The sequence below is a fragment of the Mercenaria mercenaria genome, chromosome 18 (genome assembly GCF_021730395.1).
Source record: "Mercenaria mercenaria strain notata chromosome 18, MADL_Memer_1, whole genome shotgun sequence".
Classification (NCBI taxonomy): Eukaryota; Metazoa; Mollusca; class Bivalvia; order Venerida; family Veneridae; genus Mercenaria; species Mercenaria mercenaria.
Genome location: NC_069378.1, coordinates 54,369,927 through 54,656,326, shown reverse-complemented (window position 1 = coordinate 54,656,326; position 286,400 = coordinate 54,369,927). Strand labels below are relative to the sequence as shown.

Below are 286,400 nucleotides of genomic sequence, written 5' to 3'. Positions count from 1 at the left end.
ATATTTATAAGTTTGCATGTCAATTTTCAATAAAAAATATTTATAGATCTATATAAGGTGGTTTTGAAACGAAAAACGTATACGGGTGATGATTTCGCCAGAGTTTATATGCGCAGAAATTTCAAGTGGCAGGCAAAATCTAGACATAAAATTTAAACTAATGAATATTTTTAAAAATCATTTTAAGCTTTTATTAAAAATATAAATTTACGTGTGCATGTCACACTGGTCGGCACATACAGTTGATTAGTTAATCAATTAAATTTAATCCAATTGTTAACGGGGGTAAACGATAATTTAATTAAAGGTGGTTTTCCACACTTTAAAGAGGTGCGAATGCAGCAGTATCATTCGTCAAAATTGTGCGATTTATATCTCCGACAATTATAGTTTATTATGTACAAACATAATTATTTAGATTGCAATTTATTTTTCATTAACACATTTTCCATATAAAACGTCTTTCTAAGAATAATTGAGTTAAATGTTTAGGATATGGCCCATTTTCTTAATGTATTCATATATGCATTCTTTCTCCAATCATTTGAATACAATCTCTTTCAGGTTAGTTAAAAAATTTAGTGATGATTGATAAATTGACACGTGCAAACATAATTATATTCTCAATAACGGCTCAACACGAATTTGATAAATAATTCAAACTTTTAATTTTTCGAGTTGATTTTTTTTTTTCGCGCAGAATAGACGAAATCAACACTCGCATAGGATATTCTTTTCAGAGCCTTGCCATAATAAATATTTTTTCTTGAAAACTGACATGCACACGTAGAAATGTATTCTTAATAAACGCTTAAAAGGATTTTAAAAAGTATTCATCATTTAGATTTTATTTTGATTTGCCTGTCACTTGAATTTCTTCGCATATAAAATCTGGCGAAATCAACACCGTATACGTTTTTCGCTTCAACACCACCCTAAATATAAATATTTTTTCTGAAAATTGACATGCAAATGTATATTTTTATTCCTGATAAAAGCTTAATAGGATTTTAAAAATTATTCACTACTTTAAATTTTATGACCTGATTTTGCATGTCACTGACCATCTGGCAAAATCAACATCCGTATATATTTTTCGTTTCTAATTAATACTAAGTGTAAAAAAAAATTCTTGAAAATTGACATGCACAGGTCGAAATATATTCTTAATAAAAGCTCAAAAGGATTTTAAAAAGTATTCATCACTTTAGATTTTATGTCTTGATTTTGCCTGTCATTTGAGATTTCTTCGCATATAAAATCTGGCGAAATCAACATCCCTATACGTTTTCGTTTTAAAACCAAACTTTATATAAATATTTTTTCTAGAAAATTGACATGCACACGTAGAAATAGATTCTGAATAAAAGCTTTAAAGGATTTTTTTTCTTTTTTTAAATCATCACTTTAAATTTCATGTCTTGATTTTACTTGTCACTTGAAATTCCTGCGCATGTAGAATCTGACGAAATCAACACCCGCATACGTTTTTCGTTTCGAAACCACCTTATATATAAATATTTTTTCTTGAAAACTGACATGCAAACTAAGAAATATATTCTAAATAAAAGCCTAAAATATAAAAATCACTTAATTTTTGATTTATGCATAATCGCATAAATGCAATCATACGTCGTTAAAAATAAATTAATATTTTCTTGAAATTGATGCAATATATTTAAAAAGCAAAGATTTAAAAAATTCATCATTTAATTTATGTCTATTCCTAATTTGAGATTTCGCGCATGATAAGAATTGGCGAAATAACCGTATACGTTTTCGTCTTCAAACCCTGATATAATATTTTTCTGAAATTGACATGTTATTTACTTTTATTAAAGATTTAGTGTCTGTTTGCTGATATTTCCTTCTATGTGTTTGTTTTAAATAATAATGTATGTTTAATACGAGTCGACTTAAATTTCATGCTTTTATTTTTATTTCAAAGAACTTGAATTCCCTGAAAACAGAAAAACAGCGTACATAAATTCGTTTTATCTAAGACTTTCGGAAAGCGGAACATTTTATTTTTAAAAATTATATATCTTTCAAGAAATAAGATAATAATTAATAATGTTTCTAGTAAAGAAACGAATTTCTCATAGATAGTACTATAATTGAAATCTTGATTATATAAACATGATTCATTTGCGCATGTCTTGATGGGAAATCTTTAAGTTTTAACCATATTATTTCTAAGTGCATAAAACTATCTTTTCTACCAGCCTAAGTAAATGTATTTTGTCGAGACCTTGTCAATATTTTGTATGAAAATCGCAGCCGTTGACACGTTATGAATTTGCATCGTTTGAATTTCCACTCTTTTTGTTATCTTTAATGTGTTTATTAATTTTATTATATCTGAAGTACGATTTTGTGGTTACCTCCCTTTGACCATTCTTATATCCCAGGAATTAGTATATTTGCGTGTGTCCTGGTGGGCGATCCTTAGTGAATAAAAGTTATTCTGTTTTTGGAGATGCAAGATATAAAAGATGTACCAGTTATAGAAGATTCCAATGCACGTGACTTTGATTTCAAGAATTTTATATTGGCATTCCAGCCTCCAACTGAGTTTCAATCTAAACCTTTCGCGGACCTCAGTTTGCTTTTGAGGGCAGTGCACACAAACTAATGAAATGTAGATTACACTTATTTCGCCATTAGACCACAGACACTTGGGGATTAAACAAGCTTATCGTAGCATATTATCATCACATAGACATATCTGACGAACATGACAGTTCGTAAGTATCTGGAATTATAAAATTATTACGAAAGCTGTCTAAAGTCCAAGTGTCTGTGCCAGTGACGACGTGGTCGTGTTCTCTTCTTACATCATTTATCTCCAAAACATTCCACTTGTGAAGTGAAGTCTGCACGCTATCGTAAGGATAAAACTGTGCATTTCTTTATAAATGAATTTATGAAAAAGTCTACGTTATTTTTTTTAGCAGTCCTTGTACTAGTAGCAGCGATGTTTGTATGTCAGCTCGACTATTCGAAGAACAGGTAAAGTTATTAAACATGTGCATTTGTTGGTGTCGGTTTTGGTATCTATATCGGCGTATATATTTGTATGTAAGCTGGTATCTCAGCAACCATATGTAGGAATAGGTTGGATGATCTGACTTGAAATGCGCGGGTTCCATAACTTTATTTTACCCTTTTTTTTCACAAAAATGAGCAATTTTTGGTAACGTTTTTGTTTGTAAGCTGGTATATCAATACCCACTGATGAGAATGGATTGAAACGCCACACACTTGTCTACTGTGATAATCTGACATGCACTGTACTCTTGCATCTTCACAACAATATGCCCGTTTTTCACTTAGCAATTTTTAGTTAAGCTGGTATCCCAGGAACCACTAAAGGCAATGGACTGAAAATTCACACACGTATGTATCATGATGGTCTAACATGCACTGCAAAGGTTTCAGAACTTTTTCTCGCACGTTTACAAAAGTATGCCCCTTTTCGACTTAGCAGTATGTGAGCTGGCATCTCAGTACCTACTTATGGGAACGGATTGAAACTTCACACACTTGTCCACTGTGATAAACTGACATGCACTATAAAGGTTCCATAACTCTGTTTTGCATGTTTAAAAACACAGTATCTATTGTTTTAGATTGAATGCATATTAGAATCGAAATAATGTATAGCAAAAACATGTTTTAACGCTATTTATACACTCCGGCGGTAATACGTCGCCCTCTTGGAATTATTACGCCCGACGTATAACCACCCATCGTGCACAAATAGATCTAGTGTTAAAACACTCTTTTCCATTAAATAATTTCTTAAATAAAGCACGACATTACGCACAAAGCTTTGGTCCCCAGCAAGAAATGTGTTGGTCCCCAGCAAAGGTTTGTTGAAAACGAAGGATAAGCAGATAAAGCGCACTCGCAGATCAGATTACATTTCACTGGACAAATGGTAGATAAAGCGCACTCGCAGATCAGATTACATTTCACTGGACAAATGGTAGATAAAGCGCACTCGCAGATCAGATTACATTTCACTGGATAAATGGTAGATAAAGCGCACTCGCTGATCAGATTACATTTCACTGGACAAATGGTAGATAAACGGCACTCGCAGATCACATTACATTTCACTGGACAAATGGTGGATAAAGTGTACTCGCAGATCACATTACATTTCACTGGACAAATGGTAGATAAAGCGCACTCGCTGATCAGATTACATTTCACTGGATAAATGGTAGATAAAGCGCACTCGCTGATCAGATTACATTTCACTGGACAAATGGTAGATAAAGCGCACTCGCAGATCACATTACATTTCACTGGACAAATGGTAGATAAAGTGCACTCGCAGATCACATTACATTTCACTGGACAAATGGTAGATAAACCTCACTCGCAGATCACATTACATTTCACTGGACAAATGGTAGATAAAGCGCACTCGCAGTCCAAAGGTGTGCAGTATTACGTCTGTCTGTCATCCATGATTGTAATGTACAGAACAGTGACAACTAGCAAAGTTATATGCAAGGTCTATTTATTTTTGCGGCTGTCCACCCGCGACTTCCTCGGCGCTTTCGTTCTACGCCGCTTTTAAAGTGCTATTGACGACACATAGCAAACAATTATACTTTATTCTATGATGTAAGACATGTTTAACTGTTTGTTCATCTCAAGACCAGTGTTGTAGACAGTTATAGTTTATTTAGTACGTTTTAAGGATCAGCAAACAGTTATTTTCAGCGACCTTGAAACTATGTACCAATTGCAGGACTGGCCTGTCGACAGTTAATACGTGAAAGCCATTCCAGGGCATTGTTCCATTAACCCCAGTGAATTAGATGATTTGTCAGTTTTAAAGGTCTAGCGTAACTAATTAATTAATGGGTTAGATTTATTTACAGCATACGCAACCGTTCACATAAACGCCAAAAAAATATGTGCATGGAATATATAATGCCACGGCGGCATTTAAAGTTGACTTTATAACTGTTTTGTTCCCATTTTTAGGGTTTTCCCTATTTAATAAACTTGTTTTGGGGATTTTTAGCAATGCTGCACATTTTTGTAAAGTCATCTGTGTAATCGGTAAAATAGATATACATAATGGATTAGGAAGGATTTGGAAAGGGAAAGGACCGTAACTCTAAAAATGACTGACTCCCAATAAAGTTTCTTTACTTACAAGTATATTCATACTCTGGAAAGTTAGCCATACAAGTAGTAAAGAAAGTTATCATAAAAAATGAATAAAATCGTGGTTTGGAGTTAAACAGATACTCCTCTATATGTTCCTATATGTTCAACTCTATAAACATAATGAAATAGCTCGATTCCAAACTAACACTGGCATAATCATGACTTCAAAGAAATATTGCATTATGTGAATGAAGCGTATGACTCACATTAATCCATATACAGCACGAATCAATGAAGCAGCACGACCATATGCAGCACGAATCCATATACAGCACGAATCCATATACAGCACGAATCTATATATGCAGCATGAATCCATATGCAGCACGAATCCATATGCAGCACGAACCCATATGCAGCACGAACCCATATGCAGCACGAATCCATATGCAGCACGAATCTATATGTAGCACAAATCTATATATGTAGCATGAATCCATATGCAGCACGAATCCATATATGCAGCACGAATCCATATGCAGCACGAACTTATGTAGTACGAATCTATATATAGCACGAATCTATATAATTATGAAGCACGAATCCATATGTAGCACGAATCCACAAATTAATAAACTCTCAATACCCGTTTTGAATACAAAGAAAACGTTAAAGAGTCATGAAGCTGGTATAAATGGCTAGATCAAAAATATGTACACACAATATGGATAGATTATTTGTACCCTTCATCCTCAATCCCACTCCAAAAAATCCCTCGAGGTATTAAATGTTGATTACACAATAAACCAATTATAGAAAATTATGAAAAGGAATAAAGCTAATATTTCTTTCATATTTTCTCACTTTCAGAGAAATGTACGTAACTACATTATCAAATAAACAAGTCAACATAAAGAAAACAGAATTTCTGATTTTTTCGAAGTCCACAAAAAGTCCTTACCAAGTAGAGCTACGTTAAAATACACCTAATATTGGATATACATCTATTTTTTTATACCATCTCGGTTTTCTCTTGACCTATTCATGGGCCATAACTCTGGAGATACTGCTCCAAACTGGCTAGCTATCAAACTCACCAAGATTTTGTAGTAATACATCTTCTGCATTTCTGCATAAGTATGGTTGACATTAAAGACAGATTACTCTAGTTGTCAAGTGCACACTGTGAATTTGGGCAAATCTGACCAGTTAAAGAGATACTGGCTAAAAGTAGCTGGTTATCGTTCTTGACCGAGATTTTCACGAGGAAGAATCGACCTCATGACCGATATTGCAGGAAATCGATATCAGTGGAGACAACAGCTATATAGTACTGGTACCAGGTGACAGGTATTGCGATGTCGAAAGAGATACACATCCTGTATAAGTTACGTTTACATGGTTTAGTTCTCATGCAAACTACTCTATAGATGATCGAGCGGACACTTTCAATTTTGACAGTTTTGATCAAATAAAGGGCTATTACTCAGGAGATACTAGTCCGAACTGGCTGGTTATCAAACTTGACGAATATGTTATAGAGATAAATACTTTGATGCATCTGGTTCAGTTCCGATATAAAATACTCTTAGTTATACAACGGGCACCGATGTTTTCCGCCGGCACAACCAACCACCCGCTTGCCCGCCCACCCGTTATAACTAGATACACTTGTTATTATAATACGCCAACATGTCTGGACTAGATGACAGATATCAGCCACAATATTTGTTATCACGGTAACAATTGATTAGTACTGATTTCGTTTCTCCTCCAACAACTCTCCACATGAAAAATTAGCCCCTAGTATCCTGTATTCCTGCTTATTCAACAGTCTCTCCTACAAAACAGTTTGTAGAACCCCCTCACCCTTTTTCTTCTATCCCTTCTAACCTTCTTTTCGCTTGATATGAAAAAAAATGCTTTGGTCTCCAGCTAGGGTTTGATAAAAACGGGGATAGACCGCACTCACAGATCAGGACAAATGGTAGATAATGCGCACTCACAGATCAGGACAAATGGTAGATAAAGCGCACTCACAGATCAGGACAAATGGTAGATAAAGCGCACTCACAGATCAGGACAAATGGTAGATAAAGCGCACTCGCAGCCCAAAGGTTTACAGTATAACCTCTAGCCGTCGGTCTAATGGAGGTCCGTGATTGTAATATACAGAACAGTGGCAACCAGCAATTTTTTTTCTCGAAACACATACTGTCATTTTATATATTGATAGTGATTGAATCATACTGTCTTGGTTTTTTATTTACTTGTATTATTTTACTGATCATTGTAAATGGCATATCTGGTGTCACGTGACAGTTTATTCTAAATATTGATATCTCACAGGAAACTGCCAACGACTCTTTGTACGTTTGCCCGTTGGATGTATCTGAACAAAAATGAAATTGTATTGCTGATCTCATTATTCAATTTAATACTTTATTAAAGCATATTATTAAGGCAAAATAGGCAATATCTTCGTCGGTAAATAAAGCCCGGCAGAGGTTAGCCCTTACTATGCTGGACACGATTGGTTCTGCCTTTGCAACCAGGGTAGATCATGATCAACCTGCACATCCGTGCAGTCTGATCATGATCTGCACTGTTCGGCTATTCAATCAGTATCTTTTTTCGTAAGCACCACTTTTAACAGTTAATGTTACTGTTCAAATTGAAAGATGGACAAGTTCATTATAGAATTTAGCAGGGAAAGGGTTAGGCATAATTTGCGGTTGCTAAAATTTATCTTGTGACATTCCTGTCTGGAAAGAATGTACTTTTCATTCGTTATGCCTCTTCTGGAGTACGGGGTGCTATATTGGACAATTGTTCTGTAGAATTAAAAAAAATGATATACATGTATGTCGATGCTGTTCAAAATAAGGCTGCGAGGATCGTTACTGGTGTTACTAAGTTACGCAATATTCAGACGTTGCTGTGGGTGCTTCGGTGGGAGACCCTTCCAACAGTGCGTAGGAAAAACAGGCTCATTCCATTCTACTCCTCATTATCTCAGCAGATCGATTCCTGAAAAGAACCAAAATCGACGTCTCGGATGCAGCTCTTTAAATTTTGACCTTCACAGAAAAAACATAACCGACACGCGGCGTCCTTGAAACTGTTTCCCATTTCTTGCTTCGATGTCCCCTTTACACTGTGCAAAGACAAGAACACCATAGCAATCTCCTATATGCAAATACAGTTAGCAATCTCCTTCGTGGAGACTCACGTTCAAGCAAAAACAGTCAGATGTTTCTATAAAAGTGCAAAGCGTTATATCTCCTTCTAAACGATTAGTTAATAACATAGCCGAATGATGTGGCAGATGTCAACAGCTGTGTGAGTCTTTTCTTTTCTATCGATTTCATTGTTCTAACTCTCCAGTACTATTAGATTCTTTTTTTTTCTCACATGCATTTCTTTTACTTGATATTCGTAACGTGATACACACACATATTTAGCAGTGTCCGTATTGTTTAGGTCACTTCTCATCACGGGTTACCCTAAACAATTTTCCAACTCTTGAAACATTGTTCTACGTGTTAATTAAATCTCGTTACACTGTTTAACAACGTCCTACTCTGATACAGATCGTTACCTTGTACACGTGATGCTGTAGATTTATCTATTGGAAAGGAATTTATATAAGCTACTAGCTTGTTTTCAAATCCATTTATTTGAACTGCATGTGCTCTCAAAATAAATGTCGTTTAAACTAAAGGATTGTTTTGCTGTCCACCCGCGATTTTCTCGGTGCTTCCTACTACGCCGCTGTTAAACGTGCTATTGACTTATAACTGTTTGTTCATCTCAAGGCCAGTGTTATTTTATCATTATGTCGTTTTTTACAGTATCAGGATCCGTAAATATTTATTTTCAGCGGCCTTGAAACTATCTACCAATCATAGGACAGGTCTGTCGATAGTTAGTACGTGAAAGGCATTCCAGATCATTGCTCCGTTTTAACGTTCTAGGGTAACTAATTATATTGTGCATGGAATGTATAATGCCGCTTTGTAGGACCACATTCGTATCAGATCGCATATGTAACAGGTGTTACGAATGAGATCGCATATGTATCAGAAATCAAGCACATCTGTAACAATTTTTGAGACGAATGTGATCGATGCCGATTTTTGATGTGACATCTTTTCACATTTGTTACATGTCATTTTCGATCGGAAAAATGAACAAAACAGTTCACATTTTCTTGTGAATACGATGGAGACAACATTTACTATCTGAATTTGACAAATCTTGCACAGAACTTATAAATATCTGTGATATCTCGGTTCCTTTCGAAAACTAGCCGTATCACCTTATACGTCTTGGAGTTATGGCCCCTGAGATGGCAATAATTACTGATTTCAGCCTTCTGAACGCGATAGACACCATATTTTTGTTTATTTTGACTAAACTAGCACACAACTTATATATCTATAAGATCTCGGTTCCTTTCAAAAACAACCGTAGACTTAAGTAGGTTTCGCGCTATTAATATCGTGTTTTCGCGTTTCCACCCTTGATCTCCCATCGTGTTTTCGCCTACGCGAAAACGCGATATTTTTGGCATCATGTTTTCGCTTTATCGCATCGTGTTTTCGCGTTATCACATCGTGTTTTCGCGTCAATGCATCGTGTTTTCACGATTTCGGCCTCAGGACAACAGCGCGAAACCACTATGGCCCTACCTGAACACCGTATAAATGTAGTCAACCACTGAAAACTCTGGACGTTTTGTAACAAACGACTAAGAGAGCATGAACAGATACACTGTTACTATATAGCCCGTCTTATAAATCCTAAAATATGGCCGAACTTTGCAAACTTTAGTAGAGACTTAAGATAATACATTTCTTAAAGAACAATACCAGATGACAATTTTTTGGATATGGAACACCATGAAAGCATGGGCTAACTGTTTTATGACGTCATCACTAGGACATTTGAATTCGTAAATATAATTTGGTTATGTTCAGTAAAGTATAAAATTTTATTGCCCTCTTCTAAATTCCAGGAAATTCTAACAATCTGGTGACAAATCAATTGGGTTATGTAGAGCTTCTCAAAGTTACATTATTCTAAGAAGTATTAAAGAAAGGTTACTTTGTGAATAATTTGTATGAAAAGGGATAAATTATCTAAAACGACGCATCACAAAATCGTAAACTTTACATTCTGTTTTCAAACAAAGACAAACTTTTAATAAAATTGTGTCATAAAAAAGAGGAAGCATGTGTTTATAATTAGATTATATCGATGTAGAATTCTTCCGACTATAAATGCCTATTCGGGTCATTTTAAATTTGTCTACACATACGGGAGGGATGCCTCATTTTTTCACATTCTTAATGTTGTACATTTCTTTCTTGTGGATACGAATGAAAGCTCGTATTTTGTAATAATAAATACATACGTAGATCTTAATTCGAATCAAATACTTCTCTATGCTTTTGCAGCGATATGTGACTTGATTTAACATAATGAAGAATAATGTAGAGTAGTTACTAGGGGATGACATATAAAATATTAAGAAAAGCAGACCCTTTCTAATTGTTAAAAAGTCAAAGAAGGTATATAAAACTGAAAGAAGAAATATTCCTTTAAAGAATATTTGTAGGGTTATGTCAGAGAGATTTTATTTGTACCGCGATGTTGCACACAGCAGTAAACTGTATGACAACATGCACTTAATACCAAATCTTCTAGCGTAATACTTAGACTTTTTCAAAATACATTTCAAAATACTACATGCACATTTTTTTTTACTCCTTTCGAAAAGTATATTGTTAATAAAATGTCAAAATTACAGTTAACTGAAATATGCAGTCTCATATACGTTTATTCCCATCAATGCCTCATTTAAGTATCTAGCTCATATTACACTCAGTTCCAAAAGAAAGTGTGCATTTAGATTTCTGTTATTTTTTCTCGGTTATTTTCATGAAAACTTATAATGTTTGGTACCAAAATTTAAATCAGTTCGTAAAGAAATTGGTGTGCATTTTAGATCATTTTGAGTTATATCTGAGAGTTAGTGTATGAAAAAAATGAAATAAAAACGTCGGGGAATTTTTTGAAATATTTAAACTTAAAAGTACACACTTTCTTTTGGAACTGAGTATATATTGTTTATTGGATTCATTTAAAACATTTGTTTAGAACTCCATTTTTAAAAGTGGCATGTGAGAGCTGAACATTTGCGTATTTTTGTAACGATTTCTTTACTAAATTTTATTGTTTGGGGGTGTTTTTACCTGTCAGAGATACATTATTTTATTATATAAATAATGAGAAAAACAGTATGATTGCTTAGATGTTTTTCTTATAATGTGTCTACTTGTATCTAACCTATTTATATCAAACTGCATTTTCCCGGTTAAATGATAATACTATGCTAGTCTGTCGTATGACTGTAGACAATATATTGACAAATGTACTTTAACATAGGTTTCAAAGTCAACAAAGTACATTACTATTTGACAGGCTACCTTATTAGTATATGTTAAAGTTTGCTTCTGCATTATAAACAATAAACCTATGTACCATTGCTTTGACGTTACGTAAAGGCGGAACAATTGCGGTATGGTAAATGTGTTTGTTACCGGATGTGACCAATGGGACAACTGCAACGACAGTAAAACGTAAATATACATCATCGTTGTGGTTTAGAAATTTATATTTTGGTGTGAAGACCGGCTTCTATAAACTAAACACGCCCATGTTTCATACACAAAATGTGAACTACTAAACCACAGTCTATTTTTTGAAGAAAGGGGATGTAAGGTGGACATAAGCATTTTTACACCACTTAGTACTCTTAAAAAGACAGAAGTTAATTGGCTTTTCCAAAACGGGGCTACAAATATCACAACGTTTGGATGTACGATTGCTTACAGATGTCGCGTCGTCATTCTAGATTACACTGGACATTAGTCATAAGACACTTTCATGATGATACATACTGCCATAAATATATGCCGTAAGTTGAAAAGTTTATCGTAAAAAAAAAAACAACGTTTAATTAATGCAAAACTGAATCGAATCAGTGTTAAGAATGTTAAAGAACGACCAAACAAAAATGTATTTATATGATATAAATAGCGGTTTAGTAGTTTCCATTTTAGTATGTAATTAAAAGCACAAAACATGCACGCAATTTATAAAATGGCCGCTCATAAGGGAAGTGCAATATTGCGACTCGCTACATGTAAGACCGTCCGTGCCCAAAATTTTCGCATCTATGTGTACCCTGCTACCTAAGTGCCTGGATACTTGTAACCCAATATAATAACACATTAATCACAGTAATGTGACAAATATGTAAAATCTATTTCCATGTACCGATTACCTCCCTTTTAATTGCGTTAACTGACGTTTATTCAGAAAAATGATATATTCGATCGCGGATAATGTAACAAAAGTGTAAAAAGTGTTGTTGTCTTACGGGTTTTGTATTGAAAATATGAATGTTACATTACACACATTTTACAATAATTTTGATAAAAAAGGAAGGATCGATAGCTGTATATAAACCACAATGAATATTTTTGTCTTCTTTCTGAAATATATTATTTACTTATATTATTTCAATTTTGCATTCCTATAAAGATAAATTATATAACAATTTTGTCAGATTTCATTAAAAAATGCTAAGAGCATTTTTATCAAAATAACGGAAGTCGTTGTGCATGAATAAACTTTAGAGCAAACCTGCTTTTGTTACTATAAATAGAAAGATATTAACACACTTAAATCCCAAAAATCTTAAAACTTTATTAAAAATTGAGCGAAATCTGACGACTTAAAAAGAAATTTGCTGAAAATATTCTTTATATTTGTTGTCTGCCCCTGTCAAGAGTAGGTGCGAAAAGTCAGTGTTCCATATGATTTGTATTTGACATAACCTTCAATCATTTTATGTTTCCACCCTTGTGTCTACTAAAAAGTACAAGATGGAATGACTTATGAGCCAAAGAAGTATAAAATTTTTTATAGCTCTTTGTATGAGCTTAGCTATTGACGACGTTGCAGAAAATCAGATTAGTAGGCCTACATATTTCATTTATCCTCCCACAATGTTCCTGTATTCCTGCTTATTCAACAGTTCAAAAGGATGTCAGATTAAACATGTCTCTCCCACAAAACAGTTTTTAGAACCCATTCACCTTTTTTTCCCCAAATATTTTTGCGGCAGTCCAGGTGCTTTCCTACTACGCCGCTGTTAAACTTGCTATTGAGGACACCTATCATATTACAAATGTACCTTTTTATGAAGTAAGATATTTGTAACTGTTTGTTAATCTCAATCAATAAGTGACCTTGAAACTATCGACCGGTCTCTCGGCAGTTAGTACGGAAAAGCCATTCTAGGGCATTGTTCCATTGGTTCCATTGTCAGTTTTAACGTTCTAGATAGCGTAACTAATTATAACACATAATCAATATACCCATGGAATGTATAATGAATGCCGTGGCGGTTTTCATAAGTTCATCTACATTTCATAAAATGTTTTGTGATTTTTTAACTTAGCAACTCCTTCTGTACATTTTTAAAGTGCTCCGATTATACGATAAATTAGATTGGTAGTAGAAAATGAATAAGGAATGATCCATACGGAAAGGGAAAGGGCCGTAACTCTGATAAAATTACTGACCCCAAGAATGTTTCTTTACGTGTATATTCATATTCTGGAAAGTCAGCCATATAAAAGGTTGAAAGAATGTTTCCATAAAATGAATAAAATCGTTGTTTGGGGTTGAACAGATACTTTTTTTATATCTTCAACACTATAAACAATTATGAAAATGTCACTGAGCAATAGCTCGATTTTCATAATCCTGACTTCAAAGAAATGACGCATTATATGAATCAAGTGTATGACTCACACGAATCCATATACATCACGAATCCATATACATCACGAATCCACATTATAGCACGAATGAATGCATCTAAAATACATGTGTTTGTTTCTTAGGCGATGATAGGCTGATAGCGTTATGGAATAACTTAGAAAACTTTCAATACCCGTTTTTGAATCCAATGAAATAGTTAAAGAGCCCGGCTAAAGCTATTGTAAAATAAAAAATATGTGTAAACACTATGGATAGATTATTTAGATATATAGTACCCTGCCTCCTCCGACCCAACCCCAACTAAAAATCCCTTGAGATGTTAATGTTGATTAAACAATAATCCCTGTACTACACCAGTTATAGAAAATTATGAAAAGGAATAAAGCTTATATTTCTTTCATATTTTCCCACTTTTAGACGGTAATGTACTACTCCCGCACGATAATTTAAACAACATGTTTATGTTATTGTTTGATTGTTATGGTTCTCATGCATCGTTGAACTCAAAAAAGGTTGTCAAAGATACAAGTTAAGTGCATACTGTAGTTTTATACAAAAATATTTTCAATATTGAAACTTTTAATGAAGAAAAACCATAATTATCAAACATGTTAACATTTGAGTTATCGTGCGGTATTTATACGTAACTGCATTATCGGATAAACAAGACACCATAAAAGAAAACGCAGAATCATATACTAAAAGTAAATGAAAATTAACAACTACACGTTTGGCAAAAAGAAGACAACAATGAGGTAGCTGAGACGTTCCATAACAAATAAAATTTTGGAAGCACAGAATGCAACCAAGCAAAATAATAGTAGACTCGGTTTGACTGAGTCTGTTCATGAGAGGTAATGGTGCAACACCCCTCACGCCCCCTAGCACCGGCATAAGCCGAACACTATATTACACTAACAAAGATATCACGATCTCAAAGGATAACGGTGAGACTTTTTACAGCCGCCACACAGCAAAATGTAGGCTATCTGGTGTCTAATGGTGAATTTGGAAAGTTAATCAACAACAGCTGCAACAACAACACAATAATGGATTGTAACACGGTAGTCCCTATCGATCCTTTTTTTTTGTCAAAGATTGGGACGAGCTAGGTTCGCCTCAATGAACAAGAAGTAATTGGTGAGGAGGACTGCAGTCAGACGCCCAGGGGCTCGGAGTCCCCGACCAATGTCGTCCACGAATCATTATGCATCTAAGGATAACATTTGATTTTCTACATTTTAGTAAATGTTACTCTTGTCGGCTGGTAACACAAGTATGGAAGGTCGGTGCGCATTGCTAATTGCCAAATGTTAATTACTTTATAGCCTACTAAATGTAAAATGCTTAATCCCAAATGATAATTTGCACTACTATCTGGCAATTAGCACGGCGTACCGGCCTTCCATAAATCTACTGATCCTGTTTAGTCATGTTACCTTACATGAACCGATGTCCTGATATATAACCTGTGTCAAATGACCTGATACTTCCAGATCAATAGAACTACATACTGGTTATTTTTTCGTTTTAAAATTAGTTTTTAAAATCAATCGAATTTTCCGGCCATTTAATCGTTGTTTTAAAATTAATGTCACAATCGTCAATTAACATATTTATCATTTTTTTGTCGCTTGTTTTGCGTTTAAAAGTCGTTTATTGCGCTGAAGACATATAAAATATAACATTGAGACGCCCCCTGATGTGCTCGGGTCACGATGATCTGTGAAGCGATGTCCTGTTAAACTCTGAATGAACTTGCCAATACGGCGACGTTCGCATTAGGTCGATAAACTTAAGCATTATATTGCGTAAAAAAAAAACAGTGAAAAATCAAGTAGTTCAAAATTTTAATGAAAAATACACTAAATCTTGTTTATCTTGAGCAAAAAAAAAAAAAAAAAAAAAAAAAAAAAAAAAAAAAAATCCGCTGAACAAAAAACATCAAAGTCAAGAAACAACATGTTTTGTAAACGGATCAGTTTGTCATTTAATCTACATAACCTCAAGCCAATATTTAGTATATCCGTATCAAAACGTCTTAGGCTATTCAAATTTTGTATATCGTAATGCCCCTTTTCTGCTTAAATCAAGGGTAAAGAGGAAGCAGATATCAAAAAATATATATTGTTTAAAGAGAACATTCGGCATGTTCTAATCTCTGGCCTGGCCTGGCTTGGCTGCAACACAAGAGCTGTGTACTGAAATATTTCCAAATACATTGCAGGATTGCCATTTTCATCTGTACAAGGTAGAGCAGATCATTCTCACCCCCCCCCCCCCCCCCCCCATACACACACCCGAAAAAAGAAATTCCAGGATTGTTTACATCTATACAAGTGAAGTCACCAAGGAGTAAGGAGAGGCAGTATTCAACAGTATCTAATTTCAGTGATTCGGGTAGCCGTGCTATTTATTTGTCATTTAGAATTTGGCAATTAGCATGGCGCATCGGCCTCCCGTAGATTATATCTTTAGCACTGAAATTTTGTATAGCATTAGGGTAGGTAGGTCGGAATTTTTTTTTCTGATTTTTTTTTATTAAGGGAGACTTTTCGGAAATTATTTTTGTGTCAAAAAATTAATACAAATAAGAGGGTTATGCCTTTAGAGCATCAGTAAGTTGATTTCTAACATCACTGGCCATGTTTAAAGCATAAAAAGTGCAGTTTTTGTTTAAAAGTTGAAAAAAAAAATCTCCAAGACCATAAAAACATTTAGGGTCGGGCCAAAAATTAAGGGTAGGTCGGGATACCGGAAACAAACATTTTTTACGCCTTATTGCCAAATGCTAATTGTTAGTGGCAAATGGATACGAATGTTATTGGTTATGGAGCTCAAAATGTCACTCGCTTGCGGACGTGGATTAACTAAACTTTTACTTTCTAAGATGTCGCAGTCTTATGAAGGGTTTTATTATTTTCTGTTATAGTACAATCTCTATTTCTTTTCAGAATTCTAGGGTCAGCTAGGGCAAGTGAATATTTCATAAGTAATTTCCATAAATCTCTAGAGCCCAGTTCTATAAAGCTGGTAGTGCTGGTTGGTTAGTATACCATATTTCAAGGGGTAGCATTTTAATGGTTTTGTTGCATATGGTTATGGGGTAGGGGAGGAAATAGTACAAAAATGTGTAGTCTACAGGGTAAATCCTTGTTGTTTTATTCCAATTTTAATAAGTTACGAAGGAATAAGAAAGTAATACTTGATTACATTTCAACTGCCGTAAGTAACCACCGTAAAGATTAAAGAGTTAAAATATTCAGTTTAAATTTTGTGTCGCGTGTTGGATAAGAGCGTATTTACATGTATCAAGGGACTAATATTAAAATGTAAAACATGGATGAGAATTTCTGTTCGATTTTGGTTAAAGCACTGACATCTTTTATAAGCAAAATTTCAACGAATTAAGGCCGTTTGCTAAAATGGAAACATGAAATGTCTATGTAAGATAAAAACACAACAAACACGGTATTTGGTCGACCATACACCATGCATTTATTTAACATTTGAAACATGTTTTTTGTTTGCTTTTGTCACAAAAAGACAAGTTTTGCTATATCTACATATACCTGCTGTATACGTTTTACAGCTGGGATTTCTCAAAGGCTTTAAGAATAAGTATAAGTTGCCGTAGGGTACTTGTTACACCGCCCATAGGACAGTGTGACAATCCACCGACAGCTGAATTGTTTCCCTGTCAGGAGGCTCTTGTTGAAAAACGTATGTTCGGGTGAGGGGGTTTATACTCCATTGATAAAATACACTTCAAATCCAGTTTTCAATGTTAGTTTATTATGAGATTTTGTCTAAGATGGAAATAAAGTCGTCATAATTATAATTCTCTCATTCCTCTGGTCTAAAGTCACTTAATATTATAACTGTAAAATATTTCATTTCTTGTTTCTATGATCTGTCATTTTCAAAGTCCGAGCCAAAAGTAAAGAAATCCCCCTCCCAAGTTCTGACCTAGGCTTATCTACAAAAGCAGGTACCCTCCCATATTTGGAGTGTATCATAGTGATGAAAGACAAAGATTACCCCTAATATTTATGAGGATAACCGTTGACTGATGGTACCATCCCAAATACGGAGCCACGGCAGCCTGGAAAACCTGGGATGGGCTCGTGGGATGGGCTCATGGGATGGGATGAGATGGGCTGAAGGTCATGGGATCGTGGGCCCAAGGTCAGAGAAATATGAAAAGACCATACATGAATTTATAAGTTCAACTGGGCAATTGAGAGGTCAGCTAAGGATAACAGGGACATTGCCTGTAATTACAATTCCCAGAGTGAGAATCACGCTGTATTGGCTGCCAAGAAGGGAAACAAAGAAAGAAAATACCAACACTTAGTCCTCTAACTTGTTAGAATGTACTTCTACGGTTCCAATATAAGTGACGAAAAATTTATGGACTGTATTTTTTATCATAAGTAAAGCAAAAAAGCAATTATTTTGAACAAAATATAATTATTTATTGTCCACTTGGTGTTAATGTAAACATCATTTTTTATTATTAAAGTAAAGCAAAAAAAAAAAAAAAAAAAAAAAGTGCAATTATTTTGAACAAAATATAATCATTTATTGTCCACTTGGTGTTTATGTAAACATCTTTTTTATGACAAGTAGAAATAAAAAGCAATTATTTGGAACAAAATATGGGTCATTTATTGTCCACTTTGTGTTAATGTAAACATCAAAGTATATTTCCAATAAATTGAAAATTGCGGTATGTTTGAGAATCTCCCTTTTCATATGTTATAATATTTCTAATATATTAAATTCATTTCTGTCATCTTTTTATATTGAAATTCGTCTATTATTGTTTTCTTTCTATTTTCAGTAACTTTTCTTCAGAACTGATTTTTCATAAGTTCCATTTCATATTTTCTCTCAACAAACTTAATGTTGTAGATTCATTCTCTGACTTGGGTTAGAGGTCAACTGCTGAATTCATCATTTTTCTCCCTGTGACATATATACATGTAATTCTACCCTTTATCTTCATAATTCTTCATTATACCTAATTGTTTTGTTTTGATAATATTCAAATACATTTCTTCCGCTATATAAGTCTACTTTTATTTCATAAAGGTATCACTTATAAATACACATGCAAGAAGTATATATTTTTTAATTTTCATAATACTACTTTAAAATTATTACTGTTCTACGTGTTTTTATTTTTCATAATATTACTTTAAAATTATTACTGTTTTATTAAGTGTACTACTGACTGGATCAAGAGAATTAACAACAATAATGATAACAATAATAAGAAAATGTAGTTACTGTTATTAGCCTATAGAATAAGACATTAACCCATTTTGTTACTCTCGACCGGCATGTTCTAATCTCTGGCCTGGCCTGGCCCGGCCTGGCCTGGCCTGGCCTGGCCCGATGAGCCCAATTTTCGACTGGGCCGGGCCAGGCCAGGCCAGGCCAGGCCAGATTTTATTGTACATAGAGAAATGAATGGCATGAAATCTAAATATACAATTACAATAGCAGGCAGTATTAACCTGCATTGTTTACTTGCTGCATGTCAAACAAAATGAGAAACCAGTCCCCTGGAGAATCATTAATTAGCCATCATTCATCTTATTTGAAATACAGATTTGCACTGAAGAAAATGGTGTAACTAAATGATAACTACCCATTTTTTTTCTGTGATCAAATTATTTAAAGTCAACTTTAACACTTAGTTTTAAAACTAATGGCTAATTTCATTGATAAGCTTACCTGCTGCAATATAACTGAATATTTGCATGCATCTCTTTGGGAATTGTAATTACAGGTTGTGTCCCTACTATCCTTAGCTGACCTTCTAACTGTTCAGTTGAACTTTTAATGTGTTTGGTTTAGTTAATCTGATGTTCAATTTATGGAAGAGTAATAAAAAATAATATTCATTGTGGGACCTCTAACTCATTGTCAGGGTGTTGGCATTTTAGATTATTGATATTTGTCTTGCACAAAAAAATAATGGTGCATTGTGTTTATGTAATTTCTAAGTGATATATTTAATGCTAAAATATGCTCTTGAGCCTGTTTCACAAAACTTTGTAGGATTTTTTTTCCACATACTTATATCAATATAAAAACAATTTTACAAAAATATTCAGTATATGTATAACCTAAACTACAAAATTTATATATTGCTTCCCCGCACCATACTATCCCAGATTCTAGAACGGAGATAGCATTATTTTAGAAATTGAAAGTTGTTGTCCGTTTGTATTGACAGGTGCCACTCTTTATTTTACACCATATTTGTAACCTGAAAATATCTAAATTGACCAAAATAACATGCAATTAAAGTTTACCAATGACACAGTGGCGTAGTGATAAGTTCTGCGGCTTTCACACATGTTACCATGGGTTCGATTTCAATTCAGATTGTTTTCATTAAATCAATATAATGTCATTTTATTGATACTGGTTTTGTTCTTACAACATTTTATGGTAATAACTTGTATGTAGAAGAATGTCAAATACTTGTGTATTTCATTCAATAAATGAACAATAAATCACGATAAGTGACAATTTTCCTGCATTCTAAGTTTACAGAGGAAATTTAAAAAAAATGATAATGAAAATGGTCAAACAGGTCACGGTTTCGAACTTACAGTCTCGAGATTGGTAGGGCCTAGCTGAACGTTTTGTCAGCACAACTTTATCTGCATGTACGACCTGGCAGTAAAGAAATGTAATTTGTTTATATTTTATTTGGTTTTTAATATTTATATTTTTATTTATGTTTGGGCACCGATTTTTTTACGGAAGCATATGGAATATTCTTGAGTGCTAGTTCAATAATTTCAGACAATACTAAATAATCCTCAATAGACAAAATAATAAACTTAGTTAACTTATTCAGTTTGGGGAAAACCAAGCCACCAGTCGAGAGTCAATTGAGGTGAAGATCCCCTGATAATAGTCATAACAATTAATCAGGCATCGCCATTAAATTAGACATAATAGTTATGTTAGCTACAGGCTTATTCCCAGGTGTATAATTTTACAGAGTGAGAGTTCAAAATGTATTTATATAATGTCTGAAATATCCAAACTTATTCCAAAAGTCAGATTTTAAAGTTGCTATAAAAATCACTTTCACCTTTTACGAAATTGAAATCTATGGCCTGGCCTGGCCTGGCCTGGCCTGGCCCGGCTCGGTCGAAAATTGGGCTCATCGGGCCAGGCCAGGCCAGGCCAGGCCGGGCCAGGCCAGGCCAGAGATTAGAACATGCCCTCTCGACCAGATCTTATTGACAGTATGGCATGAATTCCCAGAAGTATCATTTATTTTATAGAGAACTGTTCACCTTAAGAAACCTTCGAGAATCTGAGAAAATTTTAGGGGCAAATAAGTTCAGCCCATGTCCTTGAGCCCATCCCATCCCATCCCACGAGCCCATCCCATGAGCCCATCCCAGGTTTTCCAGGATCCCCGGAGCCACCTCTAAGTCTAACAAACCAGACATGTTTACGATGGTACATGATGACAACATACCTTGATAAAATGATACACACTCCAGTCCAAAGCAATTTATGAGGGTAACTGGTGAATGACATCTCTAGTAGCAGAGGCCAAAGTTTCTCATCAGTAGAATCAATTAATAAATCAGTTTTAATAAGACTGCTAAATTTACAACACTCTGATAAAAATGGATCTATTGCCTGAAATGTCATCATACAGAAAATTTACCATGTTTTTCGGCGTACAAATTCGCGAGATGGACTGACCCATGCCACGTGAGTGAAGTTTGCAAATCAGACTACTTGATAACGCATTATAGATAATTTATCAAAGTAAAAAAAAATATGCAACACGGGTGTCTTTTTTCCACTCTGCTGATTGTGCAACGCTAAGTGAAATGACAGACGAAGCGTTTGTCCTTAATGGCACTGTTTATAGTTTTAAAATCTACGTTTCGCTCAATATATTTAGAAAAATATTGATACATCTAATACCCCAGTCACACATACGGCGCGGATAGCTACGTCCAGCTACGGATAGAAACGTAGTTATCCGTATCGATCCGTACCTGGGCCGTACGGATTGATACGGATTACTACTTTAAGGATGACATCCCGTAATAGGCCTCAATTTCACCAAAGGCGTAAATACAACTTGATAATGTAAGCTTTGAAAATGTCAAACGATAGAAATAAGGTACATATAGACAAGTTATATAGTGACAGAAGTTCTCAAAAATTTCCTTTAGATTACCTCCCCTGACAATTTTGGTTTTTCATGAGTTATCTCCCCTGAAAACTAGAAAAAGACTAATTTTCTCCTTTTCCCTACGGGAAATTTTAGATTTCTTTTTGATATTTGTATCAGAATCATATAATGCAGCTTTCTACCACAAATTTTTCTCAAAACTCAATTTCAGATTCTTATAATCAAAGAAATTATATATTTCCCATAGGCATCAATGTTAACTTCAACACCGATTATCTCCCCCAAAAAATGATAAAATTTGAAAAATCTCTCGGTGAAACGTTTTTAATTTTGAATGTTTTTAAAGTGACCAAATTTCATTTAAATATTACCATCCAGTTACAAGAAATATGGCTATTACACCATGTTATCCTTAAGTTACGGCTTACGGATTACTACATTTATATCCGTGGCTAGACTAGCTATCCGCGCCGTATGTGTGACTGGGGTATAAAAATGATAAGTAAGTTTAATAAAAGCATGTTCAAATACCAGCATATATCAATTTACAGAAAAAAGCTGATATGGTCTGCGTCCTAGTATCACATTTGAGCCGCGCCATGGGAAAACCAACATAGTGGGTTTGCGACCAGCATGGATCCAGACCAGCCTGTGCATCCGCGCAGTCTGGTCAGGATCCATGCTGTTCGCTAATGGTTTCTCTCATTGCTATAGGCTTTGAAAGCGAACAGCATGGATCCTGACCAGACTGCGCGGATGCGCAGGCTGGTCTGGATCCATGCTGGTCGCAAACACACTATGTTGGTTTTCTCATGGCACGGCACATTTATAAGGGTGCGATTAGCCGATTGGTTAAGGTCTTCCAGGAAGAGAAGTGGCTTTAATTATTCGATGTACGATAGACGAAACAAAATTGCACCTCTACGAAACCTTTGCGAAAAAAATTAAGAAAGAACCATTTAAATTGTTTAAGTGTGGAGATTAGTTTTGCTATTTGAAAAATGTTGGATAGATGATACATTCAATGATACGAAAACCTCATAAACTTCTTGTCTTATTACAATTCGCCGGCCATCGTTTAAAAAAATTAGGGATATATATCTTGTACTTTTTTTTCGTGTTTTTTTTTTGTGTATAATTTTCTTGGTTTCTTGATAAGTGTCGTCTAGAATGTCAATTGAAAACATAACTTATTCTTCTTATCAGGGGCAGTGTATGGAAATTTGAAGTCGTATTTTCTCTTCCATTGTTTGGGAAAACAAGCATTTTTATACGCCCGTTTGAAAAACGGGACGTATTATGGGAACGCCCCTGGCGGGCGGGCGGGCGGGCGGCGTCCACAGACTTTGTCCGGAGCATATCTTCTACATGCATGAAGGGATTTTGATGAAAGTTGGCACAGTTGTTCATCATCATGAGACGGAGTGTCATGCACAAAAACCAGGTCCCTAGGTCTAAGGTCAAGGTCACACTTAGAGGTCAAAGGTCAAACTCAAGAATGACTCTGTCCGGAGCATATCTTCTTCATGCATGGAGGGATTTTGATGAAAGTTGGCACAATTGTTCATCATCAGGAGACGGAGTGTCATGCGCAAGAACCAGGTCCCTAGCTCTAAGGTCAAGGTCACACTTAGAGGTCAAAGGATACAAGAAAGAAAACTTTGTCCGGAGCATATCTTCTTCATGCATGGAGGGATTTTGATATAACTTGGCACAAATGTTCATCACCACGAGGCAAAGTGTCATGCGCAAGAACCAGGTCCCTAGGTCTAAGGTCAAGGTCACACTTAGAGGTCAAAGGATACAAGAATGAAAACCTTGTCCGGAGCATTTCTTCTTCATGCATAGAGGGATTTTGATATAACTTTGCACAAATGTTCACCACCACGAGGCGGAGTGTCATGCGCACGAACCAGGTCCCTAGGTCAAAGGTCAAGGTCACACTTAGAGGCCAAAGGTCAGATACAAGAATGACTTTGTCCGAAGCATTTCTTGTTCATGGATGGAGGGATTTTGATGTAACTTGGCACAATTATACACCATCATGAGACGAAGTGTCGTGCGCACTTCCCTTCTTTAGAATTACTTCCCTTTGTTGTTACTATAAATAGCTTATATTGTAACTTTTTCATTACTAGTCGTAGGGAAAAATCGAGACCACTTTTCTGTACTACAACATGCATGCTACATCCAATTTTGAGGTGTTTTTTGACTAATCTCTACCTGGTAAAGATTTTTGTGTGGACTTACAATTTTTTTTTTTGAATTTTATTTTTATTATTATTTTTTTTCAAGATTATCTTCCCTTAGTTGTTACTATAAATTACTTATATTGTAACTTTTTTATAATTGACCGTAGGGAAAAAATAAGACCACTTTTCTGTGGTACATGGATGTTACTTTCAAATTTTAGGTGTATTTTAAGGTATCTCTACCTGGTAAGGATTTTTTGTGGACTTAGAAAAACAAATGACTTACAATGATTACTAAACAACCACAAAATTAAAATTCCATTTGCAAATACAGGTGCTAGAGTAAAGAAATTTTCTGTGACGGGCGTATATTGTGACATTCTGGCACTCTTGTTACCATTTGACAATAACCATTTGGCAAATAGCATTTTGCACTAATTATTTGGCCATTAGCATAGCATCACGGTCTTCCATAAACCAGGTTCTTTTTACAGTCACGTTACCTTACATGAACCAAAATCGTCCCGATGTTCCGATATGACCCACATGTCCCGATATGACCCACATGTCAAGTTGTTTCGACCTGATATGACTAGATAAGTACATCGAGGTCAATACTTCTTGCCCAGCGTAAATACATGTATCAAGAGTGTAAACAGGGATGAGAGTTGGCCAAAGGATTAACGTTTTTCACAAGCCATATTTCAGTGAAGTTACGGCGGTTTAGTGAAAAGGAAACATAAAATGAGCCGCACCATGAGAAAACCAACATAGTGCGTTTGCGACCAGCATGGATCCAGACCAGCCTGCGCATCCGCGCAGTCTGGTCAGGATCCATGCTGTTCGTTTTCAAAGCCTATTGCAATTACAGAAACCGTTAGCGGACAGCATGGATCCTGACCAGACAGTTCGCAAATGCACTATGTTGGTTTTCACATGGTGCGGCTCATTTAATGTCTATGTAAGATAAAAACACAACAAACACGGTACTTGGCCGACCATACACCATTTATTTAACATTTGAAACATGGTTTTATTTTCTTTTGTAACAAAAATACATGATTGCTATATCTACATATACCAGATGTAGAAGTTACAGCCACACAATGAGCAAGTATTCTAAACTGGGATTTCGCAAACAGATGGGCCGCATCACGGTACAACGTACTTAATGGTTAAAATATAATATCAAAATGGCACGAAAAGGAATCCGTAGATATACGATGGTTATTCTTAGCTAGCTAGTATTCTCATAAGTTGCCGGTATTTAATAGACTAGTTTTTAAAGGCAAACTCTTTAACATAGTTGTTCATCTGGCATTATTCTGGGCGCCAGGAAAGACAACTTGTGAAAAAGCTGTAATGTTAATTTATTACACGAGTACCTATAAATAGTAACAAATTTGTGTTGAAAATTCTCCCATTATCGCATTGCGTCATGCATTATCACATTATCATAATAAGCCCCGGGGCCATTATCGATAATGGCTCTGGCGTTAGCGCGGGAAATTAACGTCTGTAAACAGAAATGACGTCATGGCGTTTCGTGGAGGTAAAACAGCGAATATTTCCGTTTTATTTTATCATCTTGAGCATAACATCGTGTATTCTTCGTGAAATATCGTATTTTATCCCTAAAATATGCAATAAGCAAGAAAGTACAACTATCCAGGTATTTGATTTTATACAGTAGATCTAAATAGACTCTTATACAAATAATATAGAAACTGAAAAGCTGAAATTTAGGCTATTGTGCCAGAAGATGCAAGTAGATCTATCTACCCATAAAAATGACACAAAAAAAACATTTCTTACTATATTATAGGTAAACATGTAATAAACAGGTAAATACATGGGAGAGCGGTGCCTTTGAGTGATAATGGCCCTGGAAGAAGATAATAGCCCTCGGGCTAAAGCCCTCGGGCTATTATCACCTTGCCAGGGCCATTATCACTCAAAGGCACCGCTCTCCCATTTATTAACCTATACATAATATATAAACTTTACAATATTTTAAGAAAATTCAAAATTATATAATTTTGATAGTATTTACATTCAGGGGGTACCATTTAACGTGATGCCGCTCATATTATACACTTATTAAACGGCAATGGCGGGCCTGAATTGGTTAGTAACACGATCAAACCTATATTGCACGTGGGCCCGGCCCAAGTGCAAATATAGTTTTATTAGGAGTGCCAATAACCATGTAAGGAACGTCATTGCTGTTTATTGTATACCTAAACACAATAACGGTTACTCGATTGCCTGAATTGGTTAATCATATAAAATATCGACGTTAATGTAGGGATAATACACGTTTTTTTGTGTATTAACGTCTGCAGAAGCCCGCGGGATTGTTTGTGACCGAGACCGAAGGTCGAGGTCACAAACATATCCCAAGGGCTTCTGCAGATGTTAATACACAAAACAAACGTGTATTGTCGCTATTCTTGCATAAAAATATATTTCACGGCGATTTATGTATTGTTTTCATACGTGATGACTTGACGATTCCGGTACATTTTTTATTTACCATTCCAGTTGTTCTTGGAAACGGTAAACATGTTTTAAATATCCGTATCCAGGGCCGGAAATAAACAACGCTATCAAAAGCACCTCCTGAAGGTTTTTAAGCGAGTTTTTATCTCTCATTATTACAAACATAAAATTACCAATAATTGTTCATATCATTTCACAATTTGGTGGACTCGATCACAATTTCAAGAATAATAACTTTGCATTCGAGTTATATTGAGTACGGACACGCAGTTGGAGTACGGATAAGTACGAACGTAGTGTCAAGTTTCCAAGCTGTTTATATAAATTCTTAGAGAAATTAGATAAAAACATACCGACTGATACTTACCAAAATCATAAATATAATACCTAAAAACGAACAATAGCACAAGTTACACGCGATACTTATTTATTCACAGTTATTTACAATAACTGAACAGACGCTTTGTAAAGGGAGTGAACTCTAAGAAAGCTAGGCGTACATTGATGGGGCAGTACGTGGGGTGGAAACAGATACAGCTAAACATACTTGGATACATTGTATTATATGCTACAAGATGAGGTTGTTAAGGAAGAAACAAGACGCAGATGCCAATATCAGTGTGCGTAAATACATACATATATCCCTGGCAGCATTTCAAAATAAAAATCGGGTATTAACGCACGTGATTGCTTGTTTGCACACGATTTTCTCCGTTAATACATGGGCGGATCCAGTGAAAAAAGTAGTTTTTATGCAAGAATGAGTCTTATCGCGACCACACAGGGTTAAATTACGTCAAAAATGACGTCTCTCATCCAAGGCGGACCAATACGGTTAAAGGTCAGTTATTCAAATTCTTCTTTGTTTATATAAAAACGACATTTTCAGGTGGTATACATTTACGTAGAACATCACTTTTTCTTTGTTTACCATTACAAACATGTTCTCTGTTACAAGTAATAAATGTCAACTTCCCCACATGAATCAGAGGTGGAGGGCGAATGATTTCAGACGCAATGTCTTTATCAAATCGTCACGGAGAACATATGCCCCGCCCAGGGATCGAGCAGTTTTGATACCTAAGGTATATAATAACAAGAAATAAACTACAGTTATATCAAAATCATGATACAATATGTATCACTACGAAAACAAGTATGGCACTGTTTAAATATGTGACATCTCATAGGGAAAAATATCGTTAAAATAATGGTATGAAAGTCAAAAACATATAATACGTGTATCAAAATCAAAAACATTTGTTAAAGGCACTGACTTCCAGATTTTGGCTAAATATGATCTTTCTTTTAATTGAAATTTGGTCACATTATGAACATAAGAATATGAGTTCTTGTTACTAAACTATTTAAAAAATGCCAAATCGAGAAAAAAAAAAGATGACCGCGTCGGGAATCGATCCCGGACCTCCGCGGCAATATAGAAGTTTTCCGCTATCGTTACCAATACCGCTATAGAGGATTTAGTGTTCAATGTGCGTAAAACAACTAATTCTCATGTATTTCCGTAACATAAAGTCTGTCAGTAATTAAGTTTTAAAGCATTTTTAAGAAATTCAGCATTATTTTCCAGATATCTAAAAAAATCTTCTTTTTTTTTGTTTTCGAACGATCTGGAGGCCAGTGCCTTTAAGGCCAAGCTACATCTAAAATGAAAAAGTTGTCGAAAAGGGCAACGCTTTCCTCCCTAAAACATAATTATTAAGAAGCCCCATCCACAACGCTTCCTCGCAACTATAACCGGTCTTTGTTCAAACGTTTTACTTTTTTGAAATGCCCTTATCTTTTGTTCTAAATCATATTACACCGCACGTAGTCTAAAACAATATTGTAAAAAACCTATAAACACGCCCTTGAAACTTGTAGTTTTGTTTAGTCGTCAAACTACCAACAAAATTTGACTAATCTTTGGTCGAATGCATGAATCCTTTAACAAAACATTTTTCCAAAAACGTTTATTACTTCACATAAAATATTAAAATACTTAACGCAAGGTCTACCCGAATGAACATGAAAGCGTTTATTTTATTACAATACATTAACCATGCTAAAAGCGGCACAAATTACATAAAATCGCAGGCGTGCTTGGTTGAAAATTTCACAAACGTGAAATTATGCAATTTTATTAGTATAAACAATTTATTTATGAGAAAATGCACCTAAAGTGACTGACGGGTGCAATAAGTTGCCTTGACGGGTGCAATAAGTTGCCTTTATTGCAGTTTAGTTTTGAGGCATATTTGTAAAAATGTTCTAAACTCATTTGGTGAACAGTCTCATTTACATATCAAATAAAGAAAAAAGTTTTTCTTTCATACTAGCCATTCAGCCAACAGAGAACATAAAAGTAAATAATTTTTTTATAAATAAAAATCTATAGTGTACTTGATGGCAGCAGAGTATTTATTCTGACCCGTATAATAGTTTGAATTAAAACAAAACCTGGTGGTTCAAGAGAAGATAACTCCTAACCAGTTCAGCGGCACTGGTCTCGCATCTTGTCAACTTAAAGGTTCTTTGATGACTTGGATACTAAAGTGGCTGCAACATTATTTGTGTTGAACATGAAATACATCAATTTCTTGTTAAACCTTCGATAATTTTTCTTCTATTATTTTTAGAAGGTTTGAATACTGATAAACGACGTGGAAATCATTATTGGATCCATTTTTCATTACCTCCCTTTATTGCTCAAAACTGTTTGCTATCAAGTATCAAGGTAGTGCTTCTCTAAGCATGTAGTTATGCATAACTTTTATTTGAACAGCTGTATCGTCTGTTTTTAAAATAGAATTAAAGCCTTGTGTAACTTTAATGTTCTAAATATATTACTTAAAAGGAGATCAGTGTCTCTCTACTGGTGTATGGAAATTGCAAAATTGTATAGATAAAAGATGATAAAATGGAAGATCTAAGAAAAGGTATAATTATTGATCACCTTTAATTTTTTATTTACTAATAAATGGAAGACGGAATAACGCCCTCCGATCTTTTTATGTGAATTTTCTATAATTTTATTCGTTTTATGTATAAGTGTCAAATCATCATTCTTTATCTATACTTTCGTAAACTATAATATCTACAAATACAAGACATGCAATGGATATGAAAGACAAAAAAATATATTAATTCATCGAGTTAGCACTAGCTAACTTGTTTTACGAATGGCACAGCCATAAGGAGTGAAAGAACACATACAAGAGTATTGTTATAAGCTTTCTAGAGAACAAATAATATTCTAATATTTCACTCAAAATAAACAAGGTTTTCTTTACACTTCATGCTTAGTTACCTTAAAAGTACACCCATGAATAATAATGGTGTACATTAACATAAGCAAATAATTCGTCATACTCAAACGTTAAAAACATAAGTAAATTGGGGGAAAAACAACGAGTTTCCAATTTCTGGTATACAAAAGAAATCAAAGCCTTGAAATGTCTGATGGTTGCGGGTTTTTGGTATATTTATTTTCTGTTTAAATGCAGTCTATTAATATATATGAATGAGAAACAAATACAAATTTAATGTGCCTCATATCTAAGATGAACTCTGCCTGGCCCAGCTTGTGGTGTAACTATGGGCTGGAATACCGTATCATTGATAGATCTTATATAATCTAAATGGTCAGTGAGAGTAGATACAGGTTGAATAAGTCCTGCTTGTTCATTGATAATTCATCCGCACTGTTCATGAATGGGACTATTTTGTGTAGCACATGAACATCCTTTGGATGTGATTCGGAATAGAATAAAGATGCTATGATTGTCAGAAATACACTTTAACTTTGATAGCGGGATAAACCCGCAACCAGAAAGGTACATATGATCGGCAAAAATCCATGAATCGCTAATCGCTAGCGATTCATGTTATTACATTTCCTATATTTACGTTATATTTCCTTTCCATCTGTAAACAAGTTTATATTATAAACTGCATACATTTTGTTGCGTTTAACAGTGAAATCAGCTTCGCGCAAATTCTGTTTATCAGATGGAACAACTGCTACGTCGGCGCCTTTCCTTTTGCTGTTCATATAAAATGAATGTCAGAATTTTCAATGGAAAAGAAGAGGGTGAATGTAAAGAGAATATTTAAACCTGCTTTATATACCAATAAACCAGTGAGGAGACTCTATCAACCGTACATCACTCTTTCCGCTAAATGCATCAAAACACATAACTAAGACAATTAACAAAATAATCTATTTTTTCTTTATGAATGTAAGAGTTAAATAAACAGACACATACTATAAGAAATGAATGGTTAGAAAAATGGTGAATCAAGCTTAAAATTATTCTTTTTGAAAACTATTGTAAAATGAAATAATATAATTTTATGTTACGACAATACTGATGACGTCATCATTTACGTCAAAAAGTGCCGTCATGCATTAACTATTAATTTTTCATTCATATAGAATTTTTTCATTCATTGAAATAAAATGTAACATAATATACATACATATAAATATGATATGATAGCTTCGGTAGAAAACCGCATACTAGTATTCCAATTTACACTTTGCGTAGGCCTACTGCAAATCAAATATATACAAATGAATATAAAACATACATTATATATGCGCGCATAAAACATAGATTCAAACATTCAAAACATAGATTCAAACATATAAGACATATATTCAAACACATAAGACATTTTTATGTTAAAGGTATTAATACTAAGTACTGTTGTTTTCGCAGTTTTGTAAACTTTTAACACATGTATAAACAATGGCACCGGGAAAATAAGTTCCACTAATATAATACATAGTTATAAGAAAACAAAAAAAGTCGCACCGGAAGGACATTTATTATCACATTATTCTAAGCGAGTACAGGCATCAACACACTAAATAGTTGACCTTCTTTACTATATTTACAATAAACAAACTTTCAAGAGACGATCATCTGACGTAGTTAATTTATGATGAAAGTGCTATCAAAATAACGAGCATATGAAGTACAAATGCTATACAGAGCAAAACAACCAACCAGAGAACTATTTTAATCCGCCATTACGAATGCACCATTCGACTATTTAGTTGGTGTGAACCTATACAAGAGGGCCATGATGGCCCTAGATCGCTCAGTTGAGTTACATTGCTTTCTTGAACAGTTTTTGTAGATGGTTATGCAAGGGAAATGTCTGCAAAATTATGCCAGTGTTTTCCGACAAGAATATTTTCGAAGTTTGTACTAAAAAAATACGTGCAGGTAATGGTGGGGAATGTGAGGTAAGACGTTGAGAGAAACAAGAAGATTTTTTAAGTTCCCACTACATACCTATAGGAAAACATACAGGGAAAAGTGGCCATGTTTCCTTGCGGCCATGGTTTTTAACGAACCAGAATAATTTGAACACTCTTGGTAGACGGTCAAACAAGCTTGGACCATTTGTGTGAAATGATTTTCAAATCCGGCTAGCAGCTTCAAACAAGAAAAAGATTTTTAAATTCTTCGCTATATACATAAAGGAAAAAGCGACAACGCCCTCCGGTCGGCATGTTTTGACGAATCAAAATAATTTGAAAAATCTTGATAGAGGGTCACACAAGAACTAATTGTGTAAAAGTTATCATGTAATCGGACCAGCTGTTTCATGCAAGAAGATTTTCAAAGTTTCCACTATATACATACAGGGAAAAGTGACCAAGGCCCTTAGCGGCACTGTTATTTTGACAAATCGGAATAATTTGGACAATCTCGGGTCACATAACGACCATTTGTGTTAAATTATTTTAAATATCGGACAAGCTATGTTGTTTGAAAAAATGTATTTTAGCTATGGCTACCCTTATGTGTAGCCAAGTGGAACCGTTTGAACACATTTGGAAGAGGACCATCAAGGCCAAGTAGTTTTATCAACGTTCACCAAACGGTTTCAGGGTGGGGGGATGCTGTTCGAAGAAAAGTGTCATGATCAACAATTAGGTTAAGTTCGCCGTCTTATCGGTAAAATTCGCCTGACTGGGCGATATCGAGACGGACGGACACTGGACGGTGTGCGATCACAATAGCTCACCCTGAGCATTTCGTGCTCAGATGAGGTAATAAAAACGTAGACGACAAAAAATAACACCAACTATGAGCATCTAGACATAGATTCAACAATGAAACTACAAGGAATGGACTGCGAAAGCGACAAGCGAGGTATAATTGGTTTCCGCTGAGACTAAACCATCTCCCCTGACTGAGTCTTTGTGAAGGGATGCGTTTGTGAAATAATGAATTTAGCGCGACTATTATTTATATGCATATTGAATGCTAATGTTTGGATATTCCTGAACGTATTGGTGATGTGGAAATTTTCACATTCGCAAAAATAACGTTGAAACAAGAGGGCCATGATGACCCTTGATCGCTCACCTGAATAATATGAGCCACATATTAAGTATTTTTCGGCGACGCCGTCTAAATTCGTTTTCGTTACCTATGCCACGTGACTTCAGTTAGCAAATCAAACTACTTGATAACGCATTATAGATAATTTATCAAGATGGAAGATTTATGCAACACTCTGCCTGATTGGACGAGAGTGTCAATTTCTTTCACTCTGTTGATTGTGCTACGCTGAGTGAAATGTAGACAAAGCGTTTATCCTAAACGACGCTGTTCACAGTTTTAAAGCTAACTTTGGCTCAGTATATTTAGAAAGAATATTAATATATCTCAAAATGATAAGTAAGTTTAATAAATATGATAAAAACCTGTTCAAATACCAACATATATCAAATTAAAGAAAGAGCTGAATACGGTCTGCGTATCACATGAATAAGGGTGTGATAAGAGTCTTTTATGTAGAGAAGTGCTTTTTAAAAGATTTTCCTTATTACAATTGTCGTCTGTATATGAAAAGGTTTCTTGCTTTTGTGACTTATTCAGATTGCATATTAAAATGAGTACTTGTTTGCTTTGATATATTTGTTATAAATTATTTAACTGATTTATTATATATGAATATCTTTCTTTAGTATGGTATGCAAATATTGAACTCAGTTGAAATCTGATTTATTATATATATGCTATATAATGACTGAATCTCATTACACTGAAATGAAGGTACGCTGCATACAGTTTATCTATGTGATATGACTACGGTCAAACTTAGCTTACGAAACAGAAATATTGAAATAATTACAATTGTATGTTTTGCTTGACCTTCACCTTTTTATAGGTGTGACGTTATTGTCCAAAGATTCATGAATATCGAATATGCATTTGTTAAAGCGGGGTCAGTTGGCCTATTTTAGAAATAAATAAAAATAATAAATAAAAAAATCCTTTAATTGATTTTTTCTCATGTATTCTAATCAAACTTGATTTGTAGCATCTTTATTAGGCCCGCAGCCAACTTTGTTCAGCTGGGACATTTAACCCCTTTTAGGGGCTGCTAGAGCTAAAACTAGAAATGTCTTTATACAGGGTCTCATGAACAGCTTGGTGGATCTTTGTCATACTTGGTCTGGAGCATCATTATAAGGTCCTCTTCCAAATTTATTTATATAGGAACTTGGGCCCTATTAGGGACCACTATAGCTAAAAGTAGATATGCCTTTCTTCGCATTGACCACTAAAATGTAATGGATTTTTATCAAACTCGATGTGTAACAATATCGTAAGGTCTCTTGTATTTTGTTACAAATGGGGATAGGGACCAATTTAGCTAAAAATATAAACACGTTTAATGACCTCTTCATGAATCTTCATCAAACTACTGCTGTAATTATTCGTCTAAGGATAAACGAAACAAAATTGCAACCCTACGAAACCTTTGCGAAAAATTAAAAGAGAACCATTTAAATTGTTAAAGTGCGGTGTTTAGTTTTGCAAAATGTTAGATGAAAGATGAATGTTAGATGAAAAATTCATAAACTTCTTTCCTTATTACAATTCGCCGACCATCATTTTTAAAGACATTTCTTGTTTTCTATATAACTCCTATAAGAAGTGACCCCAGGGAGGGTCCTCTTATCACCCGAGGGGCATACTTTGGACAATCTTGTTAGAGATCCACTAGGCAATGCTACATACCAAATATCAAAGGTCTAGGCCTTGAACTTTCAGACGAGAAGATTTTTTCTTCTTTTCACCCAGGGGCATAATTTGAAAATTTTTTGTAGAGGAACACAAGGCAATGCTGCATACCAAATATCAAAGGCCTATGTCTTGTTGTTTTAGACAAGAAGATTTTTAAAGTTTTTTCCTATATAAGTCTATGTAAAACCTGGGATCCCCGGGGTAGGGCATCTTTTCACCCCAGGGACACGATTTGAAAAATCTTAATAGAGTACTATTAGATGATGTCACATGCCAAATAACAAGGCTCTATGCCTTGCGGTTTTGGACAAGATTTTTAAAATTTTTTCTTTCGGTTGCTTTGGCAACCAGACATCTGCATGGAATTCAAGTCTTTGAACAACTTTGAAAGGGTCATTCCTATGAAGTTTGGTGTAGTTCTGCCCAGTGGTTTTCAAGAAGATTTTTTTTCAGAAAATGTTGACGGACGCACGACGTACGACGTACATAGAGCGATCACAAAAGCTCACCATGAGCCTTTGGCTCAGGTGAGCTAAAAAAGAATGATAGCGTCGTGATAACAGTTTAGTGTACAACCTGCGGCTTACTAAATGTGGATATATAAAAAAAATGTGTGTATAATTAACATATTAATTGCCATGGAAATTTCCACACTTTGTGTAAAAAAAATAGCAAAAAGAGCTTAAAATGCTAAAGTGGATTGTTGGTGCAGAATCCTCTTTCAAAAATCGTTAGTCTGCACTTACAGAATCTCCAGTCAAGTTTTTAAAGGAAACATGTGTTCTATATATGAGCCGCGCCATGAGAAAACCAACATAGTGGGTTTGCGACCAGCATGGATCCAGACCAGCCTGCGCATCCGCGCAGTCTGGTCAGGATCCATGCTGTTCGCTTTTAAAGCCTACTGCAATTAGAGAAACCGTTAGCGAACAGCATGTATCCTGACCAGACTGCGCGGATGCGCAGACTAGTCTGGATCCATGCTGGTCGCAAACCCACTATGTTGGTTTTTCCATGGCGCGGCTCAATTATAAAAATCGATGGTACAGTTACATTTTTGTAAATATACTTCACCCTCTGCGATAGATAATTCAAAAATGAAATTGAATATAAAAAATAAAATAGTTCTTATTGTTCAACAATTAATTAAACTATTTAAGGAGTATATAGTTAGACAAATTTGTGTCAATAACGAACTTTCATAATTTATGAAATTTCAGATAACAGCTATAACACTATGTATATGAGATGAAAATCTAAAATGTTTTAAAAATATGCTTATGGAAGCTCTATGAAATGGAGAATTTCCTATCCTTCCATATGAAAACTATATTCAACACAGTGGTTATAATTCAGTTAAATATTTTACAAAATGGTGACATTTTATTAAGATACAAAAAATGAAAACTTGAGCGCAATCCAGAAATAAAAAATCGATAATGTTATAGACAGTTTTCAAAATTAGCTTTAAAATCAGTGACTTTATATGAACAGATTTTGTCAGTTAAGAAAACTATTTCAATCGGCTTCATAATAAGCGTACGTATACAGTATGGGATAGGTTTTGATATTTTAATGAATCTTTTAAAAATTGTTAAAAACCGCCAGATTTCCGCTAATAGTCTTTCATAACGTCATTATGATGATGTCACGATTATTCATTGGCTCTAAAACATACTAATTTCCATGAGTATTTGTCACTATGACAACCTAATGTATTAATGTTTTTAACTTTACAAAATAGTGTTTTAGTCTAAAACAAACGAGACTTATAAATAACTCACTAGCTGTCAATCAATTAAGTAAGATATTAGAATTAAATTAAAACTTGTAAAAGTGAAAAAATTACAGAACTAAACTAATTTAGACAAACACTGAGAACGATATAGATATACTAAAATCACAGAAAAGCAGATCCAGTCATATCTGGTATTGATCATCCTGTTTTATTTATGTATGTTCCCATCCTGTTTTATTTATGTATTCACCTATCATATTTTATTAATGTATGTACCCATCATGTTTTTTATTAATGTATGTGCCAATCCTGTTCAAATTTTATAATTAGCCTATTACCAATGTATAAACTGAAAACTCATTTCTTGTGTGTTTCTGAAAATGATTCAAGTAAAAGTGTGAAAAAAATGTTTTGAAGATTGTTACTTTAATGTAAGTTTTGAGTGATATTTGTAAATACCAATCGAGAAAAAAAACAACAACTAGTTTGCTGTAACTAGTAACACGGCACCATAAGGTTAGCCTAAAATTCTAGTTTTGTACGCGAGAACAGTTTTTTTTTGTAAAAAATGGTGCGACTGGCTTGTCCTAAAATAGAATGACTGTGACTAAAAAAAGGATCTGGAGCGCCTGTGATAAATTACACACTCTGGTATATACCGGATTCAAGCGATTTGAAAATTTAGTATCTTTAAAATGTATACATTTTTGTAACCATGGTAACCCTAACCATAACCCTAACCTTTTGTCAGTAAATTATACATATTATACACTAAACGCATGCGGACATGCAATAATTTGCGAGCGCTCCAACTGATTATCATTTCCGAACATGCGCAGAAGACTGCTCCAAGTCTGCAGTGAGCAACAATGAAATAGAATTGTATAGTTATATGCGATATTACACTCAACCAAGATAACTCTCGCTGAAACTACCACAACACTACGAATTTTCTAAAACACTTCATCACCGGGAAATTCTGTCTTCACATACACGATTAAATATATCAATGAAGGTCAAATATTTCACATATCAGTTCATGGGTCTTCGAATATGTTTCCGATTCATCAAAAAGATGTCCTTTTAATCGACTTTTAAGCTCCTCGGTGACCTGTAAAAGCTGAGGAACCAGAACTAACAACTGTGGTAGAAGGTATTTATCTTTGGGGTGATTGTGTTTAAGTTCGAGTCTAAGTGAGTCCACGAGTTCCAGCTGAATTTCTTCAATTGCACTGCTTTCCGTTACACCGGGTGCTTCTAAAAATAGATTTTTTTTTGTTACATACTCGTTTCTAATCTTCGTTCAGTTATAATGGTACCGGAAACGTCAGCATTTTTCCATCTATACTGACGTCTGAATTTCATATTGGGTGCGTGAAGTAATTCATTGTGTGTCGTTGTGATAATTCTTCATTTAGTTCAGTATTGTCAATCTTTTTCAGGCTATTGAACAAATTCATAATAACATTACATTTATACGTGCAGATACGTATGTAATAAAATGAACCACGCCATGAGAAAACCAACATAGTGGTTTTTCGACCAGCATGGATCCAGACCAGCCTGCGCATCCGCACAGTCTGGTCAGGATCCATGCTGTTCGCTTTCACAGTCAATTGTAATTAGAGAAACCGTTAGCGAACAGCATGGATCCCGACCAGACTGCGCGGATGCGCAGGCTGTTCTGGATCCATGCTGGTCGCAAAGCCACTATGTTGGTTTTTTCATGGCGCGGCTCAAATGGTTTTTATCTTTGCATCAGGAAATAAGTACTCGTTCTTTAAGTTAGCAGAAGAATACTGAGCTCCTAAAGTCGCGCAATATTTCCGCTGCACGGAGCTCGTGCATATTTCCCGATACAAAGCTAATAACCTTTAAATATCATCTGACTTCGTCCTATCGCCCCAATTCAGTAATCATTCGATTTCAAAAATAGTATTATTGTGATTATAATGTGTCCAAAGCTGTAATGATTCTTAATTGATGATATTTAGTAAAATATATAGTCGATACCTCTCGGCGATAGATTAGCAAACAGACTGGTAATAAAGAATTTGTAACAAAATTTCAGATTTTTTGCAATTTTTCTTTTGTTTTACATTACAGTGGCAAATGCCAGTCTATTTTACACATTTCATCAGAGGACTGATATGAGACTGGACCGAGAGAATAGATTGCCTATATTCAGAACTTTAAACTTTAAAAGATATATATCATAGTCTAGGAGATAGTCTACTCTCGGCGATTTTCTGATAATTTACCAAAAGTTGACGGAAAAGACCGAGAAATCACGAATTCTTGAAATCTGATTTGCTTCAATCAGTCCTCTTTAAACAAGTAGACAAAGTCATTATTAGGATTTTTCACTGGTTAATACTAAAAAATAATTTTCAGAAAATACATATTTTAAAAGACATTCTGAAAAAATGTACACATTTATCTAGAAAAAAAAACAAAAACAATCAAAACAAAAAACAGAGCTATTACCTATGAGTAGAGCTATTGCACAGTATAAAGCCACTTCCACTGGCGTAAGCTGGAGCTTGCTAACTTTCCTTGCCACCTGAAATAATCCTTCGAATAGACACTGCGCCTCGAAGCAGACGTAATACTCATTAGCGGAAGTGAATGATATGCGCTTTAAATCTGACTCGAGACAAATTGTGTTGCCCTCGTACAAGATGTAACTCTGTAAGAAAGTAATAAAAACTGTTAAAACGCGAATATTTGAAAATGTTTTAAATTGAAGCAATACCAATACTCGGATTTCACGATTTTGGATATTACGTATGGATGCCGAACTATTTTCAGATCCATTTCTCTAAAACTTCATTTTTTACAACCAATAATAATAGTACCACGCCTATCTATTGGGGATACCTTTTAAATATTTCTTTTATAAATTTTGCAGATTTTAACCAATGTTTTCAGAAAGTGTGCGAACTACTTTTTTATACAGAGAATGTTAAACTTATCATTGAACATGGTCACTTACCAAGATAAGAGAGACACTGTAACAGTTTTGTTTCAACAGAGCGATTCTATCGACCATTTCCAGACTTGAAAATTTGGGTATCTTTTTAGTGAATTTCACCGTCCCCTCAATCACTGGAATGACTGCCTCTTGGAATGATTGGAAAATATTTTCTTCCGCAAACTGCTGAGCATTCATCGTATTGGCGCAGAACCGCTGATCCGGTTCAACCTACACAAGAAAATAATCCTATTAAGGATTGAAAAGACTGAAAGAACAATATTGCTCAACGTTGGGATACCTTCTAATCGCCCAAGAAAAGATTATTTGAAGGACGTGTTTTAAAAGGAGAACAGAATCGATCATGGTCAGTCATAGCTTTTTGCTGGGAAATAAATTATCGCATTAAAAATTGTCTCAAGTAGTAAAAATCTTCAAGGGAAGTTAACGAAACCGTCCAAAGAATGTTCTCGCAGATTTTATTATCATACATTCACAATACTAACGAAGTGAGAAATATTTGAGTCGCGCCATGCGAAACCAACATAGTGGCTTTGCGACCAGCATGGACCCAGACCAGCCTGCGCATCCGCGCAGTCTGATCAGGATCCATGCTGTTCGCTAACGGTTTCTCTAATTGCAATAGGCTTTGAAAGCGAACAGCATGGATCCTGACCAGACTGCGTAGACGCGCAGGCTGGTCTGGACCCATGCTGGTCGCAAACGCTCTATGTTGGTTTTCTTATGGCGTGGCTCATTTACATTATTTTCATACTGATTCCACATTACACGCTGATATTCACACACATGTACTTATGTTTAAGATTTTGAAGGTATAAAAGAATTATTTACCTTGATAGAATTTGGTTCCTTTTTCGAAAGACTGAAGAGGTAATTTGAGATGAATTTGCAGTTGCTGTATGAATCCTGAAATGCGCCTTTTATACAATCTGACAAAGTACGGAGTTCAAGAATTCGAGCAGAGTTAGAGGTAGATAACTCTTCCCTGTCTGCTAACAACTTTTCCCTTTCTGCTTTTGGCATTCTGCCAAACCGTACGGCTGAAAAACAGAAAAAAAGATTCAAACTTAGATCCTTAATATAGATGCTAGCCATGAAATGGCGGTGTTTAAACTTCAGTGATTCTCAACTTCGAATCACTGCAAAAGGCAAAATTATAACAATAATATTCATTAAATATTCGGATGCATCATTTATATATCATTAAACCCAAAACATACCTTTCCACTGACTTTGTAGCCTATGTGTTATTCATAATTTACAGATTTTCAACAGGAAATATAAGACATGATTTTAGTTCGAGCCTATATTTTCCACCAGCCGGAAAACGCTACTATCCGCAACGTTTCGGACAAAAGACGATATGAATAATTAAAGCGTCCATACCATTCGGAGACATCCCAGCATTGATACATTTCTGATACCGGCAGCTCTGACACTTGTTCCGCGACCCCGTATCGATACGACACTGGGACCCTTCCTTACACGGCTTGTACACCAGCTGTTTCTTTAAAGTACGTCTGAAGAAACCCTGTATTGTAATAACAAAAGTCATTAATGACTGTGAATTTGTCTTCAACTTTGGACGTTTTCGTATTTACAACATACTGTATTGCACATTATTGACAAACGCATTTTGTAAGATGCCTATTTTATTCACCAAGACTGCAGCCTGTCTGAATGTCGGGTGCATTTTGCGTGAAATGCCAGTCAGTAAAAAAAATGGCAACTGAAACTTTAATAATCTATTCTCACGTATACCGTATGTAGAGTTTTACCTTACATCCTTCGCAGGAATGGACACCGTAGTGATAGCCTGAAGCTCTATCGCCACATATTCTACACAGTACTTGGAGTTCGGTTGTATACAGTTGTTTAACATTATTTGTTGAACTAGCCTGTTAAAGGTAAGAAGAAACTGTAATTGAAAACTCCCTCACGCCTGTCACGGTAAAAAAAAAGAAATTCAAAACTCCCTCACGACAGCTCTCTTGAGGTCGGACATTTATTTGAATAGCGTTTAATTACAATATCAAAACAACAGTCACCATAGTCATGTCAATATGTACTTATAAGTGAATAAAGCCGTCCCTACATAATCACTCTCTTCCAATTTGCTATACAATAACTTCGTCTGGTACGGTTTGTGGACATATATAAAGTGTAAAGAAAGTAGAGGTAGGTGACCTGTGAAAATGTCAATTAGCGAAAAAAAAAAAAAAAAAAAAAAAAAAAAAAAAAAAAAAAACATGTCGAGACCTGTGAGAGCATAAACTGGAACACACTACATTTCTTATTTGCTACATAACTTTAAAACGGAGTCTTTTGTGCAATTATGATAACAATAAAATATGGAATTTACGCAAAATCTGAAAAATATACTGTTTGGTCAACATCTTTAACTAGAAATTTTAAACACTTGCAATGCGCATTTCTGTGTTACAAATACTAAAAATATTGTAGATAATATTATGGCTGTTAAAGACCTTAACTGAAATTACCTTGCTACAGCATATGCTAGAATTACCGGATGAATAATCTGGTACTGAAGGTGAATCTTGGCACGTGACTGTCGATCCGGTGGAGATTGTGCTGACATCATCACTAAGCTCTCTGTCCAAACATCTGAAATCGTACGGTAAGCTTGAATCCGCTATAGCTGTTTGTACCAAGAATTTGTCTGATCTCTCGAAGTCGTTCTGATCAGTTGATGACACAGATTCTGCAATGAAATGATAGCCAAGATCAGCTTTGCTGCAACAACATATGAGCCGCACCATCAGAAAACCAACGTAGTGCATTTTCGACCATTATGGATCCAGACCAGCCTGCGCATCCGCGCAGCCTGGTCAGGATCCATGCTGTTCGCTTTCAAAGCCTATTGCAATAAGAGAAACCGTTAGCGAACAGCATGGATCCTGATCAGACTGGGCGGATGCGCAGGCTGGTCTGGATCCATGCTGGTCGCAAAGCCACTATGTTGGTTTCGCATAGCACGCGCTGGCCGCAAATGCACTATGCTGGTTTTCTCTTTGTGCGGCTCAATTATTATTCAAGGTACGATCTGATGAAATTTATTTTAAGCATCGGCAAGGTAAGCCGGTTCACATAGCTGTACTCAGAATGTCAGCAAAGGTTAGCTTTCACAAAATAATTATGCCACGATGAACGTTTTCCAGAATTTGTAATAAAACAAAATAGCAAATATACCAGTGGCTTCTTGACACTCATTAAGATCCCCAAGTATGTTGACCTTTGACGAACTAATTTCAGTTTACGCGTTTGAAACTTAAGCGACTACACGGCAACACCACATTGCAAATTATAAGATCATTTTCTACCTCCGTTTTGTTGCTCGTGTCTCTGAATGTGCGTAAGAAGATCGTATGAGAGGGAGATGAGCTCCTCCGGCAAACAGCTGTCGCTATATCGTGCTTTCTTTTTACTCTCTGATTCTGCTAGCATCTTTCTCTTTGTAACATCTATGGACGAATTACAGCGCCTATATGCCGGTGTGTCGAACACATCGTTTCCTGAAGATACATCATAGAGTAATTTCAACTAAAGCCTTTAGTCTAATTAGACACAAGTCATCTAATAAATACCATACAAGTCATCTAATAAATACCATACAAGTCATCTAATAAATACCATACAAGTCATCTAATTAATACGATACAAGTCATCATATAAATACCATACAAGTCATCTAATAAATACCATACAAGTCATCTAATTAATACCATAGTCATAATTAATACCATACAAGTCATCTAATTAATACCATACAACGCCAAGGCCTCCCCCCTACCCCCAAGATTACACCACAAACCCCTTCCCAAAACAATCAACGAAAATTCATTATCTATGTTACTCCGTATTGTTGTTAGTTAACACCTCCGAAAGTCCCTCATTAAAATACACCCCAATCCTAAACAGTCCGCACCCCTTCCCCCAATTCCCTCATTATTTAAAATTTAGAAACTTCAAACTTGTTTTAACAAGTTAGACAAAAGTACTGCTACGGCCCTTCCTAGATTCCATACATTTAACAAATTAGACATAAATACTGCTACGACACTTCCTAGACTCCATACGTTTAACAAATTAGACATAAGTACAAATTTACTCGTTAGGCTTAAATCTGAAAGATCAAAGCTGTTTCAAACCAAAATATTTATGTGACAATAAATATCAGTTTAATGGACCTGAAATGAAAAATCTAAAATGGATATACCTGCATTTCGTTTCAGAATCATAATGCGATCAATCCTTTTGAATAATTTATAGACATATCTATGTGCATCACACTTCACTAGGCATGTTTTGCAACTAGAAAAAAGCGGCCATTCACCTAATGTACAGTAGGTCACAGTGAAACATGCAACAAATCTGTGTTTTTTGTTGTTTTTTTTTTTTGCGGCCCGTATAGAGATACATGTCTTGAGCCATAAATGAGCCGCGCCATGAGAAAACCAACATAGTGCTTCGCTACCAGCATAGATCTAGACCAGCCTGCGCACCCGCGCAGTCTGGTCAGGATCCATGCTATTCGTTTTCAAAGCATATTGCAATTAGAGAAACTATTAGCGGACAGCAAGGATCCTGACCAAACTGCGCGGATGCGCAAGCTGGTCTGGATCCATGCTGGTCGCAAATGCACCATGTTGGTTTTCTCATGGCGCGGCTTAATTGTATTGTTAGAAGAATAGGTTTCACCATTAATTTAAGATAAATACACAACCGAAGTGATACGAATATATCATGTAGTTTAAAGATATATAATGCATTATTGCCACCATCAATTTTTCATGCAAGATAGTCATTTTCATTGAATCATAGCAAAATAGTCTGCATGTAAACTGGACATACAGGGCCTCAGAATTGTGCACTGGCTTCATCTCATGTCAATAAGTAAATGTACTAGCATCATCAGAAAATAAGGTTATAGTTTGAATAGGTCGATAGAAGCCTTTAAGATTCGCCACGAGGTGTGCACCATGCATTAACTGAGTTATTTTGTTGTGCTTAACGTCGCACCGACACAATTATAGATCATATGGCGACTTGCCAGCTTTGGTGGTGGAAGAAGACCCCAGGTGCCCTTCCGTGCATTATTTCATAACAAACGGGCACCTAGGTAGAACCACCGGCTTTCCGTAAGCCAGCTGGATGGCTTTCTCACATGAATAATTCAACGCCCCGAGTGAGGCTCGAACCCACATTGATGAGGGGCAAGTGACCACGGAGCTCCCCCCTCCCCCTCAACCCAGCTGAGATTTCATCCATTAAATCTACAGCATAAATTTAGCGCAGCTGTAAAAACCAGTATTGACAAAAGCTATGACCTTATGTTAAAAATTACAAAATGAGTTTGTGCACGTGTATTAAAAGAAGTTAATAAGTCCCTTGCTTTCTTTTTAAAGGCACTGACCTCCGGATTTTTGGCTAAAATTATCTTTCTTTAAAATTGAAGTTTGGTCACATTATGAACATTAGAACGTGAGTTTCTGTTTCTAAACAATGTTAAAAATGCCAAATTAAGAAGAAAAAAACCCGAGGCGATAATCGAACCCGGGCCGCCGCGGTATTGAAACTTTTCTTGAAGAATTACGCACATAACGGTCGTTGAAATTAAGGCAGTTTACTTCCGGTACCCCGTTACAAACAACGCATGGAAAAACAGTCAATTCAACTAATACTTAGGCTATGTGTTTCCATAACATATAATCTGTCAGGATTATCTAAAACAATTTGTTTTTTGTTGTCATACGATCAGGAGGTGAGTACCTTTACTAACTTTATGACCTGAAAAATTTGATTTATTTCAGTCAACTGACTAAAACAATAATACGTCTTTTTGTAGACGTGTTATGCACTTTTAGGTTACGAAAATTAACCTACTTCTAGAGGACAACTTGCGGACAATGAACTCCAGAGAGTAGGATATCAAATTATTGCTATATTTCTTAAAGGTACTCGCCAAATATTAACACTTTTAAGTTTTTTTTCCCTAGAGAATGTAATACATAATGAAAACTATATGAAGATCCTTTGGAAGCACTAAATGCAACCACCCAGTCCCTAGATTCTTTTTTAAGACATATGAGCTGCACCATGAGAAAACCAACATAGTGCATTTGCGACCAGCATGGATCCAGACCAGCCTGTGCATCCGTGCAGTCTGGTCAGGATCCTTTCTGTTCGCTAATGGTTTCTCCAATTGCAACAGGCTTTGAAAGCGAACAGCATGGATCCTGACCAGCGTCTGGATCCATGCTGGTCGCAAACGCACTATGCTGGTTTTCTAAGGCGCGGCTCATATAAAGATGTAGATTTTTAATATCTCTGGGAAAGTCATTGAAGACTTGCAAGACATGAATGTACTTTAGACATACTTTAAATAATGTTCCATTTTAATGCTGATCTAAGCAAATATGATGAACTTTCTGAGGAATAGAAAAGAAGAGACGATTTCCTTTACTATATTTGCAATATGATGAGTACACCGGCTCTTAAATGATGTCCTGTTTAATTCTGAATAAAGAAGCAAAGATGGTGTTATGACTTTGCATTTACTACATTTGGTGATACGTGCAATCTAGCCAACTAACACAATCATTATTTTTTTTATTATTTCTTAAAAAAAAAAAAAGTACTGGCCAAAACATGTATATTCCTATGTATATGCTATACTTTCATTTATACACAAATCTGGCTGATCCCTTTGAACAACTGAAAAAAAGTCCCTATATGTTATAAGTTACAGGTTGTTTTGCGAATGAGTTTACTATATTTTAAAAGATATTTAATTTCCAGATGTTATGTACAAAAGGACTGTGTAGCGGTTCGCTGGCTCCTTTTTTTCAAATTCAAGTAAAAAAACTCTACCCTATAGAAATCTGTATTTGTATTAAGTATCATGAAGATCCATCAATGGATTACTTTTTTTTTTTTTTTTTTTTAGAACAATTAAAAGGTAGTAACTCTGAAGTAACTGAAAAGATCCTGGTAAAAGGTGAAAGATGTACATGCAACCACTGCCCTAAAATAAAGTGATCTATAAGTGTGCTAAATTTCATGAATATACATCACATGTTTACTTTGTTAAGTGGGAATTAATGGATTACAAGTTAATTAAGGGGCGATAACTCCAAGTTAATGACGTGACGAAACTGCGCATGCACCACTGTCCTACAGTAATCTAAGTTTGTAAAGTTTCATGAAGATCCATCAATACGTTACTTGGATACAGTCGGACGGACGGACGAACAGCCGGACGGACAACGCCAAAACAATATCCATTCGCCTTCGGCTTCAGCCTCCGAATGTGTTTTCACTTTGCCAGGTTAACAGTTTTAGAGAAAAAACAATGCAGCGGGAAAAGCATTTTTGAACTAACTTGTAGCTGGAACTAACATGAGCCGCGCCATGAGAAAACCAACATAGTGGCTTTTGCGACCAGCATGGATCCAGACCAGCCTGCGCATCCGCGCAGTCTGGTGAGTATCCATGCTGTTCGCTAACGGTTTCTATAATTGCAAGAGGCTTTAAAGCGAACAGCATGGATCTTGACCAGACTGTGCGGATGCGCAGGCTGGTCTGGATCCATGCTGGTCGCAAACGCACTATGTTGGTTTTCTCATGGCACGGCTCACATGTATTTCTAAACAGAAACTACCGATTTTTTTAACAATTCATGCATGAAATTTTATAACATTAGATCTATATGAAACAATGTTTTGTTGTTGCTCCTAAACTCCTCTCCATCCCACTCCATGTTTTAATATATGCCAAACCAGTGAAAAAAAAAAATTCAAAAAAAAAAGGACACAGAGCTACAATTACTTTTCTAAAGCAGAGACGGTCATTTTCAAAGTTGTGATTCCGACGACCGTAGACCGTATCTTTTTTTTTTTTTTTTTTTTTTTTTTTTTTTTTTTGCAAGCCGAGTTTAGTTGAAAAACGCAACTTTGAGAAGCTCCCGGAGATCTGTCTTACAATATTTTATAACGTGACCTCGCTCTCCCAGCGATAAAGAATGCTATTTTTACATGGTTCACACAGCGAACAAGTATAGTCTGTATCAAAATATATGTGAAATGGCGCGTACATCTGTGGTATAAAACCTACATCAACTGATTTGTTTATGCGAATTAACAAAAATTAATAAAAGGTAAAATATAAACAGGTGTCTTTTTTAAAAAATAAGTAAAAATAATAAAACAACAGCCGTTACAGAATTAAAAACCTAAGCATAAGCGTAAAAAGTAACCTGTAAAGAATGTTGCAAGATGTGTTTACATGAAGTGCATAAATGTGTTTCCTAGAAATACGTTCAATCACACTGAACTAAAAACCGGTAGCTGAACCGGGTAACGATAATCAGTTCAATATTGTAGAACGTGTGAATGTAGCTGAGATCTAAGTCGATCTACGCAAGCAGAAGATAGAACAAAAAACACGCCCTTAATTTTTAAGCACGTGAGGTAACAGCTCAACGGTATCGAAATATGTATAAATTGATGCCCCCACTCCCCTCCCCAACACACCCCTTAAGTATAATCAAACGAAATGCTGATGAATAAAAAAAAACGCTATCTAGCCGGGAGCCAGACTAGCAGAGCAACATTTTCGTTGACATCTAAGTAATACAAATGGTAGCTTGATCTGATGACCATTAAATACATGTTTATTTCTAATGTTGAAAAATATTTGAGCCGCGCCATGAGAAAACCAACATAGTGGGTATGCGACCAGCAAGGATCCAGACCAGCCTGCGCATCCGCGCAGTCTGGTCAGGATCCATGCTGTTCGCTAACGGTTTCTCTAATTGTAATAGGCTTTGAAAGCGAACAGCATGGATCCTGACCAGCCTGCGCGGATGCGCAAGCTGGTCTGGATCCATGCTGGTCGCAAACCCACTATGTTGATTTTCTCATGGCACGGCTCATTTTCCCATGTCAAGACTGAAAAATTAAATCATATAAAAAGACTGAGATGCTTTGATAGATACCAGTAAGAGGGTTCAAACCATAAGACACGCGTAAAATTCCACATCCCGACCCAAACTGGGAGTCCATTTTAAAGTGACTTAACTAAATAAATTAATAAATGCAGGAAAGAGCAAATTATTCAGAGTTTGTATATCCTACTTAGAAACAAACTTTAATAATAGAATAAGGTTATCTCAGGTAAACTTGATGAACATGTGAAACAAGCTATAGGTTAGGTCATTTCAGGTGAAAACTGACCAGTGGTCACTGTTACAATTATAGTCCGTTTCACTTTCGGCCGCTGGTTTTGATGTAGGAGAAATACATGAACAAATACTTATGAACTTAAATAGGGCAGCCTGGAAAACCTGGGATGGGCTCGTGGGATGGGCTCATTGGATGGGATGGGCTGGGCTGAAGGTCATGGGATCGTGGGCCCAATGTCAAAGAAATATACAGTAAGGAACATTAATTAAAAGTTCAACTGATCAATTAAGAGGTCAGCTAAGGATAACAGGGACACAACCTGTAATTACAATTCCCAGAGTGGGTATATTCTCTGCCAAGAAGTGAAATGAATAAAAAAAATACAAATACTTAGTCCTCTTCCTTGTTAGATTGTACTTCTACGGTTCTGATGCAAGTAATAAAGAATTAATGGACAGTATTTTTTATCATAAGTAAAGCAAAAAAAAGCAATTATTTGGAACAAAATATATTCATTTATTGTTCACTTTGTGTAAATGTTAACATCAAAATTTATTTATTTTATCTATATTCTATAAATTCAAAATTGACAAATGTTAGAGAATCCCCTTTTTCGTATATTATACATGTAATATGTCTGATATATCTATATTCATTTTTATAATCTTTTTATATTGAAATTTGTTAATTAATGTTTACTTTTTATTTTCAGTAACCTCTTTTGTTCCGAGAACTGAATTATTTCCATCTCGTATTTTCTCTCAAAAATGATTTTTATTTCCTAATAAATTAGTCTTACAGAAACTCAGTGTAGGTTCATTCTCTGACATGGGTTAGAAGTCAACTGCTGAATTCGTCATTTATCTCCCTGCGACATATATATATAATTCTAACATCATTATTACAAATTGTTTATTATTTTTATATTCAGATATATTTTTTACTACATAAGTCTATTGTTATTTCATTTATATATCATTTATAAATACGTATACAAGAATGATATTCTACGTGTTTTTTATTTTTCATCAATTCATTTATTACTTTAAAAGTATTACTGTTTTATTTAGTGTACTACTGACTGGATCAGGAGAACTTATTAGCAATAATAATGATAACAATAATAGGAAAATGTAATTACTGTTATTTGCCAAGAAAACATTAGCTCCTTTTGTTACTCTCGACCAGATCTTATTAGCACCATGACATGAATTCCCTGTGAGAATCTGAGCAAATTTTGGGGTCAAATGGGTTCAGCCCATGTCCTTGAGCCCATCCCATCCCACGAGCCCATCCCATGATCCCATCCCAGGTTTTCCAGGATCCCCTTAAATAGCTTGTTATCATTCTTTTTTAAAATGTATAGAAGCCCTGAAATAATAGATATCATACTTCCTTATGCAAATTTTCTATAGCATGTAACGTAACTTTTTTCAGCATAATGCACGTTATATTCCACGGGATTTCGTAACATAATGCAGACGGTATAATTGTAAATAAAAACGGACACCTGTGGTATATCAGGTCTTCCATAATTTGAATAAACATTTTCCTTGTCTCATTCTGACATCGTAAATTAATCGTTTCTCAGTAAAGACAGTCCGTAGTTTCTATGAAATAATTATTATGTCGAAGGAAACTATAATGATAAATTTTTTTTCCCCAAATTTAACGTAGTTGTTTATTTAGTAAGATCGCGGTTAGCTTACCTTCTAACCTTGAATTTGATATGCAAAACGTAGACTGTGACAACAAACAGATTTAAGGCCAACGTTTAAAATATACTTGTTTCCTTACCTGCCTACATAATTCTAAAAATTTATGACCTGCGCTCAGCCTGTTTTGGCTTATCAAGCAATATACAAAATGATACATATTTGTCAGAGGATTCTCAAGAAAATTAAAGTTTTCAAATTACATTTCAATGGAATTTTTAATGTAAGAAGCTGTGCTTAAAAGACTAAAAAAACCCAATAAATTATGAATAAAGAGCGTGCTTTGAAAAAATATCTAAAAAGATAATGTAACTTTCAAACGGCCAGTGAGTCGGGTGAACTATGTATGAAATAGGGATAGCCCTACAGGCCAAAGTCCTTCTCTAATATACTAAAACGCTTGGCGTAAACGTTATCAATTTGATTGAATTTTGCAACATCCCAAACAAATAAACTTGCTGTAATGTATTTGATATTCCGAAACAAGTTTTAAAATTCACAGTCTATTCCTGTGCAAGTTGTCTTTTCAACATTGTGTCATAACCTCTTGATTTTGAAATACAGAAGACACCATTCCGGTACCCTTGTTAGCAAATACCAGGTAAGTTATGCCCAGGGCCAATAGTGGATGATTTCCAAAGGAACTGACACGGGACGGAGATGTGGTAAAACATTTGTGCAACAGATATTTGAAATGTCTGTCACATGAAGAATTTTTAATAATAAGAATGACAAAGTACTCACATTTCTTAGTCAGGAATCTGTCAAGCTGTTGACAGTATTGCTTTTTTTCAGCAATAAGACTCGAGAGTGGTTCAAATTAGCTTAAATTTTCAATCTAGTGAAAACGGCGGACACAGGTTCGTCGGTCATTCACCCCATCTGCACTCAAAAACTAGCCAGCTTTAGGTCAATGACCTAGGACCATGGAATACAATTTTATCAATATCAGTCATTGACCTGATTATGTTAATACTGGGTCAAACTGATTAAAAAATAATGTGCTATACACATGTACCAGATATGCGGATGTCGGAGGATTTTGACAAATTTCTATTGACTTTTCTGTACAGATGCTATCAAAATAATATGTATATATTATTAAATCCTCTTTTGTTATTGTAAATTATTGCTAGTTGATTTTAAAACGCTTAATACAAACATATTCATATTTTTAGCCCCTCCCACCAAACCCCCAAGACCCATGGTACAACCCTGAAAAAAGATCGGACATTGTTTAGCACCCAGTACATAAAAGACGCATGATACAATCCTGGAAAACTTTTTGTGACCAACAGGTTTGCAAAATCGATTTTACCTTGAAAAAATAATACCAAGGCCATAATGCGACCGGCAGTTATAAATAATCACGGCCATTATACCCGATATGACAATGTCCTATCAAGGGCTCTTTCGCCTGAAAACATGTCTTTGAATACATTACTAAATTTCTTTTGCCGTTTTGAAAATAAATATTGCAAAAGACGGGACAAAAAATAATTATTACCGATTATAACCATTGTGTTGTCACGGGCCGACCAGGGTTAGTAATATGAAGTTTCAAGCACACAAAGTGTACGTAGTAATGGGTTCACTCGAAATAAAGCCAGCTTACTATCACTGCATGGTGCATTCAGGTGCATTTTTTTATGTATAAGTATCACATATAGAGGATATTTTCGTTTGTTAGTGTATTAGATTGAAATATCTTTCAGAAGTGGCATAGCCACGAGTGAAAATGTTGAACAAACAAAATTAATTTTCCTTTTATTTCATGATTTCACTAAATTTAATCCTTCATATTTCGATAATTCACTGAAAAAAAAAAACATGCAATAAAATAAGATAAATGAAAAATTCTTGTAAAAAAGAAGAAAAGTTCGTGTTTTATAATCAAAACATCTTACTGTATTGAAACAGCATAACATAAAATCTTTTTTTTTTGTCGTCACATCATAAGTAGCTATTTACTGTTTACAGTACAGACGTGTACTTAAAGTTTAATTACTTTTTATTTCATGACTTCCTATACTTTCTGGGGCTTGATAAAACTTGATTAAACACCAGGTGTTTTAAGTATTAATCGGATTAAAGGTCATCTCCTACACTAGTGAGGTCATGTACAACGGCATCTGTTTCAACATCATTACGATTTTCAAATAAAAAATGGCAAAAATAAATAAATAAAATAAAATAAATAAATAAATAAATAAATAAATAAAAGAAATTGGCTTTGTCTTAAATTTACAGATTTTTTTTGAATACTGCTTCCTAACGGTATTCAAGTTATTAAGTCACATTTCTTTTATTCATCAAATCAAAGTTATTTAACTGAAATGAGCCGTGCCATGAGAAAACCAACATAGTGGTTTTGCGACCAGCATGGATCCAGACCAGCCTGCGCATCCGCGCAGTCTGGTCAGGATCCATGCTGTTCGCTAACAGTTTCTCCAATTCCAAAAGGCTTTAAAAGAGAACAGTATGGATGCGCAGTCTGGTCTCGATCCATGCTGGTCGCAAAGCCACTATGTTGATTTTCTCATGGCGCGGCTCAAATAGTTAACTAGACAAGACTTCTCTCATGAAAAACCTTCTATATCAAAATTTCTACAACCTCATATAATTTTGTTGATTTAACATCTTTAAACTCTATACTAAAACGTCACAAAATGATTACAAAAACACACTAAAATAATTACGTTTCATAAAAAAGTTGTTGTGCATTTTACCGGAGATTTTTTTCTGGTACTCGTTGAACAGTGAATATTCTGACAAAGTTTAAAACATTAGATTTTTATAATTGTGTAGTTTGTTGTTCATAGTTAGGACGTTAAATGAATTTTTGTTGTTGCATGAGTCAAAATGTTTATCTTTCTTTTTTTTTTTAAAGATTGATATGATATAATTCTATGTACATAATTTTGGTGACAAAATCTTTAATATAAAGTTATAACCCACAATTTCAAGGGTTAAATGTCGAGTCATAAAAGCAACTGCGAAAGAAAGGCACATTGGCACTGACGTTGTTGCAAAAACAGTAAAACTAAGGTGTAATGATTCTTTCTGCAGGTATGCGTAATGCATCATTGCAGAGCAGCGCAGACAAAAAACTTAAAAACTGCCGACATTGTACATGTAGGCTGCGATACTATTTTTAGATACAGTATACCCAGAAAACCGTATTTGACAGTGGGCAACGCATTCACGTACAGAATTTATGTCAGTTCACGACCTAAATAGCTAAGGTTGCAAATTAATGAAAAAAAAATGTGAAAAAAAATGCTTGGGTAGGTTGTATTGGTCCCAAGTCCGCAGACCGCCGGTCTTTATTTACAACCAAGCCATTTAAAAAAAAAAAATATTACATAATATTTTTTTCATGGTTTGAATCAAACACTTGTCAGTTAGAAAAATATATAATTTCCTGGAAAGTTATTAATTTTTACTGATCCGTAAATATTAAACGTCGCGAGACATAAAATGCTGTAATGAAAACAGTCAAAAATGTCCAGGTAGATAAAAAAAAAAAAATCGCTGAATACAATGTTTTTATTCCAAGCATGTAAAAATTTTGAAAAATAAAAATAAAATATCTCTGCTAAATAATAAAATTAATTAATAACACTAAAAAACGAAATGTCATACCTTCAGTCTGTGTCTGCATCGTCCGTAAACGATGGAAAGTCTCCCCTTCAAACGAAGGCAGTGTCAACATAGACATTGATGTCAATTATTTTTGCTGGTTTCTTTTCATACACGGAATTTTCAAATAACGCACCACTTCAAGACCAAAGTAGACATGTACTACAAAAAAAGGGAGAAAGAGTCAAGAAATAGCATCCATTCTATCCATTAAAGCACGTTCTTTATTTAATAGTAAATTTGAATCTTAAGAGACTAAAGTACATTTACTTAAGGTGTAATTGACATCTTATCTAAAAGGCCTAAGGTCGGTAACCCACATATACTCTTTATCTAAAACATTGACACGGAGTCGACAAATGTTATAAGATCAAGGACATCAAAAAAAAAAAAAAAAAAAGGCCGACGTCAATACATTTTCTACTGGAATTTCAGCCCCTCCGTTACTATATATATACTGTATATAACAAAATTTTAATATTTAAATTTACAGTTGTCACTTCATAATTTTGTGAGAAGAAAAGAAAATTAACTTACACGTTATATTCCTAAATCGTATGATGTCCAAATCTTTCACGTTTTAAGACTATTTCATATTCCAAGAGATCCGGCTTTAATATATAAGACCGGTGCACAAATGTCATAATGATCTCAGAGCGGCGTGACTTTCTGAACCATACCGCGTTTACAACGAAACAGACTATAGAATACTCCAATTAGGTCAAACATAACACGCCTACTGCTGAATATTGATTGAGCGGCGTAGCCTGTCAGTCAAAGTAAAGGAAAGGGGGAACGTTCGCAGTACATTTCATGCTAAACAAACCTCGAAGGGATCATTAGGGAGTGTGCAAAGCGACTGTCCAACCTTGGCTATAGAAAGCGGCTCGCTTAGCCATGTTAGCTCTTGTTATGAGAGGGCAGTGATGTAGCTCAAAGTGATATGCCATTGAAAAGGGGAACAGTTCCGCCTTAGCTCAGTGGTAGAGCGTCCGCCCTGGGCGCGCAAGGTCGTGGGTTCAATCCCTGGTACCATAAATTCCCTTGTTTGGCGCTCAGCATTAAAAGGAAACAGGCTTCTCCTGTCTCATACACAAACAGCGATGAATGTGATCAGAAATGAGGTATCGAGAGTGATTTATCTAAGGTGATATGTGGACCCAAAATAAACTGAGCCGCACCATGAGAAAACCAACATAGTGCATTTGCGACCAGCATGGATCCATCCGCGAAGTCTAGTCAGGATCCATGCTGTTCGCTAACGGTTTCTCAAATTGCAATAGGCTTTGAAAGCGAACAGCATGGATCCTGACCAGACTGCGCGGATACACAGGCTGGTCTGGATCCATGCTGGTCGCAAAACCACTATGTTGGTTTTCTCATGGTTTCTCAATTACTGATACCTTAAAGCATCTTTTCTGCTTAGATCTTAGTAATTTAATCAGCAGTTGTTTGCATGCAAATGAAGGAAATAATATTAAGCCGTTTCATAAAATTGAGACGATAATTATGATATGCACTTGTTGATGAAAAATAATTTAAAAAAAATCTTAGTTGTTTCTTCGCATATTATAAGAGCACAATTATTAATCTCCCCTAGATGAACATTACCGTAACGGGAAATCACTTCGTGGGCTAAATTCAATCCATTGATATGCCTCTAACCAATCTATGTGATAACTTAATTTGATGAAAATTTTCCCCAACATGGATCGAAATCGCCAGGGGATCGAACTCGACATCTCTGTTTACGATCCGCTTTTTTAAACTAACATAAATAACCTCGGTTTTGAACATTTTGCAGATATGAAATACTTATCCATAATAACAACAAGTAACTTTAAAGGATTGCAGATACTGTTGACAGGTCCGGATAAAAATGATATTCTTGCAGGTACAGGCTCGGGGAAAAGGGGATACTCTTAGGGACAGGACTGGGGAAGAAGGGTATGTTTGCAGGGACAGACCGGCGAAAAGGGGAAAATAGCAGATACTGGCTCTGAGAAAAGGGGTATATGCAGGTACTGGACCGGGGAAAAAGGGATTCTTGCAAATAATGGCCCGAGTAAAGCGAAATTTGCAGTGACTGGCCTGGGTAAAAGGGGGATACTTGCAGGTACTGGCTTGGGTAAAATGGTATACTTGCAGTGACTGGACTGGGGAAAAAGGAATACTTACAATGACTGGCCCGGGAAAATGGGATACTTGCAGGTACTTGCTGGGGAAAAGGAGACATTTCAGGTACTGGCCGGGGAAAGGGATATGCTTGCAGCTACTGGCCCGGAGAAAAGGGTTTATTTGCTGGTACTGGCCAGGGGTAAAAGGGATACTTACAGTGGCTGCCCTGGGAAAAGTGTATACCCGTAGGTACTGGTTCGGGTTAAATGGTATATTTGCAGGTACTGGCACGGGGTAAAAGGGTAAACTTGGAGGGACAGGCCCGGCAAAAGGGGATTCTTGCAGGTGATGGCTAAGGCAAAAAGGGAATACTTGCAGGTACTGGCCCGGAAAATGGGATACATGCAGGTACTGGCCCGAAAAATGGGATACATGCATGTAATGGCTCGGGAAAATGGGATACTTGCAGGTGCTGGCCAGGAAAAAGGGGATACTTGCAGTGACTGGCCCGGGGAAAAAGGGGATACTTGCAGGTCCTGGTACAGGGGAAAAGGGGATACTTGCAGGTACTGGCACGAGGGAAAAGGGGATATTTGTAGGTACTGACCTGGGAAAAGGGGATACTTGCAGGTACTGGCTCGGGGAAAAGGGGATACTTGTAGGTACTGACTCAGCGAAAATGGGATACTTGAAGGTACCTACCCGGGGAAAATGGAATATTTGTAGTGACTGACCCGGGAAAAAGGGCATACATGTAGGCTGTAGGTACTTGCTGCGATTAAGTATTTTCAAATGGCGGCACTTGGCCTCTTTTAGAGCTAAAAATAGAAATCTCAGGAACCGCTCATAGATCTTCATCAAACTTAGTCTGTAGAATCGTAATAAGGGTTTCTTTCAATTTGTATTATATGGGGGCACATGACCCCTTTAAAGGACCGTTAGAGCTAAAAGTAGAAATACCTTTTAACGACTTCTTCTCATGGTTTGTAGCATCATTATAAAGTCCTGTCCCAATCTTGTTCAAATGGGAACGATTGGCTCCTTTTAGGGGCTAACAGTGTTAAAATTAGATATGCCTTTAAATGACTCTCAATAACCGCCCGATGGTTCTTCATCAAACTTTGTTTCTAGCATCATTAGAAGATCCTTCATCAATATCGAACAGTTGGGGACACTTGGCCCCTTTAAGCGGCTGCTAGAGTTAAAAATGGAAATTGTTTTAAACGACTTCTTCTCATGAACCGCTTTATTGATCTTCACCACAACCTGGTCTAGAGGAATATTATAATGTCTTTTCTAAAATTTGTTCGATTTAGGGCACTTGGCCTTTTTAAGGGACCACTAGAGCTAAAAATAGAAACACCTTTAAAAAGACTTCTTCTCATGAATTGCTCGTTGGATCTTCATCAAACTTGGCCTGTAGCATCACTAGAAGGTCATCTTCCAATTGTATTCAGCTGATCCCTTTTATTGGCCGCTAGGGCTAAAAATAGAAATACCCTTAAACGATTGCTATTTGGATTTTCATTAAACCTGGTCTGTAGCATCATTATAAGGTCCTCACCAAAATTTGTTCAATAGGTGTGTGTTTGGCCGGGGGGGGGGGGGATTGGCCCCTTGATTGGCCCCTTGTACGCCAAGTACTTCTTCTCATGAACGGCTTGATGGATCTTCATCAAACTTGGTCTGTAACACCATTATAAGGTCTTATGTCAAATTTGTTCAAATGCGGGGGCTCTTTAGCCAAATACCGTTAAACGATTTCTTCTTAAAACAAAATTGATCTGAATTTTATACGAAACAAAGAACAATTTTTCTTTTAAGTTGCAGTTTCTATTAGATAACGAGCAAGAAGAATAGATCAAGTACAACTAGTATGAAGTTTTAGTCCTCTATGATAATAGCAAAATGCGACCGACAATTAGAGCACTTTGGTTTGTTTAAATCACCTGTCAGTCAACGCAGTCTGCACAAGTACATTCTTCCTTTTCCCATGTCCTTATCAATGAGATCAGATTTTTTTTGATTTACATTTTAAAATTCTTTCGAAATCTGCATGATAAAGGTACTCGGCAGCGTAAGAATTTTAAGCGTAAAAGCTACAGTCTGTACAGTTCGTTTTTGTAAACATCAAGTTTGTAAACATTAATGATTGCGTTTTGTAACCTTAACTCCGGCTTCCATATTTTAGTATTTCTAGTATATGAAAAACATGAGCTCAAGCTAAAACAAAACATAATCAAAAATTAGAAAGGTCATTTTGTAAGTAGAGAATTTTTGGTTTGAAACGTGTAAACAAGTATGACCTAGTAATCGAACTGTAGAGATATATTTAATTATGGAAATAAAAAACATAAGTTGTTGTAGAAACATTTATAAGTAAGTGGATTGTATATGAAATGAAGAACAGACTAACTTAACATGTAAAGCTAGCATGTCTAGTTTAGTATTAGAGGACCAGGACAACATAATATTTATAATCGAAGAAAATATACGGAAGATCAGTATATATCGACTGAATATAATTTATGTTATTTGAAATTTCAAGACTGACTCTAGGTTCTGGAAGCTACCCTTTGAAACCAAAATAGGTAACCTGGGACGTTCTAGATATAGGTGACCGACTAGTGCTCGAACTCGAATATCTTCGGGCATTATTTTGACCATGCATTTAAGGTTTTCGATCTAGCTCGAGCCCAACTTCGACACGAACATACAAAACATGTAAATGTAGGTATATATTCTGGTATAGTTTGAAAACTGAAGTAGCTCTAGAGTTTAGTGACAGTCATAAATTGATGTACGGCAGTATATTGCTGAGTCCTTATATGGCACATTGTATACAAGCAAGGACGCTAAATAAGCGCACAGATAAGTCAAATGAGCCACGCCATGAGAAAACCAACATAGTTCATTTGCGACCAGCATGGATCCAGACCAGCCTGCGCATCTGCTTAGTCTGGTCAGGATCCATAATGTTCGCTAACGGTTTCTCTAACTGCAATAGACTTTGAAAGCGAACACAGTTTAGGGACAGTCATACACTGATGTACGGCAGTATATGTTTGAGTCCTTATATGGCACATTATACAAGCAAGGACGATAAAAAAGCGCACAGACAAGAAAAATGAGTCGCGCCATGTGAAAACCAGCATAGTGCGTTTGCGACCAGCATGGATCCAGAGCAGCTTGCGCGATGCGACATGAGAAAACCAACATAGTGCATTTGCGACCAGCGTGGATCTAGACCAGCCTGAAGTTACTTAAGTCCCATTTCCGAGTTGATAACTCAAATTTTCGAGTAAGTATCTTGCATTTTCAAGCTAGTATATCATAATTATGTATCTGGATGGTCTCCCGTACATGATACTGGACGTGAGATGCTTATTTTGAAAGATGATGAGTTTTTCGAAACTTTAACCGTCTGTTAAACTAACCGCTGGTTAAAATTTGATCCAAAATATTAGTCTTGGTGGAAAACACTAGTTTGATGTTTAGATTTTACTGTAGAGACTTTTTAGTGTTCAGTTAACTCGAATGTTTGAAGGAACTAGAGAATTACTGGCCAAAACCACATTACCGTAATGAGCGTGAATGATCTGTCGCTCGTACTGAATATATCGCTTCTTTAAACACGTTGAACTTCGATGAAAATAAGTAGTTTTTCTTACCTCACCATGCAGGATGTTTACAAAATCAACAGGAAATGCCGTTAATGGAACGTACAATATTCCGTGTATATAGCGTACCCGCCGTAAATGCGACGTATACGTTGGGCACGGTGTTTTATTGTATACCTTTATAAATTCTGTAAAAATATCGGCTTGTATTTCACAATCATTTAAATATGAACATGCAGAAAAAATTCCGTATTGTACCTTTTAAATTCCGTATTGTACCTTCCGTATTGTATGCTGCTGGACTATGACCTGACACAGTTCTTTAAATAGCGCACATAAAACTTCACTTAGTTCCATTTTAATAGATAACGTTGAAGATTTCGTTCAATAACAAAACAACAAACAAAAAGGTAGAGGTATATATTAAAAGGGTCATTAAAACTGCAGCTAGATCTGGGATATTGTATACGGCTCTCGTGGATTTTGCCAGGTCGGATCACACTGCGTGCCTCGTGAGATCCGATCTGGCAAAAATCCACTCGAGCCGAATACAGCATTCCAGATCGAGCTACTGTTATAATAACCCTATTATATAACGAGGAAAAACTACAGTTTAACAGCGTTTCGTTATCTACGGCGCCTACTTTTGTTGTTAATGCGGAATACAGAAACACAAAAACTGTATAGCAGTGGCATAGATGATTATATTATCTCATTAGAGCATGAACATTTTCAACACGTGAAGAAAAGAAATATATGTCATAACAGTGCAGAGATGTGGAGAGAGCTGTTTTTAGCTCGACTATACGAAGTAAATGGAAAGCTGTCCAACTCAACCCGGCGTCGGCGTCGGCACCTTGGTTAAAGTTTTTTTTTACACTTTCTCTTTTTCCTCCTTATCTCTGTAATTACTTGATGGATTTGTTTCAAACTTAAAATAGTATTTCCTCATCATTACCCACATCATATGGCACAAGTGCCATAACTCTCTCACACCATTTTTTAATGAATTATCCCCCACTTTTACTTAGAAGTTCAAGTTAAAGTTTTGATGCACTTTCACCCTATCTTAGTTATTACTAAATGGAGTTGATTCAAACTTAAAATAGTTGTTCAACATCATCACTCATGTCATATGACACAAGAGACATAACTCTTGCACCAATATTTGATTAATTATCTCCCCTTTTTACTTAGAATTTCGGGTTAAAGTTATGTGCACTTTCACTCTATCTCAGTTATTACTAAATGGATTTGATTCAAACTTAAAACAGTTGTTTCCACCTTATCACCCACATCATATGACACAAGGTGCATAACTCTGGTACCAATTTTCATGAATTATGCCCCCTTTTTACTTTGAATTTAAGGTTAATTTTGATACATTTTCACTATATATTAGTAATTAGTAAATGAATTTGATTCAGACTTGAAGTAATTGTTCCACATCATCACCCACATCATATGACACAAGGTGTATAACTCTTGTACCAATATTTTATGAATTATGCCCCCTTTTGCTTAGAATTATACTTATTTAGTGTTTTGATACACTTTATCTTTATCTCTATTATAACATAATATTTTTGACACAGACTCAAGCTATTGTCCATGGCAATATCTTCTTCCACCATTGGAGTCATTAAACACTCCAGTGACAGCTCCAGCTTCCTCAGATGTGCCCAGTTTCACTATCCAGCATCGAAATAGTCGAGCGCGCTGTCTCCTTTGACAGCTCTTGTTAAATATATATTCAGGACTGAGAAACCTTGTATAATATGGAGGCTATGTCTTGACCAACCATCACTAAAGCCTGTTTGCATAACAGCTATTAATTGTCTAAGTCGTTTGTGCTCAATGGGAGAACAGAAATATGTAACAAATGTAACTGCTGTACCGATAATATTGTACTTCTTAAAATACACCACTGCTTCAAAAAATAGAGCTCAGACAATCACTGTTCCGAAGTAGTATTCAATTCATGGGCTATGAAGTGTTTTTTTTTCAATACATGAAATTAAGTGAGACCCGACAAGTCTGTGAACTTGTATCTGGTTTGTTCTGTACAAAGGAAATGAGCATGATAGCTCTCAAGTTTTTGCATTATCTGTTCATTGTTCCTTCTCTTCAGAAGGAACATTATTGTTCGGTAAGTCACACTTGACTGATATCGAAAGCTGTTGTCATTACAAGCTGGTCAATCAAACTCCGTGACCTTAGAAATAACCTCTGACGTTCAAACTATTCTTTCCTAATTGAGGCGACTCTCTGACTGAACGCGTTCCGTGGATTACATACTACTAAACCCGAGGGTGGTTGATTGATTCTTTTATTTCCTCTATTCTTGAAGAACATAACATATGTACAAACAGATAGACATATATCAGCAAATTTACATGTAAACAATTAAATATTATCGTTACCTTCAAATGCATGGTTAAAATGTGAAAACAAACCCCATTCTCTTGAGAAGGAACATTATTGTTCGGTAAGTCACATTTGACTGATATCGAAAGCTGTGTCATTATAAGCTGGCCAATCAAACTCCGTGACCTTAGAAATAACCTCTGACGTTGAAACTATTCTTTCCTAATTGATACGACTCTTTGACTGAACGCGTTCCGTGGATTACATACTATTTAACCCGAGGATGGTTGATTGATTCTTTTATTTCCTCTATTCTTGAAGAACATAACATATGTACAAACAGATAGACATATATCAGCAAATTTACATGTAAATAATCAAATATTATCGTTACCTTTAAATGCATGGTTAAAATGTGAAAACAAACCCCATTGCGACCCTCTAATTATGCGCAACAAATTCACGCATCGAATCGTAATGGATTGACCGGGTCAATGTCTTATTACCGTATTTACTCAATTGAAAATGGTAACAGATTTGATTTGATCTTGTATTTATCATTTTATGTTAAATAACTAGCGTAAATACTTACTTGACATTTTTTGGCAGTATAAGACATTACAACCAAAATTTTACAAGATGATCATTATATAATTATATAGATGTGCCCTAGAAGGAACGTTTGCTATGCTTAAACTTGTATAATATTACTGTTTAATGAAAATGTTCAGCTGGAAATTTATCATAACTTGCTCCTGCTTTTCGTTTCGGTAAGATCTTGTTCTCATGATGATATTTCTATATATGTAAGTTAGTGCCACGTGACAGTGGCGTGTTGTCAGTATGGTCATTGCTACAATTGCATAGCACAATGATAATAATTGTATTATCCACCTGTTTATATAAAAGTAGGTACTGAAAATACAAATTTAAAGTAGGAGCTATCTATATTAAATATATGTGTAGCTAACTGCATCAAAATACAAGAACTGAAAAAATTATTAAAATATCATTTCCTGAATTATTTAAGCTGAAAAAAATGATCCCGGATGAAATATTTGGAAAAAAATGGAGACAACTCCGCAAAAACTTTATGATAGGCTTAGGTGACTATTGACCTAGAACCTTATGCAAACTATGCACTTTTTACCTCTAATCATGAAAAAAGCATGCATACTTGCCACATGGATTAGCAACCTGAATACAAAACTATGTAAAGATCAAATAATCGATTGCCTGCCCTGGGGAAAGTAGAACATATTTTTATGATGAAATTTGTCAACAAACAAACGATTTTTTACAAAGTCAAAATCCACAGAATTTTACAGGGTGAAATATGTTGAAAAGGCTTCTGCTGGAATGATGAACCTGTCAATATTTGCCCGCCAGTGGGCGGCGGCTACCAGGGAAAATTGACATTTCAAAAATAATTTAGTCTAATCCCACCTAGAGACAACCTTTTTTGTCTAAATCCCACTCTAGAGCCTTGTTGGTACATCAAATGTTTGTCTAATTCCCGCCTGTCGGGAATGGCCTTCTGTCTAAAGTCCCGTGTATGCCCGCCGCTCCCCCGGGCGGGCAAAATAATGACAGGTGCATGAGAACAATCTCAACTACCCATACATATGCGTCAAAGTATGGGAAAAAATCTAGAAATATGAGAAAATCGAAGAAATCAATTTCAAGACTGCTAGATGCATAACTGTGTAATCATACATGACATTTATCATAGATAGGTTACTTTTCCTTTGCACTGATATAACATGGGCAGGATTAGGATTAAGAAACGATGTTCACTCAACAATTTCACTATATAAACGGATTGTTTCCCTTGTGTAAAGAAGGCTTAGGGTAAGTTTCTAACAAAAGTATTTTAGTGAATATGTACCGCTTGACGTTAGTTATAACTTGCTCTTGCTTTTCTTTTCTGCAAGACCTTGTTCGTATTATCTCCATAGCGGTTATTAAAACATTTAGTAATGACAATATATTAGTTTTAAGCTATCTGTACACGTTTGGATAGTTACTGTAAACATCTTAAATAACTTCATATAGATACACGAGTGTTGCTTTTATCTGTATATTTTGTGCATGCTTGTTAAATTGTAATGAATTTGCTCATTGTGTATCTATATTATACATTTTGTAAATATGTTCTGCTCTGCCTCGAGGAGGAAATCTATCTGTCTGTCTGTTTGTCTATCTATCTATCTATCTATCTATCTATCTAAACGGTCGTTTTAATGCCACAATACGTCTGGTTTTGCACATTCAAAATATGATGACAAAGCAAGAATAAATGCACCGCATATAAGTTATAAGGTGTGTGTTTTCGGGTTTGTTTGGGTGATTATTTCAAGACAGTCTGACAAATCTGATAGAATTTCAAATACCTAGTGCCCTTTTCCACCAGCATTTAAAGTCTAAAACTTGGACGTCAAATACCGAGTTTATAACGTTGATAGCAGAGCTACCGGCGCCGCATTACGGTTAAATGTGTGGAAAACGAAATGAATAAAACTGTGTAAAGAATTACTATCGAGTTGAAAATTCGTGGTACTTTTTTGGAATCGGTGTTGTTCGGGTTCAAGTCTTCCAGCACACAATGCTCATAGTAAGTAATCAGTAAGACGTCAGTAGACGCTTGTTGTTTACGGTTGACAAAAGCGTTTCGATTACTGCTTTGAACGTTGAATGAAAATGTAAATGAGCGTCTGATAATAAGAATTTAGTGCTAAATTCATTTTCTATGAAGAAAAATAGGTAAAATACAATATTTTCAATGCGAAACGATTTTCGTCACCCTTCCATAACTGAAATTATTTTATATATATCATACTTATATTAGAGTTGATCACGTCATACTTACACATTGGTGCAGTGGTGAGCGAGTTCGCGTTGAAAACCAGATAGACTATGAGCCAGAAGGGGTTTTGCTCCCCCCAGGGGGAATTTTGTGGACCATATTTTTTTGAAACTCCAATGTGTGGTGAACATTTTGGCATAAAGTTTGCAACTGGCGAGTGGGGCTTTTCTCCGTAACAACACCTTAAAATACGTTACCCTCAAAACCAATTATTTTTTCATCAATTTTTTACAGACAAATGGTACCATTATGTTAGTAAATCATTTCAAGTTTGCATATTTTATTACAAGGTGTATACTAGATTCTGCAATTTGATTAAATTTCAATATCTAAAATGTGATGTTAAAGAAGAAAAATATCGGGAAAAGATACGTTACCCTAAAAAAAACAACATTTTTGACATGAAGCTTTTATTGCAAATTTAGATGACCAGGTGATTAGAAATTGAAGTTAATAATAAAAAGTTCAAAGTTCAGCAAAAACAATGATATATACATTGCTAGTATAAGTTAAGGGAAAGCATACTTTTAGCGATTCTTAAAATGTAACGTCACTCTTCCAAAATATGCTAATTTTCAATCATACCTACTTCAAACATGTTTTTCATTAAAATGTTCTATCAATTTTATATTGACATTCTTTAGTTACATGTAATACAACTATATACTTATTTATCAACAAACCTCTAACTTGTAAGATGTCTTACATTGAATTCTACATTACATTTTACGTTACCAAACATACAAATTATATTGTATGTCTTCATTTTCTTTTAAACACACTTTATCAGTTGAAAAAAAAACAAAACAATATAATTCTGTTCTCAACAGTATAGTTTTGCATTTCAAACTGAAGGTTTAATTTAAAACACGTATAAATATATCAAATTAAGTTACAATTTACGTTACCGAACAAACTAACTATATATCTTGTGTTCTGTTACCTTAAATATACTGTAGCACTTAGAAAAAGCATATCTACAATTCAATCAAAATATGTTTTAACATAGCTTTGCATTTTAACTTTAAACCCATGTATTTAAAAAAAAACAGTCTACGTTACAATTTACGTCGTACGTTACCTAACATATAAGCTATACATTTTCATGTATTCTGTATTGTGAACATATACTTTATCTTTGAAAAATAGCAAACTTACAATGATTTTTTTTGTTTTAAATATTTTGCTTTCAATTCTAAACACATTCTAGAACCTAATTTACATGGTCCATGATTACACCTTCACGAGAACACTACGCACCCAAACATTTTTTAAACATATATATATACAGCTATTTAAGCACATTGTAGTGACATACTTAAAATATATACAGACATTGCCCAACACATGTTCTATAAAGATGATAAATTTGAAACAGGCATATCACGATATTTAGAAATCTTGTGCATGTTTATGCACACAAATTTTACATTTTGTTAACTGCTGTATGTTGTAACTGTGATTGTTTTGAATGTACAGTAGATTCATTCATCAACATAGACTTCATCCAACATGTTGCCAATCTCAGCTGTATCCTTAACTAAATATACCATGTACATGTATCTTCTATGGAGCCGGTAATGGTCATGACTGAAATACTGTGACTTTCTTTAATACGGTATGTATATATTGATGGTAGTTCAATAAGACAATTATAGGAACTGCCTCAACATAGGATATTCTGCAAGTGAAATTAATGTAACTCTAGTAGGTAAAGTAAAGTGCATTTGATTGCCCAGTCTGAAGGCAAGTTCTTACAAGACTAACTCTTTTGATGGCAAATATGGGACTTTAAACTTTTATGGGTGAATTCCGTTACCAACTGACAAGTTTATGCCAGACAGAGGACCTATTTGATTTCCAGTCATTTGAACCTCAGCTGGTTTCTAGAGAACCTAAGGTCAGAGACAAATAACACTATTGGGGAATATTGTTACTAAAAGTCAAGCCACTTGTGTGAAGTTCGGAGGCAACTTCCTTCCAAAGGTTTGTGGACCTCATACCAGCAACCCTATTCAACATCAACATCAAAAGCCCGCTAGAGTACTGCCCTTCAATCACACTGGGCAGTTGCCTTTTAATAATGTTGGGTACCAACAGTCAATCTATCATTGTTTTGTCTAGGTCATGAGGGCATACAGGTCTGGTGGTTGCCACCACTAGAAACCTTATTGTATTCGGTACCACCTTCTCTAACAGGGTTCCACCTTCCTGCATTTAACCTAAGAGCACGTACATCAAGTCCATCTCCATGACAGCAACTATGGAACAAATATATGTTGAGCAATACTTGTCCTTTCGTTGCAAATTGCAGTGTCGTTGTTTGGGGATCAGTGTCCTTCATGTCTATTTTACTAATTCCTTCATTCCGAGGTTAGTAGTTTACACTACCCTTACTGTGTACTTTTCAGGGGAAAGGGTTGAGTTATGACAATAATTACTGTATGGACCTTGCTCCTGAAACTATGGCTTTACACAATTATGGAAATATCGACTTGGAGGGGCTGGGTCTATGGGATGTGTTCAGGTCTCTTGTTCTGATGGATAGACCAGTAGGGGCACGTTGTGCCAGAGTCTCACTTATTGGTCTGGTTTTGGCTTGCTTACCCTTACTCAGTAAGTGGACGTGCGGATTTGGTTAAGTGGCGGCAGGATCAACTTATCTCCAGTGTGAGACTGCAGTCTCTAAAACTGATGGTAGATATGGCTGTGCAGCCTTTATGTAACCACAACATCCTTTGTACTTGGGTTGAAACACGAGTCCCTTCCAGATAGGTATTGGTATTTCGGGACCTGTTGCGGGACCTGTCTGGTTTAAGCAATAGAGATTCTTGGGCTGGAGGCCTAGGAAAGGGAATTCGGGCCTTGGATCATTTACTTTAGATCCTCGTTTAGATATTTTGTCAGCAGAGGCAAAGCCCAGTCCAGCAATAGACGCAGAAACTGTGTCCATCTGTTTGAAGTATTCCCAGCTTCCTGGGTATCCCAGGTTTATCCTTGTGAAAGATGCAGAAGCTATGTCCATCCGTCCGCCAAACTTTCAAGAAAACCCAAGTTTCTCAGATGTGTATGTTTTGCTAGGTATCTTGACTGTGTTTTAGAAATTTAGGTCAGAATGAGTATCCCATAGTACACATTAGTATGGGTATTCCAGCATGGTAATAATTTGGTACATTTCTCCATGCAACCTAAGAGTTTATGAACTAATGCAGTATGTGTATCACCTGGCATACATTATTGTCAGTATTATGGTACTTGCTCTGGGTATCCCAGGGCCTTAATAATTTTGTATTTTTTTCCAGGCATTCCGGAGGTTTATGAACTTGGGTCAGGGTATCCCATGACCTTAAGTTTTATTATTATAAGATATATGTGGAATAACTGCTTCAGTATAGTAATTAACCATCCATTGGGGAATCTCGTCTGTTTTAAGAAGGAAGTACTTGTGGTCTGCTTTGCATTAGATGTATAATCGTTATTGGCAAAATCTCCATGTTAATTATCCTGCAGGGTATCCCTGTTATGTCTGATTCTGCAAGGAATCCATTTGTGGCCTCCCAAGCCCTTATGACCCACTTTATAGAACAGGGCTGGGGGAGTGTAGTGAGAATGCTGTTAATGGTTACCAAGGTCACTGTCAGAGGTCACTGGAGAAACAGCAAATCAGCGAGGAGGATCGACATCACATGGCTAGGAGGATCAATCGTTTACGAGGAGTATCTCCTCTCGACCAGACTCTATTGAATGCAGTTTTATTAAATACCTAAATAAATTCTGTAAAAAATCAGCTTGTATTTTACAATTAAATATGAACACACAGACAAAAATTCCGTATTGTACCTTTAGAATTCCGTATTGTACCTTCCGTATTGTATGCTGCCGGACTATTTTCATTAATATGCATGACACGACACACTTCTATAAATAGCGCACATAAAAACTTCACTAAGTTCCAATTAATATCGATAAAAATTGAAGATTTCGTTCAAGAACAAAACAAGAATCAAAATTGTAAAGGTATATAATAAAAGGGTCATTATAACAGTAGCTGGATCTGGGACTTTGTATTCGGCTCTCGTGGATTTTGCAAGTTCGGATCACACTCGGCGCTTGCGCGCCTCGTGAGATCCGATCTAGCAAAATCCACTCGAGTCGAATACTGCATCCCAGATCCAGCTACTGTTATAATAACTCTATTGTATTTATCATCAACAACCGAAATCTAAGGCCATCTGCCTTTTAGCATTAGAAACCTCTTCTGCCCCTAATAAGAGTGTTGACCCTGTTATAGTGAATACCATTTTCACTTCAAGCTCAATGTCACACTTAGTCGTCATACCTTAGGACTAATATTGCTTCGCATTGCGGAGTCTATGTTATTTAATTATACTAATGATAATTATGATATGCAGTCATACTGGTACATTCAAAGAGCTATATATTCACAATATACATTTAAATAATATTTGTAATGAATTATAAAATTTATAAACATTTATTTGATAATGTTGTTCATGTCTGGTGATGTTTATTTATAGTCCAATGTATAAATTTTTTAAAATCCTAACCATACAGGTAATACCAAAATTTTAAATATTTTTTCTTTAACACATATCTCGGAAAGGTAACGCATCATATGTGACGTATTGAATAAGTTAACTCTAGGGACAGTTTTATTATATATAAATTTAATTACTGAACTGAGTATTGGCCATTATTAGTATTTTACAACTTAAAAAAATCATCATTGTTGATATATTTCTATGTTCTAGTAATTTCAAAAAGAGTAACGTAAGTTACGGATAATACATAACATCTGTTCACCTAAAATGATATGAACATATGATAATTTCAATTTTAAATACATAAACATATCTAAATGTCTTGTTTATTACGATTAATTGTACAACAGGCATGTTTATAACATTAAATTCACATAAATGGTGAATTAAATGAAAATTTGCATGGTAACTTATTTTAAATCTCCGCAACTCGTTAAAGCCCCAACGGAAACTTGCAAACTTTTGTCTGTGAATGCCAACTACCATAAGGTTTAAGAAAATCATAGTGTTGAAAATTCCCCCCCCCCCCAGGGGAAGGGGGGTGGGGAGCAGGGTCAGTTGTCAGCTCAAGGTCTAAGAGGTCGGGAGTTCGATTCTCACCAAATGCATTTTTTTTATTTCAGTTTTTTTTTTCTTTGGATTTATTCATTTCTTATGAGTTCTGAAAGCATTGTAAAAAAAATAAAGTCATTCGTGTGAAATTTAACAAGTGTTTTGTTTAGTGGTGTCAGGTTCCAATGTACTGTCTGTAGATAAACCTTATTTTTAAAAAATGTTTTGGGATCAAAATATACAGGCATTGAACTATGAAACGCACATAATGCTCTTCTCCCCGTTCACATATATTTCATCCACAAGCTTAAAAATCACTGACCAGAGTTTATTACTAGGAAAAAACTATTGCCTATGAATTATCAATAAACATCAAAAAGGCTCCTACTACCATTCATATTCTATACCAGTAGTGCTAAAAGATTAATCATAAAATGTCACAGACAGTTAACTTAGCAGTTCAGTAAATAAAACAGGAGTTTTCGAGAATTTCGGCAAACAGTGATTTTCTCTGGGTAAAATTCTCATCACTAACTTTTAAAGATGGCTAGTCTTTTGGATTTTAAACAAGCTTTTTACATGTAGATGATTTTCATTTTCCCATACAAGACGTCAATCATAGCAGTATTTTTGCCTTAAAGTTTGGCACATTCTTCCTTCTAAAAAGAACCGTAACTTTGTTTAGTTCGTATATAGCATATATATAGAGTTTTCGCATGTCAAGATTTAATCTTAATGTATTCTAAGACATTCATTCAGAAATCATGAATTATCATCAATTCTTTAAATTTTAATAGATCTTAATGAACATAAACTTCTTAAAACGGATCCAGATAATTCCAGCAGCACTCCTTTAATTTTCAAGGGGCACTAGTGATTCTGCCTTCTAGGTAGCACCTAAGTTCATATTAGCATATTTCTAATACAGACGAATTTTCTCTGACATTCCTGTAGCTGCCAGTTCACGTTCTTGCAAGGTTTCACCAGTCATATACTGTAAACCTAGAATAGTTTTCGCGCTTTTTTAAATTTGCGCCTTTCGCGGAGATAGTAAATTCCATGAAATTAGCCGCGGAAAACTCTGATTCAACAAATACGCGAAATATTCTAGGACCGCTATAAAATGGTTCTGTACTTACACATGCCGGGACACGGGACGTAAATCCTTTCCACTCCTTTTGAATAATGTAATTTAATGCAGTTTACGTTTTTTTATTAGTGTTAACGTCGTATCAAAAATTACAGAGTCATTAAAATAATCCACTTTAATAACTCAAATTTTAATACCACAGTGATATACAATGAGTGATAGGCGACTTCTGTATGACGTAATAACAGCCTTTTCAATATCTGTCAGTCAGGGGATAAAAAACAGAAACAAGATGCATCTATCGAACGACATATAATTTGCAGTCGACACATATACGATACATTGTGTGTAAGTAAAATATTATGCCTATATTTCTTCTAAGTGTGGTTTAATCGCCTAACAAAAGATAATGCTATAAATCACAGTGTATAAACGAACTGAACCCCAACCGGATCTTGCGGGCGGACTTCAGTCTTAGCCATTTTGCGTCGAGACAGTTGAGTTAAAAAATCGTGTTCATGAGGATACTGTTGAACGGTAAGTAAGTCAATCTGTATGTAAATTGTAGCCAACAAACTTTATTGTTGACCTATGATACGCAACATATCATTTTTAGCATTAAAGTGGAATTATACGCATTTTTCAAGTATAAATCAAGCTTAAATAGATGTGCATGTAAAAAGGGGGAGGAAATTATAGCTTTTAACCCAACATACCAAACTCTTCCTGTTACCAGTACAAAGTAATAAGTTTCCAAATATGACTTTTCTTATTTTGACTGGGGCAGTCTTTTTAAAAAACGTCAAACTATAAGCAGGAGTTGCTTCCCTTCTACTTAAGAAATTTCTAGTTTCAGGTAAGGGAGATCATTGCGCATAAGATTGAAAAAATATCTATTATTTTATCCGTCCGATTTCTTTATTTTTAAAGCATCAACTTCAAATACTAATGCGGCATTATCGTTAATTTAACACATCTAATTGCACAGCAACCGAAAATTGCTTTTATAGAACTCTCACCCTAAACATACTATGTGCAGTTTTAGATTCGCATAATGCCACTTTAATTATCAGCTTCATATGTAAATATTTTTGTTTCCAGGTAGGGATGCATTTAGGCAATAACCAGTCATTCTACGTGCAGCTAATGCTTAACATTACTTATAGTACGTATAGTACCAGAAAACACTTTAGATGCGCCATATAATTGGTGTAGACACAGGAACTTCAGATTCGGTACGATACGATAAAAGACCAAAGGTGGATATAAAGGCAATGGAAATCCCCCTACGTGACTCGCAAGATATGGTTCAGTGAACTCGCAAGTGAGGTACAGATCATTAGATTTGTACACTTCTCAACGTGTTACGTTTATTTCAACACTCGCCGATTACACAAGGAATTTTATGCATAAAATCGTTTATCTATACCAATACTCGTGTTTAAGGTATTGTTTAATGTATTTCCTTTACTAAACAGGCGACATATACCTACCAGGCCATGTTTGTTATGTAGAAAATTATGGAAAGTAAACAAGGCAACTGTTTGAATACTGAACCCGTCTTGCAATTGGTCCGAGAACTCACGGGCTTTTATTGCAACAATTGAGGCCAAAAGAAGTTTATACATTTTTGGAAACAATATTTCATATCCTCCATGAAAACCCATTTCTTAAGTGTCAAAGCCGTGCCTATCTATATTTTGTTCACTTATGTTTGTGATAGGGGAGGTAAAACTCACTTGTAAAAATTTAGGGGGTAGGGTAAAGTTTACGTCTACCAGTTTATTCACTGTTTAATTACAGTAGCTATATGATTGTCAGTAAATGTATATATGTCAACCAATGTCAGCAAAAAGAAATTCATCAAAAGGAATGATGGGCAAACTTGATATTTAAGGTCAAGGTCAAATGTATGTACAAATCACAAAAATTGGCATATTTGAAATTTATTTTTATTCTTAAAAATTAGTTTGTTATCATAAGTCACTCAGCTTTATATATGTATGTGTATATATCAGTCAAAGTCAGAAATGCAAATCTTATTGCAAAACGTCAAGGTCAACCCTGATAATTGAAGGTCAAAGTTCATTTTCATGCAAACATATGAAAAATGTTACATTTACTTTTTCTAACGTTTTTAATGTGTATTCACATTGTTAGTCACTGAAGTTAATTCCTTTTAATGTCTGTATGTCAGGCAAAGTCAGCAGTACAAAGGTAACCCTAAAACTGCCAAGGGTAAAGCTTTTATCAAAGGTCAAAGGTCAGTGTTTTGTTAAAAATTGCATGAATAGTTTCCTGTTTGAAATATAACAGCTATTTCTGATCATTATTTGTAATTGCTCGTAATTTATTTTAATGTATATATGTCCGACAATGTCAGTAATAAAGATATCGTCTAAAATCAGACAAGTTCAAATGTGATATTAAGGGTCAAAGGTCATTTTCAAATAAAAGAATGAAAAAATAGCTCTTTAACTTTTCTTCTTTTTAAATGATATTTTGTTGATATTAATCAACAATATCAGTTCATTTTAATGTATGAAATGTAGGAGATGTCTGGTTTTGCATATATTATTTCAAAACATTCACGGTCAACCATAATTTTAAAGGTCAAAGGTAAAAAAAATGAGTAAAATGTTGCAAAAATATCACCAATTTGTAATAATTTTTGTTGTTTAAAAGTATTTGTTTTGTCATTTTAGTAATTGATCGTTGTTCATTTTACTTAATATATGTCAGACAATGTCATGGAAGAGAAAATAAGTCAAAGTCAAACCTGGTATTGGAGGTCAGGGGTCACTTTTGTATAAAAAATCACAACCTTTACCAAATACTCATTACTTTGATCAAAAATAACTTGTTGTTATAATTCACTGTTAGCAATTTACTTTAAGATATACATGTCAAGCAAGGTCAGCAATGTAGGTCAAAGGCAAACCTATTATCAAAGGTCAAAGGTCAAATTTGTGTAGAATTCGCAAAATAACAAGAATTTTGCAATGATTTTTGGTTGCGGGTTTATCCCGCTACCGAAGTTAAAAGTGTATTTCTGACAATCAAAGCATCTTTATCTTATTCCGAATCACATCCAAAGATGTTCATGTGCTGCACAAAATAGTCCCATTCATGAACAGTGCGGATGAATTATCAATGAACAAGCAGTTCTTATTCAACCTGTATCCACTCACACTAACCATTAGATAATATAAGATCTATCAATGATAAGGTATTCCAGCCCATGGTTACATCACAAGCTGAGTCAGGCAGAGTTCATCTAAGGTATGAGGCACATTAAATTTGTATTTGTTTCTCGTTCAGTTATATTCATTGACTGGCATTTAAACAGAAACTAAATCTACCAAAAACCGCAACCATCAGACATTTCAAGGCTTTGATTCTTTATTGCGTAGGTTATTTCTGTACATACTAGTAAAACTGATTAGTATTCATTTTAAAGTATATACCACTGACAATATCACTGTTGAAATAATAATGAAAAAAAAAGGTCAAGGTCAAACCTGACATTAAAGGTCAAATGTCATTTTCATGTAAAAATTCAAAATACAGCTTTTTTAATTTCTTCTTCGCTACAAATTTATTGTCATTTTATTCATTGAAAATAGTTCTGTCTTATGTTTATTTGTAAATCAATGTCAGCAATGCAGATCTAATTTCAAAAACAGTGATTGGTAAAGCTTATATCAAAGGTAAAAGGTGAAATTCGCGTGAAAGATCGCAAAAAATAGCATTTTGCAATACTTTTCATTGTTTTAAGGTATTTTGTCATTATCAATATCTTATGGTCATTCCTTGAGGTTTCATACATGTATATATATGGATCAATATCAACAATGGAGATATTATAAGACATGGATCTAGATCAGCCTGATAGTAAGTTTAAAATTCATTTTCGGGTAATAAATTCAAAAGATAGCACTGTTAATTTGTTTCTTTGTTCAAACATATCTTGTTGTAACTTGATGTTAATTCATTTTAATGTTAGCCTTTACTTACTTACTTCCTTACTGCCTTCCATCTTCTTATGGCCGTTTTATAGTTTATGATTAGATGCGGGAATGAACTGCACCGTATTCTGCAGGTCGCTTATATCTCCCCATGGCTTGGTCTCAAATGGGATGTCTGTTGGCCAAACTTTCTGGCGTGCTTCTTCCAGATAGGAACAGCTCTGAAGAATGTGAAACGGTGTTTGTTCCTCTGATCCGCACAGACATTTAGCTTTCTCTGCAACTCCCAGCTTCTTCTTATGTTTTCTCAGGCCACAGTCTTCAGTGCGCAGACACAAGACAAGACAGTTAATTGGCTGTTTAGCTTGTGTAGACAGTCCTGATTTGGCAGGTAACCTCCATTTATGTTCTTCCAGTCTGACGCAAAGCTGTCCTTCCACAGAGTCTGAGCTTCTCTGTATAAAGTTGGAGGGTGGTACTGTATTTGCCTGGTTGCTGTCTTTGCAAGTTTGTGCGCAGCTTCATTTCCAGCTATGCCCACATGTGCAGGAATCTATCGAAATGCTATATTGTTGTTCTCAGGCAGGAGATTGATGTTTTTCAACAGCTGTCTGATTAAGTTGTCTGACGAACCTGCTGAGAGAGCCTGAAGAGCTGATTTGGGGTCTGTTAAGAATATATTGTCCCTTTTCTCCTCGCTCATACTGTTTGAGTGTCGCCGATGTGAGGGCTTGCATCTGGATCTGTAGTTGGAGCATCTCTTGCCGACTATATGAGAGAGTATGAAGGAGGAGCTGTCTGAAATTTGATGTAGGCACCATCCCAAGCTTTCTGAACTGCCTTTTCCACTGATCCTTTGGTATATTCTTGGATCCAAGTGTGTGCTGGATAGCGATTATTGATCATTTCTAGCGTAAGCGATTGTTGGTAAGCCTGATGTTGCTTTCCCTTTTCCTCTACTCCTGGCACCTCCAATCTGATCTTGGGAGCACATTGTCTGGGAACCCATTCATTTGGCTCGAGCGGCTCTGCCTCTGTGTCCAGTGCTGCTGCTTTCCCTTTTTGCAGTTTTTCTGACGATGTGGTTAAGACTCTGTCTTTTCAGCCTGTTCATGGGTCTGCTCTCGAATTTTGAGTGGAGTGGGTGGGATGGTAGTCTCTTTGCCTTCTCTGCATGGGCAAAAGCTTTGTACTCTCGTCTTGTCTGTAATGGTTCAGGGGTTTGGGTGTCTTTTCGATTTATTTTATTTGAGTTGTTTTCCTTGCCCCGGGATGATCTCAGACCTGAAATTTAACCTTGCCAGTTTATCTTTATGGTTTTGGAAGCAGGTACCAATGAGGTTGTGCGTACTCTGCTATGTACCGTACGTTGTCTGTGTAGACTTGCAGAGGATCTTTGCATTTACTCCCCAACTTGTTCCAGCCAGTTTTTTTTCATAATGGCGAGTTTTTTGAAGGCCCTCTCCTTTGACCTTTAATGTCAGATTTGACCTTGACTAATTTTTTATTATTATTTCAAGAATGATATCATCTGTTATATATACTTTAAAATGAATAATAATTAGTTAATAGTTTTTAAATACCCTCAAAAATAACGAAAAATCATTGCAAAAATACTAGTTTTTTGGCTAATTTTCACGCAGATTTGACCTGTGACCTTTGATAATAGGCTTGGCTTCACCTTATCTGGATAAGACCTACATTCATGACCTTGCTTGATATGTATACATTAAAATAAATTGCTAACAGAAAATTCTAACAAGGCTATTACTTTTTAACAAAGTAATGAGTAAGTATGCTACATTTTGATGTTTTACACAAAAATGACCCTGACCTTTAATACCAGGTTCGACTTTGACTTATTTTCTCTTCCATGACATCGTCTGACATATATACAGTAAAATGAACAACGATCAGTTACTAACATGACAAAACAAATACTTTTAAACAATAAAAATATTACAAACAGGTGATATTATTGCACATTTTATTCACTTTTTTGACCTTTGACCTTTGAAATTATGGTTGTCCTTGAATGTTTTGAAAATATATCAGATATCACCTACTTTTTATACATAAAAATGAACTGATATTGTTGATTAATATCGACAAAATATCATAAACAAGAAGAAAAGTTAAAGAGCTATTTTTCCATTCTTTACTTGAAAATGACCTTTGACCCTTAATATCACATTTGAACTTGTCTAATTTTAGACCATATCTTTATTACTGACATTGTCGGACAAATATACATTAAAATAAATTACGAGCAATTACAAATAATGATCAAAAATAGCTGTTATATTTCAAACAGGAAACTATTCATGCAATTTTTAACAAAACATTGACCTTTGACCTTTGATTAAAAGCTTTACCCTTGGCAGATTTAGGGTTACCTTTGCACTGCTGACTTTGCCTGACATACAGACATTAAAGGAATTAACTTCAGTGACTAACAATGTGAATACATATTAAAACGTTAGAAAAAGTAAATGTAAATTTTCATAATTTTGCATGAAAATGAACTTTGACCTTCAATTATCAGGGTTGACCTTGACGTTTTGCAATAAGATTAACATTTCTGACTTTGACTGATATATACACATTACATATATAAAGCTGAGTGACTTATGATAACAAACTAATTTTTAAGAATAAAAATAAATTTCAAATATGCCAATTTTTGTGATTTGTACATACATTTTACCTTTGACCTTAAATATCAAGTTTGCCCATCATTCCTTTTTGATGAATTTCTTTTTGCTGACATTGGTTGACATATATACATTTACTGACAATCATATAGCTACTGTAATTAAACAGTGAATAAACTGGTAGACGTAAACTTTACCCTACCCCCTAAATTTTTACAAGTGAGTTTTACCTCCCCTATCACAAACATAAGTGAACAAAATATAGATAGGCACGGCTTTGACACTTAAGAAATGGGTTTTCATGGAGGATATGAAATATTGTTTCCAAAAATGTATAAACTTCTTTTGGCCTCAATTGTTGCAATAAAAGCCCGTGAGTTCTCGGACCAATTGCAAGACGGGTTCAGTATTCAAACAGTTGCCTTGTTTACTTTCCATAATTTTCTACATAACAAACATGGCCTGGTAGGTATATGTCGCCTGTTTAGTAAAGGAAATACATTAAACAATACCTTAAACACGAGTATTGGTATAGATAAACGATTTTATGCATAAAATTCCTTGTGTAATCGGCGAGTGTTGAAATAAACGTAACACGTTGAGAAGTGTACAGCGTTTTATCGGCAATTATAGGACGAAAGCTGGTAAAGACTGAATTTATCCGGAAGGATAAAGTATTTCTTGAAATGATAGTATTAGGTTATTTAACATTGTTCTGTACAATACGGAGATATATTTGGACTCGTACCCAGCTGAGAAAACCATATTGGACGAGCCGCTAGGCGAGTTCAATATGGTTTTCTCAGCTGGGTACGAGTACAAATATATCTCGTATTGTACAGTACAATGTTAAATAACCTTTTTATTCTACATATATTTTATCTTACTATAATAATAGTTTAAATTAAAAATGTTTCACTGAATATTGTATTCCTGCAGTTTCTAGTTTTCCACAGCTTGGTATGAGTGCAAATATATATTATACAGAACAATGTTAGACCTTAAATAAACTTTTTATTCTGTATTTATTTCACTACATACGTAATATACGTAATTCATTGAATGTTCTTTTTTCTGCTTATCAACATTAAAAAAAGTATATGGTGCAACTCCCTACAACAGCCATTTGGCGATTTGGGTGGTAATAATACTTGGAGATATTACGCCCACACACATTGTCAGCAAGTTTGGTGAAGATCGGATGAAAACTGTTCGACTTAAAAGAGAGGACAAGGTAAAAGTCCCCGTTTTTCGAGTAATTCAAGGACTATAATCAAAGAGTGCCTGGTACAATTTGGCTGGTTATCGAAATTGGCCGAGATGTTATGCCCACAAACATTGTCAGCAAGTTTGGTGAAGATTTGACGAAAACTGAATTATAGAGCAGACATGTTTTGGATGCTGACCGCCCGCCCGCTGCCATTCATAATCTTCTCCATTTTGTTTCTTAACCGTTAAATAAAAACTGCTGAGGTAGCTATTCAGACAGTCAGGGCTGATACCAATTTCTAGGTTTCGTCCGGAACGGCTTTTTTTAGCGACTTTTCAAATATTACAACATCTGATGATCCTTTTTACTGTATTTTGTTTAAGTTTATGATTATTAACGAACGTTTTATTATCTAAATCAGACAGCATTGTTATCCCTTGAATCTTTTTTGTGTGTTGTAAACAAAAACAAAAACTCAAATTAAATCCAGATTTCAAGACGCATATTCAAACTCTGTACATAGAGCGCCTACTTCATCCGATTTACATTCGGAACATTTTCACGCGTTTCGGGCTTTATCGTATGTTTATCATGGGACTGTTGAACCGTCCAAATACAGAAAATACGGGATTTTTTTTGTACGCGCGTGCGTCCAAATACAGAAAATACAGGATTTTTGTACGCACGTGCATCCAAATACCGTAATATATTGTATGGTCACGTGTTGCAAATGAACGTTCGCGATTGGATAGATAAAATAGGTATAGAATAAAATCGTTTACATACCGCCTCAGCATCATTGCAACAAGTAGTTTAGAATTATTTAGATAGTCCCACCTATTTTCGTCAATCGGATCCTGAAGTATGCTCGCAAGATCCGGTTGGGGTTCAGTTCGTTTATATACTGTGTAAATGTAACAACACTCGCCGACATCGCAATATGATTGATATCAATTGGTCACCTTTACCATATAGCTGTTGTCTCCCCTGATATCGATTTTCTGTCATATCGGCCCGGGGATCAATTATTTCTCATTCGTGGCCCGAGCGGTTTAGGTCTCTGACTTTAAATCGCTGGCCCCTCACCGCCTCGCTTTGGCTGAAGAGTTCTTTCATGTCGGCTTTCCGCCCAACTGGCTTACGGAAGGTCAGTAGTTCTACCTAGGTGCCCGTCCGCGAGTCTACAATAATACCAGAGTTGCATTCGAGGTCTTTCTCTACCTTCTAAAGCTGGAAAGTCGCTGCATATGGGTTGTAACTGTGTCGGTGTGACAATTAAATTCAACAAAAAACATAAACAAAAAAGAACTAGCAAAGGTTCATGCAAAGATTCATTACAATGTAATGTATTCAAATATAACAATGCGACGCAAGAAAAGATTTCATCATGTGTAAAACGTTGATGTATTTGATTATTATTCATGTAGGCATCATTTTAAGTAGGAAGTCTACTTTTTAGTTCGAAGTAATTAGGTTACTCATTTACTTGTCATTTTAGACAGATTGATAGTGTGAAACTACGTGCAAACTACGTGCACTTTCAACCTAATGATGACAAAAAAATAAATTTATCTTTTGACATTAAAGTAATTTCAACCAAAGGTGCTATGTAATGGTATTATTATTCAAATATCTCCAAACTGTATCAAATCATGCATAAATTATTCAAATTAGTGTATTTATTTATAACAGCATTGTCTCCTAAATTATTAGTTAAGTTCACAAATGGGTGCAGACCTATAAATAGGTTGACATAGACTAGCTATTTGAAATTCTTATCTTTCATACGGTTCTGTAATGCAGGATAAAGTTACACAAAGTCATCACAATCTGATCACCTCGGCTTTTATGCTACGCAATAGACCTCTGACATAATAGGGCGCCATATTGGACTACTTTCAGTCACATGACGTTAAAATGGCAGCCTCCATGCAATAGCTGCAATAACATACTTCTATTTATCGATAATTATATTTTTAACTTGATAAGCGTCAGCGTTTCCATTTCATTTTTTTTCTTTCTGGGAACATTTTGATTGAACGTAGAGGGAGATGTAAACAATAAATCATCTGAAATCTATTGATAAACAGATAGTTATTGAATTTATTTCTTTGAACTGCTGGATTAACCATTCTGCTGGATACATGTACATTAAAGGATATATTGTATGAATCATCACAGGTTATCATCATTTGATTAAAAAAGATTTTTTAATTAATCATTGTTAGGCTGTGAGTTATACTAGTCTTACATTGATTAGATTACTTGAGGATAACCTAAGACACTAGACAGAGAAGTTACTGTGTTTTGTGACCAATGACACATGCTTTCAGATGACCATGACACCTTATTCTGGGGAATTCATTACCTGAGAAAATTGAGGTGGATAAATAAACTGTAAAATCATTCAAATCAGTTAATGTATACACCATGAATTGTGAATAGGTAATAGTTTGTCTTAGAAGTTGCTGTATGTTAGTGTTTCAATTGCATACTTTATTTTGTCATTGATTGGCAATAATGCTTCTGATGTGTTGTTTTCATTAAAACATACACATCTCCTGTAAAGGGTTTTCTAAACTTTTAATTGTGAGTTTTACCATTTCAATAGAATTGTTAAGTTATTCAGTTTAAAATACAAAATTTCCTTTTAAATTATTAAAACAGAATTAATCACAGAGAGCTCCAAGTAAATGTAACCTAATTTACACATCTCTTTTTTTTTACTATATTTTAACATCAGATTCATATGTTTATTGCCTTCTTAGTATCTTTTATTAGATTAGCATGTACCCCATTGGAAATAAGGCTTTAGCTTAATGGGTTATCCATAGGTCTTTAGTTTTCTCTAAAGTATAACACCTGGCTTAGAATTTTCAGTTTTATTAAAAGTATGCATCTTACCCTAGTCAGAAATCAACTTTTAACTCATTTGAATATAAATCTGTTTTTGTAAGTTACTATGTAAAGAAATTGTTTTTTTATATGCTGTGAAAGTATATCTTATATTCTATTGCCTTGTGTTGTGTTTTATGCTGTTGATCTTAAATGTCAATAAATAAATAAATTAATAAATAAATAAATAAACAAATTAGTACTTTGCACTCTTAGTAAGACTAAGACGGTTCATGTCTTGAAATTGACATAGCAAAGTATGTGTTATTTGTCATAATTTTCAAACAGCACACAATCTGATTATGTATAATAAAATTGAAAGTCTTTGGTGGTAAAAGAAATAGTTCAGGTCATTAAGTTAACTAAAGATAAATCTATCAATTTTTATTTTGAAATAAATACCTTTGAAAACTTAAAGAGCCTTAGCAAAAATATAACTATAAGACATTAGGCTTAAATTTCATATAGCTTTATTGAAAAATGTCAGACTTGTTTAGATTATGACTTTTTAAGCAAATGAATACTCAGCAACAGCTGTCTGACAGCACACTTGACTATTCAAAGGATTGATGATAATATGGGATCAAAATATCAAAAAAAAAAAACACCAAAAAATCACAAATACATGCTTGTAGAGGATTTCAGCATGAAGCATGGCCTCTAGTTATCACTGGTTTTTCAGTGTGTAATGATAAACTGATAAAGGTTGCTCACTTCAGCTCTCCAAGATGCTTTAAACACTTTCTAAACCCTGCCCCCCTATGGAATTTATAAAATTGAAGGAGCAATATATATTTTTGAATATTTGTCAAAATATTTTTGACAAAACTGGAGTTTATAAATGTGAGAACAAGTGCCAGATCAGGATTTGAACCTGAAACCTCCCCATAACATTGTGCTTACATGTTTGGTGTGCTCTAACCAATTGAGCTACCTGACACATTGGAAAAAAATATTGGAATTTTCAATTTCCAAGCAAGCTAGGAGATCTTTAAGTCATACAGATTTGCAATATTATGGAATAACCACTTTAAATCAACATTACCTAAACATTACAGTATAAATTGACCACTCTAGCATCATAACATTTCCTGTGAACAGAACAGTCTATCTGAATTAAGAATAGAAAATGAAATGAGCCATGCCATGAGAAAACCAACATAGTGGCTTTAAGACCAGCTTGCCCATCCGCACAGTCTGGTCAGGATCCATGCTGTTCACTTTCAAAGTCTACTGCAATTAGAGAAACTGTTAACGAACATAGAATGATAGATCCTGACCAGACTGGTAGATGTACAGACTGGTCTGGATCCATGCTGGTCGCAAAGCCATAATGTTGATTTTCTCATGACGTGGCTCAAATAGTTTTCTACTAACTAACAAACATTTCATATACTGCTGCATTTTACATGTTATACATTAATAAAACTACTTAGGTAGTATGTTACAGACGTTTTTTTATTGATTATTGATGAATAGTTGATTCCTGTTTAGTTAATTTCTTTTCATGGCTCTTGTAACCTAGGCAAAGGTACAAAAACAACAACAAATTTATTTAATTTTAACAGTAAGTCAAGATATATTTAATGGTTGAAAAATATCAGTCTGTTTAAAGTAATATGTGCCTAGCACTACAAGACCAAAGAGGTCTGACCTTAAATTAATTATTGTATCTAGGCCATGGCCTTTTCTGACTACAGAAAATTATAGTGTTGTGGCACTTCACTTGTGCTGTATTTTCTGTCATAAATTTTAATTGAAGTAATAACTTGTATCTAAATGTAATGTCATGATGTTAATATTCACTAACAATACAATGTGATAATTCAGTTCTACATGCAATTCTTTGTCACACTTTTGATTTTACCTGTTGAGTTTCAGGTATGAACTTGTATTTGTATACAGTTAAATACTACCACCTACAGGCATACAAGATAAGATGAATAAAATAAATGGTTAACTGTTCATAAACAAATCAAGAACCAGCAGTCCTTGTGCTAAGCACTTCTTAATCAAAATATGTATATGTCTGATGATGAGAAAATGATTATGATTTTCAGTGAAGAAATATTGTATAATTATATATCTATCTGCCAAATCATATTTTCATATTTTACTTGAAAGGAGAAAGAAACTGTACAGAAGAACATGGTATTAGTAATTTTTAGTATAAATGACTATGTAAAGAAGGATCAGTAGTACATTTTAGTTAACATATTTTTTTATTTTTTGTCTTACTTTAATCTAGGGAGTAGTAGCTAATCAGTTCATTTACGAGAGGATTTTCAACTTTTTACAGACAGGGGATTTCAAAATAAACAAGAAATATCTTTAAAAATGATGGTCGGCGAATTGTAATAAGGAAAGAAGTTTATGAATTTTTCATCTAACATTCATCTTTCATCTAACATTTTTCAAATTGCAAAACTAAACACCGCACTTTAACAATTTAAATGGTTCTCTTTTAATTTTTCGCAAAGGTTTCGTAGTGTTGCAATTTTGTTTCGTTTATCCTTAGACGAATAATTACAGCAGTAGTTTGATGAAGATTCATGAAGCGGTTCATGAGAAGAGGTCATTAAACGTGTTTATATTTTTAGCTAAATTGGTCCCTATCCCCATTTGTAACAAAAAAGCAGGAGACCTTACGATATTGTTACACATCGAGTTTGATAAAAATCCATTACATTTTTGTGGTTAATGCGAAGAAAGGCATATCTACTTTTAGCTATAGTGGTCCCTAATAGGGCCCAAGTTCCTATATAAATAAATTTGGAAGAGGACCTTATAATGATGTTCCAGACCGAGTATGACAAAGATCCACCAAGCTGTTCATGAGACGCTGTATAAAGGCATTTCTAGTTTTAGCTCTAGCAGCCCCTAAAAGGGGTCAAATGTCCTAGCTGAACAAAGTCGGCTGCGGGCCTAATAAAGATGCTACAAATCAAATTGGTTAGAATACATGAGAACAAATCAATTAAAGGATTTTTTTATTTATTATTTTTATTTATTTCTAAAATAGGCCAACTGATCCCGCTTTAACAAATGCATATTCGCTATTCGTGAATCTTTGGACAATGACGTCACACCTATAAAAAGTGAAGGTCAAGCAAAACATACAATTGTAATTATTTCGATATTTCTGTTTCATAAGCAAAGTTTGACAGTAGTTATATCACATAGATAAACTGTATGCAACGTACCTTCGTTTCAGTGTAATCAGATTCAGTCATTATATAGCATATATATAATGAAACAGATTTCAACTGAGTTCAATATTTGCATACCATACTAAAAAAAAATATTCATATATAACAGATCAGTTAAATAATTTGTAACAAATATATCAAAGCAAACAAGTACTCATTTTAATATGCAAACTGAATAAGTCACAAAAGCAAGAAACCTTTTCATATACAGACGACAATTGTAACAAGGAAAATCTTTTAAAAAGCACTTCTCTACATAAAAGACTCTTATCACACCCTTATTCATGTGATACGCAGACCGTATTCAGCTCTTTCTTTAATTTGATATATGTTGGTATTTGAACAGGTTTTTATCATATTTATTAAACTTACTTATTATTTTGAGATATATCAATATTCTTGCTAAATATACTGAGCCAAAGTTAGCTTTAAAACTGTGAGCAGCGTCGTTAAGGATAAACGCTTTGTCTACATTTCACTCAGCGTAGCACAATCAACAGAGTGAAAGAAATTGACACTCTCGTCCAATCAGGCAGAGTGTTGCATAAATCTTCCATTTTGATAAATTATCTATAATGCGTTATCAAGTAGTTTGATTGGCAAACTGAAGTCACGTGGCATAGGTAAACGAAAACGAATTTAGACGGCGTCGCCGAAAAACAGCATTCTTATAAATGCACAAGTTATATATCTTATGTGTTCACTTTTGTTTTGTTATAGATGCTTAGATGCATCCTTTTAATCTTATTTTATGTCAGCATGATTGGCAACTGATCCTTAGTCATACTATGTGATTAGACAGTAGTAAATGTAAGAGATTACCCATACTTCATAATAATCAAGACAATATTTTGTTTTTACCATTTATCAGGTAAGCATTAAAGACTTATTTTTATCCAAGTGTTGAATTTATAAAAGCATCTTTGATATATTAGTTTAGTAGGCAGTTTTGCCCTAAAAGGCCTTTGGACAAATTGTTTCAAGAGTTCACCAAGGAGACCTGCTGCCTGGACAATAGATATGCTCATATCCTTTGAAATGGACCAAAAATTATGTAGTGATGGTAGATTAAGATCAGCCTTGCTGTTGGGTTTAAAATTTAGCGATGTGGTTAGAGTGCCCGCCTACGGATTATGAGGTCCGGGGTTCCAATCCGAGTAGGGACCTTGGTCTTTTCTTTCGCAGAATTTTCTTCCGTTTCGTTGGGGTCTGATAATAAAATTAAAAATCTAAAGAAATTGCCCAAATTTTGCATATCTAAAATTTTGCAAAGAGCTATAAAATAAAATCATTAAATGTATACTTCTTTGCCCATTGTCAAACCTTAGACATTTTATTATGCCTTCTGCATGTCAATATCTTAACAATTACCTATTATTAAGACCCGTTTGGTGATACAGTTAACGTATCTTAAAAAATCAAAGTTTACTTCCGTGTTTGAGATAACTGTCATCCGCCATTTTTGTTGTTTGTGTACATGTATTTTGTCTATATAAACTTTGGCTAGTCAGAGCTGATATTTTAAAATCCCTACAAAATTTGACAAAAGTTAAGTGTATAAATAAAAAATATCGATTGAATAACGTGATATATTCAAGTTTTTTCATGTAAGTAACGGATACAAAATTTGTTACTTTCACGCGAACGAACACAGACATTTAACACAGGCGAATAGCGTTGGTGTATTCTGGAGCTATACACGAGGCGTATTTACCGGAGAATACGGAAATGCCCGATGTTGCACGATTGAAAGTCGTCAGTTTCTCTTTTTATCACATGTTTGACGTCGCGGGAGTGTAATAAAGCCATTACATAAATTTGTTAATACACTAGTGTAATAAAGCTTTGACGTCGACGTCGTTTAAAGTATTCGAGACGCTGGTCAAATTGACTTGTTTATAATAGTAAAAAAGAGTTGATTTTTTATGTTTCGGCAGAAAAAGCTATAATGTGATAAAAAGAATATTATATTTGTGGCTTTCCACATTGAATTTATTAAACTTGTTTCAACTCGTTAAATAAATTCAATATGAAACAAGAAATATCTTTAAAAATGATGGTCGGCGAATTGTAATAAGGAAAGAAGTTTATGAATTTTTCATCTAACATTCATCTTTCATGTAACATTTTTCAAATTGCAAAACTAAACACCACATTTTAATAATTTAAATGGTTCTCTTTTAATTCTTCGCAAAAGTTTCGTAGGGTTGCAATTTTTGTTTCCTTTATTCTTAGACGAATAATTACAGCAGTAGTTTGATGAAGATTCATGAAGCGGTTCATGAGAAGAGGTCATTCAACGTTTTTATATTTTTAGCTAAATTGGTCCCTATCCCCATTTGTAACAAAATAGCAGGAGACCTTACGATATTGTTACACATCGAGTTTGATAAAAATCCATTATATTTTAGTGGTTAATGCGAAGAAAGGTATATCTACTTTTAGCTATAGTGGTCCATAATAGGGCCCAAGTTCCTATATAAATAAATCTGGAAGAGGACCTTATAATGATGCTCCAGACCAAGTATGACAAAGATCCACCAAGCTGTTCATGAGACGCTGTATAAAGGCATTTCTAGTTTTAGCTCTAGCAGCCCCTAAAAAGGGGTCAAATGTCCCAGCTGAACAAAGTTGGCTGCAGGCCTAATAAAGATGCTATAAATCAAGTTTGATTAGAATACATGAGAACAAATCAATTAAAGGATTTTTTTATTTATTATTTTTATTTATTTCTGAAATAGGCCAACTGATCCCGCTTCAATAAATGCATATTCGCTATTCGTGAATCTTTGGACAATGACGTCACACCTATAAAAAGTGAAGGTCAAGCAAAACATACAATTGTAATTATTTCAATATTTCATATATAATCTGTATGCAACGTACCTTCATTTCAGTGTAATGAGATTCAGTCATTATATAGCATATATATAATGAAACAGATTTCAACTGAGTTCAATATTTGCATACCATACTAAAGAAAAATCTTCATATATAACAGATCAGTTAAATAATTTGTAACAAATATATCAAAGCAAACAAGTACTCATTTTAATATGCAAACTGAATAAGTCACAAAAGCAAGAAACCTTTTCATATACAGACGACAATTGTAACAAGGAAAATCTTTTAAAAAGCACTTCTCTACATAAAAGACTCTTATCACACCCTTATTCATGTGATACGCAGACCGTATTCAGCTCTTTCTTTAATTTGATATATGTTGGTATTTGAACAGGTTTTTATCACATTTATTAAACTTACTTATTATTTTGAGATATATCAATATTCTTGCTAAATATACTGAGCCAAAGCTAATTTAAAACTGTGAGCAGCGTCGTTTAGGATAAACGCTTTGTCTACATTTCACTCAGCGTAGCACAATCAACAGAGTGAAAGAAATTGACACTCTCGTCCAATCAGGCAGAGTGTTGCATAAATCTTCCATTTTGATAAATCATCTATAATGCGTTTTCAAGTAGTTTGATTGGCAAACTGAAGTCACGTGGCATAGGTAAACGAAAACGAATTTAGACGGCGTCGCCGAAAAACACTCATATAATATCCTCAATGTACCGCGTATATACGAGTGTCTGCCTCGTTGTAGTGGTTGTCTACGCTATGATTTTCTGCGGTTTTCTCCAAAACAGGCGATACTGATTATTTTAATCTTTACCCTTCTAAAATTCTAAAATGTATTGGTCAATCATTCAATTATTTTTTGAATGAAAATTTACTGACTGAACAGTGCAGATCATGATCAGTTTGCACGGACGCTTAAAGAAAATTGCTTGACATTATGATATTAAGAAACTCAAAATATTGCGATTATAATTAAAGATAAAGTCACACCGTTTCTCGCATATTGGGACTTAGTCTACCTACTAGTTATTCTTTTCAATTTTTATTTTTTTTGTTTTTTAATTTCTAATTTATACAAGAAAAAGGGCATAATAACAAGACGTGAATAGATACAAAACGTGTGGTCTGATTTTTTGTTTTTGTTTTTGTTGGATTTAACGTCACGCCGACACAATTATAGGTCATGTGGGGACTTTTCAGCTTTCGATAGTGGAGTTCTTCTTTCATCACGGAAAACTAAAAGCATAGTAAAATGTATTTGGTAATAACTCTGCTTTTCGTAAAATGATAGTTAATTGAAATATATCATAAAATCTTTTAGAAGTATAGGAAACGCATCCAAACAAAATAATCGTAGCTGACACGAACGTAACCAACCAAAGGGGCACAACTTCGGGTGCATCTTCAGACAAATATATTAGATTTAAACTTCTTTTAAAGGCATGATTGTATGACAAAACATGACAAATCGACAAATTTTACACGTAATAGCGACAAAAAATGAAGTGAGTATTGCCGTTTAATCTTTAGCCTGCAGGTAGCAAGTGATTCTGCCTTTGCGACCAGTGCACAGCACGATGAGCTTGCACATCCATGCAGGCTCATCTTAGTCTTCACTGTTCTTTATTCAGTATGTAAATTTTCAGTGAACATCCCTTTCAATAATAGATGACACTGCACAAATTGAATGGTTGTCAGGATACGAGAAATATGACCCAGGGAAGTGCCTACGCCTTTAGTATCTTGAACAATGAAATGGATCCAATCGCTAAGGTGACTATGTCTTAGACTAGCTGACAAACGATGTAAAATGTCCTTTGTTAAAACGTATAGCTTGTGAGACCAAATATCTCGTATATAAAATTTTCCTCTTGCTACATTTTCTTTTTAACAATTTATTTGCCCTGACAGTGTAGTTACAATAACTTCCTCATCAAGGTACTGGGATAAATTATTAGCTGAATCCTCGATGTGTCTTCTTCGATCGCTGGATACCGAATGATCTCTCTGTCATCCATCTACCTATTTATACCTTAGCAGACGTGAACTTTGATTGGTGCTATTTATAGAACGCTATCTGACAATAGCCCTCTTCTCAAGAAAATACTTTCAGTTTTCAAAAACGTAAGGAATAATTTGTATTCAAAATCCCTTTTTCTTTTTACTATTTCTCAATCTTACAAATCATTTACAACTGTCATCAACAATACATTTAGTCATCCTCCTGGAAATATTATCAAATATATAGCAACTTTATGGTTCAACATAAAATGCGATATTCCAGAAGTATCATGCAACGTTCATTTCCTATTTATCATCATAAATGTTCTTCATTTGTTTCTTTCACAGCGAGGGTACTTATCATCCTTTCTGTTGACACAATTGTTATCTTCGAAACCTCTTTTTATATAACTCCTGTCGGCCCTACTTATAAATCTTTTACATAGATCATCTCCCATGTCATTTTGTCTCCACGACGTAATCAGATTTATTTGAGCCTTATAACCCTTGTCTTCTTGTCCGTTAACATATTCATTTTTACTCGTTCTGTTATGCCAACGTGGCCCCCTGTTCATGTAATTAATAGACAATCTCTCATGATTTCGGTTCCATTCTCTATCATCACAGTTGTGTGAATCTGGTCTGACATCAGATTGTCTCCAATTTCCTTTTGTTCTATCTGGACGTCTGTATTCTTTCGAACCATTTCTAATGTTATTACGTTTCGATGCCAGGTCAGTCTTAACTTTCTGACATACCTCACATGACCGGCAAAACCTTGTTACTTAATTTTTTATGCCTGGCCAGTGAAAACTCGTACTTATTTCATCAACTGTCTCTTTAGCTGATAAGTGTCCCCTGATTTTAGACTTATGAGCTAGTGTCATAACACTTCTCCTAAATTGTGTTGGGACTATTATTTGTTAAACAATTCTGGCATCCTTCTCCTCGAAGAGTCTATATAATAAGTTTTTTCCGCACTTCATACTGAAACTTGAAACCTCTTTTTAAGTTTCGCCTTATCTGTGGCATAAGTCCAAATTTTCTTCAATTCAGGATAGTCATTGGCTTGGTCTGGAGGCATGCTTGTATATACGTCCAGGCATTTTCCTGTGAGTAATGAGCTGAGACCCACAGCCCATGTCTCTTCTTTCCTTCCCTGCTTTTCTTTGCAAAACGCTCAAATCGTTCGAGGTATGCATCCATATCATCTTTAATCTCTTCGAACTTTGGGAGTCTCGGCCGTAGTGTCTTACTATCATAGTGCTCAGCACCTTTATCATTCCCCAAAACTCCGGCTTTAGCCTTAATTTTTATCATTTCCAACTCCTGTTCTTTCAAAAGTCGTTCTTCTTTTAAGCGTTCAAGCTCGTATAATCTTTTCTCAGCTTATTGAGCCTCAAACCTGCACTTGTCTTCATTACGTCTCAGCATACGTTCCTGACGTTCAGTATATTCCTTCTCTTTCCTACCCACAATTTATATGAAATCTGAACCCGACAAACCCACACGTTCGCCCATCTCAACCTATTAATCATAATTCATCTTGAAACATTAAGCTGGAACCAATTCTGGAACTGAAATATATGTAGCTCACGCTACCCTCAGTCACAGCGCCTTTTGGTACACCAGCAGAACGTTAAAACCACTTGTCTCTGTACCTCCTTGGATATTGATCCCGGACGAGCCCCCAAATTGTCAGGATACGAGCTATATGACCCAGGGAAGTGCCTTCGCCTTTAGTATCTTGAACGATGAAATGGGTCCAATCGCCAAGGCGACTATGTCTTAGACTAGCTGATTAACGATGTAGAATGTCCTTTGTTAAAACGTATAGCTGGTGAGACCAAATATCTCGTATATAAAATTTTCCTCCGGCTACCTTGCCTAAATGAATCGTGTACCAATGATTCGAAAATGATTTCAATTATGAGCTAGATAATTTCAGGGATCAGGCAAAAAGTCATTTAATGTTTCAACTATGAACCTTCAACTCAAAATCAACAGCTTAAACTCCTATAAGTTTATAAGTTGGAGATACTATACTTGACTGGTCTTTATGTCGAAGTTCCCTTCAGACAATGTCTTTGAACAACAACGTACGAGACCTATCGCATAGATGCTCAGCCTATATTCTTTTAATTAAAGCTGCAACTCACTAAGATTGCCCCAACTCCTGAATGCTCAGCGCCTATATCCTATCACTTAAAGCATTCATCTACCAACCCTGACGCATTGGCTGTACTTCGCTAATAACGCGTAACCTCGTCTATAAGCTGGAACTCTCCTACTTCCTCAGTAGATCACCAAAACCTATGTCTCTACCTCAGTATTCCGATGCTCAGCCTATATTGCTATCGTCTATAGCATTCAACTACCCTTAAGGTAAAACTCCTATGCGCTGGCCATATAGCTCGGCTCGAAACCTTGTTGAAATTTTGCAACTCTTTCTTTAGTCTTTGAACTTCAAACGTCTTCTTTTTAATAATTTATCCGCCCTGTCAGTGTAGTTGCAATAACTTCCTCATCAAGGTACTGGGATAAATTATTAGTTGAATGTGTCTTCTTCGATCGCTGGATACCGAATGATCTCTCATGCATCTACCTATTTATACCTTAGCAGCCGTGAGCTTTGATTGGTGCTATTTATAGAACGTATTCTGATTGGTGCAAATTTATACATAGTGTTTTACAACGAGAACTTGCTCTATCAAATATCTGGTTCCCTTTAACTATTATTTATGACATTATGGGCAGTTCACATCGGAACTCTAGAGAAGTGCAGGCTGTTGTGTAAATGATACTTGCTTCCACCAGTAAAGTAACAGACCAATCAAAAATTGGGCCCTGGAAATATCTTAAATTGTTTTCCCCCTGCACAATGAGCGCTGTGATGAAAAGCAAGGAACCAGTAAACCCTACCTCGCCGTGGTGTTTGCAGAGTTCAGCTCTCCAACAGGGAAGGTACGATTGGTGTACTCATTTATACCGTTCAAGTGGGTTATCGAGTATAGAGTCGGTCTATACTCTACCCTAGAGCTTCCATGTGAACTTTCCCAATGTGTGATGCTGGGATCCAGCTATCGAAATTATGAACCCAAATCAGCCACAAATGACCCAAATCTTATTATTAACAGCAATTCAACAATAATTATAGCAATGATAGCATGAAAAGGGAGTCAACTACTATCTGTGCTTACGTGTAACATTATCAATATATCAAACATATAAATCATTCTGACAATGATAGACCAGTCTATTTTAAAAATTTAGCAGGGTAAAGGTTAATTACATCAACTGCAGCATATCCTTACTATATAATATAGATCTGAATTTGCACGCCGGAAAAACAACAGTTGTTAATTGCTTTTGATTTAAATTTAAACATATTTATATAAAAAATATCGGATCTTTTTAACTGGTTAGAAAATAGAGAACATTTTAACAGGAAGTCATTCCAAAGAAAATACACCAACAGTTGTTTTAAGTGGGTCCTTATGACTTACATGTACATGTATCAGCCTTTTAGGTTGAATGTTTATGCCTGTTGAATTATTTGAAAACCCGACCACGTGAATATAACCGTCTGGACAAGAGAAAAAGCCTAAAAACCATTTAATCTAAATTTTCTGTACTATTTTCGTGTTGGCGGTTATGTAAATTTCATTCTGATACCCTTCCTTTGTCGTGGTGGTGGGGTGAAGACATTCGACAGAGCATGTTAGTCACCTTATGCAAACACTATCTCATCACAATAACATTATTTCTGATTGTCTGATTAGAAGAATAAACGAATATACATCACTGTCATTGATCATTATTTTCTTTTTCTATTTGATAAAATTTTCAATAAAAGTAAAAGAAATGCTGCTATTATAAATGCCACTCCGGCGACGACGAATGTGGCGTCATAATCAGCGGTCATGTCAAACAGCAAACCTGGAAAATAGCAGATAGAATTTAAAAAGCATCTCCACACAGTGTGTACAATAGCTATATAATGTCTCATGTCAATTTTCGGTGTCGTACCCCCTGAATTCTATTGTACCATGAATTATATCTATATATTCTAGTTGCGCGGTGTTTTTTTTTCCGCATCGACAAAATTAAAGGTTGTCTGGCGACTTTTCCAGCAAGACCCCTTCATGCATTACTTTATCAAGCGCGAGTACCTGAGTAGAACCTGAGTAGAACCACCGACCTTTTTGTTAGCCAGTTGGATGGCTTCCTTTACATCGGCGAGCGGCAAGTGATTCAAAGTCAGAGACCTAAACCGCTCGGGCAAGGATTCAGTATTTAATTTAAAGAGATCAGTATTTAAAGTATTGCACTTTAGTTCTTTTAATAAATAAGCGACAAATGACATTACTGCAGCTAAAATGAATGGCTACTTACAGAGCAAGTAAAAGAAATTACCTCCAAGTGGTGTAGAAATAAAGCCAGAAACTCCAACGAAAAACATTAGAAGTCCGTACGACTTTGCAATGACTTCAGTGCCGAACAGATCAGCCAGTACCACCGGGCGCAATGTCACATATCCGCCTGAAATTCAGTACATCAATCCATTAGACATTATCTATGTCGTCTTGTTATGGGTAAACTATAAAAAAATCTAAAAAATGCTGAAAAACAACATTATCGGCATTTTATAGTACCATAAATCTAGGTAATAAGAGTGATACATGGAAGACTAGTAAACCATCGTTTTGATGGCGATAAGAGTCTTGGCAAAGTAAAGTACTAGTATTAATTTTATGTCGATAAAAGACTGGGTATAGTAAAGCATCGATTTGATGTCGATAAAAGTCTGTGTATTTTAATGTATTCGTTTGATGTCGATAAAAGTCTGGGTACAGTAAAGTATTAATTCGCTGTCGATAAACGACTAGGTTTAGGAAAGTATCGGTTTGCTGTCGATTACAGTCTGGGTAAAGTAAAGTATCGGTTTGATGTCGATAAAAGTTTGGGTATTTTAATATATCAGTTTGATGTTGATAAAAACCTGGGTACAGTAAAGTACCGGTTTAATGTGGATAAAAGTCTGGTTTTGTGACGGCTGAGACGAGTATATCAGTTTGACTCTTCAAAGGCGCCAACACGCCAGGACGAGATGGCAGAAATCAACCACCATATATGAACTTATTATCTTACCGACTAGAAAACCAAACAAGCTCGTGTATATTATTTTTAGCTCGAATGATGTGAGCAGGATAGACAAGCCCGTGGATACCCCAGCCATCAACAGAATTATCTCTTTTAGCACCATTCTATTGATACATCGCATATCTCCTAAACAACCAAAACAGACACGACTGATGGTGTTTGATATACCTGCAAAATGGAAATTCATAAAATAAATATCACCTTTTTCATTTACTTAAAATGGAAATATGATATACAAAACATATATATTCTTTAACATGCCCTTGAAAACTAGAAGACAATACATGAAAATGCGATTCAGCTTGCTAAGGCCATACCAAATTGATATGTCGTCCGTCAGAACGACCGTATCAATACTGTAAAAAAAAAAATCACCCGCCCACATAAAAACGTACATAAAAATCTCTGATTACACGGTCCGGAATGATAACGGCAAAGCAGGTTTTATCGCTGTTTTAATGCGTCAAAGTGATATTGATCGGAATTCACGCGTCCATTATACATGTAGCTGATGACCCAAACTCAAAATGTCAGGAATTATGGTGTTGTTCATCATTTGTTTAAAATCCAGAATGTCTGTGCTAGTATCACACATGTGCCGGTAGATGATAAAGTAGGCACGTTCTGCGATTATTGTTCAGGTATAAATTTGTTAAGAAATTATTCCACTGGGATTCGGGCAATGTCAAAGCATTTTTTGTACTACTTTGTTTGGTCTCGTTGGTCAAGTGGTTTATCACTTTCCCCTCACCTCTTAGGGTTCGAGTTTCACTTAAGGCACAAAGTTGGTCATGTGTTGAAGCCATCTAACTGGGTTTCAGAAGATACGTGTTTCCACACAGGTACCCGTTTTTTCTTAAATATTTCTCATCCTCTGCCGTTAAAGGAGCACTCCTTCAGATTAATGTAGAAAAATCGAAATTAAAACAAATGCACTCATCCCTTAGTAATTATAAATAAAAGGTAAAAACAAAGTGTTTCAGTAATTTTTGGCAAGAATTTATTTGCAAAAGCACTCATATAGTCTTAAAGAATATGCAGAAAAGCTATCGCAAAAAATCAACATTCGTTCGTTCCATGTAAGATTTACCCGCCTCTGAAAAAGTGAAAATTGAGGGTAAAAAATTTCGCTGGCTCAATCCTATTTTTTTTTGAAAATTTTCCGAAGAGCTATTAACCAATTTGATATAGCCTAAAGTTGAAAATAATGTCAATTCTGTCTACAAAGACCATTTTTGGAGATTTGGAGAAATCATTGGTCTTTTGTACCAGAAGATCTCTGTTCAAACAGGCTTGACTGTATGTGTAGGAACACAAACATTATATTTCTTGAAAGCCTTTGTTAATCAAAATAATTAAGTACGTTTACTTAATTTCAAAAGAATTGATGTAAAACTACAAATGAAAAACATAACGTGACTTGCCTATTGAAGACGTTAACCAAGTGGCTTGGTGTTTTGTCATACCAATCTCCATGGCTTGGTCAGGTATAAGGCTGAAGGCTATTGTGAAGGCAAATTGAAATGTTGAAGCTGATAAAAGAAATAACCAGCACCTAAAATTTTTCAGAAGACTCACGTGTAACAACGAGTTTATCGTCATTTGTAGCTTAGACGAGCTTTTAGTTGACCGAGATGATGGCCTAGTTGATGCATCTTCTTCACAATTAATATCTGTGTCAATTTCAAAACATGTCTTTTCAATATCTGTTCCGAGTTCATCTTTGTGGATGGTAGTATAAGCTTTAGAGGAGTCACTTAAGCTATTACCACTAGTTGAAACTGAGTTCGAGTCACCTTTTAGTTTCTTGTTATTTTGGTCCTTCAGTCTCTTAGCCTTAGGAGGAAGCAAAAATAGCCCCAGCACTGCTCCTTGCAGCGTTATTCCTGCCTCCAACAAAATAGTTCCTCTCCAACTATATTGGTCTATCAAAGCTCGTGTCAACTGGTTGAATACGAATGTTCCTACGCCTGAAATGATTGAAATGTACGTGAAGATTGGAATGCAGGTTAAAATATAAAAGTTCCATACTATGGTTTTAAGTCTGCATACACGAATTTATCGCTGCAAAAATATTTTAGAAAACACTGTGGTAGTTGTTTTGAAGTTATCATGTTGATTATCTACGAAAGTTGTTTCATAAACAGGATGACGAATATCTCTTTGAAAAGGGATATTTTTCAGTTTCTCCGCCAAATATGGAGAAAATAAGCGATTTTATGGACGAAATATGATGCAAGCGGTAACGGATGGCACGTAAACTTTGATAGATCAGCCATAATATTAATCGGTTTACCTGATCCGCACGCAGCAATGCCATTGGCTAGAGATCGGCGCTTGTTGAAATGTTGTATTACACAGACACTTGCTGGTATATACATCGATCCGATTCCTAGACCTGAAAAAATATTTTGGAAAAGATTTTTCCACTTTTTTGTCCACTTATGTTGATTATTTATACGAAGTTTCATTTCATTTGGATAGGAACTGTACATGAATTGAGTACACAAGAATGTGTGACGGACGGACGGACGGACGGACTGAGGGACGGTTCAAACACTATATACCTCCGAGTCTTCGTTTTAAACGTGTCCGTCTTACCTGCTAAGATACCATACGACAAGCAGAGGTAAAGTATACTAGTTGCAAAAGAGCTGGCTACGAATCCGACACAGCTGATGACAGCTCCGGCAACAACAACAACACGACAACCGTATTTGTCCGTCAGTGCGCCAACAACAGGTCCTGAAAAAAAGATAGACTACAAAAATGATGAAATAACTTTAAACACGTAAATGTGAAATAATGTATAGAAAACCGTGTTTTAACGTTATTAATGCACGGAAAGAGGCTATATGTCTGCGGAATCCTAGTGAGATTATTCAGGCAACGTATAACCGATTTTGAGCGTATTAATTTAGGTTAAACTATTAACACGATTTTTCTATGCATCATATCGATTCTAATAAGCTATTAATCTAAAACAGTGGATAAAATATATTCTAATACGACCCGATTTGTTTTTCTATTAAATAAAGAAGGCTGACAACTGTGTGTTGTTATTCAACAATTCATATTTCTGACGTCACAATTATTACGTATGGCGTTAGGCGGCATAACTGCGCGCTGGAAAAGAAATCATCAGAAATCAGACTCATATTTGATAGACATCGTCAAGAATGTACATAATAATCCTTGATAACGTGTTAGAATCGAAATAATATATCTCAATCAGTGATTTTCTCATGAATAAAATCATTGTTTGTCGTTTAGATGCTTATTATTATATCATTCGGAGTGCGCCCTCGTGATATAGGCCTAAATCCTTTGCATCTAAACTCCAGACAATGATTTTATTCATTAGCAAATCACTGTTTGGAATATATTAGATCTATTTCATAAGTAGCGTTCTTTCTTTGTCACAACAAAAACATTGCCGTCAACGCACGTTAACGTGACGTCATTTTAGCGTAAGCGTGTTTAAACAGAAATAAGCCTATCAGAATAGTTTTTCAAAAGCAATATTGCTATTTTAGGTTCAGACACCAAAAGGTAACTACGGAAATATATGGAATATTCATTAGCGCCAGGTCAATACTTATGAACAATACCGTACTTTTCATTTCTTTATTTGATGATTTGTGTTTACATATATGTTTTTATAACGTATTTACATAATTCACCTTCTATCTAATGTTTATGAATACGTTTACTCATTTCACGAATGTGATCGTTTGACCTCTCGTCTGCTATGGGGGAAAAATAAGAAGAAATTTCAAAATAACTTCGTCGATGAGTTTCGAACATACGGTAAAAACGATCTGTTGAACATGATCATTATGCATCTATTTATAGATATCTGGAACGTTACCGTTGGGGCAATATACAATGATTATGCATATGCATTGACAGGATACAAAGTTGGAAACAAGTTATCATAAATTAAATAATGTACATTTACCAACATTTCATATATTTTATTCTGCACATGTCGTATTGGTTTTAACCTTTTAAACACAGACTAAAATTTACGAGGGGTGTTCAAACAATATCAGGAAAAGTTCATTTCAGACCCAATTTTGTTAAAATTTGAAATTATGGTAGATACGATTATATTAAATATGAATATTAAATAGTGCTGTAGCAAGTATCCGAATACTCTGATATCCATGAGTTAAACCTAAAGAACGTATTAATTAATTAAATATGAATATTCGTTATTGAAATATCAGATTCCACAACATGCATTATCGTCTCTAAGGCAACGTCACTACATTTGTTATACTTCGCTGTTATATCACACGAAATTAATCAACACAGCTCATAATTTAATGTGGTTCAATGTTTTTCCTTATTAAACGCTGTTATATCACACGAAATTAATCAACACAGCTCATAATTTAATGTGGTTCAATGTTTTTCCTTATTAAACGCATTTTGTTTTACCTTCCTACGAACAAATATCACATTCCTGTGTTACTGATGATCTATAATCAAGGAGCTCTGACACACCCTATATGGCTCCCTTCGGATATAGCTCCCATAAGAGCTATATTCGTTTTTAAGACTGAATCAGACTTCTAAATTAAAAAATATGAGTTGTAGCTTTATTACTTATAAACATGTACTTTTGTAACTTTGTATAGCTCTTCAAGGTAGCAAATGTTGTACACATGCCAAGTTTCATTAAAATATTTACTACATAAGCAAGTACAGCGCAAATAATTTTTTTAATTTTTTCTTCAAATTTGACGATAATGGACCCAGTCCTAGACAACCCAAGGATTTAACCCTTCAATCATGTCTGTACATTTCACAACAGGTTTTATTACACTTCAGTCTGTAATGACTGGAATAGATAACATACAGAATTTTCATTCCTAAATTGATTACACATAGTCATATGACAAGAGGAGTGTGCAGATGATTAAAATTTTACAATCTACACCACAACTGATACAGGTTTTTATCTCACATTTACCCCACACAATCAATCAATCTCTCTAGGAGAAAACCAAAGTGATCTATTTTGTCTCTTTGTACTAATGCCTGTAGAACAGTTTTACCTGTCTGGCCGCTGTTTGTATTCACAAATGCCTATGAATTTTAATAAATAATTTAGCTTTCAACTTTAAAAAATCCCAAAAGTACAGTAATAGTCATGTGAGTTAACATCGCCACAGTAGATATTTTTAACTATTACACTCAATGAGACTACCTTGTTTCAAGGTGTGTAATTTTCCTGTCATATGATGTTTGCCGATACACAATCATATGCTGGTTAGGCACACTTAAAATCACCATTACAGGGTAACTAAAGAATCTAGCCTCTTAAAAATAACATATTTTTCAATATGAAATAGACAGGATCTTTTTAGGTAAGGCATAAAAAAAAATTGTTTGTTTCCAGTATCCCGACATACCCTAAATTTTTGGCCCTACCCTAAATGGAGAATAATTTTTTCAACTTTTTGACAAAAAGTTGCAAAACTGCACTTTTTATGCTTTAAACATGGTCAGTGATGTTAGAAATCCACTTCCTGATGCTCTAAAGGCATAACCCCGTTATTTGTATTCATTTTTTGACACAAAAATAATTTCTGAAAAGTCTCCCTTAATAAAAAAAAATTCCAAAAAAAAAAAATTTTCCGACCTACCTAATTTTTTTGAGCATGTTACCGGAAACAAAGAATTTTTATTTTTAGACCTAACTTTGTTACAAGCTATTAGAATAACTGTTTCCGACAATAAAGCAGAGTTTTGTAACTAGAGCACAGGTTTGGCCAAATCCACACTCAGTCTTGAAACAACCTATTCATTCATAGACTGTCTTAACCTTCCTAAAATGGACTGGTCAATCATTCAATTTGGGCAGTACCACTTATTATTCAAATTTTAGGGATGTTCACTGAAAATTTACCTGACTGAAAAGCGAACAGTGCAGACCAGGGCCTGTATGAATGTGCAGGTGGATCTTGGTCTGCACTGGTCGCAAAGGCAGAATCGCTAGCCACCATTGGGCTAAAGGTTAATATCAATTTAATATGCAATACCAGATCTGTAGCTGAAATTATCAACATTGCCAAATCGTTTTTTGTTAATGTAGCGATAATGCATGTTTTTTCGTGTTATAACATCTGCAGAATCCCAAGGGATTGGTTGGTACCCGAGCCCGTTAGGGCAAGGGTACCAACGTATCACGAGGGATTCTGCAAATGTTATAACACGAAATGAACATGCGCCAACGCTATTCTAGCACAAAACGCGTAAAAACTGATAAATGGATACAATGTCTCTCAACGTCATTAATTTTTCAAGAAATGCGCGGGAATGTCTTGAGGTTTTTTTTTTATGTTGACGTCATTTCGTTTTGAATTATCCGTTTTGGGGCCAAATGACATTTACACTTTGCCAAGGAACGCGCATATATAAAAAGGTGTTATAACAGCACGCGAGCACGAGAATCTCTCTGTTAACACGTTTTCTCTCCTGTTAAAACACCCCCGAAAAGTGACAAGAACAGCAATTTTATGCTAGAATGGTCATCCTTAACACTTTGCTCAAACATATTCCCCATCAAACACGTTATGGTCACCAACTACTAAAGTTCTTTTCGCTATGAGCTAAATATATCCATGTCTTAGCGAACACAAAGGATGCCACTAGTAAATGATTAATGCCCGAGCCCATGGTTCAGCACTAGGGCCCATGCCCATTACCTCTAAAGAACAGACCTCTACTCTTGTGCATTACACCTCTTTATGCCTAACATCTGTGTAAAATTTCATTGAAATCCCTTGAATTGTTTATCTGGCTAAAACAGTTTCAGACAAACAAACAGAGGTACAACATGATTAGTAAGCACCATTTTGGTGCCGGTATGGGGGGGAGTAGAAAAACTTTGTCACAGAATAATCACTGGCTGTTAAAATACAAGAAAACACTTGTGTGTGTGTTTTTTTCTATAGATCACTTTTATTGAAAGATTAATGTCAAACAACAATAAGAACGAAGAAAATATATGTATCCAAAATACAATCGGTAAAAATAGCAAGAAGTTAACTATGATCAGATAAAAATTTACCAAACGTAATCTGTAATGCAGTTTGTTTCATTTTTACAAAAATAGATCTCTTTTAACAAAATAAGGTATGGTAAACCTTTTTAACTAAAAGGTCAGCCCTATAATCAATAGACTGGCTGACCTTGACTTTGATGGAATATTTAACAAAGTAAGATGTGGTAGGCCTTTTTAGCAAAAAGGTCTGCCCTACGATAGTTTTTTCTTTAACTTATTCCTGATGAAATAGTTGGAGCCATTTTGATTACCACAGAATGTAGTAAAACAGTCAGAAATACAACTTTGAATAGGCTACACATAAAACATATATATCATACGCAGCAAAACATGTAATGCATAAAAAATGGACAAATCTAAATAAACATGCAAGAACAGTACTTAAACCACTGTATGACTAAATTTTAGCTGGTTTTGTTTGCAACTTTTTAATAATGAATGACAAACTTCGGTAACCCTTTGTCATAAAAATATTCCTTCCAGTTCCAGGCAGACTTTTACGTCAAAAGAAACCGCAATGCCTCCCCCACCCCACCCCCCAGAAAAAAAACAATCGTGCCTATGCCTTGGAAGTTTTTCTTTTCTATTGTTTTATGTAAAATCTGTAAAAACACTCAAATACAATAAATTTTCCCACATGGTATTTTTCACTTTTGTAACTGTTTTTTAACAGGAACGAAAACAATAAGAAAAAAAAAATATGGAAAGTTAATAAATATGAAATGACAAAAAGCTGGATCTTAGTTCCATACTGCATTGTCTACACATTAACAGTCACTTACTAGAATAAACTAACATTTCTATTATGTATCCTTACTTTCCTAGTTCAAATCTTGCGCTGTAATTTTGTTACTCAGCACTGTGTTTATTGCTCATCCGCAGTTCTAGAATCAAGCGGTCAAAACTAGATAAGAAAGACAACAACAACAACATCAACAATAGAAATTTTGTAACACGCATAGTTATCAAAAACCATGAAAGTTATACAGATGTAGATGAACACAGCTAAACACGTATCAACAGTTTTTCTTTAACATAAATCAAGCAGTTAACTCGTATTTTCAACAGACTACCAGAAAAAAAAATCAACAAATAATGCTTTTCTATACGTTTGGTACTTTATAACCAACTGAAGGAATATCATACAATTACAGGTGGCTAGAATTTTGAAAAGAATACTCTTTACTGGCAATCCTAGCAAAAATTTGCGTTTCAGCAATTTTCTTACCAAAGTTCTTTTATATGATGAAAAACTAATCGTTCATTTATAGTAAACTCTGACCTTGAGCCAAGTTGATATAGTTTCAAAACTTAAGATCTAACATGAAAAATGTGACTGACTTCAGTATACAAATCAAATACACAACCAAAAAACCCCATAGAAACTGTTTAATTGCACAGATGTATGTGTAAATCACAAAACAAAAGCTGAACCAAAGAAAAACTGGGAAATGCAAGTAAATCAAGAATTTATCTTAATACAACTCACAGCTAAAAAACATGGAACTTCGAAATGAAAGAAAAAGCTGTATCGTTCTCAATTTTACTTCCAAGCACACTAAGATGATTATACCGATATATTATATTTTCTATATTTTCTATTATATGGCGTCCAAATGTGACAAGATTTAATGTAAATTATGCTTAAGAAACTATGTTACATCTTGTAAGTATTTTGTTTCATTCCAGACACAAAGCTTTTATGAAAGTCTATCTTAAACAAGAACTCAAAATGCATGTTCTTAAGAGTTTCTGAGGCATGTTAAACCTGGTAAACATTTCTGTTGATTGGAATTTCATGAATTCTTAGGCTTTAAAAATCAACCCCAGCACATTTTCACGTTTGTATGATTTTGTGTCATGCAAAACGTACATCCATTTTTTATTATTGTGTCTGTAGAGAATATCTGTCAAACCTAGACAAGCGAACAATAGTGCTATTTATACAGACCTATTAGCATATAATACTGAAAGAACTACCGGTACACTATATGCATTCTAAATATAGTTATTTCAGTTTCAATAAAGAAAAAAAAAAGTAGTCCAGATTCTTGTGCAAATTTTAACATGGTGAGCAAAATCAACATAACTATATCTTTAGCTTTCAGTGCACTTTAAACATACCATAACCTTTCTCTGTGAATCAGGACACATAAATGTTAATAAATGAAAAGCATAGAAAAACGTTGTTTTTTTGATTAATTAAAATCCTACTTGGAAATATAAACCTACATGTAAGGTATGTAAAAAGCAAAAAAAAAATATATATCCATAAATATGATTAAATCGGTGAGCGTTCAACTATCTGACATGAGTTACTATTTTTTTTTTTATTTCCATCACCTTACAGTTATCAAAGATTCTACATTCTACAAAAATACAAATATCCTTCCCATAAAGCCAGAGATATTTTCTCAATAATCAGATTGGTTAATGTTCATAGACTGGTTTCATGCTTTCTAGTTTTCTTTTTTTTCACTAGACTGGTTTACACGACTTCGTATTCCTTCTTGATAGCTCTTGCCAAGCAGCAGGCAAACAGGATTCCAACGAGCTGCAAAACAAAACAAATTATTGTTCAAACCTTCTCATTTAGCAAAGTCAGAGCCTATCAACATTTCGAAATGCATATTATTCGATAGAATTTTCTGAAATACAGACAGAAGTAAAAGAATTATGTAGATTGTCACCTGAAATAAGCTTATTTTTAGTCAATACCAGAAACCCATATTGACGACTCCATTTGTTAGTATTTTTTAGATGGAGGAGTCACGGTTTGAACTCATATTTACTCACTGCCATGACCAGACATGCAATATGTTCTATAACTCTTCTATAACTTTTTCATGTAGTAATGCCCCTTTTTTGACTTGGCACTTTCTGCTAAACTTTTTATATGCAAGCTTGTATCTCATTCAACATGGTAAGAGGGGAACTTTATATTGCTCATACTCATGTTTAAACAAAATTGTTGCCCCTTATTTTACTTTTTGTATATGCCATTGTATTCATTCATTTATATTTTTTGTGACAAGGCTTTTAGAACAGCCGAGCGTTATCGTCTTCCGGCAGCTGTTTTTGAAAATTTTCACTACTTCTGTTACTTAATGATCAACCTGGTACATGTATATTTAAGTAAGCAACTCTTTACTTATTTCACATTTACCAGAAATAACGTATATTATGATAAACATCTCATACTATAAAATTAAGCATGCAAAAGAATTTTATCACACTATTTTGACAGACAGTATATTTCACAAGGCTTTACTACCTAATACATTACAGCATGATAACATCTACCATATTTAAAAGTAAAAGTGAGTTAATAAAGCTGTTACCAGTCATGACTAGTGCGGGGGGGGGGGGGGGGGGGGGGGGGGGGGGGTTTCTTTACATATTTTGATAAAAATTAGTATAAACTGGAGATAAAACTATTAATAATTAAAATGGGATAAATTATATAAAAGGTTTATTGTAGTGCATTGTATGTATATTTACAAATAGTGTTCATTGTTTAAATACCCGATCAACTTATACAAAGTATGAAACCTGAGTAATCAGGTATCAGGGTTTCCACTGGGCACAATTTTTTTTCCGCCACTTAAATTTTTTAAAGAAAAAGGTGCGTGCGGCAGAGGATCAATAATGTTGAAAAAATTAGAATTAATATAATACCACTCAATTAGTTCAGTTTTTTAAATTTATTTTCTACATTCCACAAATAACTCAACAAGCAGATGCATACACATTAACATTGATTTATCATGTAAAGATAAGTAGTCAGTTCAAAATTATAAACCATTTTTTTTCAATCTCTTTTTCACTTCATACTTTAACTACGCCATAGTCTATGCAATTTGCTCTTGAACCAGTCTATCCTAATATCACACTGAGTCAGAAATAGGTTTTAATCTTAATTTTCAACCATTTTCAAAACAAATCTATAAAACTGTCCCGAAATGGTCATTTTTCACTACTAAGATACTTCTAAAACATGAACATTTAGCTCTTTAATTTCTAACTTTTTATTTCAAAATTTATATAAGGTCATTTATCCAAAACAGCGTGTTTTATTTTATTTTATGACTTTTGAAAAGCTTTTCAAAAAGACTTAAATTTCATTATATATATATCTAAATTTCTTTAAGGTTTCATACATAAAATGTATAGCGAAAATACCACCTAAAGGTGCAAGCAGCTCTTTATTTTGATGCCCTTGAATGGGGCCGTGTATCAATGCTATACTTTGGGCACGTAAAAGAAACAAATGAACTGCTTTAGTTCATTAAAATTTTGTATCTCAATTCTTCGACTGAAATTTTACGAACGCACTGAAATACGCGACTGAAATTTACGAGCAAGTAGATTTATTTAACAGTAATATTTTACGATCGCACAAATTTATCTATAATATCTTCGCCTTTTCCTTATTATCAATTACTTTGGTGAATTGGCTTGAACTTGCGTTTAGTATCAAGAAAATGGGTGGGACTTTAGACGAAGCGCTCAGCAAATATTTCCTTTCATTTGCTTTCGTAATAGTAGGCGGGTCTGAATTTGGTGAATCAGATTGACTGATAATCGTTCTTGTGTGGAAGAACACTCTCGTGACTCCACGAAGTTTTAAATTATGCCCAGAGGTGTAATTCGGTATCGACAGGGTGTATTGTCTGCGTTGGTGTATTGTCTTCGTGTATTGCAAAATATCGGATTATCCGTGACACGCTGTGTGTAATTATTGATCGGTGATAGTTGGCACGTTTCTATTGTACTATAACGTTGTTTCCCATGTTTCCGGTAGTAAAACAATGTTTATTTTACGCAAATTTAAAATTGTTAACTGTGGAAATTTTTTTTCGCCAAAAAAGGAATTGGCGAATAGCAGCGGAAACCCTGACTGGTATACATAATACAGAATAAGACTTAGAGAATGGTAGTTATGTACATGGATGTGACAAGCTAGTACAATGGTGGAATTCACATCTATTCCTACTCTTACTAAGACTGTAACGGTACACATACAATTATTCGTACATATTAAACATACAACAGACAACTTAAAAGGCTTACGCTAGAATTCCTGTAAATGAGATGGGTGAAATTTTTCCCAGTATTAAACAGAATTTCTTCAAACTTTGGATATTGAAGGACAATCATCTAAGAAACAAAAATATGCAATAAAAAGTCATAGGTCACCGGTACTGAAAAAGAATTATCTGCCCTTGAAAGTGGCATTTTCCCCAAAGTGTAGGCCTTTAAGTAAGAAACTTGGTATATAATTACCTGGATAAAGGCAAATGCAATTCCTACAGCTCCAACGTAATACACATGATCCTCTACCCAGTTTGTAAATGTATCCAGGCATCCCTTCGTATAGTAAGTTGCTGTATTGTTCAACGTGCATCCTGCAGAGGGCGTTACACAACAAGAATCTGGAAGGTCATCTCTTTCCCAATCACTTGCACTGTGGATACCGCAGCACTTGAATTCCTTCTGTAACTTGTCCCAAACAGTGGCATTCTTCTTTATGTTGTCCTTCATGTATTTTTCGACAGTTTTTTCTACCTATTTTTAAACAGATTTTATAATCAAATATTCTAAATTCATAAAAGGCAGTTCCTCAAATCGGGAGTCTTATTTGCCCCAAAATTGCAGAACCTGGAAAAAACTACATTCAGGGCCCTCCCTGTGTGTATGTTGGAGGGGGAGGGGTGGTGGGGACGACACAGAACATGAAATTCTGTAAACTTTGATTCCCAATACGGCTGCACATTTTCTCACCCCTAGAGATTTGACATCCAGAAATTTGAGGAAGTATTCACTACAGTCAGGGAGAGTATCATTGCATAGAACTTTGTTATAACATAGTAGAGAAAGTGCTAATGAGCCCTGAGCTGGCAGAGCATCAGAATGGTTAGAGTACCGGTCTGGCTGCTAATTTCTTTAACCCAGTGACAAATAAAACATATCTGACCTAATTCTTTTGACCAGTGATACCTGTACCACACATCTTTTTATCTTTCTGTTCACATTTAACTGATTATAATTTGACAATATGTCAGTTATGTAACACTTACGCTCAGTTAATCTGTCCAGTTTTCCTGGATTCTGAGACTGTACTAGTAATAACTTATAAATAGTCTCCACTTATGAACGGACAACTTCCCCACATGTTTGCCAGAGGAAAACAAATGATTTCAGACACATCGTCTTTTGTCAAATCATCATGGAGAACATACATAGCGCGACACCTCACCCCAGCATAGATCTGGCAACCTCTCGATCCAGCCTGGAGTTCTGTCCTCTGAGTTCATTAGTTAGGCAAGACAAATCAGTACTTCCCTAATATTTACGATAAGACCGCTTAGCTCAGTAGGAAGAGTGCAGATCTACTGATCGTGGGGTTCTGAGTTTGATCCCCAGGTGAAACATACATTCTCCACGACGATTTGATATAAAACCTTGTGTCTGAAATCATTTGTCCTCCACCTCAGTTACTTGCATAGAACAGGTTTGTACTGGTTCAGAATCTGGGAAAACTGGTTACATGTAGGTTAACTACCCGTCTTTACATAACTGAAATACTGTCGAAAAAGGGAGTAAAACCCAAAACAAACAAACAAACAAATCATTAATTCACTATAATCTAATATTATAGATATTACATACCTGTCCTTTGAGGACGAAGCCAGCAATTCCTCCGGCAATTTCCATTATGAAGATAATTATCAACAGACCAGCAAACTGAAATAAAAAGAATATAAATTCTATTTCGTGATGTGAAAAGTACAAGAACAGATTAAGTAATCACATGCAGTTGAAACTCATTATCTCTAACTTGTGTATCTCAAAATTCCGGCTATCTCGAAGACATTTAAAATTTTCAAGTCCTCCAAAACAAAATGCACAAAATATAACTTCTAAGTCTCGAAATAAAATGCTCAATCTCTTGAAATTCAAGATACAGAGTTTCCACTGTATTATTATTATCTATTACATGGCTCCTTACATAAATCACCAGTCCATAGTTCGCGCTACTGACTAGTCTATAGTTCAACACTAAAATTTGTTGAAATAAAGTCAAAACTTGCGGGAAAAAAAGTACAAACATTTATTTCTGCTATCAGGTAATAGAACACTAAGAGAATGTCTAGCTGGTCAGTAGACGAAATTATTGACTTTGGGTCATCCGGAAGCAGTGGCTTTAATAGCACTGACCAAGTTGATGAGATCTATCATATGTCATTTAAAGTTTTTTCTAAGCCCTTGAAAGGTGACAAGTGGGACCGTCAAACATATTACACTTTACAGAGAGGACCTTGCCAGGATGCTTCATGTCTTTCTCTTGAAACCTTTTAAATTGTATTACTAAGACGAAAAATCTTTTATTTTTTGAAAACTTACAATAAGCACACATGTCCTGTTTTCCTTGTATGCTCCACAGCATCCGAAGAACGCAATGAAGAAGATTATCACGCCCACTGCTATAAGTAACGCAGCTGCCGAACTAAACGAGCCTTCGATAAGGTCAAAATAGTCTTTCAGGGCAATCTGTACATAGGCTCCAACTGCAATCAGTGCTATTGCAACAATCTGAAAAATATCAAATCAACACATTATTAACATTAACTTCAACATCTAATTGCAGAATTACATGGAAATCAACCTTACTTATGGAATGGAGAAGCAAAATCACTATAATTTTCTGCTTCATTCAGAAGGCCCAGAGCATATAAATACACTGAATAATTATAAGAAATATGCCATAATTATTCAGTGCAAAATCTTTAAAAATTTACTTTAATTTCTAACATTCAGATTTTTCAACTTTTGAAACTTCCATTTATAAGTGAAAATCTTAATTCCCATTTAGGAAGCTGAGTGAGATACATATTTACCCTGTATAAAACTGTTTGAATGCCAGTACACACTTACATGTACCCTGCTAAATTTCTAAAATGAACTTGTCCATCATTCAATTTGGACAGTACCATTAACTGTTAAATGGGGTGCTTACCAAAAAGATACTGACTGAATGACGAACAGTGCAGATCATGATCAGACTGCATGGATGTGCAGGCTGATCATCATCTACACTGGTCGCAAAAGGCAGAATCAATTGTGTCCAGCGTGATAAAGGTTAAAATCATATTTATATATAACAGTGTAATTATATAGGACTAATTATAAGGCACAAGTTTTCAGAATTAAGGCCCCTTGTCGCTCGAAAATTATATTTACTGTTATATTTTGTTAGGGTTCACATCAAAGCTTATATTTATGCAATTATGAGCAGTATGTTATTGAAATAAGTTGAAATTATTTTAAAATGTAGAATGTTGAGCAACACAGCCATTAAAACAAACTACATATAAAAGTGTACACAGGTATCTTTAGGATATTTGTTTCAATGGTACGGTGATACAGACTGAAAGCCACCAGCAGATTTTCACAAGTGGCAGAGCCAGAAATGAAAATTTAAGATCTTGTGTTCACAAGTTACGGATGTGCAGGCTGATCTTGGTCTGCACTGGTCGCAAAGGCAGAATCACTTGCCGCCAGCAGGCTAAAGATTAATTATCTAGGTGTGGATAAAGAACTTACAAGTGACAACACAGCTCTTGGTAGATTTTTTTTTATTGTTTTACCTTAGAACTTGATATATATTAGACTGTATGTTTAACTTTTCATTAATGTAGAGATTCTCTAAACTACCTTCATTTCAGAAGTTTAGAAAAGATATGAAAGTAAAGTGTATTAAACTTCATTTTGTAAACCTGCAACTTTAAAATACATTTAACTACCCTACACAGAAGAAAAAGATATATTCAATATCTCAATATCATCAGGCTGCATGTAAGTTTGTAACTTTATGATTTTATCATTTATACATGCATTCATTGATTGAACTGAATTACGTCCGTAAATAGAACTGAACTACGTCAGTAAATAAATGGTTTATAATAATAGGAAAGCTTCTGGTATTTAGTGACTTTGTATTATATCTTTCATACCAGGTCAGTAATGGTAGCTTAACAATTGTGTTCGTGACAACTTGTCTAAATCATTACACAAATACTGTTCCCAATTGAATCTTTGCCCACACAAAAAGTGTAATGCTTTGTATTATTCAAGATTAAAAATACCTGAAACAAGATCACGCCTAGATATCAAATCATTTCATTTTTTATCTGAAGAACTGTGTTTATTTTTAACGAAATACATGTATAGATGGAGCCTTTCAAATTGCAAAAAAGAATATTAAAAGAGAATTTTAAGGCCAAAAGGTGAAGATCAAAGTCCAAAGTATAAACTATAAACCACATGTACATAATTGTATATTGAATTAAGTACTAATAAATTAATAATACATCATCATTCACTTAGAATATATTACTGTATGTTGTTTGGTGGCACCATGGCAGACTGTAATTTTTTTAATGATTTCAGGAGTATTTAACAAACCCTCCTCTCCTTTCCATCTTAAAATCATTAGTTTTCCGAAATTTCACGACATACATACCCTAATTTTTTTAGCATGTTACCAGAAACAAACAATTTTTCTGTTTGGCCTAATATATGAGTATTAATTATTTATTGAATTCATGATCGTGCTTCTCTCAGGATTAAAATTAAGATTATAAACATTTTTGTTTCCTGTCACTTGCATTGTTAAAATTTAAAACCAAGCCAAAAATAAGGGCAAATTTCTGAAATCATCACCAGTCCTGTTTTTGATAGATAAATTATATTCTCCTGACTGCAAATACTATTTTCAGTGTTCATATTGATAACTTGATTACAAGATCTCTAGGCAGCACTTTACTGTAGTGGTCAGATATCCTTACTCACTTTGCTTATCGGGATGACATATTTTATATCTGATATTTTAATTGTAGTTGTTACCCGTATTATTCATAATTTGAAATAAGCAACTTAAATCTTTGGAAATATGATTTGAAAAAATTAAACATGTGGGAGAAGATATCTGCCTTGACAAGAGTTTCAATACACAGCAGACTACCAGTAACACTAAATTGCAAAAACAAATATAAAAAAAAAATATATATATACATTAAACAAAAGCTGTCCATAAGACAGCGCGCTCAACTATTCTCAGTGCTTGACTCTGAATTAGAGCTTTGCCAGTAAAATAAAAATCCAAGTTAAAAAGGGACATAACTCTGTCAAAATTCAAACCAGAGTTATGGGAATTGTGTCTCCTGGTGTAGACTTTGATAGTAAATAACTATTTTGAGTTTCAAGTCAAAAGCTTTGATAGTAACAGAGATATTTGACTTTATCAAAAACTTTAACCAAAAATTCTAAGTTAAAAAGGGGCATAATTCTGTCAAAATTCAAATCAGAGTTATGGGATTTGTGTCTTCTGGTGTAGATTTTGATAGTAAATAACTATTTTGAGTTTCAAGTCAAAAGCTTTTGTGGTAAACCTGGGTTTTGGCTCAGAAATAATTTGCTTTTTGTAAATATCTAAATAAATAGTTTTAATTACCATGTTCTTTTACCGTACATTAAAGAATACATTATGACAGAGCTTTGCTAAAAGTTTGACCCTTATTGAGTAAATATTGGTCGAGTTATTTCCAAAAATATACCTAAAAAACTCCCGACTTCGAGAAAAGTTATCAGCAGAAACCATTAAATGCTCCCAAGTACATATTTTATATTTTGCCATTGTATATCCACTTTCAGTATATTGTAAATATATGTCTTCATATTTATGTAAAGTTTGAGGACATAACATTATGTAGCTTTAAAGTAATCTTGAAAAATCTACTTTGCTTACATTATTGCTAGTCCACTTCTTACAGACTAGAGCTGACCAATGAAAATATTTATTAACAATATTTAGAGATATTGTTCAGGTCTGAAACTTTACTGTCATGTCAATGATATTAATTTTTAGTTATGTGAAATTTTGTAGATTTTTTAGAAGCCCTGTTCTGTTGTAATCCTTTAAAAATGGCCCTTAGATGTGAAGACTGATTTTGGCAGCCATATTGGATATCTTAGGGAGAATTTGTGTGTCAGTTCTTTGACACTTGATTTAAGTACTTTTAAATCATTATTTGTAATTTGAAATATACTGATTAAGGTGCAGTTTTTCTTCTAGTTTGTGTTTATGTAATTGGTTTTTGATGTCATTTATTCTGTTTCTTGCATTTGGTGAGAAAAGTTTTACATATTTGGGAAAATGTCATTGACCAATCAGATTGCAGCATTTTTGGTGCTTCTCTATAAATATGGCTTATCAGTTATTTCTTGGCTTTCTAGTTTTACACTTTTGGATTAAACACTTCTCTTAGTTAGGAAATATTGAAATTTGGAGCCAATTTTAGGAACTTTGGACTTTATTTTTTATTGGGGAATAACTAGAAATTTGGAGTTTAATTTATTTGCTTAAGAAAATTACTGGAATTACATACATTAATTTTATTTGGGCTTTTTGATAATTTTGACATATTTTTAAAGGAACTAAATTGCATAATTGGTGTATATATTAATTGCAGAAGAGCATATTCGTAGACACAATTTAAATCTTTGTAGTTGTGAATGTGTGGTTATATGAAAGGACTTTAGATTTTAATAGATTTATAAAATTGGACTTACTCTTGTGTTTTCATTTAATTCTACATGTGTTGATTTTCTCCAATTTATAATCTAAGTGGTGTTTATATAATTAAACTTATTATTACAGCACTTGGCATTATATTAACTTTAAAATAGCCCAGAAAGTGGCTTTATAGGAATCTGGCTTTTCCTTAAATTAATTAAGCCAGTGGTGTCGGTCATCCTGAACATTTACCCCAAAACTCGAGCAATAAAAAACATTGCCAACAACCACATTTTAGGTCCTCGTCGAACAATTTAACCCGGGACTGGGGTTTACTACAAAATTGGTGTCAGAAGTGGGATTTCATACAGGAATATTATTTGGAAATAATTTATACTGCAGGAATCATTTTTAAGAATCGGACCTCAGCAGTTCAACAGGACCTCTGGATTATACTCTTATCTTTGAAACATAGGTGATAGTAGGGAAGACCTGTATTATACACTAGGCTTTCTTCTATCGCTTATTGCATCACAACTCCTTCTTTCTTGTGGTGATAGTGTGAAAGGCCTGTGAATGAACTAGGCTTTCCTCTATTGCTATACAAATCTTCAGTTGGGTGATTGGGCCTGTGATTATTAAATCAGGTCATTCACTTTTTCTGAATTTCCAAATCCTATCATAGTGTTAGGGCAGGGGGAGCACGGCATCGGTGCGCCTGCCACAATTTTTCAGACTTAGTGTTAAGTGCAGGGGAGCGCGGCATCGGTACGCCTGCAACATTTTTTAAACTTAGAGTTAAGAGCAGGGGAGCACGGCATCGGTGCGCCTGCAACATTTTTTAAACTTTAGAGTTAAGGGCAGGGGAGCACAGCATCGGTGCGCCTGCTACAATTTTTCCTAACTTTAGTTGTAAATGCAGTTGAGCCTTTAGTCTTTGCTCCTGCAACATTTTTTCCTAACCTTAGTGTTAAGAGCAGGGGAGCACGGCATCGGTGCGCCTGCTACATTTTTTAATCTTAGGGTTAAGGGCAGGGGAGCACGGCATCGGTGCGCCTGCCACATACTTTAAACCTTAGAGTTAAGAGCAGGGGAGCACGGCATCGGTGCGCCTGCTACATTTTTCAAACTTTGTTAGATGCAGGGGAGCATGGCATCGGTGCGCCTGTACATTTCTTTCATAACTTTTGTTGTAAATGCAGTTGAGCCTTTAGTTTTTGCTCCTGCAGCATTTTTTCCTAACTTTAGTGTTAAGAGCAGGGGAGCACAGCATCGGTGCGCCTGCAACCATTACTAACTAAGAGTTAAGGGCAGGGGAGCACGGCATCGGTGCGCCTGCAACATTTTTTAAACCTTAGAGTCAAGGGCAGGGGAGCACGGCATCGGTGCGCCTGTACATTTCTTTCATAACTTTTGTTGTAGATGCAGTTGAGCTCTTAGTCTTTGCTCCTGCAACATTTTTTCCTAACTTTAGTGTTAAGAGCAGGGGAGCACGTTATCAGTGCACCTGCGATCATTACTAACCTAGTGTTAAGTGCAGGGGAGCACGGCATCTGTGCGCCTGCTACATTTTCTTAAAACCTTAGAGTTAAGGGCAGGGGAACACAGCATCGGTGCGCCTGCTACATTTTTCCATGTATTTTACTAAGTTAAATGTTATAATTAATCCCATAGATGCTCTTTCTTCAGCTTTCTAAAGTGGATTATCATAATTGTGGGATACTTACATCGAGAGGATTTAAAACCCAAATTTTGTGACAAAGGCTAAAAATCTGTATCTAATGTACAGAAAAACTATATATCATTTAATGGAGTAGACAAAGTGATTCATGAAAGTATGTAATAAAGTGATTTAAAGTTGATTCTAGAATGGATTTTAACAGTTATTCTGGGATGTTATGTTGAAACTGATACCAGTATAGGAAACTGTGACTTAAGATAGGAATCACACTCCAGAATATTTCCACAATTCTGAGACAAGTAATAAAAAGTTAAGGCTTTGGAGTAGAATCTGTAGACATGGTGATTCTAAAATGGATTTAATAAGTGACATTAGGATGGATTCTAGAATGAATACTGACTTTAATTCTGGAATGTATGTAGGAATTAATTCCAAAATGAGAAATTGTGACCAAGATTGGAATCACACTCCAAGCTACCTGAACCAGTATGAAGGAGACTTTTATGAACCCAGATACAGACTACCTACCTACAATGGGAAGCAAGGTTATTTTGAGGCTTTCTTATGGCAGCTACAACGGTTTTCTAAATACTATGCATGGACAGATGAACAATATAGATTACAGTTAATCTTGGCCTTGAAAGGTGATGCTGTGAAATTTGCCTCTACCTTATCCCCAGATACACATGAAAACACACAGATACTCATTGAGGCTCTAACAACTCGTTTTGGGCAGAGTGCGGTGCCAGAAATCCATAGGATTAATTTGTACAGTATTCAAAAGCACTCTTCTGAGACACTCCAACAATACAGTGCAAGGGTAAATCAGCTTATGGCAAGGGCATATCCAGGGATGATTGGATTTCAAATATACAAACAACTTGCTGTGGAACACTTTCTAAGAGGACTTCCAGACCAAAGACTGGCTTACGATGTCCTTACAAAGAAACCTAGGGACATTTATCAAGCTGTAGAGATGATTACATGGTTTGAGACCTGTAAGAAAAATACAACTTGTTTCATGGGGAAAAGTACTCATGTTGGGCGCCAGGACAGGGAGAGGACTTTATGGCGGAGTACAATCAATGCAAAAGTGTGTTATCAACATTTTGCACAGACTTAACAACTTCCCTTTCAAGAATCGAGGAAAGTGAAAAGAACAAGACTTCAAGCTCAAGCATACCAACAATGAAGTATAGGTCACCATCTAATAAGGATCGTGACAAGCAGAGGAGACAACTTTTGACCAACTCATCAAAAAGACTTTGTGACTATAAATGTTTATTTAACATGTTTCCATCTATATTTGACTATTTCATTATAGCCATATATGATGAATTTTGCTGAAGACAGTGACTTCTTTTGTAAATATCTGTAAATATAAACTTGATGCTATAGGACCAGAATTGCAGAACTGTGCTGTCTATTCAAATGTGTGCTATTTAGACAGTTAAGACAATGTAACATTTTATATGATGTTTCCTTGTAGGAAAAATATCAATAGATTTGATGGCTGGAATCCGTAAACTTCCAAGAAGAGTAATAGATGACTTTGAGAACTATTGGTGTGTGAAGTGGAAGACATCAGAAGTTTAATTTTGTGTTGCAAATGGGACTGAACTTTTCAGATCAATCAGACTAATTAACTAAAATTAAGACTCTTTATAAAGTTCAACTATGGTTTTATTGGACTTTGAACTTTATTGAGTATTTTGTGCTATTTCTATTTGTGATGGATTGGGTGTGTCTATTTTTAAAGACTGTCTAGCCGACTGTTATTAACTTTTTGTTAAAGAGTTTGTAGGTTTTGCTGGGATTTGTTGAGAAGACCGCTGCCTGCTGATTCTGGATTTAGCATGGTACCGTTCAAGGAATTGAGCTAGGATTTACCATTGCACCGTTCACTGGTGGACTGGATTACTTCTGATTTGTATAAAAGGCTATTTTGAGTATTTCTATCTTACATTCATAGTGTATCCAACAGTTATATTTCTGTGTAAAATATAAATACTTTTGATGCAATATGGTTAGAGATGTGATTCTTAAAGATATTACTGTTTGGTATTTTGATGTCACTTAAATTAATGCATTCAAAAGTTATGCATTTCTGTGTATGTCAAGTTTGTGACTGTTCATTCAATATTTAAATTGCCAGGTCGAACACTTACCTGTCTCTATATTGTTTGAAGTTTGTCAGTAGATTGGTAAAACTTTGCAAGTCTGCAGGTGCTCATTATGTTACATATGGTGAAAGTACATTTATACCTGATTATGTTCAATTGTTCATTATTTTGGTTTGAGATTTAATGATTTTTATTGTGAATCACAAATTATTCAGTACAAGTGCATTTTAAGGTGTCATATTGGCAATAGTGTCATTTGTTTTGTGAGATACTGGAATAAAGAGTAAGAATTATTTCAGCTGATATAGAATTGAACAAGCTGATAGCATATTGCTATATTTGTGTGATGTTGATTATTGCTAGTTTCATGCAATTTTAATTAATATTGTATTTTTGCCAAAACCTCAGTATTACATAAATGTTGTATGTGACATTCCGAGGCCGGAATGGAATGCATTTTGGTCAAATGCATTCTTTCCAAAGGGGGGAGCTGTGTGGTAAACCTGGGTTTTGGCTCAGAAATAATTTGCTTTTTGTAAATATCTAAATTTAAAAAGTTTTAATTACCATGTTCTTTTACCGTACATTAAAGAATACATTATGACAGAGCTTTGCTAAAAGTTTGACCCTTATTGAGTAAATATTGGTCGAGTTATTTCCAAAAAATATACCTAAAAAACTCCGACTTCGAGAAAAGTTATCAGCAGAAACCATTAAATGCTCCCAAGTACATATTTTATATTTTGCCATTGTATATCCACTTTCAGTATATTGTAAATATATGTCTTCATATTTATGTAAAGTTTGAGGACATAACATTATGTAGCTTTAAAGTAATCTTGAAAAATCTACTTTGCTTACATTATTGCTAGTCCACTTCTTACAGACTAGAGCTGACCAATGAAAATATTTATTAACAATATTTAGAGATATTGTTCAGGTCTGAAACTTTACTGTCATGTCAATGATATTAATTTTTAGTTATGTGAAATTTTGTAGATTTTTTAGAAGCCCTGTTCTGTTGTAATCCTTTAAAAATGGCCCTTAGATGTGAAGACTGATTTTGGCAGCCATATTGGATATCTTAGGGAGAATTTGTGTGTCAGTTCTTTGACACTTGATTTAAGTACTTTTAAATCATTATTTGTAATTTGAAATATACTGATAAGGTGCAGTTTTTCTTCTAGTTTGTGTTTATGTAATTGGTTTTTGATGTCATTTATTCTGTTTCTTGCATTTGGTGAGAAAAGTTTTACATATTTGGGAAAATGTCATTGACCAATCAGATTGCAGCATTTTTGGTGCTTCTCTATAAATATGGGCTTATCAGTTATTTCTTGGCTCTTCTAGTTTACACTTTTGGATTAAACACTTCTCTTAGTTAGGAAATTATTGAAAATTTGGAGCCAATTTTAGGAACTTTGGACTTTATTTTTTATTGGGGAATAACTAGAAATTTGGAGTTTAATTTATTTGCTTAAGAAAATTACTGGAATTTACATACATTAATTTTATTTGGGCTTTTCTGATAATTTTGACATATTTTTAAAGGAACTAAATTGCATAATTGGTGTATATATTAATTGCAGAAGAGCATATTCGTAGACACAATTTAAATCTTTGTAGTTGTGAATGTGTGGTTATATGAAAGGACTTTAGATTTTAATAGATTTATAAAATTGGACTTACTCTTGTGTTTTCATTTAATTCTACATGTGTTGATTTTCTCCAATTTATAATCTAAGTGGTGTTATAATAATTAAACTTATTATTACAGCACTTGGCATTATATTAACTTTAAAATAGCCCAGAAAGTGGCTTTATAAGGAATCTGGCTTTTCCTTAAATTAATTAAGCCAGTGGTGTCGGTCATCCTGAACATTTACCCCCAAAACTCGAGCAATAAGAACATTGCCAACAACCACATTTTAGGTCCTCGTCGAACAATTTAACCCCGGGACTGGGGTTTACTACACTTTAATAGTAACAGAGATATTTGACTTTATCAAACATTTTAACAAAAAATTCTAAGTTAAAAAGGGGCATAATTCTGTCAAAATTCAAATCAGAGTTATGGGGATGGTTTCTCCTGGTGTAGACTTTGATGGTAAATAAGTATTTTAAGTTTCAAGTCAATAGCTTTGATAGTAACAGAGATACTTGACTTTATCAAAAACTTTAACCAAAAACCCTAAGTTAAAAAGGGGGATAATTCTGTCATAATTCAAATCAGACTTATGAGGATTGTTTCTCCTGGTGTAGACTTCATTTAGGCAAGGTAGCCAGAGGAAAATTCTATATATGAGATATTTGGTCTCACCAGCTCTACGTTTTAACAAAGGACAATCTACATCGTTTGTCAGCTAGTCTAAGACATAGTCACCTTAGCGATTGGACCCAAACCATTGTTCAAGATACTAAAGGCGTAGGCACTTCCCTGGGTCATATAACCAGTATCCTGACAATTTGGGGGCTCGTCCGGGATCTATATCCAAGGAGGTACAAAGACGTTCTGTTGGTGTACCAGAAGGCGCTGTGACTGAAGGTAGTCTGAGTCACATATAGTTGAATTTTAGAGTTAGTTCCAGCCTAAAGCTTAAAGATGAACTACGATAAATGGGTTGAGATGGGTGAACTAATTGGTCTCTCAGGTTCAGAGCTCATAGAGTTTGTGGATAGGAAAGAGAAGGAGTATACGGAACGTGAGGAACGTATGCTTAGACGAGATGAGGACAGAAGGAGGTTTGAGGCTCAAGAAGCTGAGAAGAAACGACTGTTTGAGCTTGAACAGGCCGAGAAATTACGGCATTATGAGGAAGAACAGGCGAAAGAGAAAAGATTATTTGAGTTGGAACGTTTAGAAAAGGAAAGAGCTTTAAAAGAAGAAGAAAGAACTTTAAAGGAGCAAGACTTAGCTTTGAAGGAACATGAGCTGCAAGTCCTTAAAATAAAAGCTGAAGCCGGAGCTTTGGGCGCTGATAAAGGTGCTGAGCACTTGAGCAGTAAAACATTGCGGCCAAGGCTACCGAAGTTCGAGGAAAATAAAGATGATATGGATGCATACCTCGAGCGATTTGAACGGTTTGCAAAAAGCCAGGGATGGAAAGAAGAGACATGGGCTGTGAGTCTCAGCTCATTACTTACAGGAAAAGGCCTGGACGTATACACAAGCATGCCTCCAGACCAAGCCAGTGACTATACGGCATTGAAGAAAGCTGTTCTGAAGCGTTATCAGTTAACAGAAGAAGGTTTTAGATTGAAGTTCAGGGAATGCAAGCCAGAGCGTGGTGAAACTGTTTTTCAGTTTATGGCAAGGCTGGACAGGTATTTCAGTCGATGGACAGAAATGGCAGAAGTTGATAATACGTTTGAAATGCTGAAAGACCTTATGATCAGAGAACAGTTCATCCAAACTTGTTCCAAGGACCTTGCTTTATTCTTAAAGGAAAGAGTTGCAAAGTCGAAAGCTGAGATTACACAGTTGGCAGAACAATATATTGAAGCTCATGGTGGCTCTATCACATCTAACCGGTTGAATAGAAGTAATTTGTCATGCAGCAAAGAGCCACAGCCTTCGACCGAGGTTCAGCCAGTGTCCCAGCCTACACAAAGAGAAAAGCCAGCTTTTAAGAAGCCAATATGTTTCATATGTAATAAGGAAGGTCATATAGCACGAGAATGCAGAGACCTATCCAAGAGGAAGGTAAGCGGTGCAGCTTTAGCTAGTAGTGGATCCTATGAGGAAAGACAGAGAAATAGGCATGGAACGCAAGAGTCTACGCCTAAAGACTGGAGAAAGGAAGGCCAAGCGCAGAAAGACAAACAGTCGGATGAAAGAAAAGTTGCAGCCTCAGTTGTAGCAATATCATTAGATGACGAACGGTTAAAAGACTGCATAGAAGATGGACGACTTATGTTAGCACATGGAAAATCCATTTCGATTATAGCAAGCACCTGTACCATTGATTCAACAAACGGTGAAAGGAACTTGATATTGAAGAAAGGATATATTGGTGATAAAGAAGTTCAAGTTTTGAGAGATACAGGGTGTGAATTGGCAGCTGTCATGAAAGATCATGTATTAGAGAATCAAATGTTGGATAAGACGTATCTTATGGTTGCGATTGATGGACGTTCAAGGACAGTTCCTGCAGCAAAGATACAGGTTGATACACCATATTTTACAGGTGAAATTGAGGCAATAGTTGTGCCGAATATGATATGCGATTTGATAATCGGTAATATAAATGGAGTTTCAGATAGGCCAGATATAAATTGGAAAACCCGAGATGAAAGACACGCAATAAATGTAGGTATTACAGAACTCTCTGAGGTTTGCGAAGTCAAAGAGCAAACGTTTAATGTTGAGCAAATGAAGATTGCTCAGAAAGATGATGAGACGTTACAGAAACTTTGGACTTATGCTAAGGATAAGGCGAAACTGAAAACAAAAAGAGGTTTCAGGTTTTATTATGAAGTGAGGGAAAACGTATTATATAGAATCTTTGAAGAGAAAAAGGGCAGAGTTGTTAAACAGATAGTAGTCCCAATACAGTTCAGGAGAAGTGTTATGACATTAGCTCATAAGTCAAAAGTCAGGGGACATTTATCAGCTAAAGAGACAGTGGATGAAATACGCACAAGTTTTCACTGGCCTGGTATAACAAATGAAGTAACAAGGTTTTGCCGGTCATGTGATGTATGCCAGAATGTAAAGACTGACCTGGCATCAAAGAGCAGTTACGGTAGACATGGTTTGCAAGAATATAAGCATCATGATAGAACAGAAAGAAACTGGAGACAATCTGATGACAGACCAGAGTCATACAATTTTGATGATCAAGGATTCAACCTGTATCATGAGAAGTCATCTATTAAGTACGCGAACAGAGGATCACGTTGGCATAACAGAAAGAATATATATGATAGAGATCATAACAGACGAGATGATAAGGGTTATAAAGTCTATGGCTCAAATAAATCTGAGCATAAGAAGTCATGGAGACAAAATGACATGAGAAATGAACTCAGAAAAGGGTTTATACGTAGGTCTGACGGGAGTTATCATGTAAAAGGAGGTTTTGGTGAAAACAATTATTATGTCAACAGAAAAGATGACAAGTACTCTCACAATCAGAGAAACAAATGAACGTCATTCATGAAGAATAATGATAGGAAATTAAAAGGTCAGGAGATTAACGTTGTATGATATTCTTGAGATCATGTACTATTTGTTGAGTCTTTTAGAGATGTTTGATCTTTGATACTGATTTTATCAGTATATTAGTGAATGTATGTTAATAATAGCAGTGATACCTGATTTGTAAAAATTTGAGAAATAGTAAAAAGAAAAGGAGATTTTGTTTTGTACACAAATTATTCCTTAAGTGTTTGAAAAACTAAAAGTATTTTCTTGAGAAGGGGGCTATTGTCAGAATAATTTGTATATCTGATATATTGATAACGTAACACATAAGCACAGATAGTGATTGACTCCCTTTTCATGTTGTCGTTGCTATAATTATTGTTGAATTGCTGTAATTAATAGAATTTGGGTCATTTGTGGCTGATTTGGGTTCATTATGTGAATGACTGGGTCCCAGCTTCGCACATTATGCCATATACAAAAATTAAAGGGAACCAGATATTTGATAGAGCAAGTACTCGTTGTAAAATGTTATGTATAAATTTGGACCAATCAGAAACAAGTTCTAAAAATAGCACGTCTGCTGGGGTATAAATAGGTAGATGAATGATAGAGAGCTCATTCGGTATCCAGCGGTTGAAGAAGACACATCGAGGATTCAACTAATAATTTATCCCAGTACCTTGAGAAGGAGACTATTGCAGTCACCCTGTCAGGGCGGATAAATTATTAAAAAGAAAACTTTGGAAGTTCTTAGACTAAAGAAGAGTAGCAGAATTTCGATAAGGTTTCGAGCTATAGGGCCAGCGCATAGGAGTTTTACCTTAAAGGTAATTGAATGCTATAGACGATAGCATATATAGGCTGAGCATCGAGAAGCTGAGACAGAGACCCAGAGTTTGGTAATCTACTGAGATAGTAGGAGAGTTCCAGCTTATAGACGGTTCAGCATTATTGGCGAAGTACAGCCAAGGCATCGGGGATAATACCTATATGGTAGTTGAATGCTACATATGATAGCATATAGGCGCTGAGCATCCAGGAGTCAGGGCAATTATATAGAGTTTGAGAGGACAGAGGCCGAGCATCTATGCGATAGGACTCGTATGTTGTTGATTCAAAGACATTGTCTGACGGGAACTTCAACAAAAAGACTAGTCAAGTATAGAGTCTCCAGCCTATAGGAGTTTGAGCTAATCATTTTTAATTAAAGATTATTAGTTTGAAACATTTAGTGATTTGCCTGATCCCTGAAATTGTCTAGCTCATAATAAGAAATCATTTACGAATCATTGGTACACGAATCATTTAGGCAAGGTAGCCAGAGGAAAATTCTATATATGAGATATTTGGTCTCACCAGCTCTACGTTTTAACAAAGGACAATCTACATCGTTTGTCAGCTAGTCTAAGACATAGTCACCTTAGCGATTGGACCCAAACCATTGTTCAAGATACTAAAGGTGTAGGCACTTCCCTGGGTCATATAACCAGTATCCTGACAGAAGTTGTGCACCTGAGGTTTTGTTACAGATTTCATTCAGTCTTACAAGAAGTTTGGCCCTTGACATGCATAAAAGAACATAAATATATATATACATGAATACTACATATTACTTAGGCCTCAGCAGATTAGAAAGTTGTTCATCGGATTTGCCGCTCGTATGTTTTCAGAAACACACAAAATATATATATTTTTTTTTGTTTTAGGCTTGCGCTCGCCCCATAGAAAAAAATCAAGCCAAATTTTTTTGGTGCGCTGCTTTTTACGGACGTAAAAGTGTATAAAGGCTTATAAATTCCAGTCCCAGATTGTTCTCAAATGGACTATAATAAAAATAAATACATACTAAGCACACATCGTCTATAATATATCATAACACTTATATTTAGTTGCGTTAAAGTTATTTCCCCTTTACGCAGTTGCGCCATTTTCTTCAAATGTTTGCCAAATTACATGCAACAAAAATCGATTTATTTCATTGAAAACTGGATGAAGAAAAACATACTAATTTATTTGATAACATCAATCTACATTATTTTGGTAAGGGTAAATACTTATTGATGTATGTCATGTATGTCACTTATCTGTTTTCTGTTTTTCCTGTCCGAATGATCTGATGATCAGCATTTGCATACGAAAGTTGGTGGGATAAGGACTTTACATTATGTTTTCAGACCAGTTTCGATTTTTAGCCCACTCTGCGTCCGTGGTCCGTCCGTCCGTCATTCCGTCCGTCCGTCTGTCCGTTAACAATTTCTCGTTATCGCATCTCCTCAGAAACTACTGGGGGGATTTTGACCAAACTTTGTCAGAATGATGTATTGGTACCCTAGTTGCGTGCCCCTGAAAATCAGACTGGTTCAACAATTTATGAGTGAGTTATGGCCCTTTGTTTATTTCTATATTTTACATAGGTTTATATAGGGAAAAGCTTTGAAAACCTTCTTGTCCAAAACCACAGAGCCTAGGGCTTTGATATTTGGTTTGAAGCATCATCTAGTGGTCCTCTACCAAGATGATTCAAATTATTTCTCTAGGGTCAAATATGGCCCTGCCCTGGGGGTCACATGGTTTATATAGACTTATATAGGGAAAAACTTTGAATAACCTCTTGTCCAAAACCACAGGGCCTAGAGCTTTGATATTTTGTATGTGACATCATCTAGTGGTCTTCAATTAAGATTGTTCAAATTATACCCTTAGGGTCAAATATGGCCCCGCCCTGGGGGTCATATGGTTTACATAGACTTATATAAGGAAAAACTTTGAAAATCTTCTTGTCCAAACCACAAAGCCTAGGGCTTTGATACTTGTAATGTAGCATCATCTAGTGGTTCTCTACCAAGTTTGTTCAAATTATCCCCCTAGGGTCAAAAAATGGCCCCGCCCCGGTGGTCACATGGTTCATATAGACTTATATAGGGAAAAGCTTTCAAAATGTTCTTGTCAATAACTACAACATTCAGATTTGGACCACATGTATATTTTTGAGTGGCAAGATAAACCTTGACATGAGTTGACCTTGATTTTGACCTAGTGACCTACTTTCACATTTCTGTAGCTACAGCCTTCAAATTTGGACCACATGCATAGTTTTGTGCCCTGGAAAAAACTTTGACCTTGATTTTGACCTAGTGACCTACTTTCACATTTTTGAAGGTACAGGCGTCAAATTTGGACCATATGCATAGTTCCGTGTTTCAAAATGAAATTTGACATTGATTTTGACCTAGTGACCTACTTTCACTTTTCTCAAGCTACAGCCTTCAAATTTGGACCACATGCATAGTTTTATGTACCGAAATGAACTTTGACCTTCACATTGACCTAGTGACCTACTTTCACATTTTTGAAGGTACAGGCTTCAAATTTGGACCACATGCATAGTTTTGTATTCCAAAATAAAATTTGATCTTTACATTGACCTGGTGACCTACTTTCACAGTTTTAAGGTACAGGCTTCAAATTTGGACCATATGCGTAGTTTTGTATTGCGATTTTGACCTAGTGACCTACTTTTACATTTCTCAAGCTACAGCCTTCAAATTTGGACCACATGCATAGTTTTGTGTACCGAAATGAACTTTGACCTTTACATTGACCTAGTGACCTACTTTCACATTTTTAAGGTACAGGCTTCAAATTTGGACCGCATGCATAGTTTTGTATTCCGAAATAAAATTTGACCTTGATTTTGACCTAGTGACCTACTTTTACATTTCTCAAGCTATAGCCTTCAAATTTGGACCACATGCATAGTTTTATGTACCGAAATGAACTTTGACCTTTACATTGACCTAGTGACCTATTTTCACATTTTTGAAGGTACAGGCTTCAAATTTGGACCACATGCATAGTTTTGTATTCCGAAATAGAATTTGACCTTGATTTTGACCTGGTGATCTACTTTTACATTTCTCAAGCTACAGCCTTCAAATTTGGACCACTTGCATAGTTTTGTGTACCGAAATGAACTTTGACCTTAAGATTGTCCTAGTGACCTACTTTCACATTTCTGTAGCTACAGGCTTCAAATTTAGACCACATGCATAGGATTGTGTACCGAAACAAAACTTTGACCTTGACATTGACCTAGTGACCTACTTTCACATTTCTCAAGCTACAGCTTTCGAATTTTGACCAAATGCACAGTGTTGTGCATGGAAATGAAATTTGACCTTGAGCTAGTCAGTAAGTCTTGAAATTTGGAACACTCAAAAATGGCACATTGGTGGGCGCCAAGATCACTCTGTGATCTCTTGTTAAATTTTCCGGTCATTTAGTAGACTAATGTTAATGCACGTTAATCTCAATTTCAGTCCTTAATTGAGACTTTGTTTCAACAAATTTGATATGTTATGGAAGTTTAAAGTCATAAAAAGAGCTGTTCATAAGACATCATGCTCGACTTTTCTAAATCAGAGCTTTGCCAGTAAAAGGGGCATAATAGTAAGAAGCTTTAAAAGTAACAGAGCTATTGGTCATTATATAAAACTTAAACACAAATATTCTATGTTAAAAAGGGACATAACTCTGTCTTAATTCAGATGTTGTATTGTTTCACCTGGTGTAGACTTTGACAGTAAATAACTATTCTAAGTTTCAAATCAAAAGCTTAAATAGATCTAATAACACTTACAGAGATATTTGATGTATCAAAAACTTTGTACAGTCAGCTAAAAATGCTACATTTTCATAGCAGTAAATATTCAAGTCACATATGTATGTGATAAGTATGGTTTAAGGTTATGCGTTGTTGTTTATTACATATTTTCTAACAGCATTTTCAAAAGCATACATTATTTGATTACACTGTACTGTATGCGAATGTTATACCTTTTTTCATGAGTTCGCTATGTAATGTTGTGCGTCTGCAGTTCAGATTTTCTCAGTCCCAGGTGAATTAGTCAGTCGAGAGCCAAATGAAGACAAATATATTTTTTCGCTCTTCGCTCGCTCCTGATTTTCTCAAAACCAAAACAAATATTTAAATTATTTTTTTCGCTCGCCTCCTCAAATTTTTTCAGAAAAAAATCAGATGAACAACTCTTCAATTTGGTGTGGCCTGAGTGAGAATATTTAATTTCACTCTACAAGACAGGAGTTATGACCTTTACTTGTATTAAGGGCATACAAGGTTGTGTCCTAAGTATCTCATAATTTACCATTTGGACCACATATATAGTTTTGAGTGGCAAGATGAACCTTGACATGAGTTGACCTTGATCTTGACCTAGTGACCTACTTTCACATTTCTGTAGCTAAAGCCTTCAAATTTGGACCACATGCATAGTTTTGTGTACCGAAACAAACTTTGACCTTGACATTGACCTAGTGACGTAGTTTCACATTTTTCACGCTACAGCCTTCAAATTTGGACCACCTGCATATTATTGTGTTCTGAATTGAAATTTGACATTGATTTTTACCTAGTACCTACTTTCACATTTCTTAAGCTACAGCCTCCAAATTTGAAGCACATGCATAGTTTTGTGTACTCGCTACAGTTTCGTATTTTTTTTCTCAATAATAAATTTTGATGAAATGTTCTGTATTAAAAGGTCATGTTATGATGTAATGAAAAATGAAATAAAAATACTAGGTCACCAGCTTTGTTTCAATTTTATTTGCCTGTTTTTAACATTTTTTAAAATTTCTATACTCCTAAAATATATTTCAATAAAGTACAATAACCAGCATAAATTTGATATCTAAGAATTTTATAATGGAAATTAAACAATATATCTTTTTGAAACATGCTCAGGGAAACTAAAAGAAAAAGATTTTGGAAAGAAAGGAATACTTGTTCAAGTGACCCAAGGGCTATTTTTGCATATTTTTGTCAATTTTAAATCGATACTTCTACCATTTGATCAAGTTTCACATAATAGAATTAAATCAAACTCTGCAGATACCTTTGATTTTGTCTATCTAATCTTAAACAAAAAGAAAGTTAATAGGTCACCATATTAGATTACGCTTAAATCATATTACAACGAGGTGGGGTGTGGCGGGCATTTATACAACGCAGGTTGGTGCGAAATACGTAATCAATTTTTATTTCAAACAAGAGCATATATTCAGCCAAACTCTTGACAGTATTCTGTATTTGTCCACAGCTTAAGGCAGAGATATTTAACAAAAGGATCAAATGGCCTAAGGTCGCTCACCTTAGGAACATTTGTAATAAACTCGCTGAAAGTGTGCTTGTAGAATTTTTTTTCTGGATTTCTATAGGAAGAAATCATTTCATCATTTCGGCTTCCGCATCCCTTACCTTTAACATATTGATCTTAAAAGCAATAGGTGTTATTCACTCCATATGGCCAATCATCCCACTAAGCTTGAAGAGTGCATGTTAAAGGCTTCTCGAAAATTGCCACAGAAACTCTTTCAGTGGTTGAGCAAATGACTTCGAGAAATATCAAATTATCAAACGGCAGATTTCTTAATAAGTGGACTTTAACGTGTTTCTGAAGTATTTTGATGTCATAGAAAGATGTAAGCTTCCGCCTTTCTCCGAACGAAACCTTAGTTTACGAATACGGATGTACGGTATGGGTACGATACGGGATTAGAAACAGCTGTGACTCAATGCAGAGTTGGGACGCAGGTATAAGTTACAGACTCCAGTATATGCCGGATTGAAGCAATTTGAACTAAAAGTAGTTTAAATGTATATATTTTGTAACCATTGTGATACTAACCATAACCTCTAGTCAGTATATCATACATATTACACACTAAATGCGTGAGAAAACAAGCAATAATTTGCGCACTTGTGCCGTACGCGACATTAGATAATCTCTTCCGGGCATGCGCAGAAGACCGCTCCAACTCTGCAGTGAGCTACATCGATTAGAAACAACCAAATTGGCACGGTGTTGGGGTAAATATCGACCCGTCCGAAAAAACTATCGCGAGCGCCTTTAAGTCTGTGAAGGTGGTCTTTGTTTTCATCTTATTGATTTGTGATTTCAGTGTATCAAAATATGTACAGAAGCTGGATTTTTTTCAAATAATGGACAAAAGTAACATTCTGAATAGGTTGTAACATAGCTTTAATTAATCTGACTTCTGATAATTAAATAATTGACTATACATTTCATATTAAAGTGTTTGTAAATCCAGATATTTTTTTTTAATCCAAGCTTTGAATGAGCAGAGAAAGTTAGCTGTTCTTATTTTACCATAATTGACAACTTCCTTTGTTTCAATCCCGGGTATATGTCTACCTTAGTTGCAAATAAATTAACTGTTTGTATTATCAAGTAACTTGTCTGCTGTTTCACAACTGAGCTGCGCCTATCTTCCCTCTTGCAGTTTAAGCTCCAGGAAAGAAAATGCTAATCTAGACACTGCAATCTTCTATTTCAGCAGCGAGAGATAACCATACCTCTGAACAAGCGTGAATTTCATCAGCCTTGCGTTTTGTAAGCTATACAAGGCATCAAACGGACTACTTTTAATATGAGTCGAGCTATTACCTATTGAAATCATCTGTTACATTGCCTTTGCAAAGGAAGCCACGATATATTCTTTGATTTGAAGTTGACATAGAATCTGTGATATTGCCTTACAAAGAATCGACATTGTACAATTTATAAAGAATATGTGATGTAACCATGGTAACATTTTCACAAATTCTACGATGTAACATTTGTAAAATATTTTGATATTATATTTACATTTACTCAGAAACTGTTTACAATAGCCAGTTGCGAGGCAATATTCCACTGACTACGACCTTCCAACAAGAAGCAGAGATGGCGGACATTTGATGACCATTAACTGATAAACACGAACTCAAAGGCCAATATATGATCAGTATGATACTTGGGGTTCGGTGCGATTGTACTATTGGCAAAGTGCCATTACTCACTCTTGTGTGCTAACAATACATAACACAGATAGGCAAACCCACGTGACTTCTCGATGCTTTACGCACTGAGAAAACGTCTCGATTTTTGTACGTTTTGCCTGTATTTTCCTTTTTCCTAAAAAACAGTAAAAAAAGTGTTTTCATCCGCACGATGCGACTGCTATCGGCTTTCATTACTTTCCTAAAAAACTTTGCCCATCTTCAAGAGTGTGTATGTTATCTACACAATGTTTCAATGGAAAAGCAATCAGTCAATACAGTCAAGATGTAATCTGAATCGGGACGTTGCCTTTCCAAAAGTCACATGGGTTGGCCAGTTTTAATAAACGGGGCATAACTTGATTACCCTTAAATCGATTTTACATAGATCAAGTTGAAGTATTTTTACAACATTGAGAGAATCATTGCACATAATATATTTTGTTATTTCAAAGGTCAAGGTGACAACGGGTTCATAGACACTGCACTTTCTTGTCTAGAATACTTATATTTTTTTTTTCGAATCTAGCTTTGTACTAATTGTATGTCCGCACTCAGTCAATACAACGTTTTATTATAGTTATGTGACAATGTTTTTTTTGGAAATGTTGTTTTAAGTCCATCTAGCACAGGGATATTTCATATACGATATATTATTTGACGTGCAGATCTGATAACTAAAATAAGTTTTGGTTCAGTCTCAAAATGCAGTTTTGTCACTGGTCGATCACAAGAATCAGCTCAGAATCAACCGATCAAATGCTACAGTTCTTAAACGGTGCCTGACTGATTTAAACGTATATCAGCATTTAACCCAAGTTATCGACAGCATCCTTAAAAAATTTCGACAGCAATCTCTTGCTTTGAAAATGAATATTTGTCTGCTTACATTTGGAGATATGCATAATTATTTTTTAGCTGAGCTTTTGAGATCGCGCAGCGTCCGTCCGTCCGTGCGTGCGTAAACTTTTGCTTGTGACCACTCTAGAGGTCACATTTTTCATGGGATCTTTAAGAAAATTGGTCAGAATGTTCACCTTGATGATATCTAGGTCAAGTTCGAAACTGGGTCACGTGCGATCAAAAACTAGGTCAGTAGATCTAAAAATAGAAAAACCTTGTGACCTCTCTACAGGCCATATATTTCAAAAGATCTTCATCAAAAATTGGTCGGAATGTTCATCTTGATGATATCTAGGTCATTTTGAAACTGGGTCACGTGCCTTCAAAAACTAGGTCAGTAGGTCAGATAATAGAAAAACCTTGTGACCTCTCTAAAGGCCATATTTTTCATGGGATCTGTATGAAAGTTGGTTTGAATGTTCATCTTGATGATATCTAGTTCAAGTTCGAAACTGGGTTACGTGCAAACAAAAACTAGGTCAGTAGGTCTAAAAAAAGAAAAACATTGTGACCTCTCTAGAGACCATACTTTTGAATGGATCTTCATAAAAAATGGTCATAATGTTCATCTTGATGATATCTAGGTCAGTTTCGAAAGTGGGTCACGTGTCCTCAAAAAGTAGGTCAGTAGGTTAAATAATGAAAAAACATTATGACCTCTCTAGAGGCCATATTTTTCATGAGAGCTTCATGAAATTTGGTCAGAATGTTCATCTTGAAGATATCTAGATAAAATTCGAAACTGGGTCATGTGCGGTCAAAAACTAGGTCAGTAGGTCTAAAAATGGAAAAACATTGTGACCTCTCTAGAGGCCATATTTTTCATGGGATCTTTATGAAAATTGGTCTGAATGTTCATCTTGATGATATCTAGGTCAAATTTGAAACTGGGTTACGTGCGGTCAAAAACTAGGTCAGTAGGTCAAATAATAGAAAAACCTTGTGACCTCTGTAGAAGCCATATTTTTTACGGGATCTGCATGAAAATTGGTCAGAATGTTCAACTTGATGATATCTAGATCAATTTTGAAACTTGGTCACGTGCGGTCTAAAACTAGGTCATTAGGTCAAATAATAGAAAAACCTTGTGACCTCTCTAGAGGTCATATTTTTCATGAGATCTGCACGAAAATTGGTCAGAATGTTCATCTTGATGATATCTAGGTCAAGTTCAAATCTGGGTCACATGCGGTCAAAAACTAGGTCACTAGGTCAAATAAAAGAAAAACCTTGTGACCTCTGTAGAGGCCATATTTTTCAAGGGATCTGCATGAAAATTGGTCAGATTGTTCACCTGGATGATATCTAAGTTATTTTCAAAACTGGGTCATGTGCGGTCAAAAACTAGGTCAGTAGGTCAGATAATAGAAAAACCTTAATGAACAAAAGTACAAATTACATAAGAGTTACATCCCTTTCAGAAATCATGCTTTGATTTGTTATTTGTTATTTAATTTCTAAATTATTTTAAAACAATGACTGATTACAATGTGACAGTGTGTGTAGGTCTTAGATTAATATGTCATTACAAGTAGTGTTTATGAAGTATATCATACAATCACTGCTCATCTTTCGCTTTGCAATATTACAGTCACAGTGTCAATTAATTTTATTTATCGCATAGTGCGGCAATTTTCCTTTGATCTTTGCAGCATGTTATACATATTAACACACATTATTACTACAAAACTGTGCTGATATCTTACAAAACTGTTGCGATATATATCAACACGGAAATCTCTATGGAGTTTCATAAGAAAAAAAGTGTTCCGATATATATCAGCACAGTAAAACTGTTCCGATATATATCGGAACACTTTTTCTCTATTGAGGTCCTATCAAGGGAGTATAATTTTTTCCTTTCAAAGAAAAGATGATTTTAGCTCCAATTTACAGTTCACAGAGAAAGAATTGTCACAAACACTACATTTATAAAGTAAAAGAATAAATAAACTAGAATATTTCAAAAACTTGATAGTTATTGCCAAATTCAGAAATACATGAAATATATGAAATTCTGAGATTTCTCAAATGTTTCTTTTTCTTTGATTTTTTTTTTACAAACAAAACAACAAGTTTTACAATATGTCTGGCCAATGAAATGCAAAGATTTAAAACCAATGCAGAAATTTTTTGGGTACTTTTATCTGGGGAACACATTTTCTAAAACAGAAGTTTTAGTGTTTCAGTCAGCGAGGTGCAGAAAGGGAATCAAAATAGTAAAAATAATAATAAACAAATTTAAATGAAAATAATATATAAATTTTAATGATAAACTATGCGATAAAACAGTTATAATATGTAGTGCTCGTGTGTTACCAGGATATATCAGAGCTAGGGGTACATCTCGTTATTTTTCTCTTCACATATCTGTCTCGGCCTACCGGCCTCGACGATATGTGCAGAGAAAAATACCCTCGATGTACCCCTAGCTCTGATATATCCTGGTAACACACTCTCACACATACTATAACTATTACATAAAAGTTACCAGAGAAAGACGTCGAAGCATTTCCATGGTCTCTGATTCATCAAACTGTTGTTTCTTTTATTCGTTGTTATTTTGTTTTGTATTGTGGTCTGATTCTCTTTTTCATCTTCTTTGTAGATTATTCCCGAATAGTTTAGTAATACACCAGGTAATGAAATATCAATTGCAATGTGTTCCTTCCCATAACTTGATCCGATTTATCTTTTTTTTTTCTGTGTGTAATTATGCAATTTGTGTTTTCAAAATAGTGAAAAACATTTGACCGTGCTCAATGTTCAACATTTTCTTTTCAGAAATCCTCCCAACTGTTCAAATACAAAAACATAATGATGCTGTTTTAACTTATACAGTATAACTTTAACAAAATACTTTCTGTTGTCACTGATGGTTTCCTACTCTCGAGCAGATATGCATGCATTGCTTGACACTTGTTTCAAATCATATCAATCATCTTCCCTGAAATATCATACGTCGAATGATTTATAATTATATTTAAATTCAAGGCCTCAAAACAAAAAGATCTTTTCATAATATACTTTCAATTCTGTCAATATCTAAGTTAAAACAAAAAGATCTTTTCATAATATACTTTCAATTCTGTCAATATCTAAGTTAAATCTGTTATTGTCTTAGTTATAACTGTCAATGTCTGACTTAAATCTGTTAATGTTTTAATTTAACCTGTTAATACCTGAGTTAATTTGTCAATGACTGAGTTAAATTGTATGGACAAGTTTTCAAATTCAAGTTCATCTGTTGATTTTTAGCTCATCTGATTTTTTGAAAAAAAATGATGAGTTATTGTCATCACTTGAGCGGTTGTCGGCGTCGGCGTCGGCGTCGGCGTTGCCTGGTTAAGTTTTATGTTTAGGTCAGCTTTTCTCCTAAACTATCAAAGCTATTGCTTTGAAACTTGGAATACTTGTTCACCATCATAAGCTGACCCTGTATAGCAAGAAACATAACTCCATCTTGCTTTTTGCAAGATTTATGGCCCCTTTTGTACTTAGAAAATATCAGATTTCTTGGTTAAGTTTTATGTTTAGGTCAACTTTTCTCCCAAACTATCAAAGCTATTGCTTTGAAACTTGGAATACTTGTTCACCATCATAAGCTGACCCTGTATAGCAAGAAACATAACTCCATCTTGCTTTTTGCAAGATTTATTGCCCCTTTTGGACTTAGAAAATCAGTTTTCTTGGTTAAGTTTTATGTTTGGGTCAGCTTTTATCCTAAACTATCAAAGCTGTTGCTTTAAAACTTGCAACACTTGTTCACCATCATAAGTTGACCCTGTACAGCAAGAAACATAACTTCATCCTGCTTTTTGCAAGATTTATGGCCCCTTTTGGACTTAGAAAATATCAGATTTCTTGGTTAAGTTTTATGTTTAGGTCAACTTTTTCTCTTTAACTATCAAAGCTATTGCTTTGAAACTTGCAACACTTGTTCACCATCATAAGCTGACCCTGTACAGCAAGCAGGGTAACTCCATCCTGATTTTTGCAATAATTATTGCCCCTTTTGGACTTAGAAAATCATTTTCTTGGTTGAGTATTATGTTTAAGTCAACTTTTCTCATAAACTATCAAAGCTATTGCTTTAAAACTTGCAACAGTTTTTCACCATCATAAGTGGACACTGTACATCAAGAAACATAACTCTATCCTGCTTTTTGCAAGAATGATGGCCCTTTTTAGACTTAGAAAATCATGGGTAGGACAATATTTCTATTACACAAAAAAAAAATCAGATGAGCGTCAGCACCCGCAAGGCGGTGCTCTTGTTTTTTGTTGTTGTTGTTGTTTTATTCCGAAATTACTTCCACCAATACAATTTAAGTCGTAAGATGGTTTACTATATACCGGTGAACGAAACTTTAAATGCACCTCCAGACTTTATGTCATCACCGATGTTTCACCTCTTAGTTTCTCTATCTAGAAATATTTCTCACAAGCAACACTGGAAGTAATGAGTGATTATTTCAAACGAATCAAAAGAATTGTTATTATGTGTTTATTCTTGCTTTTCTATTACAAAGCATGTATAATTAGGATGTGTGTATATTAATTCACACGCAGTAATTAAGTCATCAATGCGTATACCTCATGCATTAACATTTTGAGAATTTAAACTAGATCAACTTAAAACGTCAAAATGTTACCTGCAGCGTCTACGAAGCAGAACAGCACAACAATTACTAATAAACACACTTGAAACTCTATAGTACTTGCGGATGAGTCTTTTCCTGAGTGACAGAAATAAAAAATCTGACATACATTTTGTAAGATGGTAAAAATCACAGAATACAACACACGAATTACAGGAACTTTTGACCACCGTAAAGATTTAGACACTGCTATAGTTTAGGTACATACAAAAATAAAACAACAGGGCCAAGATAGCTATAGGTCGCTCACCTGAGAAACACACCATAACACAACATATTAAACAATGTAAACATGTTTGACCTAGTGATTTCATGGAAAAAAATATTCTGACAAATTATCATTAAAATTGGAGCAAAAATCTTGAGTATAAGTAAGTATTTACTTTGATTTGACCTGTGACCTACTTTTTGACCCCAGATGACCCATATTCGAACTTGACCTAGATTTCATCAAGGCTATCATTATGACCAATTTCATGAAGATCAATGGAAAAATGCAGCCTCTATCGCATACACAAGGTTTTTCTCTGATTTGGCCTAGTGACCTAGTTTTTGACTCCAGACTACCCATATTTGAACTTGACCTAGCTTTTATCAAGACAACCATTCTGACCAGACTTTATGAAAATCCAATGTAAAATGCAGCCCCTATTGCATACACAAGATTTTTTCTTGATTTGACCTAGTGACCTAGTTTTTAAACACAGATGACCCATATTCCACCTTGACCTAGATTACATCAAGCCCATCATTCTGAAAAAAAATCATGAAGGTGAATTAAAAAAATAGCCTCAATCTACTGACCTAGTTATTTAACTAGATGACCCATATTCGAATTTGACCTAGATTTTATCAAGGCAATCATTTTGACCAAATTTCATGAAGATCGATTGAAAAATACAGTCTTTATGGCATACACAAGGTTTTTCTTTGATTTGACCTAGTGATTTACGTTTGGACCCAAGATGACCCATATTCAAACTTGACATAGATTTTATCAAGGCAACCATTCTGACCCAATTTCAGGAAGATGAATTGAAAAATATAGCCTCTATCGCATACAAAATGTTTTTCTTTGATTTGACCTAGTGACCTAATTTTTGTTCCCGGGTAATCCATATTCAAACTTGACCTAGATTTTATCAATGCAATTATTTTGACTAAATTTCAGGAAGCTCAATTGAAAATACAGCCTCTATCGCATATGCAAGCTTTTCGTTTGATTTGACCTAGTGACCTAGTTTTGAACCCAGATTACCCATATTCAAACTTGACATAGATTTCATCAAGGCAATTACTCTTACCAAATTCATGAAGATTAATTGAAAAATACAACCTTAATCGCATACACAAGTTTTTTCTTTGATTTGACCTAGTGACCTAGTTTTTGACCCCAGATAATCAATTTTCAAACTCGGCCTAGATTTTATCAAGATTATTATTATGATTAAAATTCAAGAAGATAATTTGAAAAATACAGTTTATATCGCATACACAATGTTTTTCTTTGATTAAACCTAGTGACCTAGTTTTTGACCCCAGATTACGCATTTTCAAACTCGGCCTAAATTTTATCAGGGTAATCATTCTGACCAAATTTCATGAAGATCAATTGAAAAATACAGCCTCTAACGCATACACAAGCTAACTGTTGACAGACGCCGGAGGCCGGATATCGAGCGATCAGAAAAGCTCCCCTGAGCATTGCTCTGGTGAGCTAAAAACATGTTTATTTACTGTTTTAATGGCTGAAAATAAATATCGTATTATATTTGGTTTAAAGCTGTATATCTGTTTATTAGCGTTGCATATAGCGCAGAGAATGTTTTGGCAAATAATGAAACAATGAAGATGCTCTTCCATACAAGAATACTTTATTTTTAATTGAAATGACAGAATTAAATCATTTTTTGTTCAAAAATTTGTTCGTTGTGTTGTCTGAACTGAACATAATATGCATGTAATTATATCTGTACGTTTACATGTATTTAATATGTCCTTCATAGAATCTATGTCTGGTAATATCAAATGTGTACCTACCAATCATTGTTTTGTCCAGACAGTTAAAAGACTGTGTACCGGATGTGCACCTGTCGCACCTTTCCCCAATGAAACCAGATATGCATGTCTTGTTCTGACAAATCCCAGATTCTTTCAAGCAAACGCCTTCTAAACAACCTTGAGAGCAATTATGTTGACATGCATTTCCCCAGTATCCATCTTTACATTGGTCACATGTTGTTCTTGCTGAGCACGAGATACAATTTTCAGGGCATATGGACTTGCATTCATTTCCAAATCGTCCTAGGGAACATTCGGTACAATTTATGCCATCAAAACTGGATTTACATCTGTTTTGGTAACACGTGCCATTATTTTGACTACATCTATCCAAATAACACCCCCTGAAACAGGAAAGTTCACACGTGTTACCATAGTAACCATCTTTGCATTCTGTGCAATTTCTGTTCGAAATGCATGTGTAACAATTAGCAGGACAATCCATAGTACAATTGGAGTCAAATCCATATTTTCCTTTCGCGCAGTAGTCACAGTGTCCACCTTCATAATTATCTTTACACAGACATGTACCCGCTAATTGGGACAACCTTTACTGCAAACACTCTGACAATCTCTTCCGTAATGATTTTTCATATAACAAGCGGTACATGACATATAATGTGCACAGTCTTCACATTGATGTGGACATGATCTGCACGTATAGTAAGCCCCGCCTCTTGCCCGATAGTCGCCTTTGTGGCACGTGGCACAGTTGTAAGGAAAAACGGCGCAAGTGCGACAGTGGTGATAATTCTTGCCACAATCGACCATATAGTGCATTAAAGGTGAAGAGTGATTTTGTTTAAATCATGACGTCACCTACAGTTCATTGATGATATAATGATTTATTTTAAGCTTGATTTCAGCTTTTTTTCAAGTTTTGATTTCTATCAAATCAAAGTATTTTGTCATTTTCAAGTGCTCGTAATATTTCGACTTGGAATTACTGTCCGAAAAATGTCTTGTTTGAATGGAATTTTGTTCTCAAAGACACAAAGTAGGCACTGTGCGCTACCTTTTCAGCTTCTGGCCACGGAAAATTAGTAACATAATCATAGATACCATTTGCATAATTGAACAGTCTTAAATTTTCGAAAGCCATCCGATGATACTATAAATGTCTTAAGAAGTTTTTTCCATGTAATGTATTCTATATGCGTAAAACTAGTTATCCTTTAAAACAATAGTTTGTAGACACATCTCGGTCGTTTGATATGGTGTACTAAACTTTAAACTTCTGCGTGTGTGTGAAAGTAAAATCTACAGAATCTTGTTTCCGCCATCGGCCTTTCCACTACATAGGTACATGAGAACTTGGAATTCAGCATTTACTTTAAACTTGTCGCGCCATGAATTTTCCACAAAAAGCCAATTCCTTGATTCAAAGTTAACACAACAATTGCATCCGAAATTTCAACTTCTCAGCCAAAAACTTTCCACGAAAAGTAGAAATTAGGAAAGCTAATTTCAGTTTCTCGTGCTAAGATTTTTCCTCGAAAAGTCGAAGTTTGTGGACTGAATTATAGGGCGAAAAGTCGTAATTTAAGTGTTAACTTCTACTTTTCGTGCCACTTCTTGTTTCCGCGACAAAGCTATATTAGAACTTTTAACTTCTAGTACAACTTTAGCAGAACTATTCTTGGGTGTTTTATTACCTCACCGAAAAACATGGCGGGCAAGGGAGACTATGCAGATATGAAACGATAATCAAAAGCCTAAAGGGCCTGAGTCGGCTAATGATTGATGTACTGACAGTATAGTCTACCAGTTTCAGTTTGTTTTTAGTTTTTTTCTTAAAATTTCATAACACAGCTCGATATTTACCCAAAATATTATATCCGGATACGATTACACTTTTCTCCAGTTTCAACAATATATTTTACAAATTGTGATGATACGAAGACATTTAGCAGCAATTGGCAGTATCTGACATTGAAGTTTACGGTTAAATTACCTCTTATTTAAATCTTTTCATAAAAAAGTTGTTTCGTTTCGTGAAAGCAGCCAAACATAGACGATCTACTTTCGATTTCAAAAACTACAAGAAATTACAATTTAATGTTTCGCCGATTTGTTTATTTCTCGAAAAATAAGAATTAAAATCATTTTTAATATCAGTAGTAACTAAACAAACCAGTAAGAGCTTCTTCTTCCGATAATTTATCCGTTTACTGACTGCAAAATTCAACCCATGCAAAGTTTATAGAAATCATACGATGCGTGTTTACGTTCAATGTGGGAGAATTAAGGCTGATCGGCTATGTTACCTAACGCATCCAGACGATTCAGATTTTGTTTTTAAAAAAGCATTGTGTGCGTTTCTGTAATTTTATATACGTTTTTATACGCTTAGAAATTATTAGACAGGCGTATTTGCATTATTTCTATACGTAATTTACGCTAATACGCATCTTATCTGGAGCCCTGTCAGGAACTATTTTTTGTCTTTCGCTGGATGTTACCCAAGCTTTGTAAGCCTGCGCAATTCTTAAAATGCACATTTATGCTTAATGAGTTACTTCGAGTATTGCACAATTACAAGTCATAAATATGACAGATTACATCGTATATTGGTCATAGCAAAGGGAATTGACACAACTTAACTTCATTGATGCAGTGAACTGTTTGAAGTTTGAGAAATCTAATGGAACTACATCCCTTCGCGTGTTTTTCGGTCCATTTAGAGAATCGCTGAACAGCAAGGACTCGTCAAAAGGCTTTCAGCCTTTAGCCGACTCAAAAATCAGGTACTAAATGTGTTCTCTATCGTGTTCACAAGGAAATTACTATGTGACAGGTGAGTAGTATACTAGCATTTACTATATAATGCCCTAATTGTGTGTGTGAAGTATCAAGGTAGGTGCAATCACGGGTACCTTAGCTGCGCCTCGTGTTGACTACCCGCCGTGATTTGCCCGTTATTTCTCATACATTTATACTTACCAAATAACACACAGCTTCCTATTTAAATGTCGGAATTTGCCGATGATACTAAAACAAAGACGAGGTAGAACTCATGTCATTTTTAAACCAAGGGATGTGGATTGAGCCAGGCTTAGAATGAAAACGACTTAATCCTCAAGGATAGATTTCCGGCGAGTGCAAGCGTTATGACTATCAAATGTAAATTATTTTAAACATAAGAAATAACGGTTAAATCTTGACAGGTAGTAAACTAAATGTCCGTTCGTGGGGTACTTGTGGGTGCAATAGTTTTCAAAATATCAGAGGATCATTTTGTTGGCAAACGGACAGACAAACGGGGGTCAACCTATAGTCCCATCCTGTTTCATCTCATCGACATTTTGGAGTCGCCAGGTAACATTTCTTCGCGTGACTTCCATAGGGAATCGTAAGAGGGTTAATTTCTTGCACGATATAGTAGGGACCCTGTGTATACTTTCAGTTTCTAATTCTGTATTTTATGATAGTATATGTCTGTAAAACCAACACGGAATACTTGCATGTAAACGATTCTGAAGCATTAAATTCATTTTATAATTAAGTAGGATAGTGAGTCACAGACCTTCCACCCCCACACACAATGGATTAGTTCATGCATAGCACGACGGGTTCGACATTAAACTATATGTTATGTTATGTTATGTTACGTTACGTTACGTTACGTTACGTTACGTTACGTTATGTCATGTTATATACATGACGACTGATCAATAGAGACAATTTGGTATGCATGTTTTAGTTTACATTTTAAAGGACATAAATCGCCTATTATAGTCGCAAAATGGAATACAGTGTCAGTCGCAAATATGCGTTCAGATCAAATATCAAAATTGACAAGTCGGCATACAGTGAATTTTTTTTTTTGCCGACTCGATAAAAATTTATTTCTTTCAAAAACGCAGACATCTTATTTACATATATTTATGGAGTATGCATGCTTATTTCAGAAAACATCATGGATTATTTAATTACAAATCAATTCGACGTGTTATTCATCAGTTTCGTGACTTGGTCGAGTGAATTTTTATGCAATGAGTGTGATCAGTCAATATTTTGTCAGCATTTTGTAATATTACCTGTCAGTTTCATCTATTATATCACCATATACACATATTTATGTTAAACTTATCGTTAAACTTAAATACACATACAGTGTAAAGCAAAATAATTTCAAAACGATTTCCTACCTTCCGCGCATCTGTTTATTGTTTTGATCAGTCGCAAAAGAAAGAGGGAGAGTACAGTCGTTTATAGGGTGTGAAGTTGAAATTAGATGCTTATTTTCAAGTTGTCGCCTATAGTCGATGGCGGAAACAGGATTCCGTAAATTTCAGTTCAGCCATAAAATATTTCAATTCATGTTGCAATTCTGCAATGTCTGAGTTTTAAGCATTTTAGCAGCATTAAGTGTTAAGTCTTAATTTCGTTACTTATTGCCAAGTCTCGTAATGTACCAAGTGATCTGTGAGTCTCTGTGGCCGATGAATTTCGTATTAACACACACTTGCTTTATACAATTCGTTAATGCATACAATGGATATATCAAACAGTACTCGTATAGCAATTGAGAGTTGCTTACTAATTAGTTGACTGTCATAATTATTATAGATTCTAAATTTTATTCATTTGTGATAATTTTTCTAAAAATCTTTATCACATGTTTTGACATCGTTGGAGTGAAAAAAAGCCATTATATAAATTTGATAAATAGAGAATAATAGGTTAGTGCCGTAGATGAGAAAGTTTATCTGGCGAGGTGGAGGAGGTTATCGGGTGAGCCGAAGGCGAACCTGATAACGTCAGGAGCTGAGCCAGATAAACGTTCTCCATCTCTTATTCTATTTATCTTGTCATTACTTCATTTTCCGATATTTGGCAATTTCTTTTACAAAAATTAGTGTGCGACAACCGGTTTAATGGCACCATATTCGTAATGACGTCATCACCGACACAGTAATGTGGTTACAATTGAAAAATCGCAATAACTTCTTCGTTTTTGAATAAAAACCACTCATTTTCCTTAGTTCGGACATTTCCAACACAATGGTGATAATTTCGATGCAAAATTCCTTATGGCAACAATATCGATCATAAGGTGACATGATCAACTGACCGTATATCACTGGTCACATGTCAACTGACGGTATATCAAGAAAAATATACGGCACCCTGATATCGGGTCGAAAATACTGCAAGTGACAGGATAATACACGCTATAGTGCAATAAAGCCTTGACGTTGACGTCGTTTATTGAATGGAGACGTTGGTCGCATTTATTTGATCTACAATAGGTAAAGAAAGAAGAAAATTTGATTTGTCAACAAGAAAAGCTTACATGCGATAAAAAGAATATTACATTTGAATTGATTTAATTCGTTGAATTGAATTAATGAAATACTCGGCAGGGCCTGGAATTTTATCATTTTATTCAACTCGTTTAAAAAATCAATACGAGAAGACACTCATGTAATATCCTCTATGTACAGTTCAAGGTTCCAGGAGAGATATTTTTCAAACGGTGTAAAATTGTTAAAAAGGTCAAATTCTTCAATATTTTAATAAGGATTTTAAATCGATATAAAATAATAAACATATAAAAAGGACTTACCTTTCACTTGAAGAGAAAGGAGATCCAGAACGAATAGTGTAGATACCAACGTCATGATTCTAAAGTTTACGTTTTCACTAGCTTTATCGTTTTACTTATATTCTTTAACAACGTAACAAAACAATCAGACTTTGTTTTGTAAAATAAAAAGAAACAATTTCGTGTAATTCATTTATCCGTCATCTCTCTAATTACCACAAAAGTCTCCACCAAACAAAATGATAAATTATTCATAATGTTTTTGCTATGTTGTGCATTGCAAAACGTCATTAGCATTAACTTGTTTTCGTACGTAAAGATACGGACTCTACAACTGAAATAATGGAATATGACAATGAAACGAAAATAAGCCTCAAAATTGCCGTAAATAAGTTTTGGTTTGGTCAGTTTGTAATAAAGTGATTGATAAAATCTATAAGAAGACTTAATATGATGCACAATATACAAATATATAATGAGTTAAAGCTGCAAAATATCTTTTTTTACAGTAACATTTATTTTCTCCGTTGACTCCATTTCGTATGTTTCACCTAATTCCTGTATACTTATTTAAAGGAAAGAAATTATTATAAAATGATAGCATAACGCATACTATGTTAAAAAATATAATTCAGATAATTCTAAATCATTCTTTTGTTGATTTTGTAGTAAACTCAGAACATGGTATCCGAATTGCTCTTGACAAAATGCGCCGTCGACGCTTACTTCATATGATACCCAACATCGCCTCAGAAAAATAATGCGAATAGATCTATTTTATAAAACAAATAACACGAGTTATTTCGAATAACTTTCTTAACTTATTAGCCTTTGCGACCAGAGCAGACCAAGATCAGCCGGCTGATCATGGTCTATTCGCTATTCACTCCTTTGAATCATTAACGTTACTGTCCAAACTGAATAATGGATTAGTCAATCTTAGAAATTTAGCAGGGTAAATGTTAATATAATTTCATTTGATAATGATTATGATAATAGTTCATATTATGTTCAATCATTGTCACAGTTGATTGGCAGTGTTGATAGACGTTAAACGCCCGTTGAATCCATAACACACGCAATGATAACAAAAGACATCAAATGTAAAACAACACTGAGACGAGCGGATGAATAATTAGTACTGTTCAAATGGAAATGATCGCGACGTTGAAATGTAACCGAAGTTTACGTATCCAAACAAATCGGGAAATTAACAGTTAGTGTACGTTTTCAGCAGGACATGTCATTATATTCAAGTAACGATAAACAAACTAAGTTATGGCACTTCAGTTTTCGGTGACTAGCGAATATTTGCGCTCGCGAAACGCGTCTAGAAATGGCAATTAGCCATCTACATTATGTAGACTGTCTCACACCAAATTAGAGTTCATTTTACAACACGGTTTACCACCGTAGGAAGATATAAAAAAAACAAACATCTCTTCTTATAAAAAGTTTTAGTATTCATGAAATAAACCTACAAGATATTAACAAGCAACTTGGAGCAAAACAAATCAAAGTGTTTGGGTATACTAGTATGATATATATTATACGAAACTGGCGGAAAATCCTGCCTGTAACGTCCGTGAAAAAGCCACAGCAATGTGGCTTCTATCAAACTGTATAACGTGCTTAATTGAATGAAACAACCAAATAGTGTAATCTTTACAATGCAATAATGTAGATTCTAATACGGCTAACAATGCTTTAATCATCACAACGATGTTATGTTGACGCCACGTCAACGTGATATTTAGCGCCATGTACGCTTCAAGAAATAGCCCTTTCAAATTTCATGAAATATTTTACTTAATAACATGTTTTAAACGAAATGTTACATTGCACAAATATTTTGATTAATTATACACGTACTGAATTATTTATTCGTTTTGCTGAATAATTCGCAATAATTTTCGTCCGAACTGAATTCTGCCGCAAGATATATTACCGTTTCCAATCCTGGTGTGTTTTAACAAATACCTATTATTGGCGCCGTGCTTGCGCGAAGAAACAGTTCCATCATATTTGATATAAATTTTACAATAAAAGCATATTAGAATCGAAATAATTTATAGCAAAACAGTGCTTTATCCCTATTTATACACTCGGGCGGTTATACGTCGTCCGAAATAATTTCACTCGGGTTGCGCCCTCGTGAAATTATTACGCCCGACATATAACCGCCCATCGTGTATAAATAGTGATAAAGCACTGTTTTGCTATAAATTATTTCTTAAATATATATTTGAATACAGAATGCAAATTATAAAATATTGAAAAAATATTGATCCGTCTACATACACAAAAAAAAGAATTAATTCTTCACAAATAAAATGGTATGTGATTTTGTATGCAGGCACTATTGATCAAACTGAAACAAAAAACATAAATATATCAAGAAATGTGTTTGTTTACTTCATGATTTTAAATCAGATTTTTACCATTCCCTTTTCTTTTAAACCCTTTCCTGCACTTTACTGAAATTTTCTTTATTGTTTTGTATACCAAAACTGACTTATTATTTAAAATGACAGGACATCGGGCTTGTTTTATATATTGTATTTTCTACATCTGTAAATTCGCAAATATGCCAATTCAGGTAAATACTTTCCAAAAATTAAATAATTGTGCTTCAATTATTCTTTAGTGTTTTAAAATTTAGCAGTTCTATGTTACAGTTGCAAACAGTTTTTCGGTACTGGAAAAAATGTTTAGTTTATACAGAATTTATTTTAGGTCGATTGTGAAGGAAGTTCTACAACTTATATTAATCACTCTCGACACCTCATTCCTGATGGAATCCATCGCCACGAGGGTATGAGAGAAGAGGCCAGTTTCCCTTTTAGTGCTGAGCGCCAAGCAAGGGAGGTACTGGTACCATTTTTCACGTCTTTGGTATGAAGCGGCCGGGGATCGAACCCACGACCTTCCGCACTCGAAGCGGACGCTCTACCACTAGGCTATCGAGGCGGTTGAAATTTGAAAAAATGTTTGAAATTCGAAATGTTTTGTAGTAAAGAAGAAACGAACACAAACTATTCTAGTATCATCAGTATAATGGTCAAAAGTTCTCGTTACATATCGATGAAATAATTTCCGTGGACTGAGTACATAGCTGCCTTTTCAAATTCATAGTTGAAAAATATAAGCTTCAATATCAGACATCGGGTTTTCAGACTTAAAAGATTTGATAAAATCTTCTTTTGACACTACCTTTTCGGAAAAGGTATCCAGTCCTATTATTGTATCTAATGACATTTTTAAGAAAAGAAAGATGCTAACGTATAGATGTAGAAATCTTCTTTAAGTGAACATAAAAATGCTGTATGAAGTTTAGCTTAAAAAGGCAACTTTTGTTTTTGTTGTTTTTAATCAAATGTAAAAGCAGAAAACAATGTTTATACTATGGTAACATACAAGGACTTTTACCAGTAAAATGCGTAAAAATACATTTATGTAAATGAATAAATGCATAACTTGGCATTAAAGCTATAATTATAATGCAACGTTTACGACTAATGGACTAACACAGAATAGACATTCTAGTATGATATATGCTTAATTGTATCATGCTAGAAGGTTTACGTAGATTTTTCTTCTTCATTTTTATGTAAAATGACGGTTGAAATAAAGAAAGATTTTATCAGCACTAAGTATTTATCGATTTGAAGAAATGTTTAAAGGGAAAAAAACATAACTTAACACTACAAATAATAGAAGCAGAACTCTATGTTGCTGTTTACAGTTAAATATATTGTCGTTCTATCAGTTAATGGGATGAATTTATGCCATTGAAATAAATAATTTTGTAAATACCAATAATTGTCGTTTTCATATGACAGTTTAAGCCGTGTCTCCCGGAAGTGTATCTGTCGCACTTTTCTCCAACAAAACCGGTTTTGATTTATTAGCAAGGCATTCCCCAGACTTCGTCAAGCAAATGTCTTCTGAACATCCACGCGGACAATTATTTTGGCATATGTTGCCCCAGAATCCACCACTACGTTCGTCACATACCGTTTCCGAAGAGCACGAGACACATTTTTTCGGGCACACAGACCTGCAGTCTTTTCCAAATCGTCCTCCAGAATATTGGTCACATTTATTTCCATTAAAATTTAGTTTGCATTTGTTTTGGTAACAAGTACCATTTATTCGGCTGCATTTACTCATATAAAATCCTATGGAACAAGAAAGACTACAAGTGTTACCATAGTAACCGTCTTTGCATTCTGCACAGTAATTTGTTGGATAATGTCTAGGATCAGAACATGATGCGCACCCTTTGGGACATTCTCTGCAATGACTGTACGCCCCATCTCTAACCGTGTAAAACCCTCTCTTGCAATATACACAATGAGGGATGAGTTGATTGCAAGTTAGGCATCCAGTCATGCACCACCCTTTTACCTGCACTGAAAATATTTAAAGCGATGGTCAAATTAAAATCATGACTACATTCTTAAAGTCTATCGTAAGTGAAAAAACAAGTAGAGTGTCTAAAACGATATTTGCCATATATATTCAAACATGCGGTGAGGCTGTGTTTTTTCTGTGCTATTTGCTTCCGGGAAATTTACACTTATCTCTTGCCATTATGAAAGCCTAACCTATTTCATTTACTATTCATGATGATCTATTGTAAAAACACATATTTTCGCTGGGTCAAAATTTCGCTTATTTAAAAATTTGAGCATGCTCGCGAGGTTAAATATACTGAGTAAAGCTTCCAACTAGACACTTCAAGAATGTAGATACCTTTTTTATTTTAAACGGTAATCTTATAATTTTTAACATCATTTTATTAACCTTAATGCCTACACATATATCGGTAAAATAATCATTACTTTTGCGAAAATCCCGTGCTTGACTGTGCGCAGGAAAATCGTGATTTTGTCATTTGCATTCTTACGATTTGGTTGAATTTATTTTTTGTAGTGTGTCCAAGAAGCCGGACGTTTTGTCACGATGTCACGATGTTTGGTATTACACAAGAATACACTTATTCAGAAGTGACATTCAGTACGTTTTCTGCTTTATTTGAGATGGCTATGATCTTTGACAGGCATGTAAGGGTTTTATTGGAAGTATAGTATATACGCAAACTTGTTAAAATGTTATCATACTTGAATATGAATTTTACTAATGGTCAATATTTACGCGAGAATTAATTCATACAAGATGTAAGGCCTCACGAATATAGCGAAAATTAAACTCTCGCGAAACTTTCTGATGTTACAACAATTACCATAGAACCGTTTTGACTATTGTGTAAAACCATATATTCATAGCTGTTGATGATTATCTAAGTCGCCATTTAACCTATAATTGTGTCGGTGCGACGTTAAACGCAACAAAAATATTTATAAACTGACTGAGGAAACATAATCTTTAAATACTAAAAATTTATAAAAAAACGTTAACTATCAATTTTTTGTCTGTTCAAAGAAGAAGAAAAACTACCATGAGTGTTGTGTCTCGAGATAACAACGGTAATTATACTCCTAGTCGAGCCGCTAGACTTCGAAACACATTTGTATGGAAGGATTTACATTTTACGAATTCTACAATAACACTCAGTCTGAATTTTTTTCAAACATGATACTCTAATGTCATATTGGATCAGTTAACGAATTAATAATAATGCTACAAAGCATGTTTTTTTCAGTCTGTTCAAAACAAATATTGCTTAATAAGAATGGAGCGGTGGTCACTGCTGTTAGCTGTGGTTGGTGATGCCCGTTGTCATTTTAAGCACTGGTGTACAGTCAGTAGAACAACCAACCTGCCACAAGGCAGATTGATAGTTACCTCTCGAAAACATTTTACACACCCTCTGAGGCTAAATATTTCAGTATCATGTATTGTTCAAGCTCGCTTCAATGGAACGCAGTAAAGACAATATTCAATTGAACTAAACAACAAAGCTTACCGTTAACATGTACAGAAAGCAGACATAGAAAGATTCCGGATATTGACATTATGACGTTAAGCTTAATGTGAGGCAATGAGAATGTCCCTGGATGAAATTTCCTCTTTCACACAAAATCTATTAATAAAATACCTTAAAAATGTTACTAATTCAGTAACGTATCTTTAAAATATCCGACATTACTGAACCATTCAATCTGTGCAAAACTGATAAATATTACAATTAACCTTGAATCTATTTACTTTTACATTAACGTGGCTTGTTAAAAACATTTTGTGGTTAAAATTCAGAGAAAATCTATCAGCATTAAGATTCTTCGTATGTCAGTAAAACCACTGGAGCAGACCAGAAATATCATAAACAAATGTATGTATGCTATGAATTGTTTATATAAAGATATTTGAAATGTGTTTCATATATGGCGAATTAATTGAAGCTGTTGGTCAATTTTGTTATTTAAATGAACAAAAATACTATACTTAAAACGGTAGCATACTTGTTCTTTTTTAAATGCTGTCAAAACTTTGAACAATAAAGCCTTGAAAACATTTCCTTGGATTATCAAGCAGAGTAAGTTGCAAATATAGAACTATAATGCCACTTTTAACCATATGGTGTTACCAATTGTGTTCTTAAGGAAGAGATACATTTAAAGATATTGTTATCAAAGGCCTAGTATGTTTAAAATGATGCAATTGTTTACAAACACAAAACATGCACAAACCACCCTAACAAAATATGTTAAAGCTGCTATGTCTGTAAGACTTTCACTGTTGAATAATTGATACGGCTGTCCATTCTCTGAACTTAGTTATACTGTATTTAACTGCTTTTTGCAACTTAACGCATGATAACGTGATACAAAATATTTGTTTTTATGTACTATTTGTATGATGATGTACTAAGTAGAGTTCTTGAAAAAAAATCTATTCTGTTCTGCTGTTCTAAAACGCGTATGTTTTGGGTATTTGTGGCTATAACAGAACTGACAAAATCTATGTTAACTAATGCCTTGAGAAGTGTCGTTGAAACAACACATAAAGATATCTTTTACAGTTAGAGTTAGGAAGACCTTCTCTTTCTCAAAATGTTCTGAAATATTAGTTATTGGTAATGAATAACCAGGACTCACCATTGTATAAATAGAGGATATTACATGAGTGTCTTTTCATATTGAATTTATTAAACGAGTTGAATAAAATGATAAAATGCGAGGCTCTGCCGAGCATTTTATCAATTTTATTCAAAGAGTTTAATAAATTCAATGTGGAAAGTCACAAATGTAATATTCTTTTTATTACATGTAAGCCTTTCTTGTCGAAACATCAAAAAATCGACTTTCTTTTACTATATAAACAAGACAATTTGACCTACGTCGCCTATACTATAAATGACGTCGACGTCAAAGCTTTATTACACTAGTGTATTATCATTTTTATTTAATGGCTTTATTACACTCCCGCGATGTCAAACATGTGATAACATGTTTAACTGGATAAATCGTATAGACGTTTATCACATAGTAAATTTTTTAGTTACTGTACGGTAAAATTAAGTTTTAGTAGCGTCTACGTTCCCAATATATACAAACTGGACTACTTCTATTCAGAACAAAATCCAAAAAATCGTGTTTATTTCTGCAACTTTTCCCACCATTTTGCAATAAACCTTTTCTTTATAAAATTTAAAAATTGAAATCTGCTAAATGCGTTGACATTGAACGCAATGCATTCAATTGCAAATTATGTACAAGAATTGCTGCTGAATCAGAGAAATTTCTGCTTTGGTGTCCAGAATACATTCATTCATTCATGTATATGAGTTTAATAGTGCAGAAATATTCCATGGCCTTATCTTCAAAACTTTACAAATATAACGCCAACAAGTAATATTTATAAAAGGCTTGTACAAAAGTGTGTTATTAACACACGTCATTATAAGCCTTTTGTTACTTGTTGGCGTTATATTTGTTCTAAAACTTTACAAATATAACGCCAACAAGAAACAAAAGGCTTATACTAAAGTGTGTTTTCTTTACAAATATAACACCAACAAGAAACAAAAGGCTTATATTAAAGTGTGTTTTCTTTACAAATATAACACGAACAAGTAACTTGTAAAGTTTTGAAAATATAGCCATGGAATTAGCGAACGCCTTTTGACTATTTAAATTGTTCTTTATTTGATGATTATTGTATAACTAGTAATATTATTCTAAAGTGTTTATGAAGTTCCTGATCCAATTCTCTGGCATGTCAGACATTGAAATATTCATGAAATACTTTCTTTGCATGGATTCTTCCGAACTTTCAAAGATAATGTAGACATGTTGTATCAACTTTTGTAAAAAATCTGAATAACTTGATCTCGCAATGGTATCCTAATTGCTCTTGACCAGAGATGCATTGCTCTTGACATTGTTTCACATCATATGGAACATCCTCCCTGAATAAAATATGACTATTAAATAGAAAAATAAATATTTAAAACTCTAGGATATAACAGTTTTGCAAGGTCAGATGATTTCTATTATTATGGTAATATAGCATAAAAGTAAATGGTACTGAAGGATTGACGAAGTCAGATCAATATACTACAACATACCAATTTTAGAGGTCTTTAGAGAATACTTTTATTTTCGTTTACTGGGTTTTTAGCTACACCGACCCAATTCGGTCATAAGGCGATTTTCTAGCTTTAAGGTAGTTCTGCACGTTTGAAAAACCGGAAGTGATGGCGTAACGTCATTTATCCGGAAAACGTAGAATAAAGCCTGGATTCGGCGTACGGAAATAAAAATCAATTTATGAATTAATCGAAACCTATGAGTAAATCTATTACAGTGACACTGTTGCTATATTTCTTAAGTCAAAATATGATATCAAACATATGGCATGTTGAAAAAATCAAAATAATATCTTAAAAATTAACGTGAATGTCCGGTTCCTTTAATCATAGCCAAATATCTCAAAAATAAGCACAGGGGCCCTGTACACTTTATTTCACCAAATTATGACATGTGTTTTTTACAACTGTGAGAATTTTTTATCAAAATCTACATTGTAGAAAAAATATATTCGCGAAATTGTATGAAAGTTATGATTTTCCCCATAGACTCCCATTATGAAAATATTGCGTGAGGCCCGAATTTTTTTCAATCAGTCTAGAAAAAAATCAAGCACTCGACCCTATCATTTTTATTTGCTGAATTTTCTAGGTATATTCTGAAGTTTTGAAAAATTAGAGTTTAATCAAATTCTACATTGTAGAAAAAAATTCGATCCAAACGTGCAGAACTACCTTAATAGAGGTAACACATCCCACTTGCGCCACCATACATTAGGACAGGCTTTAAGTAGCACCATAAACGTTTTGCACCTTTACAAGTAGGCTTTCTTATATGAAAGAATTATATATCGCCAACGGGTTTGATGAGTTTTGAGTGATTATATAAAATAGTTTAGGTTGATAGATACAATTTTATGGTTTATCAGTGTTCGTTTGTAACTCTGAAAACAATTCCTTTTTATTTCTTGTTTCTCTAGCACAAAATATGTATAAATACCGTCATCAAAATATTTCTTAAAATACAGAAAGGAACCGAGAATAGAAAATAGATATAGTACTGCCCAGTCACGTCCGCGAAGCAGAACAGGAAAACAACTGTTGTTAGATAGACTTGAAAATCTATTGTACTTGCAGACGAGTCATCCTCTGAATTCAAAAAATTAAAACAAGAGGTCCATGATTGCCTTATTTCGCTTACCTGGCTAAATCTGTACATGACTTTTTCGTAGAGGACTTCTGTAAAGTTCTATATGCCAATTATCTAGCTCTAGGCCTATTTTTTAGTCAAGAAGGTTTAAAGGTTTTATCCTTTTAGGAGTCTATATAAAAAAATGACTGAGGGACCTGGCTAGATTTGATCTAATTGGGTATGATTTGAGCTAATTTGGTACAGGACCACTTCACAGTGTTTTATGCCATTTATCTAAGATAAAGCAATTAAGTTGACAGCAAGATTTTCAAAGATTTTGCAATATAAGTCCATGTAAAATAAGTGAACCTAAAGTCGGAGACAAATTTTACCCCAGGGTCATGATTTGTACAATATTGATAGAAGAACACCACAAAATGCAACCTAACAAATATCAGAGCACTGCGTGTTGCAGTTTTGAAGATGTTTTTTTGATTGCCATGATAATCAGAATTCTGTATGGAAAGGAGGTCTTTAAAAAGCTTATAAAAGGCTATCCAAGGAATATCCAGGTTAAGTTTCTACAACTCCGACCAGCTGGTTTAAGAAAAGAAGTTTAAGAGAAAAATGTGCATGGATGGACGACGCACGGACGGACGGATGAATGACGCACGCTCAGTGATCACAAAAGCTCATCACTAGTACTTCGTGTTCAGGTGAGCTAAAATCGGATAAACGTTTTGTAATGTCATAGGAATATTGGATATAACATGTGAATTTTGTGAATTATGGCCAATGTTAAGAATTTGATCCATCTATAACTCTAAATATTTTCAAAAGAAAACTTTGTTTAATACGAAATTTCAGCAATTTTTAGTATAAGAATAATTACAATTAAGAAAACGTTTCTAAAGCAAAGTAGAAAATCAATGAATTGAATTATACTGTTATTTATAAAAGGACAATCTAAAATTATTGATAACTTGAAACAAAAGATGAATAAGTTGTAATGCTTTTTTATATTTCAAGTAGCAGGGCCTTCGTGGCCGTTGGGGTTTAAAGGGTTCGTTGATTTCGAATAACTTGCCCATATGCGATATGGGTTTGAGCCTCACTTGGGGCATAACATTCTTCATGTGAGGAATATATCAAGTTGACTTTACGTGTTTATTATATTTTCTGGTCCTTGGGATCTTTTGATTTCAAATCATTTAGATTTGAAGATTGAATACTGCTTAACCCGGTGCTAGGGGCGCGGGCAGTGTTGTATTTCCAATTACTGCTCATGAACGTCTCAATGAAATCAAGTCTGAAATTTTGTACTGTTTCCCTTGTTCTCGGTGTTTCCCGAGGAATCTACTTTTCAGATTTTATGTATGGAAGGTTTTTGCCGCCTGTGATGAAATGTGCACGAAAGGGCACCCGGGGTCGTCCTCCACCATCAAAAGCAGAAAAGTCGCCATACGACTTTTAATTTTGTCGGTGTGACATCCCCCAAATTTCCCCACCCCACCCCAACTCCCAATAATGCTTAAAACAGAAAAGATTTAAAGCAGTGATGTCAAAGTTATGCGTACATTATACTATACATTGTTTCGTTCAAATTGCAGTTTAAACCTTTATCCCCCGGAAATGCTTCCACGCACTTTTCCCAAAAAATTTTCCAGTATGCATTTCTTGTTCTGATATATACAGCAAACACCATCTAGACATCCATGAAAAACAATTATGTTGACATGCATTTCTCCAGTAACCATCTTTACAATTGTCACATGTTGTTCTCGCAGAGCAAGAGATACATAATTATATGGACATGCAATTGTTTCCGAATCGTCCTAGGGAACATTCATCACAATTTATCCCAGCAAATTGGATTTGCATTGCTTTTGTAAACAAGGAGTGCCATTACTTTGATCACATGTACCAAAATTTTACACGCTTGGGCAAGAAAGCTCACATGTGTTTCCTTTGTAACTGTCTTTGCATCTGTACAGTTTTTATGATAATGACATGCATAACAATTAGCAGGACAGTTCATTGCACAGTTGAAGTCATATTTTCCTTTCGCACAGTAGTCACAGTGTCCGCCCTCATAATTATCTTTACACAGGCATGTGCCCGATGATTGGATTTAGATATCCTTTACTGAAGACATTCTGACAGACCCTTCCATAATGATTCTTTATTTTACAAACGGAACATGACGTGTAATATGACTTCTACACACTGTGATTGGCATTTAGTACATATATAATAAGCCCAGCCTCCCCAAAAAAATTTAAACCTTTCGGGCAGGGTGGCACAGTTGTAAGGAAACCGTAGCAAGTCAGACGTAGTGTTTCAGGGTGACATTTGTCCATTTTCCTGCGCTATAATGGAGTTTAACATCGTTCAAGTTAATATGTTAGTTATTGGTTTGTAAACTTTAATAAGTGTTGGGTCTTTGAATGTTACATTCAGCTATTATACTAATTAAGTTCATGACCACCTCTACCAGTGTTAGGCAAATATCTTTGAAAACAAATTGTTAGTGCATGTTTGTCAATCATTCGACTGCTGTTGCTTCAAAATATTTTTAAAAATTGAATTTTAAACAACCTGCTCGGTTGAATGATTCACTTTATGAATCGTTGCGAAGTCCGTTCGAATTATGGGCAAAGCAGAAAAGTAAAGTCGTCAAGGAACTTCTGAAAAAAAAATTGTTATGCCCGCAAAGGGAGGCATATTAGTTTTCAACTGTCCGTCCGTTCGTCAGTTCGTTAGTTCGTTCGTTCGTCACAACGTTAAATTTTTGCATGAAGGCACTTTACTCGCGAACCACTTCACCCAGGACCTTCAAACTTCACATGCTGATAGTACTTATTAAGTACACGACCTCTACTGACTTTGGGGTCACCAGGTCAAAGGTCAAGGACACAGGGGCCAATGTTAACGTTTTGCATGAATGCCTTTACTCGAGAAAACCCTTTCACCAGGACCCTTTAAACTTCACTTGTGATAGTCGTATTGAGTGCACGTCCCTACTGAGTTTTGGGTAACCGATCAAGATCAAGGTCACATTAGCCAATTTTTATCTTTTTGCTGAAGGCACTTTACTCGCGAACCACTGGATCCAGGACTTTCAAACTTTATATGTTGATAGTACTTATTGAGTACACGACCCCTACTGACTTTGGGATCAAAGGTCAAGGTCACAGGAGCCAATGTTAACTTTTTGCTTTAAGGCACTTTACTCGCGAACCATTGCCCCAGGGACCCTTCAAGCTTCAAGGCTGATAGTACTTACTGAGAACACCGGAACCCCTACTGGTTTGGGGTCACCAGGTCAAGGTTTAAGGTTCCACGGGGCCATGTTATCTTTTTGCATGACGGCAACTTTACTCGCGAACCAAATACACCCAGGACCTCAAACTTCACATGTGATAGTATTTTATTTAGTTCACGACCCCTATTGGCTTTGGGATCACCAGGTCAAAGGTCAAGGTCACCAGGTCATAGGTCAAAGGTGCTGCGGGGGCATTTGTCACCATTAGTGACAGCTCTTGTTTAATTATATGAAGCTTATTCCTTGGTAACGAAAATTTTGTTAATCGATCATTTTGGTATTTTCTATTTTAGAAACGAGAATGAGATTTCTGTCGAGCCGTAATTAGGGACACTCCTTGTTACTATGTTAAATGCAGAGCTGGTGTTTAAAATAGTGCAGAAAGTTGTATATCTTGTCAAATACTTGCTTGTTTCTTCATATTAGATATTTACGTTACGTGCTCGCATTGTCAAAGTAATTGCCTGATAAAAAAATCTTACCTTTCACCCGTAAAGAAAGAAGACAAAGAAAAGAAACCCAGAATACAAACATATTAAAATTTTTTTAAACTGATGGGAAACTTTATGACAAATTTTATCGTGTATGCTGAAATGTGTTAAAATGTCACATTTTTTCTTACCGCATAAAAACTAATAAATTTCAGCTATGGCTATCATTCAAAATAAAAGATGTGTTAACCTTGATGCGTTTACATTTTACGTTATTTGTTAGGTGTGACAAAATCTCAACAACAATAACTTGTTTTCGTAAATAACGATCAGATAATTCAGGGTCAGGTATAGTCATGTAAAGTTTTTTCTTTATTGTAACTGCGACGGTAATAACAATAATGATAATAATAATAATTTAATAATAATATAATAATAATATTAATTTGAGCAGTTAAAGACAATTTACGATATTTATTACACTATTTGTACGTGTATTACCCTCTTATGGCATTTTCAAGGAACCTGATAAATTCACAGCTGCATCAAGCGTGTAGATTTGCATTGTATTTTATCAATTTTACGTGTATAACGGTATATAATTAAATACCTATACATCTTCACCATTTGCTATAGTACATTTTTTTGATTGAAAGATCATTTGAGAAAAATATAAAACCTTAGACAACATATGAAAAAAACTAAGCCAGAACTTTTTTACTGTTGTTCGACTTTAATACGCCCTGACGTCATTTTTGCAATGAATTTCCTGCGCCTTTTTAAAATTTGAGTTTATCCGCTTTTTAACCCTTATCATCCTGGACACGTTTGATTCTGCCTTTGCGACCGGTGTAGATCATGATCAGTCTGCACATCCGTGCAGTCTAAAAACGATCTGCACTGGTCGTCATTCAGTCAGCATCTTTTTTGTAAGCACCCCTTTTAACAGCTAATGATACTATCCAAATTGAAAGATGGACAAGTTAATTATAGAAATTTAGCAGGATAAGGCTTTAAGACTCGAAGCAGGAAATGAAAATCACATGTACGGTAGCCGGAAATAGTAGATGGCCACCCAGTGGGACCCAGGTTTCTTCTACAGTAACGGTACTGGACGTCTCGAAGGAAAATCGCGAATATCCGTTCAAAGCCGTCTTTGATGCCCATTCACGAGGAAACAAGAGTTTTCCCAGGTTGGCCGTTATGCCAGGTCCGCATGCATGGACCCCTCTACAACGGCCATCAGCTGGGACCAAGGTTCTGCTATTGTCAGTCCCACGCAATCAACCGCTGAAGGCCAAAAAGCGTTTTGAAGCGCTCCTGGCCAAACACATCAGGCCACCCTTGCTTAGAAACAAGAGTTTTCCCATGATTGCTACCACCTGGACGTGATTAGGGTCCATCCTCTCTACAACGCCCACCCGGTGGGACTCAAGCTTCTTCTACAGATACGGTTATGGACGTCGCCAAAGAAAATCGCGAATATCCGTCCAGGGCCGCTGCCCGCTCACGTGAAAAGGAGTGTTTTCTCAGGGTGGTCGGTATGCCATGTCCGCATGCACGGACCTCCTCTACAACGGCCACAAGGTGGGACCCCGGTTTCGTTTTTGGTCACGCCCATGCAATCAACTGCTGGAGGCAAAAAGGCTTTCTATAACGGCCACCAGGTGGGACCCCGGGTTCTTCTATGGTTACGCCCACGGTATCAACTGATGGAGGCAAAAAAAACGTTTCGAAGCATTCCTGGCCAAACACATCAGCCCAACCTTGCTCGGATACAGGAGTTTTTCCAACATGGCCACCACCTGGACATTGTGGGCGTCCGCCCTCTCAGCAACGTATTCCGGGTTCTTGTACAATTACAGTTCTGGATGTCGCCAAGGACAATCGCGAAATTCGGTTCAGGGCCGAATTTGATGCCAGCTCACGTGAAAACAAGAGATTTTTCGGGGTGGCCGGTACGCCGGGTCCACATACACGAACCCCTGTACAACGGCCACCAGGTGGGACCCCGGGGTTCTTTATAGTCACGCCCATGCAATCAACCGCTGAAGTTTTGAAGCCTTCCTGGTCAAACACATCAGCTAACCCTTGCTCGATAACAGGAATTTTCCCAGGATCGTCACCACCTGGACATGGTGGACATCCGCCTCTCAGCAACGTCGACTCAGTGGTACCCGGAGTTCTTTTACAATTACGGGACTTGACATCGCCAAGAAAAATCGCAAATATTCGGTCAGGGCCGAATTTGATGCCCGCTCACGTGAAAACGAGAGTTTTCCTGGTGTGGCCGGTAAGCCGGGTCCGCATTTTCGGACCCCCTCTACAACGACCACCCGTTGGGACCCCGAGTTTTTCTATGGATACGCCCATGCAACTGCTGGAGGCAAAAAAGCGTTTTGAAGCGTTCCTGACCAAACACATCAGCCTGCCCTTGCTCCAGGATTCTTCTGGACACTGCCAAATTCGAAAAACTATCCTATGCTACTATACAAATCGATATTTCCTACTTCCGTTATAAAGACACATGATATCAGGAGTGGTAATCACACGATCTTGTTGAAACTTATAAGCCTAAGTCTTCTTTCTTCATACTAAATTAAATGACCACTATCATTATTTGGATTATTTGTATATTTTGCTATGCATGATCATTGTTATATTTTCAATTAACTAATGTAACTGCTAAATGTATTATGATAATTATGTATTATCTTTACCTTTATCATCATCATCATCGTCATTATCAACAACAACATCATCAGCATCTTCTTCATTTTCAGTATGTTATTTTATTCGTCAATATCATGACCATTGTTTTTATAATTGTCATCATCAATAATGATTATAATAAAAATAATAGATTTAATTACTAGTACTTTTAAATAAAAATACAGTCAATGAAATTGTTATTTCTCCTTTCCTTTTCTTAAAAGACATACTTTAATTCTGAATGGTGTAAGAGACTAGAAATAAGATGTGCCTGTAAACAGAAAATATGTCCAAGAAGAGGATTTAGGTGTAAGATCGGAAACAGCAAGAAATAAAGGAAGCCAAAATGATACTTACAAGAAGCATGATACTTTGATAATTGTGTGATACTTCTATTGTATATCGTTCTCATCTTATCAAACAGTAAAACATATGTATTTCGTTGTCAACTGAATTTAATGTTCGTATGAACAAATGTCATTTTCACTATTTTTAAATCATTAAGGGGGTGTTTTAATTATTGTAAATACAACGAATAACAGTGAAATCAAAGATGAATTGTTCTAAGTTTTAATTGAAATGAACACAAACGACCAACTGCCCTATTTGAACACAAAGTATAGTAAGAATACTGCCCTATTTGAACACAAAGTATAGTAAGAATGCTATCAAAACGAAACTTTACATGTAACAATGACATGAAACTGTATCAGATAATTGACGTCAGGACCAGCTATAACCCTGCTTGTCTACAGTCTGTGCAAATGCAACAAAGACCTTCGAACTACATCATAACATCAACCAACATTAACTCTTCTCTTCTGGATGTACGCGACCGCCTCGGTAGCCTAGTGGTAGAGCGCCCGCTTCGAGTGCGGGAAGTCATGGGTTTGATCCCTGGCCGCGTCATACCAAAGACGTAAAAATGGTACTAGTAGCTTCCTCGCTTGGCGCTCAGTATTAAGAGGATAGTATTAGGTTTCCACTTTTTATTTTATATTACATCCTGCAAGGAAAAGGACATTGTGCTACGTAATTGAATAACAACGGAGATAGGGCAAAAGAGTTGTTAATGAGATTAAGTTAAAATAATTTCTTGATTGATTGCTTTGTCATAAGTTTCCTCGACTTTATCAAAGCATGATTTATTTGGACTAATCAGCCTCTGTTCGGTTCCTTTAATTAATTTGTTTTTTTAATTGTAAAACAGAATACATATTTAAATACGTATACAAATAAAAACATTGGACAGGTCTAACCTGGAGCCAACGTAAAATGATTTCACAGAGTAAAGACGAAATCTTTAATTGTACTTTTGTCCTTTGTTTAACAAAACAATTATATCATATAACTATACTATTTTTTTTTAATATAGAATCGTAGACAAAACATAGTAGTTAACAGGCATGTTTCACCCTGGTGTAGAGAATATTTTTCTTATTTTCACACAATTGGTTGGTTTAAAAGTGTGGCACTGTAAGTCATTACAGATAATATTAATCGTATTTAGCTCATAGAACCCCTGTTTATCATTTACTTTGCAATATTACATTATCAATATATTCTGTATTAAAGCAACAAGTGAAAGGACGTTTCTCTTGGTCTTCGGTTCATAAAACCGAAAGCGCTTTAACTATGTTACTTTTTGTATTGTGATCTGATTCTCACTTTCATCTTCTTTATAGATAATGTCAATTTATTTCAGTAGTAAAGTAGATAATGGAATATTAGAGAGTTTGAGATTTCAAACTTCGCCTTCCCCTTCAACGTCTCTCATATATATTTTGGGTAAAACGTCACCCATATGCGTGTATTTTTTTTTATATCACACGTTGCTACTAAAGTTTTCATGTAATATCAGTAAGCTAAGACTTCTCTTTATTACTATGCGAAATAAAAAGCTTAGTTTCAGGATTTTGCTTATTAAGTTATTTGATTATCCATTATATAATTAGGGCTAAATTGATGCGAAACACTATCAAAAGGTATAAGAATAATGAAGTTTTGTATGGCTAATGATTTTAAATAAAATACATTGAATTGAACCCGGGAAATATGAAGTTATCAACTGATTTTTAGAAACTTTGGATTTTGTTCAAACTTTAACTTCTACGGCATTTGTGTCCCAGGCGGTATCGATTTTTACCAGATAGGCCCTTTTTTTGTTATAAAGTGAAGTTTTGAACGTCCGAAGGTGTGATATCACGAAAGTCGAAACTTCATTCTTTTTACATTCTCTGTCCACATACTCGGCATAAAAGACTGAAATCTGGATGGAGGCACATGGCATGACAGTCATTTTATTTGAAAAATTAAATAATTACGCGCGATTATCATTTTGGGGGGAAAACCCTTTTTTTTCACATTTCCCAAAAAAAATCAATCTGTTTTTGTCGGACACTTAATACGCAATTGCGTTTTAATCATAAACTAAAATGGTACTAGTAAGACGGAAATTTTTTGAAGTATCGGACAATTTCGATCTATTATATCATGATGCGAGAAGTTTCCTGTTAGCCGTTTTGGGATTAACTCCATTCTTTAAATGCACGGAAACCCGAGCTGGCCAGAGGGGACATTGTGGGTTAATTCCCCCTTTGTTTCTTACATTTTACAAGAAAGTCGGGCTTGAAAAATCGGTTTAATGTTGGTGTCCCTCTAACCAAAATTCCTGGATCCGCAGATGCTTTACTTATAAAATAGTATATTAAAATCATATTGTGCTGTCTGGGAGTTTGGCATTATACAGAGTCATACAGAGTGTTATTATCACTTAGATACGATCATTATAGGTTATTAACTTTGTATGTGGATATATGCACGAGTTCTGCAGCGGCAATATTTTCTGCGAAAGAAAAGAGTGCATATATCCACATACAAAGTTTATAACCTTTTTATTACACTTTCCCCTATCAAATGATTATTTTTATTTAAAATTTTCGTTCTGTCACGAAAGACAGGAAAAAATACGGAAAAAAAATTCTCCGAAAACGCAATTAACAAATCAAAAATGACGCGCATTATATTTTCCCCGAAATGACGTCAACTTGTTGTCGCAACGTGCACGTGGACGCCATGGACATCACGCGATTCTTTCCATTACAACGTTAAGAAACCATTCCACGTCCTATATTAGTCCAACTCATGACGTAATTATAACTTTCATTTCATTTCAGTCTGATAAATTACTACATGCTAGTATCTAATAGGTCAGATAATCAAAGTGTAAAAGTAAACAAAATGTTGCATAAATTACAAATTAAACAAACACACAATAGCAACAAAAAATCTAAAGAAACGAGATCCGCAATGGACGCATCGTCAGGGGAGGTAACTAGAGTCACGGATTGGGACTAGTCCGATATGAAAGCGTTCAACTTCATGATATGCACGATCGCGGTCCATTGAAACCCAATGGAAAATAATTTTAGGTATGTAATAATCATTTTTATTTCCTCTCATATATGATTTACAATCGTTCATTGTATACTGACTATACTGACATAATTTTATATAAAACCTAAATGTTTGGAGCAACACTAACGATTTTTTACATTGTTTTATCGTCTGATTTTTTTTTTTTTTTTTTTTTTTTTTTTTTTTTGTAATCGCTCTAATATCCATGATTATATTAATTGAAATGTTTTTTATTTAATTTTCATTTTTTCATTTCTAAAGCCGCTTGTAAAATTCCTGCCCTTTCGGACAATTGGTATCAAAATGCACGAAAAAAACGATCATAATTACGGACAAATTGAATGGGCGGATTAAAAGAAGTAAAGTTCATTCTAATGTTTGAAATCTCAAGGAATTTTAATCGAACTTCAACTTTATACGTTAACTTCACAAGAGACGTTGAAGGGGAAGGCGAAGGTTGAAATCTCAAACTCTCTATTAATTACAATATGTTACGTCAAAGGGCAATAATTGCTTGTTACAATAAGTAAAAGTAATAGAAAAACAAACCAGCAACTATTAACAATAACAAAATTCTATTCATAAAAGTAACAATTCAAATACCTTTAAAAATGTCAAATAGCCGTAAAATCCAATCTAATAAGCAAGAATAGTCCAAGTCCAGCCCTGGTCAAATTTGAATCCAAACAAGTAATAATTCTAAATTGTTCCTAATTCAACTGAATTGTATGCCAAAGAATATAAATCCTCTCTTCAAAGATTTTTTTTTGTTTAAATCCACAATTTTAAGTAAGCCTTTTAAAGGTAAAATATCCAAAAATGGTAATATTAAGAACTACATGAAAGTTTTAAGAGTTCTTACTTCTAGGTCTAACTGTCTCAGAAAGCTTCTATTTTAAATATCATGAAGTTCCAGAACTTTCATGTATCACCAAGAATAAAACGAAGATCCTGGAAAAACCAAGACAATCAAGACTTTAAAGTTCCATAAGGCTTTAAATTTAATGTTAAAACTGAGGGCCATGGGGTACATACCTGTTATGCGTAAGTACGTGGTTAGAAAAGCACTAATTTCATTATTACAGTGAAACAACTGGCGTCGTCCCGTCGTAAGAGCCATAAAGGGAGATAATTATTAAAACAATGGGTTCAATAAAACTTTCTACCCTGTCAACAATATTTAAAACTTCGACATATTACGAGAAACAACTATAAAATAGGATTTAACAAGTAATTACTTATATAAATGTTCAAACAAATCGTTACAATCAATATTCAAACCTTCGACTTATATGGGGGGAAAACAATATAAAATAGGATTTAACAAAGTAATTAATATATTACATGTTCATAACAAAATCTGTGGCAGCCACATATCAACAAAGGCCTTATGAGCATTTAAATATAATTGTCACAACTGTTTATCAGTATGGTGGTTAGAACTTTCTAGAACCCAAGAATATAATTAACCTGCATGATGTCTCACAATAGGTCAGTAAACAAAAGTAAAAAAATATAGCCCGAGAGGAAAATACATATACATACATTCTTAGTGTGATTATACAATGTGTGTTTCGAAAAAAGTGAAAACATTTGACCATATCTGGAGTTATCTCGAAATAATTTTCTAATGTCAATGCCTCATGACCAGATGTCCATGGTTGACCAATGTTCATATCATATCTTATACCTTCCCTGAATATAATAAAATACTCCAACAATTAGTCAAAAAACGAAAAATTCAAAGAGTCAAAATCACTGACCTTTCAAAATATAATTCATTTCTAGCATTACCTAAGTTAAAAGGCAGTTCAGGCCCATCTGTCGATACAGCAGCACACAGGTCTATTCAGCTATTTACATTTTCATAACAAGTCTGAAAATTTGTATGTGCAGGCTACAAACTACACTAAATAGATTTTTGATTGTTTTCGGATTTTAGTAGTTTCACCCAATGCAGTCTAGTTATAAGGCGGTTTTCTATATCTTAAGAGTAGAGCCAGAGGTGGTATTACAAATATCAAATAAAAGAAGGCCATGTTGTGACATTCTAGACTAATCCCTTGATTTAAATGGGAGGAAAACCAGATTTGCGCATCCTGACTTTATGTTTCATGCCCGGTAAAAATCACGATGTTCTTTTTCACATCTTTTACTAGACAATTGTTCGTTACAAGCACACTTCGATATCTAAAAGCAAATACGGTAAGTATGTAGAGATTGTTTCCAAATAATCAAAATAATGTTTGTTATTTCTTGTTCTTTCTTTTTCTTCTGTTACAAAAGCAATATTTCTGGAATTACCAGACGGGGATTTCTGGCGGATTTCACCGGTGCTGGGATGGAAAACTCTATCATTAGGGTGTAAGATGACTATGTGCTGTAAATGGACGGAGAACGAACTACATATGTCAGAAGATGTGTGTGAGTAATAATAATGTTTTTCGTTAAACCGGGTAAAAACTTAACTACCATTGATAGTTCCTATTAGTTCTTTATCACATATTTCTCGATTCAAAAAACGTTATTGTAAGGAAAATAAAAATAACGTTTAGTGAGAGATGTAAAAAAAACCGGAAACTTTAACGTTGTTTTGTCTCTGTAACGTCAAGGGATTTCCTGTTACGGACTAAAGTTCCCCGCGCCTTTGTTAATACGTTACTATAAGAAAAAAAGTGCTATAAGGAAAATCATTTGTGGGATACATTTTTTACTCTTCTTGTGAATATGGTATGCAGGGCAAAGCGCATCACGGGCTGCAGATTGGCGATGGGAATATCCGGCTCTCGGGTAACGTTAGGTGGTAACTCGTATGGAGCCTCGTAACGCCTAAACAGTTCCCATCTGCACCTACAACCAAGGTGAAAGAGCTATAATAATTACGAATTACGTTCCTACTTAGGCTTGTGGATATTAAGACACACAAAGTAACTAAGTCATCGGTTGCGTATGTTCCCTTGTACACATATCACGTTTTGAGAATTAACCCAGAATAACTAAACATAAAATGTACGTGTGAAATACATTTGAATGAGCAGTTTGGACAGGGCATATTCATGTTTAATATAATCCCTAAATTAATACAATGTAACAAATACGCAAAGTAACACTGCTTGAAATGAGTAAGTTCATTTGCTTTTTGGATGCCAATCAAAAATAACAGGTCCAGACCATGTGCGTGAAAACTCGTAATTTAATTCTTAAAATGACATCTGTTTAATATGAAACAACAAGAGAAATGTTACTCATTTGTAACGTAAATATGTTTACCAATACAATAATTGAAAAGCAAGGCGGGTCATAAAACCGCCAATAAGGTTATCTGAACATGCCTTTTGTAGGTGAACTTAAACAAATACAGAAAAGGTGGAGGTGGGAGCGGGGCGCACCGGTTTTTTAAAAACTATATTAAATTGATTCTAAAATTCTGCGTTTTAAACCCGCACATTGCAGTACAAAATGACTACTGAGGCGACGCTATCACGCTCGTAGATAGGTAAAACAAAGAATCACGCCACTGATCACGCCGCGAGTTCCATACAATATTCTCGTCGTGAAATAAGTACAGAAAAAAGGGATGTTCCGAAGTACAATCCAAGGGGTTGACCTAAATAGTTCAACTTTTAAACTGGTCAACCAAAACGAGAAATAGGTAAGGTCGATTTTCGGAAGAACCCAGACCACCAAAACACAGCCCAGAAGCACGAATTTACACAGCAGGTCCACAAACAAAAAGGAAGCTGTAATGGAAAAACTATTTTCAGACGGGTTTTGCCAAACATCCAACACAAGTACATACTTTAATTATGATAAATATGATGGAGGGGGACGGATAGGCAGGGGCGAAATGGCGAAATGGGGTCGGTTTGGTGGGGGGGGTGGGGGGGGGAGGTGAAGGGGAGGTTGGTGAAGGGGAATCCGCAAGGGGGGAAAAAAGGGGAAAGTGAACAAGGGACACGAAATATACAAGGGAATGCCATGTTTTTAAAAACAGTCGCACTGAAACGTAACACAATTTAGCGCAAGACACTCATGTACCAAAGATTAGCTAGATAAACACACACAACTTCGATCAACCAAATAAACATAGAAAGAAAAACGAACAAGCAAAGAAGCAACACATGAGAAAAAAGCAGGGAACCGGATAGATCAAAAGCATACAAAAAAGCACCCACACAACGTAGGAAAAACAACACAAAGTACCGTATTGGGATCTCATTCGGGCTTCGCCAACAAAACAAAGGGGAGCAGCCGCAACTACTAAAAGTCAAGGGGGGAGGGGGGAGGAGGGTAGGGGATGCAAAAAAGTTAGCGTAAAAGCAAGGAAAAGAGAGGGCAATAGGGGGAGAGAAAAAGAGGGAGGGCAATAGGGGGAGTGGGGCGGAGGAAGGGAAAAATCGTTACAACAAACAAGGAAAAACATTACGCAACAAGACAATACAAAAAGACAGCAAAACAACCAGTGAAAATAGGGGCACCGCCTTGGAACAGTCAGTAACCAAACCATTTATCTTCGAGGTGAAAGTAGTACCACTGTACAGTAATATAAACGAAAACTTTAACCTGTAACGTAACGAAGCAGTACATCACAAAAACTATTAAAAACCACTGAAAATTCTAGGTACTTGCGGATGGTCTTGTCGAATTGGAGAGGAGAAATGAAAAAGTGGCATTCAGTTTTGTAATGTCGAAAAATATCTGAAACAAAACATGATTGTGGTCGGCCCTAGGCTACAATAGTTAAGATATTAAAAAAAGTAAACAGACTCTGTGTACTTTGTAATGTTAGTGGCCGATTAGAATGATTGCATTATTTCAGGTTTTAAAGATGGTTGTATATCTAATATATTTAGCGTTTCAGTATAATAAGAAAGCGTTGTCAAAAAGTGGAAAAATAAATTGGAGTATACTTCGTATTTACAAAACACTCTCTGTAATTTGAAATGACAGATAACTTAGTTCTGGGGGCATATCATTAAAGCATCTTAAGTATAGTTTTGACTTAAGTTGAATAGATTGTACTTAAGTTATGTGGTGATTCAGCAAATCTTAAGTTAAGTAAAAAACTTAAGTCCTATATAAAACAGATTAAACTTAAGATAAGTAAGATGACTTAAGTCAGAAACAAAAGGGGATCGTGATCCGATTTTTATTAAAGTTGTGGTTATTCAGATAAAGGAACTTAAACATAATTGGCAGTTGTATCTGTCTGAAATAATGTTGTCTTTTTTAATGTTTGCGCCAACAATAAAAGCAAGATATTGCTTATTAAGTTGTTTGTTGTTTTACGAATAACAAAGAAACTTAAGGTTAAAATAAATTTTCTTACCTAAGCAGCAATACTTAAGTAAATAATCAAATTTCTGTATACTTATACTTAGATGCTTTATGAATACGGCCCTGGTGTTTTATATAAATGACAGATAACTTATTCTGAGTTTTAATTAAATGACAGAAACTAAAAACATATTTAGATGATCTTATTTCAAAAGTACATTTATATGTATTATCTTAAAGAGGATCAGCCACGTTTGGAATATATCAACTTTGTACAGACCAAGCATTTGTTCGTTTTATGCAGTTTAAAGATTGACTCCCGGAAGTGCATATGTCGCACATTTCTCCAAAAAAGAGGATCTGAATGTATTGTTCTGACAGATCCCAGATTCTTTCAAGAAAACACCACCTAAAACATCCATGGGAGCAGCAATAGCAATTATGTTCACATCATTGCCCCAGTTATCCATCTACATTTGTCACATGTTGTTCTCGCAGCGCAAGAGGGACACTTGTCAGGGGCATATGAGGATTTCATTCATTTCAAAATCGTCCTAGGGAAACATTCGGGACAATTTTATTCCATCAAAATGGATTACAATCTGTTGGTAACACGTGCATTATTTTGACGACAGCTCCAAATAACACCCCTGAACGGAAAGTTGTACACTGTTACCATAGTAACAATCTTTGCATTCTGTGAAATTTGTGTCGACATGCATGTTGTAACATTAGCAGGACAGTCCATCTACAACTGGAAGTCAAATCCCAGATTGTCATTCGCGCAGTAGTCACAGTTGTTCCACCATATAATTTCTTACAAAGGACCTGTACCCGCTAATTGGTTCGCCATAGTGCGTTATTGAGACACCTTTACTGCAAAACACTCGGACATCTCTTTCGTAATGATTTGTTTCATATAAAGTGGAAACATATCGATAATGTTCACATCGTCACACTGAGAGTGGACATGATCTGCACCGTATAGTAAGCCCCGCCTCTCGCCAGGTAGTAACCTTTCGGGCACGTAGCACAGTTGTAAGGAACTCCGGCACAAGTTAGACAGTGATGATAAGTGTTTGTCACATCATTCATATATTGCAAGAAAATGAAAAGGGATTTATTCAAATGTTATGTATTCTTGGTCAAGCTTTAGTTAGTGAGTTGTGTCTTCCGCTGCCATTGATAAAAAACTTAAATATACCAATTTCAATTTGATTAAATTATTAAAATCACCGTTTGTTGTCATTCCAATGACAGTACTATTCGAATGGAATATAAACTGACTAATAAGGTTTTGCTTGAATGAATGAATTGTGAATTCGTAATAGAAAACAAAGACCAAAGTGGACATTGCGTGTTACCTTTGTCAGATTCTGCTCAAGGAAAACGAACGTACAATCATTAGTCATCACCTGCGGTCGTGTTATTGTTGTATTTGGATTCAACGTTTTGGTGTTGTAGATTACTTTCAGCTTGAAACATAAAAAATCATTTTACATTCAATAAAATTAATGTTGCTTTTCAGTTCTGCGAGGTCGGTATTTTAAAGCCATTTTTTTAGAAGGCATGAAGGTTATGTCTTGGTTTAGTTTATTTTGTCAAGTTCGTGATCAGTTAAAGGGCCTCCGTTGAACAGAGTGGTTTAAGGCGCTAGCCTGTGAAATTAGGCACCAGAGTGGATCAGAGCTATTCTGCCATCACCAAAGTTGGAAAGTTCGCATTATGGAGCCTACTAGTCTTATTGTAAACCAAACATGACAACAACAAATACTTGTGATATATAGGGAAGATTTGTACCTTAAATGAAAAGGTCGAAAGAAACAGAACGTTTAAAAGAACGAATGCTTAATGCAGTATGTAAGAAGATGCATTAACGTGTTCCGCAAAAACAACATTTTTCTGTGGTAGATTGTTGTAAAACACCAATATGTAGCATTTAATATTAATTGTTAGCTTTTACAAAATCTTTATTATTACATTCATGTATATATTCACAGCATTCGTAATAATTTCAAGGTTTATTCAAATAAAATTACGTTACCTTGTTGCTTACGAAACTGTTGACTGTCATTAATTATTCATTGACTTCAACTTGTAATCATTTGTGGCAAAGTTTTGAAAACGTCTTGAAGTTAAATTCAAGGTTCCACGAAAGATGTTGTTTCAACAAGTGTAGAATGTTAACATTACCGTGGTCTAAATGTTCCTTAAAGCTTACAAATAGATATAAAATGAGCAATACTTATGAAAACTGATAAAATAGTCTACCTGTTACCTGGACACCAGAAAGAGACAGAGAATGAATATTGTGGATACCAACATCATTATCCTAAAGTTTACGTTTTCACTTGTTTTATCGTTTTACTTATTTTCTACACCTTTAACAACATAACAAACAATTAAGATTGTTTTTGTCAAATGAAAAACCCAGTTTCGCGTAATTTATTCATCCGACATCTCTTTAATTACCCAAAAAGCTATTAAGTCTCCGCCAAACAAGAATGACAAATCATTCAAAAGTTTTTGTCGTTGTCTAAAACTATTTTCTGACAAAACCTCATCAACATTAACTTGTTTTCGTAAATAAAGATAAAATAAGTTTTGCAAATATTGCCTCTAGGACTGAAATAATAGATACCACTAGAAAAAGAAAATCTATAAGAAAAAGCATCAAAATTGCCGTAAATTATTTCTGCCTTGATCAGTTAGTAATACTTGATTGATAAAGTATATCAGAAGCCTACGTATGTATTATAGTAGTACAATGTACGAATTACTATTATAATACATTTACTTTTGCAAATATTATGATTAGCCCACCTGAACTTTGTTCAGGGTGAGCTATAAGTATGGGTAGAATGTCTGGCGGCCGTATCCAATCAGTCGTCGTCTATACCCTGAGTTATGAAACAATAATCAGAATAAACACCACATTGGTCCATTAGCATCCTGACAGAGACTTCTATCAAGTTTGTTCAAATGGTTCACCTTGGTCCCTTTTACGGGCCACCAGAGCTAAAAAATTGTAATAAAAGCTCTAAACCAATTTCTCATGTACCACTTAATGGATCTTCATCAAACTTGGTATATAGCATAATTATAAGATCCTCTCCTAATTTATTCAAACGGGTAGGGTGCACTTGGCCGCTTTTACGATTGCCCGCCCAAAGATAACATTAAAAAAAATAACACACTTTAAACTTCGACTCATTTTTAGGAACGGCCTATGTGGCTCTTTATAAAATTGGTTGAGCATACATTATAAGGTCAATTGTCCCAAGTATTTTCCAAAATTGTGCAAGTGGCTCTTTCGTGTTCCTGAGTTATTAAAAAAAGATAACATTTAAAACACATATTCTCAGGAACTGCACTCAAGGATCCCTTCATTAATGTGGTTCGTAACGTCGGTCATATGGTCCTCTCCAGGTCGATAATACGGGAGAGCACTTGGCTTCGTTAAGGGTCGCTAGGGCTCTAGTTAAAATACCTTTGAATGACTTCTTCCTGGATGGATCTTCATCAAATATGATTTGTTGCATCATTATAAGGTATCTCCGCAAATTTGTTCAAAAAGGGACGATTGGCCTCATTCAAGAGCACCAGAGCAAATAGAAATTGTCTAAATTGACTCTTCATGGGCCGCTTGATCTCTAACTTTGATCAAACTGGTCTAGAGCTAACGATCAATATAAGTCCTCCGCAATTGTTCGATAAGGACACTGGACAAATTAAGGTCTGATAGACCCGTTAAATAATAAAAATACCATCCTCCTAACACCGACCTTCTTTCATGACCGCTGAATGGATTTCATCAAAATTGGCTGCAGGCATTGGAGAGAACGTCTTCTCCAAGTTATTTTAAATGAGGAAGTTTGGCCCCTTCCTTAGGGGCGATAGGAGATTAAAAATTTAATATACCTCTTCTACACGAGCAATTCTCCTGAACACTCAATTGATGTCATAAGCCACTTGAGTGACCATAGTCATCATTATACAGGTCCTAGGTTAGGGGCCTTGTCCACTTAAATGCTTTAGACTTCTTATAATGATGCTGGTGGCATCCCTAAAAACTGATTTGTAGCATCATTTTAAGTCATTTCGGAAATGCTCATTTAGCGCACTTTTGCCCCGTTAGGTGGCTTCTAGATTTATAAAAGAAAATACATTTAACTACCTCTTTCATTAACTCCTGGATGGGTTATTTACCAAACTTGTCGGAGGTCTGGAGCATAATTAGAATGCTCCTTTAACCTCATGTTCTGTTTAGTTTTCATGGCAATTGGCCCCCCTTTTAGGGACACTACGGCTTGAACAGAACTGTACCTTTAAACGACTGAAATGGAAATAAGGTGTGTCTGCAGGTGAGCAGACATAAGCCCATTTGGGCCTCTTGTTACTGATAGCATTTATTTTTTCTGACTCCGTTTGTAGGTTTAAAACATAAACACGTCTAATTCCGTGCAACTTAATAAATGAACATCAAACTAATTCCGAAATAATAATAAATATAGTTTTTAATAATTATCATCAAGATATTTCGAATTCATTCTTAACATTGTTTGTAAAATCAGAACATCATTGATATCCGCATTCCCTCCGCGCTTATGCATCACTGGAAACGGACATGCGCTTGAAATAACCAAAAACATGAGTTTACTTAGATAATTTTCACATGCATCTGATGATAGTACTTCATAGCTTGTTGTAAAAACCGTGATGTATATATTGTTACAGTTAACAGACAGTGTTAAAAAGTTAAGCTCGCTGTGAATCCAGAACACCGCAAGGATAATGCAAAGAAATCAAGAAAAAATAAAATCATTATCAACAAACATATATCATTTTCACACCATATACGTATGTTCTCATTGCCTTTACAGAATGCAGCAAGAGAAAGGCCATAAAGAAGAGCGTCTAATTGGTTAAGTGGAAACATTTACGACGAGGAAAAGTAAGTTAATTTCGCAAATTCAAATACTTTGCGGAAAATAACAGCAGTTATAATTTCCACGATGTTCAGCCAAGTCACCGTTAAAAAATAGTAACGTAAAGTAAACAAAACTAAGTCTTTTGCCCCCCCCCCCCCCCCCCCAATTCAGTTTCACGATTCCGCGAATATTTTGGTCCGCCCAAAACATCTAGAAATGGCATTCGCTAACCATGCCCCCCCAGGATAAATCACGTAAACAGTACAGTTTGTGTACACACAATTATTGTTCATTTAAAATAACAGTTTTACCACCTAGAAATAAAAAGATACCACTATTTCTTTCATTAAATGTTTAAATTCTAAAAAAATAGAACAAGATTATTTAATCAAGCAGCATGGAGCAAAAATTTCAAAGTGTACGCGAATATTGATATATATTATACAAAAATAGACGAAAATCCTACCTGTATCGTCCGTAAAAAGCAAGTACAAAGAAAACAGCAAATATTTAAACTTATCTGGTGGTGAAAATCTATATAGACTTGCTGCCGAGTTCCGTGCGATGAATGATGAAACATTAAATATTTGTAAGCTTTACAGGATCAATTGGAGAATGATATCCATAAGTGTATACCTGCATGCAAATGCACTTACATTTAGACAAGATTATTGTTTTTCCCCAACTACATTATAAAAAAATATATCTTTCATAGTCTAAACGGGATGTGATATTGGATATATTAATTTGAACAAACGGACTCATTAAGAAACATAAATAATAAAACATGTATTGTTTACATTATAATATTCAAAGACGACTTTATTCCATTTTCTTTCAAACCCTTTTCCTAATTTTTTCTGAAACTTTATTTCCTACAGTTGTAAATTTGCAAATGGCCAAGTCATGTAAAAGTCCCATAAATTATAAACCCGCTTCATTTGAATTTATTTATAGGTTTTAAATGTTTACAAATCGAAGCGCTTCCTGAGAAAAAAGAATAGCATTGGGAAATGTTGATGTGTCACATGCCTAAACGGTAAACTGTAGGTATTTCATTTATTTAGTAAAACGACGGTTGAAATTAGGAACCTTTTTAGCTGCGCTCAGATCTTGTTATGAATATTCCGATTTCAAAGAACTATGTTTTAAGAGACAAAACGATTTGACAATACAATAAAGGACAATTATTTGCTGCCGTGTTGTATAATGACCGTGCCGTTAATGTTCTGTCTTGAATGAAGTTATGCCATTGAAAATTAAGTTTTGTATGTACCACCAACATTGCATAATTCCCATGACAGTCTACGCCTTGTTTTTGGTTACCTGGGGACAGTGCATTGTCGACTTTTCTACAAGGCGGTTTAACTATCTAGGTACATAAGCAGGCCCAGACGTCATAAAGCAAATGACCTTCTAAAACATCCACCTTGAACAATTATTGTGGCATAAGCGCTACCAGCGAATCCATCTTAATTAGTACACATAACGATTCCGTAAGCGCACGAGACACATTTGTCCGGACAGGCAGACGGCAAGTCATTTCCCAAATCGTCCTCAGAAGAACATTGACACAATTTTTCCCACTAAAATTGGTTTGCATTTGTCTCGGCTAACAAGTGCCATCATTACTTCGGCTGCATTACTCATCTAACACCTATGAACAGAAAGACTACACGTTGTCCCCATAGTAACCGTCTTTGCCTCTGTACAGTAATTTGTTGGCTACTATCTAGGGTCAGAACATCAATGCGCTATATTCCTGTTTTGGACCAGTTCCTACTGCATTGAATGTACGCCCCATCTACTCACCGGATTTAAAAACACCCTGCTTTCGGCACAGTATGGGCACAGTGGGGGATGCCTTCATATTGCCAAGTTAGCGATCCCTGGCAGGCTTACCACCCTTTTTACTCTGCACTGAACAAATATGTAATGCACGAGGTTCATAATTAAAATCTATAGGCACACAGGTCCATTGTAAAAGTAAAACACCCGTGACGAGTTTTATTGAAAAAAAAAGATGTTTGAGCTGAGACCGGCATCTTTCCCCTGTACGAAACTATGACATTAATGCATCGGATTCAGACCAAATAGGTATGACTATGTTCAAGAATAAACAACAAATAAAACAAAAAACCTTTCCTTTGACAGTTCAACCTGACAGTATGTTTTTGTATTTCCTGCTTCTATGATAACCTTCGCGCATTTTCGGATTTTTTTTCAGAAGAATGCTCGACGATAACGAGACATATAGCACAAATAGACTAATACCAGCGAACACGTGAGTATACAAACATTAGTCATATTGGGAAATTCAACCCTAAATTTTGTGTTAACTTCCACAATAATAAAATCCCCTGAAAACTTCATTCTTATAAGTACAGGTCCAATACTACAGTCCACTTTACAACTGTTTTCCGGGCGTTGATCATCTTGGCCATTTCCGAATAAATGTGTCTGCACAACCTCATCTGCAAACTATCAGTCCTCCTCTTTTCAGCCAGATTTGTAATGAATTACAGATGTTAATGAACTTACTATATTACCACTTTTTTCGCGTATACAAATGTGACTGAAACTTCTATCATTCATAATCAATGATATGTTAAAGATTCGCTAAATTTGCATTATGCAACCCTAATTCATTTTAGACATTTTAAACATCCTCTCTATGCTTGACCTGACATATAGGTACACTCTCAATTCTGCAAACTGTAAATTTATCTTGCTATATCTCCTGTTTTTAAGACAATTTCTTTTATTTCAAGTATATCAACAATTAATAGAAATCCACAAAGCATACAGTTATTTGTTTTGGCTCCTCGCATGTTTTACAAGGGATACGATAGTTGAATTAATTTAAATAACCAAGTTGATGCACAAACGAATTTCGACCAATTAAGGAAAGGAGAACACGAACAGTAGGACAAAGGACCGTCAGTCAGTATACAGAATTCTTATACTACTATTCAATAGATCATGCGCTTTCTCCTGCACATTTTTTTCGACTCAAGGCGAAATATCGGATGGCTTTTATGTAATAGGTAGTAGTATTTTTTCATCCTTTTTTGTTCATACAAAATGTGTAGTCTTTTTAAGATTTATGTTTTTAATTTTTGTCGTTATTGCACTAAAGCGATCCATGAGAAAACAACGTCCCCCTAGATATGTCTACAAACGATTTTTATTGTGTACATAGATATTAAATCAAGAGGATGAGCTGTGTGCTTGGGTGCGCTTTGGATTCCTGGGAAATAGAACTTGCCTGTATTTTAAGATTGGCATGTATGAAGAGCTTCCCTTTTTTTCTTACATATTCATTTGCTTATTTAGGATTAGATCTATTTTGTTGCAGGCAACAGCTAGTATTGGCTGGTGTCAAACATTCGACTAATTGAAAAACTTTGAGGATGCTTGCTATGGTTTAAATTATTACGAGCAATAAATGCACATAGATCATTGAAGAAGTACGAACATGCTGTCTGCTCTGAGAAGGGCCTACACTACACAAAAGCCGCGTAATGAGACCTCCTTGGTTCTCTCCCCCTGCCGCTTTTCTTCTTATTCCCCTTCCCCCTTTTCACTATTTTTACTTTCCCCGTTTCTTTCGGATCTCTCTCTTTTTTTTCCCCTCAATACATACCCTTTCTTTATTTTTCACCCCCTCCTAATTTTTATCCCCCATCTTCTCCAATTTATCACATTCCTTGTACTTTTGCTTGAGAATCCAAGAGCTTGGCCCCGTCGCAAGTCGAAACTGTGATTTTGTCATCCATGTATTCTTAAGGTCTAGCTTTTGTATCTCACAAAACAGATCTCCTTTTTAGCGTCATTACTTTTTCTACGGAACACATCTTGACATTTTCAACCAACTATCTGCTCCTTATATGGTTTTTACTTCTGTCCGCCGGTAGTTGGATACCTAAAATATTCTAAACAATGTGGGTCCACCTTTTAAAACGATGCCATTGTTAAAGAAATAGATGTAAACAATTGTCAAAACGCTGTTTCCTTAGTTATGATAAAGTTTAACACTCGCACGATGGTTGCTAATGCATCAACAACGGACATGTCTATATCCCACGCTTTTAAAAATGGTGAGGTTTTAAAGGCGCTGGACTCGTCCGAAGTTGTGGCCCCCTCATGTCCAGTTACTTTTGGAATTCAAAATATACTATTATGAATAAATTATTGACAATTGGTTTGCTACAATAATATAATAATTTATGTGTTTTATTTTAGCAAAACATGCTTTCTTATATGATTTGAAGATTTTCCCGTTCTTTCTCGAACTTTTTTCTGTATCCGAAACATGGACCTACGTCGCTGAAAGGATTGGTTGAGTTTCAATTCTATGTAGTCCGATGTCTAAAGATAGAAGACTGAGTTGTTTGTGTTAAGCAAAATGCAGACAGAAACGCAGTTAATTTTATGAAAAGCTATGCCTCCTGACTGATGATCGATGAAAGGGGCTACGCGTGACGGATACATAAATACTTTAAAATACTATGGCAATTATATAAATATGTTCAATGTAAAAATTTTTTCCAGCTTCAAAAAGATACCAACCTCATCCGTTGTTAGTCCGACGTGTCTTGAATTACAACGCACTTATCGTACTCCTAGTCGGCAGCCCGGAGTTACAAATACACTTCTTGTACGGAAGGATTTTGCCCTATTTTAATTTGAATTCTACATGTTACATCAGTGTATTTTTTTTCAACTCTATGATCTATTGATGATTGATTTGTGTGTCTTGGGTTTAACGCACGTTTCAACCAGTATTTCAGTCGCTTTTGTAATTCGGACGGGGCAGTTACACCCCTACACCAGTTGTTCCTGGATTCGACCAGTACACGACACGGTCCGTTTTCGTCAAGGAGGAATATGCCAACCTAACCACTGAAGTCAGATTGTGGAGGACTACATGATTCAGACCCATAGTGTCGTTTCATCACTAATTTTTAGCCACGAGCTAAGAACGATACGACCATGATCCGAGGATTCGAACTCACCCGAAACCGCGATATCGCAGAACCGGCCCATCGCTATCGATTCCTATGGAGTAGGCCTAAGGGGCGGGTCAATTGATCTCTAAAATTATTTACGCAATTTTGTAAGTATTTCATCTGTACATTTATTGGACTTCAAAGAAAATACATATTAAGGTTTTACAAGTCGGTGTCGCAGCAGCCAAGCCGAAATTACTTTCTAATCTCGTTACATAGGGCTATTCCTCATATTAAGTACCCCCCTACAATTCTTCTCTTCAGGCACCCTCTCTCAGGCACAAAAACCTCATAACAACATTCAACAACATTTCACTAAGATTAAAATACGATCACATTATTGCCTACCCGAGAACACAAACCTCTTGACATAACAATCAATATTTGTATCTCCCAAAGGGTGTTGCTCTACAGAGGTTTCACTGTATTTCGTATCAAATATGATATTTTTATAGACACGTAACGGCTGAGATAGTTTAGCATTATTGCAATACACAATCGGTATTAGAATTCTGTTTCCAAAACATGTACTCATTAAATAAATCCTCAATATCGGTGTGAAAATAAGGGATGTGTTTTGTATGATTTTAAAACTGAGTTGCTCTTATTAGTGACAATAGGAATTCTTACTTGATTTCGATAGACAAAATGACAGTAAGGTTACAATATATTCTTTTATTGTTTTAATTTATGAGTTGTTAGCTACAATATAGAAGACCCATTTTTAAGAAAATCAGACTGGAAGAAATAACATTTTTTAATTATGTCATGAGTCGTCATACACCTGTCAAAATTTGTCGTAAGTTTTTACGTGCTGTCAAATCATTTTTATCTCTCCATTCTGCAAATGCATTTTTTTTTGTAAGTATCTCTGTAGGACATTGTAGGGTGTAACTTACTTAACATTCCACATTAATATTAGTGCTTGAAATTGCTTTGTTGTGCTCATCGAAGTCACGTAAGAATTTCTATTGTTTTAGTTTATTGCCTGTAATAAATGTACCAAACCAAAATATTAAAATATAAGAATTGCTCCTTTCTGGTTGGAGACGAAAACTATTTAGTTGAATCATAACATAACGGTTTTTGGAAAGAACTGAATATTCTTTCAAATTGGCTTTTTATCATTCACCGGAAAGTCAAAACGTGATACAACTTTAACGAATTTATATTAATACAACAAAGAATGTTTCAGCAGTCTGTTCAAAACGACTGTGACTCAATGCAGACTTGGAGCGCCGGTATAAATTACAGACTCCGGTACATACCGGATTAACTAAATTTGAACGAAAATATCTTAAATGTATATATTTTGTAACCATGGTGATACTAACCCTAACCTTTAGTCAGTATTTTATGCATATTGTACACTAACTGCATGCGGACATGCAAAAATATGTATATTTTTGCCGTGCGCTACAATTGATAATCACTTTCGGGCATGCGCAGAAGACCGCTCCAAGTCTGCAATGAGTTACATCGGTTCAAAACAAATATTGCTTAAAACGAATGAAGTGGTGGTCTTACAGCCGGTGTAATTGCTGTTGAGCTGTTGATTGTTGAGCTGTTGATGCCCTTCAAGTCATTTTAAGCACTGATGCACAGTTAGAAGACTAACTAGCCTGATAGCTGCCTTTTGAAAACATTTTACACACCTAATGTGGCTAAATATTTTAGTATCATGTATTGTTCAAGCTCGCTAAAAAGGATCAAAGCAAACACAATATTCAATCTAACTAAACAAATCTTACCTTTAACGTGTACAGAAAGCAGACACAGAAAGAATATCTTGGATATTAAAATCATGACTTTGTCTTAAGACTCGATGAAAAAGTCCCTTGATAAAAATTTCCTCTTTAACACAATTTTTCTTTATTAAAATTCCCTTTAAAATGCTAATAATTCATTCACGTGTCGTTATATCCGAAACTTCTTTACTATACAGTCTGCGCTAAATTGATGATCCTATACATTAACGTAGCTTATTTTGTGGTTGAAATTCAGAGAAAAGCCCTACGGCATTATGTTATTTCGTACGTTAAAACCACTAGTGGCAGACCAGAAATATCATCAACAAGGCAGTTGAATGAAAGCTTTAAATCCCCCCCCACTGGTATGGATAGTGAAAGTGTAAACCCTTTTACCATGAGCTGTGACCTTGACCTTGAATGAAAATGGCTGACCCATGAATTCTGCACATCGCTTAGATGAGGTGATCATTTGACCTAAGTTTCATGAAACCTTAAGGGGGTTTTGGAGATACAGAGCTCAAACCTTTGACCTTGAGTTGTGACCTTGGCCTTGAGTTGACATGATGACTATGAGTTTTCATGAGGTGTCATTTGACCGAGTTTTTTTTTAAATCCTTAAAGGGGTTTAGGGAAAAATACCCGGTGGAGACAAAAAGGAAAGGGTCAAATTACCCTTAGTTGTACCTTTACCTTGAGCCGGCATGGTGACTCATCAGTTTGAATTGTTTGATGAGGTGTTATTTGACCAAAATTTTTTAAAAATTCCCTTTAAAGGGTTTTTGGAGATTTAGAGCGGACAAGAAAAGGAAAGGGTAAAAACCCTTTGACCTTGGTTGTGACCCTTTACCTTGAGCCCCATGGCTGTTCATGAGTTATGCATTTGTCTTGGAAAGGGGATCATTTTTTTCCCCGGTTTCGTTGAATCCTTCAAGGGGTTAGGAGGTTTCAGGCGGACACAAAATGGAAGGTCCATACCCCAAGTTGTGACTTGACCCTGAAACCAAAAAGGTGACTCATAAGTTGTGCAAATTGTTTGATGAGGTGCTCATTTGACCCAAGTTTTATGAAAAACCTTCAAAAAGGTTTAGGGGGATACAGGCGGGCACGAAATGGTAGGCTCAAACCTTTGACCTTGAGTTGTGACCTTGACCTTGAACCGACATGGCTGATTTATCAGTTCTGCATATCGTCTTGACGAGGTGATCATTTGCCCTAAATTTTTTGATTATCCTTCAAGGGGTTTAGGAGATACAGAGCGGACACGAAATGGAAGACTCAAACATTTGACCCTAAGTTGTGACCTTGACCTTGAGCCAACATGGCTGACTCATGAGTTCTGCACATTGTCTTGATGAGGTGCTCATTTGGTCCAAGTTTGATGAAAATCCTTCAAGAGGTTTAGGAGATACAGAGCGGACACGAAATGGTGGGCACAAACCTTTGACCTTGAGTTGTGACCTTGACCTTGAACCGACATAGTTGACTTATCAGTTCTGCATATCGTCTTGATGAGGTGATCATTTGACCTAAATTTCTTAATTATCCTTCAAGGGGTTTAGGAGATACAGAGCGGACACGAAATGAAAGGCTCAAACTTTTGACCTTGAGTTGTGACCTTGACTTGAACCGACATGGCTGACTCATAGATACTGCACATTGTCCTCATGAGGTGATCATTTGTTCCAAGTTTCATGAAAATTCTTCAAGGGGTTTAGGAGATACAGAGAGGACACAAAATGTTACGGAAGGACGGAAGATGGAAGGACGGAAGGAAACCATTTCTATATCCCACCACTCGTGGCGGGGGATTAAAAAATTTGTGCATGCTATCCATTGTTTATAAAAAGATATTGGAAAGGCACGATTGAAGACTTTAAAAAAATGTTTCAAATATGGCGAATAAATTGAAGCGGGTTGTCAATTTTGTTATTTAGATGAACAAAAAAAATACTGAGAGAATACTGTCAAAACGTTAAAGTTTTGAAAGCATTTGCTAAAATTATTAAGCAGAGTAAATTGGAAAATAGAACTGATGTCAGTTTCAGCCCTGTAGAGTTACCTATCTTGTAACGCTGATGCATGGGCTATTTGTGACTGTAAAGGAAGTGACAAAATCTATATGAAATTCTTTAGAAATGTCCTTGAAACATAAAACATAGCTGTATTTTGATAGTAAGGGTTAGGAAGGACGATTAGCTCTTCCTCAAAATGTTCTGAAATATTAGTAGTTGACAATGAAGAACAAGAACTTACCGTTGTATAAAATGTTTAATCAAATAAATAGTAAGAACAAAATAGTGCAGAAATATTCCATAACTTAACAAGTATAACGTAAACAAGTAACAAAAGGCACTTATACTAAAGTGGGTTAAGCGAAGGTCTCTTGACTCGTAAACTGTTTTTGTTATAGGGTGATTCTTGTATACCTAGTAGACAAAGTATTATTCCAGAGAGGTTGCGATATTCCTGGTCCACTTCACTGACATGTCAAACGTTACGATATTCAAATGGAATATTTTCTTTTAATGAACTCTTCCGAACATTCATAAACAATGTAGTCATGATTTATCAACTTCTGTAGTAAAATCAAAATATCTTTGATGTCGCTAATGGTACCAAAATTGTTCTTGACCAGAGATGGATTGCTTTTGACATTTTTTTTCACATCATTTGGAACATCCTCCCTAAAAATAAAATGTATATTAAACAGAAAAGAAATATTTAAACGCTCGTATAACCTTTTTTACATTGTAAATTGGTTTCTGTCATTATGGTAAAATATTACAAAAAAGATCGTAATGACGGGCTGACGATTCAGACCCATCATACTACATTATTTAATTTATACAAATTTATCAACTATTTGCTAATTCTATATGTGGAGGCCTTTAGAGAATATTGTTCTTAACATTATTTGGGTTTTAGTTACACCGACACAATGAGGTCATAAGGTGACTTTCTAGCTTTAATGGAGGTAACATATACCACTTCGCCACAGGCTATGAGTAGAACCACAAACGTTAGAGATCTCTCTCATATTTCTATATTAGAATTCTATATCGCAAACGAGTGTTGGGAGTTGAAAGTGATTATATCAAACCATATAGGTTTATAGATAAAATGTTGTGGTTTATCAGTGTCCATTTGTAGCTCTAAAACAAACAAAAAATATTATCATATCTTGTTATTTCTTGTTTCTCTAGTACAACACATGTATAAATAGCTTCATCAAAATATGTATTTAAATACAGAAATTAACTAAGTTGTCGGTACGTGGGACGTTTAGAGTAACAATACTCATATTGCCACGAAAAACTTAAAATGTCAACGTATACGTGTTTAGAATAGATAATAGACATAATACAGACCTGTCAGTCCGCGAAGCAAAACAGGAGTAGAACTGCTATTAACATATTGAAAATCTATTGTACTTTGCAGACGAGTCATTCCCTGAATTCAAAGAAGTAAAACAAGAGGTCCTATGATGGCCCTATATCGCTTACCTTGCTAAAACTGGAACATGATTTCTTGGTAGAGGACTTCTGTAAAATTCTATATGCCAATTATCTAAGCTCTAGAGCTTAAGATTTTAGTCAAGAAGATGTTTAAAGGTATATCCTATAGAAGTCTTTATAAAACAAATGACCTGATGACCGTGGCTAGTTTTGATCCAAGGGGCATAATTTGAACTAATTTGGTTCAGGACCACTTCAGAATGTTTCAATCCAATTATCTAACTTCAAGGCATTAAGTTAATAAACGGCAAGATTTTCAAAGATTTTGCTATATAAGTCCATGTAAAATAAATGAACCTAAAGTCGGGGCCAATTTTACCCCAGAGTCATGATTTGAACAGTCTTGATAGAAAAACACCACACAATGCAACATAACAAATATCAAAGCTCTGCGTCTTGCAGTTTTGGAGATTTGTTTTGATTGCCAAAATAATCAGAATTCTGTATGGAACGGAGTTCTTTAAAACAGCTTATAAAAGGCTATTCAAGAAATATCCAAGACAACGTTTTACAACTCCGACCGGCTGGTTTAAGAAAAGAAGTTTAAGAGAAAAGTGTACATGAATGGACGACGCACGGACGGACGGCTGAGTGATCACAATAGCTCATCCCGAGTACTTCTTGCTCAAGTGAGCTAAAATCGGATATACGTTTTATAATGTCATAGAAATTTCGAATATAACGTGTGAATTTTGTGAATTATGGTCAATGTTAAGAATTTGTTCCATCTATAACTCTAAATATTTTCAAAAGAAAACTTTGTTTAATACGGAATTTCAGCAATGATTAGTATAAGAATAATTACAATTAAGAAAATGTTTCTAAAACAAAGTAGAAAATCAATGAATTGAATTATACTGTTATTTACAAAAGGACAATCTAAAATTATTGATAACTTGAATACATAAGATGAATACAGTTGTACATGCTTTTTATATTTCAAGTAGCAGGGCCTTCGTGGCCGTGTGGTTAAGGTCGTTGATTTCGAATAACTTGCCCATATGCGATATGGGTTTGAGCCTCGCTTGGGGCATAACATTCTTCATGTGAGGAATATATCCAGTTGACTTACGTGTTGTTATATTTTCTGGTCCTTCGGGATCATTGATTTCAAATCATTTAGATTTGAAGATTGAATACTGCTTAAGCCGGTGCTAGAGGCGCGGGCAGTGTTGTATTTCCAATTACTGCTCATGAACAGTCTCAATGAAATCAAGTCTGCAATTTGTACTGTTTGCCTTGTTCTCGGTGCTTCCGAGGAATCTACTTTTCAGATTTTATGTATGGAAGGCTAGTGTCCGCCTGTGATGAAATAGTGCACGAAAGGGCACCCGGGGTCGTCCTCCACCATCAAAAGCAGAAAAGTCGCCATAAGACTTTTAATTTTGTCGGTGTGACATCCCCCACATTTCCCCACCCCATCCCAACTCCGAATAATGCTTAAAACAGAAAAGATTTAAAGCAGTGATGTTAAAGTTATACGTACATGATAAATGTACATTGTTATACATTGTTTCGTTCAAATTGCAGTTTAAACCATATCTCCCGGAAATGCATTTCACGCACTTTTCCCCAACAAGTCCAGATATGCATTTCTTGTTCTGATATATACCAGCAAACACCATCTAGACATCCATGAGAACAATTATGTTGACATGCATTTCCCCAGTAACCATCTTTACAATTGTCACATGTTGTTCTCGCAGAGCAAGAGATACATAATTTTATGGACATGCAATTGTTTCCGAATCGTCCTAGGGAACATTCATCACAATTTATGCCAGCAAATTGGATTTGCATCTGCTTTTGTAACAAGGAGTGCCATTACTTTGATCACATGTACCTAAATAACACGCTCTGGAGCAAGAAAGCTCACATGTGTTTCCATAGTAACCGTCTTTGCATCCTGTACAGTTTTTATCATAATGACATGCATAACAATTAGCAGGACAGTTCATTGCACAGTTGAAGTCATATTTTCCTTTCGCGCAGTAGTCACAGTGTCCGCCCTCATAATTATCTTTACACAGGCATGTGCCCGATGATTGGTCGCAAGTTGAATTTAGATATCCTTTACTGAAGACATTCTGACAGACCCTTCCATAATGATTCTTTATTTTACAAACGGAACATGACGTGTAATACTGACATTCTACACACTGTGATGGACATTTAGTACATATATAATAAGCCCAGCCTCTCCTAAAAATAACCTTTCGGGCATGTGGCACAGTTGTAAGGAACACCGTAGCAAGTCAGACAGTAGTGTTCGGGGTGACATTTGTCCATTTCCTGCGCTATAATGGAGATAACATCGTTTAAGTTAATATGTTAGTCTTTGGTTTGTAAACTTTAATAAGTGTTGGGTCTTTGAATGTTACATTCAGCTATTATACTAATTAAGTTCATGACCATCTCTACCAGTGTTAGGCAAATATCTTTGAAAACAAATATGTTAGTGCATGATTGTCAATCATTTCGACTGCTGTTAGCTTCAAAATATTATTAAAATTGAAGTTTAACAACCTGCTCGGTTGAATGATATAAAAAATTCACTTTATGAATCGTTGCGAAGTCCGTTCGAATTATGGGCAAAGCAGAAAAGTAAGGTCATCAAGGAACTTCTGAAAAAAAAAAATTATGCCCCCAAAGGGAGGCATATTAGTTTTCAACTGTCCGTCCGTTCGTCAGTTCGTTAGTTCGTTCGTTCGTCACAACGTTAACTTTTTGCATGAAGGCACTTTACTCGCGAACCACTATACCCAGGACCTTCAAACTTCACATGCTGATAGTACTTATTTAGTACACGACCCCTACTGACTTTGGGGTCACCAGGTCAAAGGTCAAGGTCACAGGGGCCAATGTTAACTTTTTGCATGAATGCACTTTACTCGAGAACCACTGCATCTAGGACCTTCAAACTTCACATGCTGATAGTACGTATTAAGTACACAACCTCTACTGAGTTTGGTGTCACCAGATCAAAGGTCAAGGTCACAGGAGCCAATGTTATCTTTTTGCATGAAGGCACTTTACTCGCGAACCACTGGACCCAGGACTTTCAAACTTCATATGCTGATAGTACTTATTGAGTACACGACCCCTATTGACCTTGGAGTCAAAGGTCAAGGTCACAGGAGCCAATGTTAACTTTTTGCATGAAGGCACTTTACTCGCGAACCATTGCACCCAGGACCTTCAAGCTTCACAGGCTGATAGTACTTACTGAGAGCACGACCCCTACTGAGTTTGGGGTCACCAGGTCAAAGGTCAAGGTCACAGGGGCCAATGATATCTTTTTGCATGACGGCATTTTACTCGCGAACCACTACACCCAGGACCTTCAAACTTCACATGCTGATAGTACTTAATGAGTACACGACCCCTATTGACTTTGGGGTCACCAGGTCAAAGGTCAAGGTCACCAGGTCATAGGTCAAGGTGCTGCGGGGGCATTTGTCACCATTAGTGACAGCTCTTGTTTAATTATATGAAGCTTATTCCTTGGTAACGAAAATTTTGTTAATCGATCATTTTGGTATTTTCTATTTTAGAAACGAGAATGAGATTTCTGTCGAGCCGTAATTAGGGACACTCCTTGTGCGATCATTTTACTATGTTAAATGCAGAGGTGGTGTTTAAAATAGTGCAGAAAGATGTATATCTTGTCAAATACCTGCTCGTTTCTTCATATTAGATATTTACGTTACGTGCTCGCATTGTCAAAGTAATTGCCTGATAAAAAAATCTTACCTTTCACCTGTAAAGAAAGAAGACAAAGAACGAATACCGAGAATACAAACATCATGTAAATTATTCTAAACTGATGTAAACTTTATGACAAATTTTATCGTGTATGCTGAAATTTGTTAAAATGTCACATGTTGTCAAACATCCCCCATAATTTTTTCTTACCGCATAAAAACTAATAAATTTCAGCTATGGCTGTCATTCAAAATAGTAGATGTGTTAACCTTGACGCGTTTACATTTTACGTTATTTGTTAGGTGTGACAAAATCTCAACAACAATAACTTGTTTTCGTAGATAACGTTCAGATAATTCAGGGTCAGATATAGTCGTGTAAAGTTTTTTCTTTATTGTAACTGCGACGGTAATAACAATAATGATAAAAATAATATAATAATAATAATAATTTGAGCAGTTAAAGAAGACAATTTACGATATTTATTACACTATTTGTACGTGTATTACCCTCTTACGGCATTTTCAAGGAACCTGATAAATTCACAGCTGCATCAAGCGTGTAGATTTGCATTGTATTTTATCAATTTTACGTGTATAACGGTATATAATTAAATACCTATACATCTTCACCATTTGCTATAGTACATTTTTTTATTGAAAGATCATTTGAGAAAAATATAAAACCTTAGACAACATATGAAAAAAACTAAGCCAGAACTTTTTTACTGTTGTTCGACTTTAATATGCCTTTGCGACCAGTGTAGATCATGATCAGTCTGCACATCCGTGCAGTCTAAAAACGATCTGCACTGGTCGCCATTCAGTCAGCATCTTTTTTGTAAGCACCCCTTTTAACAGCTAATGATACTATCCAAATTGAAAGATGGACAAGTTAATTATAGCAGGATAAGGCTTAAGGCTCGAAGCAGGAAATGAAAATCACATGTACGGTAGCCGGAAGTAGTAGATGGCCACCCAGTGGGACCCAGGTTTCTTCTACAGTAACGGTACTGGACGTCTCGAAGGAAAATCGCGAATATCCGTTCAAAGCCGTCTTTGATGCCCATTCACGAGGAAACAAGAGTTTTCCCAGGTTGGCCGTTATGCCAGGTCCGCATGCATGGACCCCCTCTACAACGGCCATCAGCTGGGAACAAGGTTCTGCTATTGTCCGTCCCGCGCAATCAACCGCTGAAGGCCAAAAAGCGTTTTGAAGCGTTCCTGGCCAAACAAATCAGACCACCCTTGCTTAGAAACAAGAGTTTTCTCATGATTGCTACCACCTGGATTTGATTAGGGTCCATCCTCTCTACAACGCTCACCAGGTGGGACTCAGGCTTCTTCTACAGATACGGTAATGGACGTCGCCAAGGAAAATCGCGAATATCCGTCCAGGGCCGCTGCCCGCTCACGTGAAAATGAGTGTTTTCTCAGGGTGGTCGGTATGCCATGTCCGCATGCACGGACCTCCTCTACAACGGCCACAAGGTGGGACCCCGGTTTCGTTTTTGGTCACGCCCATGCAATCAACTGCTGGAGGCAAAAAGGCTTTCTATAACGGCCACCAGGTGGGACCCCGGGTTCTTCTATGGTTACGCCCACGGTATCAACTGATGGAGGCAAAAAAACGTTTTGAAGCATTCCTGGCCAAACACATCAGCCCACCCTTGCTCGGATACAGGAGTTTTTCCAGCATGGCCACCACCTGGACATGGTGGGCGTCCGCCCTCTCAGCAACGTATTCCGGGTTCTTGTACAATTACGGTTCTGGACGTCGCCAAGGACAATCGCGAATATCTGTTCAGGGCCGAATTTGATGCCAGCTCACGTGAAAACAAGAGATTTCTCGGGGTGGCCGGTACGCCGGGTCCACATACACGAACCCCCTGTACAACGGCCACCAGGTGGGACCCCGGGTTCTTCTATAGTCACGCCCATGCAATCAACCGCTGAAGTTTTGAAGCCTTCCTGGTCAAACACATCAGCCAACCCTTGCTCGATAACAGGAATTTTCCCAGGATCGCCACCACCTGGACATGGTGGGCATCCGCCTCTCAGCAACGTCGACCCAGTGGTACCCGGAGTTCTTTTACAATTACGGGACTTGACATCGCCAAGAAAAATCGCAAATATTCGTTCAGGGCCGAATTTGATGCCCGCTCACGTGAAAACGAGAGTTTTCCTGGTGTGGCCGGTAAGCCGGGTCCGCATGTTCGGACCCCCTCTACAACGACCACCCGTTGGGACCCCGAGTTTTTCTATGGATACGCCCACGCAACTGCTGGAGACAACTGCTGGAGACAAAAAGCGTTTTGAAGCGTTCCTGACCAAACACATCAGCCTGCCTTTGCTCGGAAACAGGAGTTTGCCCAACATGGCCACCACCTGGACGTGGTGAGAAGCCCACCCGAAGGGATCCAGGGTTCTTCTGGACACCGCCAAATGCGAAAAAACTACCCTATGCTACTATACAAATCGATATTTCCTACTTCCGTTATAAAGACACATGATATCAGGAGAGGTAATCACACGATCTTGTTGAAACTTATTAGCCTAAGTCTTCTTTCTTCATACTAAATTAAATGACCACTATCATTATCTGGATTATTTTTATATTTTGTCATGCATGATCATTGTATTTTCAATTAACTGACGTAACTGCCAGCAGTTGTATCCGTTAACTGCTGCTACTACTAAATGTATTATGATAATTATGTATTATCTTTACCTATATCATCATCATCATCATCATCATCAACAACAACAACATCATCATCATCTTCATTTTCAGTATGTTATTTTATTCGTCAATATCATGACCATTGTTTTTATAATTGTCATCATCAAAAATGATTATAATAAAAATAATAGATTTAATTACTTTTGAATAAAAATACAGTCAATGAAATTGTTATTTCTCCTTTCCTTTTCTTAAAAGACATACTTTTAATTCTGAATGATGTAAGAGATTAGAAATAAGATGTGGCTGTGAACAGAAAATACATTGTATGTCCAAGAAGAGGATTTAGGTGTAAGATGGGAAACAGCAAGAAAAAAAAGGAAGCCAAAATGATACTTATAAGAAGCATGGTACTTTGATAATTGTGTGATACTTCTATTGTACATCGTTCTCATCTTATCAAACAGTAAAACATATTTATATCTTTTTTAACTCAATTTAATGTTCGTATAAACAACTATCATTTTCACTATTTTTAAATCATGAAGGGGGTGTTTTAATTATTGTAAAATACAACGAATAACAGTAAAATCAAAGGTGAATTGTTAAGTTTTAATTGAAATGAACATAAACGACCAGCTGCCCTATTTGAGCACAAAGTATAGTAAGAATGCTATCAAAACGAAACTTTACATGTCACAATGACATGCAACTGTATCAGATAATTGACGTCAGGACCAGCTATAACCCTGCTGGTCTACAGTCTGTGCAAATGCAACAAAAACCTTCGAACAAAATCATAACATCAACCAACATTAAATCTTCCCTACTGGATGTACGCGACCGCCTCAGCAGCCTAGTGGTAGAGCGCCCGCTTCGAGTGCGGGAAGTCATGGGTTTGATCCCTGGCCGCGTCATACCAAAGACTGGTACTAGTAGCTTCCTCGCTTGGCGCTCAGTATTAAGGGGATAGTATTAGGTTTCCACTTTTTATATTTTAGATTACAACCTGCATGAAAAAGGAAATTGTGCTACGTAATTGAATAACAACGGAGATAGGGCAATAGAGTTGTTAATGAGATTAAGTTAAAATAATTTCTTGATTGATTGCTTTGTCATAAGTTTCCTGGACTTTATCAAAGCATGATTTATTTCGATTAATCAGCCTCTTTTCGGTTCCTTTAATTAATTTGTTTTTTAATTGTAAAACAGAATACATATTTAAATATGTATACAAATAAAAACATTGTACAGGTCTAACGTGGAGCCAACGTAAAATGATTTCACAGAGTAAAGACGAAATCTTTAATTGTACTTTTGTCCTTTGTTTAACAAAACAATTATATCATATAACTATACTATTTTTTTGAAATATAGAATCGTAGACAAAACATAGTAGTTAACGGGCATGTTTCACCCTGGTGTAGAGAATATTTCATATTTTCAAACAATTGGTTGGGTTAAAAGTGTGGCACTGTAAGTCATTACAGATAATATTAATCCTATTTAGCTCATAGAACCCCTGTTTATCATTTACTTTGCAATATTACATTATCAATATATTCTGTATTAAAGCAACAAGTGAAGGACGTTTCTCTTGGTCTTCGGTTCATAAAACCGAAAGCGCTTTAACTATGTTACTTTTTGTATTGTGATCTGATCCTCCCTTTCATCTTCTTTATAGATAATGTCAATTTATTTCAGTAGTAAAGTAGATAATGGAATATCAATTACAATATGTTACGTCAAAGGGCAATAATTGCTTGTTACAATAAGTAAAAGTAATAGAAAAACAAACCAGCAACTATTAACAATAACAAAATTCTATTCATAAAAGTAACAATTCAAATACCTTTAAAAATATCAAATAGCCGTAAAATCCAATCTAATAAGCAAGAATAGTCCAAATCCAGCCCTGGTCAAATTTGAATCCAAACAAGTAATAATTCTAAATTGTTCCCTAATTCAAACTGAATTTAGTATGCCCAAAGAATATAAATCCTCTCTTCAAAGATTTTTTTGTTTAAATCCACAATTTTAATGTAAGCCTTTAAATGTAAAATATCCAAACTGGTAATATTAAGAAATACATGAAAGTTTTTAAGAAGTTCTTACTTCTAGGTTCTACCCTGTCTTCAGACAGCTTCTAATTTTAAATATCATGGAAGGTTCCAGAACTTTCATGTATCACCAAGAATAAAACGAAGATCCTGGAAAAACCAAGAACAATCCAGACTTTAAAGTTCCATAAGGCTTTAAATTTAATGTTAAAACTGATGGGCCATGTGTCTACATAAATGTTATGCGTAATTACGTGGTTAGAAAAGCACTACTTTCATTATTACATATGAACAAATGGCGTAAGAGCCATAAAGGGAGATAATTAAAAACAATGGGTTCAATAAAACTTTCTACCATGTCAATCAATATTCAAACCTTCGACATATACTGGAGAAAACAACTATTAAAAATAGGATTTAACAAGTAATTAATATATTACATGTTCATAACAAAATCTGTGGCAGCCACATTATCAACAAAGGCATTATGAGCATTTAAATATAATTGTCACACCCTGTTTATCAGTATTGTGTAGAACTTTCTGGAACACCATAGAATATAAACAATCTGCATGATATCTCAAAATTAGGTCAGTAAACAATAAGTTATCAATAAAATATAGCCCTAGGGGAAATTACATATACATAACACTTCTTAGTGTGATTATACAATGTGTGTTTCCGAAAAGTGAAAAACATTTGACCATATCTGTAGTTATCTCGAAATACTTTTCTACTGTCAATTGCTCATGACCAGATGTCCATTGTTTGACACATGTTTCATATCATATCTAATACCTTCCCTGAAATATAATAAAATACTCAACAATATCAAAACGAAATAATTCAAAGAGTCAAAATCACCTGCCTTTTCAAAATATAATTTCATTTCTAGCATTACCTAAGTTAAAATGCAAGTTCAGGCCCATCTGTCGCTACAGCAGCACACAGTTCTATTCAGCTATTACATTTTCAAACACAATGTCTGAAACATTTGTATGTGCAGGCCTACAAAACTACACTAAATATGATTTTTTGATTGTTTTTCGGGATTGTAGTTTCACCAATGCAGTATAGTTCATAAGGCGGTTTTCTATATCTTAAGGAGTTAGAGCCAGAAGGTTGTAATTACAAATAAATAAAGAAGGACATGTGACATTCTAGCACTAATCCCTTGATTTAAATGGGGAGGAAAACCAGATTTGCGCCTCCTGACTTTATGTCATGCACTGGGTAAAATCACCGATGTTTCTTTTTCACACCTTAACTAGACAATTTTCGTACAAGCAACACTTCTGTATCTAAAGCAAATACGGTAAGTATGTAGAGATTGTTTCAAACTAATCAAAATAATATTGTTATTTCTCGTTATTTCTTTTTTCTTCCTGTTACAAAGCATATTTCTTGCATACCAGACGGGGATTTCTGGCGATTTCACCGGTGCTGGAAAACTCTATCTTACGGGGTGTAAGATGACTCTCGTGCTGTAAATGACGTATAACGAACTACATATGTACAGAAGATGTGTGTAGTAATAATAATGTTTTTCGTAAACCGGGGTAAAAATTAAATACCTTGATAGTTCCTCTTAGTTCTTTATCACATATTTCTCGATTCAAAAAACGTTATTGTAAGGAAATAACATAACGTTTCAGTGCAGATGATAAAACAAAACCGGAACTCTTACGTTGTTTTCGTCTCTGTAACGTCAAGACGTACTTCCTGTTTACGGACTTAAAGTTCCCGCGCTTTGTTAATACGTTACTATAAGAAAAAAGTGCTATAAGAAAATCATTTGTTTGGATACATTTTTTACTCTTCTTTGTTGAATATGGTATGCAAGAAAAAGATTCCATCACTGGCTGCAGATGCAGATGGGAATATCCGGCTCTCGGGTAACTGTTTAGGTGGTAACTCGGCTGGAGCCTCGTAACCGCCTAAACAGTTACCGTCGAGACCGGAAATTCCCATCTGCACCTACAACCAGTGAAAGAATCTTATAATAATTACCGATATTAAGTTCCTAATTAAGGCTTGTATATTAAGACACACAAAGTAACTAAGTCATCGGTGCGTATGTTTCACATTACACATATCACGTTTTGAGAATTAAAACCAGAATAACTAAAACATCAAAATGTACGTGTTAAATACATTTGAATTGAGCCAGTTGGACAGGGCATTATTCATTGTTTATATATTAATCCCTAAATGTAATACAATGTAACAAATACGCAATAGATAACACTGCTGCAATGAGTAAGTTCATTTGCTTTTTGGATGCAATAACAGAGTAAGACCATGTGAGTGAAAACTGTCAATTTTAATTTCTTAAAATGACATCTGTTAATATGAAACAACAAGAGAAACTGTTACTCAATTTTTAACCGTAAATTATGTTTTACCAATACAAATCAATTGAAAAGCAAAGGCGGGTCAATAAAAACCGCCAATAAGTACTGAACATGCCTTTTTGTAGGTGAACTTAAACAAATACAGAAAGGTGGAGGTGGGGAGCCGGAGGCGCACCGGTTTAAAACTATATTAAATTGATTTCTAAAATTCTGCGTTTTAACCGCACATTGCAGATACAAAATGACTACTGAGTCAGACGCTATCACGCTCCGTAGATAGGTCAATTAACAAAGATATCACGCACTGATCACGCCGCGGTTCCATACAATCTTCTCGTCGTGATAATAAGTACCAGACAAAAAGGGATGTTCAGTAAGTACAATACAAGAGGGTTGACTAAATAGTTCAACTTTTCCAACTGGTCAACCCAAAAGATAATAGGTAAGGGTCGATTTCTCGGAAGCACAGAACACCAAAAACACAGCCCCAGAGCCACGCATTTACACAGCAGGTCCACAACAAAAAGAAGCTGTAATGGAAAACTATTTCAGACGGGTTGCTTCAAACATCCAACAAGTACATATTTAATTATGCTAAATATTGATGGAGGGGAAGGATACGGCAAGGGGCGAAATGGGGTCGGGGTTGGTGGGGGGGGGGGGGGGGGGGAAGGGGAATCCGAAGGGGAAAGTTGAACAAGGACGAATATACAAGGGAATGCCATGTTCTTTAAAAACAGTCGCACTGAAACGTAACCACAATAGCGCAGACACTCATGTACCAAAGATAAACACACAACTACGATCAACCAAATAACATAGAAAAACGAACAAGCAACACATTAGAAAACAGCAGGGAACCGTTATAGACTCACAAGCATACAAACGCACCCACACACGTAGGAAAAACAATCAAGTACCGTATTGGGATTCGGCTGCCAAAACAAAGGGGAGCCACGAAAACTTACTAAAAGTAAAGTGGGGAGGGGATGCAAAAAGTAGCGTAAAAGCAAGGGAAAAGAGAGGGCAATAGGGGGAGTGGGGCGGAGGAAAATCGCTTACAACAAACAAGAAAACATACGCAACAGACAATACAAGACAGACAAAACAACCAGTTGAAAATAGGGGCACCGCCTTGGAACAGTCAGTAACCAAACCACTTTATCTTCGATGAAAGTACCACTGTACATGTAATATAAACGAAAACTTTACCTGTAACGTCAACGAAGCAGAACATCACAAAAACTACTAATAAACACACTTGAAAATCTATTGTACTTGCGGATGAGTCTTGGTCTGAATTGGAGAGAAATGAAAAAATCTGACATTCAGTTTGTAATGTCGTAAAAATATCTGAAACAACACACGATGATTGTGGTCCGGCTACAATTAAGATACTTAAAAAAAGTAAACAGACTGTGTTTACTTTGTAATGTTAGTGGCGATTAGAATATTGCATTATATTCAGTTTAAAGATGTATATCTAATTATTAGCGTTTCCGTATAATAAGAAAGCGTTGTCAAATATAAGTGGAAAAATAAATTGGAGTATACTCGTATTTACAACAACTCTCTTAATTTGAAATGACAGATAACTTATTTCTGGGGCCATATTCATAAAGCATCTTAAGTATAAGTTTTGACTTAAGTTGAAGATTTTACTTAAGTTTGTGGTGATTTCAGCTTAAGTCTAAGTAAAAAACTTAAGTCCTATTCATAAAACAGCTTAAACTTAAGATACGTAAGAAATGACTTAAGTCAGAAAACAAAATGGCATCGTGAGTACGATTAAAGTGTTGTTATTCAGATAAAAGCACTTAAACATAATTGTGCATGTTGTATCTGTCTGAAATTAATGTTGTCTTTTTTAATGTTTTCGTCCACAATAAAAGCCAAGAATTACTTATTAAGTTGTTTTACGAATAACAAATAAACTTAAGTAAAATAAATTTCTTACCTAAGCAATACTTAAGTAAATAATCAATTTCTTATACTTATACTTAAGATGCTTTATGAATACGGCCCCTGGTGTTTTATCTAAATGACAGATAACTTATTTCTGATGTTTTATCTAAATGACAGATAACTTAAAACATAATTTAAGATGAATGTTATTTCAACTGTACATTTATATGTATTTTATCTTAAAGAGGATCAGCGTTTGGTAATATATCAACTTTGTACATACCAAGCATTGTTTCGTTTATGCAGTTTAAAGATTGACTACCGGAAGTGCATCTGTCGCATATTTCTCCAAAAAAGCCGGATCTGCATGTCTTGTTCTGACATATCCCAGATTCTTTCAAGCAAACACCACCTAAACATCCATGGGAGCAATTATGTTCACATGCATTTCCCCAGTATCCATCTTTACATTTGTCACATGTTGTTCTCGCAGAGCAAGAGATACACTTGTCAGGGCATATGGACTTGCATTCATTTCCAAATCGTCCTAGGGAACATTCGGTACAATTTATTCCATCAAAATTGGATTTACATCTGTTTTGGTAACACGTGCCATTATTTTGACTACATCTTCCCAAATAACACCCCCTGGAACAGGAAAGTTTACACGTGTTACCATAGTAACCATCTTTGCATTCTGTGCAATTTTTGTCCGAAATGCATGTGTAACAATTAGCAGGACAATCCATAGTACAATTGGAGTCATATCCATATTTTCCTTTCGCGCAGTAGTCACAGTGTCCACCCTCATAATTATCTTTACACAGACATGTACCCGCTAATTGGTCGCAAGTCGAATTGAGACAACCTTTACTGCAAACACTCTGGCAATCTTCTCCGTAATGATTTTTCATATAACAAGTGGAACATATCGAATAATGTTCACATTCTTCACACTGAGGCGGACATGATCTGCACGTATAGTAAGCCCCGCCTCTCGCCAGGTAGTAACCTTTCGGGCACGTAGCACAGTTGTAAGGAACTCCGGCACAAGTTAGACAGTGATGATAAGTCGTGTCACATTCATTCATATATTGCACTAAAATGAAAAGGGATTTATTCAAATTATTATGTCATTCTTGGTTTCAAGCTTTAGTTAGTGAGTTGTGTCTTCCGTTGCCATTGATAAAAAACTTAAATATAAACAATTTCAAGGTTTGATTCCATTAAAATCAACGTTTGTTTTAATTTTCAAGTACATATACTATTTAGAATTGGAATATCCGTCCCAATAAAGGTTTTGCTTGAATGAAATTGTTTCCTTCTAATAGAAACAAATGCACAAAGTGGACATTGCGTGTTACCTTTTCAGATTCTGCTCAAGGAAAGCGAGTAACGTAGTCATAGTTACCGTTTGCAAAAATCAACATCCTTGAAATTTCGAAACTTTTCCTTTGACAACAAGTATGTCTTAAGAATGTATTCTAAATACGACAACTAGTTTTTTTATTCAAAACTACAGTTCGTAAACACACCGCGGTCGTTGTTTATTGTGTATTTGGATTCTAACTTTATGCGTGTCTGTGAAATTACTTTCAGCTTGAAACATAAAATATCATTTTACATTTCTAATAAATTAATGTTGCAGTTCTGCAGAGGTCTGTATTTTAAGCAATTTTAGCAGCATAAAGGATTATGTCTTGGTTTCGTTTTATTTTTGTCAAGTCTCGTAATCAGTCTAAGGGCCTCCGTGACCGAGTGGTTAAGGCCGCTAGCCTGAAATTATGCACCAGAGTGGTATCAGAGATATTCTTCCATCACCAAAAGTTGGAAAGTCGCCATATGACCTACTAGTATTATAAACCAATTTGTGATATATACCTTAAATTGCAAAGGTAGAAAAACGAAACGTTTTAAAAGACGAATGCATTAACACAAGTATGTAAGAAAGATGCTTAAACATTATTTTGGGTTGTTTTTTTTTTTTTGAAACAATGTTTCTCTGTGGTTAGATTGTAAATACCAATATGTAGCATTTCATATTAATAGTTAGCTTTTACAAAATTCTTTATTACATTCAGTGTATATATCACAGCATTCGTATAATAATTTCAAGGTTTATTCAAATAAAATTACGTTAACCTTGTTGCTTACGAAACTGTTGACTGTCATAATTATTTCATGACTTCAAACATTTAATCATTTGTGGCAAAGTTTTGAAAAAGTCTATGAAGTACAATTCAAGGTTCCAAGAAAGATTTTGTTTCAACAAGTGTAGAATTGTTAACATTCCCGAATGTCTAAATGTTTCCTTAAAGCTTACAAATCGATATAAAATGAGCAATACCTAATGAACTAATAAAATATCTTACCTTCTACCTGGACAGAAAGAAGACAGAGAATGAATATTGTGGATACCAACATCATGATCCTAAAGTTTACGTTCCGACTAGTTTTATCGTTTTATTCAATATTCTCTACACCTTAAAATAACATAACAAACAATTAAGATCTTTTTTGTGTAAAATGAAAAACCCAGTTTCGCGTAATTTATTCATCCGACATCTCTTTAATTACCACAAAAAGCTATTAAGTCTCCGCCAAACAAAATGACAAATCATTCAAAATGTTTTGTTACTTTGTTCATTAAATATTTTTTCTGACAAAACCTCATCAACATTAACTTGTTTTCGTAAATGAGCCGCGCCATGAGAAAACCAACATAGTGGCTTTGCGACCAGCATGGATGGATCCTGACCAGACTGCGTGGCAGTTTCTCTAATTGCAATAGGCTTTCAAAGCGAACAGCATGGATCCTGACCAGACTGCGCGGATGCGCAGGCTGGTCTTGATCCATGCCGGTCGCAAACGCACTATGTTGGTTTTCTCATGGCGCGGCTCAAATAAAGATTAAATGCGTCAATTGCAAAAATGGCCTCTGTGACTGAAATAATGGAATATGACAAGGAAACGAAAATGTATAAGCATCAAACTTGCAGTAAATAGGTTCTGCTTTGATCAATTAATAACGAATTGACTAATAAAATCTATAAAAGACTACATGATTTATAACTTCACAATATAAAAAATACTATGATAAAATTACAGTTGCGACGTTAAACCCAACAAAATAAAATAAATAAAATTACAGTTGCTAAATATCATTTTTATAGTATCATTTCTTTTCTCTACTGCGTATGTCTGCTTAATAACAGAACACACCTTATTCCTTTACACTTTAATAAATAAATAAAGTTTTTCTGAAATAATATCATAACATTTGCTTTGAAATAATATATGCTTCAGATCTGTCCTAATCATACTTTATTATTATTATTATTATACCAGGGGGCGTATTCATAAAGCATCTTAAGTATAAGTATAAGAAATTGATTATTTACTTAAGTATTACTTAGGTTAGAAATTTATTTTACTTAAGTATATTTGTTATTCATAAAACAACTTAATAAGTAATTCTTGTTTTTTATTGTGGACGAAAACATTAAAAAAAAAACAACATTAATTTCAGACAGATACAACATGCACAATTATGTTTCAAGTGCTTTTATCTGAAAACAACACTTTAATCGTACTCACCACGCTATTTTATTTTCTGACTTAAGTCATTTCTTACGTATTTTAAGTTTTAGCTGTTTTATGACTAGAACTTTAGTTTTTACTTAGACTTAAGTTGAAATCACCAGAAACTTAAGTAAAATCTTAAACTTATACTTAAGATGCTTTATGAATACGGCCCCAGATTTATATAGTGCCCTTTTCATGATCAATTTCACGTTCAAAGGCGCTTTACATAGTTCAAATGCAGCCACACAGGGCGCATAATTCATCCTCTACTAGTACAGAAACAGAGCGATCTGACCAGAGGGACAGAGCGAGACAAAGCCCCCACGACAGAGAGATCAGAAATCAGATACAAGCTTGTCCGGCTAACTTAGCCTAGCTCGTCGCGAATAGACAACCTGGTTCTTTAACGTGCCCAGTGTATAGCACTGATACACGCAAGGATTGCCTGGGTTCCTGACCAGTACACCTCTAGTTGGGTGGGAAACACTGAACAGCGTTTCTGAGAATTCCCGAGTAGCTGCCGGGGATCGAACCCCCGACCTCAGGATCGGAAGGCCAGTGTGCAAACCACTGAGCTATCCGTCCACCTTTATTGACTTCTGTAGTAAATTCAGAATATCACTGACCGTCACTGATATCAGAACCTTTTATGATCAGATTTGCACTGCCTTTGACGTTTATTTCATATGATACCGAACACCGCCTCTGAAAAATAAAACGAACATTTTATAAAAACAAACAGCATGTGTTTATTCAAATAGGTTTCTTAACGTTTAACCTACTGACGGCAAGTGATCTTGCCTTTGCGGTCAGTACAGACCAAGATCTATACGTCCATGTAGGCTGATCATGGTCTGCACTGTTCGCTATTTTCAGCGGACACCACTTTGAATCATAAATGGTACTGCCCAAACTAAGTAATGGATCAGACCATCTTAGAAATTTAGCAGGCTAAAGGTTAATACAATTTCATTTGCATCATTATTTCAAATACTTCATGTCCTGTTTAATCATATTTATGTAAATTCTTACAGTTGAATGACAGTGTTGATCAATGTTAAACGCATGTTGAATCCATGACATACGCAATGATAACTAAAACACCAAATGTAAAAAACATTATAAAAATATTTGGTGAAATACTGGAAAATATCAGTGAGATATTTCTCTAAATCACTCACACTGCCGAACTTCTTTTTTTCCAGATAAAATAACTCTCTTGAAATATATTCCTTAATTACCTCCCTTCGTTGCCTTCAAAATTTCTGGTACTCTATGATTATACTAATACTCAAGTCATACACGAGTCATGTACAGCTAGACAATCCAATATAGAACAAACTAGCTACAATAAAGTTTTCAAATGAATAGTAGGAAAGCTCTAGAAATGTTACCTTGGGCTTGGTTGATTGGCTTGCCATTTCAGTGGCTATAGATTTGTGTGTGCTTACCCCACTGGTTCACTATCGTATGGTAGATTTTACTGGCGACACATTTAGTTGGTTGTTGTCTTAGTTAATTTTCACAAGACATCAACTCTACCTTACGTAATATGCCAGCATTTTTGTCGAAGTACTTTCCCACAAATTCCAGCCACTGAGCCAGTTGAATTCCAATTTCGTTGAATTTCAATTCCTATTTAGCTTAAGAATGTCTTATTGCAAATGTTACACAAGATACACACACGTACACACACACACACACACACACACACATACAAGACATAATTCCAATACCTATATAGTTTAAGAATGTCTTAGTGCAATGTTACACGAGATACAATCATACACACACACATACAAGACATAATTTCAACCCATATATAGTTTTAGAATGTCTTATATAAATTGCAAATGTTACACAAGATACAGTAACACACACGCACACACACACACACACACACACACACACACACACATACAAGACATAACGACGCAGGCAATAGGATACTGATAGAGGTATCAGAATACTTATCGACCCAACTTCCGGAAAGATAATATTTACAATATTTATGGATGGCTGTTTTACTAATGTGTAACACATGCGGAGTTATTCATGAAAAAAATGCCCCAAAAATGGAAGGAGATGATGAAATAAAAGTACTAGTATATTGAACTTGGAAAGGTATTTATGCTAGTGTCCCCCAAGGTTCTATTTTGGGGCCTCTTCTTTTCTTGATTTTTATTAAAGACATTGTAATTGATATTGGCAGTGAGATCAGCTTTTTTGCTGATGATACAACCCTTAATTTTATTGTAGACCAACCTGAACAGGCAACTCATTTAAGTACTACAGACGAACATCCAGAAAATATCCAGGTGGGCCGATACATGGCTAGTACAGTTTAACCCTGCAAAATCTAAACCTTTACTGTTGTCTCGCAAAGCGGATCAAAGTTTATACCTACCCCTACCTTCCCCTCTTTATGCCCGGGCTCAAATTCCTGAGGTTTCCTATCATCAACATCTCGATGTCACTCTCTCAAATGACTGTAAATGACATCATCATATCACGTACATAACATGTAAGGCTTGGAAAAGGGTTCATGTTATGTACAAGCTGAAAATGATCTTAGATCGAAGACCTTTTGAAACGATATATAGAATAGGTATATCTATCCTTATACGGCCGATTCTGGGATATGCATATGTTATCTGGCCCCAATTTCACGAAAAAACTTCAGTATTTGCTTAGCTAAGTCTGTTATTTCAGATGCTTGTTTTTGTCTTTTATGCGTTTTCAATGTTGACTTTTTCATCCATAACAGAACCATATATGTCTATTTCATTGATCAAAACACAATAATTCTGAATTTTACAGAAAACGAAGTATAGAAATAAGAAATATACTTTAGCAAATACTTAAGTTCGTTATATCGTGCTTAAAGAGAAATATCATATTTGCGTGGAAAAAATAAGTACTTCAGACAAATATTACTAACCATAGTGTATTTTAGCTATAAATACATTGTTATAGAAAAAATCAACTTTAAATAACAATTACTTAAGTAATAACACGATTTTAAAATAACAGACTTAACTAAGTATTTACTTAAGTTTTTTCGTGAAATTGGGGCCTGGAACAACTGCACAGAATATGGAAAGGAACAACTTGAAAATTTGAAAATGAGTGTGCCAGAATCATAATTAGTATCAGAGCATGACTCAAGACAAGAAGTGAATTGGAAAACACTTGAAAGATAGAAGGCGCGACCACAGAATTATTGTATTTTTTCAAAATGTGCAGAGGCACCGCTTCTTCGTATCTGATCAGTCTCGTCCTTCCTGTTGTTAATTCAGTATCCAACAACAGCCTTGGTAATTCCGGCGATCTCCGCTCGGTAGCATCTCGCACAACGCAGTACTTCAATTCATTTCTTCCTTTGACTATACGCGAATGGATGATATCAAGAATGCACCATCGCTTACTGAGTTGAAGAGGCATCTATGCGGACAACCCGAGACCAGCTCATATTTTTTGCTTGAATGTAGACGGCATGTTATGTTAACTTCTGTTGGTAATCACTGTTAACACCTTGCTTTATGGTAATACTTCTCTGTCTGATACTGACAACAGACAAAATCTTCACAGCTGTCCAACAATTTATCCTTGGAAGCCATATGTTTACTTGGTTTGCAATCTTACCCCAGTACTGTTCTGACAAGTCTCTATCTCCTGACAACAAGATTGTTAAGTATATAAGCTAGGAGTGGTTTGGGGCAGCTGAGCTTCTTCTCTACATTTCTTCTACCTTTCCTTGTATTCTAGTGAATATAGTTTCTTCAGTATTTTATACCGTCACCTTTATGGGTACCTAAATTTGCTAAAATAATATTAATACTAAAAATTCAGTCCCCATTTGTTGTATGCAGCTCCTAGATAAATATTTCCTAGCTATACATACTGATTCCTTGATGATATTTAATACTGCAGCTTGATTTTCCAGTGACTTTCAGATATTCCTCTGATGTATACGTTTTTCGTGTTGTTTTTTAAATGTGACCTTCAACCTGTGTTTGGTAAACAAAGCAATATTCCGGTTATTCAACGAACTGACGGCATTGACCCGAAAAACATTAAATGTTGACATTTGTCTGTTACCCGCGGACTATGTATTTTTTAAAACAAAATATTTAAACGCAGTTTTTGTCTTTAAAACAAAATGGCGGCGTATAATTTATGAACCTAACACCAATATTTGATATCAATGTGTCTATGGTAATTTAGCGGCGGATGCATCATATCTAACACGGTAGCATAAATCAATCTGAATTTCGTCATGAAATATTGGACGCCTTCATGAAAATATAGAATTGTCTTATCGGTTATGATATATTTCGATATCTCACTGCAAACAAACAAATATCCTCAATATCCTTTCAACTATATACGCATGTACTCACTGCCTTTACAGAAAGCAGCAAGAGAAAGAATATTAAGACGAGCGTCTGATTGTTTGATACTGTTCATCTGGAAATATTCGCGACGCGGAAATATTAACGAATTTCGCGAATTCAAAAGATTCGGTAAAATACCATTTAGTGTACATTTTCACCAAGACACTCATTATATTGAAGTAAAAATAAACAAACTAAGCTATGGCTTTTCAGTTTTCGGTGATTCGCGAATATTTTCGCTCGCGAAACGCATCTAGAAATGGCAATTAGCAATATAGTATACTTTATTAGTTTAGTTTGTCTCACACCAAATAAGAGTTCATTTAAAAACACATTTTACCACTGTTTGAAAGTATAAAAAATCAATATATATTTTTCTCATAAAGTTTTAATATTCATTAATAAACCTACAAGATATTAACAAGCAACTTGGAGTAAACAATTTCAAAGTGTACGCGTTTATGATATATATTATACGAAATAGGCGACATTCTACTTCTAACGTCTGTGACAAGAACACAGCATTGTAACTTCTATTGAATTTGTTCGTTGAAATCTGTTGTACTTGCGTCGTGGTTCGTGCCTGATTGAATGAAACAACAAAACATTGTAATCTTTACAGTGTTATAGTGTAGAATACTTATAGGTTATTATATGTATCGAGATTTATGCACGAGTTTAGGAGCGCAATATTGTTCCGCGAAAGAACGAGTATACATGAAAATAACGTCACACCCGATATGAAATTTGAACGTCAATATGTATAGGTTATTAGATTTGTATTGAGAAATATGCATGAGTTCTGCTGCGGAAATATTGTGTTACTTTAGGAGCGCTATATTATTTCGCGAAAGAACGAGCGCATACTTCTTGATGCAAATCTAATAATCTTTTTATTACATAAGCATCTACACGTAGAATTATCATAATTATAAGTGATGCAAATTTGTTACTAATCCTGAGTGAAAATGGAAATTTGGTCGTTAAAGAACTTGTGAACGCGACGACATACATGAAATTGACGTGACAAATGACGTCACACGCCCGTTATTAAATTTGAGCGTCGAGATGGAAAAATATTGACGCTTCAGGTTCCATTGAAACTTAACGGAGTTTTTAAATGAATATGCATAAAGAAAAAATATTGACGTTTCAGGTTCCATCGAAACTTAATGAAGTTTGTAAATGAGTTTGCATAAAAGGAAAACTATTGACATTTCAGGTTCCAGTGGAAATTAACGGGTTTTTTTATAATGAGTATGCAATAAATATTTGAATATGGCATGCAAATTATAACATTAAAAAATTATTGGTGCATCTACATATTCAAAAACGAATTCTTCACAAATAAAATGGTAAATGATTTTGTGTGTAGGTACTATTGATCAAACTGTTACAAAAACGTAAATGTATAAAAAATGTATTTATTTACCTTATAATTTTAAAGACGATTATTTCTATTCCTTTTTCTTTTAAACCCTTTCCTGAAATTTTCTTCATGATTTCGTAGACCTCAACCGACTTATTTGAAATAAACGATAAAATGCAGGGCATCTGTCTATTTACTGTATTTCCTAAATTTATAAATTTACAACTGCCAATTTAAGTAAAACGTCCCTAAAATTTACAAACTGCCCTTAAAATAATTTATAGAGTCAGCATTACTTTGTTATAATTGCGAAAAGAGTGATTTTAGTACTGAAAAAGGACTAGCTTTGGAAATGTTTTTAGGTAAAACATGCTTTTTAGGTAAAACATGCTAGAAGGTTACGTAAATATATTTTACATTTATTTATGTAGAACGACGGTTGAAATCGGGATACATTACAGTTCTGTATAGTATATAACTATTTAAAGAGAAAAAAACGTAATTTTACACTACTTAATAGAAAATATATCTTGCTGCCGTGAAATGTCTTGTCGTCCTATCTGTTTGAATGAAGCTATGCCATTGAAAAAATAAGTTTTGTACGTACCACCAACCATTGTCTCATTTACATGACAGTCTAAACCTTGTTTTCCGGAAGTGCATCTGTCGCACTTTTCTCCAACAAAGCCAGTTTTGCATTTATGGTCCCGGCATGCCCCAGACGTCATCAAGCAGATGCCTTCTAAACATCCACGCGAACAATTATTTTGGCATATAGCGCCCCAGAATCCATCTCTACATTTGTCACATACCGTTTCCGAAGAGCACGAGACACATTTATCCGGACAGGCAGACTGGCAGTCTTTTCCAAATCGTCCTCGAGAACATTGCTCACAATTGTTTCCATCGAAATTTGGTTTGCATTTGTTTTGGTAACAAGTGCCATTACTTCGGCTGCATTTACTCAAATAACACCCTACGGAACAAGAAAGACTACACGTGTCACCATAGTAACCGTCTTTGCACTCTGTACAGTAATTTGTTGGATAATATCTAGGGTCAGAACATAATGCGCACCCTGTTGGACATTTTCTGACTGTGCGCCCCATCTCTCACCGCATAAAACCCTCTTTTGCAAGATGCACAAGATTGGGAGCCTGGACTGCAAGTCAAGCAGCCATACATGCAGCCTATTACATGCGCTGAAATATTTAAGGCGTTGTTTGAATTAAAATCATGACTATGCTCTTCATTTAGTTGCCGTAAGCCTATCATAAGTAAAAAGCAAGAATAATGCTTAAAACAATAGTTTTGTCGAAATTACTGTCGTTATTTAAGCCGATACTGTTTGATTCACTATTCACAAGTTCTCGTTTCCAATGAACCATTTTGACAGTTAAGCAAAAATATATATTAATGACTATTGACGTCTGTCTTTAAGCTGAGTGAGGATAAATTACCAGTAAATACTAAAAAATATAAAAATATGTTTGCATGGATAAAATGATTACTCAAAATACTTTACCTTGCCTGATGTGCCTCGTTAATACAGAGATAATTATATTCCTAGTAATGCCGCTAAAATTCAATACACATTTGTTCGAAAGGATTCAGACTTTACAAATCCGACAAAAACACTGCATAGATAGTTATAATTTTTCGCCTTAAAATTAGCATGCAAAATTACTAGGAATTTGAAGAAAACATATTTACGGTTAAAGTATTTGTCGTAGCTACCTCTCTTGAAAACATTTAACAAACCTAATTAGGCTAAATGTTTTAGCATCATGTATTGTTCAAGCCAACTAAAAAGGATCAAAGCAAACACAATATTCAATCTAACTAAACAAATCTTACCTTTAACGTGTACAGAAAGCAGACACAGAAAGAATATCTTGGATATTAAAATCATGACTTTGCCTTAAGATGACGCGATGAAAAAGTCCCTTGATTAAAATTTCCTCTTTCACACAAATTTTTTTTATTTGAAATTCCTTTTTAAATGCTAATAATTCATTAACGTGTCGTTATATCCGATACTTCTTTACTATACAGTCTGCGCTAAATTGATAACCCTATACATTAACCTAGCTTATTTTGTGGTTAAAATTCAGAGAAAAGCCCTTCGGCATACAGATTCAGACCCATCATACTACATTATTTGAGCCATGCCATGAGAAAATCAACATAGTGGGTTTGCGACCAGCATGGATCCAGACCAGCCTGCGCATCCGCGCAGTCTGGTCAGGATCCATGCTGTTCGCTAACAGTTTCTCCAATTCCAATAGGCTTTAAAAGCGAACAGCATGGATCCTGACCAGACTGCGCGGATGCGCAGGCTGGTCTGGATCCATGCTGGTCGCAAACCCACTATGTTGGTTTTCTCATGGCGCGGCTCATTTAATTTATACATATTTGCTAATTCTATATGTGGGGGCCTTTAGAGAATATTGTTCTTAACTTTATTTGGGTTTTAGTTACACCGACACAATAAGGTCATGAGGTGACTTTCTAGCTTTAATGGAGGTAACACATCCCACTTCGCCACAGGTTATGAGTAGAACCACAAACGTTAGAGATCTCTCTCATATGAAAGAATTCTATATCGCAAACGAGTGTTGGGAGTTGAAAGTGATTATATCAAACCATATAGGGTTATAGATAAAATGTTGTGGTTTATCAGTGTCCATTTGTAACTCTAACATAAAGGAAATATTGTCATATCTTGTTATTTCTTGTTTCTCTAGTACAACACATGTATAAATAGCTTCATCCAAATATATATTTAAATACAGTAATTAACTGAGTTGTCGGTACGTGGACACTAGAGTAACAATACATCATATTTGCAAGCAGAAAAACTTAAAATGTCAACGTATACGTGTTTAGAATAGATAATAGACATAATACAGACCTGTCACGTCCGCGAAGCAAAACAGGACAAGAACTGCTATTAAACATATTTGAAAATCTATTGTACTTGCAGACGAGTCATTCCCTGAATTCAAAAAGTAAAAACAAGAGGTCCATGATGGCCCTATATCGCTTACCTTGCTAAAACTGGTACATAGTTTCTTGGTAGAGGACTCCTGTAAAATTCTATATGCCAATTATCTAAGCTCTAGGGCTTAAGATTTTAGTCAAGAAGATGTTTAAAGGTATATCCTATAGAAGTCTTTATAAAACAAATGACCTGATGACCGTGGCTAGTTTTGATCCAAGGGGCATAATTTGAACTAATTTGGTTCAGGACCACTTCAGAATGTTTCATGCCAATTATCTAACTTCAAGGCATTAAGTTAATAAACGGCAAGATTTTCAAAGATTTTGCTATATAAGTCCATGTAAAATAAATGAACCTAAAGTCGGGGCCAAATTTTACCCCAGGGTCATGATTTGAACAGTCTTGATAGAAAAACACCACACAATGCAACATAACAAATATCAAAGCTCTGCGTCTTGCAGTTTTGGAGATTTGTTTTGATTGCCATAATAATCAGAATTCTGTATGGGACGGAGTTCTTTAAAACATCTTATAAAAGGCTATTCAAGAAATATCCAAGACAACTTTTTACAACTCCGACCGGCTGGTTTAAGAAAAGCGGTTTAAGAGAAAAGTGTAAATGGATGGACGACGCATGGACGGACGGCTGAGTGATCACAATAGCTCCTCCCGAGTACTTCCTGCCCAAGTGAGCTAAAATCGGATATACGTTTTGTAATGTCATAGAAATTTCGAATATAACGTGTCAATTTTGTGAAATATGGTCAATGTTAAGAATTTGGTCCATCTATAACTCTAAATATTTTCAAAAGAAAACTTTGTTTAATACGAAATTTCGGCAATGATTAGTATAAGAATAATTACAAATAAGAAAATATTTCTAAAACGAAGTTGAAAATCAATTAATTGAATTATACTGTTATTTACAAAAGGACAAAACTTACAACCTGAAATTATGGATAACGTGAATACATACAGCTGTATATGCCTTTTAAATTTCAAGTAGCAGGGCCTTCGTAGCACTGTGGTTAAGGTCGTTGACTTCAAATAACTTGCCCTTAAGCGATATGGATTCGAGCCTCCCTTTGGGGCATGCCATTCTTCATGTGAGGAATATAACCAGCTGACTTACGGAAGGCTAGTGTCCGTCTGTGACGAAATAATGCACGAAAGGGCAGCTGGGTTCTTCCTCCAGCATCAAAGGCAGAAAAGTCGCCATACGACCTATCCTATAATTGTGTCGCTGTCACATCACCCAACATTTCGCCACCCACCCCAACCCCGAATAATGTTTAAAACAAAAAACATTTAAAGCAATGATGTCAAAGTTATACATACCAAACACTGTTTCGTTCAAATTGCAGTTTACACCATATCTCCCGGAAATGCATTTCTCGCACTTTTCACCAAGAAATCCGGATTTGCATTTCTTGTTCTGACACATACCAGATTCTTTTAAGCAAACGCCATCTAGACATCCATGAGAGCAATTATGTTGACATGCATTTCCCCAGTAACCATCTTTACAATTGTCACATGTTGTTCTCGCAGAGCAAGAGATACAATTTTCAGGGCATATGGACATACACTTGTTTCCGAATCGTCCTAGGGAACACTTATCACAATTTATGCCAGCAAAATTCGATTTGCATCTGCTTTTGTAACAAGTGCCATTACTTTGATCACATTTACCTAAATAACACCCTCTGGAGCAAGGAAGTTCACACAGGTTTCCATAGTAACCGTCTTTGCATCCTGTACAGTTTTTATCAGAATGACATGTATAACAATTTGCAGAACAGTCCTTTGTACAATTGGAGTCAAATCCATATTTTCCTTTCGCGCAGTAGTCACAGTATGCACCCTCATAATTATCTTTACATAGACATGTGCCCGATGATTGGTCGCAAGTTGAATTTAGACATCCTTTACTGCAGACATTCTGGCAAACCCTTCCATAATGATTCTTTATTCTGCAAACGGAACAGGACGTGTAATGCTGACATTCTACACACTGTGATGGACATTTAGTACATGTATAATAAGCCCCGCCTCTTCTCAAAAAATAACCTTTCGGGCACGTGGCACAGTTGTAAGGAACACCGTAGCAAGTCAGACAGTGGTGTTCAGGGTGACATTTGTCCATTTCTTGCGCTATAATGAAGAGAACGTCGTTCAATTTAATATGTTAGTGTATGGTTTGTAAACTTTAATTAGTGTTTGGTCTTTGAATATTAAATTTAGGTTTATGACTATCGCTATCAGTGTTAGGCAAATATCTTTGCAAAAACAAATGTGTTAGCGCATGATTTATCAACCATTTCCACTGCTGTTAGCTTCGAAATATTATTAAGAATGAAGTTTAGCAACCTGCTCGGTTGAATGATATAAAAATCACTTTATGAATCGTTGCGAAATCCGCCCGAATTCTGGTCAAAGAAGAAGTAAACTTCAAGGAACTTCAGAATGAATGAACTTTTTTGAAGCTTATTCCTCAGTAACGAAAATTTTTTTAATAACTTATGTTGATATTTTCTTTCATAGAGATTTCTGTCGGACCATAATTAGAGACAGTCCTTGCGCGATCATTTTACTATGCTCAATTCAGAGGTAATGTTTAAAATGTTATTTCTTAATTAGATATTGACGTTACGTTCTCGCATTGATAAAATAATTTCCCGATAAAAATCTTACCTTTTACCTGTAAAGAAAGAAGACAAAGAACGAATACCGAGTAAACAAACATCATGTAAATTATTCTAAACTGATGTAAATTTTATGACAGATTTTATCGTGTATGTTGAAATTTGTTAAAACTACCTTTTAAATGCATCTATCTCAGTCACATGTTTTCAAACATCCCCATCATTTTTTTCATACCGCATAAAAAACCAGTAAAATTTACGCTATGGCAATCATTCAAAATTGAAGATGTGTAATCCTTAATGAGTTTACATTTTACGTTATTTGTTAGGTGTGACCAAATCTCAACAACAATAACTTGTTTTCGTAAATAACGATCAGATAATTCTGGGTCAGGTATATCTTTATATGTAAAGGATGTAAAGTTTTTTCTTTATAATTGTAACTGCGACAGTAAGGATAATAATAATAATAATAATAATAATAATAATTTTGAGCAGTTAAATAAAAAACGCATGGATAAAGTCGCCCCTGCCTTAAAGTTTATCAAATAAATAAAATCTATAAAACGACAACTTACGATATTTATTACACCATTTTACGTGTTTTATACAGCAGTTAATCAATGAGCCTGATAAATGCACGGTTGTATCAATGTTACGTGTAAATACCTTTTTACACCTTCACTATTTTGCTAACTTAAAAGTACATTTTTGTAACTATTATCATCTTGGACACGATTGATTCTGCCTTTGCGAGTCGACCAGAGTAGATCATGATCACCCTTCACATCCGTGCAGTATGGTCAAGATTTGCAATGTTCGCCGTTCAGTCAGAATATCTTTTGTAAGCACCACCTTTAACAGATAATGGTACTGTCCAAATTGAAAGATGGACATGTTTATTATAGAAGGGTTTAAGGCTCGAAGCAGGAAATGAAAATCACATGTCCGGTAGCCGGAGGTAGTAGGTTAGTAGGTCTGTAGACTCAAAACGAAATACTTTGAAGGCTCTCTAAAGTTTGCCTTTCATTTTTTCTAACACTTCTCTGTTTATTTGATACAGCCAGCTACTTATATAGCATTCTTATATAGCAACACAACATGCTACTTAAAATTTATAGCTACCATATTTTCATGGTATCAATTCATATTCTACATGCAGTTTGCATGTCTTTACCTTACAATTCATGAACACATCTCCACTTCAAACAGAGAAATTTTCATTTCAGTGTTTGCTTATATACGCTGCGATAATTTAATGTGACAGTGTAAGAAACAGACTGTCGCGCGTAAAAGAAAAAAAATACAATGACGAACTTGGAATAAAAGTAAATTGTGAACTTCATATTGTTTAAACACCCATAAAATGAGTCGATTTAACTGACTTATTTAGATATGTAACCTTTACCCTACTATACAGGACAATTTTGAAACAAATCATAGTCAGATATGTAACTTTTACCCTACTATACAGGACAATTTTGAAACAAATCATAGTCAGATATGTAACCTTTACCCTACTATACAGGACAATTTTGAAACAAATCATAGTCACCAACCTTATATTATTGTTAACTTTATAAGTGTATGCCTATTCTACGCTTAATCATAGCCAACGTGCCACACTAACGGTACTTGCATCATGAACCATTGAACACTTTAGTCGCAAGCTGTAGCATAAATAGAATCAGAACTGTTAGATATGGCATCGTTTTGATAAAATAATGATTTGGGGATATAATATCCAATCATATTTTGATGTAGTCTTTAACATTTCGATATAAACATGTGTTCGTCATATCCGATAAGTCGCTATAACCATGTTCACTTTAAGAATTTCTAAACAGATTTTCAAATAACTGGTTGAGATTGGCGAATGTCGATGGGCGGGCGACCCAGCGTGCGGCATCAACTTTTGTTGGTTTCCGTTCAATTACTTGATTTTAGAGTGACCAATCGCAGTGAAACTTGGTAAATAGGTATCTTACACAGAGACGGAGTTGGGATTGCATGTTAGGTCACTTGGGTTAAGGTCAAGATCACTGTTTCTAAAACAGAAAAAGAAAACGGTTTCCATTAAATAACTTCAGTTTGTATTGATGTACATGTATTTAAAATAAACTCGTCATATCGATAGCTTATTGAAAAGCCGAGTTTGGACTTGTATATGGGATCAGTTTGGTCAAGTTCAATGTCAGCATAACTTAATTAATCTGCATGATAAGAAATAAGAAAATTACACCGCGTTGCAAGGTGTAGGTCGCCAAAGTTACCTTTTGTGATGTGGAACGGATGCGTCACGGTCCAAATCCCGGTCAGGGCCTAACTTTTTTCTGATATTTTCCCCAGATAAAGCTAGTGTTATAATAACTTTATTAAAAAAATCTGGCTAAATCACGAACCGGTGCAATTGTTTGGGATGTTCTAAAATAGTATTTGCGTTGTTAGATTCAGTGATAAAAGAATTGTTACCTTTTAGGTACGGACGATTTGAGGATTTATCAGCCTCTCTTAAAAGGCAAAAAAAATATAATATTCAGACCATCAATATATATTAGATATTATATATCAAAAGAACTATAGCAAGACAACCAGACATTTCTCTTGTGCACTGGTACATTAAACAGAAATCACGGGTTCTGGCTTTTGTATAGTTATCCAATTTTTATTTCCGAAATAGTGTGAAACATTTGATCCTAGTCTGTTTCTATTGCATGTCAAATGTCGAAATGGTCAGTAATTTCCTTTCAAGAATCCTTCTGACCATTGAAATAGAGTCATATCTTTTTATTAGAATATTTTTGAATTGTAAAATCAGAACATCTTTGACTGTCTTTGATGGTTTCAAAATTCCTCATGACCAGATGTACACTGCTTTTGACACATTTCATATCCCGCCGAACTTCACCTCTGAAAAATAATACGAACATTTCACAAAAAGAAAATGAGTTAATTCAAAGATTTAGTATGATCTAACTTTCTTAATAAGGATTTTGTTTCTGTCATTATAATATTTTATTTGAAGCTCAATCACACTTTTTCATAATAAAAGTTACAGGACTGTAAATAAACACAAATCCCTATGGTTAATCCATGTCACGCCAATAACAGTAACATAATGGTAACAAACGATATCACATGTAAAAAACAAAAAGCTAAAAAGTTAAAATACAAAATAAGCCGCACCATGAGAAAACCAACATAGTGGGTTTGCGACCAGCATGGATCCAGACCAGTCTGCGCATCCGCGCAGTCTGGTCAGGATCCATGCTGTTCGCTATAAATACCTATTTGAATTAGAGAAACTGTTAGTGAATAGCATGGATCCTGACCAGACTGCGCGAATGCGCAGGCTGGTCTGGATCCATGCTGGTCGCAAACCCACTATGTAGGATTAACGCACGTTTTTTTGTGTAACAACATCTGCAGAATCCCTCGGGCTATGTTGGTGCACGAGCCCGTAGGGCGAGTGCACCAACATAGCCCGAGGGATTCTGCAGATGTTGTTTCACGAAACAAACGTGTGTTATCGCTATTCTTGCATAAAACACAACTAAAGGGCTGGAAATATCGAAAAAAACAAGACTAGTCAGCTGACATTAGCCGATCGAAGTCGGCCGTTTCAGGTTGTTATGGACACATGTTTTATTTATGCATTTCCAGGGCCTACAGAAACGGTGCATATTTTATACATGTCGAACGGACATTCTTGATGTGGTAATTTCTTTAATATTAAATATATGTAAAATAAGTATGACTCCCCCTTTTTCCGATATATCGGTAGGAACTTTAGCTTTAGAGGCTCGGAATTATGAGAATAGGGCATACACGGCATCCTGTCTTTACACAATTTGCAGGTGAGGTGCCGACAGAACACAATTCTGCTTGGTTTAAATTAATAGTCTGTCCCTTACGCTTTTTAAATGTAAACATTATCGTTTAATAGAAATTGGTATCGATACCTATATTCTTCATATCGTTAAAAATGAAATCTCTAGGCCTATAACATAGAAAAGCTTGCTTTGCACCCCACCCCATCGCGATCAAAGTTTGATAAACACAAAAAATTGAATTTTTCCAACATCGATATCCTTTGACGGTACTAATTTGGAAAAATCGATCTCTGAAAAACCAGTGGCTATACACATAGCACGTCTACAATGTAATTAAACGGTAAGAAAAATGTGCTCACTGAAAACCATGCCCTATTACCGTAGAAAGGCCACCGTTTTTTATATTCTCTACAACGATTGTGCTCACTTTGACATGTAGTTATATTAATAACATTACGGGTTTGAAAGAAATAACTCCAAAAACATTTGCTTAATTTCTTTTTTATTTTGATATTATGATATGGAGTTATCAAATCGGTTACATGTACATAAAATTACGTAATAAAATCAATTCATCAGAACAAAATCAGTTAATAACAAAACTGGCACTCATTTCAAATGCGAATCGTTTGACTTTCCAGTATAACTTAAATAGGTTTTTCAATTTCCTGCATAAGTCGAAATCTGAAAATATTAGATTTAGAGAACAAAACTTTGATTAGTCAAACTATATCCGTGAAATTCGATAATCATTGATTTCAAATAATTACGGATCAAAACTCTGTGAACTTTTAACTAAATACGATCTGTTACGGTTCTTTACACTACGGCTTACGTTTTTATCCTAATAATTTAGCTTTAATAAAAATGACACAGTAGTGGAAACGTGCGTTTTCAGCATTTTCATACGTTATGGTCTCCGTTACTAGAATCAGTAATTTGATTTACAAGGAAAACAACAAATGCTTAGATACCTGATACAAGTTGCAGTAGCATCATGCAGAAACAACGGCTAAGTACGCTGTGGATGCCCACACAAAAAGAAAATTTCAATACATACACCGAAACAGCGAACGCGAAGAAAGCTAAACTAATCCTAGGCAATGGTACGCTATGGTTGTCTAACAAGAGGTTCAAGTGGAGGAATATATTTCAACCTTTTACGTATTTACTCTCACTGGATAGTTTTGTATAAACAACTATAAAAGCTAGCCAAGGCAGTGTTGAACGTTGTTCCAACAACATAGACCGTTATGAATATTTTGCTTTTCCAATCTTCGAATACGTTTTGTCAAGTCAATTTACACTCGAATACGTAGGATACGAATACCATAGAATGAATACATTAATGTAACTTTTTCTACCATAATAATTATAAAAACGATCTGACTTACACATAAATAGAACATATTACAGATAGCATTACAAGATCATAAGATTGATATTATACGGATTAAATATCATCATCTGTCAGCTTGAATACTTGCACGCATAAGTATAATAACGGACTACATATATTGCATCTAAGAACAATTCTGAAAATAAAATAAAGATATTTTCTACACAATAAAGTATACTTAAAACTGACAGACAATCCAAGACTTCCAATAAAAAAGCAACGTAATGCACTGCATTTCTGCGTCCAATGTTTCTTCTGGTTTCACTACCGAGAAGTTTGAAACACATGAATATAAATGTCATTGCTGGATAGTTTAGGCATCATCTTAATTCCGTTTTGCAGTTTTGACACATTAAAATGTCTCAACGAATATATGCGCATATATAGTCCGACATTGGTCCCATGTTACATGTACAATGTAACCTCTGGGTCGGGGTTTTCTTCCTTGGCGATTTCCTTGGCGGGCTTCCAGCAAGGTCTTGCTGAATAAAGTTAAGAAACAGACTTATTCTTTGATTTTTCCGGCTTTATTCTAAAACAAAAAGAGTACTATATTCGTTTAGTCTGATAATAAAAATATTACCTCGTTACATTATTTCTGTCTTTACATGTTGACCTGCCCGGTAAGCTCTATCGGTAGAGCCAAGGGCTAGTGTATCTATGGACTCTGGTTCGAACCCCTGAAGGTCCGGCTCCTAATGACGATTATGACACCCATCTCTGCTTCAGGTGATAAGTTGCCAGGAGTTAGACAGCCAGGGGACGTGATAGTCAACCGGTCGCTCTGATATAATTAAAATACTATCTATCAGTCAATCACTCACTCAATCAATCATAATATATTCAAATGTTTGTTGTGTCGTTATGTACAAACCTTTCCTCTCAGGAGTCAGTCTACGTTTCGTGCCAGATTTCCTTTCATCATCTGAAATGTTTAAACGTGTTTAAGTAGAATTAAGAGGCATGAAAAGAGTATGGTATTTGTTTGCAAATATGACATTATTCTTTGCAATAGTTTATTATCTTTGATGCTGAATAATGTTATGTTGCCGAAACAGTTATGACAATGAGCCTTTACTATGATGCGGTATGTCGTAATATAATTTATGTGTTTCATACTGTGCATAAATAGGGGTCATAATCAATTTTTGTTTCGATGTTACCTTTATTCATCTGACGAATTGAATCCCTTTTCTTTGAGGCCGTCAAGCGGCATTCACCTGTCTGGGTTTTTTTATCCGCAGTAGCCACTTTTCTCTGCAGTGACTGGTGATAAGCTATAAAGCATTCTCTGTAAGAAAAATGCCAATTAAGTCACTCATCCTACAAAATTTTGAATATCAATTAACATTAGCAGTATCGACACGTTCTCGGACGACCCCTGAAGGACACCGACTGGTGATTTGAGACTGAAGTTTCTGACAGGGATACTGGATCCAATTGACTTGCCAGGAGTAAGCGATCAGAATACCCTCCAATAAGCTGTTCAGCAACCCATTAGAACATTTATGTACATGTAGGATAATATTAATAAATTCATAAGCAAGACTCTTTTACTGTTGCTCATGAAAAAAGACTTTATTGCTTAATATCAATAAAAATACATGTACAGGTACATGTCGATGTTTTATGTATTACGTTTTAAAAGTAAGCTCAATTTATCTGAACAAAAAGGATGTAAGAAAGATATTATTTTAACCTCAATCTGAAATTTCAGCTGAAACTTCTTGTGAGTTATCTTTGGGTGGGCAGTCTTGTAGAGCAAGTAGCTGTTGATTAAAGCCATGTCTATACCAAACCAGGCAAAGTACGTCCACCAGCTTGCACTGCTTCTTTGTAACGAGAAACTACTTCTCAAATGATCATGCCTATCGACACCTCCCATAAACTTTTTGAAGTTTACGATTGCCTTCGGACATGGCACTTCCGCTCATTCCCATTCCCCTCCTCGTTTGTTTGTTTGCGAATGACTGTGTCTGAGCGAAGATTGGTGATTGGGTCGTAGTATGTATTTAGGTTGTAGACCGTCTTCTTGTCTTTCCATACCGTCGCCACGAGTCTTTTGTCTTTTGTCTGTCTCGTAAGGAATTCCCCTCGTTTTAGGCTTTTAACATTGTTGTCCTTTTTCTTTAGTGTTTAAGATTCCTTCAAATCTTGGGGCCAGTATTCTACCAGTATCGAAGGAACTGTACAAGTACGTATCTTGTTCCAGCAGAGACAATGCTAGTTTAATCGACGTGTAATACTTGTAAAACGCCGCAACATAATCTATTCATGTTCAAGTGTACTTTAGAAAGTCCACAGCGTACGCAACACGAACTTTTTGTTTACTAGCAACAATACTCAACATTTTGTGTATGTTATTTTCTAGTTGATATTATTACATGCTTTTGAGGAAAGCCATTACTGTAACAGTATTTTTCGTTAAATTTACGTAATACATAAAAAAATAAAACCAATTTTAAAATTCATGTTTGTCTTCAACTGTCAGCCATAGCGGATATGAACGTATCTTTACTTTTATAACACTTCAGCCATTACGGTACGTTTTGTTGAAATCTGTTTTTTATAAAAAGGCTATAACGTAATTTACTGATGTAAAGACGTGCAATAAAAAGTCCACAGTATATGAAAACAACATTTATTTCGTATCGTTACGGTATATTTTAAGGTTTTACGCATTTTTACGTTATGGATATATGGATAGCCAATTTTCCGACCGTTTTATTACGCAACGGTCGTGTTCCGTGTATAGAGCATGGCTTTTTGGAACACAAAATTTCGAAACGCTCTATTACGTTATGGCTGTTCTACACGTATAGCGCCTGGCCGTCGAAAGGATATAATCAACTTAGATTGGATTTATAAACTCAAACATGGTTGGTGAGATCTACAAATAAATTGAAAAATATATAATAAATACCTTCTGTTCATCAAATGTTCATTAACTATGGAAAAATCCTTCAAACTTAACGCTTCGTCATGTTTATGCTTTACATTACACACCATCACTACATCAGTAGACTGCATAAATGTGTAAAGTAGACACAAACATTTTTTAAAAGTTTTAGTGTAAGATTTAAAGTTAGCATGTCAACTTTCTCGACTCAAATTAATTTGGGAAACGAAATTGTATTTTTGTAGATGTTGTTTGCCTATCATTTTCAGGGATTAAATCGCGGTGTGTAAACTTACTTTGAGTCAAAAACGCGTAATAATACAATAATACTGAACGTCAATGCGGTAGCTTATCAAGAGAGGTAGCACTTATTACAAGTTAAAGTAAAGTTAGGTTGAAAAATGATATTTTTAATAAAAATGCAGATGAAAATATTTCATAAATCTCGGACCTTTCGACTTCGGCCAAAACTGATTCGGGATCCATAATTTGCTTACGTTGGACCCCCAACAGCATATTCAAAACGTTCACCAACAGTGCGTGCTCACGAGAATCTCCTTGTTTGTACACATTTTTTCCCTGTTTGTGCATGCCGGAAATCGGCAAAAAACAAAGGTTTTATGCAAGAATGTTGGATTTCCCATGACACGGCTCAAATACAGTTGAAACTAGGTATCTCAAATTCCAAGGGATCAAGCGTTTAACTTCGAGTTAACCGAAATTCGACTTAAAATTCTATTTTGTTCATGTGTGTTTTCGTGCGGGACTTGATACTATCTTCAGGATAACCGGAATTGTGAGATAAGCGAATTCGAGCTATAATGTTTCAGCTGTATATCCTTTCGACTGTATACGCATGTACTCAATTTCTTTGCAGAACAACAAGAGAAAGAATAGTAAGAACCCAACAAAAGAGACTAGAACACATGTAACAAGTCAGCTAAGTCACAGCAGGATGAGAGAAATACATTGTAGTCCTTCTCCTGTTCCGCCAGACGTACAGGGGAACAAAACATAAGGGTTATAAGTTATGACCTCTGTTAATGAAATATTTAACCCTTACCCTGCTAAATTTTTATAATGAACTTGTCCATCTTCTAATTTGGACAGTACCATTAACTGTTAAAAGGGGTGTTTACCAAACAGATATTGGCTGAATAACGAACAGTGCAGATCATGATCAGTCTGCACGGATGTGAAGGCTGATCATGATCTACACTGGTCGCAAAGGCAGAATCATTCGTTTCCAGCATGATAAGGGTTATTCTAACACGACCAGCATAGGAGAAATATACGCATAGGAGAAAATCAATCAACGGTTATTTTGCGATAACTCAATGAGCGTGCAAAGTAGTGACGCCATCCTCTATGTATAGAATGATCCAGGTGCGTAGCACGAAGTGTAGTTCATGTCGTAAAAAGTATTTAACATTTTTTCTAACACTGTTGATACTAGTATGTCATGTCAGAATCGAAATAACAAGTTCCCACGTGTGATTTATTGTAGAATAACCCGAGTTTTTCGTTCTTATGCGAAACAATATATCACTCAGGCCTACGGTCTTCGTGATATATTCATTACGCATAAGAACTCTAAACACGGCTGGGAACTTAATATGGCTTAAATAAATATACCAAATGCAGTTGGAAAACTCAAGGGCAAGGATCGAATAGGGATCCCAGAACGCAGCTTCCCAAAACAAAACACTAATATAAAGTAGCTTTTTTATTTGTTTGTGTTTGGTTTAACACCGTTTTTCAACAGTATTTCAGTTATGAAACGGCGGGTAGTTACCCTAACCAGTGTTCCTGGATTCTGTACCAGTACAGACCTGTTCTCCGCAAGTAACTCCAAACTTCCCCACATGAATCACAGGCGAAGACGAATGATACCAGACAGAACGTCTTTTATCAAATCGTCACAGAGAACATACGCCCCGCCCGGGGATCTAACTCACGATCCGTAGATCTGTTCTCTTTCTATTGAGCTAAGCGGGTATGTGATAATGAATAACATATTTATACTGACGAAAACAGAAACAATAACAAATAAAAAACAAGGACAAAGCAAACATATTAAGGAACAAATTGAAACGGCAACTAACATACCATTGGGGGAGCTTAAACATGGACATTGCCACGATTAAGAGTCTTCCGAAGTTTGTAGCTTGTTTGATTTCCTTTAACCCTGATGTCATTAGACTATACAACAATTTAAAGCGGCACGCCTCCAGATTTATGTCCAATGTTTCACAATTTAGAAAAATGCAAAATGCTTTCATAAGATGGTCATTCCGATAAACAGAAAAAAATAAAATGATTTCATGCAATTTATGAACCTTTTATCTATAAAATATCTCCTTTAGTTAATAAAATAAGCAGAAAACTCTCAAATTTGATGCAAAACAGAAGGAATTTAGATATATTTATATGATATTCATTGAAACATCTACTTAAACAATACTGGTTAATCATTTACGATATCTAATTTCGATCATTGCTGTTTTTTTTATAATTTTTTGTTTGGAGGCATGACCCTTTAAAACCAAAGCTGAATTACAATAGTAAAATTTAGTTCAATGTGTTAAAACTATGTATAGCACAATGAATAAAGTCGATGCGTACTTTTATAAGCATGTGTTAAGAATACAAAGAGGCGAAATGTCGACTTGAAACGTCAATGAAGCGGAACAGCATAACAACTGCTAAGCCTAATGCACACACTTGAAATTCCATTTTACTTGCTGAAGAGTTCTTCCCTGAATTAAAGAAATAAATATATATTTTGATAATCATCGAAGGCTTTTAGTAGTATCCAAAACAAATCTGAATACAACGCAAACTATTAAGTCAATTTTGATCAATGGAAAGACATATGTTAAACTAACTCTCGGATACATAAATTAGAAAAATAAATTTTACACTAATATTACACTTGATATTTCATTTGGGTAATTCAAATTAAATGGAATATCAATACTACAATGAATATTGTTTTATTTGATGTTCTTAAAATGCGTTATGTTCCAGAGTTACAGTGTATGTATATCGACGTGTGTAAAATGCGTAAAAACGATAAATTACTTTAATATAATAGGGTTATTATAATAGTACATGTAGCTCGAACTGGAATGCGTGGATTTTTGCCAGATCGGATCTCACGATGCTAGCAAGCGCCGAGTGTTATCCGACCTTGCAAAATCAACAAGGGCCGGATACAAAATCCAAGATCTAGCTACTGTTTTAATAACCCTTTTTGTTTGTAGTTTTATTATTGAACGAAATCTCCAATGTATTTCGATGTTTAAATGAAGCTTGATGAAGCTTTTATATGTGCTCTTTATAGAACTGCGTAAGGTCATGCATATTAATAAAAGTAGTCCGGCAACATACAATACAAAAGGTACAATACGGACTTTTTCCTGCCTGTTCACATTTACTTGTGAAATGCAAGCCGAATTTTTTACAGAATCTATATAGGTATATAATAATTCATGGTAACCATACCCTGCAGGTAACCAAATTAGTAGGACGGATTTTGTAAACATACCAGACATTATTTCACTCATAGTGCAGTTTAAGCCATATCTCCCGGAAGTACATCTGTCGCACCTTTCTCCAACGAAACCTGATCTGCATTTGTTGACCTTGCACACACCAGATTGTTTCAAGCAAACACCACCTAGACATCCGTGAGAACAATTGTGTTGGCACGCAACTCCCCAGTGTCCATTTTTACATTTGTCACATGCCGTTCTCGAAGAGCACGAGACACATTTATCAGGGCAGAATGTTTGGCAGTCTGTTCCAAATCGTCCTAGAGAACACTTATTACAGTTAATGCCATCAAATTTTGATTTGCATTTGTTTTTATAACAAGTCCCACTACTCTGGCTGCATTTACCAAAGTAACAGCCTCTAAAACAAGACAGCTCACAAGTGTTACCATAGTAACCATCTTTACATGCTGTGCAATTTTTATCAGAATTACATGTTAAACAATTAACAGGACAGTCCATTGTACAGTTAGAGTCATATCCGTATTTTCCTTTTGCGCAGTAGTCACAGTGTCCACCCTCATAATTATCTTTACATAGACATGTGCCCGACAAATGGTCGCAAGTCGAGTTGAGACAACCTTTGCTGCATACGCTCTGGCAGTCTCTTCCGTAATGACTCTTTGCAAAACAACTTGTACATGATGTGTAGTATTCACATTCCTTGCACTGTGGTGGGCATGCTCTGCATGTATAATGCGCTCCGCCTCTCGCCAGGAAATAGCCACTTGGGCACGTTTTACAGTCGTGTGGAACACCCATACAAGTCAGACAGTTGTGAGATGGGTCGCATTCCGTCATAATCTGCACTAAAAGTGTAAAAAGCGACGTTGAAATAGCCGATCTTTTGCTTTCAATAAGTTATCATCAGTGTGATTAGTAAATATATTAAACTGTATTAGCTGATGATTTCTGCACTTGGTACTACAAAATGGTCCAAATAAAAAGTATTTTACCAGGGATTCAGAAAATAACGACTACAGTAACAGCTTTCAAATTTTATACTGGTAGTCCAGCACGTATTTGTGTTTTAGAAATTATCTAAATGCAAATAAACAATATATTGATTTCACAATAAAATCGTCTTAAACAATATTCAAAGATGGTCTTATAATTGAAGAACTCAGCATCTTCGTTGAAGTCGAGCTAGACCCTGGGAACATTCTAAGGCATGGCTTTATGAACTGAAGCCTGTGGTTTTCCACTTTTTTATTTTATTGTTTTATGAAGAAAGCATTTCGGTGTGTAGAAACACCAATTGTCTACAAGCCAGCTTGACTGCCTTATCATATGAAACCAATTGTCTACAAGCCAGCTTGATTGCCTTATCACATGAAAACATTCGACATCCGAGCTTATATATTTATGTATACAAAAAGTAAAGAATAGAGAAAACAATAAAAGAAAACTTAATTAAGATATACCTTCTACATGCTCTGCAAGAAGACACAAAAGTAATATTCTGTATACCAACATACTGCATACGTTACGACAAGTCGCTTAACAATTAAAAACACTCACAGAACAAGTTAAATTCCTTTTAAATACAATAGTTATAGCGTGTTGTTAAAACAGCCAGCATTAACTTAATCTCTTATTTACGTATTGTTTAGTTTTCGCGTACAAAAATAAATTACAATCGTTTAACTCAAAGTTGTACAAGCCTTAAACGTGTTTTTTGTTTTGTTTTGTTTTTTCGTGCTTAAAACCGAAAACAAATTCATCAACTTATGTAAAAAAATCCACATGCACCAGACCAGAACGAAAATAAACAATACATCAGTGTGAACAAAACAAGTACATGCCATACCACGCGTTATAAATTTAAACAGATATTCATTCTTGACTTGTTTGGTCAAATTTGATTTGAATTAAGTTATTATAAACACACAATGCCTAAAGGATATGAAAGTTTTCCTATACGTTAAGATATATAAGACTGAACGTCCGTTTGAAACGGTGAACTTTTTAACGCACATTACGTCATTTCTGGTGTCATATTTGACGTCACAACAAGTAGTCCCATCATTAATTATTAGAGAGTTTGAGATTTCAACCTTCGCCTTCCCCTTCAACGTCTCTTGCGAAGTTAACGTATGAAGTTGAAGTTCGATTAAAATTCCTTGAGATTTCAAACTTTAGAATGAACCTTACTTCTTTTAATCCGCCCATTCAATTTATCAGTAATTATGGTCGTTTTTTTCGTGCATTTTGATACCAATTGTCCGAAAGGGCAGGAATTTTACAAGAGGTTCTAAAAATGAAAAAATGAAAATTAAATAAAAAAAAACATTTTAATTAATATAATCATCGCATGGATATTAGAGCGATTATCAAAAAAAAAATAAAAAAATAAATAAATAAATAAATAAATAAAAAAATAAAATAAAAAAAGTAAAACGATAAAACAATGTGAACAATGTAGAAACTCGTTAGTGTTGCTCCAAACATTTAGGTTTTATATAAAATTATGTCAGTATAGTCAGTATACAATGCACGATTGTAAATCATACATGAGAGGAAATAAAAATGATAATTACATACTCCTAAAATTATTTTCCATTAGGTTTCAATGGACCGCGATCGTGCAATATTTTTCAATGTTAGTCCCAATCCGTGACTCTAGTTACCTCCCCTGACGTTCTGTCCATTGCGGATCTCGTTTCTTTAGATTTTTGTTGCTATTGTGTGTTTGTTTAATTTGTAATTTATGCAACATTTTGTTTACTTTTACACTTTGATTAATCTGATCTATTAGATACTGGCACGCAGTAATTTATCAGACTGAAATAAAATGAAAGTTCTAATTACGTCATGAGTTGGACTAATATAGGACCAGGAATGTTTTCTTAACGTTGTAATGGAAAGAATCGCGTGATGTCCATGGCGTCCACACGCCCGTTGCGACAACATGTTGAGGTCATTTTCGCGGAAAATATTAATGCGCGTCAGTTTCATTTGTTTATTGCGTTTTCGGAGAATATTTTTCCGTATTTTTTCCTGTCTTTCGTGACAGAACGATAATTTAGATATAAATTAATCATTTGATAGTGGATATTTAATAAAAAGGTTATCAACTTTGTATGTGGATATATGCACTCGTTCTTTCGCGGACAATATTGCGCTCCTAAAGTCGCGCAATATTACCGCTGCAGAACTCGTGCATATATCCACATACAAAGTAATTAACCTATAATTATCATATCAACGTGATAATGACACTCTGTATGACTCTGTTTAATGCCAAACTCTCAGACAGCACAATATGATTTTAATATCCTATTTTATAAGTAAAGCATCTGCGGATCCAGGAATTTTGGTTAGAGGGACGCCAACATTAAAGAGGGGGTCACCCATTTCAGGGGGGGAGGGGAGTGGGGTAGGGGTAGGGTAGGGTCACGCCGAGTTTCAAGACCGACTTTCTTTGTAAAATGTAAGAATCAAAGGGGGAATTAACCCACAATGTACCTCTGCCAGGCTCTGGTTCCGTGCATTTAAAGAATGGAGTTATCCCATACGGCTAACAGGAAACGTCTCTCATCATGATATCATAGATCTGAAATTGTCTGATACTTCAGAAGAATTTTCCGTCTTACTAGTACCATTTTATGTTTATAATTAAAACGCAATTGTCGTATTAAGTGTCCGAAAATAAAATGTTCTACCAAATGATAATCGCGCGTAATTATTTATTTTTCAAGTAAAATGACTGTCATGCCATGTGCCTCCATCCAGACTTCAGTCTTTGATGCCGAGTATGTGGACAGAGTAGATGTAAAAAGAATGAAGTTTCGACTTTCGTGATATCACATCTTCGGACGTTCAAAACTTCACTTCATACGACAAAAAGGCCCATCTGGTATAATCGATACCGCCTGGGGACACAAATATGCCGTAGAAGTTAAAGTTTGAACAAAATCTCAAAGTTTCTCAAAATCAGTTGATAACTTCATACTTCCAGGTTCAATTCAATGTATTTAGTTAAAATCATTAGCCATACTAAACTTCATTATTCTTATACCTATTGATAGTGTTTCGCATCAAATTTAGTGTAATTACATATATGAATAATCAAATAACTTAATAAGCAGAAATCCTGAAACTAAGCTTTTTATTTCGCATAGTAATAAAGAGAAGTTTTAGGCTTACGTGATATTACATGGAAAACTTTAGTAGCAACGTGTGATATAAATAAAATACACGCGTATCGGTGACGTTTTACCCAAAATATATATGAGAGACGTTGAAGGGGAAGGCGAAGTTTGAAATCTCAAACTCTCTATTATTAGTTACACAACTTGTTGGTGATTGGATACGGGATATACGCTGTCGAGAAAATCCATATCTACCTTTGATTTCCACATTTTTCTGAATTTTGACATTACTAATGCATCAAAAAACATTCCCTATCTTGCCAGATCTGTACTTCAGTATTTGACTGAAAAACCAAACGGTAATTTGTCACAAAATGATACAGACTAAATACGTGCAGACTTGTGGGGATTGGTATAAATGAGAAATTTAGTAAACTGTGTAATTTGGAGGGACATGACGTCATGCGGTGCAAAATATCGAATATGATGTAATAGTTTCGGTATTGAAAATTGACATTTGAGCCGCACCATGAGAAAACCAACATAGTGCGTTTGCGACCAGCATGGATCCAGACCAGCCTGCGCATCCGCGCAGTCTGGTCAGGATCCATGCTGTTCGCTTTCAAAGCCTATAACAATTAGAAAAACCGTTAGCGAACAGCATGGATCCTGACCAGATTGCGCGGATGCGCAGCCTGGTCTGGATCCATGCTGGTCGCAAATGCACTATGTTGGTTTTCTTATGGTGTGGCTCTAAAATGAATTAAGGCACCACCTAGCATTGGGGATTTATCTTTTTATATCCGCTTAGAAAGAAATATTCAACGCTCAAGAAAGTGAAACTTTGCTCTAAACTGTAGTTTACGTTTAGTGTCATCATACCTCTAACAGCGAATATCATACTTTGCAAAATTTACGGAAGCCGTGACGGTGACGTCATTCAGCGTTCTCGCACTAGCTTTTAGGATTTCTTTTGTTTGTTTGCACTCCACGCAGAAACTTGACGGCCTTTACACTTCCTTACTGTTTTAAAAGTGTTTTTCAGTTGCATGTACAGTTTTCATTACGAAAAAGAAGTAAAATAATCGAATGTTTCTCATTGCAGAGTTGGTGCAGCCGTTCTGCGCATGCGCGGAATTATTATCAAATTGAACGCACGGCAAAAATACTCATTTTTTGCATGTCCGCATGCATTTAGTGTATAATGTGCATAATATACTGACTAAAGGTTAGGGTTAGAATCACCATGGTTACAAAATATATACATTTAAGGTATTTTTGTTCAAATTTAGTTAATCCGGTATATACCGGAGTCTGTAATATATCACGGGTGCACCAACTCTGTATTTAGTCACAGCCAAAATAATCATGTTAGCGCGGTTTACGAGTTTCTTTGACTGATTCGGGGTGCTCGGATGTTCATGCAGACAACCAGTCTGCGGTGTGTATATAAACTGGAACCGGAAAACATCGAAAAAATTGTCTCAGTATATGCAGACAACAAAGACGAATAACTATATACGGACGTTACCGTCTCGGGGATTTTCATCCCCTATTATCATTTGATTAAGTTGTTTGTACATGATCAATAGGAATGATGTAGCAGAAAGCGTTTTCAGAAAACAGGCTGGGCTTATAGTTACACAGTAAGTGTCAATTTAAGGAAATTGAATTCTAAGGGCAAACCTTTATAACTTTGTTTCTAATTTGTCATCTGTTTGCGCGACACCACAGATGGTCTGATAACGGGCTTTAGGGAAAAGGCTTACTCTGTAATACTTAAATCTATAAATCTGTTTCTGTTTCAATTACAAATCTATAGAAATAACAATACATTAATAAGTAAAATGTTAAGACAGATATCCAAGAAGCTCTTGATCGCAAGCAAGTTCCTTTTTGCAACGCACACTTCATATTGTCATCCCTGAAACATGTAATTATATAAAAGTTATCAAAATTGAATTATTTTTAAAGCAAAGAGACTGACTGGTCCAAGAGTATATCTTTGTATCAGCTTATAGATTACACTCAGTTCCAAAAGAAAGTGTGCACTTAGTTTTCTGGTATTTTCTCCCGGTTATTTTCATGAAAACTTATAATGTTTGGTACCAAAATTTAAATCAGTTCGTAAACAAATTGGTGTGCATTTTAGATTTTGAGTTATACCTCAGAGTTAGTGTATGAAAAAATGAAACAAAAACGTCGGGGAATTTTTTTAAATATTCAAACTTAAAAAGTGCACACTTTCTTTTGGAACTGAGTATATTTAGGAAAATGTAAGCTGACAAATCAATGCATTGAAGTATACACTTGTTTTCTAAAGGATTAGACGTGTTGTCTGTAAAATGCGTAAAACAACAAACACGTATATGAAATGTCACAAAAATTTCATACATAATATCATAGCAGTTGCAGATGTATAATAAGATTCTGAATTGGATGATTTAATGTCCTTTGGAATTGGATTCTGTATATATACCTGTTTTGTAAACATTGCAGTTGAAACCTTGCTTTCCGGGAGTGCATCTGTCGCATTTTTCTCCAGCAAAACCGGTCCTGCATGTATTGACCTGGCATACCCCAGACGTTTTTATACAAATGCCTCCTAAACATCCAGGAGAACAATTATTCTGGCATGTGTCACCCCAGAATCCATCTCTACATTTGTCACATGCAGCTTTCGAAGAACAGGAGACACAGTTTTTTGGACAAGCGGACTGGCAATATTTTCCAAATCGTCCTCGAAAACATTGGTCACAATTTATGCCATTAAAGTTTGGTTTGCATTTATTTTGGTAACAAGTGCCATTAACCTGACTGCATTTACCTAAATAACATCCTCCAGAACAAGAAATCTCGCAAGTGTTACCATAGTAACCGTCTTTACATTCTGTACAGTTTTTGTTAGAAATACATGTCTTACAATTAACTGGACAGTCCATTGAACAGTTAGAGTTAAATCCATACTTTCCGTTCTTACAATATTCACAATGACTACCAACATAGTTATCTTTACATGGACATGTGCCCGATAATTGGTCGCAAGTCGAACTGAGACATCCTTTACTGCAGACACTCCTGCAATATCTTCCATAATGATTCTTTACGGAACAAACTGTACAATTAGAACGTCTTTCACATTCTGCACATCGCGGTGGACATGCTCTACATTGATTATACTGCCCTTCCCTCATCTTATAAAAACCTCTCTCACACGATGTACAATGGTATGGAGGCAGGCAAATTAGGCAGCCAAAAGCGAAAGGACATCCCCTTGGTGGCTGCACTGAAACTATTAAAAATGGTGCTCATTAAAAAAGATGAATATGTTCTTCTGGGGGTTCCTATATATTATAGATTAAGTATAAGTGCTCTATTACTATTGGTATGTTACGTGGATAATTACTGCAATTATATGAATATATAATTGATGTGTTAGCATGAGTATTAACCATTTCATATTTCTGTAATGTTTTCCCTCCTTAGATATCCCACATACTGACAATCATTGTTTTTTCCAAATAAATTGGATTCTATCGTTTTGATAAAAAGATTACATCATAGGATTCTTTTCAAATTCTAATCATCGAAAAGTCTGGGCGGCCATAAAGACCTGATCAAAATAAGGTCTTTATGCGGAATTCTATTTCCAAGACAAAACAAAATTATATTATCTATTTTTAAACAATTCAGGTCAACAAACTGAATATATTTGATATTTTATATTTCATGTGTTTGATACCGGCTTACATAAAAGCCCATTTACAACTTCCATATCTCTTGTTTTAATTTTGTCTTACTAGAGTCTCTCGAACCTTCAAAAAAAACCAGTTGATGGTCTTAAAAATCTTTAAATAAGAAAGAAGAGTGTTGCAGAAATTAAGCTTCGTGAGTTTTCATGTTCATCGTATTGTGTTTGTTATTATCGAATTCTAAGCACTAGGGCGTGCAGATAGTAATGTTTTAATTTCAACGATAAATGTTATTTTGTATCTAGAAAACTGACTTACGTATTGATCTCTATACTAAACAATTCGGGCAGACTGTCCTTTCCAAATATTTTAAATGGTTATTCTTGAAATTTTTTAACACTACCGAACATTCATATTGCTGTGGCAATAATGGTATCTGCAAATCACGATATTCTAATAGAACAGGGGGTATACAAATGGTATTTATATGACATAAATTTCAAGGAATATTTTGTCCACGTATAGCTGACGTCAAAAGTGCGCGAAGGGACATATTTGCGACGTTATGGAAACGTCATTGATGCATTAAACGTAAAACTATACAGAGATCTAAATCAGAAATATCTTCCAGTTTTTGTTGGTAACAGTCAATAACGTGGGCTCTATAAAAAGTTATAGTATGGTTCCTCCTTTAAGACATCGGTTCAAACCCAAGTGGTGGTGACTTTTTGTGTTAGCTTGTACGAAAATGGAAGCATTTGATCAATGTCAAGATCTCTAAATTTCTGGCGTAAACTGCAAATTTTGGCCATTATTTTACATTTCTTTTTATATGAAATATGATATAAATTACAGTTGCCATTTCTTATAATAAAAATCTACATTGTTCATTCCACATTTGCTCATATGTATTACTTTCAATGATATATATTTGTTTGTTACAAGCTTTTCTCCCCTATATAATACGGAATTCCGTTAGAGCCATCGCCTTTGAATGTGTTGATCTGAAACTCGATGCTCGATAGTACGATTATGAAAACGCGAAATCATGAAACTACGATAACGAAAACGCGACAACACGACAATGATAACGCGATATACTGTCGCGTTTTCACCATCGTACTGTCGCGTTTTCACCGTCGTACTGTCGTATTATCGCGTTTTCGTTGTCGTAGTATCGTGAAATCGCAATATCATTATCGTACTATCGCGTTATCACCATCGTCCTGTCGCGTTATCACTATCGTACTGTCGTGTTATAACCATCGTACTGTCGGGTTATCACCATCGTACTGTCGCGTTATCATTATCGCACCATCGCATTACGGTGCGCATGTGCATGAAGAAAATATTATACCTTTGAACTACAGCTCCTGCACTAGCTAAAAGGCGATAAGCAGATTCGAACACGGTTGCTCGTGTGTGAAAATCAAGATTTTTATTGATGATCTTCTTATGGCTATTACTGCCAGTTAGCCAAAAGGCGAACCATAACTAACCATTCATTTTGCATGAATTTTCAGCTTTTATGAGACATTTACAGCAAATGAATTTAAGGCGACAAAGCGTGTGGGATGTTGAACAGATTCAGAATGCTGTGCAGATATAATTTTACTGCATTTCTCATTCCTGTAAAATCATAAATAGAATGTCTGAGTAAAGGATCGTTAACTCTGTCACTTTTGGTTGTAACCCGCTTTACTTTTTATTTTATTTTTGAAGAAATTTGCCAAACTTTAATCATAATTAATGCATTAAAATAAAACTATGTGCCATGAAAACTTCGAATATTTGCGATGCTCCGATTTCAGTGCTGTTATGCGTCTTACGGAGTTCAACATCGATAACTTGAGCTTTACAAGACATGCATTTGCTTTTCAGTATAGAAATATAAGCCATCATATTTGTGAAAATATTCATCATCATATTTGTGAAAATATTCATGTCAGACCAAAAATAAAATGCAATGATCATGGTACAATATAACATTATTTTTGTTGTAATTAATCTTATATTATATAGAAAACTCAAAGCGATTGACCTGCGGTATTTTTGTTGAAGTACATATTTGGTTTTAGCTAAAAAAACCTTTTGCAACCCATTAGCAAACAATAGAAATCATTTTGAATTTCAACAGTGCTTAAATAACAAGATAAATAGAAACCAGAACACTGGAGGGGAAATTCTTCTATGCACATGTGCTCCGGAAGGCGATATTACGATGACAATAACGCGACAGTACGATGGAGATAACGCGACAGTACAATGACGATAACGCTACAGTACTATGGTGATAACGCGACAGTACAATGACGATAACGCGACAGTACGATGGTGATAACGCGACAGTACGATGGTGATAATGCGATAGTACGATAATGAAATTGTGACATCACGATACTACGATAAGGAAAACGCGACAATACGATAGTGCTATTGTGAAAACGCGATATTACGATAACGAAAACGCGATAGTGTATCGCATTATCATCATCGTACTATCGTATTATCGCGTTTTCGTTATCGTAGTCTCGCGTTATCATCATCGTACTATCGTATTATCGCGTTTTCGTTATCGTAGTCTCGCGTTATCATCATCGTGTTGTCGCGTTTTCGTTATCGTAGTTTCGTGATTTCGCGTTTTCATCATCGTACTATTGAGTATCGCATTTCAGATCAATACACTCAATGGCGATGGCCCTAATGAATTCCGTAATATAATTCTAAATATCATAGTTCTCTTATGAAACATCTTTCAGCGGCGTGTTCGTTAAAAGTTATGGAACGATGACCTTAATCCATATCATACTGGACAGAGTTGATTCAGCCTCTGCGACTAGTGCAGAGCATGATCAGTCTGCATATCCGTGCAGTCTGATCAAGATCTACACTGTTCGCCATTCAGTCAGTTACATTTTGGTAAGCACCATTTTTATAGCTAATGGTATTGTCCAAATTTAAAGATGAGAAATTTTATTACAGAAAGGGCTCTATGTGCCATTGTCACCTTCTGCCAAAAAATAAAACTGGGCGGGGGACGCGGTATAGCTGATTTACAAACAAAACCTTACCTTGTACATGCATTGACAGAAGGCACAGCAGGAACACTGTGGATATGAACATCATGATTTTCCAGGCTAAAGGAGACGCGGTGAAAAGTCGCTTGCTTTGAATTTTCCCTTTCTCACAAAATCTAAAAAAAATATCTTAGTAACGTGTCATTAAGCATACATCTATTTAATCTTTGTCAGGCTTAGACGGATGATAATCAGTCTAAAACTTGTTTACTTTTATATTTTCATTGGATTGTTCTGAAATGTTTCGTGGTTAAAATAGTGGGAAAAACACATGGATATCAAGTTGTCTTTCACGTAATTAAAAACCCATGTTTACACTTACTGTTAAATTAATTCAGTGGGGAAGCACGTAAATGTTCTTTGTGCTACTTTTGCACGTAAACAATGTCGTTTTTGTCAGAACAAAGCATATAATAAAAAGAATATTTTCTATATTGTAAATATATGTATCACCTTCATATTCATGCAATATGTCATGTGCATTTTATTCTATTAAAACATTTAAAGAAAAGAAATAGCTATACTATATTTCAATATTTTGAACCTATCATTGGATTATAACTTTGATACATTTTGACAAAATGCATTTAAATCAACATAACAATCCATTTCTTTTTGACATCTGTAAACAAAATTATAACATATATGGTTGCACTTTTAATTGTTTTAACAGTTCTCTCTATAAATGTATATAAAGGATATTTATTTGATTTCAGTGAGATGCTGTTGTATATCTCCTCCAATAAGATAAACAATTCCATATTTTCACGGAGGTGAAAACAAAAATCTTTTTCATTCTATTCTAATTTATGGAGATCGAGGACTTTTCCCACAGCCGTCTAGCGGAGTCAGCCTTTTTGAATGGTTGTGGGCTGGAGTCAATGGGATGGATTCAATGAAATTATTTTCAATCTAGACCAACAATTTAAAATATGTTGTTTGAAGATTATTTTTTTTATTTTCAGCTTGCGGCCATGTTTTTCTGAATATCGGAATAATTTGCATATCCGTATTGAATTGTTTGCACGTGAATATATCATAAGTTTTTCGCTTCCGTTGTCGTGGCACAAGAAGCATTGCATTAAATTAATTTTAGAACAAATCTGTAAGAGAACCAACAATCACATCATGTTTTACTTTCCGCGGACTTGTTTCAAGTGAAAGGCAATTTACAACAAGAGCTCGTCGAACACGAAATGCGCCCCCCCCCCCCCCCCCCCCCCCGCACCCATCCCCCTTGATGCCTTCAGTAATTGCACAAGGAACAGAAATTATATGCTCACTGTAAACAAAACGAAAGTTTTACTGCTCTGGTTCAATGTGACATTGACCTTTGACATATTGACCTCAAAATCATCTGCTGGTCATGATCAACTTCCCTATTAATTTTTGTGATCCCAGGCCCAAGCATTCTCACGTTATTGTCCGGAAAGTGTTGAACTGTTCCAGGTCAATGTGACCTTGACCTTTGGCCTACTGACCTCGAAATCTATAGGGGTTATCTACTGGTCATGACCAACCTCTATTAAGCTCTCATGATCCTAATTGTCTGAAAACAGTTTAAATGTTCCAGGTCAATGTAACCTTGACCTTTGACCTACTGACCTAAAAATCCATAAAGGTCATCAGCTTGTCATACTGAACCTCTCTAGCATCTTTCATGACCCTTGGCCCAAGCGTTCTCAAGTTATCGTCCGGAAACCGTTTAACTGTTCCTGGCAAATGTGACCTTGAATTTTAACCTAATGACCTAAGCATAAAAAGGGGTCATCTGCTGGACATGACCAATCTCCTTATCAATTTTTCCTGACCCTAGGCCCAAGCGTTCTTGAGTTATTGCCCGGAAGCCATTTTACTGTTCCTGGTTACTGTGTCCTTGACCTTTGACCTACTGGTGATGACCAATCTCTCTATCAACTTTCATGGTCCTAGGCCAAAGCGTTCTTGAGTTATCATTCGGAAACCGTTAAACTGTTCTGGGTCACTGTTACCTTGATCTTTGACATACTGACCTCAAAATCAATAGGGGTTATTCGCAGGTCATATGCAACCTTCTTATCAACTTTCATGGTCCTAGGTCAAAGCGTTCTTGAGTTATTATCCGGAAACTGTTTTACTGTTCAGGATCACTGTGACCTTGACCTTTGATATACTAACTTAGAAATCAATAGGGGCCATCTGCTGGTGAAAACAACCTCATTACCAACTGTTATGATCCTAGGCCTAAGAGTTTTTGAGTTATCATCCGGAAACCGTTTTATTAATCAGGGTAACTGTCACCTTGACCTTGACATACTGACCTCAAAATCAATAAGATTTATTTGCTGGTGATGACCAACCTCCCTGTCAACTTTCATGATCCTAGGCCTAAGCGTTCTTGAGTTATCATCCGGAAACCATTTTACTGTTCAGGGTCACTGTGACCTTGATCTTTGACATACTGGCCTCAACATCAATAGGGGTTATCTGCTGGTCATGACCAACCTTTCTATCAACTTTCATGATCTTAGGCCCAAGCGTTCTTGAGTAATTATCCGGAAACCGTTCTACTATTCAGGGTCACTGTGACCTTGACCTTTGACATACATCTCCTCCCTTCCCTCACATGCCCAACCAAATAATTTTTGGTTGCGGGTTTATCCCGCTACCAAAGTTAAAGTGTATTTCTGACAATCATAGCATCTTTATTTTATTCCGAATCACATCCAAAAGATGTTCATGTGCTACCCAAAATAGTCCCATTCATGAATAATGCGGATGAATTATCAATGAACAAGCAGTTCTTATTCAACCTGTATCCACTCACACTAACCATTTAGATTATATAAGATCTATCAATGATAAAGTATTCCAGCTCATAGTTAAATCACAAGCTAGGTCAGACAGAGTTCCTCTTAGATTTGAGGCACATTAAGTTTGTATTTTTTTTTCTCATTCATGTATATTCATAGACCTTCATTTAAACAGAAAATAAATCTAAAAATCCGCAACATCAGACAGTTTAAGGCTTTGATTTTGAATATTGTCTTGTCTTTAAAGTTTGATTCTGCCCTAACTGACAATTCTACGGGCGTATATATATTACTGCCCCGATAGGGGGAATTTTTTATTTCTTTCGTTGCGTTACATGTTTTTAACGAATCTTCTTTTAAAATTATATTAAAATTTATTATATAAAATTATCAAAGGAAACGGTATTTGTTCTTCCAATTACAAGTTAAATAAAAGTAGAAACAACGTGGCAAAATATAACGACTATTGCCTCATTTGTTTATAATAACAGAATGTTATGTAAACAACATGTTACAAAAAAGAGCTTTGAATTACTGCAATTCAGTCTACCAGGTAATCGATCGCATGTTAAATTCAAGACTAATGCCAGTAGGACATGCACTTTTAGAAAAAAAAATATACACTGAATGACTTTAAAATGTTTCATCCATGTAATAACTATGACAATTACATTTTTTTCGCAACTTGTTTTCATGTGATATATTTTGATATTCACTCAATATTTTTCATTAAATTTGCTCAAATATGGTGGTTTCTTTTGGTGATACTTAAAGCGTGACTGTTGCCAACTGTGAACGTGAAATTTGTGCTGTAAAAATTGAATTAAATATAAATGCGTGTTCAAGTTGATTACAAACACCAATAAACAATTCTTTCTTAAATTGTCCTATCCCAACTTTAATTTAATTAAAGGTATGTTTATTAAAACCAGCATTAATCTTTATTCTTTTGCGGAAAGGCAGGCGTTTTGCAAATACTTTTATTTAACCGCTATAAAGTGACAATACATGTATTAATCACTGTCAGCTAATTCGACATAAGAGAGTCAGCGAAATTATTCTGGCTATGCTGAGGTTCTATGGTTTCACGTTTGACACTATAACTTTTCTGCATTAAATCAAGGTCATTACGTTGGAATTTTGCAGCATAAAAATGAACAAAATATTTTAGTAATTCGAATATGGGATTTATAAGCGGTCATCATGCTTCGTTTAGTTCAGAATAAATACCACCTGACTCACTTCTCGTCTGTGCTTATTTCATAAATATACGAATTACGGAAACCTCCTTTGATAAAATTTTTCCAAATACATGGATGGGGCGTTTTTATTGTTCTTCTGTGTATTTTCACATGCTTTGTTAAGGTAACATCGTATATTTTCGCATATAAGACGCAATAATATGAGTCATATTTCCATTTAGAATGGGGAGCATATAATAAGCGTGTACTACAAGGAAATTAAACGGAAAAGAAACCTCAGATTGCATCTCCGATATAAGGGTGCGTCTTATAACAGAGTGCGTCTAATAAGCAAAAATATACGGCAATCTAAATAAGATAAGGCCTTACTGAAGAACTGATACTCGGCGCAAATGGCATGGACATTAGATATTTGATTTAAAGAAGTTAGTTGCTGAAAAAATAAGCTTTCTAAATGTCATGTTCAAAGAAGAAAAAAGATAAACATTTATCTTTGCAAAAAAAGAACAAAATTTAATGTAAGATTTAACCTTTATAGTGATTGTAGAGTATTGGTCTTCAGCGCATCAGACAAAAGGTAAGAATAAAAACTAGTGCGCTCCGCTTGCATTAATTTTCAACTTTTATTTATTAACTTTTTTAATCTGACTTACGACTAGAAAATAACTTTAAATACTTTTCTACTTTTCATAATGTTATCGAGTTATTGAATTATTTGGGGCCACATTGGTTTTGTACCATGCTGAAAATGGCATCACTTTTAATGAAATGTCGTGCGCAAATTTTTACACTGAAATGTTTAAGTTATAATTTATTGTAGAAAACTTTCTGCTGTGTCTTTTTCCTCTATATTTCAGGATGATGTTAAAGATCTCCTAAGCAGTGAACACTCCTTTTAAGGGGAACATCATCCTGGAAACAGAAATACCAAGAAAAATACTAGTACGTCATAAGAAGATGACCTGTGATCTGTATGAAAACTGTCTATACATTCTTTTTCTTTCTGATCTTACCTATTTTCGTACATACCAAAATCTTCTTGATATTTTGTAATGTACAACGGTCACCATATCATTTTATATGTAACCCAGTTTAGTTTATACATAATTTGTTTAGGTTAATTGTGAAGGAAGTTCTACAACTTGTATTAATCAGTCTCGACACCTCGTTCCTGATGGGAGTAATCGCCACGAGGGTATGAGAGAAGAGGCCAGTTTCTCCCTTTTAATGCTGAGCACTAGGCAAGGGAACTACTGGTACCATTTTTCAGGTCTTTGGTATGACGCGGCCGGGGATCAAACTCACGACCTCCCGCACTCGAAGCGGACGCTCTACCACTAGGCTATCGAGGCGGTAGTTTTAGGCCATTTTGTTCATTTCACACATGTTCATTTGTATTCTAATCCAGTCCGGGACCATTATCCATTTCACCCCATTATACCGTATGTTTATAAGTATGTTTCTCTTCTTGTGGTATGTTTTTTTATTATTTGTTAATATTTTTTTAATTACTGTCAAATCATTAATTTTCGTGGGGGACTAATTTTGTGGATTTCGTTGTTGAGTCAATCCACGAAAATTAATCCCAACAAACAAATAAAATTCCCATTCATTTTATGTTCAAAAGCTGAAATCCACGAATTCATATCCCAACGAAATTGCCGTTTTGACCAAAACCACGAAATGTCATGTCCACGAAATTAAATGATTTGACAGTATTGGAGTTATTTTCTGAAATATCTAAAAAGTTTAATAGTGATGTTTCTGTTATCTTTTTATACTAGTTTACAGTAAAGAGCCATCCTTTTAGAATCATACAACTCCAATACTTTTCTTAAAGGTACACAAAAACCTGCTTTTAAGGAAATGTATATGGATAAATAGAGACTATATACATGACTTTTAGTGATTATTCGTATTATATATTACAATCAGGACTTTATATTTTCATTTATTCTAATTCAAAAATATTACCATCAGCTTGCTTCCTTTTTGATTATCTTCCATTTCTTTCTTTCGAGAAGCAGGTTTCAGAGCCGCTTACCAGCTCTGTCATTTAAAATTGTAATTTATAAAATGTAATATCGTTAATAAATTTTAAGAAAAACAAAAAGAAAGCTGGTTGACAAAGTTGTCTTCCCCTTTTAGTTAGAGAAAGGGACATCCCTGTTACGCGTGTATGTGGTCGCATGGTCACATTTTTTTCTATATGAGCCCCATTTTTATTCTGGTGAAAGATGTTTAGTAGGCCTTCCTGGGCTTACAAATTCTCACTGCTCAGTGCTAATCATGAGTGTAAAGTGATTACACATCAGAGTACTTCTCACAGAACATTGATCATCTAGTGGTGTTCACGGTATGGGAGAAGTGTTCACGGCACTGTGAGTACTTTGCTTTGATATTGGTTATATAAGCGTGTCTAGTTTTCATTGAGTAATGTTCACGGTACTGTGATTTCTGCTCACTGAGTTATTATATTCATTGCACTGTGCCTTCTGCTCACTGAGTAGTGTTAGTAGCATTGACAGTACTTCTCAGAGAGTAGTGTTCACGGTATTGTGGGTAGTGCTCATTGAGTATTGATCAATGAGTAGTGTTTAGGGCACTGTGAATACTGTTCAGTGAGTGGTGTTCACGGTATCGCTTGTAACACTCACTGAGTAGTGTACAGGGCCCCGTGAGTTACTGCTCTTGATTGGTGTTCACGGTTTTGTGAGCAGTGATTATTGAGTAGTGTTTATGTTATTGCTCAGTGAATACTGTTCAATGAGCAGTGTTAACAGCAATGTGATTCCTTCTCTCTGAGTAATGTTCACTACATCGTAAGTACTGCTCAGTGAGTAGTGTTCTAGGCACTGTTAGTACTGTCCACTGTACAGTGTTAACGACACCTTAAGTACTGATCAACGAGTAGTACTTCACGGATACTGTCCGTAATCCTTAGTGAGTAGTACTCATGTTATTGTGCCTAACACTCAGTGATTAGTGTACATGTATTGTGCGTTCTACTGAGTAAGTAGTACTCGTGTTATTGTGCGTACTGCTCTGTGAGTAGTGTTCATGTATTGTGGATACTACTCAGTGAGTAGTACTCATGTTATTGTGCCTAACACTCAGTGAGTAGTGTACATGTATTGTGCGTTCTACTGAGTAAGTAGTACTCATGTTATTGTGTCTAACACTCAGTGAGTAGTGTACATGTATTGTGCGTTCTACTGAGTAAGTAGTACTCATGTTATTGTGTCTAACACTCAGTGAGTAGTGCACATGTATTGTGCGTTCTACTGAGTAAGTAGTACTCATGTTATTGTGCGTACTGCTCAGTGAGTAGTGTTCATGTAATGTGGATACTACTCAGTGAGTAGTACTCATGTTATTGTGCCTAACACTTAGTGAGTAGTGTTCATGTATTGTGCGTACTACTGAGTGAGTTGTATTTATGTTATTGTGCGTATTGCTCGGTGAGTAGTGTTCATGTAATGTGGGTACTACTCAGTGAATAGTACTCATGCTATTGTGCGTAATGCTCAATAAGTAGTGTTCATGTTATTGTGAGCACTACCGAAAGAAAAGTGTTCGCGAGACTTTTTGTTTTGCTCACTGAGATGTGTTTACAGAATTGTTAGTACTACTTATGCACTGCTTCCCATAATGACACTAATACATGTTACACGCTCGGTATCTGTTCCCTAGTTTTAAATTTAATAAAATCTGTAAAAAGATCCTTTGGAAGCAAAGAATGCAACCAAGAAGAATAATAGCAGACTCGGTTTGAATGAAATGTGCAACATCTCTCACGCCCCCTAGCACCGACTTAAGCGGAACTCTGTTACACAAATGTTGAATGGACTCCATGATCCCAAAGGACCAGAAAATATAAGAACACTGAATCCAAGTACGGGGAGACTTTTTACAGCCGCCACGCGGCACTTAAAGATTGCATTTGTGATAGTAAATTGGAAAAATGATAGTCGTTGATGCAATTCGAATTTAAAATGTATTATTACAGTTCGCCCAAGTTGCTCTGCCAATGTAATTGCTCCATTGTCCAAATCTGTCAGTTCTACTTCACAAGTAGTTGTCACATCAACTGTACGTATTAAATTTAAAGGCGAACTGTAAGACGGTTTTATAAGTTGCACACAGCAGTTTTAAGATAATTAATATTTAGCGAGCGTTAGCACAATAGCAATTAAATTACCTTGATAAATACATGTATTTGTGGACGGACTACAAGTTTCGAGTTTAAGTTTTCAACTTTATTCAACACGTTCTGACATGAGACAAATACAAGAATTTAAAGAAAACATTACATATAGTCACGCAAATATATGAGTGCAACATAAGAAATAGAACGCATTTATCGAATTAAGGAATATGTTTATACACGCTTAAAATGTAGGATGTTATTTAAAATTATGTTACGTGACATTTGTAAAATTGAGAAAAAAACAACAAATCCTTATTTTTGTGATCATTGTACTGAAAAGGAGTTTCTAAAAATTCATTCCTTTCATTTTGATTTCATATTGACCTTATTTCTTTAAGGGTAGCCTTAGTTTTTACTTAAACTCGAAACTTGTAGTCCGTCCATAGTTTTTTTTATTTGATCCTGATTTTCTCAGAATGGCTCAGATGAGTTTTGTATTAGCCCCCGTATGATATTGACTCAGTATGTTTTACACGATATGCACCATTTTTTCCAGTAGTGTGTAAAACATTGCATAGTTAATAATAATTGTTATAACAATGAAAATAAATGTTCCATGTTAAACATTTTTCTAAAACATAAAATACGAATAGAAATAAATGAAAAAGTAAAAAAAATTATGAGAAAAGAAAGTAAGAATGCATATATTTAACAATAAAATATTGGTATTTAACGAGGATACATCATTTTCTTAATTGCAACATTTGTTCTGCCGGGGCTTCCGTGGCCGAGTAATTAAAGTCACTGACTTCGACCCCACCGATGTCGTTTCGTGCAAGGCCCACTTGTGGGGTTTAATCTTAAAGCCATCCAGCTGGTTTGCGGAAGGTCGGTGATGAAATAATGCACAGTAGGGCACCTGGATTCTTTCCCCACCACAAAAAAGCTGGAAAGTCGGCATATGGCCTACAAATGTATCGGTGTGACGTTAAACCCAATAAAAAATGTTTGGTCTGCCATAAAGTTCACTTTACCTTGTTATTAACACCTGCCTGTGACACTTAACCTAGCTTTAATCAAATTTGGGAATCCAGCGAGTTTAAGATCAGGAATATCCATATACCCTGATAAAATCTAAGAGGAATTAGTGTGGATTAATTAAACCAGTGTTATAGTAGGGCGCAACTGTTGTGCGGTATGTTTGATTTCTAATGTTTTATTAATTATTTACAATTCTTTATTAACACTTTCGAACTCTGTTGCCTGGACTATTTCACACTTACTTTCATTTTAGTTTTTTTTTAAGGTTTATTTTTCTTTTACTTCATGATCAATGGAAATGGTTAAATGGAAATTTGGTAATATTTTTTTTTTTTGCACTTTACTTCTGAATTAAATGCATTAAATTAAATTTCGCTTACTATCATAATGATGAGACACCTCTAAAAATAGGACAACTTTAGGTTTCCCAATAATAAGTGACCCGGTTTAAATAACCGAGATATGTTATAGACGTTTTAAAGTAAATAAACCGCTGATAACAGTAGATTTATATGACAAGTTTCAACAAGCGTCGCAGATCTAGATTTAAATGTAAGTGACTTGTATTGAACCTGAACACCGAAACACAAAGTACTATAGAACTGGTAATATTCGCGGTGGTTTCTCTTTGCTAGTTTTTGCGAATAATACCAGGCTCAAATTCAAAATATTCGTGAATAATGGCACTCACAAATTCAAAATATTCTTGAATAATGCCACTCACACATTCAAAATGTTCGCAAATATTCAAAATCTCCCTGAATAATGCCACCTGCAAATTAAAATTTTCGCGAATAATGCCACTCACGAATTCAAAATATTCGTGAATAATACTGCTCTCAAATTCAAAATATACGTGAATAATACGAACTTTTTCGCGAATAATGCCACTCGTTAATTCAAAATTTTCGTGACTAATGCCACCTGCTAATTTAAACTTTCGCGAATAATGCAATTCGCAAATTCAAAACTTTCGCAAATACTGCCATTCCCAAATTCACAATTTTCGCAAATAATGCCAACCGCAAATTCAAAATTTTTGCAAATAATGCCACATTCGAATTCAAAATTTTCGCGAATAATGCCACTCGCAAATTCAAAATTTCATGAATAATGCTACTCGCAAGCTCAAATTTATTTCGAATAATCCAAATAAGCATTTAAATCGAAGGTTGTGGGTTATTTTCTGACTATATTTGTAAAGACATTTTGATAAGATATATATATATAGTTTAAATCAAGGCAGGTAGTCAACACAACACGGCGTCTATATGACCAGCCACAGAGTACCTGTGGTAGAGTACTGGTTTCCTAAAATAATAATGAACCTGTTTTGTTTTTGTAAACCATGGTATCACGTAAATTAATTCACTCTCATAAAATACAAAACTACATTCATGTATGTATGTATAATGCATGATTTGAGAAAACGAAATATACAGATGAGATATTTCCTTCGCTCAGGCTTATATATCTAACCTTGTTAGAGTTCGTCCCTTCTGGTTGTTGGCAACAGTCATGACAGTGTTATGATTAAAAACGCTTGCTAAGACAACAAAAAAAAACTAATTTACCTTAAATTTCAATAGTGTCCTTGACCTGCAAGCATAGATCATGTATGCGACACATTGTCTGATCAGGTGGAACATTTCTGTGCAGTACTAAGACAATCCATTAATCCACATAAAAGTTATGGAGATGAAACAATTTTACTTGACTTTAAACATAGATCTTGACATTTAACCGACATGCATAGATCATATATTAACACACTGTCTCTTGGGGAACGTTTGTGTAAAGCACAGATAACCATCAATGCAAAAATGTTATGGAGTTGGAACAATATTATTTGACTTTAAATAGTGACCTTGATTTAGGACTTACAAGCATAAATCATGTACGTGCATAATCTACATATTGCCCTCTATTTACACACCAAGTTTTATGAACCTAGCTTGAATACTTTTGAGTAATTGCAGGATCAAGATTTGCAGACGAATGGGCGGACAGACAGACGGAGGGTATTCCTATAGTCACCTCCGGTGTTCCACCGGTACTGGACTAAATAATTTAGGTAGTAAAGGCTTTAGCACTATAAATGAGCGAAAATTGTTGGAAGAACAAGTTAAGTGTACAAAAAACCCGTTCTCAGACACATGTACTTAATAACCGTTCCGCTTGGAAAACGATCTCGTAAGGTCCGAAAATATGACCGGTCCGCTATTATGTAAAACGATCAGTATTATGTAATACGATTTCAAAATATGTTGTTTTACGTCTCAATAATACCATTAACAATTCATGCGTGTCAACTAATTTAGTGGTAGAAATGGACCGCCCGTGTAATGAAGTATTTCGACCCCCATAGAATAATGACCCCCCGGTCATTATTCTATAGAAAAAGTGACCCCCCGGTCATAGTATTATGACCTCCAGATCATAATACTATGACTCCCCCACGTGAAGTAAACTGAACCTCACGAAGACTATTGACTCCCATAAAAAAAACAAACCCCCGGTCATTTGGTCAAATTTAGTGATAACTCGTGTATCTAAAGCCTAATTGCTGCATTTTATGCCCCCACTCGGGGGAGGGGGCATATAGATTTGCCCTTGTCCGTCCGTCCGTCCTTCCGTTTGACCATTAGACCCAGATACCATCACTTGACACAGAAATCTGAGCATTCCGCAACGGGAAAAGGGATTCTATTTCTAGACGCTTATGTTGGTGTATACATTTTTTCAGGAAAATAACAATTCACAATACGTTCACAAAACACACCAGTGTCAATAATCCCTGCAAACTTCGGTATGAAGTAATTCTTCAGAAGAAAACTGCACAAGAAACTGCTAGCATAGAACTTAGTATTAATAGAAGTTGCAATACTTAGCAGTGGCAGTAAAGTACGGTAGCGGCAACAATAGAAAGTAGTAGTAGTAGCAGTAGTAGTAGTGGCAGTGGTAGTGGCAGTTGCAGTAGCAGCAGCAGCAGCAGCAGCAGCAGCAGCAGAGAAATAAGTGACAGCAACAACAGCAGCAGGAGAAGAAGAGGTACATGTAGATGTACAAGACGTATTAGTGGAAACAGGTATAGTAGTATCAGTAGTAGCAGTTGTAGTAGTAGTAGTAGTAGTAGTAGTAGTAGTAGAAGAAGAAGAAGTACATGTAGTAATAGCAATAGAAGTAGCGGCACCAGTAATAGTAGTACAATCAAAATGTTAACTATTGGCAATGGAGGGTATTAGCGTTGTAGATCTAGTAAAATTGTCCGTTAGGTTTGGTGGGGATCACTTTTTAATAGATATTATCGTCGAAAGTCTTTTTAGGAGCCGGTGTTTTACACGGAAAGAGTAACTTTTTTAAATAGAATAATGTCCGGGAATCGATATTGTATGAGAGTTCGAATGTAGTAATTTCGGCAGTGATTATTTTACATGGAAGGAGTCACTTTTTCTATAGAATAATAACCGGGGTCGTTATTCTATGAGATTCGAAGGAAGTCGTCTTTAGGGAGTCAGTATTTTACTTGGAGGGGTCAGTTTTCCTACAGAATAATGACCGGGGGTCGTTATTCTATAGAGTTTTCAAAGGGAGTCAGTTTTTTATAAGGGGAGGCAATATTTTACAGGAAAGGAGTCACATTTTCTATAGAATAATGACCGGGGGTCGTTATTCTATGGGGGTCGGAATACTTCATTACACCAGCATACTTTTACGACTAAATAGAATTACTTTAATGTGGAATTACTGATTTTACATTACTTTAATGTTTAGGCTGAAATGTTTGATGTATTGAATCGACGTATGAAAAATTTAATAGATAGCTGGGTCTGCAACAAGTTGTAATTGTACTGATTTTTGGGTAGGTAATTAAGCTTATTCATGCTTCAAGATATGACAGTGTATAGTGCATTTTATTTGACCTTGCGGGGCGGGGTTTCGCGACGGTCCACTACATTATTGTGCAGGGCATGTAGTACATGTAACCAGTGTAGCGTTGAATTTTAGTAGTTGGTGACCGAAGATAACGCAGTTAAACAATTATATTCCTCTACCTCTTTGCTCGTTTTTTTGAGAGTACCATTATTTGCACAAGTCAGAGATTAACTCCGCCCCGCCTGGTCGAATAAAACGCACAATAATACTGTAAAATAAAAATGTAATTGTGTTATATAATAGTTTATTGTTTTGCATTTGTCAAAATTTTGCGCAATCAAAATACATCATGTAAATTAAATCACTTGTTTCAGAGGATTTGCTTACCTGAAAGAAGTTCTGAAGGTGAGTTACAGTAATTGCTCGATTTTCATTCAAGTACAAATGAATGCCATATTAGTAGGATTTCGATAATAAGACTGACTCGGAAATAAGACTGACTCGATAATATAAGACTGACTCGATAATAAGATTTACTCGATAATAACACTGACTCGATAATAAGACCACTTTTTGCAAGTCCCGAAGTGATCTTAATAGCGGTATTTTACTGTAAAACATTCAGGTTTGGTACAGCAAACCTTTGTTGAAAAGGAAATACACCAGAATAACACGAGCACAAACCAAATTTATGTAGTACTTTCTCAGTTAGTCGTAAAAGTCAGATTTTTTAAAATATTTTCAGGGATGGGTGACAAATATCATCGGCTAATTGTGTTTGTTGTTGACATTTGTCCGGATCCTCTTAGGAAACTTTTCGAGCAACTTGCTAAAAAAGACACAAGTCCGGGGTCGGCATTCACTACTCTTGATGCCTACATGAACTTTCGAAAATCGGATGTAAATCAACTAAAGTTGAAAAAGCTAATACGTAACAATCAGTATGATTTGATATATCCGAATACAGGAGGTATTGATATGGAGCAGTGGGATATTACGTTACTAGCGACATTGCTTCTAAATTTGTTCACTCTGCCGAAATGCGATAAGATTAGCGTGGAAAACCTACGATCGTATAGGAATGATTTACAACACAAACCAGCAACACAGCAAGTATCAGACAATGAGTTTAATATCTTATGGTCTCAGCTGACTACCCACACGCTAAGAATTGCAAGCCAAGTAGGTGGATCGGCAGAAGTGAAAGCACTAAGTGACCGTATTGCAGAGGCAAGCGTTCAAAATATGCCGGCATTGGGAAACACTCTTCAGAAATGGTTCCTCGACAGTAATTCCGAAATGAGATATGAACTACAGTCAATAAAAGAGACAAATGAATGTTGCCAAAACATACTAAATGGAGCAACTGTCCCTTGCATTGGACCCTCAGGTACTAATCTTATACAGTTAAAACTACTACGAATTACAGGGCTTGAGAAAACCGAAATTCGACTTAAAATGACAGGAGCCGCGCCATGAGAAAACCAACATAGTGGCTTTGCGACCAGCATGCATCCAGACCAGCCTGCGCGATCAGGATCCATGCTGTCCGCTTTCAAAGCCTACTGGAATTGGAGAAACTGTCAGCAAACAGCAAGAATCCTGACCAGACTGCGCTGATGCGCAGGCTGGTCTGGATCCATGCTGGTCGCAAAGCCACTATTTTGGTTTTCTCATGGCGTTGCTTATAATTTATACGCATGTTTTCGGGATGAGACATAAAAATGTCTTCAAGATAGCGGAGAAAAGCGTGTTTGAGATAAATGTATCGAGTTTTTACTGCATATCAGAAATTTGCAACATTTTAGTATCAAAATTACCCGGCAATCCTTCTGTTCTACGTCAATTGCACCAATCATGCCACGAATATAAGTCTATAAAACTGTAAAAAATGGTAACTTCGAATTCGATTTTACCTGTTAGCGAAGGCTGCTTATCTGGAAAATCAAACATCTTTTTGTTATGACTATTTTTTTTAACTGTCTTAAATCATTCTAGTTTTCACCGTATTCATCTCTACGTCTGTTTGTAGGTGAAAAAGTGAAAAGAATGAAGACTGTCGATCATATTTTAAAAAAGTTGCAAGGTAATTATTTACATAGATTTCCATCTTTTATGCACGTTACATGTGCATTCGTTTGTTATTTCAGTCCCATTTGTCAGTTGTATCATTTTGTTAATGTTCCTGTTTTATTGTCAGATGCTCTTAAAAGGCCCTGCCTTTAATCAATAAATTTGAAATCGGAAACTCAGATGTTAAAGATCTTAAACAAATCATAGACAACAAAACGTTCTTATATGACAATTGAACAGTATTTAAAGCATGTATATTATTGCCTGCAGGTATATTGGAATGCAACAAGTAGTGTAGCACATGGGGACTTTGTGATTTCACGTGACTTTTTACCGATATGCGATTGGCTTATCGCATTAATGGAACGCCGTTTTTTAATAAAGCTGGCACTCTATATCGAGAAATATTTGTGACCTGAATTCCTCTTTCATTATTTCATATAATTTATTCAATCTTTCAGCAATGATAAATATTGATACCTAGTTGTGCATAAAGGATATTTTAAATGGCTCTTTAGTTTTCTGGATTATTGTCTTTTGTTGTCTTGCTCTATATGTTAACAAATTCCAGGTGAAGCCATGAATCACATTTGTGATAGCTCTAGTAAAGTATTCCAATAGTCGAGTAATGTGAGTTGAGCTTAAATTTATGTAATACATGAAAGGGAATATAGTTATTTTTGCTCAAAACAATAACCTTCATAAATTAAGAAATACATAATTCATAGATCTACCTGTAAATCATGTAGAATGGAGTAATATTTCCTACATTAAAGCGTAATTGTATAATAAAAAATCAAGCACGTTATTCACCCATAAGTTTCTTTTTTAGGCGAAATGGTCACACTTACATAACAATTTCTGGTCTGTATAACTTCTGGCCGCAGGAAATCTTTTGACTTGTTCTACAAATTGATTGCAGTAAAGAACTGCATAAAGGGGTCATACTTCTGGAGTGCGCAGCGCCTATACACAATCACCGATTGTAAATGACAGTAACAAGCTTCCGAATTGATGCATTTGTAATAAACCTGTCATCACTAGGTTTAATATCATTTTCAGCAATTTTGAATATTGTTTATTCTTATTTCTTTACAAATGGAAATTTGTTTTACATGGGAAAAATCTTTTTAAGAATAATTAAAGTATTTATCAATACGGAACAGGAAAATATGTATTGAACTGGAAAAATTGTACGTATATATAGATTCTAATATTCGTTTGCCAACAAATATGAAAAATTCATTTTAATATTTAAAATATGATTTTTTTAATGATGAATCAATGCTATTTCATAAGAGTCATGAAATCAGTTTCTTTACCTAACTGTATCCCTTAGACTAAAAGGCTTTACTATAGCGATACATATTTTACGTTTGCGAAATGATACTCTCTAATTCAGAAAACTTTGCCATCACAATGAAGACCGAGCTGCCAAATGAATTCGTTCCTACACAAGAAATAGCAGACGTAAAAGCTAAACTGAGACATAATCACAGAGTTGTGGTAACTGGCTATGGCAGTACACGCTACCTTCAGATTGCACTCGAGGCCATAAAGAGCATACACGTCGATATAGAGCGCTGTGTAGAAATGACTGAGGCCGACGACTGGAGACATATTGATCCAGCAGATGTTGATGTTGTGCTGTGCAAATTTCCATTTGGCAGAATTGAACTCCAGAGAGATAGGGTAGAGAAAATGATAAATGTTTATGACAGCATGATGTATACATCGACACAAGAGAACGAAGACGATGTCGTCCTAGATATTGTAATTGTATCGGAATTACAAATATTACAGAAAGCAGTCGAATACTTCAACCACGGCATTCTGAAAGAAGATGATATCGTCCGTGTGTATGGTGTAGAAGGTGGTAATGTTGCTGATAAAGCTGGAGGTATAATAAAAACATTTCATACTTTAGTGACAATAGGGGAAACGTACAGGAGCTGTTGTAGCTGTGGTAGTAATTTTATAAATGTAAATAAGCTATCGCAAATGAACACACTTAAACAAGGCTTATTATTCTCTATAATGAATTCCTCGTACGTATCAGATTTCATCAATTAAAAAAGAAATTTCTGTGTCTGTCCCACATGCTAATAGACATTTACGGATTAAGTCTACGTGGACTGTGGACACCTAAGGCGATAGATTTTTCAAGGGGACCGTCTCAACATAGTTTAATTATATTATGCGCGATATGAAAAAGAGTTTATAACGGCAATAGGGTTTGAGTTATTATATCATCACTATGCGGTAGGTGATATAAATTTGGATGTGCCTGATTTTAGCATGACTTTTCGAAGAAAAAGTAGAGCTATTGCACTCGCTCCGGCGTCGGCGTCGGTGTCGGTGTCTCCGTTGGGTTAAATTTTTTGATAAAGTCAAATATCTCTGTTACTGTCAAAGCTATTGACTTGAAACTTAAAATACTTATTTACTATCAAAGTCTACACAAGACAGAACAATCCCCATAACTCTGATTGAATTTTTACAGAATTATGCCCTTTTTAATTTAGCATTTTTGGTTAAAATTTTTGATAAAGGCAAATATCTCTGTTACTATCAAAGCTATTGACTTGAAACTTAAAATAGTTATTTACTATCGAAGTCTACACAAGGAAGAACAAACCCCATAACTCTGATTTGATTTGTTACTATCAAAGCTATTGACTTGACACTTAAAATAGTTATTTACCATCAAAGGTTTCACCAGGAGAAACTATCCGCATTACTCTGATTTAATTTTGATAGAATTATGCCCCTTTTTAACTGAGAATTATTGGTTAAAGTTTGTGATAAAGTCAAATATCTGTGTTACTATCAAAGCTATTGACTTGAAACTTAAAATAGTTATTTACTATCGAAGTCTACACAAGGAAGAACAAACCCCATAACTCTGATTTGAATTTTTACAAAATTATGCCCCTTTTTAATTAAGAATTTTCTGTTAAATTTTATTATAAAGTCAAATATCTCTGTTACTATCAAAGCTACTGACTTGAAACTTAAAATAATTATTTACTATCGAAGTCTACACCAGGAAAAACATTCTGCGTTACCCTGATTTGAATTTTGATAGAATTATGTCCCTTTTTAACTTAGAATTTTGGGTTAAAATTTTTGATAAAGTAAATATCTCTGTTACTATCAAAGCTATTGACTTGAAACTTAAAATACGTATTTACTATCGAAGTCTACACATGGAAAATCAATCCCCATAACTCTGGTTTGAATTTTTACAGAATTATGCCCCTTTTTAATTAAGAATTTTCTGTTAATTTTTTTGATCAAGTCAAATATCTTTGTTACTATCAAAGCTATTGACTTGAATCTTAAAATACTAATTTACTATTTAAGTCTACACGCGTAGAAACAATCCCCATAACTCTGATTGAATTTTGTTAGAATTATGTCCCTTTTTAACTTAGAATTTTTGGTTAAAGTTTTTGATAAAGGCAAATATCTCTGTTACTATCGAAGCTATTGACTTGAAACTTAAAATAGTTATTTACCATCAAAGGCTTCACCAGGAGCTATCCGCATAACTCTGATTGAATTTTGATAGAATTATGCCCCTTTTTAACTTAGAATTTTTGATTAAAGTTTTTGATAAAGTCAAATATCTCTGTTACTATCAAAGCTATTGACTTGAAACTTAAATTAGTTATTTACTATCGAAATCTACACCAAGAAAAGCAATCCCCATAACTCTGTTTGGATTTTGACAGAATTATGCCCCTTTTTAATTAAATGTACTAAATTGAACAAATATATATGTCATTACAGAATAACTGTAGAACATTCAATCGCAGAATTGAAGTAGAAGTGTTACAAGAGCGTAAGCTCTGAATGGAGGCGCTCACGACAACGACTTTCAAGAACCGTACATGTCTGTGCATTCCTTGTGTGTAGAAGAAAACATGTCGGATTGATTGTATAAACTGATAACTGTGAACAAGAAATGAATTTCATTTCATTCATGTTTATACCATAATACAGTATAAATGGGAAGATTTTTTAATTTTGATTATTTTCCTATCTTCCGTTCATTTATCTAGTAACAAAGCTGTCCATCTCTTCGTCCATCCACTACTGACAAATTAAAACAATAAAGTTATACAAATACAAAGTCTTTAACGCTAATACAGAAATAACAAGTGCTCCGCCAAGCGGGGCAATATACGCCCGAAGGATTATATCAGGGGATGGGAGCAAAATTTAAAGAACTTTACTGTTGAAGCCCAAACGAAAAGGACAACAAAGGGAAGAAATTCCCCGAAAAACTCTAAGTCCATTAAAACCATTACCAGGTACAGATATGTCAAAATACACCTTAACTTTGCAGGTACCATCCGTGTTGTACCACAGAAAAGTGGTATCGTTTTTTTCCCTACGGCCAGTAATAAAAATGTTACAAAATAACCTATTTATAGTAACATAAAAGGGAAGTAATTCAATAAAAAATATTGTAAGTTAACAAAAAACGACGACGACGATGGAATACGGATACATTGCGATCAGACTAGCTCATCTTTTCAACTTTGTCGCAGATGCGCAACTTATAATATTGAAGAACATTTCAGGAAAGTGTTATGACGCTAGATCAAATACTTTTTGCGATATGTATAACAAAACATTTTTCTGGCGGAAGGACAGACAAATCCAAATATTATCCTGTGCAGTGACATATTAAGCCAGACCTTACCATCATTATAGGAATGTTTTCCTTCCAAACATAAATTAAAATTATCATGTTGAGACGGTCCCCTTGAAAAATCGATCGTCTTAGGTGTTCACAGTCCACGTAGACTTAATCCGTAAATGTCTAATAGTAGGACGTATGGACGGACGAATGAAGGGAGGCCAAATGAACAATAATAAAAATTGACAAAATAAAAATCATGTACACATTCATATTTAAAGATATTGCATAAATCACTTTATGTGACAGATGGATGGGAAAACGAACTTATGAACGGCAGTTAGGAACACAGACAAAATAAATGTGTATTCATATATTCTCTTCTATTTTTGTAATCTCTTGTACTTTATATGCAATCTAAAATAGTTCAGGTATTTGTTACAAAAGTGTTTTACAATGCATAAGGTATGAATTAGGACATTTTGGATATTGAAACAAAACTAGCACTACTTCTTCAGAATGATGTATAATACAAATTGTATAATACTATACTTGTAGAAGTTACAGGAAAACTGTTACATACAACTTGGATCGAAAATAATTTATTTATGATATTGTATATTTTGCAGATCGCACCTGGTCTGACAACAAACCATGTGGTAATATCCTCAAAAATATGATAGGTAATCTATTGTTTTAAACGTTTTTCTTTATTACTCTTATGCTGCATGATATATATAAGGTTGCTTTATATCAAATTGTGCACAATAAGTGAAAGGTTAATTAAGCGAAAATTTAATTTACAACTTCCATCTTATAATTTATTATTACTGCAGGACATCATAATTTGCATTGTTTTGATTTAATTTGTTTTTAAATTTTTAGATAATTCAAATACATTGATGGAGTATCATAAAATGCCAATAAAGAATTTAGGACTTCTAGAAAATGCGGAGATGAAACTACAAACAAATAAGCACCTACTTATTGTAGGACCTAGAAAGTGTGGAAAAACTACACTCGCTGTACATATTGCCTCGCACATGAATACACAATGTCTTGTACTTAGTGATGCAGATGAAATCAAATACATTGAATGGACAAAAGTCGGTGTTATAATACTGGAAAACTTCACTGGAAAGTACGAATACAGTAAAACCAAAGCTATACAATGGTATGAAAAGTTCGATATTTTGCAAGCAAGGATAGAAAAGATGAAACTATACCTAATTATAACATGCGAAGTTCAGATGCTGAAACAGTGCAAACAAGACATCGGAGATCATCAGTTTCTGCAGCATGAAGTCATCTTGTCCTGTGATAATTCGATACTCAAAGCAAGTACATCTGATTCATTAGGTAAGTAAAAGCTATATATGTTTTTGTCTTTTCGATTTATTTTGATTCATGTCGTTTTGCAACGGAATTTCATTTATGTGATGACTGCCTGATTAAAACCTAGGTGTGTATTTCTAATACTCTGCATCAGTATTGAATTATTCACCGTAGGTTACACGAACCAGAGAATTACTTCTGACACTACACGGAGATCTTACAGCACCCTCACCTGTCGTTTCATTTGCTCTCTACCGAATTAGTTAACAACACACTCTACAAATTTTTAAATTAACTGTATTTATTTTTTCTCTTTGTAAAACTAACAGAGAAATACACATTAATGGCTGGTTATGTACAAGTCGCATGGTATATATTAGGTGGTCTAACCGCTTAGCCAACAGCTTCGGAAAAAGACGACACATATCGGCTATACAGGTTACCGCACTGTGTCACAGCAATGACGGGTGTGTGATGCGGAAGGTAAAACAAATCATGATCATCCAACTGAAAATGATTACTTTAAATTCTCTATGGTGCTTTCGTCATATCGGTTTTGCTATTTTCCAGGTATACAAATTCAAGATGATACGAAGTCAGACGGGGATGCAAGGTACTTATTTCATATTACTGTTATGATACTTCTGTAATTGCATACATGACACAGATATCTTACCACCGGTCATATTATCAATGTCATGCTTTGTTTTATAGTGTAAATACATGATTTGAGTGTTCTTTTTGATTTGAAGTATTTTTATGTTCCGTTTCGAATAAATATGAAATGCGTCAAAACACCCGTATGTGAGGAGACAGTCAAAGCCCAAACATCCGTCACAAGCAAGTTTGTAAATGCATTACAAACAACTCTCCAAGTACATAAATGCATTTAAACAAAGAAAGGATGTTGACATGTTTATTGGCAACAAACATAGGGCACAGCTGACGTAAGGATATGAATTTTAACAGATTTATTTTTTGTTTCAGTATCAATAGCGGCCAGATGCAAGCGTCACTGTGGTTTTCGAAAGCGGAGTTGAAAAAACATAGAGCGTTAGATTTAAAGTATAAGACGGTAGTTGATGTTTGTTCACGTGCAAATACAATAATTGTAGCAATGAATGGAGCAAAGTACCTCGATCCTAACACAAATATTTTGTACGAACTTTCTGCAAATTTAGACGTTTTGCATACATACAGTATTGAGCAGTATGTGGCAAGTGTTTGTTCTACTAACGCGGAAGATGTTGTCGCTGCTGGTGGTAGACACATTGCCATATTAGAATTGAACAGTGGATTTTGCAGAAGAACAAAGAATAGAGAAATTGATTATGTTTGTTGCTGTGTAAGATCGAGATCTGCGAGCATTGTTGCAGTAGATAATGAAGGTAATTTTCATGTGTATAATGGTGACTTGAAACAACTTTTTGTGGTCAATTCCGGTCATGACTTTCCAGTTTTTCAGTACAACAATATATATGGCCTTGTGGCTCTGAAAGAAACTGAAGTGGCTGTGTTAAAAGCCGATGCAGTTATTTTCGTAGATTTCAAGGACAGGACTGATCCGAACATCAAAAGTATCTCTTTTGTGGGAGTTCCTCAGGCTATATGTGCATCCGAAGGAAGCACTTTCGTACTCTGTTGTAACGGAAGTACTGGGGAATGTAGTATTGTTCAAATTTGTAATGAAACACAGGAGCTATCTGTTATTTCTTTACTAAATTCAGAATACCACTTTTACAACATATTCTCTTGTCTACCAATGTGTTTTGACAAAATGAAATCCCGATTAGTCGTATGTTCAAAAGAAGTAGTCTTAGACGAAATATACTTAAAATGACAAAAAAAAGACAAGAGTATTATTGAATATTTAAAGGGAATTCCTATAGTTTTTTTATGCGCATCTTTCTGCGCAGCCGACACTTTCTATGGAAAACTGAAGTGAAGTCAACATTTGTTGAAACATGTGACAGACAATCTTAAATATGAGGAATCTTGAATGAAATAACATTTTTGTTAAGTTTTATCTGTAATCAAATGTTGATACTGGTTTATGTTGTATTGACAAGTATCATGCCTGACAGGTATCTTGCCATTTTTGAGGTTGTGTTTTCACATCGCATTTTTGTACAAAGACAGTGTTGTTCATATAATGTAAGACAATTGACTTAGTACTGATAAGACAATATCACCTTTCAGATTATTTAGTATTCAACTGTAGAAAGAATTAAGAATTTTTAAAACATTTGTTAACTTCTAGCAGATATACATGTAATCAGTTTGTCAGGTTCGCGCCATTTTTCGTCCGAACAGATGTTGTATTCAAGCGGTCTTAACATTAAATCTAGCCTGGTGACCCATACATTTTTAGCCATTTTTATGCTCACAATACAATTATTTATACACAAGAAAAAAAGAAAAACTTCTATGAAACAGATTTTTCAAAATTTAAAAAAATATTCTTCACTATGGGTATTTTTCATCGAAAAAAGTTCACAAAAGTGAATATGAAACAAGATCTTTTTTCATTTGTACCAATTATTGTAAGGATATAGTATTACAAATATGACTATGATATCAAATAAGTATATAATAAAATCTGTAAAAAGAATAAACCTTATTGTGCTGTCTCGATGTATATTTTGGTTGGTATTTACAAAAAAGCAGAAAATTATGAAAATGTTGAAAAATCGCTGGCAGTTTCAACAACAGTGGGTGTGTTCCAAACAATTTTTCACAAAAACCAGCCTGGCGACCCATTGTTTTTATTTGTTCATTGTTTTCAGCACAAAATTTCCTATCATATATGTGAATTTGAAAAAATTCTATGAAAGGAAAAAAACTATAGGAATTCTCTTTAACTAAGTTAGAGAAGAGTTGAACATTTGTCCGAAGAGAGTTGAACAATTGCTCAAGCGTCAACAAAGATTTGAACGTTTGCTAAATAGGGGGTAAACATTCACTGAAAGGAGCAGAATATTTGTCGGAAGTGGGCTGGACATTCACTACAAAGAAGTTGAACATTCTCCAGAAGTCAGTTTAACATACACTAGTAAGCAGTTTAACAATCGCTAGAGAGGTACTAAACATTCACTAGAAGTGAGTTGAACAATCGCTAGAAAAGTGTTGAAGATTCGTCAGAGGTAACTTTAGCATACGCAAGGAGTAGTTGGAACAATTGCCACGAGTAACTTTAACACACGCTTGAAAGTAGTTTAACAATCGCTCATTTGAAGGGAGTTTAACGACCACAAGAAAAAAGCTGAAAATTCGTGAGAAGTAAGTTTAGCATGCGATAGGAGTAACTGAACAATCGCCAAAAAGTAAGTTTAGCATACGCTTGAAAGTAGATGAAAAGAGCTGCAGATTCATCAGAAATGGATTAAATATTCGTTAGAACGCAGTAGCACATTCATCAAAAAGAGTTGAATTTTCTAAAAAAGAAACGATTTCGATTTGGATATTTGCCAAAAAGAAATTGAACGTACCATAGAAAGTAGTTAAACATACGATAAAAGGAGTTGAACGTTCGCCAGAAGAAGTAAGAGAAACAATTGAGGCATTGAAAAATCCGCAAGAAAAACTGGCAAGAAAGACGTGAACATTGATCCATTTAAAGCAATTGAATGTTCTTCGTAAATAATATAGACATAGAACAAGAGATTAATCAATTACTCAAATAATAATCCTACCTTGCATTTACATTTACACCAGTGTGACGAACATAAGAAGGCAGAATAGAGTAACTGTATGGTTAAAAACTTAGTGATAAGTCATTCCATTTAAATGTCCATTTTCATGGGCTATACTGAAGAGTTTTTCCTTGTTTTTATATATGATGTGTGATATGATATAAATAATATTATATCTAAATTTCAGCTTAAATAGTGGATCTGAATTTATTCTATGACTCTTAAAACATTTTGTGATATCATACAAAAAAGCATGTATTTGACAATTTGTTTGCATTGACATAAGTTTTTTTCTGCAATAACCCAGTCATAATTGGGGATTAAATATTTATCAATGGCTGGATAGGTAGGACTATCTGCAAAGGCCAGTACATGGAAATTAAATAAGAAGTTTCAGAAAACCATCAATAAAATGCGTGAAAATGATCAGATGAAGACTTAAGTATTTTTCCCGGTCTTAATTTATATATGTAAGCAATCATCGTTAACTTTTTAATGTTTTTTTCATAATTTGAAATTTTAGGTACTATCTCTAAATAATATACTGAAAAGGCGAAAGGTTTTCAATATTTCTGAAAGAAGCACAACACGTTCGGGAATATATCTTAAGGATACTTTCACAATGTACTAATGTAATCTTTAAAAAAAATCCTTTGGAAGCACAAAAAGCAGTCAAGCAAAAAATAAGAATAAGAACAGACTAGGTTTGATTAAATCTGTTCATGAGAGGTAATGCAAGGTGCAAACGTCCCCTAGCCCTAACCCTAACCCGCGCCCCTTAGCAAGCTTTATAATGATCTGCGAAGAAGTTTCCCTAAATTTTAGTTACATAATTCAGATATGGATTTGCGACGCTCCTGTAAGAACGTTTATACAATCCTAACTTTAATGCCGATATTTTATGCAAACATTTTAAGATTCATGGTAAATGATATGGCAAGTTTTATCAAAAGATGGGTATAACACTTTTGTTTTGTGACATACTAAATGTCTGTCGTTAAGCCTTTTAAGGCTGGACGCTATGCTTTATTCTTTCATAGTGTCAGAAAGAGCTGGTAGGCGATGCGCATGTTGGAAGCTAGAATTATGACCTTTTGCCTTCTGGACTGCTTCGTCGAGTGTTTTGTTAAGGGGCGCGGGGGCGTTTGCACCTTGCATTACCTCTCATGAACAGATTTAATCAAACCTAGTCTGTTCTTATTCTTATTTTTTGCTTGGTTGCTTTTTGTGCTTCCAAAGTGTTTTTGGTGTTTTTCTTCTGCAAAGGCATTGAGTACGCCACTACATGTGTATATGGTCCGCCACTAGACCTTTGATTTTTATAAACATTATGAAACGTTATTTTATTTATTGCGGGTGTATAAATCCCCTGGTGGTGATTACATTTATTTGTCTATGTATTTTTATATATTTTATTAATCTACACATATGTGTGTTTACCTTGTCAATGTATTTTGTATACATATTATATTTTATTCATCTACACATGTGTGTGTTTACTATGTCTATATATCCTGTATACATTTTATTCATCTACACATCTGTGTGTTTACTTTGACTATGTATTTTGTATATATGTATTTTATTCATCTGCACATATGTATGTTTACTTTGTCTATGTATGATGAATATACTTTATCCATCTGCACATCTGTATGTTTGCTTTGTCTATGTATTTTGTAGATATTTTATTCATCTGCACGTCTGTATGTTTACTTTATCTATGTATTTGGTATATATTTTATTCATCTACACATCTGTGTGTTTACTTTGTCCGTGTATTTTGTATGTATTTTATTCATCTACACATCTGTGTGTTAGGTTTAAAAGAATACACGGTTTATTTATAACTGATTACAGTATGATCTGATTTAAACAAATGTCTTTTATTACGTTTTACACATGTATTGTGCCATATAAGATGTGTTTGATAAGGATTTTTAACATTTAAATTTGATATTTTGTAAAACTTTTATATGGAGGATGAGCATAGCAATTGTGTAATCTAAATGTACTCGCTTTACTTTTATATTATTGCTTTATAACAATCAGAATCAGACTTTTATTATACTATGACATTTTGTAATGCAGTACATTAGCATTTATATAGTGATTGATATGCCAGTGCTGGCCCATTATGGGCTTATAAAAGTGTTCTATTCTTTTCTATTCCGTCTATAAGTAGCGTGTCTTATTTTCTTTCTGTACACAATTAACTAGTTTAAACATCTAATCGCCAGTATGATTATCAAGCATGCATCTAAGCATTTCTCTTTTTTTTTTTTTTTTAAATCTTCAAAATAAAAAGTTGTTCAAAGGTGGTGCCCTACTGTGTTCTTTTTTTTCTTATGCCACTTTCTTTGTTTTGGGTTTAACGCCGTTTGTCAACAGTATTTCAGTTATGTAATGGCGGGCAGTTAACCTAGCCAGTGTTCCTGGATTCTATACAGTGCAAACATGTTCTCCGTAAGTAACTGCCAACTTTCCCACATGAACCAGAGGATTCAGAGACACAATGTCTTTCAGCAAATTGTCATGGAGAGCATAGCGTCTCGCCAGGGGACATATTGGGGAATGATATGTACACCAGATTACCAATATAAATAAAGTAGAGTAGGGCGTCCAAACATTTTCTTTAGTTCACTGGTGTATAAAACGTAAACGATAGTACCCATACAAATACTTAATATTAAAAACAATGACAATTTTCCTTTGTCACTTGTTCATAAAATTCAAATCATTTTGCGAAAGCTATTCTTCTGATTATTTCTTTTATGTTCTTGTCGATACGTGCAGTAAGAATATGTCGGTACGTGCGGTTAGAATATGTCGATACGTGCAGTTAGAATATGTCGATACGTGCGGTTAGAATATGTCGATACGTACAGTTAGAATATGTCGCTACGTACAGTTAGAATACAGTTAGAATATGTTAGTATCAAAGTGGACTATTTAGTCCAGTAGAACTTGGACTGAACCTTGCAATAGGGTATATACAAGGTATTTTTGCAGTTTCCTGTTCTTTAGACTTCAGTAAATGAGAATCCACCGGATGACATCTTGTCATCTTTGGGGAAAATTTTTTATTTAAGAAAATTAAGAATGGCCGCCATCGTCGAATTTCAATTTTGTTCTTCTTGAAAAAAAATAATGAAAAACTTTGTAGCGGGGTTTATCTAAGGTTCTATTGCTTTATGTTGTTCATTAGATGGAGCATACATAGTATCTCATGACTTTTGCGAGATCCTTGGGCATTTTTCTATTTTTAGAATCCAAAATGGCTGCCATAAGAATCTTATGATAGCGTATAGTTCATACTGTATTTCAGTTGATTGCTTAGTAACTGATAAAGATGTTGTTGTTATTTGCAATATCATTTTCGTAGAAATAACAAACTACTCAGAGAAAAGAAACACAATTAATACGTCACAAACAGATAGGTACAGCAGCAGCTGTTTGCAGCATTATCATCATCATCAACAACAACAACAACAACAACAACTTTTCTAAACTTAAAAATGTAAAAACGAATTTGGAATAGAGAAGCGCAATTTGAATATGTAAGTAATATATCAAAAAACTAAAATTGTTTAAACATTTATACACATGTTTTTGACCTGTTGTTACATCCGTAACACATATATATTTATATATTTATCTACGTTACCAAGTTCAAATTACTTGCATTACGCAGATGATTGAAAATTCACAAACGCTGATTATTGATGTTGAAACTGTAAAAGATCGATATCATAAAACTACATATATAGGGCAAGCAATTATCTCCATATCATTAGGAGAAATGTAAAGAAAAATAATGAGAAAATTGAAATACATTCAGTGTCAGTCCCTAACTAGAATATTGTTTGATTTTTTTCAATTTTATATAAACAAAATCAAATTGAACCTAGTCCATGTATCAACCATAACGGGAATCTAAAATACCTAATTCAAGATGTAAGCACTCAAAGAACAATATAAACCTAGAAAGCCCTCCTCAGACATGTACAATTCAGCTCTAGTCTTTCTGCAAACCGACTGGCTTCTGTACCCATTAATGATTAATTAAGCTACGTATGCCCTATTTCACTATTCCAGTATACATTTATAATACGGGATACTCACTGAACCTAAAAAGAAAACTTTTATTAACTGCCATAATACTTGCGCTTTCATAATGTCATCAGTTACGATTTTTTCCAAGTACCACATGTGATTGATTTTTGAAAGAGGTTTGTCATAGATATAAGTTTAAAAAAAACAAACAAACATTTCTAAGAAAAGCAGTAACACTGAATTATGAAAAGCAGGTTGACTTTTTCTATATTCACTTCATTTTTCGTTTGTGGCATCCATGGGTAACAGCAGCCGGAGCGGACTATCATATACATTAAATAGTTTGTGCATATAAGATAAACATGGTATTATCAAAGATATGTGGACAATGACAACAAAATTAAAAGCATATTGTAAACGCAAGACATTGTTATTTTCAATTTTACGCCGATCAAGTCCCTTCTACTCTCAGTTAATTTTGAAACATGCTAATTCGATGGAAAGAAATTACCGCAGAAATAAATAATGCTGTGACCTTAATTGAAAGTTACAGAGTTATTTTCGGTAAGACACACATAACAAATCTTCTTATGCAATATTTGATATTTTGCAAATATCTTTAAAACTCCGAAAATTATATTTCTTTGTTTAAATTCTATTACGTAAATTTAGAAGAACAAGAAATTAGAACGTGGAAGGAGTAAAACCTCAAGTTTACTAGACTGCATATACTAGTATGTTGAAATGCGAAAATATTTAAGATATTTAATGGGTGTAATTCTTAAGACATTTTCACATCATACAGTATTGCATGGGTCTAGAGTTGGTAAACATTTTACTGTCAAACATTAAATTTGTAAGTGGAAAGAACAAAAAGCTGTGTATCATGTTATGGACCATAATTGATGAATTCAGACTAAAATGGAGTCCCTGCATTTTAAGGACGAAGGTGTATATTTCAAGTTACCGGGGTAAGCTATCTTATTTCAAGTTCATGTTTGAGGTTATCATCTTGAAGTAAAACAATTATTAATTCACGTTTGCATATGATCATTTGATGTACAGACGTACTGGAAGTGAATTGTGTGCACATTGCTGATGATGATAATTTAAGTTACCTTTAACCTATACTCATATCTCATCATTTTAATCAATTTAATCAAAGATTGACTATTCAATTCCATACATTTCCCTAAAGGAGCAACTGTTATTCGCAAGTAAACAGAAGACGACACCGTAGCAATGAATATTAATTTTAACTCAGCATCGTACATTTAAACTGTTATAGAAATGATATCCTGAAAGTACGTTACCAGTTTTCTGTCATGTAATATTATTCATTCTTATTTCACACTAATAAATTTAGTTGTTTTAATGCACAATAAATTCATGTATTCAGACTTAATAGTGTGCAAGTTATAAGAAACCATACATAGATATAAAGGGTATGTCATGGTACAATTCTGGTAAAAAAATATTACGTTACCGTTACGTATGTAACATTTTTAAAGGACATGACACTCGATGATACTGACTTAAAGAAATGCTTTACTGAAAAAAAAAGTATCTTATAAATATATATAAGAGAAATCCTACCTATCAAAAGTGCATACACTCAACTATAATTATTATATATCATGTAACAAATACATAATTGGTAAGGTTTTGAGGTCATTTTCAAGACAAAGGTCTTAATATCATTTCAATAGTTTAACTAAACTTTTTTTAACATGTATAACTGTCATCACGTTTTAATTTTTTTTTTAAATTCTGTAACTTGCCTCTTGCCAAAATTATTTTAAAAGGAAGAGAAAAGGTAACAAATCCTGTTATGTATGTCACATGGCTAATTATTAAGAAAGGTGACATTTTCAATCTTATTTAAACAGTAAAACGCATACTTGCAGGAAATTTAGAAAATGTCACATTGTGTTCAAATTTTTATCATTTTACATCATGATATGTTATCTTGAAATGTAATTTAAATTTTAAAAGATTATGTTTGTAACGTATTTTCAAGGTTTTCACATAAATGGAACACAACTAAATGTAGTAAAAAGAGTTTTAAACTTAGAAACATTTATATATTTTGATCAGATTATGATTGAAACATTCTGTGTCAGATCGAACATCTTTAGAATTAAAGTATTGCAAGGAAAACAATTTTGAAACTATCTTGATATAAATTCTTCAGGTACCTTATTGTGAAAGGTAATTTATCATCAAATAAAGAGTTTTAAAGAAATATAACCATACACTTTTTATACTTTTATAGTCAGCTGAATGTTCGAAATTTCATAGTCATGTTAAATGATTGTTTAGAACATATCTACACAGGATAAGATAAAGAAGGTATTCGTTTTGTTATTTCTCTAATGAAAATTAGCACTTTTACATGGGGTTCAAGATTTGCTGATAAAAAATTTTCCCCAATGATGACAAGATGTCTTCCGGCAGTTTCTTGATCAATATATCCTAAATGACAGGAAACTGCAATAAAACCTTGTATATACCCTACTGCAAGGTTCGGTCTCCTTTCTCTGTTATTCTACTGGACTAATTTTCGTCCTACTATTCCTGTGTCTAATTATGCATTTAGTGTGAATTTTGTATCATGGAACATTGTCATGACATATCGCACTTATTTTTTTCGTAAAATCCTTCTTTCCGTTCAAATATATTGCAGTCATGTTTTTATTATAATAGCTTTTATTGTCACCGATGGTATCCAAATTGATCTTGTCCGGCTGTGCATTTCTTTTGACATTTGTTTCAAAACATACCTAACATCGTCGCTGAAAAAAATGCAAATATTATATATCAATAAACCAAATATATTGAAATATTCGGATGACCGGAAGCATTTCATTTTTTGTCCTTATTACAATCATTTAATGTTAAGTTTAAGAATACTTTCATGCTGAGGAAGTTGTAGGACAGTAAAATGAAAATATATTCCCGCCAGTTGCATCTGGCAATGTAAGACAACAGTGGAAAAAGACACTATCATAGGAAGCAACCTCTTCAAACCGCCATTTCATAGCAATGCATGTATTGATGCGTATACACAAAATACATGTAGCAGTAGACAGATACACAACAAGGAGAAAACAAACAAACAAACACAGTGGGGCACCGCCGCTAAAACACCAATAATTATATTATTATGGAATTTAGGAGTGTAACCCTTATCATGCTGGACACGATTGGTTTTGCCTTTGCGACCAGTACATACCAAGATCAGCCTGCACATCTGTGCAGTCTGATCATGGTCTGCACTGTTCGCTATTCAGTCGGTAAATTCTCAGTAAACACCCCTTCGAATAACGAATGGTATTGCCCAAATTGAATGATGGTCCAGTCTTTTATAGGAATTTAGCAGGCTTAGGGTAAAACCAGTCGTTGATGCGCACTTAACCACACTCTTAACCCACCATTATGTTTCAGTTGCTCGGCATGCAAATAAAAGTTATCCCTGCAAGATCCCTAACACGCAAAATGGTTACAGATTGTATAGTATCAATATATAATCAAAGCCTTGAGATGTCTGGTGGTTGCGGGTTTTGCTAGATTTATTTTCATTTTAAATGCCAATCTATAAATATACATGTATAAGAAACAAATACTGATGTGCCTCATATCTAGATAAACTCTGCCTGACCATACATGAAAGCTGGAAGTCAGTGATGTAACCATGGGCTGGAATACCTAATCATTGACAGATCTTATATAATCTAAATGGCCAGTGTGAATGGATAGAGGATGAATAAGAACTGCTTGATCATTGATAATTCATCCGCATTGTTCATGAATGGGACTACTTTGTGTAGCACATGAATATCCTTTGGATGTGATTTGGAATCAAATAAAGATGCTACATGATTGTCAGAAATACACTTAACTTTGGTAGCGGGATAAACCCGCAACCAAAAATGCTGTTATAGAGAGTTACTTTACCAGCAGATTTTGAGTTGCAAAACTAAATGATCGTTGGTATTATTTACTTCAAAGTGTAAGCGTTTAGGATACAAAGCAAGCATAAATCTTACCTGTAATGTCCACAGAGCAGAACAACAAAGCAACTACTAGCAAACACGCTTGAAAATGTATTGCATTTGCGGATGAATCTTTTCCTGTATTGAAGAAAGGTAAACATAATTTGATAATAGTCACATTTATTTTGTATCTTTGGAAATATAATACACCAGGTGTAGATTTTTACGTTATTTTTGATCAATGAAAAATTATTATGATTTTATGTTAGTAGTTTTTATTACACGAAGTCTCTTTATTTTAAAAAGCCCATGTCCATTTCATCTGATAATCATTAGATTGCCTATGTACTGGCGGGTTTTAATCTGCGGGAGGTGCTTTCAACTCGAAGAAGAAAAAAGCAAAATTGAGCCGCACCATGAGAAAACCAACAAAGTGCATTTGCACAGCCTGGTCAGAATCCATGCTCTTCGCTTTCAAAGTCTATTTCAATTAGAGAAACCGTTACCGAACAGCATGAATCCTGACCAGATTGCGCGGACGCGCAGGCTGGTCTGGATGCATGCTGGTCGCGAATGCACTATGTTGGTTTTCTCATGGTGCGGCTCAAATATTGAAGGTTAACCTACTTATAAGGACACGAAGATTGTAAAATGCGTAACAAAACTAAATATGGGAAATAACAAATAACTTTCGCATATAACTTGACATTTACAATTTTATAATACATCACTGAAATAGAATGAATCTTCCGTAATCTCAAACTGGTACATACCAAACACCTTTTCGCTCATATTGCAGTTTAAACCATTTCTCCCAGAAGTGCACCTGTCACACTTTTCTCCAACGAAACCGGTCCTGCATTTCCTGTCCTGACAGATACCAGACGTTTTCAAGCATACACTTGTTGAACATCCATAAGAGCAATTATGTTGACACGAATCTCCCCAGTATCCATCTTTACATTGGTCACAGTTCGTTCCTCCAGTGCACGAGATACAATTTGTAGGGCATAAGGACAAGCAATCGTTTCCAAATCGTCCTGCGGAACATTGGTCACAATTTATTCCATCAAAGGTCGATTTGCATTTGTTTTTGTAACAGGTTCCATTACTTTGGCTGCATTTACCCAAATAACACCCTCTAGAACAAGACAGCTCGCACGTGTTACCATAGTAACCGTCATTACATTCTGTGCAATATTTATCAGAATTACATGTGTAGCAATTAGCAGGACAGTCCTTTGTACAGTTAGTGTCAAATTCATATTTTCCTTTCGCGCAGTAGTCACAGTGTCCACCCTCATAATTATCTTTACACAAGCATGTACCCGCTAATTGGTTGCAAGTCGAATTAAAACACCCTTTGCTGCAAACACTCTTGCAGTCTTTCCCGTAGTGGTTTTTCATGTAACAAGCGGTACATAACGAATAATTTTCACACTCTTCACACAGAGGTGGGCATTCCCTACAAGCGTGAAAAGGGCCGCCCTCTCTCGTCAAATAGTAACCTTTCGGGCACGTGGCACAGTTGTATGGAGCACCACGGCAAGTCAGACAGTGGTGATGAGGCTCACAAGGTTGCGCTGAAATGGAAAGAGCATCGTTCAAATTATTGTGTTTGTCTTTAGTTTCTGATACTAGTTTTGTGCACTTAAGTATGAAGTTTCATAATTTCAGTATATGACGCCTTGTCCACTGAAAAAAAATGTTATGGCACGGTTATCAATCACTAGAGCTGTTGCTTGCTTTAACAATAAAGTTGATTCTAGCTGCTCGATTGAATGATACAAAAGTTTCATTGCACTTAGCTGCGCGGAGTCCGTTCAAATTCTGATCATAGAAAAAACGCAAAGTCTTTAAGGCAGGCGTTGAAACATGAGTTTTGATGGAATACACTTTTTTTGTTTGTTGTTTTTCTCTTTTTGTATTGTCCAATTTATTTGACCTGTCAAAATATGGACCCGGCTTTCATTATATTCTGTTCGAGCCTATATAAGATTAACATGAAAGCCGGGAACATGTTTTGACAGGTCAATTAAATTGTACAATAACCATCTTAATGGTTGATACTGGTAAAAAATCAATGAGCACTGGTACATAACTGAATATTTCTTGAAAATGGCGATTAGACCCTTTTTAAAGTTCACTAACATAACATTATATGAGCCGTGCCATGAGAAAACCAACATAGTGGGTATGCGACCAGCATGGATCCAGACCAGCCTGCGCATCCGCGCAGTCTGGTCAGGCTCCATGCTGTTCGCTTTTAAAGCCTATTGGAATTGGAGAAACTGTTAGCGAACAGCATGGATCCTGACCAGACTGCGCGGACGCTTACCCACTATGTTGGTTTTCCCATGGCACGGCTCATATATATCATTAATATCACTAATTTATCATAGTATATGTCTTAACTATATCCTTGTGCGACATAAAATATATAAAAGTTCAAGTTTAATCACTTACATTATGTTTCCATGCTAGTAAACGGAATAACACAAAAATCTTACCTTTTACTTGTACAAAAAGAAGGCAGAGAAAGGACAGCGACAATACCAGCATCATGCCGATTATTCCAAACTGTTTGCTGTGACTTAAAAGCTAGTAAATCTGCTTCTGATATGCATCTATCGCAGTCACATACCGTAAATTTTCTTACCGCATAAAGCTATTAAATCTGCGCCAAACTGCAGCAAAAAAGACATTAATCTTAGATGCGTTCATAATTACTTTAATTGTTGGTTGTGACAAACGATTATATTTCCCCGTAAACTAATTTTGTTTTATGTAGTCACCACCGGTAACCCATATTGGCTGCTCCTCTACAAAACTGTTAGGAATTTTAGTGGGGTGATAATGTTGATACAGAAGACACTCCAAATCAGACTTTATCGTGTCAGGTGTAAAGCACCCATTCATGGGACTCTTGCGGCAATGTTAGTAACTTTTAGTTTACGGAGCGGCGGCTTGAACTCACGATCCCTTGATTTCGTAGTCAAGACAGTGTAACCACTGGACCACTACGTCCGCTCTCCCTGTCGTAAGCAATTCAGCATTCTTCAGGTATAAAGTAGCTCAACGCACAAATGGCTTTCCGTAACAACCGGACAATACCGAAATCGTATAGTACGAAAAATATCGAAATCGCATACGGACAATACCGAAATCGCATACGGACAATACCGATCGCATACGGACAATACCGAAATCGCATAAGGACAATACCAAAATCGCATACGGACAATACCGGTCGCATACGGACAATACCGAAATAACATACGTACAAGACCGATCGCATACGGACAATACCGAAATCGCATACGGAAAATACCAATCGCATACGGACAATACCGAAATCGCATACGGACAATTTGCCAATTGTATTAAGGTATCCGATCCACAAATTGGTAATATTTCAATGCCTGGTGACCCCATGTTTTTTAAGTTTTTTGTTGTTGTTTTTTGTGGGTTTCTGGGTTTGTGGGGGGAGGGGTTGGTATCATTTGAAAAAGTTGTGTCTGCTGAACAAGAATTAGAAAATAAGATGAACATAAATAATATGCATGAATCACTAGTCATGTTTTTTTGACTGCGAAATGATAACTCTTACACTGTTTTAGCTGGATTTCTGTTGTATCATAGAAGACTATAAAGTAAATAAAAAATCTATAACATATTTTTGTCGTCATGTAATTTATATTTTCTTTTTCAGTAGACACTTTCAAATGTTACAAAATTATATGAGCTTAGCAGGCATCAATATTTGATATATTTTAATAGCAATGTTATATAGAACTTGCTTATTTGTGGATTGGATATGCCTTAAGATGTATAGGTTTTTCTTTATTGTTACTGTGACGGTAATAATAGGAATTTAAAAAATTCACGGATACATAGCATAAAAGTCGTCGTGAATAATTAATTATCTTTACAACTGTTAGTATACGATCTTCCTGGCTGCTAGCCTAATACAACACCCTCTACGAGCCTGATAATGTCTCAGCTGTATCAGGCCAGTAGTTTTACGTTGTAATTTTCATTTGCTTCGTTAAACGCTGTAAAAAATAAAGTCTATTTAGCTACGCTTGGTTCGTTTTAGTTATTTCTCGAGTCATAATATATTTTAAGAAAAATACAAATAACATCATAAATTATTACAGGTAATGCAAAATAAACCGGAACTTTTGTATTGTTGTCCGCCGCCTAACATTTGAAATGCATTATAAAAGAACCAACTGTACAGAAATATAAGCATATAACAGAATATTGGCGAAATTTTCTCTAATAGTCGTTAACTTACCTATGTAGAAGCAACCAACTTAACATGAATGCATTATCAACGTCATAACAGAATATGGCGAAATTTTCTCTAATAGGTCGTTAACTTATCCTATGTAGCACCAATTGTGCATGTAATTCTCACACTTACGGAAGGTCGGTGATTTCACCACGGGCAGACACCTACGTAGACCAATGCCTGGAGGGGCACTAGAGGTCCTCCTTCGCCACGAAAAGCATCAACGTCGACGTCGCCAAATTGTGTCGGTGTGAAGTTAAATCAAAACAAAAACAAAGAAAAAAGAAAGAAAAAAATCTTATAGAGTAACACAATATACTCGCACTTTGTGCGGTTTATACCTGCATCTGCAAAATTTTATTTGTACAGTATCAATTAAATTTCTGTATTTAGTAGTTAGACTCTAATTTCCATGTCTTTATATCACATCACTTTACTTGATAGAGGATAATTGTACATTTTTATTGTGTATTTCTATTAGCAGCTAAACCATTTACTTACACAAAGTATCATGAAAGAGTTTCTAATCTTGTTAACTACAAGTAGTCATTCATCCTTTTTTATTTTCAGTAAAAATCATAATATTATAACAATATAGCTGTTAAAGAAATAAACAGTGTATATGTATATAGAGGATAGTTGATTGTTTCAGTGTAAGATTGAAGTGAATAAATATGATCATGAATACCAGATGAAATATTTTCACGAGTGGCATAGTCAAGAGTGAAAATATAGAATATTGTATTCGTAATTGTAGGATATTTGGATCTGAAATGTAAAATATATTTTCTTTTTATGTTCCTGTTTTTACTAAATTTACCCATTTTATTATTTCTTACTAGTGAAAAATATAGTGTTTTTTCCACTGTATAAATACCAGATATATTTCATTCTAATATTTCGATAATTCACTGAATAAATTGTAATAAAAAAGTTTCAGTACATACAATTTTCGTACGGCACATTCGGATATTAACTGCAACACAAACAGTACGAAAGTGTGTAAGATAAGTCTCTCAACGCAAATGATCAATAATAAATACGAGTTGTTTCTCTTCATATACATGAACAATAAAATTCATCATCCAAAGCAATAAGAGGATGTGTACAATCTGACTAAAGTACATCTCCAATTAACGCTACGCACACTGGATCTGAAGACGTGCTATTGATAGCCTCGTTCTGACGACCCTTCCGCTAGCCAATCAGAGCCTTACTTACAACATTTTGTATGTGAAAAGATTTAAAACTAATTAGTCTGGTTTTATATTACAATTCTTATGACACACTCGGCTTACGCCTCGGTTTTGAGAGAATCATATGTATGTACGATTGTCACGTAAGATGTAGACAGTCGGTTAGCCTCAGTGTTATGGAGGAATATAGGAATAAGGAAACCAGCCTACTCTCAAACATCGGTACCATTGTATTCATTTATATCGCTTAATAAATTGACTTTAAAAACCATTAAGTTAAGGGTAAAACTATGAAGTAAATCAAGCAATATGAATATATCCTAAATGTTTTTGTGTGCATGTATGATATTATGTCTAAACCCGTTTTCGTTTTCCATCTAATTATGTAATTGCAAGGGAAGTAATCTAATAAATATCAAGGCAAGAGTTGTCATGATTTGGGGAACGCAACTTTCAATTAAATATTAAATTTTCTGTTATTGATATAAACAAAACTATTATAAATTTCACATTTGTAAAATGATTGTTGGTTATTTGAAGGACTTAGAAATATCTAGACTTTATTTCATGTATTTCTATCTTCGAAAATTTTAGTGTCTATCTCTACTAAAACAAGCTGTAATTGCCGTTTAGATAATTTCCATTTACGTAAAATGGCTCGTCCCATCTTGCCCTATGATCCCAATACAGTACTGGCCATCTATTTGCCACGGGCAATCATCCTGTGAAGTTTAAGAGGCAGTAGGCCATATGATTCTTAAGTTACTGAGCGGAAACCATTTTCAGTGCCCCAGTAACTGTGCTTGCCCCACACCTCAAGTGAACCATGTTTTACTCTGTTAAATGACACGGTAACCTTGCATGTTGTAATAAATTGACTGGCACTGTAACATGTTGCACTAAAATGGCTGGTGCAGAAACATTATGTACTGAAGTGAGTAACATATTTCATAAATGCGAATGTTTGAATTGATAATATATTTGTGCAGGGCCTTGTTGAGTTTCATACATGTATTCGAAATACCAAATAGTCACCTACGTTAAATGACCATATAGAACACTAAGGCATCAGTTATAGGTTTGTCAATATACATGTATAACTGTTGTTTTCAGCGTCTTGTTAAAAAAAAACTAAATAATGTTCTGTTTTGTAACAACACAGGCTATGAAGGCCAATTCGGTAGTAAAGGATTTGAATAACAAAAACGGAAAGGGATGCTGATCCCTAAATCGTTGAATTTAAGCCCATTTACCCCAAACATCAATGCATAGTATTTCGGTAACTGTGAAAAGGTAGACAATTGAAAGAGTTTTGTTAATATTCTATCATAATCTTAATAGTAAAGAACATCAAAACAATTTCATAAATGAATCATAAAAAGTCGGTTTCGGCGAATGTTTCAGCTTTTCCGGCCAATCATCAGCATAAAAACTAAATAATATTCGTTTTGTCTCAGATGTATCAAACTTGGGATTTCAAAACTATCAGTCAAATTGGTATGTTCGAAAACTTGCCGAATTTCTAAACCCAAGTTACTATTCAAATTAACATTATTATAACCATAGTAAATTTGACCTTTGACTTTGAATATCAAGTTTGCCCTTCATTCCTTTTTGATGATTTTCTTATTGCTGACATCGTCTGACAAATATACATTTACTGACAATCAGATACTTACTGTAATTAAACAGTGAAAAAACTGGTAGACGTAAACTTTACCCTGTCCCCTAATATTTTCACAAGTGAGTTTTACCTCCCCTATCACAAACATAAGTGAACAAAATATAGATAGACACGGCTTTAACACTTAAGAAATGGGTTTTCATTGAGGATATAAAATAATGTTTCCTAAAACGTATAAACTTCTTTTGGCCTCAATTGTTGAAATAAAAGTCCCTGAGCTCTCGGACCATCACCTTGTTTCTTATTATACCATTTAGAGTGAAAATTTGGTCTTCGCAGGAGCACGATTTTTCAGAAGATAGCTATACAGCTACAACAGTTTCGAAATGCACGAAAGTAAACTCACTCCTCTGTAGTTCATCGGCACTCGCTTATCGGACGAGGGATCTTTCAAGATCGGGGAAAATGACCATTTTTCTCAATATAGAAGGAACTATGCCGTAGACAGATATTATCTAAAACAGTTCCTTCAGCCCTATGATGACGTTGTTAAATTTGAGTACAATATCTAGAACCGATTCATTACCAACAGAAGATTTGTTCTCAGTGGCATATGATAAGATAATGTCGTGTTAAAAGCTTATTTACTAAGTACAAGGATCAAAGCTTTCATTTTATCAAGACTTTGTTGTTACATGTTATAATCTTGTCAAAGTCACATTTGACCCTGTTGAATAAATTTTGTAAGTCACATTCACCTTTCGAATCCAAATTTCGTCACAGATACTTACCTGACTCTCTTTTGTTTCGTTTGGAATGCTCGAACACTTTCTGCATGCGACGTAGAGATTTTACGTTCTGCCAGAAGTCATTTGGGTTTTCCGTAGAAAGAGTTTCTATTTCGTCTGCCAAAGATTTTCGGTATTCGCGTTCACACTGCCTCAAACGCTTATCAAAGCGATCTCGCGTTAACTTTAACTCGCGCCGTTTTTTGGAAGCTGTGCTACGAGATTTTGCTTTTAGAGAAATTCTTTTTCTCTCGACCGCTTAGTTTGTCACAGTTTGGAAATCTCTTCATTACAGTGCGGTTTCGTGTGCTTATATCGTCTGCGTGTTGCTCGATTCGGCGAATAACTTGGAATGTTTTCACTCATTTCCGCTAAAATCACGTCGCACAATCGTTCATAGATATTATCCACGTCAGTCTGAGTTTCACGAATAAGGTCAATAGATCTACTACGAATTATACCTTGGAGTGCTAACCTGCTGATTTCCCAACTGAAACATGTTAACAGGCATTCGTGAAAAAAGAAACGTTTCTTAGTCTCAGATCTTGTACTGTTACTCGTTTCTCCTCAGACATTATACGTAATCTAAATGTCATAGAACAAAAAAAGCATGATCTGGTATTCTAGAGCGGTAACCCAACAAAGAATGCAAACTGTAACTGTCTACAATATCCTGACACGTGATATTTCTGAAATTGTTGCAAGAAGGAGAAACGCCACGTGGTACGCACATGTAATCTACAACTTGAAATAAACGTAATCTTTGGTAGGGTCAAACCGGACAGAAATTGAGAAAATGAAACAAAAAATCTGTCATGCGTCGCAGATGGCAGCGGTTATTATAGTGCATTTTATTTGACCTGGCGGGGCGTGGTTTTGCGACGATCTACCACATTATTGTGCAGGGTATGTAGTACATGTAACCAATGTAGCGTTGAATGTTAGTCGTTGGTTACCGAAGATTACGAAATTAAACAGTTATATTGCTCAACCTATTTTGCTCGTTTTTTTAGATTACCGTTATTTGCATAAGTCAGAGAATAACTCCGCCCCGCCAGATCAAATATATGGACTATACCTGTTGGTAAAAGTGATGACGTGTGCATAAGCTCTGTCCTTTAAATTCTTCATTATTTTATGTTATGATTTTCTGATAGAAGATTTATTGGATTTGCTCTACATTTTATTTGAATATTATTACGTAACGCACATAGCAGCTGTGATTTAAGCTGTCGTATATGTGCCATGTTTTATTATATAATATGAAAAATAAGCCCATTAACAATGACAAATTCACATTAAGAGTTTGTTGACGGTGGTTTTCTTTTGTAGCCTAGAAACCTTAAAGCCACGTCTTTTCTGAGTGACTTTTGCTGTTGGAAAATTATGATGTAGTGACATCGCGCAGTCTTAGTACTAACATACTCACTTCTTTTATAGAATCATATTTTTCTTTAACACTGTCAGTTATGTATAACGTGTGTAATATATTGTTAGAAAGACATATAATTTTTTTCTCTTAATCAGTATTCAAAATATTCATAAATTAAAAATATTTCACATTTAACGGCAGTCGAAATGCAAATATAAGAACTTTTAATGATAATTAAGATTTAAAACATTCACTTGTCAGTGAAAAAAATAAACACCAGAACAAAATCACCTTTTTCCATATCGATTGCCCCGCTAAATTTCGGGTAGTCATTTCACAAACCGATGAAAATGATGTCAGTGCAGTTTTGTTGTCACCTCGCTAAGTCCGTTTCTAGGTTACATTATATGAGGGTCATTCAATATCTAATGCGAACAAAAAGTTCTTAATTACAATATTAATTGTTCAAAGCTTGCCATAATCCTTCAAAGTAACTTCCCTTGTGGTCAATGACCGACTGTCATCTTTTCGGCAGATGTTCTATTCCCGTTGCTAGGCAACTACGCTCATACACCTTAACATGCTCGGCCACAGTAGTTTCAATGTCATTTAAGTCCGCAAATCGAATTCTCCGCATATTCTCTTTTAGCCTTGGAAAAAAGTCGTACTCACAAGGGCTAATGTTAGGTGAGTACGGTGGATGATCAAGCGTTTCCCACTCGTAATCCACAATCAGCGACGTCACGCTTTTAGAGGTGTGCAGGGGTTGCATTGTCATGAAGTATGACTGGTCCGACTTTTAAAAGTCCTGGGAGCTTTTTACGCTTGCTGGTCACAAGCTTTTTTGATATACTCCATGTGGTATGCACTGTTGACAGTTTGACCGACCGGAAGCTTGTGACTTGTCAAAACTCCACGAATATCATCAGTTGCTTGATTTTTCCTTGAACCCGACGAAAATTTGCTGGCCTAGGAGAGTTCGGAGTATGCCGCTCTGCTGAGTGTGGTCTCATTTCCGGCTCATAAGATCTTATATCCACGTGTCATCTATTGCTACGACTTTGGATAGGAAGTTCCGGCCTTCTGCGTTAAAGCGCGAAAGCAAGTTTGTAGCGATTGTTAAGCGACGTTCTGACGTCAGACGATGGGGCACCCACCGAGCGGAGACCTTGTGATTTTAAACTTGTTTAGTAAACTCGAATAAACAGAGCCAACACTAAGGTCAACCTCCTGGGTTATCTCTTCACACTAAATCTCCTGTCTGTTTCCAATTACTATAGTGTATGTGTCCGTTGCACTGATATTTCGTCTAGCACGCTGATTCTGCCGTTCTAAAATTCATTTACCCATCTCGCTACTTGAGAATATGAAAGAGAGCATACGCCGCAGGCTTCTTGTAAGGCAATAAAAATTTCCCTTGCACTCTTGTTTCGGCGGCACTCGAAGTTTTTTTTGTAACTACGTTGATCTAGTGACGTTACCGCGTCCGTGTTGTTTTGAGTGACGTCAATGGAATGCGCGCGCTGATAACGTCATCGACGTTAACGTGTTTGAATTTCCAAGAATAAAAGGAATTGACGTAAATGATTATTAGGCCAAGTTTCGGTAAATTATCAAGACTGGTTTCAGAGATAATTGATATTTTGCATTATATATTGAATGACTACCGTACCAATTCAGTTCCTTCTTTATTTCATACAGAAAATGAATTTCTGAGACCTCATTTTCATTTCTTTCATGAGAGCATTTCAATGATACGAAAACTATATATGGTCATTTATTATACATGTATCATGTCTTCTAACCAAAACTGAAAAAATTCGGACATGCAATGTCACATATAAGAAAAATAATCTGTTCTGAAAAACATCACCCTCTGAAAATGTGAAAATAGCCGTTTAGGAATTGCGCGTATGTAGACATTTTCTTCGTGAATAACTGGAAATTCACAATGAAAATGGTTGAGATCTTTTCTCAATACAATAAACAATAAAACTAGGCCAAAAGTAAAACTGCCACATCCCCATATGACTCATTATACCAGATTTCACCAACAGCTTGTTGTACTTTACATGAAACACTGAGTAGTCACTTCCAGTTTGGTGTAATCAGTCCTAAGGAAGAGGTAAGATTTTGTTTCATTACCATTTTTAGTATTTTGTTTTGTTTTAAATGTTGCCTCAGCAAGCTGTCTCGAAAAGAACACTATTTTTGTTTTATTTCAGAGTTCATGAAACACAACAATATTTATTCACTGGGCAATATGAGTAACAAATACAGAAAGAAATGTATGCATTTTCATAAATCTTATATTTAAAAGTATGAACGTATTTTTTCCTACTGAAATATGTCTACATTTTATACTTTAACAATTTAAAATATGACCCGGCCACGAGAAAATCAACATAGTGGGTTTGCGACAAGCATGGATCCTGACCAGACTGCGCGTATGCGCAGGCTGGTCTGGATCCATGCTGTTCGCTAACGGTTTCTATAATTGCAATAGGCTTTGAAAGCGAACAGCATGAATCCTGACCAGACTGCGCGGATGCGCGGGCTGGTCTGGATCCATGCTGGTCGCAAAGCCATTATGTTGGTTTTCTCGTGGCGCGTCTCATATTTTTTTCAAGTATGGCTGCTAATTATTGGAGCCACGTTGATGTTAAACTTCATTATCTTCTGAAAAAGCCGTTTCTTTCAAACAGTGCCTTATTTTGACATGTATTCCCTCATCGCATAGCGTACTAGTTCAAAGGCAATGAAACGCCATTGGCGTCGTATGGGAATTATAACCGTGGTCAAAATTGTTTTCTTCTAGATTTTTGTGGTCGATTGTAATTATTTATATCAAAGAAGTATTTTCATTCCCTTGCAACATTCTGCTTTTAAACATGTGTGCGTTTTATTTATTTTTTTATTTTTTTTTTATTTTTTTTTTCAATATTATTGTTACTTTATTTGATCATACTGTGGTAGATCTAACACTAGGAGATAAAATGCGACAATGACGCAGAAGCTGCAAGAGAAAAAATCTTGTACAGTCAGGGTGGCTAACCCACGTGACTTTTGGATAAGTTCATGCGGAGACAATGCTTCAGCTATATATATTTACCCTTTTCTTGTCGGATTTTTTTTTAGATGAAGAGTGTCTAAGCAAAATGTATGCTTCCGTCAGCACGAAAAGTCTGCAAATAATTCTCAGTATTTTTCTCAAATATTTCGCCCATTTGCGAACGTGTGCACGTTAACTACACACTTAGTCCACGAAAAGCAGTTGGGCTAAAATTTTGAAAAACGTACTAAGAACTGATGACAGACGCTTAGTGCGGAGAAAAAATGCTGTCTTTGAAGCAGTTTAGTTGATGAAAATCTGTCAAGTAATAAGGGAAATATAGGCAAAACGTTTCCTGAATATACACGTACGGTTCTCTGTGTACTTTATCCAGAAGTCACGTGGGTTGGTCATCCGAATAGTATAATACTTTACGAAAGTTAGAGTTAGTGCCGGAAATGCACTAATTTTTTATTGTTTTCCAGGCATAACAATACAATTCATATTTTCCAAATGATGTAAGACATAAAATGAGTTATGGTGACATTCTTTATAATATCATTGTAATTATATTGATCAGGTGACATTTTTTATACGGTAAAGTTATTTTTATGATATTTGTGCATGTGTAAACTTTGCCGAATAAATAAAATGTATGCGTTATTCAGCAGCCTTTACACATGCGCGGAATTCGCGCCACTTTCCTATATAGTAGTGCATGTGTGCTTTATAATTTTAAATCATTTAATTTTACGGCGATTTTGCATTTATAATGTTTGGTCTACTTTATCGAAATTTCGTAAACAATACTTTGTCAAGTTTTGAAAAATAACGATGATCATCGTATAGGAAATATTTTAAATAACTATCATCACGAGTGCTCAAAATTACATTTTTCTTTTAGAAATGTAGTCGAATCTGGTCTTGATGCATCAATCAATACAAAATGATGAATCAGGGCATCCATGCAGTCTGATCATTACCTGCACTGTTTGCCATTCAGTTAGTATCTTTTTGGTATGCACCCCTTTTAACAGCTAATAGTACTGTCAAAATTGAAAAGCGGACAAGGTCATTTTAGAAATTTCGCAGGGTAAGGGTTAACAATACTACAAAAAATAATAACAACAAGCCAGGATAGATATAAGTAGTAAATTTGATACTGGCTTACTAATCGCAACAACATTAACAATTCACACTGCTTTATCCATTTGTATTCTATGTATATTATGCACATTTTATTTTCCAAAAAGAATGACGCATTTTACACTTGAAATATTCAATAGTTTCCTTTCAGCAGCCAAGGAGGCCTTTCAAATACATTTGCAGTCATGTTTTTTTTTTCTTTGAGCGTCATATCTTTCCCTAGGACTAGTATTCAAACTGTTCTTTGCCAGATGAGTACTGCCTCTGACACGTGTTTCACATCATTTTATACATCGTCCCTGAAAATTTATATGAATATTTACGTCTTCAAACAGGCTTAGATAAGTGTCTTCAACTTGGTATTACATTCTCTTACATTATAAAACTAAATCTGAAGTACCATTTTAAAATGAAATAACGTATTTTACCCGTATAATTATAAGTTTTATAACACAGTGTATTATTCTTAGCCATGTATGTAGAGAAATAATCTTAAGGTAGTTGATACGTAATGCCACTCGGCAATTTCCGTATGATTACGTACTCTCGTTATGCAATTCGGCATTCTTCGTCATTTTTCGGACGTAAATAAGTTGAACGCGCATACGACTTTCCGAATAATAAGGAGAAATAGGTATTGGACCCGTAATAGAGTACCTCCTTTTTGAAGAGTATTCAATTCCTACTATAAACCTACTTTGACTGCAGTTTTCAGGGTGGGGGGGGGGGGGTTGGGGGGGGGGATTGTAGGTTCAAGCCCCACTGGGACCAATTTTTTTTCCATAATTTCCTTTTTTCTAGTAAGTTTTTACTTCTTTCAAGACTTATTATAGATGTATTGTACAAAAGTGGAAAACTTCCATCTTATAAGCGATTTCTTGCTGTTCAAGGTGAATTTAGTAGAGTAAGACATCTTTAAAAATACTGAGTTACATGCGGTAAAAGTTCTCTATTTTGCCTTCATTCTTTAGATTACATATTGTGGAAGAAATGCAGGTAGGTTTTACTTCTGCCCCAAGGTTATTTTTGAATGAAGTGAGCAAAATTCAAAACAGACCCACAGGATTTGACCTTAATTTTTCAATGTTGGAGTTAGAATTCTTACTCATTAATTAAATCTGTTTACTTGAGGCATCCTAGAAATAAATGATATTTACAGTTTTATTTTGTGTTTTATAACTGTTTAATAATAATTTGAAGTTTCTTTTATCAAAATTAATGCTGTAATGAATTCTCTGCAAACGTTTAAAATAGTGGCCATCACATTGAAATTTGTCTCTACTTGCGCTTGAGGAAACACCATAAATTATACAAATTTAAAAAAAAAAAAACGGCACGGTAAAAGTTGTTTAAAACAGTGCGAAACATGTCAACTTCAAGAATATACCACGCAAATGCTATTTTTTAAACATTATTATTAGGGGTCCAATACCTTAAGGAAGGATTTGAGATACGAAATAAATCAATCTTTGATATTTCTATTTAAAAATGTAGGTTTTAAGAATATAATATAAGCAAAAACCATACCCGTAACGTCAACAGAGCAGAACAGCACAGCAACTACCAGTAGACATACTTGAAACTGTATTGTTTTCGCTGATGAATTTTCTCCTGAATTGAAGGAATAAAGAAAGATATTTGGATTATTGCCACATTTATGTCGTAAAGTCACAAGTACATACATATATCCTAAAGTCACAAGTACATACAAATATAAACATTAAATGCAAATTTTCACGGCGAATTTTGATAAATCGAAACATTATTCTATAAATAAAGTAGGAGAATAAAGTTTACACTTGAGTAATATTAGAATTATCTTATATTGGTAGTTTTGATCAAACGTTATATCATTATTTCAAACATTTTGTATTATACCCCAGTCACACATACGGCGCGGATAACTACGTCTAGCCACGGATAGAAACGTAGTAATCCGTATTGATCCGTATCGATCCGTACCTGAGCCGTACCTTAAAGTAGTAACCCGTATCAACCCGTACCAGTCCGTACGACTCAGGTACGGATCGATACGGATTACAACGTTTCTATCCATAGCTAAACGTAGCTATCCGCGCCGTATGTGTGACTGTGGTATTATGTGAAAGCGGTATTTATATTGGCGGCGTAAACATCTGTGATAACTTTCTACTTATAAAAGGACGCGAGTGGTATATAGTTAATACATAACATACCATTTACAGTCATATGATACAAAACTAGATTGAGTTATAAGTAATGCCAGTTGTGTACATACGTAACGCTTTCTTGTCCATGTTGCAGTTCCCCCCGTGTCTACCGGAAGAGCATCTGTCGCACCTGCATTTCTTGTCCTTACAAACCCCAGTCTTTTTCAGGCAGATGCCTCCTGAACATTCACGAGAGCAATTATGCTGGCACGTGTCACCCCAGAATCCATCTTTACATTGATCACATGACGTTCCCGAAGAGCACGAGACACAACCTGCAGGGCATTTGGACTTGCATGCATCCCCGTGATAACCGTTTTTGCATTCTGTGCAGTTTTTATCAGAATGACATGTGACGCAATTAGCTGGGCATTCCATCGTACACTCGTATCCATATTTTCCTTTTGCGCAGTAGTCACAGTGTCCACCCTCATAATTATCTTTGCAAAGACACGTGCCCGATGACTGGTCGCAAGTCGAGTTGAGACACCCTTTGCTGCAAACACTCTTGCAGTCTTTTCCATAATGATTCCATATTTTGCAAGCGGAACAGGACGAAAGACTTTCACATTCTAAACATTGTGACGGACACTTTGTACAAGTATAAAAGTCCCCGAATTCCCTCAAGAAGTAACCCTTGGAGCACGTGGAACAGTTGTAAGAAACGCCCATGCAAGTCAGGCAGTGGTGATACATGTCGCACTCAGTCATATGTTGCGCTAAAATGGAAAGCACTTTGTCAATCTTTGGCTTTTTATAATTATTTAAAGTTAAGCTAATTCTTGCCTCATGTATTATGTAAATACAAATTTGAAAACAAAATATGTTTTAGGCATGTTTATCTATCATTTCTACTATTGTTTTTCCTTTCTTAATGTAATGTATTGTTAATTTCTCTATTAATAACTGAACCGCTTCCAACAATTGTATAGTATAACACCATATTTCTTTATTTTAAACGAACATTGATTTTCGTCAAAGCTTATTTAGAAGCGCATTGCGCCATTTTAGACTGGCTTACCGTAGTTTGTGCTAGAAAGTGAAATCTAACGCCGTAAAATTAGTAGATTTGTCTAAATACTCCTAGTTTGAAAGCCAACACTATGGAGAGGTCTTGATAGGCCTCTCCAATAAATGTGTAAGCTTTTATTTCAACATTATTTTAACCTTTACCTTGCTAAATTTCTAAAATGGATTAGTCCAGCATCCAATTTGGGTAGTACCACTTATTATTCTAAGGGGTGTTCACTGAAAATTTACTGACTGAATACAAAACAGTGCAGACCATGACGGCCAGGCTGATCTTGTTTTGCACTGGTCGGAAAGGCAAAATCACTTCCGCCCAGCAGGCTAAAGGTCAAACAACTTCTCATTCGCAGCTTTGTACAGGTAGTACTTCAAGAAAGCGTCCATGACTTACAGTTGAACCTGCCTTAGCGGTCACCTCTACTAACCGGTCACTTGCCTTAAGCGGCCAGTCAGCATACTTCCCAAATTGACATTTGTTCTGATTCCAACCTCTCTTAAGCAGCCACCTGCCTCTAGCAGCCAGGTTATGCTGCTCCCTTGGCTGGCTACTCAACACAGGTCTTACTGTATAAGTGGTAGAGAAGGAATTCCTTTCAAACGTAGAAGAAACGACGTAAAACAATTAACATTGTGACAGTTAAAATTATTTCATGCATACTACTGGATAAAAAAGCATGTAAAATCTTGCAGCATTGAAATGCTTATGCATGATCAACACCATTAGACAAAACATTCGGGAGAAATTATACCAAAATTCTTTGTTTGCAGTATACAAAGATATGCATATGAATTGAATAACGTTATTTAAATGTATTTCGTTTAATTAAATAATTAAATGAATTTATTGTTTAACTGGCGGTTCGTTTGGGCCACGGAAGATCTGCCGGAATAAGAAGAGTTCATATGAACCTTACAAACTGAGTAATAAACAAGAACAAATAAAATGTTTAGAGTTTCTTTTTTCAAATAGCACATTAACAATAAAAATCTCTGGCAAAAAAAACATTTAAAAAAAAGAATGATATGTTTTTTAACTTTCGGCAGACGTCCATTCGATTGGGATTTTCTTCTAAGCTTTTCTAAAGCTTCTCGGAAGCTATTCTCTTGGGCCCAAATGAACGGGGCAGTTGACAAACAAGCTTGTGAGGTGAGGTTCTCGCAAAATGGTAAGATGCTAATTTGGCAGCTTTCACCAGGACGATTATTGCAGTGGTAGCTTTTGAACATTTTTAATTGAAATTCAGTAACTAGGAAATGCTTCAGTCCTCGGATTGGCGAAGGTAGATCATAACCTGAAGATGACTTACTGATTTTGAAGTCATTAGGTCATGGTCACAGTGACTTGGATCATAAATACAGTTTCCAGCTATAACCAAAGAAAGCTTGGGCCAAGGATCTCTAAACTTGATACGAAGGTTGGGCATCACCGACAGAATGATGACCCCTTAGCCTAATAGGTCACAGTGACTTGCAACAGGGAAACTGTTTTTCGTCTACAGCACAAGCTATCATATAACCAGAGACAAAGATAACAGTTGTCAGTTATGTCTCTGATATAACTTAAAAAACTGGACCTCTCCTAGGTTTCTGAAAAATTACAGACTTCTGTATATACCGGATATAAACGATTTGAATGTATCTTGAATATATCTATTTTGTAACCATGGTATTTCTAACCCTAACCTTTAGTCAGTATATTATACATATTATACACTAAACGCGTACGGAGACGTGCAATAATTTGCGTATTTTTGCAGTGCGCACCGAATAATAATCACTTCCTGACATGCGCAGAAGACCAACATCGTTTATTACTTATGAATGAATAAAAAAAAACTCTTTACCTTTTACCTGCATAGAAGACAGAATGAGCATGCAAATATAGCGAGACTGATATTCACTTACTGACATTCAAGGTAGACCTCCCCAGGTCTGTAGAGAGCAACATCGTTTATCATTTACGAATTAATAAAAAACGATCTTTACCTTTTACCTGCACAGAAAAAGGAACGAGCAAGACCAGCGAGAAGACGAACATCATGTATATTATTCCAAACTGAAGGAGATGTTGATTCATATTCTGTCGTTTTAGATAATTATCCAGTTCTTGAAATTAAGTAAACTGCAGTTACCTTATTAACATGTTATTAAACATTCTAAACCACTTAGCATGTCGCATAATAAACTATTCAGTCTCCGCCAAATTAAAACAAAGTGACAATCATTCAAAAATAGAAACCTCATTTACATAAATTTGTTTTTGTAAATAAATGTCAAGGTCAAATGTAGCCTTAGGCTTGAAATCATAAAAAGAAATGTTTTTTTTTTTTTGTTGTTTTTTTATTGAAAATGTATACGTCATTTATATCTAAACAGCATGTTTAAAACAAAATTTTAAGTTTATAGCTATTTTCAAGCGGCTATGGTCAGTCTCTGTTGGAATTTAACCTTGAAGTTTTAGTAAAATTGACATCAAAATTTCAAGCCCTAACTCAGCTTAGACCGAAAAAAGTTTTGTGAACACGGGGCCTGAAACCGGTAGCTGGGGTATCAATATAATCTCGA

General features: G+C 35.1%; 10 protein-coding genes and 1 long non-coding RNA gene across 21 annotated transcripts; 1 reads left to right on the top strand and 10 right to left on the bottom strand.

The window, feature by feature from the left end:
* Positions 1–33,682: 33,682 nt before the first annotated feature.
* LOC123538620 (peroxisome proliferator-activated receptor delta-like) lies at positions 33,683–54,912 on the bottom strand. The gene is made up of 10 exons (XM_045322841.2): positions 54,777–54,912; positions 54,243–54,401; positions 43,021–43,212; positions 42,181–42,401; positions 41,458–41,577; positions 41,066–41,210; positions 40,511–40,719; positions 39,680–39,889; positions 39,172–39,373; positions 33,683–37,941 (listed from the first exon to the last, which is right to left on the bottom strand). The coding sequence occupies exons 2-10, from the start codon at positions 54,316–54,318 to the stop codon at positions 37,691–37,693; spliced, it is 1,626 nt and encodes a 541-aa protein (XP_045178776.2). The 5' UTR covers positions 54,319–54,401; positions 54,777–54,912; the 3' UTR covers positions 33,683–37,690.
* A 33,207-nt stretch (positions 54,913–88,119) lies between these two features.
* On the bottom strand, positions 88,120–98,199 carry LOC123538651 (monocarboxylate transporter 12-like). The gene is made up of 6 exons (XM_053530555.1): positions 97,978–98,199; positions 97,673–97,774; positions 96,801–97,346; positions 95,365–95,544; positions 94,630–94,755; positions 88,120–94,152 (listed from the first exon to the last, which is right to left on the bottom strand). Exons 2-6 carry the CDS (start codon positions 97,755–97,757, stop codon positions 94,031–94,033), a joined length of 1,059 nt encoding a protein of 352 aa, XP_053386530.1. The 5' UTR covers positions 97,758–97,774; positions 97,978–98,199; the 3' UTR covers positions 88,120–94,030.
* A 4,132-nt stretch (positions 98,200–102,331) lies between these two features.
* Positions 102,332–203,757, bottom strand: LOC123539060 (CD63 antigen-like). The gene is made up of 6 exons (XM_053529864.1): positions 203,742–203,757; positions 203,240–203,249; positions 109,862–110,051; positions 109,127–109,201; positions 107,741–108,022; positions 102,332–105,008 (listed from the first exon to the last, which is right to left on the bottom strand). Exons 1-6 carry the CDS (start codon positions 203,755–203,757, stop codon positions 104,943–104,945), a joined length of 639 nt encoding a protein of 212 aa, XP_053385839.1. The 3' UTR covers positions 102,332–104,942.
* On the bottom strand, positions 134,559–140,914 carry LOC123539010 (scavenger receptor class F member 1-like). The gene is made up of 3 exons (XM_053530071.1): positions 138,451–140,914; positions 136,405–136,488; positions 134,559–134,696 (listed from the first exon to the last, which is right to left on the bottom strand). Exons 1-3 carry the CDS (start codon positions 138,914–138,916, stop codon positions 134,674–134,676), a joined length of 573 nt encoding a protein of 190 aa, XP_053386046.1. The 5' UTR covers positions 138,917–140,914; the 3' UTR covers positions 134,559–134,673.
* LOC123539465 (multiple epidermal growth factor-like domains protein 10) lies at positions 147,694–180,778 on the bottom strand. Of its 2 annotated transcripts, none has more exons than XM_053530070.1 (2): positions 180,508–180,778; positions 147,694–148,437 (listed from the first exon to the last, which is right to left on the bottom strand). In XM_053530070.1, exons 1-2 carry the CDS (start codon positions 180,560–180,562, stop codon positions 147,866–147,868), a joined length of 627 nt encoding a protein of 208 aa, XP_053386045.1. In that variant the 5' UTR covers positions 180,563–180,778; the 3' UTR covers positions 147,694–147,865. The 2 variants fall into 2 exon arrangements, with proteins under 2 accessions (XP_053386045.1, XP_045180037.2); XM_045324102.2 differs by lacking the exon at positions 180,508–180,778 and adding an exon at positions 149,955–150,776.
* On the bottom strand, positions 191,007–199,438 carry LOC123537902 (multiple epidermal growth factor-like domains protein 10). The gene is made up of 4 exons (XM_045321816.2): positions 199,101–199,438; positions 197,012–197,827; positions 196,036–196,119; positions 191,007–193,272 (listed from the first exon to the last, which is right to left on the bottom strand). The coding sequence occupies exons 1-4, from the start codon at positions 199,153–199,155 to the stop codon at positions 193,250–193,252; spliced, it is 978 nt and encodes a 325-aa protein (XP_045177751.2). The 5' UTR covers positions 199,156–199,438; the 3' UTR covers positions 191,007–193,249.
* A 1,323-nt stretch (positions 203,758–205,080) lies between the features above and the next one.
* On the bottom strand, positions 205,081–207,168 carry LOC128550647 (uncharacterized). Its single transcript, XR_008368355.1, has 2 exons — positions 206,687–207,168; positions 205,081–205,293 (listed from the first exon to the last, which is right to left on the bottom strand). It is a non-coding gene; the product is annotated as an uncharacterized LOC128550647 (long non-coding RNA).
* Positions 207,169–208,265: 1,097 nt separating this feature from the next.
* Positions 208,266–214,099, bottom strand: LOC128545902 (multiple epidermal growth factor-like domains protein 10). 4 transcript variants are annotated; one of them, XM_053530069.1, is made up of 3 exons: positions 213,288–214,099; positions 210,422–211,237; positions 208,266–209,077 (listed from the first exon to the last, which is right to left on the bottom strand). In XM_053530069.1, the coding sequence occupies exons 2-3, from the start codon at positions 211,227–211,229 to the stop codon at positions 208,965–208,967; spliced, it is 921 nt and encodes a 306-aa protein (XP_053386044.1). In that variant the 5' UTR covers positions 211,230–211,237; positions 213,288–214,099; the 3' UTR covers positions 208,266–208,964. The 4 variants fall into 4 exon arrangements, with proteins under 4 accessions (XP_053386044.1, XP_045177750.2, XP_045177749.2 ...); XM_045321815.2 differs by lacking the exon at positions 213,288–214,099 and adding an exon at positions 211,785–211,868; XM_045321814.2 differs by lacking the exon at positions 213,288–214,099 and adding an exon at positions 211,904–212,174 and having other exon boundaries at positions 208,436–209,077.
* Positions 214,100–214,267: 168 nt separating this feature from the next.
* LOC123537904 (multiple epidermal growth factor-like domains protein 10) lies at positions 214,268–269,837 on the bottom strand. Of its 6 annotated transcripts, XM_053530064.1 has the most exons (6): positions 269,653–269,815; positions 267,916–268,725; positions 267,197–267,280; positions 223,410–224,225; positions 222,485–222,618; positions 214,501–214,638 (listed from the first exon to the last, which is right to left on the bottom strand). In XM_053530064.1, the coding sequence occupies exons 1-5, from the start codon at positions 269,705–269,707 to the stop codon at positions 222,500–222,502; spliced, it is 1,884 nt and encodes a 627-aa protein (XP_053386039.1). In that variant the 5' UTR covers positions 269,708–269,815; the 3' UTR covers positions 214,501–214,638; positions 222,485–222,499. The 6 variants fall into 6 exon arrangements, with proteins under 6 accessions (XP_053386038.1, XP_053386041.1, XP_053386039.1 ...); XM_053530063.1 differs by lacking the exon at positions 222,485–222,618 and having other exon boundaries at positions 214,268–214,638; positions 223,367–224,225; positions 269,653–269,816; XM_053530066.1 differs by lacking the exon at positions 222,485–222,618 and having other exon boundaries at positions 214,268–214,638.
* LOC123538236 (uncharacterized) lies at positions 243,479–261,374 on the top strand. Of its 2 annotated transcripts, none has more exons than XM_053530062.1 (9): positions 243,479–243,618; positions 247,715–247,745; positions 248,086–248,730; positions 249,373–249,426; positions 250,816–251,313; positions 254,694–254,747; positions 254,950–255,423; positions 255,970–256,012; positions 256,387–261,374. In XM_053530062.1, the coding sequence occupies exons 3-9, from the start codon at positions 248,088–248,090 to the stop codon at positions 257,237–257,239; spliced, it is 2,619 nt and encodes an 872-aa protein (XP_053386037.1). In that variant the 5' UTR covers positions 243,479–243,618; positions 247,715–247,745; positions 248,086–248,087; the 3' UTR covers positions 257,240–261,374. The 2 variants fall into 2 exon arrangements, with proteins under 2 accessions (XP_053386037.1, XP_045178139.2); XM_045322204.2 differs by having other exon boundaries at positions 243,559–245,538.
* Positions 269,838–280,604: 10,767 nt separating the features above from the next.
* Positions 280,605–286,047, bottom strand: LOC123538517 (multiple epidermal growth factor-like domains protein 10). The gene is made up of 4 exons (XM_045322678.2): positions 285,822–286,047; positions 282,875–283,525; positions 282,145–282,228; positions 280,605–280,916 (listed from the first exon to the last, which is right to left on the bottom strand). Exons 1-4 carry the CDS (start codon positions 285,910–285,912, stop codon positions 280,894–280,896), a joined length of 849 nt encoding a protein of 282 aa, XP_045178613.2. The 5' UTR covers positions 285,913–286,047; the 3' UTR covers positions 280,605–280,893.
* Positions 286,048–286,400: the final 353 nt, after the last annotated feature.

What these genes read in the sequence shown, in the direction of transcription:
- LOC123538620 (XM_045322841.2), bottom strand. Translation starts at nt 54,318, where the DNA reads ATGTCTATGTTGACACTGCCTTCGTTTGAAGGGGAGACTTTCCATCGT. An exon ending in CTAGCATATGCTGTAGCAAG is followed by an intron (nt 41,578 to 42,180) that starts GTAATTTCAGTT and finishes TACCTTTAACAG; the next exon opens with GCTAGTTCAACAAATAATGT. An exon ending in ATTCCTGCGAAGGATGTAAG is followed by an intron (nt 41,211 to 41,457) that starts GTAAAACTCTAC and finishes ATTACAATACAG; the next exon opens with GGTTTCTTCAGACGTACTTT.
- LOC123538651 (XM_053530555.1), bottom strand. Translation starts at nt 97,757, where the DNA reads ATGTATATACCAGCAAGTGTCTGTGTAATACAACATTTCAACAAGCGC. An exon ending in TTGGTTAACGTCTTCAATAG is followed by an intron (nt 95,545 to 96,800) that starts GCAAGTCACGTT and finishes TCCATTTTGCAG; the next exon opens with GTATATCAAACACCATCAGT. An exon ending in TATTTCTACACCACTTGGAG is followed by an intron (nt 94,153 to 94,629) that starts GTAATTTCTTTT and finishes GCTATTTTCCAG; the next exon opens with GTTTGCTGTTTGACATGACC.
- LOC123539010 (XM_053530071.1), bottom strand. Translation starts at nt 138,916, where the DNA reads ATGGATTGTCCTGCTAATTGTTACACATGCATTTCGAACAGAAATTGC. An exon ending in TCTGGACAAAACAATGATTG is followed by an intron (nt 136,489 to 138,450) that starts GTAGGTACACAT and finishes TCTGTCACTCAG; the next exon opens with GAAAAGACTCATCCGCAAGT. An exon ending in CTGCTTCGTAGACGCTGCAG is followed by an intron (nt 134,697 to 136,404) that starts GTAACATTTTGA and finishes ATGATATTTCAG; the next exon opens with GGAAGATGATTGATATGATT.
- LOC123539465 (XM_053530070.1), bottom strand. Translation starts at nt 180,562, where the DNA reads ATGATTTTAATATCCAAGATATTCTTTCTGTGTCTGCTTTCTGTACAC. An exon ending in GCTTTCTGTACACGTTAAAG is followed by an intron (nt 148,438 to 180,507) that starts GTAAGATTTGTT and finishes AAATATTTTCAG; the next exon opens with TGCAGGTAAAAGGGTGGTGC.
- LOC123537902 (XM_045321816.2), bottom strand. Translation starts at nt 199,155, where the DNA reads ATGATGTTGGTATCCACAATATTCATTCTCTGTCTTCTTTCTGTCCAG. An exon ending in TCTTTCTGTCCAGGTAGAAG is followed by an intron (nt 197,828 to 199,100) that starts GTAAGATATTTT and finishes TTTTCATTTTAG; the next exon opens with TGCAATATATGAATGAATGT. An exon ending in CTGCTTCGTTGACGTTACAG is followed by an intron (nt 193,273 to 196,035) that starts GTAAAGTTTTCG and finishes ATTATATTTCAG; the next exon opens with GGAAGGTATTAGATATGATA.
- LOC123539060 (XM_053529864.1), bottom strand. An exon ending in GCTTCGTCCTCAAAGGACAG is followed by an intron (nt 108,023 to 109,126) that starts GTATGTAATATC and finishes GTTTAAAAATAG; the next exon opens with GTAGAAAAAACTGTCGAAAA. An exon ending in TTGCATTTGCCTTTATCCAG is followed by an intron (nt 105,009 to 107,740) that starts GTAATTATATAC and finishes TTTGTTTTGCAG; the next exon opens with CTCGTTGGAATCCTGTTTGC.
- LOC128545902 (XM_045321813.2), bottom strand. Translation starts at nt 211,832, where the DNA reads ATGATGTTTGTTTACTCGGTATTCGTTCTTTGTCTTCTTTCTTTACAG. An exon ending in TCTTTCTTTACAGGTAAAAG is followed by an intron (nt 211,238 to 211,777) that starts GTAAGATTTTTA and finishes TCTTCATTATAG; the next exon opens with CGCAAGAAATGGACAAATGT. An exon ending in TTTGAACGAAACAGTGTTTG is followed by an intron (nt 209,078 to 210,421) that starts GTATGTATAACT and finishes TTTTGAATTCAG; the next exon opens with GGAATGACTCGTCTGCAAGT.
- LOC123538236 (XM_053530062.1), top strand. Translation starts at nt 248,088, where the DNA reads ATGGGTGACAAATATCATCGGCTAATTGTGTTTGTTGTTGACATTTGT. An exon ending in TATCCTCAAAAATATGATAG is followed by an intron (nt 254,748 to 254,949) that starts GTAATCTATTGT and finishes TTAAATTTTTAG; the next exon opens with ATAATTCAAATACATTGATG. An exon ending in AAGTCAGACGGGGATGCAAG is followed by an intron (nt 256,013 to 256,386) that starts GTACTTATTTCA and finishes TTTTTGTTTCAG; the next exon opens with TATCAATAGCGGCCAGATGC.
- LOC123537904 (XM_053530063.1), bottom strand. Translation starts at nt 269,707, where the DNA reads ATGATGCTGGTATTGTCGCTGTCCTTTCTCTGCCTTCTTTTTGTACAA. An exon ending in TCTTTTTGTACAAGTAAAAG is followed by an intron (nt 268,726 to 269,652) that starts GTAAGATTTTTG and finishes TTTCCATTTCAG; the next exon opens with CGCAACCTTGTGAGCCTCAT. An exon ending in CTAATTTGGTTACCTGCAGG is followed by an intron (nt 214,639 to 223,366) that starts GTATGGTTACCA and finishes ATTATTTTTCAG; the next exon opens with AGGTGAAGTTCGGCGGGATA.
- LOC123538517 (XM_045322678.2), bottom strand. Translation starts at nt 285,912, where the DNA reads ATGAATCAACATCTCCTTCAGTTTGGAATAATATACATGATGTTCGTC. An exon ending in TTTTTCTGTGCAGGTAAAAG is followed by an intron (nt 283,526 to 285,821) that starts GTAAAGATCGTT and finishes TTTCCATTTTAG; the next exon opens with CGCAACATATGACTGAGTGC. An exon ending in CATGGACAAGAAAGCGTTAC is followed by an intron (nt 282,229 to 282,874) that starts GTATGTACACAA and finishes CCTTCAATTCAG; the next exon opens with GAGAAAATTCATCAGCGAAA.